The 288,358-nt window shown below is 42.9% G+C and overlaps 1 protein-coding gene and 1 pseudogene across 1 annotated transcript; both read left to right on the forward strand.

Annotated features, from left to right (window-relative positions):
- The first annotated feature begins 68,729 nt into the window (after positions 1 to 68,729).
- On the forward strand, positions 68,730 to 195,855 carry LOC126481758 (trypsin-1-like). The gene is made up of 7 exons (XM_050105713.1): positions 68,730 to 68,796; positions 107,671 to 107,735; positions 123,747 to 123,835; positions 152,854 to 153,016; positions 179,578 to 179,691; positions 193,812 to 193,958; positions 195,700 to 195,855. The coding sequence occupies exons 1-7, from the start codon at positions 68,730 to 68,732 to the stop codon at positions 195,853 to 195,855; spliced, it is 801 nt and encodes a 266-aa protein (XP_049961670.1).
- Positions 133,946 to 134,063, forward strand: LOC126482656 (5S ribosomal RNA; annotated as a pseudogene).
- Positions 195,856 to 288,358: the final 92,503 nt, after the last annotated feature.

Here is a 288,358-nt window from a genome sequence, read left to right on the forward strand (position 1 = left end):
GATAGTGCTTGAGGAAATCAATTCCGAGAATAGGTTCTTCAATTGTTGACACTAGAAACGTCCACTCCAGCTTGCACTCGGGCGAAAGTTTCACTGTATACAAAGTGGAATCCGAACACTGTAGGGTAGACAAGTTCACTGCACGAAGTCCTGTTTTGTGTGGTTGCACTTTATTGGTTGCTAGGCGAACCGGCAGCAAAGAGACGTCTGCGCCAGTGTCTACCAGAAAACATACACCTGATCGTAAATCGCGAACATAGACTCGACCACACTTACTGTTATTGTCCGAAACGGAGTGCAATGTGGGATGGTGCCCGTTGTTTACATCGCAGGAGGTGGCACCGTAGCCTACCTGCAGTTGGAGTTTGGGTAAAAACACGGTGACTGGCATTTGCGAGCTTGCTCCCCGAATCTCGCGTGGAAGAAACAGTAAGGTTGGGCGGGCCTGTGCCCTTGTGGGTAGTTGCTAGGTGACGGAGTATGTGACCCAGAGTCTTCCACAGAGGCCGATGCACTGTCGTTGCGAGGAGTGAAGGTGAAGGCAGGGCTGCTAGTTTAAAAAACTTGTTATCAGCAGCACCAGACAAGGGCGTGGCGTCAGAAAGCGTCTTAGTGCGGTCACGTCCAGAACGCAGTGCACGGAGCTCATGTTGCTTGGCAGAGTATGCTCTGTCGGCGGCGCATAAACGTTCATTTACTGGCCTATCTTCATACGAAGAGATTGCAGTCTGGACAGGCAAAGGCAGCTTTTCAGTCCAGATTTCTGCGAGCGTGTCATCAGGCATAACTTGCTCATCGACGAGAAGACGGATGCACCGCCACAGCTGGGACTGAGGCCTGTCGCCGAGACGCTCTTCGTAGATGAGCTGTCGCACATTTTATCTCCTGGTTTTAGAGACGCACTCCAGTATCGTTTGTTTCGCCACAGCATACTTCCCTGCTAGGGGGGGGTGCTTTGACCAGATCATAAATTAAATCGACGCGGTCGTGAAGATGGTTCATGAGGCAGGCGAAGCGTGCGTCGTCATCCAAGGCACAGACATTGAATGTTTGCTCAACCAGGTTAAACCAGAACTCCGGGTCAGCGGGTTTGAAGTCTGGTAATTTCGGCAGATTCGGCACTTCAGTCACTGTAGAGGTGCGCCTATTACTTCGGACGGAAGTAGAGCATTCAGAAGATTGCGAGTCCGGATTGTTGGCGTCCCGTAATGCGGGAATCGCGAAATTCACTTGACACCGGAGGGGGGGGGGGGGGGGGGGGGGGGGGCGGCTGAGAAGCGACGGGAACGGAGTGAGGATCGTAGTCAAAATGTGCATTCTCATTGATGTGGTAGCTTGGAGAGAAGCCACAAGTGCTTAAGTACGCCGGTGAATGTCCATTATGCACACAGTATTCACTCGACCGTGAGTGGTGGGGCTGGTTGTAGATGTCCGAGTAATTACTGTCTAGCACAGAATTGTTGACCTGATTAGAAGCAACACAAGGATCCCACACACGTCCACTAGGATGCACACTTGGTGTGATATTTGCTGTTTGGCGAGCATTGAACACCTGTTGACTAGCCGGCACGGAAGGATACACACGTGGCGGGAACTGATTCGAGTTTGAATTTACTACTGGAGTTTCCAAAGTAGTGAAACCTCGCTCGACACCACCAATTGTATTGAATTGTGTGTTTGACACAGGATTAGAAATGTTCTGACCAACACTCTGTGGAGAACACGTGGGAAGGTCCAGGCTAACAAAGCCAGAGTCCACGACCGTTGGCGGTTGGAAGAAACTGGTGGCACTCGATGAATTCCACTGCATGTTCTGGCTGAAGGATTCCGAAGATTCTTGCGGCATGTCCACTACAACGGTAGGAGTGCTGGAGAGATGTTGCTGGAATGCGGGCGGCGGTGAATGCTGAAAGGCCATTGTCTGGAGCTGAACAAAGGCCCTCGCGATCGTGGAGAAACCCAACACGGTAGGCGCGTAAATAGCCTTCAGGCGGTAACTCGGATGCGTATTACACAAAAACGGGGTCACCAGTGAGGGAATATAGTATAGTTGTAGGTAAACAACTAGAATTCTCTCATATACAGATTTATTCACACTTAGCATCTACACAGATACAAGTCCGGAGGCTAACTGCCGTTAGCGTCCAACATGCTCTCCGAAGCCCTCTCCACAAAGATAGCACACTTACGCACAGAACAAATATCAATTTTTATGGCGCTCTACGCCACAACTTCAATGAGGGTCAAAATAGTAATAGAGACAGAAATTTTGAACATCAGCAGAATAGGAACAATGGGGATAACCATGGGCAATTTAATGGGAGAAACAATCATAGAGGCAACTATTTGGGAAATAGACAATAATAACAGTATTAATAATGTGGCACAGGTATCTGAAGTTGTACAGAAGAAACATCAGATTTATTGTTTATATTTTGATCAAAACTTTTGGAATACTATGTTTAATTGTAATGATGTAGGTACTAATCACAAACCAGAGTGTGAGAGTAATGAGAATTTTGATGTAGTGTGTACTAATGATTTTTTCTCTTGATCAGAAAACAGTATTATTGATATATTTAAAACAGGTAATAACTGTATTGAATCTGAATTAGGCAGTATTTTTGATATAGATGTAAATGAGAGCTGTGAAATGACTGAGGTTGGTAAGACTGGTAGTTCATTGCAAATGAATGAAGGTGAAGTGTGGGACTTTGATGGTAATGAGACTTGTGTTGTTAATGATGTTGCTGATGAAGTAATTTTGTAAGAATATTATGAGTATCAGGTATTTGTGGAGTTTAAGAATAATGACATTTCAGAGTTATTTGTGAATACAGGTAAGATAAGTGATGTATGTGATATTGTAAGTGATAGACATGGAATACCAGTTCAGTAAAAGCAGTTTTTCATTAATGTCATGCAGAGTAATGATCCAAACAGTAAAGGTGAGTTATGTGTAAGCCTAGAGATTAAGGGTGAAAACTTTTTGAAATTTGTTTGGGACCAAATTGATGGTAATGTAGATAAATGTGTGTTCTGGAATAAGTTAGCTGTGGTTAGTCAAAATTTGTATCCAAATTGCTGGAATGAAGTGAAAGAAGATCTAAGTAGGAAATGCAATTTTGATAGTAATATATTTTGTGTCCCTTCTGTAATAAGTGGTGCTGGCTGTGCTATGGAACCATTTCAGTGTATTCAATCTTTACCTGGCAACATGTGTAACCAGAATGCTATTATACCACTTAAGTTGATAAAACCCTCCAAAAACAGTGTGGATATAGCATTTGATGAAATTGAAAGTGATCTTTTACATGAAGTGTCTAACAACAGAGAAGATGATTCAAATTTTGGGTGTCCTCTCATTAAGATTAAGATTGACCCGTGGGAAGGGAACTGTTTGATTGATACAGGTAGCCCGATTTGTGATATACCTGAACAATGGTAAGTAGTGTTGTATTGTCAGCATAACATATGATGGCATGGGTTATGCTATTAGGTAAATCATTGATAGCTACAATGAAGAAGGGTCCAAGTATACACCTGTGCTGATATCCATTACGGAAGAATTTACATTTCTGACTGTGACAAATTGTTTTCTGTTGCTTAAATAAGAACTTATCACAGCTAAAGTGCTCCCTCTTATCTCATAAAACTCTAGTTTCCTCAGTAGTACTGTGATGTTTGTCTGGTTTATTTCTTCGTTGATAGTCCCCAGTGTTGCTGTACTGCATTGTTATACTGGCTTAGAAATGGAGGGTGGAAGCTCAACACTAACTATTGTAAATTATGTAGGTGACATTGCACAATTACGTTTCACAGTTCTTTACTTTGACTGTTCAACTCCCCCTCCCCCCCCCCCCCCCCCCCCCCCCCCCCCCCAGTATTACACAGTTCTATGGCCAGTTCACTACTAGTAAATGTTGATCAGCATCGTTAATAGGTTGCAGGCAAACATCAGCATATTGCCACAATTGTTTGCTGTTGAACATCTATGAGTAGTAAAAACCTAACTACACAGTTCATAGCTCCTGCAGAATAATAAGGTATGTGTGACACTATTTCTCAGATAAACTGAATAGTTATTGTTCTAACACATGGCCTATTTATTCCAGTGTTAAGTTGATGTATTGTTGTTACTTGAAACAGTACATAATTCCCCTCTGAAAATTGGCCATGGACTGACTGGCTTGGGACCAAAAACCAGGCCTTTAAATATCCTCACAATAATAGGCACTGAAACTGTACATTGTTCAGTGTTTAAATTACAGAAATTACAGTTAAGACATAACTCATTCAATTAACTGAATACGCCAAAAAATTCCTTCTTTTTAACAATTTCTTCTACCACAAGGGTTAGGCTGAATCATTTGTTTAAATAATGGAGTTAACAGATACAGCAATACAAACATTACTATTGACAAACCTTGTAATTATTTTGGAAATAATTAAGGGCTGGCTTCACAAATATGTTTATGAATAGAGCCAAATAAATACTTTAAGAATCCTAGTAGTTCTTCTTCCAAACATTTATAATTGATACACAATTTACACTTGTTTATAAGTCAACAATAGAATTGAAGGCATGAAACAATTACTGATTTAACCCCATAACAAAAGATATTAACTATGAATGGTCAAAATAAATTAGGAAATTTAATTACATACACAAAATTAGACCTAGTGCTATATTCCTTAAGACTGAGGGTGAACCTTTCTCTTTAGTGTAAATGCAGATTATACTCATGAATGTTAATGGTAATTAGGCAAAAATGAAAATAAAATGAATTTAAGGAGGTAGATGGCAAAACATGAAAGGAAGTAAAGAGATCCCAGCTTGCTTTTTTCAAAAGCTGTTACGGTTTGGTCCATGATTTCCAAAATGTCCCCTGTTGTGTTTCACCCCTTGCAAAAACCAAACTGATTGTCACATGGGATATTGTGTATTTCAAAGAAGCTGCTCATTTGTGAGTGTATCAGTGGCTTAAATATCTTTGAGAATATTGGAACAATGGAGACTTGTCTGTAGCTTTAGGGAAGATGTTTTCCACTTTTTTAAAAACTGGAACAAATTTTCATACCTTAAGTGCACTCGGAAAAACTCAAAATTCCACACATTTATTAAAAATAATAGCTAATGGTTTTGCGACTGAGTGTATTGTCTTTTTAATGATGTTATTTGATAACCAATAACAGCCCATACTTTTAGTACCTGAAAACTTGGATCAGCTTTTATATTATCAGCAAGTGTGACAGCTCTGCATTGAAATACCGGGTTAACAGGCAGAAAAAGGTCATAATAATAATGTGGCATCAATAGGTTGTATCGACCATCTTTGGACACTAATTGCTCTGCCGAGCCTCCATGTTAGTTTTTAGTTCTTTCCTGTATCGCAAGCTGCGTACACATATATGACTTACTGTGAAATATATCCCTATGTGGAATTTAATGGGGATAGTTATTGCATTCAACCGATAATTGTATCCTGTTCCCATATTGGTGACCCTGAAGTTTCTAAGTCATATGCGACTTCTGCACCAGGTGTTGTAAATCAACAAGTTATGTGCACGACGCCATGGCTACCTCACCCAACGCTTTGTTCGAAGATTTGGAAGCACAACAATGATCTCTGGACATCTTCATTCCTTCACCAATGACCAGTTCTACATTAATTCATGGTCATTCGTCATCTCCAGCCATGATAACTTCAAACTTTGTCACTCTACAACGGTCAAGTACTATGCCACTAACACAAACAATGGACTCAGGCTTTGTGTCACCAGACTGTGCTCACCAACATGTGAAGTGTGAAGTGAATAATATTCAGAACTGTGTACTTACTGATCGATCATATAATGCTCAAAGTGATCTACATTCACACACATACTTTGACTCTCAACGAAACGCAACAACAGTTACTGTCGCGCCTTGTGCAGCACCGCCATTATTGCAAAATGCACCCGGGCACTATCAACCACGACCTGTTCTGGCTTTGCCTTATTGACAAACTAATCAAGAACATTTCAGTGCCCGCAATTCTCCATGCTCACTTAAGAAGAACTTAAACTTTGGTCATATGAGTTACCAACCCCCCCTGCACCCCCCCCCCCCCCTCCCGCACTTGCAGGGGGCTCTAGTTTTGGTTGCTCAGCCGTTCGCCTCTCCCACAGCTCCAGCTGGCCTTCCACATTATGTCCGGGGTGGATCAATTCAATTCAGTACCTGTAATCTCCGGTCCAGTTTACGGGACCCCCGACCATTACAGCCGTATCGTGTTTTCATGACATGTCAAGGACAATGCAATCCACCATTGCTATGGACATACTTACCAGTAACACACCTACGCATACTGTGCCAGTCTGCTGTACGGCCTCTCCTACCACGGACCAGTCTGTTTTCCAAGGGACACCGAATCTGCCTTCGTCCTCTCCACCTGGCCGTCTGCTGAAGCTGCCTACTTTATACGAGGACAACCCTGTATCATGGTTTGCACTTGTTGAGCATCTTTTTGAGTTGCATCCTGTGTCTCGTCACGCACCTCCATGATCACTCTGACTCAATTTGCAATCTACTCCTCTCGCCACCGCCTCCACCAAAGTACGAGTTCACAAAGAAAACGATCATGGACTGACTCGCCTGCTCACCACAAGAATTAATCATCAAGATCTTGAACAAGGAACACCTGGGGGACAAAACTCCATCACAACTCTGGCAATGCCTTCGGTTTGCTCGTAAGTGAGCATACAATGCCGGATGTCACTCTGTGGGCAGTGTGGTCCACCAAATTGCCTACTGACCTACAGATTCACCTGCTACCACACTCCTTCACGTCAATCGGCTCTTGTCTCCACATCACAGACCAGCTGTATGCATTACTGCAACAGCACCAACCAGCTCACCACTCACTGCTTGTCGGCACAACTGCTCCTGTTTACCGGCCATCTGCTGGCAGAGGCAGAGTTTGCCCCATATCCGTGCTTTCTACACTGTCTGGTAGTATCCGCTCACTCTCTTCACCATCTGAACATTCCAGGATTGCCCACGCAACATATGTGCTGGTATATACACCAGAACAAATCGACGAGTACAAGCCTCCTCCACTGCTGCAGTCATCACCACCACCACTTTTTGGCGATAATACTAAGAAGTGCCGGTTACCTTGCCAGCATCAAAGCCGACTGCAGGACCTAAAAGACGCCGAGTCCTGCGAGGAACCTCACAGGCATCCCCATACGTTGCACTCCGTTCACTCGTCCACCCAGCCAAGCAGTCATTTATACGTGACTGACATTTACTCACGGCTCGTTTTCCTAGTCGACACTGGTGCTGATGTGTCTATCATACTTACATCGATGGCTCCCCCCATCTTTTCACCAAAGAGGTCACTTCTGTGAGCAGTCAACACATCAACGTTACAAACCTCAGGCTCTGTCAAAGTTATGGTGCACCAATCTCCTTCTGTGTGTTTTCTGTGGACTTCCTACATTGCTGACATCGATGGACCAATTCTCGGTATGGATTTTTTTGTCCCATTACAAACTCTCTCCAAACGTGGTTCAGGGCTCGGTGATACACCATCCCACTAACACTCAGATACTGTGCTCCCACACTTATGTTCCACGTTCTGTTTCTCTCAAGATTTGTGAGTTAGTATGCGAGCGCTCTGCCCTCGCAATTGACATTGTGACCTGTGTCACTAACCTACTGTCAGAATATGACTCGGCGGCACAACTCCACTGAGAAAACGACAAACTGAAACAATGAATAGCACACACTTACAACGAGCTCATCGTGGCTCGTACATCACTGCTGAAACTGCAATCCATAGTGCTGCCACCTAACCTTGTTTCTCCAGCAGACACCAGCTCGGACACTCAGCAGGTTAATTGCATGTGACGATTCGCATCCGGTACACACTGCACCCCCAATGCGCTCACCATATTGAGTGCTATGTGTTTCAAACAGTGCTACCCTAATGACAGTCGCGTGTGTGATACGACCATGCCCACCTTGCTGGCAGCCACCCCATGTGTTGATAAACATTCCCCCTCTCTCGTGCACTAACCATGTAACTTGGCAGCCATTGCTGTACCCTGCGCCATGCCAATGCTTCTCTTGCCGGTGCTGGTTACCCAAGGCAAGGCTGACAACAGACAGTTGCTGCGTGCCCCGACCTGCTCCATGCTGCACACACAAGCAACCTCTCAGCTTGTGCACACGCTGTGTTCATATAATAGGCATGCAACTTTCGTGCTGCCTTTTCAACCCGCACTAACCGTTATGCCTCATCATGCCCCACTCGTCCAAAAAGTTCACGTCACGATGTTACTCAGTATCGTGTGCAGTTCTCAGTTTCTTCCGTCACTGATGGAACAACACACAAGATAATTACCACTGCCAGACCTCCTCTTAGGCACAGGTTTAGATGCCTCAAACCCATTAAGTTGTGTGCAGCCCCGCAGCAAATTAATGAACTTTTGGAGACAGGTATTCGACAACCGTTGGACAGCAACTGGTCTTCACCGATTTACCTCGTCCCCAAACACGATGGTTCTTTTCGAATGTGTGGTGATTACAGACGCTTAAACGCTCGTACCATCATGGACAATTGCCCTGTGCTGAACATAAATGTTTTCAAAAATGATTCGAGTGGCTCTGAGCACTATAGGACTTAACGTCTGAGGTCATCAGTCTCCTAGAACTTAGAACTACTTAAACCTAACTAACCTAAGGACATCACACACATCTAGGCCCGAGGCAGGATTCGAACCTGTAACCATAGCGGTCGCGTGGTTCCAGACTGAAGCGCCTAGAACTGCTCGGCCACAGCGATCGGCTAAAGGATTTCACTCATATGTTACCAGGCGTCACAATCTTCAGTGTGATAGGCATGTTTGCAGTCAATCATCAGATTCCCGTAGCACCGGAAGACATTCTAAAGACAGCTATTATCATGCTGCTCAGTTTGTTCCAATACAACTTCATGCCATTTGGCCTGAAAAACGCAGCACAAACATGGCAACGTTTCTAATGAAGAACCATAGAGAATCTCTAAACATTGTTCTAAAAGGTTTCTCATGTGGTCACATGCTCCAATACTTACTTGGTTGAGGGGGTTGATGGGGCAAGGGTGGTCAGTGGTATTCTGGCGGACTCTGGTGATTCTAAAGCAAAGATAGAAGTGGAGCCTAAGGACATGCTCAAGCAGATGCAGAGGCAGTGAACAGATAATAAATTACAAATAGTGGCATATGAGGCAATATAAATATCTCTGAATAGAAAGTTATCATTTAATATAAATCCAAAAATAAATGTAGATAAAAGTGTTAGTACCTGGGTTTCACTTGTATTAGAAATGGAACTTTATGGCACACATAACCACCATCACACAAAAGGCAACAAAGATGAATCACCAACTCATTAGTATGGTTACTGCCAGTTACAGACTATGTAAGAGCATACCACATCATAATACTAACTGCAATTATGGGATTTTCTGTCTTTATTTTGGTATGTTTTTTAGTTGTTAATGTTACAGAATAATTCTGAGGTGTGTGCAGAGAGGTGTGATCTTACACTAAAGAGCCAAAGAAACTGATACACCTGCCTTGATATCATGTAGGGCCCCCACACGCATGCAGAAGTATGGCAGCATGACATGGCATGGGCTTGACTGACGTTTGAAGTAGTGCTGTAGGGAATTAACACCAGGGTTATTCATAAAGCCGTAAGTGTACGAGGGGGTGGAGATCTCTTCTGAACAGCACGTTGTAAGGCATCCCAGATATGCTCAATAATGTTCAGATCTTGGGAGTTTGGTGGCCAGGGGAAGTGTTTAAACTCAGAAGAGCCACTCTGTAGCAGTTCTGGATGTGTGGGGTGTTGCATTGTCCTGCTGGTATTGCCCAAGTCTCTCAGAATGCACAATGGACATGAATGGATGCAGTTGATCAGACAGGATACTTATGCATATCAGCGTCATTTCTAGACATATCAGGGGTCTCATATCACTCCAGCCGCACACGGCCCACAGCATTACAGAGCCTCAACCAGCTTGAACAATCCCCTGCTCATATGCAGGGTCCATAGATTCATGAGGTTATCTCCATACCCATACACGCCCATCTGCTTGATACAATTCGAAACAAGAGTCTTTTGACCAGGCAGCATATGTCCAGTTATCAACAGTCCATTCTCAATGTTGATGGGTCCAGGTGAGGCGCAAAGCTTTGTATTGTGCAGTCATCAAGGGTACACGAGTGGGCCTCGAGCTCCGAATGCCCATATTGATGATGTTTCATTGAATGGTTCATACGCTGACACTTGCTTATGGTCCAGCATTGAAATCTGTAGCAATTTTCAGAAGGGTTGCACTTCTGTCATGTTGAATGATTCTCTTCAGTTGCTGTTGGTCCCTTTCTTGCACGATCTTTTCCAGCTGCAGCAATGTCAGAGATTTGCTGATATTCACAGTAAACTCATGAAATGGTCTGTAATTGATCCCTCCCTCACATCTTTTTCTCCATTGTCACTGTCTTTATGGGTAACCCTTTCAATCAGTTTCAAGAGGAGTAAGATTTACAATAAACTTTTTACTTATCTTCTTTTCTTGTATGTGGCTCCAGTTCTTCACATCTAGGAGCTGATTCCTGAAGCTGAAATTTTTGATATTATAGGTTCTCATGGTTCCAATTGATATAACTTACATAATTATGTAATTTCAAAGTATACCTTTTCAGATTTTTTGTACTCTTCATGATAATTTATTCTCTCACATTTTTCTATATCACACTGTCTTCAAAATTTTCGCATTATCGAAGCCAAAAAGTCAAAAATAAAAACATGTCCAATCACATCAGAGGCATGTTCACTACTACCTCTGCAGTACTGACAGTTTTCCAGAGAATTTACAGATTTGTGACTCTTGAAATTTTCCCGGTGTATCGAATATTCCACAAGATTTCAGGATTGCAGCCGGATCTCATCGACTTCTTTCCACGATATTTCTGCTGACAACCTTACAGCCATCATCAGGCGAGTGTTTGACACTGGAGATTGCTAGTGCAAGTTGCTCTATTTATACGTAAAAGTGCCGCAGGCGCGCATGCGCAAGTTACCGTAGCATGCGCGCCACCTGTCGATTCCAAGGACCTCTACAATATTACTGCACCTATGGAGCGCAATCAAATGCATGAAAAAAGTAAAACATGCACGCAGATGTGTCCAAAACAATAAAATGCAAAATTTTAATATTAAAATTACTTGTCACTCATGGTGTCAGAAGCCATAACAAGTTTTCTTTTGGTTGAAATTAAAGAAATTGACGGGTCCCAGGCCTTATTCAATAAAAAGCCTCCATCACGATCAATGAGATTTTCCGCTAAATGTATTTCCATGGATTCCTTCACAACTGAATCCCAGAAGGAACTCGATGGGGCCAAGATTTTTGTGGCCGAATAATCCATAGTATGTCCTGTGAAAATACAATGTTCGGCTATGGCCGACTTACTGGGCTGTAAAAGGCGAGTGTGGCGCTCATGTTCAACGCAGCGGTCATGTACTGTGCGTGTGGTTTGACCAATGTAGGCTTTCCCACACTCGCAAGGTATTTTATAAATTCCAGCCTTCCGTAATCCCAGATCATCCTTGGCTGAGCCCAGAAGAGCACGAGTCTTTGTAGGTGGCCGGAAGATTGCTTTCACACGATGTTTCTTTAAAATTCTGCCTACTTCCGATGAAATGTTCCCGACATATGGGAGAAATGCTCTGGACTTAAACACCTCCTTATCCTCTTGATCTTGTTGGTGGTCACACTTTTTCCTCCTTAAAGCAGTACTGACCTGATGTGCAGAATGTCCATTATGTTGAAATACCGATTTCAAGTGCTCTAATTCGTCTGCAAGGCTGTCTTTATCAGACACGATGTGTGCCCTATGCACCAACGTTCGAAGGACGCCCATAGTTTGTGACGGGTGATGACAGCTTGACGCCTGCAGGTACAGATCCGTATGCATGGGTTTTCGATAGACAGAATGCCCCAATGACCCATCCACCCTGCGATTAACCATGACGTCCAGAAATGGTAGGCAACCATCTTTTTCAACTTCCATCGTAAACTGAATGTTTGTGTGGATGGAATTCAGATGTTGTACAAACTGTGAAAGCTCTCCTTCACCGTGAGGCCACACTACAAAGGTATCGTCCATGTACCACCAGAAGACTGTTGGTTTCAACATCGCCGAATCGATAGCCCTCTCCTCAAAGTCTTCCATATAAAAGTTTGCTACCAGAGGGGACAGAGGACTGGTCATGGTTAAACGCAGGGTGGATGGGTCATTGGGGCATTCTGTCTATCGAAAACCCATGCATACGGATCTGTACCTGCAGGCATCAAGCTGTCATCACCTGTCACAAACTATGGGCGTCCTTCGAACATTGGTGCATAGGGCACACGTCATGTCTGATAAAGACAGCCTTGCAGACGAATTAGAGCACTTGAAATCGGTATTTCAACATAATTGACATTCTGCACATCAGGTCAGCACTGCTTTAAGGAGGAAAAAGCGTGACCACCAACAAGATCAAGAGGATAAGGAGGTGTTTAAGTCCAGAGCATTTCTCCCATATGTCGGGAACATTTCATCGGAAGTAGGCAGAATTTTAAAGAAACATCGTGTGAAACAATCTTCCGGTCACCTACAAAGACTCGTGCTCTTCTGGGCTCAGCCAAGTATGCAAGGATATGTTGACTCATGAAGTACAAAATAATGAAAAAATATTAGGTCCTAAGCTTACATTGTGAGGACCGATCCATGAATCCAAGCCACACCAGGTACAGACCAGCAAAAAGTATTCTGACACAACAAAATGAATAAAGCTCATAAGCATATCAATAAGTTCAACCATATGTAAAGAGTAATTATAGAAAGCATCTAGCTTCAATTAATAATTGCATGCTCTCCTTGAGCGCACACACACACACACACACACACACACACACACACACACACACACACACACACACACACACACACACACACACACAGAGTCATGATGACCATGGGTACCCAAAACAAAGTTAAGCATGAGTTTGCCCACAACTCTAGTTCCAATGAGATACGATATTGCAATATTCAGGATAAATACTGGTAATCAGAGTCATCAATAGCTTTGACCGATGACATAATCGGGTAGCTTGAGGACCAAAATCAGTGTATGAGATCCGACATGTGTATATCTTATTATACTGTCTATAGTAGTAAATGTTCTGCACACTACTTGGTAATTGTTCATGCAAATTAACCTATGTACATAGAGGCCTAGAAGATTCATTTACAATTAATTTAAAAAAAATACATACTGATTTAAAGTTACACAATGTATTGGGAAGTCAATCCCCGTACTTGAGTAAACACACATTTATGTGGACTAACTCTGTACATGCCAGTGGTTGTTTTTCTAAGCAAACAGTTCATGAATTCTTCATATAGGATGATTTCTTGTCTAATAATTTACAAATCTCAGTCACAACACAGATGTAGTTGACAGATGCTTGAGTACATTAGCCAGCATCTGTGACCTCTTGTAAGTCAACTGGTCCAGCAGGGTACAGCCATACAGCAGTGTGGGAACGGATCCACCCACATCTTTTAGTTTCCTCCCTAGATTCCTCAACACACAGTCCAGCAGATAGGGTACTTCCTGTCTAGCATACACATCAAATCCTATTTTGTGCACCAAGTATACTGTTCAATACCTTCCTCACATCACACAGCATATTCTCTGCCTATTTACATTCCAAAAGCAAGTATAAAGGATTTATGTCAGACAGGACTAAAAAGTGTTCACATATGAAACTAAAGAGAGCTAAATGCAATAAAAAAATGAACTTGTAAGGTGATACACGGATACACTAAGACACTATTCCTAATTTGTCTAGTACAAAATATACAAATCTATTACTAGATATTTAATGTCAATGGCCCATTTCAAAATTGTAAAAGGATCTACTCATTTAGTATCATGGCATATATGTATCAAATTCTAAAGCGCAAATATATTATAAAACATAATTACATAGTTGTACGAACCTGTAAATATAGTACAGATTTAAACTCATTCAATAGATAAGACAGAACTTTCGAAATTACATGATCTTACATACGACATTCCTGACAAACAAAATACAGTTCAATAGTCATATGAATCTGCAAATATAGTATTGCACAAATTTAAACTCAGTCAATAGATAAGACAGAACTTTATAAATCACATAATCTTAAATACTACATTTCTGACAAACAAAACACAATTATACAGGGTGGAGCAAAATTCATGCCCTTGGGCTCCGCAGTGTGACCCCTCACATACTAGTGATAAAAAAATCTCTCTCACAAAATTTCATCTGGCGAGTACATCTGGCAGAAAAAGGATGTTAAAGAGTAGCAATCTGGCAACACTGTAACCATATGAATGGTAACTACCTCTGACAGCACATTTTTACTTGTGCTGTGCAGTTGGTGCAGAGTATAGAGTTTTGGGTCAGCATGCTGGAGGTTGAGGGTTCAATCCTGGGTTGGGGTGCATTTTGTTTATTTGCTAATTTCATTCAGACATTTCATACTGTAATATATTCCGTTTCTTATGTCACATGTCATCCTAAATTTACAACGTTTGGTAATGCTGAACACAACAGATACATGGTTAGACAAATTAGAAACAGACAGTGAAACAATTAATGGGACCATGGTGATAACACACAGAAATAGTAATCAAGTTTGGACATTATTTGCAAAGCGTGTTGTAAGTCCTACTGATAATGTAAGGCCCTAATGAAATGCACTGGACCTGAGTGGGGCAAAAATAATAGTTGGTACTAATCTATGTGACCATTAGAGGAAGGTACAAAGAAAATAGGTTTCGAATCTAGTAGATGAAGCGGTGCGAATAAATTCAAGCCCATGATGTGGAAAAGGCTTCTTTCAAAGCTGACCAATCCTCCATTTCTACGATTGTAATATGTAAGTGCAAATGTTTTCCAGAGGACCCGCTGCAATCGCTGTTGACAATTAAGATGCCAGATACCATACCACCTGGGCTACATTCACCAAATAAAAAACATGTGGCTGAACTCAGGATTGAACCCTCAACCTCCTGCATGCTAATCCAAAACACTATCCACTGCACCAACTGAACAGCAAAAATGATGTCTGTTGACAGAGGTAGTTACTGTACATGTGGTTACAGTGTTGCCAGATTGCAACTCTGTAACGTCCTTTTTATGCCGGATGTACTCACCGGCTGAAATTTTGTGACAGACATTTTTTTCTCTCTGGCATGTGAGGAATCGTGCTGAGAAGCCTGAGTGAGTGAATGTCACTTCTCCCTGTATAGTCGTATGCATCTGCAAACATAGTATATGTTTTCTTTCAAACTAGGTATCATTATGAATTCGTGTTCAAAGGACTTGTCTTCTCTACTAAAAGTTAAAAGTACTTGAGATTTTATCAATTTACTTTGCTTACTTGTATCTCCTCTTATTTTTACACCTACAGTGGGCATTTCCACACAATACTTAGTATACATAATCTTGTCTCTAAATTGTTCAGATAAACCACAAACTGGGCTTTCTGAATCAATCAAACAGTTAAATTCCCACTGATCAATCTTAATGTTAATGTGAGGACACCCAAAATTTGAATCATCTTCTCTGTTGTTAGACTTCATGTAAAAGATCACTTTTAATTTCATCAAATGCTACATCCACACAGTTTTTACAAGGCTTTATCAACTTTACTGGTACCATAGCATTACCTTGGTTACACATGCTGTCAGGTAAAGATTGAACACAATGAATGGCTTCCATGGCACAACTAACATCACTTGTTTCAGAAGGAACACAAAATATATTATTGTCAAATTTACACTTCCTGCTTAGATCTTCTTTCACTTCATTTCATCAATTGGGATACAAATTTTGACTAACCACTGCTAACTTATTTCCGCATGCACATTTATCTATGTCATCATCAATCTGGTCCCAAACAAACTTCAAAAAGTTTTCATCTTTATTCTCTAAGCTCACAGATAACTCACCTTTACTGTTGGCATCATTACTCTGTGTGATATTAATGAAAAACTGTTTTGACTGGACTGGTATTCCATGACTCTCACTTACATCATCACTTACCTTACCTGTATTGTCAACATCATTCACAAATAACTCTGAAACTTCAGTATTCTTAAACTTCACAAATATCTAACACTCATCACCATCATATTCCTCCAAAATTACCTCATCAACAAAATCATTAACGACACAAGTCTCGTCTCCATCAAAGTCACTTATCTCACCTACATTCATTTGCAATAAGCTACCTGTCTCAGACTTATCAACCTCAGTTATTTCACAGCTCTCATTCACATCTACATCAATAATACTACGTAGTTCAGATCAAATACAGCCATCACCAGATTTAAACACATCAAGAACACTGTTTTCTGACCAAGAGAAGAAATCATTAGTACATACTACATCAAAATTCTCACTACTCCCACTTTCTGGTTTGTGATTAGTGCCTACATCACCATAATTAAACATAGTATACCAGAACTTTTGATCAAAACATAAATGAGAAATTTGCTGCTCCTTTTGTTCAGTTTCAGATACCATATCATTAACATTGTTATTATTGTCTAACTGCAAGTGTAACTCACGGTTCCTGTGCTTGTTTCTTTTCTCACCCCAAAACCATGGACCTTCATTGAGGTAAATTGCAGTTTCCTGAGTAGTTACCTCTATGACTGTTTCTTCTGCTAAACTGATCATGGTTATCCCCATTATTCCTGTCCTGCTGATGTTCAAAATTTCTCCCTGTATTAACATTTTGATCCTGACAGAAGTTACCATTATTTCTGTTTCTGTGATTATCCCATTGTGATTTCTATCATTCTGATTATTATGGTACATACTTCTTTCTACTGCCCTAACCAGCCGGTCAACATATATCAAAAATTGTTGAAGACAATTGTCAGGTCCGTGTATCAAATCCCACTGCAATCTTTCTGGTAATCTTCTTTTAAGTGCATCAATCAAGGTCATTTCATCAAATGGTTTGTCAAGGTGTGTTAATTTTTTAAGTTGGTTCTTACAAAACTCTTTCAAAGTACTGTCCCTAATCCTGTAAAGAGGACCATTCAAAAATTCACTTTTAATTCTTCCCTGTTCAGCTTCCAACCAAAATTTATTTTAAAAACTTTTCTCAAATTTTGATATGTTCCCCACTGACTTAAATTTAAATTTACCCATTATAGAGCTTTGCCTTCAAGACATCTGTTAACAAATTTAATTTTTTGATTGTCATTCATGCCTGACACAAAACTATCTCTACAGTGGTGCAGCAACCACGCAATACCATTGTGTGTATATAGATTTTAGTTCACACGTTTCCTGAACTGCTGAAATTTTTTGACCTAAAACAGTTATATTAGTTTGGGTATTGTTTTTAACATTTAAAATTTTTGCTTTACACTGGCTACAGCCTTCTGTTCAACTCTGACATCGTCAACATTCTTTGATTGTCTTGCCAATTCAACTATGAACTCATTTTCCAAAACAACAAATTTATTTTCTTAAACATCAACTTTTTCATTCATACTTTTTAAACCCTCTGACAACCTGTTTTATAGCTATGATACTTGATTACTAAGTTAGTCCATTTGATCTTGCACTTTATCCAATTTACTATTGTTATCTGTCTTCCTTTCCTCTAACTTTGCCAGAATTAACTGCAAAATATCAGTTTTTACTGTTTCTTTGTTGACTATGATTTCACTTGGCTCAGACATGTCCTGACTCGATCCTACAGCTTTCACCTCTACCTCACTCCTACCATAGTCTCTATTCATTTTGTTAACAAGCACCTGAGTCCACAAACAAGTTAATTTCACAAACAGTTTGTATTTATCTTTCCTTTTTGATGTCCCTGGCTGCAGTTGTAAAGAACTGTTTTATTCAATCCGGTCCATCATTGTTGGTGGTACATCATCACTGTTGATTCTGTTTACTTCATTGGGCAGCCCTGTCTTTTTTCCCCACGTGATCAGAAATCTGTTCATACATAAACTACAAACAACACAAAACACTCTCCCTTCTTCTGCAACAGACAAAACTTCATTATTAGTCAATTGATCCCAGGCAATGCCAACACTTGTAATCTGCCCCTCCCTCACATCATTTGCTGATTGTCACTGTCTTTACGGTTAACTCTTTTAATATGTTTCAAGAGGAGTAAGATTTACAATAAACTTTTAACTTATCTTCTTTTCTTGTAGTTGGCTCCAGTTCTTCACATCTAGGAGCTGATCCTTGAAGCTGAAATTTTTGACATTATAGGCCATGTGGTTCCAATTGACATAGTTAATTTTGAAGTGAGCCTGTTCAGATTTTTTGTTTCCTTCATGATAATTTATTCTCTCACATTTTTCTATATCACACTGTCGTTTGAATTTTCACATTAACAAAGTTGAAAAATTATGTTGTTCTTCCCAAAAATAAAAACACGTCCAATCACATCAGAGGCATGCGCACTACTACCTCACTCTGCAGTAATGACAATTTTCAAGACGTTTTGCAGATTTTCTTGACAAATGAATTTCTATTAATTTATATTATTATTTTATAAATGAAACCAGAAACAAAGATAATAATCAGTACTAAATTGTGTAATTTAATAACAGAAATTTTAAGTGAGCCAAATATTTTGTAATTTCAAATGTTTGTGAAAGGAAATAATTTCAACTGTACATTCAGAGCTAGTACATATCAATTGTAACAAAGAAACTAACGTAATTTCTTTTTACAGAATTTAGCTAGAAATATAATACATCATGTACAAAATCATATGCAATTCTTTTAGAAAAACAGCTGAAATAATATTAACCTATTCAAAATTTGAAGATATTTTCAGTATTTATTACTTCTTTTGAAGAAAAGTAATACTAGAGGAGGGTATCCCTTTACAGATCATACAAAAAAACTGACATTTCATCGCAACATCAGAGATGCTGTGTCCCATCGCTCCTGCACCGACTATAACACAATGTTCAGACTCACTTAAATGTTGATAACCTGGCATTGTAGCAACAGTAACCGATCTAACAACTGTGCCAGACACTTGTTCTCTTATATAAACCTTGCCAACCACCGTGCCGTATTCTGCCTGTTTACATATCTCTGTACTTGAATATGCATGACTGTACCAGTTTTTTTGTGCTTCAGTGTATATCTAACTGGAGACTATGTTCCTTGGTCCTTATGCTACATTTTGATTTTATTTTTTATAGCTCAGGGAATAAAATAAACAAGCTGTATCTGTAATAGACATGAAAATTACCACTTCAGTTGTAAGGTTTTTCTTTTTTTCTTTCTAGAAGGAGCATTCAATTCACCCCTTCCTGTTTCTGGTTTCTGATTATTATGCATTGTGTATGTACTTTCAGCAGTTTTATTCATTCCTGATTGTGCCATATTACTGGAATTTTGCTAAATGTATAACCACCAAATGGCATATGCTTATCACTTACAGCAAAAACTTTATTTTTCAATTAGTTTTTATTTTGCACACTTTTAAGAATTCTACTTTCAATAGAATTCTGCACAATTTTAGTGGTTTTAATGGATTTATGAACTTCTGATTATGATATACTTCTGAAATGTTGCTAAATGTATGTCACTAAATAGCACTTTTGTTTTCCATTTAGGATTTCTTCTCTACAGGTCTGTTTAAGTTACTAGCTTTTTATTTGGTGGTTTCTATCACCTATTAATTTTGTTTTCTCCTTTTAATGTTTTCATTAATCCTTTGAAATTTGTCTTATTATACATTTCTATGTCTTTTCCATCATTTACATCGCTGTGTAACATTTACTCTCCTATTCTGCATATAAAATTGTCAGTTTAAATATGAATGGCCAAGCTAGTTTGGACTCATGCCATTCACTTCTGGTCATCCTAACAAATGGACATAGTGTCATCATACCAAAGTTTACTAACTTAGCTGCCTCCTACATGTGTGCCACTCTGTTCTCAACACTTGCTTGTGGTGGTTGTCTCCACTCTACCCAGTCTCATGGCACTCATGGTCAGCACAAGACATAGGTGTTCTGGTTCTTGTCTTATAGCATGTCTCTTCACCTAGGTGTCTGCTTTACTTTACTGTTAGTTGTCACCATGTCACTGTGATGTATTCCTTGCTTGCTTTATGTTGTATCTAGCCTGAAACTGTTAGAATTTTGTAAATGATAATTTTCTTTATTTTATGCATACAAGCATATGTAAAATTAGTTTTTAGCACACTTCTTTTGTTTGATTTCAGTAATTGCGCTGGATGATGGGAATTTTTATCCTGAAACCAATTGTGAATATTAAAAATAAAAGCCTTACATATAAAGTGGTGATTTCCATTTCTATTACAATGCTCAGTTGCAGATGTCCCCCCAACAGGATTGTCCATTGTACCTGAATGTAGCACATACATTACACCATGTGCTTTCAGTGCTTCATTTGTTTTCATTTTTGCATGTTCCCAGTAGGTGGTAGCATATCTTAGTGAAATAAATGTAACTTCTGTTGGTTTTGGTCATTTTGGACTATAATATGGTTACAATATGCTATAATACTATTGAATAAGTAATTTTTTATGTTATCACAGTCTTCACTCTTAGTAATTTTGTGTTTTCTGCATAGTCTATAGAGCTAGGGGTTTACCATCTACATTTAATTTGACAGTGTCTTTCCCCTCTTGAAACTGAAATTTTCTCAGTGATTGTATTGTTGCTGTCATTAGCAAAGAGAGTCTAATAGTATTAGGAAAATTATTGATGTTATCAGGAAAAGTACTGGTTCTAATATGCTCCTTCAGGAATTACTATATTAATGTAGGTATATTGGTTTGGATAAAGATCTCACAAGAAGTTTAGCTGTATTTGAGGTTTGCGTTATGTCTACTATTCTTACTGGACCTGCTGGATATAAATGGAATTGGTCATTAACTATGATGCTTTTTCCTAATTATTCTAGTGTTTTTAGTAGAATCTTGTGGTCAATAATATCAAAGGTTTAAGAATATGCCTGTTACATACTCATTCTCATTATGAGCATCAAGTACCCCTTTTGTGAATTCTGTTATGTTCTAACTGGACATCACCTTTACTCTCAAAAAATACATTAAAAGAACTAGATTGTATTCTAGAGGTGCATATCTACATCCACATTATACTCCATAAACCACTGTACATGGCATTGTGGATATTACAGCATACCAATACGAGGGTCGGTCAAAAAGTAATGCCTCCCATTTTTTTTCTACTTAAAGAAATTAAGTTAAGTGAAAAATTTGAATTTGGCGCCATTCCTCAAACCTTCTTCTGCAATCCACTGCAGTAGTAACTTTCTGTGTCAACAGGTGGCAGCACAGCAGAAGTTTGTAAGATGGCCGACATCGGTGTTCGTTTGAGACAGCGTTGTGTGATTGAATTCTTGAATGCAGAAGGTGAAACGCCCATACGCATTCATGAAAGACTGAAGAAGGTGTATGGTGTTGTGACAGTGGATGTCAGCACTGTTAGACGATGGGTTCGTCGTTGTAAGGAAGCTGAAGGGCAAACACCGTTGACTGACGAAAAGCGGAGCGGCAGGCCGGTGAGTGCAGTGACTCCACACAACATTCAGCAAGTTGATGACATCATTCGTGGTGACCGTCGGGTGACTGCAGATGAAGTGTGTCACATTATTTCTCTTAGTAAAGGCAGTGTGATCACGATTATTAAACAATTGGGGTACTCAAAAGTTTGTGCACGGTGGGTTCCAAGAATGTTAACCGATCAGAATAAAGAGGCAAGGAAAACAATAGCCTCCCAACACTTGCAGTGCTTCCGTTTGGAGGGAGATGAGTTTCTGAAAAAAATTGTGACCGGGGACGAAACATGGGTGCATTTTTTTGAACCCGAATCAAAGAGGCAGTCAATGGAGTGGCGTCACACAAGCTCGCCGAGGAAGAAAAAATTCAAAACTGTGCGATCGGCAGGGAAAGTTATGGCAACAGTTTTCTGGGATACAGAGGGTGTGATTCTGGTTGATTTTTTGGAGCAGGGATGCACAATAAATTCTGTTCAATACGTCACAACCCTCAACAAACTTAAAGCACGTCTTCAGCGAGTTCGCCCAACAAAATCAATGGCAGATGTTCTTCTTTTGCATGACAATGCAAGACCACACACCAGTCGTCACACCTCTGACGAGATTGTCAAAATTGGATGGGAAGTTTTGCCTCATCCCCCATACAGCCCTGACCTGGCACCATCAGACTTCCATCTGTTCGGGCCACTAAAAGAAGCTCATCGTGGGATTCATTTTGAAGATGAGGAGGCCATCAAAACATCCGTGCGTCAATGGCTTAGGAAGCAGAGCTGTGATTTTTACCGTGCTGGGATACATGCCCTTGTTCAAAGATGGACCAAAACTGTAGAGATGGGAGGAGATTACATTGAAAAATGACAAAATGATCCTCAATGTTGTGGTTTTCAACCTATGTAATTGCATTTAAATTTCCTGACAATTAAACGTAGAAAAAAAAATAGGAGGCATTACTTTTTGACTGACCCTCGTATTAGTGAGTTTCAGTAACTGTCCTTTGCCTCTGCACATGCCCTAATTTCTCTTACCTTATTTTCATGAACCCTACTCAAAGTATACAATAGTGGCAGCATAATAGTTATGCATTCTTCTTCAAATACAGAATCTCAAAATTTACCCACAAACATTTCAAGAGAACTAAGTCATTTTTATTCCAAGGATTCACATTTAAATTAACCAATCATTTCAGTTACAGTCCTAAATGGGCTATACTGACCTGCTATGAACCTAGTAAAGCATCTCTGATTTTGCTAGATGCCTATGCTACATCTGTCATTCCTTTGGATAAGGAACAATCGAACAATTGTCTAGATTTCATCACACTGATTTCTTTTATGCAATGCATTGCATTTTCCCAAAACCCTTAAATAGTTTATAGAAAGACAGTATTTCACAGAAGTGATTAGAAAGGGCTATGGCATGGCTGGAAGCAGATGGACCATTTGAGACAGCTGCAAAAAAATAAAGAGAAATATTCAGAATGTTGTGGCTATCAGTGAGCTTTTGACTGGCACAGGCAGTTGTGAGAACAATGCATTGATTTGCAAAAGGCAATAACACACAATTGGAAACCAGTATGGACCACAGGTCATCATCAGACAAACATAAAATATCAGAAGATCAAGTCAAAAACAGTACAATACACTGAGATGTAGCAGGGTCAGTTCCAAGATATTGAATTACATGTGACATATTTTTGAAAATAATTGTCATAAATTAATTGAAATAATTATTATGAAAGAAATATATTAAATTTCATAGTAGCTGTGTTAACAAGCTATTTCTCCTTTATTGTAATGTTATTCTACATAATTTTGCTGTTTTATTTACTAATAAGTGCATCTTTTTGTACATAATTCTCTCAACTTATGCCTGATTGGCTAATGCTGATGTCATTCTGTCACATATAGGCAGAGCCTCCAGTACTTAAGAAATAGCTGTACTGCTCTCTCCAGCAGTTGACCACTATCATTCAGTGGTTCCTGCTTCATACGCAGCTGTCCATCATGATGGGTATATCTATGTTTTGTAATGTTGTAGCTAATTTTAAATTTTTTTAAAAATCTATTCCTCTAATTTATATCCTATATTACATTACAGTAGTAGTAGTAGCTTTATTCATCCATAGATCTCTTTTTACAAAGATATAGGACATGTCAAAGTATTTACAAATGTAGATCAACTTAGAATAAGCTAATTCATATACACATATATTTACAGACTTCTAGTTAGATAAAATCATTAGATTCACTTCTGGTATACAATATTTTTTTTACAAATAACTTATTAAATAATATAATGCCACATTGTTCACTCATATCTCACTATCAATCACTGCACACACTACACACACATTGTTTCATAATGCTTCACTCACCACACACACACACACACACACTGGTGATCTCTGGGCCATTTTTTGTACTGCAGCTTCCCATTTGGTATCCTGAAAAGCTGAGCCAGCATCCCACCATAATGAGTGAGATGTTGAGCTCAGAAAGAGATAGGTCAGAAAATGATCAAAACTGATCACCTCTGAATAAATGTGCCTTGCAATCTAGACTGTTATAATTATTTTCAAATATTATAATTGGATTGCTGATACCAACAATAACATTTAAAAAAGTAATGTGACATATAGTCTCATAAAATACTGGAGAAACTGTCAAGTTGTGAGTGGTTACATAATAGTGTTACCCAGAAACATTGTATGATTACCTGAGGTGGTACAATTGCCATAGACAGGAAGGTCTGTATGCTGTTGACTCAGACACCTTTAGGACATCTGATGTATCATCTGGGTCAACATCTGCATCATATTATACTCAGTCTCCAGGATCTGTTTAAGGCCCAATTAAACAAGTGGCCACTTGGGGTTGCAAGGTGAGAGAGGTGATAGAGACTGTGGAGTAACCATTACTTGTAGAAATGTGCCACCAGTAGCTACACCTCCATCAAATCTGGTTGAAAAGTTGCTGGTGGAGACAAATTACTCCTGATCATATGGTTCATGCCGGATTTGCAGCTCAAACACTTTACTTGCACTTTGATTGGTGATTGAACTAATGTTTATAGCCAGATCAAGTCTAATCTGCTACATTTTATGCACAGATAAACAGCTAGCCCATATGCAACTGATGTTCTACAATGTGACTTCTCAAGTGCAGTAATCTAACGCTAAAGTGGCACTAAAATTCACATGTGGCAAACCAATAATTAACACAGTCACATAATTATACACTTAAAACACTGTCTTTTAGATGTAGCAGTGAAATAACTAGAAAACAATTTTCACACTGGTTAACTATTGGATGTAGCTCTGTACATGGCCTGATCCTATTGCCACAAAGAACATTACTGAAGATTAACACAGTTCATGAAACTAATTACCAATCCAGTCACTCACTTAAGACAGTCACTGAATAATAAAAGAAAATCCTGGACACAATATCTATATAAAATGAAGTATGTTTTCCAACTTGTAATTTGTACTAAATCATCTGTGGTAGATTTCCCCATATCAGTGGACACAATTCTTGCTCCTTTCACACTCACTGCCGACCAGCCAAAAATGGCTTCTGAAGAGCCTCTTTTAAAAGATTACAATAATTAGAATTTAGGTTAGGTACTGTTGTTTGCTGGATTTTCCTACATTACAATTAAAGATTTATATTCATAACTAATTGAATAGTGGAGAGATATTTGTTTTAACTAGAACTTCTAAATACAACAATAACTACTATTGAATTATGCCGTCTAATTTATCTATATATGAGATTAAGTTTCAGTAACAGTGTTTTAACTAAGCATGATAATTACTCTAAAACTAATGAGTGCAAGATCTGCTAACACTTTTTTGTCATTAGCTGTCACATCACTTATTTATATATATTTTTTATCTACTTTATCAGGAAATAAGTAATGAGGTAAATGTTCACATAGGAACAATGATAACAAAATCTAAAATTATTGGTGTTGGTACTTAGCATAGGTTTCAAGCAACTAATTAGCTCATTAACCCCTGATAAACAACAGAATGTAATAAAGCTAAAGTTAAGTTAGAAAAACCCTGTGTTAATATTTGAGGTTTTTAGATACTGTGAATAAATTATGAGAAAGGAACAGAAATCTAGATTTTTTTAAATTTCTTTTTATTCAGTGGACTGATATGGAATTTCGTTTAAGATCAGCCAGGTTAGTAAAACTCTCCAAAGAGTTACTGTAAACCTGCAGAATGCTATGGCTGAGGCTGAATGTGTTGGCAGTTTTTTGAAGAAGATGAGATAAGAAGAAGGCTTTAAGAGTGCTATAACAGATACAAAAGTATGTGATGACTGAAACTTCCTGGCAGATTAAAACTGTGTGCCTGACTGATACTTGAAGTTGGGACCTTGGCCTTTCGCAGGCAAGTGCTCTACCTTCTGACCTACTCAAGCACAACTCGTGACCCATCCTCACAGCTTCAATTCTGCCAGTACCTTGTCTGCTACCTTCTGAACACCACAGAAGCTCTCCTGCAGGCCTAACAGAACTAACACTCCTGGAAGAAAGGATAATGTGGAGAGGTGGTTTGGCCACAACCTGGGGGATGTTTCCAGAATGAAATTTTCACTCTGCAGCAGAGCGTGTGCTGATATGAAACTTCCTGGCAGAGTAAAACTGTGTGCTGGTCCGAGACTTGAATTCGGATTTCATTCTGGCAACATCCCCCAGGCTGTGGCTAAGTCATGTCTCCACAATACCCTTTCTTTCAGGAGTGCTAGTTATGAAAGGTTCGCAGGAGAGCTTCTGTGGATTTTGGAAGGTAGGAGATGAGGTACTGGTGGAATTGAAGCTGTGAAGACAGGTCATGAGATGTGCTTGGGTGGTTCAGGTGGTAGAGCACTTGCCCATGAAAGGCAAAGGTCCCAACTTTGAGTATCAGTCTGGCCCACAGTTTTAATCTGCCAGGAAGTTTCATAACAGTGCACATTCTGCTACAGAGTGAAAATTTCATTATGTGATGACAACATACATCACACTCAGATTTTAAAAAAGAAAAGGAAATTCATCACAGAGGAGTGGAAAAGCTATTTACCTGAAGTCTAACAATGAACTTATTGGAAAAAATGAAACAGAGTGCTCCTTGAACCTAAATTTTTTCTTTTTTATTGTCAACGCAGTGATCTGCTGACTGAGAGATAGACTTCAGCTTACAGAAAGTCATAACAAGAGTGTCAGCTTTCTGTATGATATTCATGATCTGAAAACTTGGGATGCAGGAAAATCAAAACCTGTATTTATAGCTCTTGAGACTGTTAAGTGATGCTTATGAATCTGACCTCAACGGAATGAAATTTAACAATGAAATTTTGAAGGTACCCATTCTTCCTGCTGTAAATTCTCCACAAATCTCATTATCTTATATTACCAAAATTAACTTAATTGATTTTTTCTAATATTTTTGTAAGCTTACAAATCCTCCTGGTTTTACTTACATCTGTAACTAGTGGTGAAAGGAGTTTTTTAAAACTTAAATTGATAAAGACATATCTTAGGTTAAATCAAACAATGGAAAGTGCAGGTTGGAATGGTTAGAGTGGCCAGAGAGAGTTGTCATATTGTGTGCCTGCTTGTGTGAATGTGAGTGTGTTCTCTTTTCTTTTCTGAAGAAGGCTTTAGTCAAAAGCTTGGTTTGTAACAGTCATCCTTATGCCTGTCTGCAACTCAGTGTATCATCTTCATGGTGAGTAGCAGTCATACCTTAGGTTAACATTTTTCCAAAGATGATTGTGTACACTTCCAGATTTATATTAAAATTCTATTTTGAAAGATTTTGTTAAGTTACAAACTAGAAAAATTTTAATAGGATGTTTTATCGCAAGGAAAAATCATTAGCATGTATGCTGAATACTGTAGGAATTATACACAACTTTATCAATAGAATGTTTCTCTTTTTTATCACACACAAATTTGTGTTTTCCTTTTCAGATACATACATAAAAATGTTGACCTTGTTTATCAGTTTTCAACTACTTTCATGGCTATTTTCTAAACTTTAACTATTTACTACTGAGTTTTCTTCAGATGTAACACACAACTTGCACAGTTAACTAGTGTACTATGTCTAGAATATCAGTGTGATATTAATAACTATTTTATAAATGTAACAGAGAAACTACTACAACAGACCTCTAATAGAAAACAGCATACAGAAACAGGGAAAAAGTCTCAAGCAGATCAATGTTTCTGTACCCAACAAATGTAGAAGAAGTACAGGTTGCAATAAAAAGTCTCAAAATGAAACACTCTGCAGGTGTAGATGATATACCTGATTTCATTATAAAGAAGTGTGGGGACTTGATCACTGAGCCCTTAACCTACCTACATAACCCATCTTTTGCTACAGGAACTTTTCCTTCATGTTTGAAAATAGCAAAAGTAAAGCCATTATACAAGAAAGGAAACAAAGATGATATTTCCAACTACAGACAACTGGCACTTCTGTCTGTTATCTCAAAAATATTGCAAAGGCTTTTCAATGAGGGGCTAACAGACTTCTTAGAGGATAATGGCATTCTGTCAGAATCTCAACATGGATTTAGCGCAAACCGTTCAACCGAATCAGCAGTTCACTCCTTTCTATTAGAAGCACTGATAGCATTAGACAACAAAAAACTTACCATGGGCATATTTTTAGATTTGTCAAAGGCATTTGACACCATAAATCATGACAAATTGCTACAGAAGCTAGAAAATCTTGGCATTAGGAGAACAGCTAACAACCGGCTCTTATCTTAAGAACAGGTAAAAAATGTGGAAATAGATCAAGAAAGGGACAATGTCATTAGAAAATATAATTCCAAGCTACTGACTGTTAAATATGGAGTTCCACAAGGATCAGTAATGGGTCCTGTTCTGTTTATACTCTATGTAAATGACCTAAACATAAGCAATGACAGCAGTAAAGTATTTCAGTTTGCTGATTATACGAGTGTTCTAATTACAGGAAACTCAGAGGAAACTCTTATAAAAAAAAAATAAAAGAAGCCAATGACAGGCTAATATGTTACTTGATGACAATGACTTAACAATAAACGCTGAAAAAACTGTGGATATATACAGCACAAACAAAAAATCTATCACCAGATCCTGAGCTATATGGACAGACAATTGCCAAAACAGCCTGCACCAAATTACTTGCACTTCATCTACAAGACAACTTGAAATGGAAAGCACATATTGAGCAAATGAACAAAAAATTAAGTACTTCTTGTTTTGTGTTACATACATTAAAAAATTGTACCAGCTACAACACCCTTCAGTGGGTATATTATGCAGTTGTACACTCTCACCTCCGCTATGGGATTATGTTCTGGGGAATTCTGGAGATGCCATTAAAAAAAATAAAAAAAAATTATTAGAATAATGGAAGGGATAGATAATCGCAAATCAAGTAGACCATTGTTTCAAAAAAGAATGATCCTGCCACTTCCTTGCATATATATATACTTAAAGATATAATGTATTTAAAGCAAAACTTACATACTAAAAGACCACTCTTCACTCAAAATCACACCATACACAGCTATGATACAAGACAGAAATTGGATGTACATGTTCAAAGCGCCAACAGAAAATTATTTCAAAATGGCCTTACCCATCCTAGTATGAAACTATACAATGCCTTACCAGATACCATTAAACACATACAAAACATTGGTCACTTCAAATCTAAATTGAAGTCGTACTTGGCTGATCACTGTTTTTACACAGTAAATGGATACCTACAAAACTAAATTTTTCTATGTTAACCCAATGTAGTTTCATTCAAAAGAACATTTGTATTTTATCTCTCTGTATATAGTGTAACAACATTTATTTAAGTATTCATCATTAATTGATATAGTAATGTGTGTTATTGTGTACAAAAGTATATTATATGTAAAACTGTTAATATTAACATAAAAATCCAAATATCTCTTGCACATTGTGCAGCTGTAGGTGAAAATGGATGAATAAATCAAATGATTCTTTTTGTACTTCTGTCCCCCTTTTTCAGAGGAAAGTATAATAATTTGTCAATTACAGAATTAAAAAGATCTGTCATTAAACTAAAAAAATAATGGACATTTTATATTTTCAGTCTTTCTAGTAGATGCACCAGACAGCATATTTTACTGAGACTAGAACAGTACAGTACATCTAGTTATATCTGCTCTCAATAACAGCTTTTAAACATCTCAGAAATTACTGCAAGTTAAACATATTGTTTTTTCTTTTAATATTTAGCACTGGTATAAGGTTCAGAAATTTATTTCTGTTACAGAGGAATGTCTATGTATTAATTACTTAAGAATATTAACCTGGTCCCACAATTATTAGATTCAGTTTTATTTTTAAAGGTATTATCAAGATCCCAAAGAAAGGCAACAAATATCTGAACGAAACTGGGGCGTGGGGGTGCCAAATTATATGTCTGTCATGTGAAAAAATGTTATTGAACTGGCCCTTCTGGTCTCCTCTCTTGTAATCAGCATGTAGGACGAAATGGCTGGGAGGGCGCAGGAATCAATAGCGGCAGAGGAAGGGTTAATTATGGGACCTTCCTTCCTGAATTTCTGCATCTTGGAGTCTGCCACAGCATCTGGCATGGGTACTGCTGGAAATGTTAGCAATCAGTCAGATTTGTGCACAGTGCTGCTTGCCCTGGCATTTGCTGGTATTGTTGCTGGGAGAGTTGTAAGGTTTGGGCACTATTTGACGTCCTTGGGTCTCTCTGCCCACCATGTGGCTTTTGCCCTCTGTGTCTGGCTTCTTTGCAATTGTAGGTCATAGCGCCACTGTGCCTTGGGTGCTGAGATGTGACAGGCTGGGTCAGTTGTGTGCCTATTGGTTTCCCTTGGACTGGTCCCCAGTAGTCATTCGTACAGCACTAGAGTCACCAGTCAGTCTAGCAAGGCCACTGTCGGTGCTGGGTGAGCTGCTTCCTATGGTGGATCAGCTGCTCTCACTTTGTAATTTCCTGTCATCTGCCACGTTCTCTGGCTGAATAGTCCAGTCAAGTGGTGATTCTTAGTGGAAAGTTTTGCAGTAGTTGTTTTGACAAGCTTTCTATATGTTTTTGAGGGTATAGAACCTAAATTTTCAAAGTTCCACCAAAATTTTAGGAAAACATGAAAAAATGGGACTATTTTGGGTTTCTCACTTACAACTCGGAAACAATACAATTTTCTGCAAAGTTTACTGTTTATGAAAATTAAGAGAAATAAATTTCCCACAAAAATAGCTCTGAATGACGTTTTTTATCAGACCAACTGTATGACACATAGCAAATGTTGAATTTAGCATAATTTTGGGCACCATCACCAAAACCCAACTCCTCATGCCTCACTATTCTATGATGGTCATCCAGACTGCAAAAGATGGTGTTCCTATCTCCTACAATTAAAAGTTGTTCAAATAACTTATGTAAATGTCATTATCATGTGGTTTACTTGGAATTTGGTAATGATAATAGTTATCGTAAGATTATATTATTAATAACACAATTTTGAAGAAATTAAAAAAAAAAGTTTATTCTCTTCACGCTTCACGCACCAGTGCCCCATCTTTATTTGATTCACCTGCAAAATATGAGTACATACAGGGTGTACATAAAGTGTGGGAACACTTTCAATTATTTATTGCACAAGAAATAAACATTATACAGATGTCATACCATTTTATATGAGAACCATGAGTGACCTGCAGATGTCAATACAGTCATCTTTATTTGATTCACCTGCAAAATATGAGTACATACAGGGTGTACATATTTTTTTTTTTACAAGCATTTGATATGCGAACCATGAGTGACCTTTCAGACATCAATACGGTAATCGAATTCTTGTCATACCTGTCCCAGCATGGCAGCTTCGACTGTGGCAGTCACTTCTTGTATTCTCTCCCGGAGTTCTGCTATATCACATGGTAGAGGTGGTACATACACCAGATCTTTAATGTGTCCCCACAGAAAAAAGGCAAATGGAGTGAGATCTGTGATCGGGGAGGCCATTTCATGAAACAGCTGTCCCCTTCTGTAGCACGGATGATCCATCGATGTGGCAGCTCCGTGTTCAGGTACCCACAAAATTCAACGTCATAATGAATTTGTTGTGCCAGTGGTAAATGGCCTTCCTTGTTGGTGGCTTCTTACCGTACTTGGTTCTAAACGTCCGTTGAACAGCTGTAGCATACTGGTTTTTACCGAACTCCAACACAAAGAAAGCTCGCTCTGCACCTGAACTCACCATGTTTGCTATTAGTGCTGACTATTGGTAAATTACCAAACTATGATATGTTGGTACACATGGGAAAAAAATACTTTCAGGGTTTCTCTTCAAAATGGGTTCTTGTGCAATAAATAATCAAAAGTATTCCCAGACTTTATGTACACCCTGTATATAGGTATGTTATAGCTAAGTAAGATAAGAGATGACTAATTTCAGTTCATACCAGATAATAGCCAAAGAATTATTTACCTATTATAATAAATTAGACTTGAAACCAATGTACAGTGTTTGTTAAAACAATGAGGTCATAAGATTTCACAATGAGTAATTATGATAACAACAATGTGAAATATGGCTTACCTTCTTCTATAGCAGTTCTCTTTTCAGTCTCCTGTTCCTTCCCTGCTTCCAACATAGCTTCTTCTAAATCTTACACAGCAAGGTAGCTGATATTCTTGCAAACTGTATCATAGTTGACACAGAGCTTTGAGCAGAGGAGGACTGTTTTTCAGCAGCTAAAAGAGTAGCCATGATACCTATTTTTGCATTTGCATGCAATATAGTTCAGAACAACATTGCGTGCTGGTAGCTGAAGTAAAGTGGTGAACCGAGTGATCCTTGGGCCTCATGCAACCCCATTTCTCAAGATTTTTATTTTTGCCCAGTCATTGTTGTACATGGCGGTACACTCATAGAATATGCTGTCAATCAGCATTTGAATGCCGACTTGATGTAGGTTCTGAATTGCTTTCCACACTCCACTACAGCCTCCTTGTCTGCATTTGTGTCTTTAAATATTTGTTCGTCCTTCTGAAATTCAGGGTTTTTATTCAGTGTAGTGATGAATTTCACTTTGCCCTGACTGTAAAGAGCAGACGTATTGTCACAGCCACTGACTGCATCTAAAAATGTAAAAGCAAGATATTCTCCTTAGCTGGTTGACTGACTCCCTGTGGAGAGTAAAACTGTGGTGTGATTTTTCCTCTCCATGATTTCTTCAGTAATGCATTATTTTATTACTTTATTGATTTAGGCCTGATAGATTGAAGAGAAGATCTATGTCTTCCAAAACAATTATGCAGCTGAATGTATGGAGACCAAAGATAGTGCAGTGTTGATAATCAAGGTATCAGTATCTTCCACAGCTTGTTTGGAAGCTATGCCTGCTTTGGCCAGTTTTTTCTAGTAACACCATTGTTGAGCAGTCCTCAGTTTTTCAATTAGAGAGAAATTTTTCCTGAACAACACATGTTACCATTATGTTTTTGAAGGTTATTCCTGCAGAACTGTGTTTGTGGGTTCTTCTTGTACACCTCTTCTCCTTCATTTTTTGTTAGTGTACTTTCTTTGACATGGTTCATGAACCTTAACAATGTTTCCATACATTTTATTGTTTCCTGGTTATGAGAACAAAAAAAATCCCTTTTGACTGATTTCTGGACCAAAATTTTGGTAGGATTTTGAAAATTTGGATTCAGCTCCCTCAAAAACGTATAGGAATTTGTGAAAAGAACTTCTGTAAAACTTTCCCCTATTTGGCCTTTCTGAGCACCATTTGACCATACTAGAAGGAGTGAGCACAGACTAGGATGTGTACATTACCATGAGTTTCAGGCTTGCTGCTTTGAGTCCAGGCTCTGTAGTCTCCACCAACATGGGATTTCAACCAGCTGTGCCCATTAACTGGGGTGAAATGGTACAGTGCCAAAAGGCTGATCAGAACTTCACTTGAGAGGCACTCCTCTATGATCTTTTGCATTTGGATGTTGAAAGTTCTGATCATCCATCCTGCCTCTCTGAGTTAGAAATGAAATTGAACATCTGCCCGTCATCAGTCACATCTGGTGTCTATCACAGAACTGTTTAAATGTGAAGGACACGAATTGGGGGCCAGTATCAGAATCTAGGTTGTGGGAAGTACCCTTGATTATGGAAATTTTCACCAGGGCTTGGATTGTGTCTTCTGCAGAAGTTTATAACATTCTCATGATGTAAGGGAAGTTTGAGAGTGCATTGACCCGTATGAACCACATTGCTTCTTTGCCAAATCACTTGCTGTGCAGAAAAATGGATAACACACTGATATATTTCTATTGTGTATGACCAGATCATGTTGTACCTTATTATTTATGCCAGGGCAGCAACCTTGCATAAAAAGTTATCAATTTTAACTTGCCATATCAAATCCAGATGAAACTAAAGCTTTTGATGGCCACTGCCATAATTGTTGTCTTGAGCTATTTCTGAATTACGTGAAATTGCTGAGGCTCACACTTTAATGCACAGAGGGTGGCATCTAATTGGCTAGAATACCTCATGATGACATAGTGGAGCTGGCACATGCTGTGGTGACACTCTCTGCATCCATAGATTATGTTTGTGTTTGCTGTCCAAGGTCACTTACAGTGCCATCACTTACATCAGGTAGTAAACTACATGAAGCCTGTTGCTAAAATTTGATTAGTAGTGAGCCTCATCTCATCTACCACGTCCTGGGGAAGATGTCACACTGATTGCTCACTCTGTTGATAATTTTGGCAACTGGTAGTATTCATGGAGCTGCAGCAACATCCAATCCTTTACTTAGAGCCAAGATGGTGGCTTCTTTAATATACTGTTGTGTGGGGGGTGCACACTACAAGAAGAGAAATGTCCCTCAATAACTCAACTGAAAGAACTTTGTTACTGACCCAGAGAATACACAATGTTAGATTCTGAATAGCAACTGAAGAGCTTCTGAATGAAAGTGTAGCAAAGCAAGTTGGGATCCATTCCCATTTTATTTTGTTATTTTCCTCCTTCAATGCTACATTTTTGTGTTACTAAGAGAGATGTGCCATAAGATAAAGCTATCATTCTATAATTCTGAGTATAAGGCTATGCCCAAATTTGATAAATTACATTAGCCAGAATAATTTCCTAATTAATTTGAACCATTTCAAGTAACTAGTTTTCCTAAGACTCAGTTCAATCAACTAGCATTAATTATTTCCTATTCCAGTGACACTGTTGACATGTAAACAGTTGAAATTACTATACTACTGATTAGGAAAATAACCCATAAAAATCATTAAAGTATTCATTTAGCTAAATTCTAAAATGTGGTAGGAACATCAGCACTTAACTAGTTGCTAGGTAACTAACATTTTTGTATATGGTATTGTTTATTTAGCTGTTTTTGTAGTTTCATCATCAAGAAGGCTTATTTCAGTCCAAACTAATTGTAACATAAATTTAAGAACAAAACCAGTTTTTCTGCCCTATTCAGTTAATTTGGGGTGCAAAATTCTAATTGGAAGTTATCAAAGTTACGTATTTAACAATGTGAAATGTTAGTAGCCATTTTTGGAAGAGCTGTGTAAGCACTGGACTGGAAACCATTCTGAGGTCAGTCTGTTCTGAGATTTTGAGTGTGGAACCAGTGGCCGTCAAAACAAAAATAACGTGCCTATGCAGTAATGCATTTAACTTAATATGAAACGAGACTGTGAATTGAGAACTTTAATAACATATGCAGATTAACTTGAATATGGAAGGCAGTCTGTGCCTAGATTCCGAGTGTGGGGCCCATGTCAGTCTGAATCATAATAATGTAATGGTACAATGATGTGTCGCTGTGAATAAGGAGATGGACAGTGAAGTAGGACAATTAACAATGATTGCTGATTAACTTTAATGTGAAAGTGCCACACATATTGTTCATCTGAGTGAGACTGTTGTTGGTTGGTTAGGTTATATTGCACAGTGTGTATTGTTGCATAATTAGGAGGTACAATATGTGAATACCTGGCAAATGAGACTTAACTACATAACTGAAACATGGACTGGCCTTAACCAGTTCTATGAGGGGGTCTGACATTTATGGATGTAAAACCTGTGAAACCAAATGTGTGTGGGTGTCGGCCACATTACTGGATGTACGTAGTGCTGTACCCACCCTTGTTTACAGCAAATTTTTTGCCGTCATCACTGCCACTAAGGAACTACATGGTGATATATGACCAGGAATGTCACAGATGCAACTGAAACATCATCCTGATCTCATGAGAAACTGAACTACTCAATAATAGTTTTTGAAGGTGTGGTTTGAGCAGACAGTCTGTGACTGTAAGGAAACACTGCCATAGGCAAATTCCATATCCCCTACACTGTAGATGTCTTCGTTCTGACAGGCATGCATTGCACTCTGATGAATAGAGTCCATTGAAAGTTGGTCTTGAACTCACAAGCTGGTACTGGAATCTGTACATTCACAGACTGACTGGTGAGCTGCTGTGTGGTTTTGTACAAAGCCATCCAGAGGAGAAATACTGGAAATTCATGCTCGCATCATGTGGCTCACAGAGATGAGCTAGTACCAGCAACAGCACTGCTGTGTCCAGCAGATGTGGCACCATTGGATACTGCAGCAGCTGTGGCAGGCATAATGAGCCTTGTCTTTGCAGGATGGCAAACCACAGCTTTCTGCTGTGTGGTTGGTGGCTGGAATGTAAGGTGCAACTCTTGAACACCAAATCCCTCTTTCCTACAGCAGACATAGCAGCAGCCAAATTTGCAGCATCCCAATCCCCTGTAGAGGAGGTGCAGAGCCATTTTGCTAAAGTCAGTGGCTGTGACATAGATGACAGCTGTGGATGCGACAGCCTCATCAACCTCCTTGTCACATAATGTAACATCAATATGGTGAACACCAATGGACACAGCAGTTTCTTGTTCACTGTTGTCTTACTTAAATTAGCTTGTTGACATGCAGCCAAAATTGTGTCTACCCATTCCTAGCTCCAGTACTTCATCCTTTGATGAACTTGTGAAGAATTTAAGGTCATAAGCACCTAGGGCACCCAGATTGAATGGTCTGTATAAAAATATAAAGAAGGTATACCAATAAGAGTAATTTTTAGTGTTATTGGTTATTGGCATCTTTATTCAGTCACTGTAGACACCATATTAAGAATTCTGAGATGAGATTGTAAAGCAGATGAGTATAACTCCAAGTAAAATTGTGGTCACCCCTGATGTAGTCTCCTTTTTTATGAAGGTGCCAATTGAAGAAATGTTAAAACTATTGGCTGCTAATTTTTCCCTCAAATTTTAAAATTGTTTTAGCACACTTTAATGACAACATATTTTTTGTATGCTTGAAATTGTTATTAAAAGAATGATGGAGCAACCATAGGTTCACCGCTGTCACCAGCCGTAGCCAAGTTTGCCACGCAGGACTTTGAGGAATCAACATTGAAAAGTGTCCCCCCTCCATCAATCTGCTTCTTCATATATGTTGACAGTACATGTTTAATCTGGCCCCAGTACAGTGGGGGGCTGCAGCAGTTCATTAACCATAAGAATGACATACATCTATGCATAATATTTACAGTGGTGATGGAGCAGGGTGGGAGGCTGTCTCCCTTAGATGTGTTGGTTGAATGGAAAGCAAATGGATGACTTGGCCATTCTGTGTATTGAGAATTGGTGCATACATGTCTAGCTTTCATCATATACCAAAAAAGAGGGTTATGTTGAATACCCTAATACACAAAGCCATTAATCACTGGACAATGTTATACGGAAGGGAAGAGAATTTGGTCCTTGACATTAAGTCAGCTTTGAAAGTGAAATCTGGATGTGATGTCATTCAACCAGTCCAGGATTACCAACACTTAACATAATTTACGTTCTGTTGTCAAACAGCAAGTAACATAATTAGAGTCCTAAACAGGCAAGGAATCAGCCTGCTCTTCTGGCCACTCAGAAAAATTAAAGAAATTTTCCTTGTGAATGTGGCAACAGATACATGGTGGAGTTTATATGCTCTATTGCCAATTTCCATGTTGAACATCAATGCCACCTTAAGTACAAAAATTTGAAAAAATAAATTAGGAGCTGACAAGCAGAGCTTAATAGATAAACATGAGACTATGTTTGAAAATATGAGAATTGTGGTTCATGCTTCAAGCTATTGGGACTCTGTGATTAGAGAAGCAGTGGAAATTAGACGTTGTACCATATGATAACAATGTCAGTAGAGACATCAGCTATGCAATGAGCAATGCATAGAGGTGGGGGAATCAAAGAGGAAGGCTTCTCATAGTTGACTGCCTGATATGAGTGGTGGTGCTGCAAGTGACACTGGACAGCAAGACCAAATGTATTCTGTACATGTAAAGGACACTATTTCAGCATGTGCCATCTCCACATTCATCATAATGGGATCTAGCTAATCAGATGTCCTCTGGGTGTAAGAGTGGAAAACTTGTTAGTTTCATGGGAGTCAAACTTAGCCACTGATGATGATGGAGGCAGACTGGAATTTTATCCAGATTTGAAAAGGCAAGTTAGCTGAGAACTTTTTATCCAAGAAAAAAGTTTGTTTGATGCCTCTCCTGCTGATAACCACAGCCAAGATAACTTCAGCCGAGGTAACTACAGGCAAGATGTTTGAACCCATCACTGTATGCTCTCCGATGCACTGCAGAAATTCTATGCCTCCATACACAGGTTCCAGCTTTTCTCTTAATGAACCCAATGTGGTGGATCTGCCCTGACAGCAGGGTGAGTGGTGGGTGGCAATGCATTTGCGTCATTTGAGATGGAAGGTCAGGTAGAGGCTGACCATCTGATCTCACCTATTCACCCTGTGTGTGAGCATGTGAGTGTGTAGACATTCCTTCAGGAGGGTCTGAGCTGGCACATATGGGTGGGAGCTCCAATGTTAGGTGAGTTTGGAGCCCATTAGGAAGATGGTGTTCAGGGTTGGAATAAAGCCAATGTGCACTTGGTATGTCTGCTAAGGGGCCTTACCCAAGATGTGGAGGCCTGTGGCTGTCAAGCATGCAGAGTACAATCATCTGCAAGTTGTGGCTCACACTGGCATCAGTGATGTCTGTTGCATGGGTTCTGAGGCAATCTTCAGTTCTCACGGGCTGCTGGCGGAGGTGATGAAGGCTGCTGCCTTGTATGTGGAGTGCATCCAGAGCTCGCAATTTGCACCATTGTTCCCAGAGTTGACTGGGGTCGTTTGGTTTGGATCTGAGTTAAAGATGTCAACCAAAGAATTTGTTGATTGTATGACAGGTTTGGAGCCAAGTTGAGGGTCCCAACCAGAGGATTCACCAACCCTACAATCTTGGATCTAGATTTCTAGACCTGCATTATCAGGTACGTATTTGTAGGACTCCCTTTGACAGATCAGGGTTATTGTCTATACTGAGGTTGAAGTTGGGTGTGGCAGTGGAGTTACCAGATTGCATCTAACAGGTCTAGGTGCAACCAAGTTAACTGCCAGATGTAAGACAGAAGGGTTTGTGAAATACTTTTGAATGTGTTTACTGAGAACTGTTTTGACCAGCTAGTTGGCAGCCCACATGCTATAGAAATATTTAAGACCTTGTAGCCAGACCCTATTGATAGTGTCAGTATAGAGATGGGGATTAGTGATCATGATGTCATTATACTGTGGTTATGGAAGTTAAGAAATTAGTCAAGAAGCATAGAAAGAGCTGATAAGTAGTTGTTAACATCTCACTTAGACAGTGAACCAACATCACTTAGTTCCAGTAAGATGGATGTAGAGGAATTATGAGCAAAGTGTTAACTGATTGTAAATTGTGGTCTGGAGAAGTATGTTCCTGGCAAGTAGATAGAGAAAGGTAAAGACCCACCATGGTTTAATTATAAATCTGTAAAATGTTGACAAAGCTGAGGCTGTTGAACTCTCAGTTCAAAAGAGAATGCACAAATGGCAACAGGCAAAGGCCAGTAGAGATTCATGTGTCTCTAAAAAGATCTTGCATATAACAATTACTGTCATCATACCTTATGAACAGAGCTTGCTAAAACCTGAGAAAATTTTGGTTCTATATAAAATTGCTAAGCAGGTCTAAAGCTTCCATCCAGTAGCTCATTGGCAGTCTGGTGTGGCTGTTGAAGATAGTAAAATGAAATTCAAAGTTTTAAATTTTGTATTTAAAATATCACTCACACAGGAGAATTATACCAAACTACCACTGTTTGAGTACTGAACAGACTCACATATGGATAATATAACAATAAGCATCCCTGACGTAAAGTGAAACAACTGATAGAGTTGGAAACAAATAAGTTCACCAGGTCCAGATGGAATCGCAATTTGTTTTTAAAAATCAAGAATCAGTCAAGAATTTTATTCACCATAGATCATTTTACAATGATATTGGCTTCGTCATACAGGATGTACTAGTACATACAGAATAATGGAATAAACAGGTCTCACTACATTATAGAATACATTTCAAGCATGGCAGTGTACCAGGATAGCTTCTAAAAGTTAATGCAATAAACTATACTATAATTTAATATAATATACTATTGTATTGTTTATTGTATACACTATGTAATTACACATGATTAACCACAGCGCACAATAATATGTTTAACTACAGACAACTTTTAAGTGCCAATATCCTCCTTAGGCATCTCAAAGAATTCTTTAATGTAATAGAATGGATTATCTGACAGCCAGCTGTACCACTTAATTTTAAAAAAAATTATATCCATAGACTGAACATGAATTGGCAGTTTATTGAACATTTTGAGTGGGTTAACTTCATGTGAATTTCCTGTTCTTGCTAATCTGTGGCGCAGTATGTCTAAATGACCCTTAGCCCTGGTGTTGTGTCCATGTATTTTCCCTCTGGCAATAAATTCTGAAATATTATTATTAATATAGAGTACAAACACATAGATGTACAAATTTATAATTGGGAGTTTCTGAGTCTGGAAAAAGAGGACGACAGTGCTCCCTATGACCTCTTTTACGTATTATGTGTAAGACTTGTTTTTGTAATTTTGAGATGTTCTTGATGTGAGGGGAGTACCCCCATATAATCAGACCATATGAAATATGTGACTGGAATAGCCCAAAGTATGTCACCCTAAGGTACTCTAAGCTCACTACCTCCATTAGTTTCAAGATAAAGTATGCCACCCGAGATAGGTTTTCACATATGTGATTGACATGTTCCTCCCAATAGAGTTTAAAGTCAATGTGAATACCTAAGAGTTTTACTGACTTACTGCCTACTTCATTTGATGTTCCCATTAAAAGTTGTTGGGCTTTATCAGGATTGCACAGGGGCTTATCTGTTGCAAACCAGTCCAGGGCCTTATCAAGTGTTTCTTTTGTTGGTTTATTCAGATCCGAAATGTTCTGATGTGTGGTAAGTAGTGTTGTATCATTAACATAACACACAACAGGGTCCGCTATGTTTGTAGGTAATAGCTACAATGAGGAAGAAGAGTCCAAGGACAGACCCTTGTGGTACACCTGTGCTGATTTCCATTGAAACGAATTGTTTTCAGTTATTTAAATAAGAATTTATCACAGCTAAAGTGCTCCCTCCATTGAAATACCAGGTTAACAGGCAGTGGTGTTCCAACAAGGTTCATTGCAGATGAATTTGTTGTTTTAATACTGTTACTTATTTCGTTAACTGAGTTTAAAAGTATTGATTTAATTTCTTAGGTTCAAGCAGAGCTGTTTCTGTACATTTTGGTCTATTCTTTAGTTTTATTATATGCCAAGCTGCCTTGCATTTATTGGGAGCCCTTGCTATATAATTTTCCACTGCTTACTTTTTTTGCCACAAGAAGTTTAGCTTTGTAATATTTTTTGCATTTCAGATATGACCTATGAATGTTCATGATCTGTTCTGCTCCTTGGTTAGCGGCTTGCTTATGCATCTGGTACAGCATATGCATGTTTCCTCTAATTTCTGCTAGTTCTTCTGTAAACCAGTTCAGACTTTTCTTTTTCATTTCACTTGGATATCTAATTCTTTTTTTACTGTTGAACAAGAATACCATAAATCTGTGTACTTTTTAAAGAAGTGATCAAAGGTAATTTCAGCTTCCCTTTTTCCAGATTGACAATTATATATAAGGTCCCAATCTGCACTTCCTAGTCTCTCAACAAACATACTTATGTATTCTTCCTTTTGTCCTCGTACCATTACTACTTTAGATTCTTCCATTTTAACCGGCTGCCTCTTACAGAGTGTAAGGAGTAGTGTCTCATGATCTGCAAGTCCACTTCCTGCAAGTCTGACTGTAAAATCTTCCTTCTGGAAATTCACAACAATATTGTCTATGCAGGCATTCTTACGTGTGGCATGGTTATTTTTGCAATAGAGGTCTAATGATCTTAGCATATTCAAAAATGCCCTAGCAACTGGCCTCCATGTGTTTACTATTTCTATGTTGAAATCACCACATATAGAAATTCTTGTTTTACTCTTCAATATCTTTTTAATTATTAATTCAAATTTTTCAATAAACAAATTTACATAACCATCTGGTGACCTATACAGAATAACTACCATTATATTTTCATTCATTAGTTTTACACAACTAAACTCCCCATCTAGTTCTGAGGAGTACATAGATACATCAGTTCTGGAGAACCCTATTCTTTCTTTGACAAAAATTCCAGCACCACCATTCTTTCTCTGTTTTCTACATATCATGTCTCCCACAACATACCCTTGGGGAACAAACATATTTACTTGTTCTTGGGTTAACCAGTGCTCAGATACACATATAACATCTACATACTCAGTGTTACATGAATGTTCTAATTCTAAAATCTTATTTCTAATACAATGGATGGTAACGTGTAGAAAAGTAAGTAGTTTGTTTCTGTTTGTATTCCTCTGAGAGCAATTTCACTATATACTTGAAGCTGTAGGTTCAGTTAATGTCTTTAATTCTTTAATCTTGATGCACTGTGATAGTCTGTGTTATGATAGTCACATACCTGTTAATCCACTTGATGACTCACTTTGTTAACTGCTTTCTTCTGTGAAACCACTGGTGATCCCACCAAAAATCCTGATCCCTTGGTTGTGGTTTCTTTCTTTGGGTTGACTTCCATATTCCACCTGTTGGTATTCTCATTCCTTGAGCTTGAGTTGCTGTTCTTCTTTTTGAAAGTAGTCCTCTCTTCTTTTATGGTGTCTTCTTTCCTGCCACATAATTTGCTGCTTCTTCTACTTTTGCACTGATCTCATGGGTATATTTATTACTAGAGTAATTGTCTTCTCCACACATACAGAATTCACTTTGAAGGATTCTGCTGTTATTTGTGCTGGAGTTGTGTCAGTAACAATTTTCACTGATTCTTTATCTGAGACTGCAGTATCCTTCCATTTAACTTCTATTGCTGTTTTGTATGCTTCCCTGTTTGTTTCCACTGATTTGTACATCCTTGTGGCAATTAGTTCTTTACTAGTTGCGTTTAGGTGCTGTCCATGTGCTGTGTATAGCTCTTTGTTACTAGGAGTATTAACAAAACAAGTGTTACGGAAGCCTTTCACTATTTTTTTTAGTTTTCTGTTTGCGGATTGAATTTCTTGGTTTAGACAAGACCATTCAGGCAGGCCATGCCTATGTAGTACACCAACTACAATCACATTTGTATTTTGTAGTTCTGACAATGCTTTATGTAGTGAATGAACTGATAAGTTGGCTTCATTCTTTGTTACATCATTAGCCCCTGCCTAAATAACTGCAAAATCTTCATTTGTCAGCTTATGCAGGTCATTGCATTTTTTTTTAAATTTTACACTAGTGGGGGCACCTGGTATCACCTTCCCCTCAACATCATATTTATTTGAAGCTAAGTTTAAAATGTTTCTTGCACAATCTATGCCATGACTATCAGAGGCAACGAATATTTTGAGTCTCCTACTCACTGACTCACTCTCAGGAGCAAAGGTTTGCATTTTTATTGCTGCACCCTTAGATTGCTTTCCTTTTTGAACTGCATTCTGTGTTGTGATATGCATGCTGTGTTGTGAATCGTTTTTTATGTTGGATGCCTCAAATCTGTAGTTTTTAAACATTTCTTTCTCGGCTGATTCTCGCTTCTGTAGTTTGTTTGTTAGTACACATATAATTGTTTTCAAATACTTAAGTTCCCTTCTTACTATTGTGAGTTCATTCATTAACTTTTTGCACACACAAGTTTTTAACAGATCTATTTTGAGTATGGCACTGGGCCCTTATTTAGCTTGCATTTATTAGGAATCTCTCGCCCAGTGTGTGGTTCCAAAAGACTGGAGAAAAGTGTAGGTGACTCCTCTATATGTAAGAAGTGTAAAATACTGGACCCAAAAAACTGCAGATCAGTATCCTTAACATCAATTTGCTGCAGAATCCTAGAAAATATTCTCAGTTCAAATACAACAACTTTTCTTGAGACTGAGAAGCTTACGAGGGGGGACCCAAAAGAAACCATACTCCGAGGGCTATGCCTCTCATAGACGTAGTGCAGGGTTCTCATGCTAGATGGTGTTAATAGAGACCTTCATGAAACAGCTGTGCAGGTGGCATCAGTGTAGAGCTGAACGTGCAAGTGTGGTATTGTGTTTCTCTGACTGTTGGCGGGTTACCTCCGCGAAGTCGTTATGGCATCTTTGAAAGAACAAAGAGCGTGTGTGAAATTTTGTTTCCTGCTTAAAAAAACTGCAATGGAGACACACCAAATGCTTCAGGAAGCTTTCCAGGAGGACACTATGAGCCGTACACAGATTTTTGAGTGGTTTGGGCACGTTAAACATGGTGAGATGTGTGTTGAAGACCAAGCTCATTCTGGACGCCCTTCAACATAGCAAAATGAGGAGAACATTGAAAAGGTCCACCAAAAGATCAATGAGGATCGTCGCCAAACAATTGACCAAATTTCAGCAGAGACAGGAATCAGTTGGAGGTTGTGCCAGTGGATTCTGAGTGAGGATTTGCACAGGAGACATGTTGCTGCTAAATTTGTTCCATGCCTTCTCACACAGGAGCAAAAAATCATCCTCATGGATGTGTGTCAGGACTTGAAAACAGAGATTGCACGTGATCCAAACTTCTTGAACAGTCATTACAGGGGATGAGAGTTGGTGTTATGGGTATGACCCAGAAACAAAGGAAGCATCAAGGCAGTGGAGGACTCCCAACCCTCCCAGACCAAAAAAAGCAAGGCAAGTGAGGTCAAATGTGAAGATGATGATCATTGTCTTTTTTGATGTTTGTGGAATTGTGCATCTGGAATTTGTGCCCCCTGGCCAGACTGTTAAACAGCACTTTTACTTGGATGTTTTAAGGTGTCTGCGAGAGGATGTGAGGAGGAAACGCCCAGAACTTTGGCGATCAGGTGACTGGTTTCTGCATCATGACAATGCTCCAGAACACACGGCCCTCCGAGTGACCCACTATTTGGCATCTCAGAGGTGGTCTGTCGTTCCCCATGCTCCGTATTCACCGGACCAAGCCCTGTGCGACTTTTTCCTATTTCCACGAATGAAAAATACACTAAAAGGGGAGCATTATGATGATGTGGAAGCGGTAAAAACAGCTTCGCAAAGGGCACTGGACAATATCAAACTTGAAGAGTTACAAACATGCTTCCAACAGTGGGAAAAGAGACTTGACAAGTGCATTGCATGTAATGGAGAGTATTTTGAAGGTGATTGAAGTAATTTTGTAAAAAGGTTCATCAATAAATTTTTTATGACAACAATCTGGTTTCTTTTGGGTCCCCCCTTGTATGTCCATGAATCAACATGGTTTTAGAAAATGATGCTCATACAAAACTCAACTTACCTTTTTCTCACATGACATACTACAGACTATGGATGAACAGTAACAGGCAGATTTCATGTTTCTAGATTCTTGAAATGCATTGGGCACTGTGCCCTGCTGCAGATTGTTAATGGAGGTATGAGCATATGGAATAGGTTCCCAAATATGTGAGTGGCTCAAAGACTTCATAAGTAATAGAACCCAGTATGTTGTCCTAATGGCATGTGTTGATCAGAGAAAAAGGTATTGTTGGGGGTGCCCCAGGGAAGTGTGACAGGACTGTTATTATTTTATATATACATACATGGTATGGCAGACAGGGTGGGCAATAATCTGCAGTTGTTTGCTGATAATGCTGTGGTTTACAGAGAGGAGTCAAAGCCGAGTGACTATAGGAGGTTACAAGATGATTTAGACAAAATTTTTAGTTGGTGTGATGAATGTCAGCAAGCTATAAATGTAGAAAAAGTAGGTTAATGTAGATGTGTAGGAAAACAAATTCACAATGTTCAGTTACAGTATTATAGCCTACATCACATATGATGTCACTTCTGTGCATAGATGTGGAGCAGAAAGGACGTGTAGAGGGTAGAGATCTCCACGTGCATGGCAGCAGAGAGCAAGTAAACAAAATCTATGTTGCTGAACTGTGTGGTCCTTGAAAATGACAGGGGTTTACCTGTGGAAATATTGATATTTTTGATGAATTTATCCAACCACATAATCGTGAGTTATTAGAGCATACAAAACACTGGAAGAGCTTAACTTCTCCTTGGACAAAATGTTGAACATCATAATCTGCATACTTCATAGGGTACTGATTCCTAATCAGTAAAGGCTAGGAAGTTCTCATATACTATGTATGTGACTGATGTGTAGACAAACCAGTTTTTTAAACCACAAGTCTTTAAAAGTAAGAAATATTATTACTTTACTTTGTTCCAAATTCTACATCATAATATCACCATTACAGCTTTCTGTGTCTGTGTCCAAACTATCTGATTGTAAATTTACCAAACGAAAGTGCTGGCAGGTCGAAAGACACACAAACATACACATAAAATTCAAGCTTTCGCAACAAACTGTTGCCTCATCAGGAAAGAGGGAAGGAGAGGGAAAGACGAAAGGATGTGGGTTTTAAGGGAGAGGGTAAGGAGTCACTCCAATCCCAGGAGTGGAAAGACTTACCTTAGGGGGAAAAAGGACGGGTATACGCTCGCACACACACACATACCCATCCACACATATACAGACACAAGCAGACATATGTCCCCTAAGGTAAGTCTTTCTGCTCCCGGGATTGGAATGACTCCTTACCCTCTCTCTTAAAACCCACATCCTTTCGTCTTTCCCTCTCCTTCCCTCTTTCCTGATGAGGCAACAGTTTGTTGCGAAAGCTTGAATTTTGTGTGTATGTTTGTGTTTGTTTGTGTGTCTTTCGACCTGCCAGCACTTTTGTTTGGTAAGTCACATCATCTTTGTTTTTTGATAAATTTTTCCCACGTGGAATGTTTCCCTCTATTATATTGATTGTAAATTTAGGATGATAGGTTCAAGGCTTATACTTATCTTCTTCTCCCTATCAAAGTTGCTTCCTGAAGCTTTTCAACATATCACACAGACTGTGTCCATGATGAAGGGAGGATATTGTTTATTGCTTCATGTACAAGCAATTCAGTAACTGTTGTCTTCAACTGTTCCCACAGAGCCTTCAATCTTTGCACCAAAAATTCCATCGGATTATAGTGATAGTGATATGTGGGTAAACACAAAACTGTGTGACCACATTCTCATCCAAGAAAGTCAGTTTGTGTGTTCTGGTGCATGATTTATATAAATTAAGGATCTGCAGGAGTTTGGCATTAGTCTTGTATGTAATGTGCAAAATACAGGGTGTCCCAAAACGAATGACCTGATTTTAAATAGAATCATTTATTAGGAAGAAGGGCTTAACACCAACAAATTGCACACTAGATTACTCAGAAAAGGCAGAAGTTTATAAAAATCCTTCATAAATGTTCAATATGTCTTCCACTGGCTGCACGGACGACATCTAGCCGATAGCTGAATTCACCCCAAACTGAGCATAAGGTGTCTTCTGTCACTGAAGCTACAGCAGCTGATATTCTGGTTTTTAGTTCATCAATGTCATGAGGTAAGGGAGGAACATAAACACATTGTTTAACATATCCCCATAGGAAGAAATCACATGGTGTTAAGTCAGGGGACCTAAAAGGTCTCACGGTCCTGTATGCCCTATCCAACATTGAGGCACGTTGGCATTGAGGAAACTGTGCACATTGTTGTGCCAGTTTGGTGGTGCTCCATCTTGCTGATAGATGAAATTTTCAGAGTCACGTTATGGGAATTACCAGTTCTGTAGCATTATAAGATATGATTGTGCTATTACGGTTTCTTCCTCAAAGAAGTAGGGACCATAAACCTTGCTTTGTGAAACAGCACAAAAAACATTAACTTTTGGTGAATCATGTTTGTGTTCAGTTGTTTCATGAGGATTTTCAAGCCCCCATATATGCACATTATGATAGTGAACCTTACCGCTAATACAGAAAGTTGCCTCATTGCTGAATATCAACTGTGGCAGAAAAGTGTCATTTTCCATGTCCTCTAGAATAGCATTGCTAAAGTTCACTCACTTCACTTTGTCAGTATCTCAAAGAGCTTGTACCAGTTGTAATTGGTATGGTTTGAGGGCTAAATGAGGCTGTAACACATGCCACACTGTCATGCGCGGTAACACAGGTTCTCAGCTAGCACAACACGTAGACTTGTGGGGCTACACTCAAATGCTCATCGCATTTGTTCCATTGTTTGTTCAGGAACATGTGGCCAGCCAGGACCTCTGCCTTTACAGAGGCACCCTGTTTCTTCAAACTGTTTATACCACTGTCGAATGTTCTTTGGTGATGGTAGTTTAGCACCAAATCGAATATGAAATGCCCACTGAACAGCGATCACTGATTGAGTATGACTAAATTCAATAACACAATATACCTTCTGTTCCGCAGATGCCATACTGCTTGATACTGGCTGCACGCTCCTGGTCAGTGCTTGTAACAAGATCTAGTGGATTTTTCTGAAACTCTAGACCATGCCAATTACATCTAGTGCTGTTTCAGTTACCTAGTGACATTTGTCTCAATGTTATTACAAGTTAAAATTGGGTCATTCTTTTTGGGACACCCTGTATTTTAATTTTTATGCCTGTGCAAAATAACCACTTCCCTCACGTTTGTACTTGGTGTTTTCTCTGTAACAACTGAATGATAACTCGCATGTTACGTCACAATGACCAACTTCAAAGCAAATTATGGCAAGATTTTTCAGTGAAACACTTCACAAAACTGACAGCATTCATTCCTTAATGGTAGTCACTGCTGTTTTTGTACTTCTAAACACAAGTTTACTCTCAGGAACAAAATCAGAAGAAGAACCAGCATGCACAATAAGTATCAAAGAACCTATTCCTATGGGAACTGTAAAACCGCCAGTACCATCACCCATTTTTCAGCAGGTCATCCTGGAATGATTCTAATTCAACTATGTTTCATCAAGGTAATACACTGTTGAACTACTTCCATCTTTTTTATGCTGATCCTATGCCACTTCATTCATCTAAAAACTCTCTTCTTACCATATTTGGAAACAATATTATTTAAACTTCTTTACATCGATGAAGCACTACCTTTGAAGCTAATTTTTTCATCCATAGTTACTACAAGTTTTTGTGATGTCAGGTATTTACCATTCACACAGAGTGCTCTAAAGAATCATTGTCAAAAAAGTCCATTTGTGTTAACAAGTCTCTTGTGATTTTAACATTTTCCAGATGACACAAAATCAACTGTTCTCTGAGCTCTACCACTTTCATTTACAATTCCCTTTACAGTTCTCTTGCTGAAACCACATACTTCTACAGTCTGTCCTTGTGTGTTGAAATGTCAATATTGGTAATCCTACTTTCAAACTCACATTTGAAAATGTTATAAATCAGGTAAGTAATCCCCCTCATCTGCGTGTGAAGCACTTCACAGTTATAGACATCACCTGACATTTTTTTAATTGTACTAAAACATTTACAGATATATAATCACAGCTATATGGCTACAAGGAAAAAAGAACACCAACAGTTGAAAGAGTAATTTGATTGTTCCAAAGTGTGGCAACAGTGAAAGAGTAATTTGGTTGTTGTGAAGCGCAGCAAAAGTGCAGCATGCAGGAGAGAGATTCTAGCCATCTAGCCATAACTTGCAGTGAGCCACTCAGAAAGGGAATGAATTTTACTGGCTGCCAGAGGTTAATGGAAGGGATGCACAGAACAGCTGAAAATCGGGCTGGCTCTCTACCAGACACAGACTTTAGAAGCATCTTGCTTGACACAATCATGTTGTTGAAATATCTGGACATAGCACTGCAAAATGATATGGAAAGGAAAAATCATGTGAGGACTGTGACAGGGAAGATGAATGTTCAACATCAGTTTACTGGGAGCGTTTTTGGAAAGTGTGGTTCATTTGTAAAGGAGACTGCATATAGTATGCTAGTGCAATCTATTCTTGTGTACTGCTTGGGTATTTGGATCTGTACCAGGTTGGATTAAAGAAAGACATTGAAGCAATTCAAAGGCAGGCTGCTAGATTTGTTACCAGTAGGTTTGTACAACACACAGGTGTTACAGAGATGCTTCTTCAGGAACTCAAATGGGAATCCATGGAGGGAAGGTGACATTCTTTTCTAGGAACTGACATTTGAAGCTGACTGCAGACTGATTCTACTGCCACCATCATGCATTTTGCATAAGGACCATAAAGATAAGGTATGAGAAATTAAGAAATGACTAGTAGTGTAACAGGGTACCCTCTACCCACTACCACAAACAGAATGGTGGAGTATGTATGTTGATGCAGGTGTACATTCACTCAGCTGTTGAAATTAGGAAAACTTAATGAGGCAACCATTTATGGAGGTGAGGCTGCCACAGATGAAATTTTCCATGGATGATACACTATGTGTTCAAGAGTATCTGGATACCTGGCTGAAAATGATTTAAAAGTTCATGGCACCCTCCATCAGTAAACCTGGAATTCAATATGGTGTTGGTCTACCCTTAGCCTTGATGATAGCTTCCACTCTCACAGACATACATTCAATCGGGTGCTGGAAGGTTTCTTTGGGAATGGCAGCCCATTCTTCACAGAGTGCTGTTCTGAGGAAAGGTATTGATATCAGTCAGTGAGGCCTGGCATGAAGTTGGCATTCCAAAACATCCCAAAGGTGTTTTATAGGATTCAGGTCAGGACTCTGTGCAGGCCCTTTTTAACTGTTGCTGATCTCTTTCAGTCAATAGCCGAGGTCGGCCTGTCCACTTTTGTGCTGTAGGTGTCCCTTCACATTTCCACTTCACTAGCACTTTAGAAACAGTGGACCTAGGGATGTTTAGGAATGTGGAAATCTTGTGTACAGACATATGGCACAAGTGACACCCAATCACCTGACCACATTCGAAGTCCGTGAGTTTCGTGGAGTGTCCCATTCAGCTCTCTCACGATGTCTAATAGGTGGCAGCACAATGCACATAATATGAAAAATGCATGTTTTTGGCTGTGTCAGGATACTTTTGATCACATAGTGCAGTTGCCAAGATGTTAGGAAACGACATCAACATCATCATTGATGACCATCATGGCTAATTGATTCTGGGATGTCATATTCTGTAATATTGTTGTGTATTGTTGCCACCTGAAAGAGACTATGTTCTGAGATTCAAATGTTACTGGACTGAAGGTTGTAATTAAAGAATTAATCCAGCTGATAGGAACTTGTGCTGTGAAAATAACTACCAATGACTTTAAATTTGTCATTTTACCAAAATGCATCCTTAACATTATCCTTGGATGGGCTTAATGCAGAAAATGACATAAGTAGTCATAGACTGTGAAGATTGAATATCCAGACTGATAAAGTTATGCCATTAAATTCACACAACAGTGATTGATCTGAGCAGTTGTTTGCTGCTGAAGGCACTTACCTATATCTACATTTAAATGCATAATCTGCAAACCACTGTGTCATAGTTTCGTCCCATTCCAGTCACGAATTGGGTACAGAGAAAAATGACTGCTTAAATTTCTCCATGTTTGTTGCAATTAGTCTAATTTTGTCTTCATAGTCCATTAGGGACTGATGTGCAAGTGGCTGAAGAAAATCTCCATATTCCTCTCTAAATGCTGGTTCTTCAAATTTTATAAGTAGACTTCTACTGGATAAATTATGTCTAATTTCAAAAGAGTGCCAGTTCAGATTTTTGATTTCCATGATGCTCTCTCATGAGTCAAACAAACATGTTATCATGTATGCCAGACTTCTTTGTGTGTGTTCTGTATTCCATGTTAGGAATGAGTTTACACTTGAGAATTATTTTAGAATGGGCTGCATGAGTGATTTGTGAACAATCTCCTTTGTAGACTGATTGCATTTCCCTAGCACTATACCAATAAACTGAAGTCTACCACCTACATTACCCACAACTAAGTCTATGTAATTATTCCATTTCATATCCCTGCAGTGTTACACACCTAGGTATTTGTATGAGTTGGCTGATTCAACTAAGCCTATGTAATTATTCCATTTCATATCCCTGCATTGTTATACACCTAGATATTTGTATGAGTTGGCTGATTCCAACTGTCACTCATTGCTAATATAGTCATAAGAGATTGTGATTTTTTCATTTTTTGATGTGCACAATTTTACATTTCTGAACATTTAAAGAACTTTTTAATCTTTACGCCATTTTGAAGTTTTAGCAAGGTCTGATCGAATATTTATACAGCCTCTTTTTGACAGTGCTTCATTACAGATAACTGTATCACATGAGAAAAGTCTGAGTTTACTGTAATTAGTGCTTGCAAGGTCATTAGCATACAATGTATCCCAACCCACTTCTATGAGGCACACCTGAAGTTATTTCTACATCTGTTGACTCTCCATCCAAGACAACCTATTGTGTCCTTCCTGCCAAGAGAGCTTTAATCCAGTCTCAAATTTTGCTTAATACCCCCATAAGATCATAATTTTGATAATAAGTATGATAGGTGTGGTACAGAATCGAATATGTGTGGAAGTCAAAAAATACCACATCTACCTGACTGCCTTGATCCATAGATTCTGGGATGACATGTGCGACAAGAGCAAGCTAGGTTTTTGCATGATTGATGTTTTTGATATCCCTGATGATGGCTGGTATGGAAGAAGTCTTTCCATTTGAGATACCTTGTTAAGTTTGATATAAAAATGTATTCTAGGATTCTATGAGGGTGTGCTGAAAAGTAATGCCTGTAAATTTTTTATGTGAAAACTTTCAAAACATATGTATGGTAAACTATTCTTGTACATTTCCACCAGAGTTCTTTTACATGCTCTTGCCCAGAGGCAAATGTTTTGATTGAAGTACGTAAATTTACCTACTTGATTTATCTATCCTTTATACTTCAATTGACATTTTAGCTACACCTGCCTGATACCACTTGCAATACTTTCAACTATTTCAATGTCTCTCTCAAGCAAGCTATTTTCCCTGACAGGATGAAGTATTCTAATGTAAAAGCCCTCCACCAAAATATGTGATACCTCAGATGTTACAAACTATCATCATATCTTCTTTTGACTGCATTTTCTAAAGTCCTTAAAAATTAATACATGCTATGATAGCAATCACCTAAAAACTTTTCAGTATTAGCAAAAACCAGTTTGGATTCAGTGCCAAAGCCTTCCGAAAATCCAGAAATACGGAATTGATCTGAAGTCCCTTGTCAATAGCACTCAACACTTCATGTGAATAAAGAGCTAGTTGTGTTTCACAGGAACATTGTTTTCTAAACCCATGTTGACTGTGTGTCAATAGATCGTTTTCTTCGAGGTACCGGTAATTCACAACGTTCAAACACAATAAATGTTCCAAAATCCTGCTGCATATCGATGTTAACAATATGGGCCTGTAAATTAGTGGATTACTCCTACTACCTTTCTCGAATATTTGTGTGGCCTGTGCAACCTTCCAATCTTTGGGTATGGATCTTTCTTCGAGTGAACGGTTGTATATCAGATCCAACTTTAAAAATCATTGTTTTTGTTACGGAAAAGACACTGATGCTTACCATCAGCGCTGGGCTTTGCTTGAAAAAGTTGAAGAGAATGTTGGTAAACTAAACTGCAAATATTGCCGAAACACCAGGGAAAATGTGCCTGACAACTCCTAGCAGAGACACCCTGTATATATGTCTTTTGTCATTACTAATATTATTCTTTCCTCACAAAAATAGTGAAACATATGAAAAATGAATATGATATTGAGATAGAAAAAAAAAACTATACAAATAATTCAAGTGCTTAACGTTAGCACAGAAATGAGTCAGATACATGGGTGCATATGAGTTCAACAACCTGCGAGAGCAAATTAAATGTCATGTGTATAATATGAAGATACTGAAGACTGAAATCTGAACTTTCTGTAGAGTAGCTCCTTTTACTCTTTAATGTTCTGAGCTATTTATAATTAGAATTAGCACTGTTATACAACAGTCTTGGTAATGTTAATGCATTTAGCTGTACTGTACTTAGATTAAATGAAGTGTACATCTTTTCACATCCAGGGGTCCACTCTCTGTGGAATAAGGTGTGTATACATGCTCTGAACTGTGATGTGGGGATAGTGAAGTAGGACTCATGTTAGTTTCATGCTGAATGATGAAATGGTCTTGAGAATTCATGACAAACGACTCTGCATGCACTTGCTGCTAGTCAGTATTCATTATACACTACTGGCCATTAAATTTGCTACACCAAGAAGAAATGAAGATGATAAACGGGTATTCATTGGACAAATATATTATACTAAAACTGACATGTGATAACATTTTCACGCAATTTGGGTCCATAGAACCTGAGAAATCAGCACCCAGAACAACCACCTCTGGCCATAATAACGGCCTTGATTTGCCTGGGCATTGAGTCAAACAGAGCTTGGATGGCGCATACAGGTACAGCTGCCCACGCAGCTTCAACACAATACCACCGTTGATCAAGAGTAGTGACTGGCGTATTGTGACGAGCCAGTTGCTCGGACACCATTGACCAGACGTTTTCAATTGGTGAGAGATCTGGAGAATGTGCTGACCAGGACGACAGTTGAAAATTTTCTGTATCCAGAAAGGCCTGTACAGGACCTGCATCATGCAGTCATGCATTATCCTGCTGAAATGTACAGTTTCGCAGGGATCGAATGAAGGATAGAACCACGGGTCGTAACACATCTGAAATATAACGTCCACTGTTCAAAGTGCTGCCAATGCGAAGAAGAAGTGACCGAGACGTGTATCCAATGGCACCCCATACCATCATGCTGGGTGATACGCCGGTATGGTGATGACGAATACACGCTTCCACTGTGCGTTCACCGCGATGTTGCCAAACACGGATGCGACCATCATGAAGCTGTAAACAGAACCTGGATTCATCCGAAAAAATGACGTTTTGCCATTCATGCACCGAGGTTCGTCGTCGTGTACACCATCACAGGCGCTCCTGTCTGTGATGCAGTGTCAAGGGTAACTGCAGCCATGGTCTCTGAGCTGATAGTCTATAGTGCTGCAAACGTCGTCGAACTGTTCGTGCATATGGTTGTTGTCTTGCAAATGTCGCCATCTGTTGAATCAGGGATCGAGACGTGGCTGCACGATCCATTACAGCCATGCGGATAAGATGCCTGTCATCTCGACTGCTAATGATACGAGACCGTTGGGATCCAGCACGGCGTTCCGTATTACCCTCCTGAACCCACTGATTCCATATTCTGCTAACAGTCATCCGATCTCGACCAACACAAACAGCAATGTCGTGATAAGATAAACCGCAATCACGATAGGCTACAATTCGACCTTTATCCAAGTCGGAAGCTTGATGGTATGCGTTTCTCCTCCTTACACGAGGCATCATGTAATGCCGGAAATGCATATCCTCCTATTTCCATCTATTGTACTATAATTTGTTTTCCTTATTTTTGCTACCTGTATATATGATATTTCTGTGTCTTCACATATTGTAATTGTTTTACTATTTGTATATATATATTTATGCATTTATGTCGATGTATAATTGGTTTGTTTCGTAAATATTATTTGTATTTTTACGCTGGGTCTTGCCTAGGGAAAACTGCTATCGAACGATTACATCGATGGGTCGTGTGAAGAATCAAAGTGTGTAGGATCTTTGGTAGTGTTAACTCTGCCGCGTGAAGCGCGGGCGGAGAGAGAGAGTCTGGCGGGAGTAGCGAGTGGAGCAGGTGTCGTGTGACGCTCCCGCGAGTTGCCGCGCTTTCGGGGTTTGGCAGCAAGTAATTGCGCTCGACTCGCGATGATAGTTTCTGACATGGTGTCGCGGACGGGAAGCATTAGCTGGCGCACATCAAGAGCCCGTTTCGCCTGGTGACCGTGTCGAGAAGAAGGCGCGCCAACATCCAGCTTCTGCAACAGCGACGGCCGACAATGAGTGACTGTCGCCACCTCCTCGATCGACGGCTTCAAACCTTCAATCAACCAACAAGGAAGACTAAAAGCACGTAAAGTTTCAGAACTGTATGGCAGACCTCAGCTTTTCAAATTGTTCCATTTGCCTCGCAAAATTACAGCAACTTAGCATGAACCTTTGTTGCTCATTGTCTCAATTGCATTGCCAAGCAGGGTCCCTTCCTTTTCCGAAATGAACCCGAGTGTCGTTGAAATTCAAACGCCAGCATTAAAATAATATGATTAGATTTCACTGCTTTAATTTCAAAGTTCAGTAGCTGGCTACAATATTTAGGTTACACGAGCACAAATTTAGAGTGCGAGTTTTGTTAGCATATTTTAGCTTACCTGTGACTGCAGCTCAGCTTGGTACGTACTAAATTTTACTATTGTTAATAGTTCAGAATCATTTAATTCAAGTTCAAAGTTAAATATCTTGTTTCTAAATTGCGTAGAGTCAAGTTGCTTTTGAAATGATTGTTGAGGTAGTCCAAGACTAACCGTATTTTACTGGATTTCGATGTGCTTCAGAAAGAAAGCTCACTATTAACTTCAGTCACTAAATTAACTTTCGATTTTCCGGTTTTATTAATTCTTTTGCTAAATTAAGTCAGAGTGTAGCGAAATTTATTACTTCTGACAAACTTTCAGTTTTCACACTACACGTGTCAACCTTCAGTTGCCACGCTTCTAGTGTTAATTATATGTGTAATAACCTTTCTTTTTCAGTTACTATAGTAATTGTCCTTAGGACTGGCGACCGTGATTTCCCCCAAATCTCAAATATCTAATTACCGCTAGTTAATTGTTAACGTAACGGCCGCACATTTACTTTCTTTATTAACTTTACCCCTTTTCAAAATTAATTTCCACCAGTTTCATTTGCATTTTTCCTTTCATTTAGATGTAACCCTTTCCTCCCTCTTTACCGACAGGTTAGCTTCGGTGACGATTGCTTTTCCAAAACTCCCATTAGGTACACGCGGTTTCATTTTTCACTGTCATTAAGGTCGATAAGTGGGGGGGGAGGTTACACGTGGCGACCTGGTGACAGGACAATCTTCAAATTTGAGGTTGTTCTGGACACGAATTTTGCATTGTGCAAATCTCGTAACAAAGTACTGGTTACGAAATGGTCGATACGTCAGCGAGAATATTCGTGTGAGGAATCCTAATTAGAGTTGAGATTTTGCATTTATATTGAAAATTATTAAAATGAGTGAAGGCAACAATTACCAAAATTTGGTAGACTTAGATACGGAACAATCGGTCGAACAGTGGGAAACGCGCACAGCGGTACCCATTGTTCCGGGGCAGGCGGCTAGCATGAAAGATGCGACCGCTGAAACGCAACAAAGAGCAGAAATGGAATTCCAGACTTTAGAAAATGTTTCGGAATCGGAAGTGAAAATCAAATCTGAATCCCTTGATGACGAATACGGGGGGACAATGAAAGAGGAAGCCGCTACGGAAGTAAAACCGGTGGTTTCCGGGAATTTAACTGATTTATTGAATGTTTTGATTAACGAAATCAAGAGTCAATCGGCAGAAATTAAAGCTCAGGCTGCCAAGCAAGAAGCTCAGGCTGCCGAGCAAGCAGCTCAGGCTGCCAAGCAAGTAGCTCAGTCTGAAAAAATTGAACGAATGCTAGACAATCAGAACAAAGCTATTAATGTTGTTAACAACAATGTTGAAGTTGTTAACACAAAAGTTGATAAAATCAAAGACGATATTGTCGTGATTAATACCGAAATCGGTAACCTTAAACAGGAAATGATAGGCGTTCAGGCGGAAATTGCGAGCATAAATACTCGTTTTGATTCCGAAATTAGCAGAATCGAGAAAAGTGTAGGAGACGCAGTTGCTCCGATCATCGAGAATAAGGTGACGGAACAAATTCAATTAGTGAGAAAAGAGGATCAACAGAAGGTGGAAACTTTAAAGGCTTTAGTATCCGAAGTAGATACCAAAGTGACGAAGCAGGCTAACACCTGCGAAGAGAAAAAGAGGGAAGTGGAAACGCTTGCGACAACCACTTGCCAAGTGATTACGAGGGTGTCGGAATTAGAAAGGAAACTTGACGAAAAACAGAGCTATGTGCCAATCTGTGCACATAGTTCGGAGTTGTTGACGAAAGAGGAGCGGTTCGACCCCTTGAAAAAAGGCGGTATACACCCGACGGATTTCATTAAAAATTGTGAAAGAGTTTTACCCAGATCATGGACTAATGAGAGAAAAATTAATGCGGTTATTGATGTGTTGGCTGGTGATGCCAAGCGTTGGGGCCTAAACCTCAACATTACGAACCTGACTTTTGACGAGTTTAAAAATTTGTTTCTGGCTGAATACTGGTCAGAGCAAAAACAGCAAAGTGTCTGGCGCGAATTTGTCGTATCGAGGCCTTTCGATGCGAATTCGCGCGGTTCGATGAAGGAGTTTTGTGAGGGCTGGATCCGCAAGTTGGAATACTTGCGTGATCGCCGCACGGAATCCGAAATAGTCTGGGAACTCTACAAAAAGCTTCCAGATGATACAAAACGCTACGTAGGAAGCAATTACAGAACAATAAATGATTTCCTGGAAAGAGTGGAGGACGAGGACAATTGGCGCAATAATCGCGACAGTGGTAGAGGCCGTGGTAACAACAACGGGTACCACAGCAACCACAACAACGATAACCATGGGAATAATGCATACCGCAACCGTGGCAGCAATAACAATAATGGTTCGGACCGTAATAACAATCGGTACAATGCAAATAATAACAGGAATGACGGAAACCAGTATCACACTAACGTGATACGGGCTTCACAGAATAGTAATAACGCCAGAGGGTGTTATCAGCCGCCTCAGCAGCATCCGGGGAGCGTATCTGCTGGGATGAGACAGGGAAACCATTAGCCGCGCCGGTGAGGGGCCGACCGGGCGTGGAGAAATTTTGGCGGCCCAATAACAGTAGAAAACCGAGGTGTCGTCGTTATGAAAATTCCGTATGGAATAATCAACGGCGGGAGAGTGTGCCAGTGTTAGGAGAAAGGAGTGCGCCCACAAGTAGTAGATCAGCTGTAGACACGGCAGTAGGAAGTACATTCACTGTCAGTGAGAACAATTTAAGTAGTGTCCCGGAAATCGATAATAAAGTGGCAGCTGTAATACCCACAGCGGAACTGGAGATTGAGTTTAAGAATGATTCGCAAGTGTTGAAAGAAGATCAGATGTCGGATAAAACGTCCGTCATCGAGCGAGGAGATGCAGAGAGGGATGAGGTCTGGTTAAGGCAGTTCGGTCGCTTATACGACGAACTAAGAGATTATAGGGGCCTGTACGGGAGAAATGTTTATGGGGAGCGCGGGCAGGATTTGCCGCGTCTCGTCCCGCAGGAAGATAGTGATTGTGAAGTGATAGAAAGTTCTGGCCCTAACCGGCAGACTTTACTAGAAATAGTTGATGTTAATGGGGAGCACGAGCAAGATGCGTCGTGTTTCGTCCCGCAGGAGTTGAATGTTGAAGTAGTAACGGAAAGTTCTGGCCCTAACCGGCAGACTTTACCGAAAGTTGTAATGGTAGAAGTAGCCGACCCATCCGACGCGAACATCCAGTTTAAACATTGCGAGAGTATTAAGGAGAAAGATTACGAAAATTTTAGTGATAGCCGAACGCGATTGGTAGAAAAGCACGTAGATTACAGCGTGTATGAGGTTAGAGCTGACATTATACGGTCAGAAGATAACAGTGTGGGTTGCGCAGATCTAGAGGAAGTAATTGCAGATACTACTGGGCACATGTCTCCAGGTAGATTGGCAGATGAGATCAATCTGATTAAAGAGGAATCAACGAAGGTGACAATTAGTGAATTGGTAGCAAAGCAACACTCACTAGTTGACGAGTTACAGGAAAAGGTTTCGGTATTGGAGGCGACGCTACAGACTAAGCCTCAGGACAAACGTGTTGAAATTAAAACTGTATGTGAACAGAGGCTGAAAAAGCCGCCAGATAAACCGGATTTAGGATCAAAGCCGGATGGTTTTTTCTGGAATGACCTGGATATAGACGAGGATTTACTGTGGGAAAATAAAGAAACAGTCGAGGACAAGTGTAGACAGATAGTAGTGTCTGTTAATATGCACGACCTACAACTAAACGTGTTGATTGACACCGGTGCAGAATTGAGTGCTGTATCTGGCAAAATATTTGAGTTACTGAAAGACAGACCTGGCATCGTAGTTATGCCAGTAACAGGAGTGAAAATTATCGGTGCTACTGGGAAGGCCAGTAAACCGGTCACAAAACAGATTTTTGTCAGCTTCGAGATATGTGGGGCACGATTTGAACAAGAGTTTGTCGTCGTGCCAGACTTAACTACGGAAGTAATTATCGGGTTAGATTGGCTATTAAAGTACCGTGCAGTGATTAACTGCGAAAGCAAAACGTTGACATGTACGTCCCAAGATAAAACAATAGTAGTTAGTTTTGACGAGGCAGGAGACGGTGTGCATAGGCAATACCAGCCTATACACATTGTTAACTGGCCGGATGGTATTGACATAGGTATGAATCTGAACTACTGTAATGTGAAGAATCTCGGCATTGACAATAATGTAGAAAGTGAATTGGAAAGTATTGTAGACGGTGTGTCAAACGTAACACACGAACAAAGACGAGGCCGACTTTCCCGTACCTATTGCCATCACAACCATAGGGCATGGGGCAAATATGTAGCAGTATTTGAGAGAATTATGAACACCTTGAGACATTAATCTACGGAATTTTCTCCAGAGGAAATCCTGTTGGGTGACAGAAGTACAAGTTTAGTGGTAGAGATAATCAAATTCCCTCCACGGATTGACATTAGTATTGGTGTGAAAAAGGATCGTTTGCGAGAAGTAATGAAGCTAAAAGCCGATGCTCGCATACGTCGTCATGACACTAAAGCGCGTTTTGATTAATCAATTTAATTTTAATCAATTTAATCATGATCTAATCAACTGAAAAATCCAAGCTGCTAGTTTAAGTTTTCAGCTGAGTCACAGTAGATTAAGGAATGTAAATATGATTTTGTAAATAGCTGTAAGATTCCATAAATATGTGATTTACTAGTCATTGCCGATGTACTTAGACGCTGTTTTAAGTTTCAGGCTAGTACATGCGTGTGATGATGGACAGTGTTGAGTTATCCACTGAGATAGTATTAAGGGACTCCTTGAGATTACTCGGGAGTGAGTTTTACCGAAAGAATTCAGTGAAACGGACGTTCTGGAAACGCCGTCACAAGGGCGAGTGAGATCAAGCGTGCCGCACACGCGGGCGCAACAATACTGGCGAGGCGAGCCGCTGTCGGCTCTTGTGCCGCTGTTGGCTCTTGGGCCGCTGTCGGCATTCTTTGTACTTGCGAGTACGGAAGGCGGAATTGTTTTTCTTCCTGGACAGCTGAAAGAATTCTACTGTCAATATTTATGTTTTTTTCGATCTGATGTGTGTTATTTTCTTGTTTAGCGTTTAATGGACTCCCATGACGAGAATATTAATTATGAAAGGGTTATGTAAAAATGTGTATTCTATGTAATTAATTATTAATTTGCGTATTTTGATCTACCTGTTTTTATGACCATGTACTCTGATTAAATTTGTAAATAGTATTCCATTTCTTGATACTGTTGGGAATTTTGACAATTTTAGAATAGCTAAACCATTTTCTATGTTTTCTATGAATTTTAATATGTTGCCAACCTGTTTTATTTTGTGCAAGATGACAGAGTGGAATAAGATTAGGAGTGTCTCCACTCAATTATTATGGTCTAAAAATTGATTTATGCTTAATTAGACGAATGCTAAATTTTGTTGATGTTTTGAGCATATGCATTTCCGCTGTTTCTTTTTTGGGACATTTTCTGAGTCTGTTTACGTTACACGAACATCCTCAGACAATGTGGGGCACGTGTAACGCCGGAAATGCATATCCTCCTATTTCCATCTATTGTACTATAATTTGTTTTCCTTATTTTTGCTACCTGTATATATGATATTTCTGTGTCTTCACATATTGTAATTGTTTTACTATTTGTATATATATATTTATGCATTTATGTCGATGTATAATTGGTTTGTTTCGTAAATATTATTTGTACTTTTACGCTGGGTCTTGCCTAGGGAAAACTGCTATCGAACGATTACATCGATGGGTCGTGTGAAGAATCAAAGTGTGTAGGATCTTTGGTAGTGTTAACTCTGCCGCGTGAAGCGCGGGCGGAGAGAGAGAGTCTGGCGGGAGTAGCGAGTGGAGCAGGTATCATGTGACGCTCCCGCGAGTTGCCGCGCTTTCGGGGTTTGGCAGCAAGTAATTGCGCTCGACTCGCGATGATAGTTTCTGACATGGTGTCGCGGACGGGAAGCATTAGCTGGCGCACATCAAGAGCCCGTTTCGCCTGGTGACCGTGTCGAGAAGAAGGCGCGCCAACATCCAGCTTCTGCAACAGCGACGGCCGACAATGAGTGACTGTCGCCACCTCCTCGATCGACGGCTTCAAACCTTCAATCAACCAACAAGGAAGACTAAAAGCACGTAAAGTTTCAGAACTGTATGGCAGACCTCAGCTTTTCAAATTGTTCCATTTGCCTCGCAAAATTACAGCAACTTAGCATGAACCTTTGTTGCTCATTGTCCCAATTGCATTGCCAAGCAGGGTCCCTTCCTTTTCCGAAATGAACCCGAGTGTCGTTGAAATTCAAACGCCAGCATTAAAATAATATGATTAGATTTCACTGCTTTAATTTCAAAGTTCAGTAGCTGGCTACAATATTTAGGTTACACGAGCACAAATTTAGAGTGCGAGTTTTGTTAGCATATTTTAGCTTACCTGTGACTGCAGCTCAGCTTGGTACGTACTAAATTTTACTATTGTTAATAGTTCAGAATCATTTAATTCAAGTTCAAAGTTAAATATCTTGTTTCTAAATTGCGTAGAGTCAAGTTGCTTTTGAAATGATTGTTGAGGTAGTCCAAGACTAACCGTATTTTACTGGATTTCGATGTGCTTCAGAAAGAAAGCTCACTATTAACTTCAGTCACTAAATTAACTTTCGATTTTCCGGTTTTATTAATTCTTTTGCTAAATTAAGTCAGAGTGTAGCGAAATTTATTACTTCTGACAAACTTTCAGTTTTCACACTACACGTGTCAACCTTCAGTTGCCACGCTTCTAGTGTTAATTATATGTGTAATAACCTTTCTTTTTCAGTTACTATAGTAATTGTCCTTAGGACTGGCGACCGTGATTTCCCCCAAATCTCAAATATCTAATTACCGCTAGTTAATTGTTAACGTAACGGCCGCACATTTACTTTCTTTATTAACTTTACCCCTTTTCAAAATTAATTTCCACCAGTTTCATTTGCATTTTTCCTTTCATTTAGATGTAACCCTTTCCTCCCTCTTTACCGATAGATTAACTTCGGTGACGATTGCTTTTCCCAAATTTCCATTAGGTACATGCGGTTTAATTTCTCACTGTCATTAAGGTCGATAAGTGAGGGGGGAGGTTACAATCACAACAACGTTTCACCAGGCAACGCCGGTCAACTGCTGTTTGTGTATGAGAAATCGGTTGGAAATTTTCCTCATGTGAGCACGTCGTAGGTGTCGCCACCAGCGCCAACCTTGTGTGAATGCTCTGAAAAGCTAATCATTTGCATATCGCAGCATCTTCTTCCTGACGGTTAATTTTCGCGTCTGTAGCAAGTCACCTTCGTGGTGTAGCAATTTTAATGGCCAGTAGTGTATGTTCTTGTTTTCTTCGGAGCGATACTGAATTGATGTGTCCAGATGCAAATTGGGATAGCGAATATTTTTTTGTCACATGTTCAAATGTGTGTGAATTCCTAAGGACCAAACTGCTGAGGTCATCGGTCGCTAGACTTACACACTACTTACATTAACTTATGCTAAGAACAACACACACCCATTAACTTATGCTAAGAGCAACACACACTCACCCATGCCTGAGGGAGGACTCGAACCTCCGGCGGGAGGGGCCAAGCAATCTGTGACAAGGCACCTCAAACCACGCGGCCACTCCGCGAGGCAATATTTTTTTTTTTTTTTTTGGGGGGGGGGGGGGGGGTAGGTAGTTAGATGCTCTTATGCCAGTGGCAGATGTATCTCAAAACTAGTTTTATAGAACTACCGTAGGCTACCATAGATTATCGTAAATAAGGGTAGACAACGGTAGTTTTCCTAATAGCCTTGGTCACATAAGGTCGTAACTGCATTACCTGTAAGTTACGTGTGTTGCATTCCTATCAGGCGTTACATTTTTTCGATCGCTTTGTTTGTCAACACGATCAGTGTCTTACCAGAGTCCCCAATATCATGGGCACTGAGCGGTGTGGCGCAGTGGGTAGTAAACTGGAGTCGCATTTGGGAGGATGACAGTTCAAACCCATGTCCGGCCATCCTGATTTAGGTTTTCTGTGATTTCCCTAAATCGCTCCAGGCAAATGCCAGGATGGTTCCTTTGACAGGGCATGGCCGACTTCCTTCCCTGTCCTTCCCTAATCCGACGAGACTAATGACCTCGCTGTTCGGTCTCTTTCCCCAAACAACCCAACCCAACCCAATAACTGGAATTGGCGAAGCATCTGGAAACTAAGTGAGGATATATAACTAGCAGCGTACCTACAGAACATTTTTGTTCTAGATATTGTCCTCCTGTCTGTTACTTAAAAATGAGCAGCATTTGGAGCAAAATTAAAGCTGTCAATATTTAATTCAGGCTTTATTCGAAAATTGTTAATCTGTAAACGTGAAACAGAGGGATGATGTAGGAAAAATAAAGAAAAGCGTACACATTTATAATATAACGCTAGAAAACGCAATTTACTTGAAAAAGGTAACAATAAAAAAATAAATACGAAAGAAAAACGTATCAAACACCGCTTCAGTACTCTGTCAAGCTTATATAAAACATGTTTCTGCTATTCATAAACAACCTTCGCATTTATCAGTAATAGCAGGCAACTGTTGCTTTTAATCGTGATGAAGAAGTTTCTATTTAGTAGAAAATAGCAACAATAACCACATAGATTTTTTAAAATGTTTGTGCGTGCAAACCGTACTTGCATCAAAAGTAATTGCTTTGGTTGCATAAAAGTTCAGAAGCTATGCGATTAACTAATTTTTATTACTTATAAAATGCAATTTGTATTTTGCAAGGATATGGAATACGCAATGGACTGACACTGAACGGTGTGCGATTCTAATTATGTAAAAATAAGAAAAAAAGAACTGTTTCCCCACTAACCACAAATCCTGGTGCGCAGCCAGCCTATCAGCTACTCTCCCACGAACTGAAACAAGTACTGCACAAACACTTAAACTACCGCAAAAGACCAACTGTTCACTCTTCTCCTTTCTCCTCCCAAATGCTGGTATGCCGCATCAAGTTATAGTGATGTGTAATACAGTATAGTGTTCAGTTTAACGTACTCACACTTTGTTTTTAAATGTCACACTTTTCCTATATGTTATATTCAATATTATCAATTAAAAGCGCCTTTTAAGTATTTTACATCGTCTGACAAAAAAGGAAAGCACCCAGAAGACGTAGTAGGATGTCAGTCTAACTTTGTACACGTACACACCATCAGCAGTTGTGTAAATAATTAAGAGTTGGAATTCTCTGCGGCAAATAGAATGGCCACCAGAGTGAATTAGTGTTGTTCGTGATTGGTGTTGTTACCAAACCTGCTAGGGTATATTTACGCGCTCCTCGTCCAGGCAGTGAAGCCCCAAGGGATGTCTACCGGTCGCCGCGGCCGTCGTGCGTAGTGGCGTCACGCGGATGCGGTATGGAGCGGTGTACGGTAATCAGACCGCTCTCCATCCCGTTTTGCAGACTTTCCAGGCCGTGGAGCAGCTACTACTCGGTCAAGAAGTTCCGGAATTGGCATCACAAGCCTGAGTGCACCCCGTAACAGTCCTCCCGTCAAGGAGAAATCTTGGACTGTTTATGAATGGTGGCTCATCGGTGAGTAGGGCGGTTTCCTGGGGAGAGGTCCCATTTCTCCAATGTTACATGGAGGCATAGGAGTATCACTCCTGGTGTCATGTTGTGAGGAACTATCGGATATGACTTCAGGTCGTGGGTGACACTGACTGAGGGAACTCTGACAGCACAATGGTACGTCACAGACATCCTGCGTCCTCGAGTGTTACTTGTGTGACAATATCGTGGTGCCATTTTTCAACAGAACAATATTTTCCACACATGGCATTTATCTCTATGAACTGTCTGCAGATGCTGAGGTACTCCTATGGTCAGCAAGCTCTCCAGGTCTGACCTCGAAACAACAAATGTGAGGCTACATCCTACGGGACTCCGCCGCAGCGCCATTATCAATGGTATAAGGGAGTTGTGTGTCAGCTTGCACCAGGAGAGGATACGATGGCTTTATGACACCGTTCAGAATGGAATCAGTGAATGCATCCACACTAGAGGAAATTAGTATGTAGCGCATCCTTTTAAAAAACTAGACTACATCTATGTTCTTTTATTCACTGATGGTAGAGAAGCGGAGGACGAGGGAATGAAATGACAATAAAGAAGAAGAAGAAGAAGAAGAAGAAGAAGAGTGATGATAAGTTTACATATGTGAATGCGCTCCACAACCGGTATTAACCTTCTGGCCAACGACAGCCATCGCAGCTGATTCGATTTCTCTGTGGGATGCGCACCAGCTGGTTTTCAAGTTACTCTGGACTGGGAATGGTTGTGATTTTGGGCTTGTAATTCAGTAATCTGTATTTTTTGTAGTTAAACAAATAAATTGTGCTGTATCTACAACACAATACATTAATTTCATGTTTGTGCATTTCATTCCTCTCAGCCCCATAGAGAGACTAGAAATTTACTCTGTAGGAATCAGCATGGGTTTCGAAAAAGACGATCGTGTGAAACCCAGCTCGCGCTATTCGTCCACGAGACTCAGAGGGCCATAGACACGGGTTCCCAGGTAGATGCCGTGTTTCTTGACTTCCGCAAGCGTTCGATACAGTTCCCCACAGTCGTTTAATGAACAAAGTAAGAGCATATGGACTCTCAGACCAACTGTGTGATTGGATTGAAGAGTTCCTAGATAACAGAACGCAGCATGTCATTCTCAATGGAGAGAAGTCTTCCGAAGTAAGAGTGATTTCAGGTGTGCCGCAGGGGAGTGTCGTAGGACCGTTGCTATTCACAATATACATAAATGACCTTGTGGATAACATCGGAAGTTCACTGAGGCTTTTTGCGGATGATGCTGTGGTATATCGAGAGGTTGTAACAATGGAAAATTGTACTGAAATGCAGGAGAATCTGCACCGAATTGACGCATGGTGCAGGGAATGGCAATTGAATCTCAATGTAGACAAGTGTAATGTGCTGCGAATACATAGAAAGAAAGATCCCTTATCATTTAGCTACAATATAGCAGGTCAACAGCTGGAAGCAGTTAATTCCATAAATTATCTGGGAGTACGCATTAGGAGTGATTTAAAATGGAATGATCATATAAAGTTGATCGTCGGTAAAGCAGATACCAGACTGAGATTCATTGGAGAATCCTAAGGAAATGCAATCCGAAAACAAAGGAAGTAGGTTACAGTACACCTTTTCGCCCCCTGCTTGAATACTGCTCACCAGTGTTGGATTCATACCAGATAGGGTTGATAGAAGAGATAGAGAAGATCCAACGGAGAGCAGCGCGCTTCATTACAGGATCATTTAGTAATCGCGAAAGCGTTACGGAGATGATAGATAGACTCAAGTGGAAGACTCTGCAGGAGAGACGCTCAGTAGTTCGGTACGGGCTTTTGATGAAGTTTCGAGAACGTACCTTCACCGAGGAATCAAGCAGTATATTTGCTCCCTCCTACGTGTATCTCGCGAAGAGACCATGAGGATAAAATCAGAGAGATTAGACCCCATACAGAGGCATACCGACAATCTTTCTTTGCACGAATAATACGAGACTGGAATAGAAGGGAGAACCGATAGAGGTACTCAAGGTACCCTCCGCCATACACCGTCAGGTGGCTTGCGGAGTAGATGTAGACTCCAAGTTTGTGTCTCACACATTCATTTGTTTCTTTCTCTACCAATGCTACAGATACTACCGGTAATCGTACCATTTACTACTTCGTTTATGTACTGTGCCAAAACTACCGAATCTTCGTTTTGGTAGTACGCATTTCTACTCAAAACACATTTGACAGCGTAATTTTAGATCGGTTTTTTTTACCTGAATTGGCACATTTGCCCTTGTTAATCATCACTGAAAGCAAGCGGCATTATCACAGGAACACGCCACGCCACGTTATCAGTTGAGCGGGGAAGTCATATTCGTAATTCAGTGAAATGGATTAGCGATATCAGATAAGGAGACACCTTCCTCGTGAAAGGGGCTTCAGCGCGGGTGCTACCGGTGACATCCGCCCGCGAGCTGCTGAAGGTAGCTACCTGAGCTCTCGTTCGTAATCTGCGGGCGTCTCTCGCTCCGTAGATAAGAGGAAGCGTCGGACCCTGCCACTCTGGCAGTCCACACAGTCGCGCGGGGGAGAGATGGCGGCCTCCAGGCACTTCCAGCTGCTGGCGTCTGCACTGCTCACCTTGGTGTGCTTCCGCACAGGTGAGTTGACCATTCCAGGTCCCTCTCTCAGGGCCACATGCGACGCTGACCCGGGGAAGCCCGGAGCCCAGCTCTGTTTCGACAAGGGACACAGTGCTCGATACTCACAAGGGGCCCGCCCGCCAATCGGATTTTTGTAACGTTTTGTATTTATGGTACGTGAAGTTCGGAACTCAAATAACAATTTCCCAAAGGAGTTCGATGGCGCTCTCCAAAATGATTAATGGAAAATCTCGTATAAAGTTGTGAAACAAATACTAACAAAGAGATAGAGGGGCTGGCCAGTACTTACCTCAGCTCAGTACAGCCGATAGATACACAAAACAGAGCAGAAAATTTACGTATCCTAACTTTCGGAACTTTGTTCCTTCGTCAGGGAGGAGAGAGGGGAAAAAAGGGGAAGAAGGGAAAGTGGATTCAGTTACTCACAAACCAGGTTACGAAGCAACAGGGGAAAGGTAAACTTGAGAAAGTCATATCCCTGACCAGTCAAGCCCTGAAATGAGATCATACGTTGTCAATATTCTCCTCACACCACCCAGAGTTGCCTTTCGTCGCCCCGCTAACCTCCGTAACATCCTTGCCAAACCCTACAATATTCCCAGGCCTACTTCTCTACCCAGCGGTTCCTACCCCTGTAACCGACCCCGCTGCAAAAACTGCTCCATGCATCCCCACACAACCACCTACTCCAGCCCAACTAACAGTAAAACATACACAATTCAAGGCAGGGCCACATGTGAAACAACACATGTCATTTATCAGCTGACATGCCTGCACTGCACAGGCTTTTACATTGGTATGGCGACAACTAAACTGGCTGATCGCATGAACGGGCACAAGCGAACTTTCCGCCTAGGAGATGTCCAATACCCAGTAGCGGAGCATGCCCTCCAGCATAATTCTAGGGACCTAGGAACCTGCTACACCGTGCGTCCCATTTGGCGTCTCCCATCCAACACCAGTCCCTCGGAACTGCGGAGATGGGAGCTTGCACTCCAACACATCCTTTCATCCCGCCATCCGCCTGGACTGAACCTACGTTAACCAACCTCACTCCCATTTACTCTTCAGTCTTCTCCTCTTTCCCTTTCCTCTTTAGCCGTTCACGTATCTTTTCATCCTACATAGTTGTGTTTATCTTTATACTATATACCTCTTTACTTCTGTATGCATCCTCTTTGGTTTGAAGCTGGCACAGTACTTACAGTAGAATATCTTTGGCTTCCCTCTGACACCCATGCTTCCATCTTTGCTACCCTCCCTGTTTACCTTTCCCCTGTTGCTTTATAACCTGGGTTGTGAGTAATTGAATTCACTTTCCCTTCTTCCCCCTTTTACCCCTCTCTCCTCGCTGACGAAGGAACAAAGTTCCGAAAGCTAGGATACTCAAATTTTCTGTTCTGTTCTGTGTACCTATTGGCTGTACTGAGCTAAGTACTGGCCAGCCCCTCTATCTCTTTGTTAGTATCTGCTCTCAAAAATACCCGACCAAACTGCCTATGAAATTCTTCGAGGAATTTTAATTTACTTTTAGTAAATCTGGTGACAGGGCGCAGGAGGAGGAGGAGATTAGTATGTAACGTCCCGTCGATAGCGAGGTTATTAGAGACGGAGCACAAGCTCGGAGTAAGGAAGGATGGGAAGGATATCGGCCGTGCCCTTTCAAAGGAACTATCCCGGCATTTGCTGAAACGATTTAGGGAAATCACCAGTACGCATGGATCATTCGGTTGTGTACGGGGATGGTAATCAGGTAATACATAGCTGGTTCGAATCTCATTATAGTCTATTTTTCGTTTTATTATTTTTCGTTCATTTCTTATATCTACACTATTTAAACATAAAATTCATCAAATATATGCTAATTAACGCATATCTAATCATTTTTTTGTAAAAAATACACGTTTTTTTTTTCAATTACGTATTCCATGCAAAATCCCAGTTTTCATTGCAAATATAAGTTCTTAATTATCGATATTTTATAAAAAGGTTGCTAATAAATTTGTAATTTTTAAAAATTTGAACAGATTTGATCAACAATCTTTTATAAAATATCGATAATAAACAATTTCTATTTGCAATGCCAACTGGAACCTTGCGTGAAAAATATAATATGAGCCGGCCGTTGTGGCCGAGCGGTTCTAGGCGCTTCAGTCTGGAACCGCGCGACCGCTACGGTCACAGATTCGAATCCTGCCTCGGGCATGGATATGTGTGATGTCCTTAGGTTAGTTAGGTTTAAGTACTTCTAAGTTCTAGGGGACTGATGAGCTCAGATGTTAAGTCCCATAGTGCTCAGAGCCATTTGAACCAAATATAATTTGAAACAAGAAGATATATATTTTTCACACAAATGATGATTAAATATGTGTTAATTAGCATATATTTGATGATTTTGATATGTAAAAGATACAGATATTTGAATTGAACGAAAAATAGAACTCCAAATAAGTGCTAGTAGGACTCACGCGCCGAAGGTTCCGTATAAACTTAGTTATGTTGAAACGTCCCCTTTTGAACAATTAACATGACTGTGCTTAAACCGACACACAATATTTTTAGCGCAACGCAATCTGACTTTCTAAAATCCCTACAAAAGAATGGCCCTGACTAACATTAACCTATACGTTTCACAAATCACTTACCTCACAAAAATCTTGGTTACTCGAGCTACTGCAATAAAGCGAGCGCCACTACTGCCAGCTAAATAAAAGATTCAAACTACAGAAGGCACTAACTACTGATAGGCATAATTAGCAAATGAAAGAATTTAATACAGAACAAACACTGTATTTACCTTAATAGTCATAGTATATATAGCAATTCATGACAGTCTTACAAATTTCAAAACTCCGCCATCTCTCTCCCCACATCCATCACTGCTGGCGGCTCACCTCCAACTGCGCAACGCTACGCGCTGTTCACATCCAGCTGCCGCTGCCCAACACTACAATGGCAGACAACAATGCAAACTAGCCACAGACTGCACACAGCACAGCCAGTGATTTTCAGCGCTACGTAACGTTGCCAATAAGAAAACCTAAACAGTCCACTTACAATGTATACAGATAAGTCATTCATCCCGACCGAGCGAGGTGGCGCAGTGGTTAGCACACTGGACTCGCATTCGGGAGGACGACGGTTCAATCCCGCGTCCGGCCATCCTGATTTAGGTTTTCCGTGATTTCCCTAAATCACTCCAGGCAAATGCTGGGATGGTTCCTCTGAAAGGGCACGGCCGACTTCCTTCCCTGTCCTTCCCTAATCCGATGAGACCGATGACCTCGCTGTTTGGTCTCTTCCCCCAAAAAACCAACCAACCATTCATCCCGGGAATGGAGAAATTTGACGATTTTTGCATGTTATCGATATCGATACTGGCAAGTTATCAAAATATGCGACAGAAATGGCCATTCATTCTGACTGCATTGACATAGAAGCTTAAATGTTTTACACTGCAAAGGCACCATAGACCTTAGTATGTGGCATATGTTTCAACTTGATACGTGTTCCTGAGGAAAAAAGGTGTCTTGACAGACGGACAGACAGAAATACGGACAACAAAGTGACCCTATAAGGGTTCTGTTTTTACCGGTTGATGTACGGAAACCTTAGAGACGAAAAAAAATTGACCATCGTGAAATTCGAACCAGCAATCTGTTCATTATCTAAATATCCCCACCACAGCCGAACAAGCCACGCGGTCAATCGCCAAAATTGCTTGAACTTTGAGGAATTAAAGGTCCTAGGAATATTTCATAATCGATGGTCTCGAAAATTTTTGAGAGTTGCATCGAACTGATTTGGGAAATCGGTATTTGAGTTCTGAACTTCATGCACCATAAATGCAAAAAGTTACAAAAATCCGATGATGTATATCAACGCCTGTTTTTGTTAGGGCGTCGATTTAATTATCATTTCATTCTAGAGAAGCTGCACGGTCATCAGTGGTATCTGTTCTTTCGGGTACAGATACTACCTTCATATATAGTTAAAATATGGCTAACCGGCCACTGACCTTGTGGGAACGCACACGCTATGCCCCAACTCGTATGGGACTTCGTAGATTAATCTGTCACGAGTATGTAACGAGTGTGATGGGCAAACATCTATTAGGCTCACTACGAAAGTAGTGGTGTGGACATGTTGGGAATGTGGGTCTCAAGGGGAGCGTGCAAGGGATAAGTACCTGCAGGTGCACTATCCTCTGTGCCCTCAGTGGCTCAGATGCAGCAAACAAAATCGAACAAAAATGAGAACAATTATAAAAAATCATGGATAGAGCGTCTGCCATGTAAGCAGGAGATCCGGTGTTCTAGTCCCGGTCGGGGCACATATTTTTAACATGTCCCCAACGATGTATATCAATGCCTGTTTGCACCTAGGGTGTCGATTTAATTATCATTTCAGTCTGTTAACAAAGTTTCAAGAACCGGCTTTAAATGATTACTGCGGAAAATAGTCCAGTCGTTGTCATAATGCGTAAACGGAGCTGTTTACATGACGTCCGAAAGGGCATATGTGTATATGCACATATACACTACTGGCCATTAAAACTGCTACACCAAGAAGAAATGCAGATGATAAACGGGTATTCATTGGACAAAGATATTATACTAGAACTGACATGTGATTACATTTTCACGCAATTTGGGTGCATAGATCCTGAGAACAACCACCTCTGGCCGTAGTAACGGCCTTGATACGCCTGGGCATTGAGTCAAACAGAGCTCGTGTGGCGTGTACAGCTGCCCATTCAGCTTCAACGCGATACCACAGTTCATCAAGAATATTGACTGGCGTATTGTGACGAGCCAGTTGCTCGGCCACCATTGACCACACGTTTTCAATTGGTAAAGGATCTGGAGAATGTGCTGGCCAGGTCAGCAGTCGAACATTTTCTGTATCCAGAAAGGCCCGTACAGGACCTGCAACATGCGGTCGTGCATTATCCTGATGAAATGTAGGGTTTGGCAGAGATCGAATGAAGGGTAGAGCCACGAGTTGTAACACATCTTAAATGTAACTTCCACTGTTCAAAGTGTCGTCAATGCGATAAGAGGTGACCGAGACGTGTAACCAATGGCAACCCATACCATCACGCCGAGTGATACGCCAGTATGGCGATTACGAATACACGCTTCCAATGTGCGTTCACCGCGATGTCGCCAAACAAGGATGCGACCATCATGATGCTGTAAAAAGAACTGGATTCATCCGAAAAAATAACGTTATGCCATTGGTGCACCCAGGTTCGTCGTTGAGTACACCATCGCAGGCGCTCCTGTCTGTGATGCAGCGTCAGCGGTAACCGCAGCCATGGTCTCCGAGCTGATAGTCCATGCTGCTGCAAACGTCATCGAACTGTTCGTGCAGATGGTTGTTGTCTTGCAAACGTCCCCATCTGTTGACTCAGGGATCGAGACGTGGCTGCACGATCCGTTACAGCCATGCGGATAAGATGCCTGTCATCCAGAGTTCTAGAGATACGAGGTTGTTGTGATCCAGCACGGCGTTCCGTATTACCCTCCTGAACCCACCGATTCCATATTCTGCTAACAGTCATTCGATCTCGATCAAAGCGAGCAGCAATGTCGCGATACGATAAACCGTAATCGCAATAGGCTACAATCCGACCTTTATCAAAGTCGGAAGCGTGATGGTAGGCATTTCTCCTCCTTACACGAGGCATCAAAACAACGTTTCACCAGGTACCGCCGGTCAACTGCTGTTTGTGTTTGAGAAATCGGTTGGAAACTTTCCTCATGTAAGCACATTGTAGGTGTCGCCACCGGCGTCAACCTTGTGTGAATGCTCTGAAAAGCTAATCATTTGCATAGCACAGCATGTTCTTACTGTCGGTTAAATTTCGCGTCTGTAGCTCGTCATCTTCGTGGTATAGCAATTTTAATGGCCAGTAGTGTAGATACAGACCTCCGACTTACCGAATTCTTTGTCAAGCCACCGTGCTTGCAAAGTCAACTTCTGACCGCCATGGTACGAAACCAAAATAGGCCTGAATGTGTTTCTGAGAAATCTCACCGAAACATCATCAGTGTGTGCTGCAGGACCGAATTGAAAAGCTGTCAGTATACCCCGGACATTTGTGATGGTCGATATGTTAGGCGAATGTGCAGACCAATAAAGCATGGAACCCGTCGTACTTCAGAAACGCTCGCACATTCTGTGTTACATGTGGCCGTGCAAAGTCATGCTGAAATTTAGTTTGTGTACTTGCCTGAAAGACGGACTCTACAAACTTGCTGACCTTGTGGTTCTTGTTCGTATTAGCTTCAATAAGTAGAATTCGAGGTCTCAGATTGTAAGCGATCCAGACGTAAATAAGAGTGCCTACAAGGTTCCACACACTTTGTTATAAATGATGTTGATCGGTGTTTGTAATATCCACATACCTGGATCTGCAGCAACACACTCACCAAAAACAGCGTGCGTTCACATTAGAGGCACAGGTAGGCATAGAAATTACTCACTTGAAGCTGTGCAAAAACTTTTTGTCTATTGAGACTAGACGAAACAAATGTAAATGTGGGCTGCACTGTTATACTGTTATTTGTACTGTAATTGTTGCCTTGTTGGTTTCCATTGTTCGTGTTACATGACAAGTACAGTTTTGCAATGTGTAAGTGTGATCTGTTAGGGTTTCGGAGAAATGTAAGAAAACGCGAGAAAATACTGACCCTACGACTTGTCTTAGAAGATAGGTTAAAGAAAGGCATACCTACGTTAACAGCATTTGCAAACTTAGAGAAATCTTTCAGCATCGTTGACCAGCATACACTCCTCGAAATTCTGAAGGTAGCAGGGGTAAATTATATCTTGTGCAAAAAAAAAAAAAAGAAAGAAAAATGTTCAAATGTGTGTGAAATCTTATGGGACTTCACTGCTAAGGTCATCAGTCCCTAAGCGTACACACTACGTAACCTAAATTATCCTAAGGACAAACACAAACACCCATGCCCAAGGGAGGACTCGAACCTCCGCCGGGACCAGCCGCATAGTCTATGTGCAGGAAACAGACGGCAGTTGTAAGCAGTAGTTGAGGAGGGAGTGGAGACAGAATTGGAGCATATTCACGGTGTTATTCGATCTGCACATGGAGCAGGCAGTAAAGGTAACCAAAGAAAAATGCGGAGAAGGAATTAAAGTACAGAGAGTAGAAGTAAAAACTTTGAGGTTTGCCGGCGACATTGTAATTCTGTGAGAGACAATAAAGGACTTGGAGGAGCAGTTGAACAGATTGGACAGTGTCGTTAAAGGAGGATACAGGATGAAAATCAATAAAGCAAAACAAGCGTAATGGAATGTAGGTGATATAAACCAGGCAATGCTAAGGAACTAGGTGAGACTACGAGACACTAAAAGCAGCAGATGAGCTTTGCTGTTTGGGTAGTAAAATAACTGAAGGTGGCCGAAGTAGAGACGATACAAAATGTAGGGTGACAATGGGAAGAAAAGTATTTTTGAAGAAGAAAAATTTGTTCGAATAAAAATCTAAGTGTTAGGAAGGCTTTTTTGAAGGCATTTGTCTGAAGTGTAGCCATGAATGGAAGTGACGCATGGCTGATAACCGTATCAGACAAGAAGAGAACAGAAGCTTTTAAAACATGGTTCTACACAAGAATACTGAAGATCAGGTGGGTGGGTTGCGTAAGTAATGAGAAAGTTCTGAATATAAATGGGGAGAGAAGAAAGTTGTGGTATAACTTGACTGAAAGAAGAGGATCAGCTGATATCAGCTGATAGGACCCATCAAAAAATCATCAGTTTCATACTGGGTAAAAACTGTAGGCGACTAAGAAGCGAATACAGTAAACAGATACAAATACATCTGGATTGCAGCAGTCACTCGGAGAGGAAGACGTTTCCACAGGACAGAGTAGGATGGAGAGGTGCAGGAAATTAGTCTTCAAACTGAACATCACAACAACACAAGTATATTTTTGTTCTGATGCGCACAGTTCATAACTACTTAGTGACATTCCGTTTCTGGACAAGAGGCGCGAACAATCGGCACGACGCGCCGGCTGCAGTGGCCGTGCGGTTCAAGGCGCGGCAGTCCGGAACCGCGGGACTGCTACGGTCGCAGGTTCGAGTCCTGCCTCGGGCATGGATGTGTGTGATGTCCTTAGGTTAGTTAGGTTTAAGTAATTCTAAGTTCTAGGGGACTGATGACCTAAGATGTTAAGTCCCATAGTGCTCAGAGCCATTTGAACCAATCGGCACGACGCGGATTAATATAATCTCCAAGACAAGATAATGAAACGTATGCCCAACAACCTCGTGGAATTTTACTATTTGGCTTACACTTCCTCTTGCGCTAATATTTCATACGAAAGCATAAATTCCTCACGTGCTCAGGCCTCAGTATATGTTATCTCCATGACACAGCACCAGTTCTCGAAGGTTTTCACAACGAAACTTTGTCTCGAAACCTGGCAGAAAATCCAAAGAGATTATGGCCGTACGTGAAGTATGCTAGCTACGAGACCCAATCAACGCCATCTCTGCGCGATGTCAATGGAAATACCATCGACGACAGTGCTGCATAAGCAGAGTTGCTAAAAAAAGCCTCCTGAAATTCCTTCACCAAAAAAGACAAAGTAAATATTCCAGAATTCGAATCAAGAACAGCTGCCAACATGAGTAACATAGAAGTAGATATACTCGGTGTAGTGAAGCAACTTAAATCACTTAACAAAAGCAACTCTTCCGGTCCAGATTGTATAACAATTAGGTTCCTTTCAGAGCATGCTGGTATAATAGCTCCATACTTAACAATCGTATACAACCGTTCCCTCGACGAAAGATCCGTAGCCAAAGACTGGAAAGTTGCGTACGTCACACAAATATTCGAGAAAGGTAGTAGGAGTAACCGCTAATTACAGGCCATATCGTTAACGTCGATATGCAGCAGGATTGTGGAACATATATTGTGTTCGATCATTATGAATTACCTCGACCAAAACGGTCTATTGACACACAGTCAACACGGATTTAGAAAACATCATTCTCATGAAACACAACTAGCTGTTTACTCACACGAAGTATTGAGTGCTATTGACAAGGGAATTTAAATTGATTCCGTATTTCTAGATTTCCAGAAGGCTTTTGACACTGTACCACACAAGCGGATTGTAGTGAAACTGCGTACTTATGGAATATCGTCTCAGTTATGTGACTGGATTTGTGATTTCCTATCAGAGAGGTCACAGTTCGCAGTACTTGACGGAAGGTCATCCAGTAAAACAGAAGTGATTTCTGGCGTTCTCCAAGGTAGTGTTACAGGCCCTTTGCTGTTCCTCATCCATATAAACGATTTAGGAGACAATCCGAACAGCCGTCTTAGGTACTTTGCATACGACGCTGTCGTTTATCGTTTAAGAAAGTCACCAGAAGATCAAAACAAATTGCAAAGTGATCAAAAGTATCCGGACACCCCCAAAAACACACGTTTTTCATATTAGATGCATTGTGCTGCCACCTACTGCCAGGTACTCTATACCAGCGACCTCATTAGTCATTAGACATCGTGAGAGAGCAGAATGGGGCACTCTGCGGAATTCACGGCCTTCGAACGTGGTCAGGAGATCGGGTGTCACATGAGTCATAAGCCTGTACGCGAGATTTCCGCACTCCTAAACATCCCTAGGTCCACTGTTTCCGATGTGATAGCGAAGTGGAAACGTGAAGGTACACGTACAGCACAAAAGCTTACAGGCCGACCTCGTCTGTTGACTGACAGAGACCGCCGACAGTTGAAGAGGGTCGTAATGTGTAACAGGCAGACACCTATCCAGACCATCACACAGGAATTCCAAACTGCATCAGGATCCACTGCGAGTACTATGACAGTAAGGTGAGAAAACTTGGATTTGATGGTTGAACGGCTGCTCATAAACCACACATCACGCCGGTAAATGCCAAACGACGCCGCGCTTGGTGTAAGGAGCGTAAACATTGGACTATTGAACAGTGGAAAAACGTTGTATGGGGTGACGAATCACGGTAAACAATGCGGCGATCCGATGGCACGGTGTGGGTATGGCAAGTAACCGGTGAACGTCATCTGCCAGCGTGTGTAGCGGCAACAGTAAAATTCGGAGGCGGTGGTGTTATGGTGTGGTCGTGGTTTTCATGGAGGGGGCTTGCACCCCTTGTTGCTTTGCGTGGCACTATCACAGCACAGGCCTACATTGATGTTTTAAGCACCTTCTTGCTTCCCACTGTTGAAGAGCAATTCGGGGATGGCGATTGCATCTTTCAACACGATCGAGCACCTATTAATAATGCACGGCCTGTGGCGGAATGGTTACACGACAATAACATCCTTGTATTGGACTCGCCTGCACAGAGTCCTGCACAGAGTATCTTACAGAACACTTTTGGGATGTTTTGGAACTCCGACTTCGTGCCAGGCCCCACCGACCGACATCGATACTTTTCGTCAGTGCAGCACTCCGTGAAGAATGGGCTGCCATTCCCCAAGAAACCCTCCAGCGCCTGATTGAACGTATGCCTGCGAGAGTGAAAGGTGTCATCAAGTCGTAGGGTGGGCCAACACGATATTGAATTCCAGCATTACCGATGGAGGGCGCCACGAACTTTTAAGTAATTTTCAGCCAGGTGTCCAGATACTTTTGAACACATAGTGTATTTGGTGCAAAAATTGGCAGTTGACTCTAAATAACTAAAAGTTTGAGGTCATCCACATGAATGCTAAAAGGAATCAGTTAAACTTCGGTTAGCCGGCCGCGGTGGTCTAGCGGTTCTAGGCGCTCAGTCCGGAACCGCGTGACTGCTACGATCGCAGGTTCGAATCCTGCCTCGGGCATGGATGTGTGTGATGTCCTTAGGTTAGTTAGGTTTAAGTAGTTCTAAGTTCTAGGGGACTGATGACCACAGATGTTAAGTCTCATAGTGCTCAGAGCCATTTGAACCAAACTTCGGTTACACGATAAATCAGTCAAACCTAAAGGACGTAAATTCAACTAAATACCTAGGAATTACAATTACAAACAACTAAAATTGGAAGGAACTAATAGAAAATGTTGTGGGGAAGGCTAACCAAAGACTGCGTTTGTCGTGTGGCGTGGCCTATTAGACAGTACGTGGCCTATTAGACAGTACGTGGCCTATTAGACAGTACGTGGCCTATTAGACAGTACGTGGCCTATTAGACAGTACGTGGCCTATTAGACAGTACGTGGCCTATTAGACAGTACGCTTTTACGTGCATCGTGCAAGGCTCGCCCTCATTTAGTCTATACAGCAGTTTCTTGCTGTCGTCCTCAGATATGGGCTTATTGCAAAATGACACCATCCCTAGTTTGCAAGTATTTTATGACGTGCGGTAGTAATGACGTACAATGCCCCATTTGCTTTAATGGATTGAAAACGGGAGGAGGCACAACAAACTCCGTATAAAGAGAATGCATCCACAATTTCCCTTGGAAGAGAAGGTAAATTTTATTGATATGGCTACCTGTAATTTTATTGATGTGCTATAAAGTTTGCATAAGTGTTGAAGCCTTAATTTTTTGGTTGCTTCAGGGTAAATAATTGATTCCATGCAAAAGTGACGATACACGTAGGTCATCAGCTCTCTCTCGCCGTCGTTGCGCCCACCTCCTTCATTTTCGCCATCTTATCTGGAGACACTGAGACCTCAAAATGATCGATATCTCCTTCTCCTTCACCTTCATTAGAACTTGTCAATCTTTCTTCCAAGTCTACGTTCAATTTTGGAAATAAGAGCAATAAGCACCGGTTATTTCAGTAACCGGTTATTTTGAGTGGTCAGGTTAAACTGGAGACGGAAACAACCGCTATAACCGAGACTCGTTTGTTCCAGCTATAACTGTCATCCCTAGTGTAATACATGTGTCTACAGAGTAGTGTTACGTTCGTGTTGCGAGATGATGCCGAGAGAAAGAAGAAGGAGAAATTGGCGCCGGCACATGCTCTACGCCTCTCTAATAGCTGCAAGGGGCTTTCGAGCTTCGCGTCCCCATCGGGCAGACGGATCACCACTAAACAGTGTCACATGCCTTCCCTTCACGAGATACTGTGCTGAAGTTTGAAATTTAATGCAGAACGTTGCCGCAAAGGCTGGTAATCAGGAACTTTACGCCACCACCTCTCCCCCCTTTCCCGACCAAATACTGGCAGTGGAAATTTCCTCCACACCACTAGGGTTTGAATGGCCGTACTTCTGACTCGAACACCACCGCACATGTGTGCATTACTGAGCTCGGCCACGGTGGTGGGGTATCCTTGCGGTATGGTATCCAGTGCAAGCCCACACTGTAACGTTTACCTTTAGGCCAACAGTGACTGATAATTTTTGATTCGATCCAAATGACATTTTGAGTGAATATAGCTTTTGTAGAATTGTTATTAAGATAGTTTATTTATTGTGGCACTTCCTTTATTAGATGAATGATTTAGTTTAGTTGAAAGTACTTCAACCTTCAGTTACCGGACGTGTAGTAAAAATTAGATTTTTCTCGGGTGAGCCGGCGCTGTAAGCGGACTGAAATAGGAATCACCTGGAAATATTACTTAACCAGACTAAAGATCATGGTTGGTGCCCGAGAACACAAATTCCACACAGCAATTACAAAATAATAAAAACTACGTACAGCACTCAATCTGTATAAATAAAAATGTAAATATTCCTTTGTTCAAAATCGTAAGTAAAAATGTAATACAAATAACATGCAAGTTTACATACCTTATGACGCGTCAGGAAGTATACAAAAACATGTGGGTATTTCAGTGCAATGTTGTGTCAGAAGTTCAAAGGATCTGGTGAAGAACTTTCGGAGATTTAAGATTTTGAGCAAACGAACGTGAGGTTATATATATATATATATATATATATATATATATATATATATATATATATATATATATATATATATATATATATAGTTTTAACTTGAGACGACTAAATGTGTCTGAAACGAAGCGTCTTACGAAGAAAATATTTTAGGTGAAAAGCTAATATTAGTGAAGGGGACACCAGTCAGTGCTACAACTGACAACCTCCTAACCAACCCTCCTGTGTGGGCGGGGTCAATTTTTATTTTTAATTGGAAACCCCCTCCAAATTTTCATTGCATATTCTGGTTATACGCAAAAAAATACGTAGGGTTTACTCAAACCATTATTTCCTATTCTTGGCGCTGCAATCTACAAATATCAAATGTGCCTGTTTTTGCAGTTAAGAATTGACGCATTTGATTCCACAATTCATTTGCGATGTAAATGTAAACTTTTGTGTTCTAGCAGTAATAGTGACGTTAACACGTAACATGAGTGTTGCAAAAGTTATTCTACACTACAAATAATATGGCTAGGCATTGAAATGCAGTTAAGCTACTTCTATGGTAATATAGTTTTCTGTTCCCTACGGCGTTGATTGTGGAGAGTCGGAAAGCTTGGTTTCGGCGGCCATGCTCGAACCCCACCATCAGGGTGACTGATTTCGGTTTATGTTTCCATCCAATGGCCATAACTCTCGCACTGGCCACAGAATACAAACCATAATTATTGCAATAAGATATAATGTCCATGAAGTGAGTGTGGCAGGCTCACCTGCCGTGAATATTGACAGAAATCAGGCACTGCAATGGTGGAAGGCAAAGGGTCTTATCGATGTCAAGCGTTCCGATGGGAACAGAAAACTATTGCATCTACGTCATTGTACCTGGATCACGCTAAATGTAGTTTCTAACCAGGCATTAAAACAGATAACCATATCGTACTGTATAATCAAATTTGAAATACGAAAGTAAATTTCGAACACAAATATCAACCGTTAGAACACAAAAGGTTACTTTTTCTTCGCAAATGAAATGTAGAATCAACTGCGTAGGTTCTTAATTGCAAAAAAAGGCACTCTTGACAACTGTTGATTACAGTGCCGTCTACCGCAAATGAAAAACGATGGTTTGAGTAAGCCGTTCGTAGTTTTGAGCGTAGAATCAGAATATGCATTAAATATCGGTGGGCCTCCGTTTGAAAATACAACGTTGACCCCTCCCAAGTAGGAGGGTTGGTTATGAGGTGGCCAGTTGTAGCACAGACAGATATCGCCTTTACTGCTACTAACTTTTCACTTAGAACATTTGCTTCGTACGATGCCTCGTTTTCGACACATTTAGTTGCCTCAAAGATAAATCAAACATCCTTTATGTAAAGATATACAGGGTGTTACAAAAAGGTACGGCCAAACTTTCAGGAAACATTCCTCACACACAAAGAAAGAAAATATGTTATGTGGACATGTGTATGGAAACGCTTACTTTCCATGTTAGAGCTCATTTTATTACTTCTCTTCAAATCACATTAACCATGGAATGGAAACACACAGCAACAGAACGTACCAGCGTGACTTCAAACACTTTGTTACAGGAAATGTTCAAAATGTCCTCCGTTAGCGAGAATACATGCATCCACCCTCCGACGCATGGAATCCCTGATGCGCTGATGCAGCCCTGGAGAATGGCGTACTGTATCACAGCCGTCCACAATACGAGCACGAAGAGTCTCTACATTTGGTACCGGGGTTGCGTATACAAGAGCTTTCAAATGCCCCCATAAACGAAAGTCAAGAGGGTTGAGGTCAGGAGAGCGTGGAGGCCATGGAATTGGTCCTCCTCTACCAATCCATCGGTCACCGAATCTGTTGTTGAGAAGCGTACGAACACTTCGACTGAAATGTGCAGGAGCTCCATGTTGCGTGGTGCTTGTAAAGGCACATGTTCTAGCAGCACAGGTAGAGTATCCCGTATGAAATCATGATCACGTGCTCCCTTGAGCGTAGGTGGAAGAACATGGGGCCCAATCAAGACATCACCAACAATGCCTGCCCAAACGTTCACAGAAAATCTGTGTTGATGACGTGATTGCACAATTGCGTGCGGATTCTCGTCAGCCCACACATGTTGATTGTGAAAATTTACAATTTGATCATGTTGGAATGAAGCCTCACCCGTAAAGAGAACATTTGCACTGAAATGAGGATTGACACATTGTTGGATGAACTATTCTCAGAAGTGTACCCGTGGAGACCAATCAGCTGCTGATAGTGCCTGCACACTCTGTACACGGAACGTAAACAACTGGTTCTCCCGTAGCACTCTCCATACAGTGACGTGGTCAACGTTACCTTGTACAGCAGCAACTTCCCTGACGCTGACGTTAGGGTTATCGTCAACTGCACGAAGAATTGCCTCGCCCATTGCAGGTGTCCTCGTCGTTCTAGGTCTTCCCCAGTCGCGAGTCATAGGCTGGAATGTTTCGTGCTCCCTAAGACCACGATCAATTGCTTCGAACGTCTTCCTGTTGGGACACCTTCGTTCTGGAAATCTGTCTCGATACAAACGTACCGCGCCACGGGTATTGCCCCGTGCTAATCCATACATCAAACGGGCATCTGCCAACTCCGCGTTTGTAAACATTGCACTGACTGCAAAACCACGTTCGTGATGAAGACTAACCTGTTGATGCTACGTACTGATGTGCTTGATGCTAGTACTGTAGAGCAATGAGTCGCATGTCAACACAAGCACCGAAGTCAACATTACCTTCCTTCAATTGGGCCAACTGGCGGTGAATCGAGGAAGTACAGCACATACTGACGAAACTAAAATGAGCTCTAACATGGAAATTAAGTGTTTCCGGACACATGTCCACATACCATCTTTTCTTTATTTGTGTGTGAGGAATGTTTCCTGAAAGTTTGGCCGTACCTTTTTGTAACACCCTGTATAACGTATGACGCTCCAATAGTTATACAGAGAAGCGCGCGAATTTGAATGAAACGTTATGTGGAATAGTGCTCGTTTTTATATACCTACTAGAGCGCCACACGTAATATCTGAATATATACACGTGACACTTATAGGAGAAATCTATATAAAATGTAAATGTTCGTTTGTGGATTTACAGCATGCTGATTTAATTGCAGGACAGCAACTTGCGTTAACTAGTTCGATACAGAAACGGCCAGTGTTGTAAGGTTAACTTTTTATCTAATCGATGACTAGTTTCGGGTTACCAGAATGAGATTTTCACTCTGCAGTGGAGTGTGTGCTGATATGAAACTTCCTGGCAGATTAAAACTGTGTGCCGGACCGAGACTAAAACTCGGGACCTTTGCCTTTCGCGTGCAAGTGCTCTACCATCTTTTTCTTTTTTCGATGGTGAGCGTTATGTTTGGCCGTTGCGGACGTCATATGACATCCCTTCAAGTTCGTTTGTTGATCGTTCCACTCAGTTTTTTACTACAGAGGCCAAGGTGCTCTCTGACCGGAGACGCAGAGCTACCATGCCGGCTACCGTCTGAGCTACCCCAGCACGACTAACGCCCCGTCCTCACAGCTTCATTTCTGCCAGTACCTCGTCTCGGTCCGGCACACAGTTTTAATCTGCCAGGAAGTTTCAGTTTCGGGTTACTTGAATCCTTTTTCAAATTATCAAATGGTTCAAATGGCTCTGAGCACTATGGGACTTCACAGCTGAGGTCATCAGTCCCCTATGAACTTAGAACTACTTAAGCCTAACTAACCTAAGGACATCACACACATCCATGACCGAGGCAGGATTCGAATCTGTGACCGTAGCGGTCGCGCGTATCCAGACTGAAGCGCCTAGAACCACTCGGCCACACCGGCCGGCTTCAAATTATCCAGACAAACAACACAGTGTTTTCCGGAATAGCATATAACGATGTCAAGATTATACATATTATACCTCCACCTATAACAAAGTCAACAAGCGCCCCTGGTTGGTGCGGAGCTTGGAGAAGACTTTTTGGATGCCCCACACACTAACCCGAAAGATAACTAAGTTGCTTATTGTCGACATTAGGTACAGAATTGCATTTCCGCAGTAGCGCAGAGGTAAACAAGGACTCGAAAATGAACTGTAAAATAGCAAATAAAATATTAAAAGCTGCAGTGTTGCAGTCAACTTTCGAGTCCGCAGCTCGTGGTCGTGCGGTAGCGTTCTCGCTTCCCACGCGCGGGTTCCCAGGTTCGATTCCCGGCGGGGTCAGAAATTTTCTCTGCCTCGTGATGACTGGGTGTTGTGTGCTGTCCTTAGGTTAGTTAGGTTTAAGTAGTTCCAACTTCTAGGGGACTGTTGACCATAGATGTTAAGTCCCATAGTGCTCAGAGCCCAACTTTTGAACTGAGCCGTTTCATTATTTGGTACCACAATTATAGACAATATTATTTTTGTTGAACTGCGAAGGCATATTTAGTCAGAGGAAAGTATTATAAGAGATGATCTTTACCCTATTAGTTTCGTCTTCTAAAATTCTCGGAGAAAATTGGTATGGAATGAAAACGACTGGCGTGTGTATTTTTAAGAAGCTTGTTACGCGGGTATCGATTGCGAGACTCTGGGACGAGAACGTGCCCCGCTGGGACCTCCCAGACGGATGGCGGGATCAGCGCCGCCCTCCATCACTGGTGGATCGCGCAGGCCCGCTCGCAGGCCCGCTCGTTCGCTGCCCCGAAAACTCCCGCCTGCTTGCAAGACCTCGTAATCTCCAGATTTCTCTCGTCTGCTCTGCTTTCATTCTTCCTAGACCAAGAAAAGTCTCGAAGGTTCAGGAGTCTTCTGCATACGACAAGAGAGTGCCAGTCAACGTATTGCTGCCGATAGATTTCCAAGAAGGCTTTTCTGATGGGAATTTCTTATGCTGCTAATCGAGTGGCAAGCTGCTTTTGCTTTCGTGGAGTGGTCTTATCTCGTTCGTACCACATGTACAGGGTGATCTATCTACGACGCAAGCGATGTAGACCGAGCGGGATGCGGGAGTGGTTAGGCACTGGACGGCGGTTGAAATCTCACTGCACCGCCCGGATTTATGTTTTCCGTGATTTTTCTAAATCTAGTTTAGTGAGTCAATAAAATGCTTCTGGGTTTGAGGCCGCCTTGTCATCAGGATCTTTTGAATGAACCCATTTACCATGAACTTAATGAAGATACGACGGCCAAGATAATGAAATCGACGCAAGCGCTGCTGAAGCAAACGAGGATGATTTTTGACACGACCTTAAGACTCATTCCACAAGTGCCACAGTTACCAAGAATATATGGTGTACCAAAGATCCACAACGAAGCCTTTCCTTTACGACCGATAGTGAGTAGTATTAACTCACCGACCTACAAATTAGCGTAAGAATTGGCTCCGAAGCTTAGACATTTGGTGAGTCATACAGATTCATACGTCAAGGACTCCACCTATTTTATAGCACTTTTGAAAGAAAAGCGTGTCTCGGATACGGATTTGATGGTCACTTTTGACGTGAAGTATTTGTTCACGAATGTACCCGTGACGGACACCATGAACATCTTAGAGGGTCGCATGGCACCTAACATCTCCTAGCTAGTGCGCCACTGTTTGACGACCTCCTATTTCAGGTGGAAAGGGGATTTTTGTGAGCAGACGGACGGTGTAGCTATGGATTCCCCTCGTTCGCCTGCCGCAGCGGACATTTTTATGCAAGCGTTCGAAGAAACAGGAGTCCAGTCCGCACCATTACGCCCAGAATGCTAGCTACGATATGTTGATGAGACCTTTGATATCTGGCCACACGGAGAAGAAGAGCTTCAGAACTTCCACGAACATCTCAACATGAAGCACAGCAAAATCCACTTTACCATGGAGATATAAAAGAACGGGGTATTGCCTTTTCTCGACGTGGAAGTTTACCGTAAGCCAGACGGGAAGCTTGGACACAGAGTTTACAGGAAGCCCACCAACACGACAGGTACCTGCATGCATCCTCCCCCCACCATCCTACGCAAAAGAATTCGGCCCTGCAAGCTTTAACTAAGAGAGCCTACAGGATCAGCGATGAACACAACTTGCAAGCTGAATTACAGAACCTTAGGTCCATTTTTGGAGCTAATGGCTACGACATGAGGATGATACACAGAACCATGGCGCCGAAGAAGGAGGGCAACAGGGAAATGCAGAACGAAGCACAGAACGCCGTCGTTCTACCAAATGCATAAGGGGTTGCTGAACGTCTGGGCAAAATTCTCCTTCGGGCAGGTATTAAGCCGATTTTTCGTAGCAACAACAAAATAAAAGACATTCTGGGCTCGACGAAAGATACAATTGACATGATTCATGCCGCCGGGGTTTATGAAATCGGGTGCGAATGTGGACTGGTGTATGTAGGTGAGACTGGGCGTCCAATAAGGAAAAGGTTAACTGAACACGAGAGGTATATCCGCCTCAAACAATCAGCAAATCAGCGGTGGCAGAACATCAGGAACAGTGCAGGATGAAGATCGAATTTCGAGAGGCCCGCGTACTGGGGAAACACCCGTTTAGTTTGAGGAGGAAGATTAGGGAGGCTATAGAAATAGCCAAGCGACCCGACGATATGAATAGAGAAGACGGGTACCGACTTCCAGAGTCTCGACTGCCAGCAGTGACAGCTCTGCGGAAGGACAGCTCTCGCAAAGCAACAGGCGCGCGGCAGGCCACAGCGGCGGAGGGTTCACAGAGCGCTGACGCGGCATAGTCGATACTAGGCAGTTAGTAAACAACGCTTCGCTGTAGTCGCCGCACAGTTTCCTATTCGCCGATTTCCACCAATGGCAAGATTAATGCGATTCTGTCTGTTTTAATTATTCGAGAGTTGACCGTCTGGTTTTAAACTTTCTTTGCTTTTTGCGTTAATTTGATTGGGAAACCGTTGAGATTGAACTTAACATGTGCATGGGTGGATATGGGAAATGAAAGGTTGCAATAAATTTTTCATCTGTGATTATTACATTGCGTATGAAATATTCTGTTGCAGATTAATAAAAATGAATTTCTTTGAATATTCCAAAATAATTGTTCAAGTTTTACTTTCATTCAAGTACTAAAGCTGTTTGTGCAAGAATGAAAATATTATTGTCCATCGAACTTAGCAAACATTTTCACGTTGCAGTGGATTTTTGTTTAACTGAATATATCCCGACTAGTTTTGAAGCATGAAAATGTTTTCTTTTTTTATATTGCTAAGCTCTCATGAAAATTATCCACTTTACGATATGTTCAGAATTGATCACTTTTTTGAATGAAAATTTACAAAAGCTACAGCTTGTATCCACCTGTGAATGCACAAGTTAAAATCTACTATTTCTTTTTATTCTGCGTCTGGAATGCTGTGAAAAGAAACACTTTATTATTTTCGTTTACCTCTACCTGTACCCTTTTTAGAATGTGGTCGTTATTGCGATCGTATATTTAAATCTGCCGCTGCTGCAGGCTGCTCGCTCGCGGCGCAGCTCCGCACCGCCAGCGATATCCAATAAAATGCTGAAATTTCTTAAATAAAATAGGTAATGTCCGGTGCGAGCTTTTCAGTAATTGTGACAAACAGATTTTACTAGATAAATATACTTTAACACAAAAGATTAAAATCTTCACACACCTTTTACAATCCCAGCTACAAATGGCGTGGAACATCGACTTATGGCAAATGAAGGCTACGTAAGAGCCTAATGAAACGTCACGGGTTCCTCTCCCATTCAGTCCGTGCAGAAGACAAGCGATTTATTACAATGTATTGCCTAACTAATTCTTGTACAGTCTTTGTAATTTTGATTACATATCGTTTCTTCTGTGGCAATTTTCACATCCTCTGCCACAGATAGTATTTCACACACTGAATAATCATTTATAATAGCAAAATTTATAATTATATTTTTCCTCACAAAATTAAGTGCCCTTTTGAAATTCAATGAACAGAAATACATATAAATCATTTGTTACAGTAAGCATTATACATCGAAATGTTCTTTTAACTTTCACATTGGATGCGCGCTGCCAGAGAACGTTACACAAGCAGTAAAGGAAACTCCAATGAAAAACGCCTATTTCCACCAATGACAACATGCAATGTATCCGCCGATACCAGGTGGCGACTTTCAGTTAAGATATCCCTCCCTTGTTCGGGATTTTCACAATATGTACGAGTGCAGCTCATGAAGCGTGAACGACGACATAACGAAGTTTGAGCCTGCCTGTTGGTCGTCCACGGATAGTCGCCGGCACGGTAGCTCAGCGTGTTCGGACAGAGGGTTACGTGTAATAAAAAAACTGGGTTAATCGATCATCAACGAACTTAAACGGATGTATTACGATGTCCGCCCCGAGCAGATGCAACGAACAAAAGCGAGCAAAATGAGATAAAAAAAAAAGCGGTTAACACAAGCGCTAGCGTTACGTTAAACGAAAATCCGGATTCGAGTCCCAGTGTGGCACAAAGTTTCATTCTCGTCATTATAAAGCTGATGGTTATCCATATTCGCAACTGTGAATATATTTCATTTGACCAATTTTCTCGTAGATTCTGATGACAGGCGTCGATGCTGCAGGGGTCTATTGCAGAGTGTGGACGATTGACTCTGAAATTCTCTTTTATCTGATGAAGCATTTATTCGGGAACGTGAACTCAGAAGAAGCGACGCTGGAGCCCTGTAAATCATTATCAGCTAATCAAGAGCCTCTGTAATATGTGAAAATAGGGGTGTTGCGTACTATTAGTGCAATACGAATTATTGGACCAATCTCTTTCTATCAAATCGTAATTTCTGATAGGCACAGGGGGGTGGCTAAAAATATGGAAACATCAAAAACACGATGCATTACCGCGCGTAATACTCTGTAGGAAACCAGATGGCATTCAAAACAGCTTCCAGTCGTCTCACAATGGAAAAATACAGATCCTGTATGGATTTCAAGGAAACATTATAGAATCCTTCCTGCAAAATAGTGGCAGCTTTAGGCGACGACGATGGAAGTGGATAGCGATCATGCACCTTTCCCTTCAAAGTAAACCATAAAGACTCAATAGTAGGTCTGGTGACTGTAGTGGCCTGGGGAGGTGCGAGAATTCTTCTTCCTACTCACAAAACCCGTCTCGGACGATGCGTGTGTGTGAACAAGAGCGCTATCGTCTTGGAAACAGTATCACCATTGGCGAACAAGTAAGGTACCGTGGGATAGACATCGTCAACAAAAATGGTCACATAATCAGTGGCAGTAACGCCATCTTACAAAGGAACCATGAGAATAAACGAATATCTTCCAGAGTAACCACGATATGGCTGCTCAATCCATCACTGAAACAGTAATAGTTTCAAAAACAAATTGAAATCATACCTCCTTGACAACTCTTTCTATACCATACATGAATTCTTGAATATGAATAAATAAATCTGGAGATATAATATATGCATTTTGTGCCATTTAAGGGAATGCGATAGATAATAGAAATATTTAGGTATAACACTATAATGTAAACAAAAAAGAAAAAAGAAGTAAAACTTGTTTCCTGTGCGCATTTCTTGTGCATTTGACACGGTCCACATCATAACGGTTTTTCCGTGCTATTGATCAATGGAACACGTACCTAACTAACTAACTAACCCCCGTTATGTTTGCCTCGTGGGACGCAAACTCGGCCAGAAGCTGGAATCAATGAGAAACAAGACTCATCCAACCATATGACATTTTTTCCACTGCTCCAGTCTTGGTTTCATGGCTTCGGCAACACGTTTTCCTGTAACGGGCATTTGCATAATTGTGGTTTTGTAATCACAGCTCGCCATACAATACCCTGGTTATGGAGTTTCCTTCGTTTCGTTTTCTCGGTACCGAGGCTTACTGCCTGCAGTGTTAGCAACCAATATTACATCGGGGCTTCGAAGATGCCTAACACACAGGGGAAAATTTGCGCAAGGCAGACAACTATGTTCCGACCTTCCTCCAGGGGGCGACGGAAGCGTCGCTACGGCCAGGGGCCGCACTGACCTTTCCCATATACGAGACACGTGATAGAAAATAGACCCGGCTGTATCCTAGCGACGAATGACATTTAGGGTAGCTCTTCGGCCAGACAGACCCAGTTCGCTCCGAGTGAGCTTCCTAGCCAAGCGCTGGTTCCACAACGATAGCATCAATCATAATCCCACAAGAGCCACATCCACAACGTCGCTGCCATTTCTGTCTGAATTCGTAACTCCGGGAGCTGAGAGGCTGCGAGTTGTCTTCTTAGTATTTGTAGCCTCGTCGCGAAAGAAGACGGGGACTTGGTCTTCGTGGAAATTGGAAATTTGTGGTAAGATTTTATAGGACCAAAGTGCTGAGGTCATCGGTCCCTAAGCTTACACACTATTTAATCTAACTTAAACTAACTTGCGCTAAGGACGACACACACACCCATGCCCGAGGGAGGACTCGAACCTCCGACGGTCGGTCTTCGTGGCAGACTTGTAGACTCGTAAATTTATTCTTGTTTAACGTTCAAACGGCTACACGCTGCACTTAGAAAATTTTGCTCCGTACAGTACTTAAACTTTGTTCATTCAGTTTGGTACTACTAATAGTGAAGATCCTACAAGACTTCGACAATTATGAAGTGTGCGTTAAGCGACTTTGACTCAGTGGCTATCTAACCGAACCTCAGTTGCCAGAAGTGTTATTGTTCTATCAGAAGAAGTGATTTATTCTATGTTTCGTTTCAGTCCACGTCGGAGTAGATGTGCTGTAAAGCTTCGACAAATAAACTTGGTTAGTCATTGCTACCTGGATGTTTTTTATGCTGTTTTATGCTGAGATAGGCAGTTTTGGTGTTGACGGGGTTCGCGAGTTCGACATTCAATGTGCAGTGATTTTTGCAGCTGCCGTCCTCTTATGTTTCGTCACAATCCTCTTCAGTGACCGTCCGTCACGATCACTCAACACTTCCGTCCACATCGTAGCTTAACGGATGATCTTATTTCGCTTTCTCTGTACGTATCTTAGATACGGTGCCCCCTGAAGCACCAAAATTCAGCTCCCTGGGTTACGTAACCATCTACCAAACGAGCACCAACATTTAGTCCACGTTAGAATTTTCTTAGCACCAATATAATGTACTGCACATATTTCTAAGACCCAGAAATTGTGTAAACAATGCCTGTGGAATGTCGAAGTACAGCTCGTTGCTGAATCTAATTGGAGCTCTACATTGATAAAAATACATCGCTGATTCTTTGCGAGGAAATAAACGATCACTTACTCGATAGTGTAGGTTTAATCAGCTTATTGCAACATGTTATAAACGCGTTCTAGTTCATAGGACATTGTTCTGATCACGACTAACACTTGGAACGTTCACAGGTGCCATTCGTGGTTAAATACAACAACATAACGTGCGGGATTGGCTAAAATCTGCGCTTACGTTCAAGGGTGAATTTCTCGCGATGTTTCAATATCTTTTCCAATTGTGAATAATATACTGCTACCTTTTTTCAGGAAACCAAGAAACCAACGGCTACGGAAAAGACCTACCATTATTTCACGCAGCACAATAAAAGAACACACACCGCCATTGCGCCTATGGAAAAACACTCACTGCGCAGCGGGGTCTGCACGGATTTGAAACTTCGCAGCAGATTAAACCTATCGGCTGCAATGGGGCTCTTCCTTTGGCGATCAAGAGCTCTACTGACTGAGCTATGCAAGCACGGCTCACGACATGCCCACATCACTTCCGCCGGTATCTCTCTCCTAGCTTCCAAAGACGCCAGCTAAAAGCTAAGATCCAGATTCCTGTCACGGCCCAGCAAACAGCTTTAATCTGCCAGGAAGTTTCAAATCACCACCTAAGACAGGAGAATTTGAGGATATGATTGTTGATTGTGCTCTTCGTTCACCAGATGCGAATCTATCTCATATTTAGGGTTTAGTACCGCAGTCTGTAAAAACGGAACTCTTAAAAGGATCGCTTCATTGTCTGTCTGTCTGCCCGTCTATTAAGACACATTTTTCTCAGGAACGGGTAGAAGTATCAAGTGGAAATTTATGTCAAATGCTAAGGACTACGATCCTTTGGCATATAAGTCAATGTCACCAAAAGATACTGCCATTTACGTAACATATTTTGATACTTGCAAACTCTCTCATCAAAACCTGTTATAGACGAGCTATCTACAGACATAATTAAGTTTGTACGGGACCTTCAAAGAGGGAGTTCTACTGACACTTGTTCGGTTTTTTATCTTTAACTGTATGTTATAAGACAAGTTTGTGAACTCACTCTCCATACATTGAAAGAGTTAGGATTCGACTTGTAATTTCAAGAATTCCTGCAGTCGAGCGTTTGACATTTTGTTCAGAGGGTGTCAGGCTGTTCTTGCTGTGGAGGTACGTTATTCGGAGCACCTGCTGTAGATAAAGATAAACTGAGTCTATTCGAAATGTGTCGTAGTTAACCCTCATCTCAAGGAAGACAGCTTTTTTATGGCAGCTGTCGAGAGGAGCAGGCGGTACATATCCCTTACGAGCTGCGAACATGCCCTTTAGTCGTACGTGAAACACTCCGCTTATCTTCGACCATTCCTTACGTATAAGTGGTATTTCTCGAATAACCTTGACGTAAACTGCATTGATAGTATTTGGATAGTGATAACATAAAAAAGAATAAAAGAACTAGAGTCCAAAACAGCCGCTGGTTTTGTTATCATTATTCAAGTACTTGGTGCCCGGCTGCAGTCCTACTTTTATTGATGGATTATCAGAGACTAGACATCGGTAGTAGGCTCTTGATTGCTGTTATCGTCTGCGAGTGGAAATAGTCTTGGTTACATACGAATTTGTAGGCATTATCTAATCTCTTGCCATAATCTTGTCTTGATACCCTTCTTCACCGGTAACCGCAAGTGAATTAAACTTACATTACAGGATTAAGGAAAAACGCAACATCTGGAAGAAGTGTTTTAGTGTATCACATCGTCGCAATGTATTGTCTCTATATGCGCGTAATATTTCAGTTTCAAGAGCCCTCTTCCCAAAGTGACTAACTACTTTAGAAGTTCAATATTTTGAAATGGCTGCAGTGCAGTAACGGTTACAGAACAGCTGGTATAATAGACAGCCAATTAGTTGCAATAAATGGCGGTTGTCAAATAACCTTTACCATGGTTTCGACAGAAGGACAAACGAACTCACATTAGCAATCACTTAGTAAAGCTATCTCAACATGACGTGTGTCGGCCACAGTCTGTATGTCCACATGTAAAAATTAAGGCTCTTAGAATCAAGGGCATCAGTAACACGAGTTTCTTAAGATAACACTCCATGTTAATAGCTACATGTCGGCATGTAGCTATTAACATGGTCTGTTATTTTATTGGTTTTACTGATGTGATAATCCCTTGATTCAAAGAGCCTTAATTTCTACATGTGGACATGCAGACCGTTGCCGACACACGTCATGTTGAGATAGGATTACTGAGTGATTGCTAAGGGGAGTTCGTTTGTCCTTCTGAGGAAGACGGGTTTAAATCTGTCGAAACCATGGTAAAGATTATTTGAAAACCACCATTTATTGCAACTGGTTGGCTGTATATAACACGTTAGAAGTTTCTGGTAATAGGAAACAAGTTATTTGTAGGATCTGGCGTCTCACTGACCACGAATTCGTTAGAGCTGGAGCACAAGCTAGAAGTGGATCTCCCAGTCGGGAGGGTTTCAAATTTCTTTGTGGTTATCCAGATTTGGGTTTCCCATACGTTGCTTAAACAACTTAAGGGAAATTCTGGGATGATTCCATCAACAAGGAGAGGGCTAATTTCCTTCCTCCACCTGATCCTTGTGCACCCGTCCCTAATGATCTAGTAATAAAAGAAATGCCAATCCTTACGAAGCATAATTCAACGTGAAGAATATCGACATCCGTCTAAGCTCTAAGGTGACTTTGAAAAACAGTGAAAAACTTAAAACAGTCGACTCTTTACAGGGAATGCTTCACTGCAGCCTATTTGTCAAATGAATTCCATGTACTACAATGAAATAAATGGAAAGATGGAGACTCATCTGTGCAAATCGACAAAACCCAATCTGGCTGATGATTTTGTACTTACTGGGTGTTGAAAACAATTCGTATTTGGAATGAGATTTTCACTCTGCAGCAGAGTGTGCGCTGATATGAAACTTGCTGGCAGATTAAAACTGTGTGCCCGACCGAGACTCGAACTCGGGACCTTTGCCTTTCGCGGGCAAGTGCTCTACCATCTGAGCTACCCCAGCAGGACTCACGCCCGGTCCTCCGAGTTCGAGTCTCGGTCGGGCACACAGTTTTAATCTGCCAGGAAGTTTCAATTCGTATTTGATCATCAAATGTAACTAAACCGTCGCTTCAAACACTTTCCAGCACTCTGTTAGTGAAAGACCGATCTCAGTCCAGTTACCAACTTATGAGTGATATTTCAGAGCACAAGACGCAACGAAGTTGTCCGTTCCATATCCTATTGCAAAGCCAGCGAGCTGGTTGAGAGGCGTATTATTAAGGGGGGTAGGACGTCAAACGGGACGACTTGGAGCAGGAGAGGCATCACAGGACATTTTAATTTCCAGTGTCTATACTTTTACAAATAAATTCTTAAAACTTTGTCAGCATCACCAGGAAGGATTCAGGAATCACACTCATTGCAGTATAAGTTCGAAAAAGTAACAAAATAATTTTTTTAGGTGTTAAATTTCATCATTTTTTCACTTGCTAATGGCTGCATTTGTTGCTATAGGTACAGTTTTCTTCATAAGTTAGAGAGATTCTTCGATGAATTTTGCACAGCATACATACCATACAGGTGTATGAAACTCTAGAATTTATTTAATTTATGAAAAAACGAATGCTCTGTTGAATTTTAAACTTCATGTTTAGAAAATACACAATTTTGGTAGTTGTTGTTGTTGTGGTCTTCAGTCCTGAGACTGGTTTGATGCAGCTCTCCATGCTACTCTATCCTGTGCAAGCTTTTTCATCTCCCAGTACCTACTGCAACCTACATCCTTCTGAATCTGCTTAGTGTATTCATCTCTTGGTCTCCCTCTACGATTTTTACCCTCCACGCTGCCCTCCAATACTAAATTGGTGATCCCTTGATGCCTCAGAACATGTCCTACCAACCGATCCCTTCTTCTGGTCAAGTTGTGCCACAAACTCCTCTTCTCCCCAATCCTATTCAATACCTCCTCATTAGTTATGTGATCTACCCATCTAATCTTCAGCATTCTTCTGTAGCACCACATTTCGAAAGCTTCTATTCTCTTCTTGTCCAAACTATTTATCGTCCATGTTTCACTTCCATACATGGCTACACTCCATACGAATACTTTGAGAAATGACTTCCTGACACTTAAATCAATACTGGATGTTAACAAATTTCTCTTCTTCAGAAACTCTTTCCTTGCCATTGCCAGCCTACATTTTATATCCGCTCTACTTCGACCATCATCAGTTATTTTGCTCCCCAAATAGCAAAACTCCTTTACTACTTTAAGTGCCTCATTTCCTAATCTAATTCCCTCAGCATCACCCGACTTAATTAGACTACATTCCATTATCCTTGTTTTGCTTTTGTTGATGTTCATCTTATATCCTCCTTTCAAGACACTGTCCATTCCATTCAACTGCTCTTCCAAGTCCTTTGCTGTCTCTGACAGAATTACAATGTCATCGGCGAACCTCAAAGTTTTTATTTCTTCTCCATGAATTTTAATACCTACTCCGAATTTTTCTTTTGTTTTCTTTACTGCTTGCTCAATATACAGATTGAACAACATCGGGGAGAGGCTACAACCCTGTCTTACTCCCTTCCCAACCACTGCTTCCCTTTCATGTCCCTCGACTCTTATAACTGCCATCTGGTTTCTGTACAAATTGTAAATAGCTTCTCGCTCCCTGTATTTTACCCCTGCCACCTTTAGAATTTGAAAGAGAGTATTCCAGTCAACATTGTCAAAAGCTTTCTCTAAGTCTACAAATGCTAGAAACGTAGGTTTGCCTTTCCTTAATCTTTCTTCTAAGATAAGTCGTAAGGTCAGTATTGCCTCACGTGTTCCAGTGTTTCTACGGAATCCAAACTGATCTTCCCCGAGGTTGGCTTCTACTAGTTTTTCCATTCGTCTGTAAAGAATTCGTGTTAGTATTTTGCAGCTGTGACTTATTAAGCTGATAGTTCGGTAATTTTCACATCTGTCAACACCTGCTTTCTTTGGGATTGGAATTATTATATTCTTCTTGAAGTCTGAGGGTATTTCGCCTGTTTCATACATCTTGCTCACCAGATGGTAGAGTTTTGTCAGGACTGGCTCTCCCACGGCCGTCAGTAGTTCCAATGGAATATTGTCTACTCCGGGGGCCTTGTTTCAACTCAGGTCTTTCAGTGCTCTGTCAAACTCTTCACGCAGTATCATATCTCCCATTTCATCTTCATCTACATCCTCTTCCATTTCCATAATATTGTCCTCAAGTACATCGCCCTTGTATAGACCCTCTATATACTCCTTCCACCTTTGTGCTTTCCCTTCTTTGCTTAGAACTGGGTTTCCATCTGAGCTCTTGATACTCATACAAGTCGTTCTCTTATCTCCAAAGGTCTCTTTAATTTTCCTGTAGGCGGTATCTATCTTACCCCTAGTGAGATAGGCCTCTACATCCTTACATTTGTCCTCTAGCCATCCCTGCTTAGCCATTTTGCACTTCCTGACGATCTCATTTTTGAGACGTTTGTATTCCTTTTTGCCTGTTTCACTTACTGCATTTTTATATTTTCTCCTTTCATCAATTAAATTCAATATTTCTTCTGTTACCCAAGGATTTCTACTAGCCCTCGTCTTTTTACCTACTTGATCCTCTGCTGCCTTCACTACTTCATCCCTCAAAGCTACCCATTCTTCTTCTACTGTATTTATTTCCCCCATTCCTGTCAATTGCTCCCTTATGCTCTCCCTGAATCTCTGTACAACCTCTGGTTCTTTTTAGTTTATCCAGGTCCCATCTCCTTAAATTCCCACCTTTTTGCAGTTTCTTCAGTTTTAATCTACAGGTCATAACCAATAGATTGTGGTCAGAGTCCACATCTGCCCCTGGAAATGTCTTACAATTTAAAACCTGGTTCCTAAATCTCTGTCTTACCATTATATAATCTATCTGATACCTTTTAGTATCTCCAGGGTTCTTCCATGTATACAACCTTCTTTCATGATTCTTAAACCAAGTGTTAGTTATGATTATGTTGTGCTCTGTGCAAAATTCGACGAGGCGGCTTCCTCTTTCATTTCTGTCCCCCAATCCATATTCACCTACTATGTTTCCTTCTCTCCCTTTTCCTACACTCGAATTCCAGTCACCCATGACTATTAAATTTTCGTCTCCCTTCACAACCTGAATAATTTCTTTTATTTCATCATACATTTCTTCAATTTCTTCGTCATCTGCAGAGCTAGTTGGCATATAAACTTGTACTACTGTAGTAGGCGTGGGCTTCGTATCTATCTTGGCCACAATAATGCGTTCACTATGCTGTTTGTAGTAGCTTACCCGCATTCCTATTTTCCTATTCATTATTAAACCTACTCCTGCATTACCCCTATTTGATTTTGTGTTTATAACCCTGTAGTCACCTGACCAGAAGTCTTGTTCCTCCTGCCACCGAACTTCACTAATTCCCACTATATCTAACTTCAACCTATCCATTTCCCTTTTTAAATTTTCTAACCTACCTGCCCGATTAAGGGATCTGACATTCCACGCTCCGATCCGTAGAACGCCAGTTTTCTTTCTCCTGATAACGACATCCTCTTGAGTAGTCCCCGCCCGGAGATCCGAATGGGGGACTATTTTACCTCCGGAATATTTTACCCAAGAGGACGCCATCATCATGTAATCATACAGTAAAGCTGCATGCCGTCGGGAAAAATTACGGCTGTAGTTTCCCCTTGCTTTCAGCCGTTCGCAGTACCAGCACAGCAAGGCCGTTTTGGTTATTGTTACAAGGCCAGATCAGTCAATCATCCAGACTGTTGCCCTTGCAAATTCTGAAAAGGCTGCTGCCCCTCTTCAGGAACCACACGTTTGTCTGGCCTCTCAACAGATACCCCTCCGTTGTGGTTGCACCTACGGTACGGCTATCTGTATCGCTGAGGCACCTCAATTTTTACCACAGTTTTTAATAGATTGGGAAAATTCTAGAGTTTCATACACCTTTAAGTATGGTTTGTATGCTGTGCAAAATTCATCGAACCATCTTTCTTACTTATTAAGAAAAGTGTACCTATAGCAACAAATGCTGCCATTAGTAAGTGAAAAAAAATGATGAAATTTCACATGTAAAAAAAATTACTTCGTTATATTTTCGAACTTCCACTGTTATGGGTGTGAATTCTGAATCCTTCCTGGTCATGCTGACAAAGTTTTATGAATTTATTTATGAAAGTATAGACAGTGGAAATTAAAATATCTTGTGGTGCCTCTCCTGCTCCAAGTCGGCCCGTTTGACGTCCTATCCCCCTTAAGAGTAATTTCGACATAATTCACATGCTATGCCGTTTATTCGGATTACTGATAAGTGGCGGACTTGATACTGCGCTTTCTGGAACAAGTTTTTGTGGATAATTTTTAAGGAACGGTTGCTGAATTTAAAGACTTAATCAATCATAAACTTGAGGCACAGATTAACATACAAACGGTTTCCTCGACATGGTAAGCCTTTGCTTTACTCTAAATTGAGAAACGGCTCAACCACCCCGTTAATAGGAAGCTCTACTGTTTAAAATGCCAAGAGAATTCAAGCAGCGGTCCGTCTTCGCTATTCAGCTCGTCCAGAAAGTCTAATTATTATATCGGATTTTGTTTAACTATGTTTTCTTGTACTGTTCAGTTATAGGAGTAAAATCAACGCCTCAGAAATTTTTTTTTTTTTTGTTCCACTGAACTTCTGTCGGCACATCTTTTCCCGACGCACTCGATGTGTACAACCAGTAGTGGACGTGAGGGGGAAGCCACGAGTTGACTGCTGGTCGTCGCCGAAGAGCGTCCGTCCAAGCTCCAAGTTCCCTTTTGTTCCGGAACCCATGTACCTAGGACGTCCAGAATGAATTTTCCCTCTGCGGCGGAGTGCAGGCTAGCTCTTTATTCCCATGAAGTAATGAGTGCTGTCGACAGGGGATCTCAGGTAGATTCCACATTCCTAGATTTCTAGAATGCTTTTGATACCGTTCCTCACAAGCGACTATTAATCAAATTGAGTGCATACGGAGCATCGTGATTTCCTCTCAGAGAGGTCACAGTTCGTAGTGATGGATCATAAATCATCGAGTAGAACAGAAGTGATATCTGCCATTCCACAATGTAGTGTCATAGGCCCTCTGCTGTTCCTGATTTACATAAATGATCTAGATGATACTCTGAGCAGCACCTTTAGATTGTTTGCAGATGACGCTGTAATTTACCGTCTAGTAAAATCATCAGACGATCAATTTCAATTACAAAATGATCTACAGACATTTTCTGTATGGTGCGAAAAGTGGCAATTGGCACTAAACAAAGAAAAGTGCGAGGTCATTCACATGGGTACTAAAAGAAGTCCGATAAATTTTGGTTGTACGGTAAATCGCACAAATCTAAGGGCTATCAGTTCGACTAAATACATAGGAATTACAATTACGAGCAACTTAAATTGGAAAGACCACATAGATAATATTGTGGGGAAGGCGAAACAAAGACTGCGCTTTGTTGGCAGAACACTTAGAAGATGCAGCAAACCGACTAAAGAGACAGCCTACATTACACTTGTCCGTCCTCTGCTGAAATATTGCTGCGTGGTATGGGATTCTTAACAGGTAGGATTGGCGGAGGACATTGAAAAAGTGCAAAGAAGGGCAGCCCGTTTCGTGTTATCGAGCAAGTGTCACTGATACGATACGCGAGTTGGGATGGCAGTCACTGAAACAAAGGCGGTTTTCTTCGCGGCGAGATCTATTTACGAAATGTCAATCACCAACTTTTTCTTACAAATGCGAAAATATTTTGTTGACAACCACCTACGTAGGGAGAAATGAGCATCACAATAAAAGATAAGAGAAATCAGAGCTCGAGCGGAAAGATTTAGGTGTTCCTTTTTCCCAAGCGCCATTCGAGAGTGGAATGGTAGAGAAGTAGTATGGAAATGGTTCGATGAACCCTCTGCCAGGCACTTAAGTGTGAATTGGAGAGTAACCATGTAGATGTAGATGTAGATTTAGGCTGATTTGGAACTTCTTGGCTGACTGAAAATGTATGCCGGACTGGGACTCGAACCCGGGACCTTTGCCTTTCGCAAGCAAATTCTTTGCCGACTGAGCTGTCCAGGAAAGCTAGTCCCGAAAGTTTCGCAGGTGAACTTCTGTGAAGTTTTGAAGGTAGGAGATGAGGTACCGGTACTAGTAAAGCTGTGAGGGTGGGTCGTGAGTTAAGCTTGGGTGCCTCAGTCGGCACAGCACTTGCCCGCGAAAGGCAAAGTTCCCAGATTCGAGTCGCGATCCGGACCTCAGTTGTAATCTGCAAGGAAGTTTCTACCTATGACGTATGTAGTTTCTAATTCCTTAGTAGACCCATGTCTGAAGTGGGAAAGCTGCGTTTCTAAAGTGATTAAATCTTTGTCCCACCATCATTGGCAGTTGGCCTCGCAAACCATCCTGAGGGCCACCGTCTGTATTCCATACAAGAAATAAATTTCGTTATGAAACATGAAAAAAAAATCCTGTAATTGAACGCTCCCTAAAGATGGCCACACCTTCTGTGTTCTGACCAGTTACAGTCGGCACCTACTCATCACCTTTCGCATAGACTCAAGTCTATAGACAGCAATAAGAGCCACATAATCTCCAGTTTGGAATACAACTGTGTCGGCAATACATTAAAAAACCGAATCCGGCATACCGGTTAAATGGATACGTGATACAGTAATGAAGTTGGTTTGTACCCATTTCTCTGCTAGATTGCCTATATTCATATTTTAGCATCTAACTAAAGCAATCAAGTATTTACTTATTTGTATGAGGAATTTATCTTATCCTCACGAACAAAGTACTTACTGACACTGATTCTGAATGCTGTTGACTGGACTGAGAAAATAAATTTAATACTATAAATTTTCTATCATGTATGTAAGATATTTGCACTCTATGTTGTACATATTTTCCATGAGCACCATTGTTTTTTACCTGTAACGTAATGTATAATAATACCATATCTTTCCCCATACGTTAAAAAAATAAATAATCCTTTGGTATAATTTATTTATTTATGTGTTTATCTATGGTAAGACAGATATTTAGGAACCAGGTTTTAAATTGTAAGACATTTCCAGGGGCAGATGTGGACTCCGACCACAATCTATTGGTTATGACCTGTAGATTAAAACTGAAGAAACTGCAAAAAGGTGGGAATTTAAGGAGATGGGACGTGGATAAACCGACTAAACCAGAGGTTGTAGAGAGTTTCAGGGAGAGCATAAGGGAGCAATTGACAGGAATGGGGGAAAGAAATACGGTAGAAGAAGAATGGGTAGCTTTGAGGGATGAAGTAGTGAAGGCAGCAGAGGATCAAGTAGGTAAAAAGACGAGGGCTGGTAGAAATCCTTGGGTAATAGAAGAAATATTGAATTTAATTGATGAAAGGAGATAATATAAAAATGCAGTAAATGAAGCAGGCAAAAAGGAATACAAACGTCTCAAAAATGAGATCGACAGGAAGTGCAAAATGGCTAAGCAGGGATGGCTAGAGGACAAATGTAAGTATGTAGAGGCTTATCTCACTAGGAGTAAGATAGATACTGCCTACAGGAAAATTAAAGAGACCTTTGGAGATAAGAGAACGACTTGTATGAATATCAAGAGCTCAGCAGGAAACCCAGTTCTAAGCAAAGAAGGGAAAGCACAAAGGTGGAAGGAGTATATAGAGGGTCTATACAAGGGCGATGTACTTGAGGACAATATTATGGAAATGGAAGAGGATGTAGATGAAGATGAAATGGGAGATACGATACTGCGCGAAGAGTTTGACAAAGCACTGAAAGACCTGAGTCGAAACAAGGCCCCCGAAGTAGACAACATTCCATTGGAACTACTGACGGCCTTGGGAGAGCCAGTCCTGACAAAACTCTACCATCTGGTGAGCAAGATGTATGAAACAGGCGAAATACCCTCAGACTTCAAGAAGAATATAATAATTCCAATCCCAAAGAAAGCAGGTGTTGACAGATGTGAAAATTACCGAACTATCAGTTTAATAAGTCACAGCTGCAAAATACTAACACGAATTCTTTACAGACGAATGGAAAAACTAGTAGAAGCCAACCTCGGGGAAGATCAGTTTGGATTCCGTAGAAACACTGGAACACGTGAGGCAATACTGACCTTACGACTTATCTTAGAAGAAAGATTAAGGAAAGGCAAACCTACGTTTCTAGCATTTGTAGACTTAGAGAAAGCTTTTGACAATGTTGACTGGAATACTCTCTTTCAAATTCTAAAGGTGGCAGGGGTAAAATACAGGGAGCGAAAGGCTATTTACAATTTGTACAGAAACCAGATGGCAGTTATAAGAGTCGAGGGACATCAAAGGGAAGCCGTGGTTGGGAAGGGAGTAAGACAGGGTTGTAGCCTCTCCCCGATGTTGTTCAATCTGTATATTGAGCAAGCAGTAAAGGAAACAAAAGAAAAATTCGGAGTAGGTATTAAAATCCATGGAGACGAAATAAAAACTTTGAGGTTCGCCGATGACATTGTAATTCTGTCAGAGGCAGCAAAGGACTTGGAAGAGCAGTTGAATGGAATGGACAGTGTCTTGAAAGGATAAGATGAACATCAACAAAAGCAAAACGAGGATAATGGAATGTAGTCGAATTAAGTCGGGTGATGCTGAGGGAATTGGATTAGGAAATGAGACACTTAAAGTAGTAAAGGAGTTTTGCTATTTGGGGAGCAAAATAACAGATGATGGTCGAAGCAGAGAGGATATAAAATGTAGACTGGCAATGGCAAGGAAAGCTTTTCTGAAGAAGAGAAATTTGTTAACATCGAGTATAGATTTAAGTGTCAAGAAGTCATTTCTGAAAGTATTTGTATGGAGTGTAGCCATGTATGGAAGTGAAACATGGACGATAAATAGTTTGGACAAGAAGAGAATAGAAGCATTCGAAATGTGGTGCTACAGAAGAATGCTGAAGATTAGATGGGTAGATCAGATAACTAATGGTTCAAAAATGGCTCTGAGCACTATGGGACTCAACTGCTGTGGTCATTAGTCCCCTAGAACTTAGAACTACTTAAACCTAACTAACCTAAGGACATCACACACACCCATGCCCGAGGCAGGATTCGAACCTGCGACCGTAGCAGCAGCGCGGCTCCGAACTGGAGCGCCTAGAACCGCACGGCCACCGCGGTCGGCAGATAACTAATGAGGAAGTATTGAACAGGATTGGGGAGAAGAGAAGTTTGTGGCACAACTTGACCAGAAGACGGGATCGGTTGGTAGGACATGTTCTGAGGCATCAAGGGATCACCAATGTAGTACTGGAGGGCAGCGTGGAGGGTAAAAATCGTAGAGGGAGACCAAGAGATGAATACACTAAGCAGATTCAGAAGGATGTAGATTGCAGTAGGTACTGGGAGATGAAGAAGCTTGCACAGTGTAGAGTAGCATGGAGAGCTGCATCAAACCAGTCTCAGGACTGAAGACCACAACAACAACAATGGTAAAGTGCCGGCCATGAACAAGAACCCTGCTGTGGCGGGGTATCTTGCGTGCCTCTGCGATACGGACATCCATACCTTAGATGCAGTCAAGCAGAAAACTTGTCAGTTGTAATTGTGGGGGCACTGGTTTCTCTGACTGACTGATCTGGCCTTGTGACATTAGCCAACAAGTCCTTCCTATTTTGGCAATGCGAACGGTTGAAAGCAACGAGAAATTACGGCCGTTATATTTTCCGATGACATGCAACTCTACTGCATGGCTTAATAATGAACCCATCCTCTAAAATATTCCGTCATTCGTATCTCTTAGCGGGGGCTGCTCAGGAGGACGTTGCTATCAGGAGCGGAAAAAAATCTGCGTTCTACGGGTCAGAGCTTCGAATGTTGTATTTCTTAATAGAACAGGTGGGATAAGGAACTTCAAAAGCGAAATGAATAGGTTGAATTTAAATATAGGGAGAGTTTGAGAAGCAAGTAGGCCCACAAGATACTTTGTAGGGACGGGTGGTAGACCTCAATATGGAGTATTTTCAGTATTTTGGAAGAGAAATGGCGACTTGTACGTAGCCATAAGAAGTACCAGTTCCCACACTGTTAAAAATTCGTCTGATACCGACTTTTAAATGATTTTCTTGAAAGAAAAGCTCTTGATTATACTATTTGTTTTTCATTCTGTGAGAGTTAGGGGGGGGGGTGGGCTTCCCTTGCCCCCCCCCCACCCCTAACTCTCACAGAAAGAAAAACAAATAGTATAATCAAGAGCTTTTCTTTCTTCTTGCCGCCCCCCCCCAGGTATGGACGTCCTTGTCGTTAAGTGCAGTGGCAGACAGTACAAGACTTCTGGTCACGTGAGCACAGGGTTACCAACACAAAACCAAATAGGGGTAATGCAGGAGTAGGCTTAATAATGAATAATAAAATAGGAATGTGGGGAATCTACCATGATCAGCACAGAAATGAAGCCAATGTTTAACGTAGTAGTACAAGTTTATATGGTTACTAGTCCCCCAGATGGTGAAAAACTGAAAGAATGTATGATGAGATGAAATAAATTATACAGATAGTTAACGCAGACGAAAATTTAATTGTGATGGGGAACTAGACTTGGATAGGAGGAAGGGAACGATAAGAAAGAGAGAACGTGGAGTGAGAGAGTCGCTTGAAAGAGGAAGTCGTCTGTTAGAATTTCGCACCGAACATAATTTAATCCTTGCTAATACTTGATGTCAAGTCAAATGCCTTTCAGCCATCTAATTTCCAAACTGTTATTTTATTGCCTACCAGTTTCGGAGATTTACTACGCTATCTTCAGGCCCCCTGACCGACGTTTAGGAAGATTCCAACCTCGGTTCCGGTCAAACTAGGTGCCAGCATTCACGAGGGCTTAAGATAACCTAGTCAATCGCCGAAACTGGTAGCCAAATAAAATAAGTTTGGAAATTAGACGGCTGAAAGATGTTTGAGTTGACTTTCTGTACCGAACAGCCGAGTCCAGCAACCATCTCTGAAAAGATGGACATACATACAGAGACTTGCTAATACTTGGTTTAAATACCATAAATGACGCCTACATACGTGGAAGAGACCTGGAGACACCGGAAGGTTTCAAAAAGGCTGCATGATATAAGAGATTTCGAAATAAAATTTTAAACTGCAAAATATTTCTAGAGACAGAGGTAGACTCTGACTATAATTTATTAGTAATGAACGGCAGATCAAAACTGAATAAATTATAGAAAGGTTGCAAATTGAGGAGATGGAAACTGGTTAAGATGAAAAAAAAAAAAAAAACAGAAGTTGCTGAGAGGTTCAAGTGGAGCACTAGGCAACGGAATGATATAAACAGGGCTGAGGAGTGATCGGTTGATAGGCATCGAGGGATCGTCAGTTTGCTAATGGAAGAACAAGTTGTTAACATTGTAGAGAAAAAGACGAAGGCTGGAATACAGTGGATGTTGGTTGGTGTTATATGTGGATGAAGAGGCTTGCAAAGAATACACTGATGTGGAGAGTTGCATCAAATCAGTCTCCAGACTCTCACAACAACAACACGATGAATTTACATTTTTTTAAAAATATAGTGCAATCACATTTCACTCACTACCCTACTAAAGCTTTTGACTGCATCTGGCAAACGGCACTTGACCGGGCATTGCCTATTAGATAGAATCAAATTGTTGCTCATATTGTTCAAAACAGGAGAAAGGTACCTAAATGCAGCCTCTGTTATTTAGTGAAGTTTTTCTTCTTTGCAGGTGCGGACGCAGCGCCACGCATCGTGAATGGGACTGATGCGGATATCAAGGACTACCCGTTCATGGTACGTGCGTAACATCCAACTGCACTTGTTCACTCAGTTCCTCAGAAATCACTAGTGCACACTTCCCAAAATAGACGCGAACATCGTTCGTCATAATAATGTCTCAACTGAGTGTTATCACATTCCCAGTTTTGGGTGAAAACTGCTATTTAGAAGACTGTGACAAATAAAAAAGTTCACCCAATCAAGCTGTCACAACGGATACCTGAATATCTTTCATCCTCATTTTTCTCCAGTATTAGGCTACCAGACTGTTTTTGGTTTCGTGCATCACACTCTCGCTTGTGTGGTTTTCCTAAGTTCCTTTTCATTGTGTTTACATTGGTTTAGATAGTCCGCCATGTAGTATTCTTTCTACATGTCACGGAAAAAGTGGCTTCTTTATTAAGATTCCGATTAGTATAGATTTCACAGTACATTCCTTTCTGATGTCGCTATTTGTAATCTAAGAAGCTACAACTCGTTATAATCCTTAGAAATATAGCCTGCATTTTATTCTTGTCAGCTTTGTTACTAGTTATCGTTTCAGAACCGAGTAGCATTGTCAGGCCTTCAACAGTTTTGTAAAATTTTGTGTTGCATTGTTTCAAAATTTGCATTTTAAGATTATTATTATTATTCTGAAGATGGTCTGAAATTTTATTACTTTTTCAGCGATGTTTGTGTACCTACCATAATTAAAATCATATCCTGAATATATGACATGTGAAACTTGTTCAAGGTGTGTATCACTACGATAATTTTTCACCTTAATGGTTTTCTGAAAAGACAATAATTCCACCATAGATTGTAATCAGTTTTGAATTTGAATTTATTGGTCTTTAGCTTACACCACACAGCCATATCATACTTACATAAAAACACAGATATTGACAGACAGAACATGCAAAGTTAGAGACCAATAGCGTATAACCATTGTACAATAAAAAGTTATAGAATATTTTTGTGCAGTCCATCGACACTGATGTGTTGGTCTCAGGTGTGGATAGCGGCGGTGACAGTGAATCTGTACGTCGTATAGAAAATTCTGCAACCCTGTGCTGCTAACAAAGCCGTCACACAGGTTGGCAACAGATGATCCCGCTTCAAATTATCTTGTAAAAGGATTGTAGTAGTTCTATGTAGTGTGGGGAATCCAAAGAAAAAGTGATCTGCGTCATATTTTTCACAAGAGCGGAAAAGAGGTTCTGCGATGTGCAATCTGTAAAGTTGTTTACAGAAACTTTTGTAGTTAAATTTGAATCTAGCTATTAGAGAGGCGAGTGCCTCAGCCTTGAATTTTGGATCAGATTTCGCGGAATAGGGGAACAACGGATTAACTGTTGCGTGCTTCTTGCCTTTCTGTCTTTTCCGCTCATTCCATCCCATGCCAGTCGTCTATCTTGCGTCTGTGCAATATATATGAGTAACCTTAGCTTAGGACTGCAGTCCAAGTGGTCTGTCCTGTCATAGTAGATTCTTTGGTTAAGCAGTCAACATCTTTGTTGCCAACGGTCTCATAGTGTGATTTTACCCAAGCGGAATTAACGGAATGGCCTTCATGCTGCATCGATCCAGCATTTCAGTAATCCTGTATAAAGTACGATTTTCAGTCAGACAGCTGCTAAAGCTTTTAAGTAGTGTTGGAGCAGAGAAAGTCACAGAGTAGGAAATACAGAGGTGCTGTCATCTGATAGGCAGAAACGAAGTGCCTCTAGAATCGCAAGTTCCAAGGTGACGATACTTCCCCTTTCTGATAGTTTGAATTGTCCATACTTCTATTATCAGACTGCTTCCGACAGTCACTGGTTTTGGAGCCATGAGCCTAGACATATAAAGCCTCTTGATAGTGACTAAAAAATTGCGCCAGTCTTATTGTTAGTGTGTGTCTCATGGTCAAAGTTAATGCCAGTTACTACGTTCACTTCACACAGTTTCAGTAGGAATGAGACGGTAAAACTGTTTAGTCTCTAATGATCTTCCTTGTAATTCCCTGAATAACTAAATACGCTTGGACTAGGGGAGGAGAGTTCTAGTGAGCCAGAAGCGTCCAGTTAAGCATGGTACAGTTATGTTTGAGGCTACCGATTTCGGATTGTTGGATTCATATTGATTGTTTGGAAGAATTTAGCACTGAGATATGGCCAACGTATGTGGACTGGAGCTTCATGTGTTTCAGCCAAGAGTGCGTTGGTAGATGTGGAACTTCTTGCTACCAAACAAGCTCTCATCGCTTTATATTGGCATTTATTAATTCTGCTGAGGTAACTATCAGGTGCAGACCCATAGCAGGATGAACCATCGTATTGTAAAGTGTTAGTGCTGTGCCAACATTCAAGCCCCACCCAAGTCCTATAATAAATTAAATCTCACATATTTCGTGTGTGCCTTCCAGGTTAGCTTATGGCCAATGAAGATTCCCAGGTATTTAACTACCATCTTCAATGGGAAGCATCGGGAGCCTGGTGCTATTACCACTGACAGATTCGCTCTGAGCTTCGAAACCAATACTTAATTTCATTTAGCTGTCGATACATCCAGTCTGTTTCTTGTAAGCCACAGCTGGAGAACAAATATTGCAGTTGTAACTGGTCACTTGTAGTCTTCTAGGGGTACACTTTCCACATAAATACATATATTGTCTGCACAACTGCAAAACTTTCACCTTCTCTGGGAATACACTGTGTAGGTCGATTGGAACAGAAGATGTGCCAAAACAGATCCTTTTATCAACCCCACACTTGTACTTTTTGATATTATTGTACGTCCTTCATGCATGATCTGTAGAAACTGATCACAGGGAAAAGATTACAGGTATGCTGCAGACGTGTAAGCTACATATTGCTCCTTTAGTACTGTGGTTAGCCCTGGAAGTACCACGATATTGTAAATTCTGCTTAGGTCCAGAAACGAAGCTAGTAAACACACATTTCAGATGAAGAAGAGCTGCATGTTACTAACCAAGTGCATGAAAATTTCTTCAGTACCTTTTCCTTTGCGGAAACCTACCCAATTACTAGGAAATAGACAATAGTAGTTGTACAGGTTTATATGTTATGGACCACTTTGTTTACATCACGTGACATTGCTAATTGACCTCTCACTGATATCACAAGTCACGTCCTCTTATCCATGACGTCATCAAGCTCCGCCCCTTTCCCCATTTCCTCCTCTCCCTCTCTACCACCCTTTCACTCTACCTCCCTTCTCCCTCTCCAGTCAATCTCAGCGTAGTATTAAAATGAGGACGTAGTTTCAATAAATAAATAAAAGAAGTTGAAAAAATCGACAGAACCAGCCCAGTTGTGCTTTGTACCCCACACCCATTTCTTGCTCCCGTCCTACCCAGCCTGTCACAACATAGTATTAAAATGGGGCAGCCCAGTAAGAACAAAGAAATTAAAAAAGAACTTCTTGCACACGATAGCCTTCTTACGAGGTAATCCAGTAACTGTGTGTAGTGACATCCCCAGATTAATTATTTACCACATCTATGATACTTTCTGAGTATTAAAATGATCTTCCCAAGTCTAAAATATCTTCAGAAATATGTTAACATCTCAAAAAAGTGTTGACATTACAAGTTTGCACTAAAAAATAGATGTCGTACAACTAATCCGACCTGGCTTATTACGGCAGTGTGTACACGTTACCTAAAATACCAAACAATACTAAACAAACAAACAGTCTGAGTTACTGGATGTGATTAACTAGGTCTAGTCTTGGTGTAAGTCTCAGTACACCATCAAATTAAAAATTTGAGGCATTGACATGGGAAAGGTAGTAGGTTAAAAGAAACCATTATCAGATATTTTATTGAAAAGGTAGTAAGACATGTCGCCAATGCCATAGAATTAGCAGAAAGTCAAAACTAAGAACAGATGTGTTCTTAAAACGATGCATGATGGCACTTGCAGTAACGTTACGTGAGCTGGCTTGGAGGAAGTCAACAAGCCATCGAGTTACCAATTTTACTCTGTGACCAACTGTTCATTACTGTACAGGAGTTGGGTCCCAGGGTTTACCTTTGCTTGCACTGTGATCCAAATATGAGTGATAAGTAAAAACAAGTTTTCAGAAGTAACATTTGCCACTAAACAGGGTTCACATACACAGTGACAAGTATCAACAGATCTCGGTCATGTTTGTCCAGTGGTGTCAACCTAACTCTGGAGGGCGTTCACAAAAACACATGTATTGCATGTTACACAGCCTGCCCCAACGTTAACTCACCCACAACTGTCTGGAAGGATCTCTCAAAAATGTATTTGTAGACATGCCTCTCCCCATCAGTTAGGGGACGTGAGATCACCAAAACAAAGCATAAATATGTACTTCAAAATACAAGTATGCTGCCTAATGGTTAGCACTGTTTTATATTATATTAGTTTTACATGAAAACGTTTATCCTGAGTAGCAACAATATTTGAGTCTTCTATTCCTTCCACAAATCGTTTTAGCCATCTTAGCCAAATAAAATAAATGTAATTTTTACAAAATTTGTAACTGTAAATTGATGTGCAAAATGTTGCAACCTTAAGGAAATTTTGTACCGAACCCAGAACTCGTCTTAGATTTAGCGACTATGTGCTGTTTCCGAAGTTATGGAGAATTTAATATATTATTAATAATAATTCACCTGATGGAGTTTAAGTTGCAGTTCTGTTCTCTTGTTGTCTGGCATTGGTTCAATGAGCGTTACTTTCAAAATATGTCATTTAACTGAATTTTGATGTTGCATCGTAACTTCTCTCGTTGACACTTGACAATTTTGCAATTAGCTAAAGGACTAGATGCCCCATGAAATCTATTATCGTTATAGCGTCTTTGTCATTATCCTTTGAATTCTCAATTCAATATGGGATGTGAATTTAACTAGCTTCAACATTCGAAATGTCGAGTTCTTACTTGAAGCCTATTCATAGAATATAATATCAGAAGGATTTGATGGTGTCTATGGAATCACCAAAAGACTAGAAATGTAGTGCTGTTGTTAATAAAATGTTATGAAATACTTTACTTGGTATAATTAAATAATTCACACACTGGTGTAATATCAATTAAAAGCATGGAAAACCTGTTAGACTCGAGCTACGATATTATTTATGTAGGCTGATACTAACACGTATTAAGTGCTTGCCTCTTTGTATTTCCTTTAAAACTTAAATCTAATTAATATTGATTGTGCAATAAAATTGTTTTAAAAAATATTATTCTAAGTTTAGGATATAATGCGTCAAATGCAGACACATTTATATGTATGTATGAAAATTTACATAGCTTTGATGTGGCCTCAGTACACAGCATGTACAATGTTATTGTACACTACTGGTCATTAAAATTGCTACACCACGAAGATAACGTGCTACAGACGCGAAATTTGACCGACAGGAAGAAGATGCTGTGATATGCAAATGATTATCTTTTCACAGCATTCACACAAGGTTGGCGCCGGTGGCGACACCTACAACGTGCTGACATGAGGAAAGTTTCCAACCGATTTCTCATACACAAACAGCAGTTGACCGGCGTTGCCTGCTGAAACGTTGTTGTGATGCCTCGTGTAAGGAGGAGAAATGCGTACCATCACGTTTCCGACTTCGATAAAGGTCGGATTGTAGCCTATCGCGATTGCGGTTTATCATATCACGACATTGCTGCTCGCGTTGGTCAAGATTCAATGACTGTTACCAGAATATGGAATCGGTGGTTTCAGGAGGGTAATACGGAACGCCATGCTGGATCTCAACGGTCTCGTATCACTTGCAGTCTAGATGACAGGCATCTTATCCGTGTGGCTGTAACGGATCGTGCAGCCACGTCTCGATCCCTGAGTCAACAGATGGGGACGTTTGCAAGACAACAACCATCTGCACGAACAGTTCGATGACGTTTGCAGCAGCACGGACTATCAGCTCGGAGACCATGGCTGCGGTTACCCTTGACGCTGCATCACAGACAGGAGCGCCTGCGATGGTGTACTCAACGACGAACCTGGGTGTAAGAATGGCGAAACGTCATTTTTCCGGATGAATCCAGGCTCTGTTTACAGCATCATGATGGTCGCATCCGTGTTTGGCGACATCGCAGTAAACGCACATTGGAAGCGTGTATTCGTCATCGACATACTGGCGTATCACCCGGCATGATGGTATGGGGTGCCATTGATTACACGTCTCGGTCACCTCTTGTTCGCACAGATTGCACACTGAACAGTGGACGTTACATTTCAGATGTGTTACGACCCGTGGCTCTACCCTTCATTCGATCCCTGCGAAACCCTACATTTCAGCAGGATAATGCACGACCGCATGTTGCAGGTACTATACGGGCCTTTCTGGATACAGAAAATGTTCGACTGCTGCCCTGGTCAGCACATTCTCCAGATCTCTCACCAATTGAAAACGTTTGGTCAATTGTGGCCAAGCAACTGGCTCGTCGCAATACGCCAGTCACTACTCTTGATGAACTGCAGTATCGTGTTGAAGCTGCATGGGCAGCTGCACCTGTCCACGCCATCCAAGCTCTGTTTGACTGAATGCCCAGGCGTATCAAGGCCGTTATTACGGCCAGAGGTGGTTGTTCTGTGTACTGATTTATCAGGATCTATGCAGTCAGATTGCGTGAAAATGTAATCACATGTCAATTCTAGTGCAATATATTTGTCCAATGAAGACCCAGTTATCATCTGCGTTTCTTCCTGGTGTAGACATTTTAATGGTCATTAGCGTATAATATCCAAGTACAGGTTTCTTGAATAACTCAGGCTGTATTTAATAGTTTCTAAGTTATAAGTTTTTGTTTATTCATCATTTCACGTAACATTTCAGACCTATTTTCAAAATGTTACAAGTAAATATCAAAACATGATTTGCAGAGATCTTTTTATTTGTCAAAGTTCATAACACAGTTCCAAAGAGAGTCCATATATGTTATTTCAAACCATGCCAAAAACTGAATGACGGCAAATGAGACGTCCTGGCAGATTAAGACTGTGTGCCCGACCGATACTCGAACTCGGGACCTTTGCCTTTCGCGGGCAAGTGCTCTACCATCTGAGCTACCGAAGCACGACTCACGCCCGGTACTCACAGCTTTACTTCTGCCAGTATCTCGTCTCCTACCTGAATGACGGCAGTCTGATACAGACTGATGAAATTGTCGCCAAACAATATTTAACATATGATGTGTAGTTGTTGTAGAACAATCCAAAAGAATATGTTAGTCAAATTGGTTATGCAATAACTTCCGTTTTCTGGATTATTTAACAAATTTATGTAGTGTCTTTCGAAAACATGTAGTTATGTTAAGACTTTTAGTAATAATATAAAATGTCAAAGATTACAAAATGTATAAATATAAAATTTAGAAACTTCCTGTTGTGCTATAATATCTATTACATATGGATAGCAAAATGAATAAAAATATAAATGGGCACATATGCTTTATCTGCATTTAAAACTGAATGGTGAAAATTGCAAAATTAATGTGGATTTATTTTTAGAGTATTTGCTGTTGATTATTTGCCAACTAATTCTCATAGTATAAGATCGAAGTTTGAAAATATATTGATACGCAAATGAAAAATTGTATTCACGGAAAAATTGTGCCAAAGAACCAGAAGAATTAGTAAACATTCACAAACATAGATTACATAATTTACATATGAAAACCAGTTCACATCTGACCAGAATTTAGATGGTATTATACAGTTCAGTAATCGATTAAAGGTTCCGTTAAGACTGGATTCATTGTATTGTTTTATGTGTAAAATATCGGAATTACATATTATCTATATATATTTGGGTCAGAGTTTGTTGCTAGTATTCGTGATCGCTTTTGCTAAATAATCAACAGCGACTATGAAATTGCGGTCAATATGCTAGGTGACAGCAAACAGTGGTGCAGCTGCCTCTACAAAGAGGTGGCTGCAGCACTGTCAGGTGTCGCCTGCGAGCAAGATGGCGAGGCCGGCGCTTTGGATGCTCGTTTGTGGCCAATTTTACGCCTGTGACCGACCCTGTTGAACATGAGTACATCCATCTGTTGGAGGATGAGCTACCCAGGTTCCTAATGGCTAGGGAGGAAGATTATGTGACATGCCAGTCACAGAGCAGGACGTCGACAACAGCTTTAGCGACTCAACTCGAAGAGGGTGGAGGTCGCGACAAGCCTGACAGTGTGCTACTAAAACAACTACACTGTTGGCCATCCAAAATACCACACCAAGAAAGGCGGGAGGTGTCGCTACCGAATTGGGAGATGACACGTTGTTCAAAGATCGCATGATTGAAAATGCAGCCCCATGTGAAATGAGGAAGATGAAATCAGTATTGAGCGTTGGCGCAATTTCTACCACTGGTATGAGCCTCGGCATTGAGTCGAAAAGGCTCTGGGTGAGTTGTTGGGGTGTATCAGTCCATGCTGCTTCCCCATATTGCCAAAGTTGATGTGATGTAGCAGCGGATGGTGTATCCCAGGCCAGTTGTTCTGCAGTCATCGATCAGACGTTTTCGACAGGTGAGAGATGGGAGAATAGGGCGTCAAGGTGGCAATGCAATTCAATGGGCAACGAAGGAGTCTTGGACATTGCGTGTCACGTGTGGAATTGCATTGTCCTGTTGCAATGTGGCCGTCGGCAAGTTCCGAAGGTGTGGTGGGAGAACTGGCTCCAGCACTTCAGAGACGTAATGCTGGCTGGGTAGTATACCGGCAATGTGTACTAGTGGAGTGCGCGAGTGGAATCCAATACTGCACCAAGCCATAATACCGGGCGCAGGGCCAGTATGGTGATGCATAAGGCAACAGTTTAACAGTCGCTCACCACGTTATCTCCAGACTCTAAATCGACCGTCGTGGTGGGGCGGACAGTATCGGGATTCGTCGGTAAAAACAATGTCTTTCCATTCGGTTCTTCAGGTCCGTTGCTCATCGCACCATTTCCGGCGCAAACATACAGTGGTGTTGAGTCAATGGCAAACGCATCAATGGACGCCTTGCGAACAGTCCATTCTGCAGCAGACGAAGTCAAACCGTACTCGCGGACACTACCTGCGCAACAGTTCGCATTTGTTGTGAAATGGTTCGAGATGTGGCAGAGCGATCCATCACTGCCACTTGCTCAGTGTGCTTGTCATTACGTGCATTGGTGCAACGAGGTGAGTGCAATATGTCCCATCGGTCCGTCGTTTCTCCCTACATCCATCGATTAGAGATCTGCATCCCAGTTGCTAGTTTCCGTCCGACACGATCACCGGTTTCTCTGAAGGATAACCCGCAATCCCTACGGGCAACTATTCTTTCTCGGTAGAACTCCGAAACGTGCTCTTAAAGACGCTTGTTGCCTTCTACGAGGCATACTGAAGTTGCATATGCAAAACGACCGTACGAAAGAACAATTCCAGTACGTCCTCGGGGACCGTCTGTTCCCCTCTACACAGCGCTTGCAAGTGGCGCTAACAGCACACGTGATGCACGACTGCTCTGAAATGCTAAACATGTGTCCCTGTCGACGCCGATAATTTACTGTCAGACACTAAACTTTAAACGAATAAAGATATTGAAAATCTGACTACACCATCAGAATCGTGGTGCAAATAATGGTAATGTACATGTTTATTTTTGAGGTATCATCATTCATCTGGCTGCTATTAATTTCTATGCGAACTGCGAAATGTCTGCCATTGTTTCACAAAGTCCGCCATCTTTGGCACTCCCGGCATATAAAACTCCTTCATCGACACAAAGCACCGTCCTCGTCACAGTGTCAACGCGGAATTCCCAGCCACGCGGCCGCTGGACCCCTCTTGCTTCGGCCAACGTCTGGCACCACGTGGTCGGCCTGCCGAGCGGCCTGCGCCCGCCGAGCGTCCTGTTCAGTCCCCCCAACTAAGAACATACAATATTTTCAGGGCGCCAAAACTCGCTCGTTACCCGACAAGCGTGAACGCCGAGAACCTGCGCTATCGTCTCCAGCTCGGCTGCAACGCCTTGGATTGTGGTTCTCGAAACGGTGACTCAAGTTTAATGCCAATAAAAGTTGGACATTAGGGAGAAGTTTCCACTTGACTTGCTGTCGGTCACGGTCGTGGATGGCCCCATCCTGTAGTCCAAGAAAGGCATATATCTGGGGGTGACTTTGGGTAGGCATCTCACCTGGTACCTCCATATCTGCGGCATCAAGACAAGGGCGCTGCTGTGCCTCCACACCCTTGCGCTCTCCACAATCCGGAGACGACACACCTCCAAGCTAATTCCTCACGCACTACCAGACGCTGGTCAGACTGGAAGTGGAGCACGCGGATGTGGTGAGTGGAAATGCCGTTGCCACGCACAAATGGTTCAAATGGCTCTGAGCACTATGCGACTTAACTTCTGAGATCATCAATCGCCTAGAACTTAGAACTAATTAAACCTAACTAACCTAAGGACATCACACACATCCATGCCCGAGGCAGGATTCGAACCTGCGACCGTAGCGGTCGCTCGGTTCCAGACTGTAGCGCCTAGAACCGCATGGCCACTCCGGCCGGCTGCCACGCACACCGGACCGTTACAGAGGGTGCAAACTCGAGACCTGAGCTCGCCTTGCATCTCCCACAGAGCTAGACCACGGGGCAACTACATCAAGACACCTATATCCCACTTCTGCAGGCCACTTCCACCAGTTTGCGCTCCTTTACTATGACTAGGCGCAGCATTTGTCAAACGTGCTCAAACCGGCACCTGGGAAAGTGCGTTTTAAACTGACCACACGATGGCTAGACTTAGTATAAATCACCCTCGCAGCAAACAGGCGAAGAAGGAATGAAGCTGTCAACCCAGATGACACATCAAGCCTGAACAACTCTCGCAACCGTCTGAGTGAGGAACTGCAAGAAAGGCACTAGACTGCTCGGCCTGCCAAATGTCAAGCCTATGTGGGATTGACATCTGAGTGCCAGGGTGGCAGTACGAAATCGTTCTAGCGATGTTAGGGAAATCCACTGACGTAAACAACATTGACAAAGGGCAGATTTTTATGCCTGATTCCTGGGAGCGAACATCTTAGAAATAAGGAAGGTGGTCGGATATTCGCGTGCTGCATACTGCTGTGGTGAGAATCTATGGAAAGCTGTTGAAGGACAGTGAATCCTCGAACAGAGGAAATCCGAGCGAGTTCGAAGGGGTGTTCATGTCTGGGGAGTTTGTTGGCCAGCGGAAGTGTTTAAACTCAGAAGAGTGTTCCTGGAGCCACTCTGTAGCAGTTCTGGACGTGTGGAGTGTCGCATTTTTCTGGTGGAATTGCCCAAATCCGTCGGAATGCACAATGGACACGAATAGATGCAGGTGATCAGACACGATGCTTACGTACGTGTCACCTGTCAGAGTCGTATCTAGATGCATCAGGGGTCCGATATTACTCCAACTCCACACGCCCCACACCATTACAGACCACCCACCAGCTTCAACAGGCACCTGCTGACACGCAGCGCCCATGGATTCATGACGTTGTCTCCATGCCTGTACACGTCCATCCGTTAGATACAATTTGAAACGAAACTCGTCCGACCAGCCAACATGTTTCCAGTGACCAACAGTTCAATGTCGGTGTTGACGGGCCCAGGCGGGGCGTAAAGATTTGTGTTGTGCAGTCAGCAAGGGTACACGACTGGTTCTTCGGCTCCGAAAGCCCGTATCGATGATATTTCGTTGACTGGCTCGCACGCTGACACTTGTTGATGGTCCAGCATTGAAATCTGCAGCAATTTGCGGAAGGTTTGCACTTCTGTCACGTTGAACGTTTCTCTTCAGTCGTCGTTGGTCCCCTTCTTGCAGGATCCTTTACCGGCCGCTGCGATGTCGGAGATTTGATGTTTTACCGAATTCCTAATCACGGCAGACTCATGAAATGGTCGTAAGGGGATATCCCCACTTCATCGATACCTCTGAGATGCTGTGTCCCATCGTTCATGCGCCGACTATATCACTACGTTCAAATTGACTTACATCTAAATAACCTGCCATTGTAGCAGCAGTAACCGATCTAACAAGTGCGCCAGACATTTGTTGTCTTATATAGGCGTTGCCGACCGCAGCACCGTATTCTGCCTGTTTACTTATCTCTGTATTTGAATGCGCATGCCTATAACAATTTCTTTGGCGCTTCCATGCGGTATCGACGGCTATTGAGAGGTATATACTAAATAAATTAATAAGAGATGGTGCTGATCCCCCACGGTGCACTAAACAGGTCAGAACACTATTGCAGAAGCAACGAAAAAAGCTTGTCAAATTTAATAGAATGAAAAAACCTCTAGATTGAAGTAGTTTTACAGAAGCTCGAAACGAAGCGCTGATTTCAGTGCGAGATGTTTTTAATACTTTCCACAACGTATATAAAAGACACCAGCGGAAAGATACAATCTCGTGCGGTAGCGCTTTCTCTTCCCACGCCCGGGTTCCCGGGTTCGATTCCCGGCGGGGTCAGGGATTTTCTCCGCCTCGTGATGTCTGGGTGTTGTGTGCTGTCCTTAGGTTAGTTAGGTTTAAGTAGTTCTAGGTTATAGGGGACTGATGACCATAGATGTTAAGTCCCATAGTGCTCAGAGCCATATTCCAGAGTTCGCATTAAGAACAACTGTCAGTATGAGTAACTTGGAAGTAGATATTCTCGGTGTAGCAAATCAACTTAAATCACTTAATAAAAGCAAGGCCTCCGGTCTTTATTGCCTACCAGTCACGTTCCTCCCAGAGTCTGCTGATTCGATAGCTACATATTTAGCAATCATATACAACCGATCGCTCGTTGAAAGATCTGCACCCAAAGACTGGAAAGCTGCATAAATGGCACCAATACCCAAGAGAGGAAATAGGAGTAATCCGTCTAATTACAGACCTATATCACTAACGTTGATTTGCCGTAGGATCTTGGAACATATACTGTGTTCCAACATTATGGAAACATTTTATTAACAAACAGCCAACACGGAATTAGAAAATATAGTTCTTGTGGAACACTGACAGCTCTTTACTATTGATAGTGGATGCCAAATTAATACCATACTTTTACATTTCCAGAAGGCTTTTGACACAGTACCTCAAAAGCGACTATTAATCAAATAGCAAGCTTATGGCCTATAGCCTCAGTTGTGCAACTGGATTCGTGATTTCCTGTCAGAAAGGTAACAGTTCGTAGTAACTGACGGAAAGTCATCGAGTGAAACAAAAGTAATATCTGGCGTTCCCCATGGAAGTGTTATAGACCCTCTGCTGTTATTGATCTACATAAGTAATTTAGGAGACAATCAAGTAGCACTCTTAGATTAGTTTAGACAATATATATACATGGTGCGAGAAGTGGAACTCGACTGCAAACAATGAAAAGTGTTAAGTTATCCACAAGAGTACCAAAAGAAATCCTCTATATTTCGGTTACACTATAAATCACACAAATATGAAGGCTGCGAAATTACAGCTACGAATAACTTAAGTTCGAAAGATCATATAGATAATGTTGTGAGTAAAGCAAGGCAAAGACTACGATTCATCGGCAGAAAATTGAGAAAATGAAACATTTCTACTAAAGAGACTGTCTACACGAACGCTTGTGTGTCCTCTTCTGGGGTATTGCTGTGCGAGGTGGGATCCGCATCATATAGACTGGCGGAGGGCATCTAAAAAGTTCAAAGAAGGGCACTCGTTTTGTCCTATCGCGAAACAGGGGAGAGAGCGCCACGGATATGATACGTGAACTGGGGTGGCAATCATTAAAACAAAGGCGTTTTCCGTTACGTCAGAATTTTCTCATGAAATTTCAATCACCAACTTCCGCCTCAGAGCGTGAAAATATTTTGTTGCCGCTCAACTATATAGGGAGGAATGACCATCATAACAAAACAAGAGAAATCAGATCTCGCACAGAAAGATTTAGGTGTTCGTTTTTCTCGAGTGCTGCTCGAGAGTGGAACGGTAGAGAACAAGCTTGATGATGGTTCGATGAACTCTCTGCCAGGCACTTAATTGTGAATTGCAAAGTAATGATGTAGATGTAGATGACGACAGAATAGGCCTACCAAGCTAGTGCAGGGATGTTTCTGGGCATACCGTGCAGCCCGCGTTGTTGACATTTGATGCCACCTACCAAGCACTTGTCGAATACGTGTAAAGCAGAATCGTAACTGTATTGCGTTCCAAAAGTCGATCAACACGCTGTTAAGGAGCGGGTAACAATATTTTGATTCATTAATGTAACTCTACGATTAACATTTTGGGGCAAGCTAATAAGGGCTGCAGAAACAATTCAGTGACAAGAGCCACCATCTGTGTAACGGTAGCGTAAAAATACGAACCCCCACATTTTTTTGCCTACTTCAATTTGCTTGTCTCATCGCCGACAACACGCCTACCATTCAAATAATACTACCTGAGTATCACAGTTTTGCATCTTTGTATCGAATGAAATCTATGTTCTGATGATTCAAGCACAAGAAAAGCATGCAGAATTTGTATTGCCCGCGTGCTTTATTCCTCGTCGTTATGTTCTCTTCCATTTCTTACAGTATAAACGTTTGTTCTTAAATGTTAAACTTCATTCGTTTCCGGGATAAATGAGGGTTTAGATACGCTTGTGTGTGTATCTAATGAAGAGCGAGCACGTCAGTATTCTATGGAGTCTACGTGGTAACCTTGCTAATCGCATGCTATACACTATGTGATCAAAAGTATCCGGACACTGGCTGAGAATGTCTTACAAGTTCGTGACGCCCTCCATCGGTAACGCTCGATTTCAGTTTGGTGTTGGCCCACCCTTAGTCTTGATGACAGCTTCCACTTTCTCAGGCATACGTTCAATCAGGTACTGCAAGGTTGCTTGGGGAATGGCAGCCCATTCTTCACGGAGTGCAGCACTGAGGAGAGGAATCGATGTCGGTCGGTGAGGCCTGACACAAAGTCGGCGTTCCAAAACATCCCAAAGGTGTTCTGTAAGATTCAGGTCAGGACTCTGTGCAGGCCAGCCACTCCATGACAAGAATGTTATTGTCGTGTAACCACTCCGCCACAGACCGTTCATTGTGAACAGGTGCTCGATCGTGTTGAAAGATGCAATCGCCATCCCCAAATTGCTCTTCAACAGTGGGAAGCAAGTAGGTGCTTAAAATATCAATGTAGGCCTGCACTTGTGATAGTGCCACGCAAAACAACAAGGGGTGCAATCCCCCTCCACGAAAACCACGACCACGCCATAACACCACCGCCTCCGAATTTTATTGTTGGTACTACACACGATGGCAGATGCCGTTCACCGGGCATTCGCCATTCTCATACCCTGCCATCGGATCGCAACATTGTGTACCATGATTCGTCACTCCACACAACGTTTTTCCACTGTTCAATCGTCCAATGTTTACGCTCCTTACACCAAGCGAGGCGTCGTTTGGCATTTACCGGCGTGATGTGTGGCTTATGAGCACCGCTCGACAATGAAATCCAAGTTTTCTCACCTCCTGCCTGACTGTCATAGTACTTGCAGTGGACCCTGATGAAGTTTGGAATTCCTGTGTGATGGTCTGTATAGATGTCTGCCTATTACACGTTACGACCCTCTTCAACTGTCGGCGGTCTTTCTCAGTCAACAGACGAGGTCGGCATGTACGCTTATGTGCTGTACGTGTCACTTCACGTTTCCACTTCACTATCACATCGGAAACAGTGGACCTAGGGATGTTTAGGAATGTGGAAATCTCGCGTACAGACGTATGACACAAATGACACCCAATCACCTGAACACGTTCGAAGTCCGTGATTTCCGCAGAGCACCCCAGTCTGCTCTCTCACGATGTCTAATGACTACTGAGGTCGCTGATATGGAGTATCTGGCAGTAGGTGGCCGCAAAATGCACCTAACATGAAAAACGTATGTTTTTAGGGGTCTCCGGATACTTTTTATCACATTTTGTAGGTTGCCGCTCCATTTGGATAGGGCTGCATTACTGGAACAGTGGGGTACGGCTAGGTGGCTGGGTGTACATGAGGCATCTCCGCCTGTTGCAGGTGTCCGTGTGGTACCGCGGGGCCTTCAACTGCGGCGGGTCGCTGCTCAGTTCCAGCTGGGTGCTCAGCGCAGCTCACTGCATGGCGGGGTGAGTGATCACACACTACACAAAAATCTTCCTCTTTGGCATACCTGCCATAACGAAATATTTCGACTGGACGCTCTCGACATTCCTCTATTCTTTGTCTCACCCTTAATCTGTTCCCCTGTTCTTTGTCTCTTCCTTAATCTGATGATAATTTTGTCCAGCAGTTCAAATCTCTTTCATCCCTCCCTCTCTTTTCTCTACAGCCTTTCCATCAATTATTCTCAGCTGCAGGCAATTTCTTCGTAATATGCAGGGCGTTAGCGGTGGATGTCCAGATGCTGTGATCATTGGTACCATAGTATGTACCCACTTCACTTTTTCGTGCTTCTAACTGTCTTCTCGCAAACACGCCACATAATTTACTACCTGATGTTTTCTGCACTGTAGCAACTGCGCCTCTAAATGGGCTGTGTCTGTCAATATAGACTATAGGTTTTGCGTCCATGTGGCAGACTTTAACCTCTGACGTGCTGCCAAGGGGAAAATACGTATTATTGGCTTGCTCTAGCCACATGTACTTGGAGGTACCAACGAACTTAAAAACATGCTACTGCTAATAGTTGTAATTATTACTCTACGAAAGAAGTAAATAACGATGTAATGTCGTTCAGTACACTGTCCTCAGTCTCCAATAAACAATACCTCCACTTACACTCCTAACACTTTGTATACCCCAATAAACACGTTTCTCTTTCTCAATATTTCCACTAGTCAGTGCGAGAACTATCGCACAATCAGATAAACGGCTAATGCATCCAACTTACGTGCAACTATAAGGTACAGAAGATTGGGAACCAAAACTGAGGCCAGGAAACCAGAGAGTCAGTTCTGATGTTGCCCTTGATATTGAAAGCAAGACTTAAGAAAAATGAACACACATTCATAGGATTTATAGACCTGAAGAAAGCATTCGACAGTGTAAAATGCTGCAAATTGATGGAAACGCTGAGAAAAATGGGAGCAAGCTGTAGGGAATGACGGATAATATACAATATGCACAAGAGCCTTGAGGGAACAATAAGATTGAAAGAACAACAACGGAATGCTCGAATTAAAAAGGGAGTGTCAGAGGGATATTGTCTTCTGCTCTATTGTTCAGTTTACACATAGAAGATGCAATGTTGGAAAGAAAAGAAATAGTAAAGAGTGGGATTAAAATTGTGCGTGAAAGGATATCAATGATAAAATTCGATGATGACATTGTTATTCTCAGTGTAGGTGACGAAGAATTATGGAATCTGTTGAATGGAATGAACAGTCTAAAGATGCATGTTATGGACTTAGAGTGAACTGAAGAAAGGCGTAAGTAATGAGAAGTAGCAGAAATGAGACCAGCAAATAGCTTAACACCAAAATTGGTGATAACGAACCTTGGAAGCAAAATAAGCCATGACGGATGAAGCAAAGAGAACATAAAAACAGACGTGCACACCCAAAGAGGACATTCCTAGTCAAAATAAGTCTGCTAATATCAAATATAAGCCTCACTTTAAGGAAGAAATTAATGAGAACGTACGTTTGGAGCACAGAATTGTGTAGTATTGATCACGGACTCTTTGAAAGTCAGAAAAGATGAGACTTAAAGCCTTTGAGATGTGGCGTTATAGAAGGGCGCTGAAAATTAGCTCGACTGATAAGGTAAGCAATCTCCGCAGAAGAGGCGACGAAAGGAAAGTATGGAAAACACTGACAAGAAGAAGGGACAGGATGATTGGACACATCAGGGAATAACGTCCATGTGCTAGAGTGAGCTATAGAGGATTAAAACTGTTAGGAAAAACAGACACTGGAATGTATCCAACAAATAACTGAAGACGTAAGATGCAAATGCTGTTCTCAGATGAAAAGTTGGCACGAGAGCGGAATTCAGAGGAAGCATCAAACCAATCAGAAGAATGACGACTGAAATAAATAAATAAGTAAATTAATAAATAAACAAATGCACAAACAAACAGTGCGCACCTCGTGAACACCTTGCAATAGAAAAAGAATCCACTGAATGGAATGGGTTACGATATCTGCCCCATCCAGTTCAAACATACACTGCATCGTTGTAGAAGCCGTCGTCACACACTGGATGACTCAAGAGGATCGCCTTGAAGAGGCTAGAGTAACATGTCTCGAATACCTTGTGGACAACATATCAAGGACTATCCCAAGCTTGCTAACAATGACTGGGGTGGAGTATTACATTATTGAATTTTGAAATGAAATCATTGACGCGACTGTACTGTTAGTATTTATTTATCGATGCTGCGCAGAAGTGAGTAACTGCACTGAGTTTTTTTATTGTTAGCGGTATGGGTTATAGTCGCCACTGACACAGAGTGGAGGTGTCTGTAATAACGCTGTGTATTTTGGCGTTTTTTCCACATGTGTGTGACCTCTCTTCCATGTATGGCATCCAAAGCAGAATTGATCGGGATTTTACACCAGGACAATTAGTTTATTTCAGAAAGATTATGTCAATCACAGAGGATGCATTTTATGGATTGGGTTTCTTTGAGATGCTTGTATGATTATTAATTTATAAGTGTGCGTCCAATACCAGGTGCCGGCCGGTGTGGCCGAGCGGTTCTAGGCGCTTCAGTTTGGAACCGCGCGACAGCTACGGTCGCAGGTTCGAATCCTGCCTCCGGCATGGATGTGTGTGGTGTCCTTAGGTTAGTTAGGTTTAAGTAGTTCTAAGTTCTAGGGGACTGATGACCTCAGATGTTAGGTCCCATAGTGCTCAGAGCCATTTTGAACCAATACCAGGTGGAATAAACAACCTGTTCCCCCTTCCTTAATATGGCGCTGGCACTCAGAAAGACTATGTAGCTCATCCAGCGGTTGTTGGCTGAATAATAATCTTTGAAATAGTACAGAGGAGTATGAATGTTGAAACTCCCAGGCAGATTAAAACTGTGTGCCGGACCGAGACTCGAACTTCGAGACCTTTGCCTTCGGCGGGCAAGTTCTCTACCATCTGAGCTACCCAAGCACGACTCACGTCCCGTCCTGACAGCTTTACTTCCGCCAGTACCTCGTCTCTTACCTTCCCACCTCCTACTTCCCCCAGGCTGTGGCTAAGCCATGTCTCCGTAATATGCTTTCTTCCAGGAGTGCTAGTTCTGCAGCATCGCGGAAGACCTTCTGTGAAGTTTGGAAGGTAGGAGACGAGGTACTGGCGGAAGTAAAGCTGTGTGGACGGGGCGTGAGTCGTGCTTGGCTGGCTCAGATGGTAGAGCACTTGCCCGCGGAAGGCGAAGGTCCCGAAGTTCGAGTCTCTGTCCGGCACACAGTTTTAATCTGCCAGGAAGTTTCATATCAGCGCACACTACGCTGCAGAGTGAAAATTTCATTCTGGAAATATCAATGTTGTTTAATGTTTGGACGTGGTTCGTGCTTTCCACACTGTATTGGGTAGCGTTATCGCAGCACAATGCGTTTAACTGTGTCTGCGGCGTGTAATCCCTGTTTTTAATTCGCACTCAGATCTGATGATGAGGCCATTGGCATATATGTGCCCATATGTTTTGTAGTAGACTGACGACGACATGTCATGCACACATACGTGATATTTCCTTACTTTGTAAGTAATGGTCTTTAAATTGTGTTTATCAAAAGATATCGCATTATGCCTTGCACTTAGTTATGCATACTTTTTATTGATTTTAGGTTTCACCTTCCACCTGAAAATGGCTCTACAGTTGAAATCGTGGTAGTGAAATAAGCAAATATTAAAAAACTTGCTGTCAAACAGTGGCAATGATTCCAGTTAAAAAAGTATGTTGCAACTGTAGTGCCCAACCAAGGCAAAATCGTCAACGGTATTGACTGTCCAGCAGCAGATTTTGATTTCGCAGATGTGCCCTTTCGAACAAACTTCCTTCACTTCGCTTACTATGTGGTTTTTATTTCACAGTGAAGTCTTTTTATTGTTTCATAAAGCTTGTTATTTCATTTCGTTCGCCCCTTGAATCTAAGCCCTCATGCGTTCGTAGCTACATTGCTTTCGAATAGCTGATTTTGTGACTATAATTACTGTGTCCTTGTTTGTGAAGCGCATGAACGTGTGTGTATGTGTGTGTGTGTGTGTGTGTGTGTGTGTGTGTGTGTCTAAATGTGAGGACGCGAAAGAAGAAGAGAGAGATTTGCATCGTTTGAATTCATTTACAATCCCTGATCAATCGACGTTGTCTTGTTGTGTGTTTAATGATGATGGTTTATTATCTGTTGTCAACCTGTCACTGCCATTAGATCATTCCGATGATTGAGCTTTTCAAAATTAGTGGGTAAATTTCGTAATTTGCTGTCTGCTATTTAATTTTCCACCACACTACCACGACCTGTGTGGTGTCTGGCGGTGACACCACAACCTGCACAGCGTCGAGTGCAGTAGTAATCATATAGCCTTTTCAATAGTCCGACCGATGTTTATTACAGTGGAAAGGTCCATTATGCGCCATGACTCGTGTAAATAAGCGTGTGTGGACAAATTCGTTGAAACAAAGACACGTTGTATACCTAAACGGCTCGGAGTGAGCCGTTGGACGGCTTTTTACTACACGTGTAAGTTTCGGTGATAGCGCGACCGTAACTATTTTCGAAGTGAATGATAGCAAAGGGCTATTTTGGTGTATACTGCCAGTGCTATGAGTGCCTAGCTGACTGAAGCGTGGAGTGGCTACGGTTTGCAAGCGGTGTGTGTTGTTAAGCACTCTGCAGAATACATTAGTCTCCTCCAGAAGGCATGGCACTTATATCGTGTAACACCGCATATTACCTTCGTTATTCCCTCAGTTCGGCAAGTAAGAGAGACCGCAAGTTTCTCCAAGCAAGTTGTATTCAACTGCAACCACTCATTGACGATTAGAACCTGTGCAGTTCCTAAATTGGGGGAATGATTATTACTACGTTTCACCTGTTGTTCAAATAGTCCAGGCACATTTTCTATGGGACTATGTTTGCATGGCACAGGATACTCATCACACAGGACAAAACTTGGTCACCGAGAATGTTGAAATAAACATCCTGGTTCATGTTTACAGTATCCTAAATGAAAGGATCCAAGCCGTGATGCGAAAACTATCTCCCAGAAACATCTCAGAACCACCCCCAGCCTGAACTACACCCTTCACACACACACACACACACACACACACACACACACACACACACACCAGAGCACTCGGCGTCTTGTATAATTCGAAAAGAGGCAATATCGCTGCTTCCTGGTCTACATAACACGCATTCAGGAAGTTGCTCCCCAGTTCCTGTGTCTCCCGGCTTATTGAAGACGTGCCAGTCTGTGTTGTTTTGGCCAATTGACGGCATGCAGCATTATGTGATGCTGCCAACAATGACCTTTTGCGACTCCAAATGTGCAGTGTTCAGCCGGAAATAGGTTGATATGCACCTGCGTTCATTGGCAGCTTAAGATCCTGTCGGATTTGAAACCGATTGTCTTTTGAAAGGCGTGATTCACTTCTCTGGTCACTGTCGGTTAGAACACTATTACGACCACTGTTCTTAGGCTGTGTTACATGGTTGCGACTCCTTGTAGGCAAATTAGACAGTCCACGTTGATACACCAACAAATCGGGCAATTTCGTTGACGGCGTGATCAACGCCACGTCGGAAAAGGGCAGCACCTTTTTGTCATCCCGTCACGTTTCGTCGTCGAGCTTTCTTAGGGCGCTGACTCCATGCGGCCGGCACATACGCTCCACGTCACCGCTGTGACACACATCTATGGCCGAAGGTACCTCTGCCCCCTGGTGCCATTTCCACGCCATCTACAGCGCTGAAAAGCATCTGGTGTGTTCAAATGTGTGTGAAATCTTATGGAAATTAACTGCTAAGGTCATCAGTCCCTAAGCTTACACACTACTTAACGTAAATTATCCTAAGGACAAACACACACACTCATGCCCGAAGGAGGACTCGAACCTCCGCCGGGACCAGCCGCACAGTCCATGACTGCAGGGCATCTGGTGTGTTCACTGAAGGGGCTGACTAACACTTTGTCCGCTGAGATTATTTGCGTGATAGAACGTCTGTTACAGCATAGTGTCAGGGTTGCACCTCCGCTGTTGCTTAATTAATGAGTACTTACTTTATTACTGTTCTCAAGACTAGAAGCTTTCGGCTTTAGAAGCCATTCTCAACTGCTATAGGTTCCGACAGCATATCGTAATGTATCCGACTATAAGTAGCAGACGCGGTCCTTCCGAAAGCGAGGCCAGACGTGTGCAAGCGTCAAGTAAAAAGAATATTTACTGAATACAGTAATGGTCATTGTTGAATCTATTGGCACGTTCCTAGAAGCTGATTTTCGTAGTGGCAAAAAGAAAAAGGAAATGAAGTGAGGCAATAGAAACCGATTGAGAATGGCTGTCGTTCTAGACCAGGAACAGTGGTACTGTGTATAGTACGTTCACGAAATGTACTTACCGTCAAACATGCAAGTGCCACCGAAAGTAGTTACTCATGTGAAGTACTGGAGAGGAATGTTTGTTCGCAGCAGCTAGACAACTCAAATGGTTCAAATGGCTCTAAGCACTATGGGACTTAACATCTGAGGTCATCAGTCCCCTAGATTTACAGCTACTTAAATTTAACTAACCTAAGGACATCACACACATCCATCCCCGAGGCAGGGTTCGAACCTGCGACCGTAGCAGCAGCGCGGTTCCGGACTGAAGTGCCTAGAACCGCTCGGCCAAAACGGCCGGCTAGCTATACAGCCTCAACACAGTGACGAATAGGGTTAGACAATACTATGGCGAAAGTGATGGCGACGTAGATGAGCACCACGTAGATGACTTGCTACAGACGCGAAATTTAACCGACAGGAAGAAGATGCTGTGAAATGCAAATGATTAGCTTTTCAGAGCATTCACACAAGGTTGGCGCCGGTGGCGACACCTACAATGTACTGACAAGAGGAAAGTTTCCAACCGGTTTCTCATACACAAACAGCAGTTGGCCGGCGTTGCCTGATGAAACGTTGTGATGCCTCGTGTGAGGAGGAGAATTGCGTACCATCACGATTCCGACTTTGATAAGGATCGGATTGTAGCCTATCGCTATTGCGGTTTATCGCATCGCGACAGTGCTGCTCGCATTGGTCGAGATCCAATGACTGTTAGCAGAGTATGGAATCGGTGGGTTCAGGAGGGTAATTCCGAACGCCGTGCTGGATCCCAACGGGCTCGTATCACTAGCAGTCGAGATGACAGGCATCTTATCCGCATGGCTGTAACGGATCGTGCAGCCACGTCTCGAACCCTGAGCCAACAGATGGGGACGTTTGCAAGACAATAACCATCTGCACGAACAGTTCGACGACGTTTGCAGCAGCATGGACTATCAGCTCGGAGACCATGGCTGCGGTTACCCTTGACGCTGCATCACAGACAGGAGCCCCTGCGATGGTGTACTCAACGACGAACGTGGGTGCACGAATGGCAAAACGTCATTTTTTCGGATGAATCCAGGTTCTGTTTACAGCATCATGATGGTCGCATCCGTGTTTGGGGACATCGCACATTGGAAGCGTGTATTCGTTATCGCCATACTGGCGTATCACCCGGTGTGATGGTATGGCGTGGCACTGGTTACACGTCTCGGTCACCTCTTGTTCGCACTGACGGCACTTTGAACAGTTGACGTTACATTTCAGATGTGTTACGACCCATGGCTCTACCCTTCATTCGATCCCTGCGAAACCCTACATTTCAGCAGGATAATGTACGACCGCATGTTGCAGGTCCTGTACGGGCCTTTCTGGATACAGAAAATATTCGACTGCTGTCCTGGCCAGCACATTCTCCAGATCTCTCACCAATTGGAAACGTCTGGTCAATGGTGGCCGAGCAACTGTCTCGTCACAACACGCCAGTCATTACTCCTGATGAACTGTGGTATCACGTTGAAGCTGCATGGGCAGCTGTACCTGTACACGCCATCCAAGCTCTGTTTGACTCAATGGCCAGGCGTATCATGGCCGTAATTACGGCCAGAGGTGGTTGTTATGGGTACTGATTTCCCATGATCTATGCACCCAAATTGCGTGAAAATGTAATCAAATGTCAGTTCTAGTATAATTAATTTGTCAAATGAATACCCATTTATCATCTGCATTTCTTCTTGGTATAGCAATTTTAATGGCCAGTACTGCATGAATAGAAACTATATAATATATAACTTTAGTGTGAAGAAGTGCGTTTCAATAGTTCGTTGTTCATTCGAACTGATCTGTCGCTAATTCTACACTCCTGGAAATTGAAATAAGAACACCGTGAATTCATTGTCCCAGGAAGGGGAAACTTTATTGACACATTCCTGGGGTCAGATACATCACATGATCACACTCACAGAACCACAGGCACATAGACACAGGCAACAGAGCATGCACAATGTCGGCACTAGTACAGTGTATATCCACCTTTCGCAGCAATGCAGGCTGCTATTCTCCCATGGAGACGATCGTAGAGATGCTGGATGTAGTCCTGTGGAACGGCTTGCCATGCCATTTCCACCTGGCGCCTCAATTGGACCAGCGTTCGTGCCGGACGTGCAGACCGCGTGAGACGACGCTTCATCCAGTCCCAAACATGCTCAATGGGGGACAGATCCGGAGATCTTGCTGGCCAGGGTAGTTGACTTACACCTTCTAGAGCACGTTGGGTGGCACGGGATACATGCGGACGTGCATTGTCCTGTTGGAACAGCAAGTTCCCTTGCCGGTCTAGGAATGGTAGAACGATGGGTTCGATGACGGTTTGGATGTACCGTGCACTATTCAGTGTCCCCTCGACGATCACCAGTGGTGTACGGCCAGTGTAGGAGATCACTCCCCACACCATGATGCCGGGTGTTGGCCCTGTGTGCCTCGGTCGTATGCAGTCCTGATTGTGGCGCTCACCTGCACGGCGCCAAACACGCATACGACCATCATTGGCACCAAGGCAGAAGCGACTCTCATCGCTGAAGATGACACGTCTCCATTCGCCCCTCCATTCACGCTTGTCGCGACACCACCGGAGGCGGGCTGCACGATGTTGGGGCATGAGCGGAAGACGGCCTAACGGTGTGCGGGACCGTAGCCCAGCTTCATGGAGACGGTTGCGAATGGTCCTCGCCGATACCCCAGGAGCAACAGTGTCCCTAATTTGCTGGGAAGTGGCGGTGCGGTCCCCTACGGCACTGCGTAGGATCCTACGGTCTTGGCGTGCATCCATGCGTCACTGCGGTCCGGTCCCAGGTCGACGGGCACGTGCACCTTCCGCCGACCACTGGCGACAACATCGATGTACTGTGGAGACCTCACGCCCACGTGTTGAGCAATTCGGCGGTACGTCCACCCGGCCTCCCGCATGCCCACTATACGCCCTCGCTCAAAGTCCGTCAACTGCACATACGGTTCACGTCCACGCTGTCGCGGCATGCTACCAGTGTTAAAGACTGCGATGGAGCTCCGTATGCCACGGAAAACTGGCTGACACTGACGGCGGCGGTGCACAAATGCTGCGCAGCTAGCGCCATTCGACGGCCAACACCGCGGTTCCTGGTTGGTCCGCTGTGCCGTGCGTGTGATCATTGCTTGTACAGCCCTCTCGCAGTGTCCGGAGCAAGTATGGTGGGTCTGACACACCGGTGTCAATGTGTTCTTTTTTCAATTTCGAGGAGTGTAGTACTGAATCCAGTGAACGATAACCGCGAACGTTTGTAGAATGTACAGTTTGTCTCTTCTTGGTGGCGACTATGATTGAGCCTTGGTGCTGTCTTGAGATAATCATAATACTGTGAAGTACCGTCGCTGTCATTAGAGTGGAGCCATTTGCCGTCTTATATCCACGTTTAGTGGATGGATGTTCACTTGTGGACTACTTGTGTGACGTCAGGCAGATGCATGAAGTAGTCCTTGCCGTGTGCCACCCTGCCTGGAAGCTGGCCTTAACTCATTTGCACCCGAGTACTAGGCAGCTCGGCGCTCTAGGACGCGGCAGCGAACATCAGGAATGCATTTACACGCTGGCTGTTAGGGCTGAACCCTAATGACTTGAGCCACAAACAGGCTGACATCAGAAAAATTTTAAATTATAATTATGTTATTAATGTGGTAACGGCCTTGCCGCAATGGATACACCGGTTCCCATCAGATCACCGAAGTTAAGCGATGTCGGGCGTGGCCGGCACTTGGATGGGAGACCATCCGGGCCGCCATGCGCTGTTGCCATTTTTCGGGGTGCACTCAGCCTCGTGATGCCAATTGAGGAGCTACTCGACCGAATAGTAGCGGCTCCGATCACAGAAAACCATTATAACGACCGGGAGAGCGTTGTGCTGACCACACGCCCCTCCTATCTGCATCCTCATCTGAGGATGACACGGCGGTTGGATGGTCCCGATGGGCCACTTGTGGCCTGCAGACGGAGTGCTTTTTTTAATAATGCATTACCGATAGGTTTGTTTACAAAAAAATCTTCTGCTACCAGTCACGATTATTCTTTTTGTGTTATGAATAAATCTTCCCCTACCAGTCACGATTTTTCTTTCTTTCTTTCTTTATTTTACTTTTAGCACGACGCATTTCGGGAAATAATTCCCATTTTAAAGTGCGTTTTTCGTGTGTTTTAAGCCATTTCTATTGATGCTGTCAATGTGTGAGAGTCTGCTTCATTTCGTTGACTTTTACTGCAATACATCAGAAACACGCTATTTTTTAGTTGGGTATCGATTCTTTTGGTGAAGTTAGTGGCGAAATTTAGAAGAATTTGTACGTACATTTTTCTAATGGTCCATTTGTGCAGAGTCTCACACACGCTAAAAATCACACACAACTTGTCGTACACTTTACTCATCGAAAATATCTTATATAAACAAAACAGTTACAAAGATATTCTTACAGGTAGCCTACAGAGATAACATTATAGGTCTTCCACAGATTATGATATGCTTTCGTACAGATATTATTTACACTAATAGCCATTAAAATTGCTACACCAAGAAGAAATTCAGATGATAAACGGTTATTCATTGGACAAATATATTATACAACTGACATGTGATTACATTTTCACGCAATTTGGGTGAATAGATCCTGAGAAATCAGTACCCAGAACAACCACCTCTGGCCGTAAAATGGCCATGATACGCCTGGGCATTGAGTCAAACAGAGCTTGAATGGCGTGTACAGGTACAGCTGTCCATGCAGCTTCAACACGATACCTCAGTTCATCAAGAGTAGTGACTGGCGTATTGTGACGAGTCAGTTGCTCGGCCACCATTGACCAGACGTTTTCAGTTGGTAAGAGATCTGGAGAATGTGATGGCCAGGGCAGAAGTCGAACATTTTCTGCATCCAGAAAGGCCCGTACAGGACATGCAACATGCGGTCGTGCATTATCCTGCTGAAATGTAGGGTTTCGCAGGGATCGAATGAAGGGTAGAGCCATGGATCGTAACACATCTGAAATTGTAAGACGTCATGGTCTCCTGACCTTCATTGCTTACATATTCCGCCCCCACAATCATATTCCGCACATCAGGACGCTTCATTCAAACCCAAACTCGATAAGATAAAGTCAATGTTGTATGAATTCATGTAAACAATATGCAAATAACTAATAAATCGCAAGTGCGGACCGTGGTTGAAATACTCGAGGCTGGCGTACACACATACATTCCAGACACAATGGTCACAGGAGCTTTTAGTTCGAGAAAGGCAACCGCACACTAGGAGGCCAGTCCTGACCCATCTACGTCGGCTGGTGGACGCCCCGTGGAGCAGACAGCGTTCGCCCGAGGGAAAGGAGGAATGACCCCATGTTCGGCTTAAAAGAAAATTCTGCTACATTGTGTGGGAGCAGCCAGCCTACACATTCTTTACACATAGCACGCAGTTTCAGAGATTTTTGCAGGGAGACAGCAAACGCCAAACGCCGATACTGCAGATTTCCAGATTGGTAGCCTTAAACGAAACGCCATTCTCCCGTTTTAGAAGAGCAATGCTGATTGGCAGACGATATTTCTGACGCCTTGAGCTGAAGAAGTCATGGAAGATACCGAAAGATATACCCCTTCACGTCTGGTATGGAGAGGCGCCGTTCCGTTGTCGCTCTTGGAGTGAGGAACAAGTCTCTCCTCAGTACTTCACTGGGAGAGCACCTCTGTTGAGAGTGAATCAAAGTGCGTCTCTCTATATTGAGTCCTTGCGATTAAGCGTTGTTCACTGTGTTGGCCGTCACCCTTATTGTGCGGTGTGAATGGACAGTGTTATAGTTAAACGCATGCGAGCAAATTTTTGAGGGGCATCACGATGGACTAGTTATCTGACTGCTTTACCACGCCAATAGTTAGACTAGGTGAGAATAGGAATCCTTGACTTCATCAAGGCGTAGTGAGAGTTTGATTGGCGAAGGTCAATCCAGATAGAACGAGAGTTACCTTATTTGTCAGCAGCGAGCAGTGCAGAGAGCAGTCATTGCAGCTTACAGTATTGTGCACTACAGTTATTGTGAGCCCCATATTTCCTCCACAACAGTACACTTCACTGCATTTCACATACGACAGCCTCGACCATACCTAGCATCATTCTAAAGGATAATTATTCAAGTTGAGTAGGCGTGCCTCTCAGCCATTCTGCCAAGTCAACAACAATCTTAAACTTTGTAAAGAAATTTCATTAGCGAATCCTATCCTTGAGAGGTAACTTCACTTTCCGAAAAGAGCCTGGATGTAACTTGTTCAATTCATAACTAAAAGTGCCATTGTGATTTCTCAGAATTTTTGCAAAATAAATAATAACTTTCCTTAGTTTCATGTTTTTCTTACACTAACTAGCACTACTCCAGTACCCAAGTGTCCCACTAGTTACATAAGAAATTTTGTGAATTTTTGTGTCATTTCCTTACAGCGGACGACTCTAGAAGATCTTTATTGCTGAAAGTTTTTCAGGCATTTCTCTTTAGAACGTTAGGAACGTTTGTCTGACTTCTGTAGTAGTGTGGGGGTGGAAATTGCATCTTGCAGCAGCCACAGGGTAAAGGGTACATCTCAGATTAATCGGTTGCGCAGAATAACAGAATCTCAGATCAACCCCACGCTAACAAAATGTAACGTCCACTGTTCAAAGAGCCGTCAATGCGCACAAGAGGTGATCGAGACGTGTAACCAATGCCACCCCATACCATCATTCTGGGTGATACGCCGGTATGGCGATGACGAATACACGCTTCCAATGTGCGTTCACTGCGATGTAGCCAAACACGGATGTGACCATCATGATGCTGTAAACAGAACCTGGATTCATCCGAAAAAACGACGTTTTGCCATTCGTGCACCCAGGTTCGTCGTTGAGTATACCATCGCAGGCGCTCCTGTCTGTGATGCAGCTTCAAGGGCAACCGCAGCCATGGTCTCCGAGCTGATAGTCCACGCTGCTGCAAACGTCGTTGAACTGTTCGTGCAGATGGTTGTTGTCTTGCAAACATCACCATCTGTTGACTCAGGGATCGAGACGTGGCTGCACGATCTGTTACAGCCATGCGGATAAGATGCCTGTCATCTCGACTGCCAGTGATACGAGGCAGTTGGGATCCAGCACGGCGTTCCGTATTACCCTCCTGAACCCACCGATTCCATATTCTGCTAACAGTCGTTGGATCTCGACCAATGCGAGCAGCAATGTCGCGATACGATCAACCGCAATCGCGATAGGCTACAATCCGACCTTTATCAAAGTCGGAAACGTGATGGTACGCATTTCTCCTCCTCACACGAGGCTTCACAACAACGATTCAGCAGGCAACGCCGGTCAACTGCTGTTTGTGTATGAGAGATCGGTTGGAAAGTTTCCTCATGTCAGCACGTTGTAGGTGTCGCCACCGGCGCCAACCTTGTGTCAATGGTTCAAATGGCTCTGAGCGCTATGGGACTTAACTTCTGAGGTCATTAGTCGCCTAGAACTTAGAACTAATTAAACCTAACTGACCTAAGGACATCACATACATCCATGCCCGAGGCAGGATTCGAACCTGCGACCGTAGCGGTCGGTCGGCTCCAGACTGTAGCGCCTAGAACCGCACGGCCACTCCGGCCGGCTCATGTGAATGCTCTGAAAAGGTAATCATTTTCATATCACAGCATCGTCTTCCTGTCGGTTAAATTTCGCGTCTGTAGCAGGTCATCTTCGTGGTGTAGCAATTTAAATGGCCAGTAGTGTATCTTAACAATTTGGCTCATAAATTACTTATATCAATTTTACAATTCTGCTAATTTCTATGTTTTACTATTTTTATTTTAGTATACTATCGAAACATCTGAAGAAATTCACTGCTTCACTTTCAAGTTTTTCGTTTAATATTTTATCTTCATATTTTCTGTAATGTGAATATATCTCCAGTTCTTCTAGCAAATCCATTTTATGTCCTTTATTTAGTCGGTGGAGTACTTCCAAATTTCACCACTAAGTTCACCAAAAGAATCGATACCCAACTAAAAAATAGCGTGTTTCTGATGTATTGCAGTAAAAGTCAACGAAATGAAGCACACACTGACAACATCAATAGAAATGGCTTAATACACACGAAAAATGGGAATTATTTTCCGAAAAGCATTGTGCGAAAAGTAAAAAAAAATAAATAAAGAAAGAAAGAAAAATCGTGACTGGTAGCAGAAGATTTATTTGTAAACAAACCTATTGTTCCACAGTCGCTGGCCTTCAAAAACTATTTAACATGGATCAAATCAGAATGCGGCACCGGTCCATTTCAAATCGTCATACGAATATGCTGTTTTCTATGGGCTTCTCCGCCTTAATGTGTTATCGAAATGAAGTGGAACGAGTTAGGTATACATTACACACTGTACATGAATAGTTTTAACAGTAATGAACATACTTGTTTTCATTTCTACAAATGCAGCTACATTTGAAAAATAGTTTTTTATTTTTAATTCTTTTTGTTAATTAACAGTCTGCATTCAAAAATTCGTCCTTGGAATTGAAGAAGTTGCCCAGAAGAAATTATTTTCGGTTACATTTAACAGCTTGCTTTCCTCCATGTCAGATGTTTATGTTATTGCGTAAATCATCAAATGGTTTTGTTCACGTATATTGAACTTCTTTTGACAGACTTTAAAAGCTTTAAAAATGGGCAATAAAGGTCATTTTTTCTTCTAATCTTGAGGGTATGGACTTCACTACTGGATTGTTGATGACGAATTTCATCAAAAAAATATACAGGCTGGTCAGAAACTGTGAAAAGCTTGTAAGGGTGTTCCAGGATAGATCGCACTGAGAAACAATTGCAAACGAAAAAGTTCGTTCCGTTACGCCGTTTCCGATTTAAGGAGCATTGAAGTTAGCCGAAAGGGCCGACCGCCAGAGACGGTGTTACCAAACGTGTTCTTTGGTTTCCTAGAACCGAGCAAGAGAGCGATACAAAATCGGTCATGGGACGTCAGTAAGGATCGAACCCGAGCCGTAGGCTGACCAGTCCTGTTTCCTATCATTTACGCTAGGAGAACAGCTGACACTAATTGCATCTCGCGGGCCGCTTGTTGCGTTATTGACTAACTTCAGTGCTAGTTAACGCGCAAACGGCGCAACGTATCGAATGTTTTTCTCAACAATTATTTGTCAGCATGACACCCTTACAGTCTTTTCACACTGTTTCTCACCACTCTGTATATTTTGTGATTGTGCAATTAATATCCCTACCTCCCTAAGAGGTTTCCAAAAGATATCATATACATGATTCTAAGGCTCTTACTGTTCGCTTTTGTGCAATCAGTGCTTTCTCTCTACATATGAGTTACCCTAGAAAATTTTTCCGTTCCATAACCTGAATCCAGTCCAAATGCGAATGCAGGATCGTCAGTGAAGTACAATGCTTACGACTGAAAGCGTGTACAGTGTGGACACAAATGTACAGACAGAACAGGGGTGAAGGGAGAAGGTCGTAGAGACATGGAATATTCTAGAATATGCAAACAATAACATAAAAAAATTGATAACCTTCTAGAAATCACAAATATTAAACGACAAATATTTGCCGGCGATCGGATTCGAACTGACGACCGGTAGTATCCAGCAAATGACACTAAACACTGTTCCAGTGCATGCAATGCGGCTCGCATCAGTATGACAGGAAGTTCATTCTTCTGTTTCCAAGACCAGCAATAGCAAGAAGAGCATAAGTTCAAAATGGTTCAAATGGCTCTGAGCACTATGGGACTTAACATCTATGGTCATCAGTCCCCTAGAACGTAGAACTACTTAAACCTAACTAACCTAAGGGCAGCACACAACACCCAACCATCACGAGGCAGAGAAAATCCCTGACCCCGCCGGGAATCGAACCCGGGAAAGAGCATAAGTAGTTAAAATTAACTGTTTGAGGAACTCAGTGTCATGTTTGTTTCCATCAATACGTGGAGCAGAGCATTGAATGTCGAGGAGAGTGTATCTAGGAACACATGATGTTTCATGACCGGTATTTGAGTTTGGTGACTGATTTTAGAATCACATGAAGGAACGCACACTACAAACCGCCATAAGCACTTTCCGGCATTTTACACTGTTTTTGTTGTAGTGAGACATAAGATTGTGCCTTGTGCAGTTTCTGCAAATACAAGGTGACACACGGGAGACGGACGGTTTTAAACTGCGTAGTACTGAGGGAGCTGTGGTGGGAGGTGGTCGTGGTGGGGATAGTTCTGACCCACACAAGACGCCATTTCATTTACTCAGTCACTATGGAGCAGTGGGACTTGCAACGTCGAGTGTTTGTCTATGACAGTTTCGTGAAAGGTGGTGAGTCTACGCAGCGATTGTTTCGTGCGCGGTTTAATGTCGGTCGACATGGAGCTGTTCCGAGCCGTAACACAATCCTCAAATGGGTGGAAAACTTCATATCAACTGGAAACATACTGGATAAGAAGCATCCTGGCCCGAGACGCAGAGTAACGACACCAGAAAATGTTGAAAGGGTAAGGCAAGCGGCAGTCAGAAGCCCAGGACGGTCAACTAGTCGTCATGCTAGTGAGTTACGAATCAATCGCGAATCGGTTAGACGAATTTTGCATAAAGAATTAAAATTCCATCCCTACAAAATGCTCATTGCCCAACAACTTAAGGAAACTGATTTTGCTGGACTTCTCTTACAGATTGCAAGTGATTTTGGTATCGAATGAAAATGAAATTTTATTGATGGGCGATGAAGCTCATTTTCATTTAAAAGGGACCGTGGATGAGCAAAACCTACTTTATTGGACTCCAGAGCACCACACCTTATCCACTAGCGTCCTCTACACTCAGAAAAAGTGACAGTCTGGTGTGCTCTTGGCTCTGTTGGCATTATTGGACCTTATTTTTTGAAGAGAACGGGACCACAGTTACTGTTAATTCGGTTCGTTACATTCGTTTGCTTGAAACATTCTTGAAACCAGAACTAAGAAGACGACGAATCCGTTTAAAACGGGTTTGGTTCCAGCTGGATGGGGCAACATCGTACACTGCAAACACTTCAATGACAGTTCTTAGACGCATGTTTCCTGGCCGGATTATCTCACGTTTTGGCAATATTCCTTGGACTCCCAGGTCTCCCGACTTGTCAGTATGTGACTTTTTTCCGTGGGGTACCTTAAGAACTATGTCTATAACCAGAAACCACGAAATTTGGACGAGTTGAAGAATGCAATAATTCATGAAATTGCTGCCATCCCAGCAGAGATTTTAGTCCGTGTGATGGAGGATTTTGAGAAGAGACTGGAATCCTGCATTCGAAATGATGGACATCACCTTGGCGACATTATTTTTCACAAATAACTTTGTTAACTAAAATGGCAAATAATGAGCTTTGATTTTGTGTTAATAAACATGCATTAATTTTAAAGTTGGCTGAGTATTATTTCATTAAAAACCGTCCGTCTCCCGTGTGTCACCGTGGAATTACGAGTCCTACATATTTAAGTATAGTATAACATATTAAAGCTATTTGGAGGATACAGTTAATTCAAATGCGGAGTTTTATGCCGAGGAAAATGTCTGTATACTTTTAAGAATGGTCGATATCCTGTGGACGGTTATGCCATGCTTCATCGGTCGTACGCCATCTTTACCTTGAAACAGCTCTTGTACTACGGAACACGTGACATTTGTTAATACAATATTCTCGGGTTTCATGCCACGTCAAGTGGTTACCTGCCCGTGAGCTTTCGGCGGAGATCTCCTCTGCCATTGTCAAGTGTTTGTCAGATGAATGCCGCAGCCTAGCTTATACAGCCTTGCTGCTGCCAGTGACGTCACTTGCGCCCTGTCTGAGGCCTACGAGAAAGACAGGTCGCAGCGCGTGCGTCACAAGGGTAGACCTGAACTAGCTTGTTCCCTCATCTGAGCGGAAGAAATGCGTTTTTAATCGTGTTAACTCTTAACTGTGTGTTTAAGTACTAACGAGAATAGCATATTTTACTGGAATCTGCTTTCATAGAGTCTTACTGATAACTAGCACTACAACAAAATACGCAACCGTGCACTAGCTTTAAGATCTATGCTCTGCGTAAATGGTATAACAGCTCGCTTATGCCATTTAGTCTCTACTGCTTAACACTTCTCATTTCATATAAGATGTACTGCCTCATACAACCGATAAAATTTTATTGTACCCAGTACGGCCGTTACAAATTATTAGCAGGCATATGGACTTCCAATTGCTGTAGGACTAATAAACAATAAGACTCCATAATAGGGGATTCCAGTAAGAGACGAAAATTCTCATTTATACGTAAACACTGAATTACGAGTTAACAGGTGCAGAAGCGTAGTTTGTCTGCTGAGCTGAGCAGCGAGTCAGGTCTACCTTTGTGACGCACGCACCGCGGCCTGTCTTTCTCGTAGGCCTCGGGTCCTGCCCTGCACCATATAAGGCAATGTCTTGGTGGTGCTACCTCCGCGTTCGCTTCAGTTCCTCAATCACAGGATCCCAGGCCGTACTCAGTTGCAATCCGCCGTCTATATTGAGGGTGTTGTCCGATATTTTCATCTCTACTGCTTCATTTTACTACGCTATCCCGGAAGCTGTTGGTCCGTTTTATAATAGAACTATTGTCGAATGCAATTCGGTGATTTTCCAGTGCATACTCCTCTACATCTGATTTTTCGGGATAGCGTTGGCGGAAATACCTTTTATTTTCTATGCAGCGCTGTTTAATAGTGCGGACAGTCTGACCGACATAAAACTGTTTACACCCACAGGTATTTCGTATATTCCTGGCGTTCTGAGGCCTACATCGCCTTTCTCAGGCTTCATTAGTTATTGGATCTTTGCTGGAGGCCTGGGGACTATGTCGATTTTATGTTTCTTCGGGAGCCGGCTAATCTTCCCTGTTATTGAGCCACAAAACGTTGCCTTTGTGTCTTCTTCGGGGGCATTCTGCTTTCGCGCCTCAGATGAAACTGCCGGCGAAATTTGTGTTGTAACCGTTTCCCTTAAAACTTTACGTAAGTGGCTCAGTTCCCTTGAAACGTCCCCTTTGAACAATTTATATAGGACTGTGCTTAACCTGACACACAATACTTTGTTAGCGCAACGCAATCTGACTTTCAAAATTCCCTACAAAAGAATGGCCCTGACTAACATTAAACTATACCTTTCACAAATCACTTACTTCGCTGCTCAAGCTACCGCAATACAGCAAGCGCCACTACTGCCAGCTAAATAAAAGATTCAAACTACTAAAGGCACTAACTACTGATAGGGATAGTTAGCAAATGAAAGATATTAATAGAGAACAAACAATGTATTTACCTTAATATCATCACAAGTCATAATATATATATCAGTTCATGACAAATTGCAAACCTCCGCCATCTCTCTCCCCACATCCACCACTGCTGGCGGCTCACCTCCAACTGCGCAACGCTACGCGCTGTTTACAGCCAGCTGCCTAACACTACAATGGCGAGTATTACAACAATGCAAAGCAGCCACAGACTGCACACAGCACAGCCAGTGATTTTCATACAGAGGTGGCGTTACCAATAAAAAAACCTAAACAGCCTACTTACATAGCCCCCATGCTGCCCACAAAAATTTTTACAAATTGGATTGGGCAGTGGCCAATACAGATTTGAAAAAAATTTTTCATAATTACAATAACAAAGAAATCAAATGCACACACTTATTGATACAATGTTGGTCAAAAGCTAAAAATTTCTCACAGTCCATAAAGACAGTCCTGATCATTCATTACGGTAAAATATAGTGTTTTTCTCAAAGTCTGAGCAGTAGAAGAAAATGCACACGGAAGTAGTGGATTTCCATGCAGTCTTGAAGAAGTAGTGTTGTCCTTCCAACGGAAAGACAGTGCTGACTCGACATGCAGACAGGTAATGTGCCACAACAGAGTAAACCCACAGCAGAGTTAGTCGACGTTTTGAAGAATATTGGTAGGTAGGTCATCACAGAGCAGACCCACTGTAGTCCTGGTAGAGATTGTGGTATTGGTGGGCCACCAGAGGTGCAGACCCACTGCAGTCCTTGTAGAAATAATGGTATTGGTGAGTCAGCAAAGGTGTAGACCCACTGTAGTCCTTGTAGAAATGGCCAGCAGCCATCTGTTGCGACTGTGCAGGTGCACATTCACCATTGAAGAGTCTTGCGGAGAATATAGCAAGTCCATAAACCACCACTTGTGCACTCACAAAGTTTTTGGAATTGTCCTCAGATCCAGCAATGCTGTTATCCAGTCCCTTGCTGAATTATTAACACACGTGCAAACACTAACAGTCCCTACTTCTCACATATTGTCCATATACTATGACCAACAGAAACGTGTGCAGTGAAATGTAACTTAATTTGAAGAACTGGTGTCTGTACAATTATAAATTTACAACATGAAAATACAATTACAAAGGTACAAAATACATCATTAAAGAACATAACAATACAGATAACATTTGTAGTAACACAGGCTTTACAAAAGAATAGAAATAAACATATACATCAGTGGAATTATGACATGAGTACATACATAAAGGATCACAATAACTTTTGAAACATCAACTTCACACATGAGCATTGAACAGAATAGAATTAATAATGTCTAACATCTTTACAAAGTAAATAACATATTATTAATGCCAATTATATTCGAGGATAACAGTATTCCTCATCATAGTGAATGTAGCTTAATATTAAAAGAAGAAAAAATTCTATGAAACTACACAGAGACAGGAAGAAAACAAATACACAAGGGTACACAAACACATAGTGGGATAACACCAATAGGAAAGGACAGGGTTCGTTTTCAGTGTAACATTTGGTACTGCAGTCCAACCCAAAACTTCATATATCTTTCCTCTTATTTCATCCTTTGTTTCCACCAAAAAAATTCTATCTAAGCATGCTTTCTGTATTTATATGTTCACACATTTCTTACCTCAACATTGATTTCCAAGAAAATCCTACCTAAACCTGTTTTCTCAATGCATTTCTTTCAATTCATCGCAACTCATTCTCTTAGAGGCTACCCCCTCTTAAGCTAACTTAAATCTACTGAGCTCAGATGCTAAACTAAGGAACGAGGCAATGCAGCATCACATAACAAATCAACACAAACAGCAATGCAAAAAATGCAAATTGGCAAAGCTAGCAGCATAAATGTAATAACTTATATCAAAACATGACATAGCTCAAGCAAAAAAGATATTACAGTAAAAACAACAATGCAGATAAGGGAAATGTATATTCACATCTTAATATCTATGTAATTAAAGTGGTGCACCACAAATTATTCTACAAAAGAAATTACCAAGTACTTGAAAAGAAAATTATGTGTTACTGTTACTAGTTCCTTCTTATTGTTCTTTCCTTTCCAAGTGCTCCTTTTTTTAAAGAATGTGGATCAAAAAATAATTATTTAATAGATCTTGGTATCATCATATATAAATATACCAGTTCATGACAAATTTCAAACCTCCGCCATCTCTCTCCCCACATCCACCACTGCTGGCGGCTCACCTCCAACTGCGCAACGCTACGCGCTGTTTACAGCCAGCTGCCTAACACTACAATGGCGAGTATTACAACAATGCAAAGCAGCCACAGACTGCACACAGCACAGCCAGTGATTTTCATACAGAGGTGGCGTTACCAATAAAAAAACCTAAACAGCCTACTTACACCCTCGGCAGGTTTTCGGCGTCCGAGGCGGTTTCAGCTCGATGTACTAAGGTCCTCATGACAGAACGATTCTGTGCTGGGGATGGCAGCTGGTGGCGTGTAGATACTGATCTGTCTCGGTAGGATTGCGCTAAATGCTGTGATCGAGACACCCATTGGAATTACGGCGGATAAGGACGTCCACGAATGGCAAGGAAAATGAAAGTTGTTCCCTCCCACACTATGCAGAAAAATCAGCTGTAGCGGACCACGCACTGAAAAACGGACACCGAATTGCGTTCGACGATACTTATATTATTAAACAGACCAACAGCTTCTGCGATAGCGTTATATATGAAGCAATGGAGATCAAAATATCGGACAACGACCTCAATAAAGACGGTGGTTGCAGCTGAGTACGGCCTGGATCCCGTGATTGGGGAGCTTGTAACGCTACCGCCCGCTCTCGGACGTACGTTAGCTCTATAAAGCCTGTACTGTAATAAGTTCACGGGCTTCACCTTATAAACAAGGATTTTAGTACATTAGTTGACCGCGTGTACCTAATAGAAGCAAGATCGGACTTATACTCAGTCAATAACTACAGTGATGCATCAAGCAAATGTAAAGTATAATTACTCTTTCGCATGGACGAGAAGTACACACAGTAAATGCTACCTATAATTAATAATTCGGTCGCCAGCCTACTTAGGCAATGAGTGAGTTTTTCCTTGTACAAGTGGGTGCATGTACAAGCATAACTACACGTAGTAACGTTGCGTTATATGGCAAAGTTTGGAACCGGAAAAATCCACTGAACTAAAGTTTTCTCCTTTTGTACTAATTTGGACGAGCTAAATTTACACAACACCACACAGCAATGATTACTACGAACTGCATTTTGTATATTAATCAGACTGAAATCGGGCGTGGATTACCCTAGAGTTAGCAATCTTGAAAGTACACACACAATGTCACTATTAAAGATGGAAAAACAGTAATACACTTAGGATTAATATAGAATTTAGCTTTACTGGTCAAATCTGATCAGTACACATCAAGGTTTGCAAGAATGGACAAGGGAAAGGGGGGGGGGGGCCTGAAACTGTTATGGTCGTTATACTGAAATTATTAAGTACTGAAGGCAAATTAACACTCAAAATTATCAATCTATGGATAACTACTCTTTTGTCTTACTTCTGAATAATTTAACTGTCGTTATTTCTGTCTCAAATTAATTAAATAACATCGCTAACTCAATTAAAAAAAACTCTCTTTCAATTTAGTCATACTTTTGTTCTTTACCAACATTTGCAATAACACACAGAACTTTAAACTTCTTTATAGCATAGGTTTGTCTGCTGATAATTCTCGTTAACACTAACATTAAACTTTCAGTTCAGGATACTCGGGTTGCACAATACGAGGTAAGGATCCTGTCTAGGTCAGTGATCAGGATAAGTCACGGCTAAGGCAATTCTGGTGAAAGTCACGTTATTATTGAACAGTTAGAAACATTTTCGACACTGGTCCACACAGATACACTTCTAAAGATGAAATAAATGTTTGACCTGTGCAAGTCGGTGCGGCGGTTGGCGGGCAGCGAGATAGCGGGCAGCACGGCACACATACAAGCACGGCTAAGGCTCACACAACATCGGCACTTTCCATCTTCTTAGCGTCGTAATCTTTCCAATTTTGTGCCTCAGAATATAGCCATGCCAAGTAGTCGTCGGAATCGGTTCATCCGAGGCTCAATGGAATCCACTTTTCCTGGGTAGCCTCCTCGGTACAGTACGTGTTCCTCTGACCGATTCCCAACTCCGACTGTTGCTCGCCTCCGACTGTAATACTGAGCCCGTTGTGCCGAACCGCGCCAGTGTGCGTTTTCCCGTGCTCGCCTGCCTCCACCTTTTCCCGCTCCCCTACAGGTAGGGTATTCACCACAGGTTTTCTACTACACATATCCTAATGCATTACCTACGTATGGACCAAGTGTATAAATTACAATTTTCACATCTTACAATAGTTTTAACATTAAATACACTTCCCTTTGATTACCACATTATTTGAAATCTAACATAAATAATAATATTCATTTCAAAAGTTGCTCACAGTTTCTTTAACATCACGATACGAACCGTAAAAGAAGTTCAAAACATTGCTTACATTAATTTATCTAAATTCATAAAGAAAAAAATTATTATATGTACAGTTGTCGTTACAAGCTCAAACGGACATTGCCCTATATGGTGCGGGGCACCCCCTAGGTGACGTCACTGGCGGCAGCGTGGCTATATAAGCAAGGCAGTTGCATTTACACAACAGTCAATCGCTTGCCAATGGCGGAGGAGCTCCATGCCGAAAGCTCGTGGGCAGTTAACCACCTGATGTAGCTTGAAACTCGAGATTATTTAATTAATGGATATCCCTCCTAGATCATGCATTCGTACATGTGATATTTGCTCTGGTTTTCTGTAATGTATTAACAATTTTCCTTGTGTCCAAAATGGAAATTTTCTATTAGCTGCCAATAGCTTCTGTTTCAAAATGTTTCAACTTGTAGTTGGTTTTTGATGCTACTTCTTCTTCATTCTATTTCATTATCGATTAGGGATGAGAAGCGGAGTAACAATGTACCACACAGATTATCAAATACAGTACTGGCTTGATTTTATGGAGTGTAACACTTTGAAATTTGGATAGAATAGTTGTCCTAGGAAAAGTTTTTATCATTGGGAAGACCTTATTTTTCTGGAGTAATTTTGAATTTAAGAATACAGTTCAGCGCACGTGAAAGCATGATTTCGTTTCAAAATGGAATAAAAACATATATTAAATTTCTATTACAGTGCTGACTAGAGGCAGAAATCTGAAAAGTGTTTAAAGATACAACACTATCACTTACATTGCTTCTACTTTTTTGCAACATGGCATGGCTGTGATTGTGTGCATACAGTACGGCCTACCAGCGCCATATTTTTTATTTTTATTTTATATAGATGTACGCAATATGTGCCACCAGTGATGCGGTAAATGACCAAACACCGGGCCGGCAGCTGAAAGTTTTTAAATGGAGCTCTTGGTGTACAGAAATACGTATTTTTTCTTTTTGGGTTGTAGGTATGGACAACACTATTCTTTTCAGATTGCGGTGGGTTATTTACGACGAATTTCATTAGCCAACGCTTACAGCTTCGGACAAACATTTGGATTCAAGAAAAACAATACATTACCATTCCTAATACGTTGTAGGAACACTGTTAGCATTCAACACAGCTTACAATAGCCTACATCTACATCTACATCTACATTGATACTCCGCAAGCCACCCAACGGTGTGTGGCGGAGGGCACTTTACGTGCCACTGTCATTACATGGCATGTATAAAAGCGTCCTACTTTCAAGGGAATCTTATACCATTTTTCCTGCAAAATTGTGGGAAGTACAGGCAACAATGATGGAGGTGGAGAGCGGTCACGTACCATTCTCTCCAAAGCTGAGATCTGGTGACGGTGATTTCCGGGGGAGATGCAACAATTCATCCTCCTGCTCACAAAAGCAGTCGAGGACGATGCGAACATTGTGAAAGGGGCCCTATCATCTTAGAACTCAGCATCACCATTGAGGAGCAAACATTGTACCATACGATGGTCCTCAACGGCCAAAGTAGTCACATAATTCCTGGTAGTAATACGACATTGCAGAGTACGCGAGGGCCACATGAAACACCACGATACAGCTGCCAAAGTCATCAGAAAACCCTCGTCAAGTTTCACTCCTGGGATGTAAACTCGGCGCTTATCCAGCCATAAGACATTCGTTCGTTATTCCATAGTCAGGTTTTACAGCTTCGGCATCGCATTTTCATGTTTGCATCATTGATGGGTCGTTTTGCAATTCCAGCTCGCCCTGTAGTTCCGTCCTCACGGAGCTCTATACATGTTGTTTTCATGCTAACAGGGTTCACAAGTGCGACATTCAGTTTCACAGTGAGTTCTGCAGCTGGCGACCTTGTATTTTCCGACACAATCCTCGGCAATGACCTCTATCACGATCACTCGATACACAGTTTCGTCCTCATTTTGACTTACCGTACAGTGTTTTTCCGTTTTTGCTGTATGCAGTAGAAGTCTTCGATACGGCGCCACTTTAAAGATCAAACACTTCGGCTCCTTGATTAGAGAAGCACAGACGATACGAGCAACAATAACTTGTCCACAGTGGAATCAACTCAGCACCAACATAATGCACTACGACTACATTGAACACTGTTGTGCTCACTTGCAACGCATTAAGGACATTGCACAGGTGCTGTTCGTGGTTAAATACAACATCACAACCTCGGTCTTGCTAGTTAGCGGCACCACCGTTTAGGATAGCGAAAGTTAGTTTTGTGCGATATTCTGAGCACAAGTTACAGCCAGGTGCGGGCCGGATTGCAGTGAGTTACGCATACCAGCAGCTGCAAAGGCAAATAGAGGCCACAGGGGCGTAGAACTGCCGGAGAAGGCACACACAGCAATTTGCATGGCGCAAGTCGCAGGCAGAAGGAGACAGTGGCGAACATAAGTGTTATGCATACGTGACGCGAAGCGGCACGCTTGGCAAAACAGAGGCGCACAGCTCAGTATAAATAGGTGCCGTTTTATAACGAGATTCATTCAAGTGTGGCAGCTCTCCTGGATGGCGAGGCATGTCACACCACCGACTACACGCAGCAACGGATGGGGCGCCAGTTTCCAAGGCAGGTCGTTGGTTCGATTCTCTGAGGCTGACGCGGGATCCGCAGCCAGCCAACGATGGGCCACTCTTTGGCTCGCTACCGCGGGCAGTCGTACCGACTCCTGACACACGCCGGGGACATCCCTAGGCGAGGGCCGCAGATTCGGACGCCGGATCACGGGCGCTTGCCACTGCGATCTCAGCTACATCAGGAAAGAAGAAGCAGGAGCAGGAACGACCTACGGTTGCCAGCGGAGCAGCACTGAGATAACGAGAACGGTGGCCGCTGAGTCGGCTGCTGGCGCAGCCATCCTGACATCGTCGGAACTCAGTGGGCCGTACAAGGCCGGCTCGACACAGCACTGCATTACACGGGCTGCTGGGGTGCTTCCTGAGCAATGCAGGGCCCTGTGATGCACACCAAGAGGACGACGGCACTGTAGCTAAAAAGGAATACCTCACAGGAGAGCTTGTGTGAAGTTTGGAAGGTAGGAGACGAGGTACTGGAGGATTTAAAGTAGTGAGGACGGGGCGTGAGTCGTGCTTGGGTAGCTCAGTTGGTAGAACACTTGCCCGCGAAAGGCAAAGGTCCCGAGTTCGAGTCTAGGTCCGGCAAACAGTTTTAATCTGCCAGAAAGTTTCATATCAGCGCACACTCCGTTGTAGAGTGAAAATGTCATTCTAGAAACAACCCCCAGGCTGTGGCTAAGCCGTGTCTCCGCAATATCCTTTCTTCTAGGATTGCTAGTTCTGCAATGTTCGCAGAAGAGCTTCTGTGAAGTTTGGAAGGTAGGAGACGAGGTATTGGAGGATTTAAAGCTGTGAGGACGGGGCATGAGTCGTGGTTGGGCAGTTCAGTTGGTAGAGCACTTGCCCGCGAAACGCAAAGGTCCCGACTTCGAGTCTCGGTCTGGCACACAGTTCTAATCTGCTAGGAAGTTTGACATCAGTTGGAAAGTTTTCGCCGAGTTTTAATACGGCACCTCCTGGCATCCATCCACTACATTTGGTGTCTTGCCGGTACATTTGGTCGTCCTGATACATTCGGTGGTGGAAGTTGCCACTACACTAGCGTCTCCGTTTATATTCAACCACGCATTTCTCGCAGTGTTTCTATACAGAGTGATTCAAAAAGAATACCACAACTTTAGGAATTTAAAACTCTGCAACGACAAAAGGCAGAGCTAAGCACTATCTGTCGGCGAATTAAGGGAGCTATAAAGTTTCATTTAGTTGTACATTTGTTCGCTTGAGGCGCTGTTGACTAGGCGTCAACGTCAGTTGATGCTAAGATGGCGACCGCTCAACAGAAAGCTTTTTGTGTTATTGAGTACGGCAGAAGTGAATCGAAGACAGTAGTTCAGCGTGCATTTCGAACGAAGTATGGTGTTAAACCTCCTGATAGGTGGTGTATTAAACGTTGGTATAAACAGTTTACAGAGAATGGGTGTTTGTGCAAAGGGAAAAGTTCTGGACGGCCGAGAACGAGTGATGAAAATGTCGCACGCATCCAGCAAGCATTTGTTAGCAGCCCAGGAAAATCGACTCGCAGAGCTAGCAGAGAGCTGCAAATTCCACAATCAACTGTATGGAGAGTCCACATTGGCACTTATCTGTCCGTAACTACCTGAACGTCAACTACCCGAGGCGATGGATCGGCCGCCAGGCAGCCCGTGACAGAGCACTTCGTCACTGGCCTCCAAGAAGCCCTGATCTTACCCCAGGCGATTTTTTCTTATGGGGGTATGTTAAGGATATGGTGTTTCGGCCACCTCTCCCAGCCACCATTGATGGTTTGAAACGAGAAATAACAGCAGCTATCCAAACTGTTACGCCTGATATGCTACAGAGAGTGTGGAACGAGTTGGAGTATCGGGTTGATATTGCTCGTGTGTCTGGAGGGGGCCATATTGAACATCTCTGAACTTGTTTTTGAGTGAAAAAAAACCTTTTTAAATACTCTTTGTAATGATGTATAACAGAAGGTTATATTATGTTTCTTTCATTAAATACACATGTTTAAAGTTGTGGTATTCTTTTTGAATCACCCTGTATTTTTACCCAACCCCTGTACGTGCAGAAAGGTGTGTCTTAACAAGCACTGCGGTTGCTGCTGCTGACGCGGCGGCCTGTTCGCAGGGTGCAGAACGCGTCGGTGCTGTCGGTGTTGGCGGGCACGGCGACGCTGAGTGGCGGCGGGCAGCGGCGCATGGTGCGGCAAGCCGTCAGGCACGAGCAGTACGACCTCAAGGCGGACTCCCCACGTGACGTGCCGCCCCTCAACGACGTCGGCCTGCTGCTGGTGAGCGGACCACCTGTCGTCCAGGCCGTCAATGGCCACGACTCGATATTTTTAAAAATATCGATAACTCGATGTTGTTTGTTGTTGTGGTCTTCAGTCCAGAGACTGGTTTGATGCAGCTCTCCATGCTACTCTATCCTGTGCACGCTTCTTCATCTCCCAGTACCTACTGCAACCAACATCCTTCTGAATCTGCTTAGTGTACTCACCCCTTGGTCTCCCTCTCCGTTTTTTACCCTCCACACTTCCCTCTAATACTAAATGGGTGATCCCTTGATGCCTCAGAATATGCCCTACCAACCGATCCCTTCTTCTAGTCAAATTGTGCCACAAATTTCCCTTCTTTCCAATTCTATTCAATACCGCCTCATTCGTTATGTGAGCTACCCATCTAATCTTCAGTATTCTTCTGTAGCACCAGATTTCGAAAGCTTCTATTCTCTTCATGTCTAAACTGTTTATCTTCAATCCCGTCTCCGGCCATCCTGATTTAGGTTTTCCGTGATTTCCCTAAATCGCTTCAGGCAAATGCCGGGATGGTTCCTTTGAAAGGGCACGGCCGATTTCCTTCCCCATCCTTCCCTCACCCGAGCTTGCGCTCCGTCTCTAATGACCTCGTTGTCGACGGGACGTTAAACACTAATCTCCTCCTCCTCCTCCTCCTCCTCTAAACTATTTATCGTCCACGTTTCACTTCCATACATGGCTACACTGCATACAAGTACTTTCAGAAACGACTTCCTGAGATTTAAATGTAAATTCGATGTTAACAGATTTCTCTTCTTCAGAAACGCTTTCCTTGCCATTGCCAGTCTATATTTTGTATCCTCTCTACTTCGACCATCGTCAGTTATTTTGCTCCCCAAATAGCAAAACTCCTTTACTACTTTAAGTGTCTCATTTCCTAATCTAATTCCGGCAGCATCACCCGATTTCATTCGACTACATTCCATTATCTTCGTTTTGCTTTTGTTGATGTTCATCTTATATCCTCCTTTCAAGACACTGTCCATTCCGTTCAACTGCTCTTCCAAGTCTTTTGCTGTCTCTGACAGAATTACAATGTCATCGACGAACCTCAACGTTTTTATTTCTTCACCATGGATTTTAATACCCACTCCGTATTTTTCTTTTGTTTCCTTCACTGCTTGCTCAATATACAGATTGAATAACATCCGGGATAGGCTACAACCCTTTCTCACTCCCTTCCCAACCACTGCTTCCCTTTCGTGCCCCTCAACTCTTATAACTGCCATCTGGTTTCTGTACAAATTGTAAATAGCCTTTCGCTCCCTGTATTTTACCCCTGCCACCTTCTGAATGTACCGATGTATCGGTACTTAAGAACTTCATTATCATTTCTCAGTATATCGAGAATAGTATCGATGTATCGACATACGAGGGGGAAAAGTATCTACGTACCTGCATGTAACAATATTGGCTGTGCGTTGTAAATATACTGCCGATTTTGGAGCTTTATAAGCAAGTATTGATTTATTAATAGATATTCTGTAAATTAACAAGCTAGCAGCCTGCCTATCCCCCTTAGAGAAAGAATTGGAAGGAAAAGGGTGTTCATTTTCGCTTGGCAATATACAATACTGCATGTAAGTGGCACGATAAAAGGTGTCCGATGGGTCCATCTTCGGTTTTGTCACATATCGCGTTTATCCGCAACACATCGTGTCGACTTCCCTCTTTCTTTCTGTCTTTCTTTCTTCATTTCTCCGAAAGCCAGCGGCCTAGTAGTTGTAGTGTCAAAATTGCTTGATGAAGCTAAACGTTGCAGTTTCTGTTCGTAGCGCCGAGCGCCGATTAAGTCAGCATTTCCCCTCATGCATCACTGGCCACCGCAATGAGCAATCTTGTCATTTAGATTTTTGTTCATAATTTTCCCAACTGTTTCTGAAGAATGTCGATGTGAAGAAATAGCACACTAGTTGCGTTAATAATTGTTTTTTAACGCGACTGGTATTCTGTTTCTTCACATCGGAAATGTTCTTATACAATTCACACCACGTGCCCACAGTACAATCGATGTTTTTTTGTGCCACCATACACTTGCTCCACACAGTCAAAGACAAAGACTGTGATTGGTCAAAGCTCAAAAAGTAATAACACTCCTTCACAAAGTGAAAGTAAAATTATGTCATCCTACACTTTCAAAAGAATAACTTCAAACATTTTCCGAAAATTGTGAAAAAATACAATATAAAATAAAAATATCGGCACTTGATATATCCGTTCTGATATAGATTATCGAGTGATAAATATCGCCTATATATCGGAGCTTTTGGAGAAAATATCGATACATCGATATTTTAGTTACAGCACTTTCATGTGCTATACCAGCTCACAAACCGAATGACGCACAACAGGAAACTAATTTTACGTGCTACACTGAGCGTATGGTCAGCAATTTGTTAGTCCCATGTTACCGTTTGTGAGTCTCATGTTAAGTTTATAGCTTTTGTAGACTTAGAGAAAGCTTCTGACTGTGTTGACTGGAATAGAATCTTCGAAATTCTGAAGGCAGCAGGTGTAAAGCACACGGAGCGGAAGGATATTTACAACTTGTAGAGAAACCAGACGGCAGTTGTAAGGAGACGAGGGACGAGAGAGAAGCAGTGGTTGAGAAGGGATTAACATAGGGCTGTAGCCTATCCCCGATGTTATTCAATCTGTAAATTGAACAACCAGTATAGGAAACTACAGAAAAATTTGGAGTACCAATTAATGTTCATGGAGAACAAATAAAAACCTTGAGGTTTGTCGACGACACTGTGACTCTGTCAGAGACAGCAAAGAATTTGGAAGGGCAGTTGAACGTAATTGACAGTGTCCTGAAACGACAATATAACATGAATACGATACTGCAGGGCCGGCATGCATGTCCGAAGGAACTTTGAAGTGTCCGAGTTCCGGCGCCGCACAAATTTTCATTGTCGTCATTCCATTATACAGCTGGTAGTATTCCATATTTGTAACAGCGAATACATTTCATGTATATAAGATGAACGTCAACAAAACCAAAACAACGATAATGGAATGCAGTCGAATTAAATCAGGTTATGCTGAGAGAAGTAGATTAGGAAACCAGACATTTAAAGTAGTACATGAGTTTTGCTAATAGGGCAGTAAAATAACTGATGATGGCCGAAATAGAGAGGATGTAGAATGGAGACTGGCAACGGCAAAAAAAGCCTTTCTGATGATGAACAGTTTGTTAATATCGAATATAGATTTAAGTGTTAGGAAGTCTTTTCTGAAAGTATTTGTTTGGTGTGTAGCCATGTACGGAAGTGAAACATGGACGATAAATAGTTTAGACAAGAAGACATTAGAGGTTTTTGAAATGTGGTGTTACAGAAGAATGCTGAAGGTTCGGTGGGTAGATCACGTAACTAATGAGGCAGTACTGAATAGAACTGGGGAGAAAAGAAGTTTGTGGTACAACCTGACTACAAGAAGGGATAACTTTATAGGACACATTCTGAAACAGAAAGGGATCGTCAGTTCAGTACTGGAGCGAAGTGTCAGTGGTAAAAATCATAGAGGGAGACCAAGAGATGAATACAGTAAGCAGATTCAGAAGAACGTAGTTTGCAGTAGTTATTCGGAGATGAATAGGCTCTCACTGGACACAATAGCATGGGGAGCTGCATCAAACCAGTCTTCGGACTGAAGACCACAACAATTACAGCTTGTTAGGGAGCAGTTTTATGTTTTTGGGCAAATCATTTGTGTGGTGATAGTTTTATTAGTCTTTGCATCTTGGGGATATTACTTACATTAGATATATCTGTTTTTATTTTTTAAGAATCGAATTCCCATGTATGTGGGGCGTTCAATAAGTAATGCAATTTTTTTTCTGAAAGCAGGTTGATTTTATTCAGGATCCAATACACCATGTTTTTCCCACCCTTTTAGTGACAAAACCATATTTTTCGAGATAATCTCCATTCAAAACGAACGCCACCTTACTGGGAGAGTCTATACGCGGATGCTCGCATGGTACCATTCTACTGCTGCGTCAATATCCTTCTCATCATCCACATGTGTATCTTGCGGAGTGCATCCTTCACTGCGAAAAGATATGGAAGTCGGAAGGTGCGAGATCCGGGCTGTAGAGCAGATGAGGAAGAACAATCCAATGAATTTTGTGAGCTCCTCTAGGGGGCGCAGACTTGTGCGAGGCCTTTCGTTGTCACGGAGAAGAAATTCTTTTGCATTTTTGTGGTGATGAACACGGTGAAGTCGTTTCTTAAGTTTCCTTAGGGTAGCGCAGTAGACTTCTGAGTTGTCGTTGCCACACGAGGGAGGACATCAAATAGAATACACATCAGAACACTGTTGTACACGTCAGAACACTGTTGCAGAAGCAACGAAAAAAGCATGCCAAATTCAGAAGAACGCAAAATCCCCAAGACTGGCTAAGTTTCACGGAAGCTCGAAATTTAGTGCGGACGTCAATGCGAGATGCTTTTAATAGTTTTCACAGTGAAACATTGTCTCAAAATATGGTAGAAAACCCAAAGAGATTCTGATCGTATCTAAAGTACACCAGTGGCAAAAACAGTCAATGCCGTCACTGCGCGATAGCGATGGAAATGTTACCGATGATGGTGCCACTAAATCGGAGTTACTAAATACAGTTTTCCGTAATTCCTTCACGAAAGAAGATGAACTAAATATTCCAGAATTCGAAATCAGAACAGCTGTTAGCATGAGTGACATAAAATTAGATATCTTAGGTGTTGCGAAACAAATCATTTAAGAAAGGCAAGTCTTCTGGTCCAGGTGGTATACCAATCAGGTTACTCTTAGAGTGTGCAGACACAATAGCGCCTTTCTTAGCAATCATATACAACCGTTCACTTGACGAAAGGTCTGTTCCTAAAGACTGGAAAGTAGCACAGGTCACATCAATATTCAAGAAAGGAAATAGAAGTAACCCATTGAATTACAGACCCATATCACTGACCTCAATTTGCAGTAGGATTCTGGAGCATATACTGCGCTCGAACATTATGAGTCACCTTGAAGAAAATGACTTATTGATACATAACCAAACGGATTAAGAAAAAATCGTTATTGTGCTACACAGCTAGCTCTTTATTCCCATAAAGTAATGAGTGCTGTCAGATCGATTCCATATTCCTAGATTTCCAGAAGGCTTTTGATACCGTTCCTCACACGCGACTATTAATCAAATTGCGTGCATGTGGAGCACCGTCTGAGTTGTGTGACTGGATTCGTGATTTCCTCTCAGAGAGGTCACAGTTCGTAGTGATAGACGGTAAATGATCGAGTAGAACAGAAGTGATATCTGGCGTTCCGCAGGGTAGTGTCATAGGCCCTCTGCTGTTCCTGATTTACATAAATGATGTATGTGATAATCTGAGCAGCCCCCTTAGATTGTTTGCAGATGATGCTGTAATTTATCGTCTAGTAAAATCATCACACGATCAATTCCAATTACAAAATGATCTAGAGAGAATTTCTGTATGGTGCGAAAAGTGTCAATTGGCACTAAAAGAAAAATGCGAGGTCATCCACACGGGTACTGAAAGAAATCCGATAAATTTTGGGTATACGATAAACCGCACAAATACCTAGGAATTGCAATTACGAGCAACTTAAGTTGGAAAGACCACATATGTAATATTGTGGGGAAGGCGAAACAAAGACTGCAGAACACTTAGAAGATAAGACAAACCCACTAAAGAGACAGCCTACATTACACTTGTCCGTCATCTGCTGGAATATTGCTGCGCGGTGTGGGATCCTTACCAGGTAGTATTCGCGAAGGACATCGAAAAAGTGCAAAGAAGGGCAGCCCGTTTCGTGTTACCGCGCTATAGGGGTGAGAGTATCACCGATATGATACGCGGGTTGGGGTGGCAATCACTGAAACAAAGGCGGTTTTCTTGGGGGCGAGATCTATTTACGAAATTTCAATCACCAACTTTCTCTTGCGAATGCGAAAACATTTTGTTGACACCCACCTACGTAGGGAGAAATAATCATCATAATATAAGAGAAGAGGAGAGAAATCAGAGCTCGAACGGAAAGATTTAGGTTTTTTTTTTCCCACGCACCATTCGAGAGTGGAATGGTAGAAAAGTAGTATGAAAATGGTTCGATGAATCCTCTGCCAGGCACTTAAATGTGAACTGCAGAGTAACTATGTAGATGTAGAATCTCCCCTTCAACGTCCCAGAAGAGGTTGCGGCTTTCAACTTTTCCTTCGGAGCAGAGGTGATGTGACGCCACTCCATGGACTGCTGTTTTGTTCGAAGTGATGAACCCTTGTTTCACCGCCTGTGACGATGTTCGACAAAAGTTGTCACATCAGCCACATAATGTGCAAGCAATTCCGCACAGATCACCTTCGTTGCTATTTTTGAGCTAATGTTTAGGCAGCGAGAATTTTAGAACATGTTTTTTGCTCGAGTATCATGTCGTTTTTGGAAACCCAGAATCTACTATGTAGGAATCAACATGGATTCCGGAAACAGCGATCGTGTGAGACCCAACTCGCTTTATTTGTTCATGAGACCCAGAAAATATTAGATACAGGCTCCCAGGTAGATGCTATTTTTCTTGACTTCCGGAAGGCGTTCGATACAGTTCCGCACTGTCGCCTGATAAACAAAGTAAGAGCCTACAGAATATCAGACCAGCTGTGTGGCTGGATTGAAGAGTTTTTAGCAAACAGAACACAGCATGTTGTTATCAATGGAGAGACGTCTACAGACGTTAAAGTAACCTCTGGCGTGCCACAGGGGAGTGTTATGGGACCATTGCTTTTCACAATATATGTAAATGACCTAGTAGATAGTGTCGGAAGTTCCATGCGGCTTTTCGCGGATGGTGCTGTAGTATACAGAGAAGTTGCAGCATTAGAAAATTGTAGCGAAATGCAGGAAGATCTGCAGCGGATAGGCACTTGGTGCAGGGAGTGGCAACTGTCCCTTAACATAGACAAATATAATGTATTGCGAATACATAGAAAGAAGGATCCTTTATTGTATGATTATATGATAGCGGAACAAACACTGGTAGCAGTTACTCCTGTAAAATATCTGGGAGTATGCGTGCGGAACGATTTGAAGTGGAATGATCATATAAAATTAATTGTTGGTAAGGCGGGTACCAGGTTGAGATTCATTGGGAGAGTGCTTAGAAAATGTAGTCCATCAACAAAGGAGGTGGCTTACAAAACACTCGTTCGACCTATACTTGAGTATTGCTCATCAGTGTGGGATCCGTACCAGATCGGTTTGACGGAGGAGATAGAGAAGATCCAAAGAAGAGCGGCGCGTTTCGTCACAGGGTTATTTGGTAACCGTGATAGCGTTACGGAGATGTTTAATAAACTCAAGTGGCAGACTCTGCAAGAGAGGCGCTCTGCATCGCGGTGTAGCTTGCTCACCAGGTTTCGAGAGGGTGCGTTTCTGGATGAGGTATCGATTATATTGCTTCTCCCTACTTATACCTCCCGAGGAGATCACGAATGTAAAATTAGAGAGATTAGAGCGCGCACGGAGGCTTTCAGACAGTCGTTCTTCCCGCGAACCATACGCGACTGGAACAGGAAAGGGAGGTAATGACAGTGGCACGTAAAGTGCCCTCCGCCACACACCGTTGGGTGGCTTGCGGAGTATAAATGTAAATGTAGATGTAGCGAGAAACCCAGCGATCACTCACCTTTTAGCACCCCAATTGACGGACGAGTGTGTTAGCACTACCAACAGAGACGTTCGGTTGTGCAGCGAGATGTTTGATTGGGATCCGTCGATCACCACGAGTGAGAGTGTCAGCACGTTCGAACATTCCAGGAGTTACACCATTGCGCGGGCCGCCGGCGTGAAGAAGTTCGACCAGGTTGTGCGACCTTTCTGCGAAGATTACAGGCGCCTCACCTAACGACTCACTGTGCTTTTGTTCACTGCCAGGTCTCTTTTAACATTCTGCAAGTGCCTATAAAAATCTGCTATTCTCTGGTTTTCTATCAAAAGAAACTCAATTACAGTTCTCTGCTTGGACTGCACCTCTGTTACAGGCGCCATTTTGAAGGCTACTTATAACCGCGGCACCTATCGGAACGTCATGAAACTGTAGGGGCTGAAGCTGGAATATATCATCATGTCCCACAGCAAATTCCGCTGTTTTCAACTGAAATTAGCCGAGAAAAAAATGCGTCGCATTGCTTATTGGACTCTTATACACTGCTGGCCACCGTAAATGCAACACCAAGAAAGACAAGAGGTATCACAACAAAATTTATTTTGTAGATAACATGTTGACCAAGTATCAAATGATTACGTTTACAGACGTCTGTGGCATGTGGTTCCTGCCAGAATAAGTAGCCAGAGTAGCCGCCATTGTAGGAGATCACCGCTGCCACACGTCTCGGCATTGAGTCAAAGAGACGTTGGATGTGTTCCTGGGGTACAGCAGCCCAAGCAGCTTCCACACGTTGCCAAAGATCATCTGGTGTGGCAGTTGGGGATGTAATCTGGGTCACTCGTTGAGCAACCATGGACCACATGTTTTCTATTGGCGAAAGATCCGGAGAGCGAGCCGGCCAGGGAAGCAATTCAGTCTGGTTATTGACGAAGAACCTTTGGACAATGCGTGCCACGTGTGGTCGCGCATTATCCTGTTGAAATATGGCTGTGGCCGGGCCCTGAAGCTAAGGAAGGACAACTGGCTCCAGCACCTCGGATATGTAGCGCCGGCTATTTAAAGTACCGGCAATGCGTACTAGAGGCGTGCGAGAGTAATATCCAATACCGCCCCATACCATAATACCCGGTGCAAGACCAGTGTGGCGGTGCATGATGCAGCTGTCCAGCATCCTCTCTCCACGGTGTCTCCACACTCGAATCCGACCATCGTGGTGCTGCAGACAGAAGCGTGCCTCGTCAGTAAAGACAACGTCATTCCATTCTGCCGTCCACATCCGTCTGTCATCACACCATTGGCGACGGAGACGTCTGTGGTTCTGCGTCAATGATAGACGAAGCAATGGACGTCCTGCGGACAGACCACTCTGCTGTAAACGGCGTCGAATGGTACGCGCAGACACTGGATGATGCGTTACAGACGCAATGTGCTGTGCTATGGTTCGGGATGTCACTGAGCGATCCGTCACTGCCATGCGCACAATTTGCCTATCAGCACGTGCAGTGGTGCACCGAGGTGAATGCGATCGACCACGTCGGTCCGTCGTACCCTCCTGCATCCAACGGTCACATATCCGCATTACAGTTGTTTGGTTTCGTCCAACACGACTAGCGATTTCTCTGTATGATAATCCACAATCTCGGTAAGCCACTATCCATCCTCTGTCGAACTCGGATACTTGATCAAACGATGTTCGCTGTTGTCTAAGAGGCATAACTGATCGTCTTGTGAAACAACCACAAGGTAAACACACGTGCCGAACGTACACTCGTCGAAATCGCCAAGCCTTAAATGGCGCTGCGAGGTGGCACCACAGGCGCGCGTGATGTGCGTCTGCGCTGAAATTCTAATCAGTTGCATATCTCATCGCTGCAAACCCATGGTGTAAATTTCACTTGATTCGGATGCTTCCTTCAGGGTGTTGCATTTACGGTGGCCAGCAGTGTAGAATACAGCTTCTAACGTCTGCTTACGTTATAAATGAATTGCAATTTTGTCATATGATGACATGTTGGAGACCGTGGCTGTTTTTGAAGACAAATGTTGATCGTGTTAGGACAGCAACCAGCCACAAATTTACTTTGAGTTCCTTTATTCAAAGGAAACCGTTAATGAGTTGTGTTAAATATTTGCCATTAATCATGCAAAAACTTTAGGGTTGAAGACATAAAACCGTAATTGTGTTTCTCTTTTAGTTACCATTATTCAACTACAGACTAATAAAAAAATCCGTGTTTGTAATGTCATATCTCCTAAACTATGTGTCGTACAATGATACAATTTTGCAGATACGTTCAGTGGTGTATGGTGATACACGTGCTGCGAATATAGTTACTAGTAAAGAAGTAATATATTAGACAGTCAAGCCTGTTGCTGAATTAATACTACACGAACAGCGAAAATGTAGAAAAATTTTTACTTTCGTTGTTTTATGTGGGCGTCAGCGAGAAAAAGTTTGTAAAAGGTTTCAAATTATGTGTAAAATTTGTTGTCAGTCGGCAAGTGCTCTCATTATCAAGTAATGGATGAATATAGTCCGGGAAATCTGCTGACGGGAGTTACACTGCCTCAGGACTTATACATGAATTTTAACTTGTTAAACCTGTAACGTAAGATTCTACCTCTTACGAGATAGATTATGACAGCATTTTAAATTTCTAAATGCTGTAAATAATTGTATGGAATACTGAAAATCAAATTTTTATTGCTCCTGGAAGCCATTAGACAGGTAAACTGCAAGGCTGTTATGGACCGCCACGAATAGGGTACCGCTTGCGCGATATATACTCAATTATTATTTATTGAATGTATTTCAGTCTGAGTCTCCCCCACAATTTTTACACTTTACAGTTCCTTCTACTACCATGGATGCCTCGGCACGTGTCCTATCTTCCTGTCTCTTCTTCTTTTCAGTGTTTTCTGTGCGTACCTTTCATTGCCGATTATGCGTAGAACCTTCATATTCTTTACCTTATCACTCCACCTAATTTGCAACAGCCTTCTGTAGCACCACATCTCAAATTCTTCGATTCTCTTCCGTTCTAGTTTGCCCACTGTTGAAAATTCGCTGTCATGCAATACTGTGCGCCAAACATACATGCTCAGAAATCTCGTCCCCAAATTACGACCTATGATACCAGTCGATTTCTGTTGGCCTTGGATGCCTTCTTTGCCTCTGCTGTTCTGCTTTTTATGTCCTCCCTGCTTCGTCCGGCATGTTATTTTGCTTCCAGGGTAACAGAATACCTTAAATTAGTATACTTCGTAGTCTCTAATTTTGATGTTAATTTTATTGTTAATCACATTCGGTGTACTTTCAACCTATATTCTGTATTCATTAGACTGTTCATTCCATCAACAGATCCTTTATTCTTCTTCATCTTCACTGAGGATATTAGAGTCATCACCAAATCTTATAATTGATCACCCTAAATTTTATTCACATGCTTTAAACTTTCTCTTATTTTCGTCATTGCGTCTTCAATGTATAGATTGAACAGTAGGGGCGAAAGGCTACATCTCTATCTTACAGCTTTTTCATCCGGCCACTTCGTTCTTTGTCTTCCAGTCTTAGGGTTCGAAATATTGTATATTACCCGTCTTTCCATACAGCTTGCTCCTAATTCGAACATCTTTCGCAATTTTATATTGTCAAAAGATTTTTCTAGGTCGGCGAATGTTATGAGTGTGTCTTGATTTTTCTTCGTTCTTGCTTGCATGGCTCTGAGCACTATGGGACTCAACTGCTGTGGTCATCAGTCCCCTAGAACTTAGAACTACTTAAACCTAACTAACCTAAGGACATCACACATATCCATGCCCGAGGCAGGATTCGAACCTGCGACCGTAGCAGTCGCACGGTCCCGGACTGCGCGCCTAGAACCGCGAGACCACCGCGGCCGACTTTGCTTGCATTAACAAGTGCATTCACAGAGCTGCTTCTCTCATGGCTTTACACTTCCTAAAGTCAAATTCATCGTCATCTAACAGAACCTCAATTTGATCCTGCAGCTACACAGAGTAATTAAAGTCATGCATTTAAGTGTAGCATTTGCAACAATCAGAAAACGAAAGAATTAGTTTTGCTGTATGCAGGAGCGAAATTAAGGTACGTACTAAATGCTTTTGTTTCAACACGAGTAACACGTTTTGGATTATAGCTAAACTGATTTTGGTTATACCTGAAATCAAAAGAAATGTAATTATGCCTAATTCACGAAGTCTTTACTTCATACAGTAGATGTACCCACGGTTACACCATCATCGTAAGGTGAAAGGCATCTTTTACACAACTGTTCATTGTAGCAAGTATCGGCAATTACTTTCTGCTGCATGCAAGGTAGCCGCGATGTTAAGTTACGTTTTTCAAGTACAATAAGAAAGTTATGTGTTTATGTGTCCCCCATCCTGATGCGGAAATTGTCATTTCCTTCTCATTGTAGGTCGGTCATACAGTGTCGCGTCGATGTGCAACTATAACAACATGTGCGCTGTTTCTGATGGGGCAAATCGTACACACTGCGCAAACATTATGGGATTGACGAACTGCAAGAAACAGATGTAATTTTCCCGTCCCAATACATAACAATTACTGTTCATATTGCAACTACGTGTCGCAAGCTGTCTTCTCGACCACCTTACCATACATGGTGATGTAACGAATCACCGATAGCTGTCACTACGAATAGCTGAGTAAAAGATGCCTTTAAGCTGGTGATGATGGTCAAACTGTCGAAATGACTAGTGGATGAAGTTAAATCCTTCTGACTGATGAAGAAGTACATGTCCAAAAGAACAGACACCATATCCATATAAGTATATAGTTCTGGCAATACCGGCCACGACCTTCCTCTTCTGCGCGGATGCACTTATGTTACCCGAACTCTTACGGGACTTGGTAAGAATGTGTTCCACGAGTAATGGGTGTGTTGGGTAGGGACACTACGAATGCAGTGTGTGGACATATAAGGTGAGGATGCTCGCCCTCTGTAATAAAAAAAAACTGAGTAAAGAAATCAACGATCAACTTGAACAGATATCTTGTGACTTCCGCCCAGACCAAACGGAACGAACAATACCAAACAAAATGCAGATGGATAGGGCGTCTGTCATGTAAGCAGGAGATCCCGAGTTCGAGTCCCGGTCGGCGCACACATTTTCACCTGTCCCCGTTGATATACAAAAGGCCTGTCAGCAGCTGAAGGTATTAATATATAATTCTAATCTGCACGATAGTCTGACAAGCCCTCTAACATAGCCATCTCAAACCAAGGGGAAACTGTAGCCATTATTTTTCCCGAAGACATGCAGCTTTATTGTATCGTTTAATAATGGTAAAATATTCCGGAAGTGAAATAGTCACCCCTTCGGATATCCGGGTGGAGAACGTTCAGAGGGATGTGATCGTCATAACAAAACAACTGTCTACAGGGCAAAGTGTGGATTGTTACATCTATCAGTCAAAAAGGTAGGTCAGACAACTTGAAAAGAGAAATTACTTGGTTTAAGACCGGTGTGAGGAGATCTAGTGAAGTGCCGTCGCCGGACGAATGGGATTTCCGGCCATCAGAACACAGCATTTTCAACAAAAAATTGGATGGGATAACGCAAGATAATGTCTGATAATGAACACGAAAATAGGACTGCGGGTAAACTACTAAGCACATCGTAGCGAATGGATTATCATATCCAAGACAAAGCAAAGACCCACCATCGTAGTACAATTGTTTATGGCTATTTGCTTCACAGATGATGAAAAAGGTTTTTCAAATGCATGATGAAATAAAAGGAATTATTCAGTACCTTAATGGAGATTATGGACTGGAATCATATGGAAGGAGAAGGGAGAGGAGGTAAAACATTAAAAGAATATGGACTGGGGACAGGATTGAAAGGTGACACCATCCGGCAGAATTTTGCACAGAGCACAATCATTCAAGAAGGTCGTGTATGTCAAAGAGATATGGAGACACTGGAAAATTATGTAATATCGAGAATGAGATTCATAAGGTAGATTTCAAAGTGAAAAATATTCTTGAATGGAAAACTAATAACTGTAGTGGCATGTACAATAATGAAGAAGGGAAACACACTTCTTGTAAGTGTCACTTCTACACAAGTCTTACAATTTACTTCTAAGAATAACACATCTCTACCAAAAGGTTGTCGAATATACTATATAAAGAGCTTATCCTCAGACACAGAAAGCAAACATTTTTGTCAATCCACAAAGAGTACAATAAAAAAGACGTAACACATTACCGTATAAAATTCTAAAAGTAATAAAGTCACAAATGAACCAGGCATGTCAGACGGACACGATAAAAATTGAGTGCCAAACACTAACAACAAACTGGCAGAGTTCAACTTGCAATTCCAGACAATTTATGACTACTACTTTGTTAAATTTTGCAATAGAGTTAATTTAAGAAACTAAATTATTTGACTAATTTGAAATGTCGAAATAGAACAAAATTGTCTTCGTAGCAGTTCGTATTATCGAGTCCGCAGGCACTCTGCGTTTCAAGGCTGCTACAGTCCACAATATAACGCTTCACTTAGTTTTGTGTTTTGCTTTCTGTCTGTAACAATTCACAATTATATTTTCGTTCGGTATTCAACTGTTCTACAATTTTCGCAATAACATTTCTTTTGTGAGTTTCAGGTGGAAGCTATTATGGTAGGTCACACTACCACACTCTTTTTCCTGTCCCCATCCATCGTCTCTCTCGCGCACATAACAGTCCCGCTTCCGTTGCTACCAATAACCGCAATCGCAGCGTCGTCTGCTACATTAATGGAATTACAATTTAAATTATAGTCAACCCATTCCATGATAACTACAGTCATACATTATTTTAGAAATTCTACGTACAGGATTTAATCGGGTTAACAAATTATTCAGTAATTACACAACGCTAGTATTATAATCGTAAAACAGCTAACAAACGACTGTCAACTTCCGCTCACACTCAAATAAAAAAACTCGGCACACACATACGGTGCCATAGTCACTTGTTTCCGTTACAGAAATGACGCAATGAACTTCTAGCCCAGGATGGCAGTTTTCACGCGTGAGTTACGACATTAACTCTCAGAAACTTTTTCCAAAGTTACATCGCTGCCAGCAGCACCTATGTGTGGCTTTTCGCAAAATTCGTCGTCGTGTAGAATTCTCATGAACAGGGCTGATGGATGAGAGTGCTCAGATGCTCGTTAAGCACAAATTGTTTCGCTGCTGACGAAAATTCTGCGTTTTCAAACTTTCACGAAAACAAAGTGATAACTACAAATGGACCAGATGCTTTGAAATTCCAAATAAAGCTAAAACAAAGCTTACAGTTAGACTAGGCCATAATAAATTTAACGAATTTTTTTCAAAAATACAGTCGACAAGTGAGTTAGGTAATGTATGGGTTGCAGTTGTCCAACAAATAGCTACAACTTACTCTAAGCAGGAAAAAGGATCTTAAGATACATCCATCTAGTATACTGTCAACATTAATCTTTATCTCTTTGTAGTGATTAAAACATCAATGACACGGTAATGCACAGACAAGTTTCTTTGCGGCTGAACTAAATTAGCAGCGTTTAGTTACAAAAACGTGCATTTTCAGTTTACAGATCGGACGTGAGAAAATAGTTTGAAAGTAAGACAAAATAACAATGCCCTGTTCATGTCAGTATTAATGTTCTGCTTAGAAATTATATTATTCATGGTGCATCATTCAAGTTGCGGAGAATTCTTAATTCTTCAGAAGTTAGCTGACCTGTTTCTTCGGATCAGTCATGATTTCTCTATAGAAACCGTACGCTACTGAATAATTACCGCTACGTAACAGTAAGATTTCTCACTACCCAATTCAAAGAACGAACCGACACTTCGAAATTCATTTCTCTCGAAGATTCATCTTGTACAGCGCCCATCTCCTCTAACGTGAAAACTCATACATAAACAACATAATCATGACCAGCTCATAAATTGAGACGCCAAGAGGGATTAAAGTACTAACTCACGCCTTGAAAGTAACTGATCGACCGTACGTGTGAATTCTTAGGAGAACGGTTATATTTTCTCCCTCACAAAACGTTAGTGACCGCCAGTTCGTCAGGCCGCTTGATTTATTGTGCTACTCGTTCTCAACAGAGAGACAACAACGTTCAACTTACTTTCATAGTGCAAGAGGTGAATTACCCGCAGCGTTATTGAACCTCGGTGAGCTTTGTCCAGACTCCGTCGCAAAAGGCCTTCAACAAAATGAATGCACAGATCTTCACGCAAAGGACTTACTATAAAACAGACACTAGTGTATCCTTGATTTCAATGTGACCGAAGACATATCTGAATGTAAAGCTCGGGGCGTACACAGCTCAGAAAAAGAAGAGTCAGAAGAAACACGTCAGCAGAAATCCCGATGTTACTATAAGGTCGAAACTGCTCATGTGGTTTAGGGTATTGGACATACGGTAGACAACACATAATCTTCATCATAAGGGTGCTTTTGCTTCATAGAACCTCCACGGGCTAAGTGCCAGTGACTCCCCAGCTTGGTTCGTGTGGCTCAACGCTCAATGATGATTTAAACCACACGTTATTTAGGTGTGAGAGCTATTGGAATCGGTAAGTAACGTTGAGCAAGAGAATAAGCAACTTGAAACATCTCGTATGCTTCTGCGACTGGAGGGATTCTTTTGGTAGCTTTGCGTAAATATTCTCACTTTCTTCTCCTTGGTAACCTTAAATATAAAATGTCTGAATAAGCTAATGAATTAAAGAGGACATTTGTAAATGAATGGTGCACTATTAAAAATCAAGAATAAATCCATTTGTTACTTTATCTGGGCAAAACCTTACAGCATAAGCAGTGGCAAATGTCCAAGATTTTGACGCATTAACCAGAATCTTTCAATATGTGAACCTTCGGTCACACGGCATACACCTATACGGTAATCAAATTCTTCCCATACTTGGTGATGGTCTGAAGTGCATGCTTTATTCGATCGTACACTTCCTCAAAGGACATGGGCATTGGCAGTAAACAAACTCTGTCTTTCACAAATGAGACGCCCGCTAAACCCGCTGGGCAGAAGGTAATAGGATTGTGGAAAGGGACAAATCGGTTGAGATCAGTCCCACCTAATTGTAATTTAATAACTTTTACAGCCAAAGCGGCACATAGCCGGACCTTTACCGAATGCAACTCTTTCACGGCTGAAGGCCTCCAAACAAGAAATCTTAACAAATCAACAAGATGAAAATCCAATTAAGATAGCAATAAAATAATTTTAGAAAATTATCGCAGCAAAGTAGATAGAACCAACATATGTAAGGTGCAATATCAAAAGCTGAAGGCCACAATTAAGTTTCAAAATTTTAAATCATTTTTCCATAATATTTTAAAGGCAGAAGCCCGCAATGATGAACCTCGAAAGATAAATTTCAGAATTAATTTTGCAAAATTTTTAAGAAAAACGAAAAATAAACGTACGCCTTAAATTTTAACTAGCTAAAACAGATAACTAAACACCGATAGCACTCAGAAGCCTCCAGGGAGGCCGGTTTGCCCTCGTTCACTTCGGCGAGACAGGTGGTGAGCCCAGCTACACTTGATCCGTCGGAACCCATCCAGGGGACAGCCACGGACCGACCGACACAACAACTTGCTTCCCATCAATCAGTACATGAGAACTCAAACAGAAAATTCACCGCATTTTAACTGAGGATTTTGAAATGAGGAAAGTCTACACGAAAATGGTGTCAAAAATCCTGTCGAGTGAGATGAAAGAGCGGTGTTTGTTGCTGTGCCAGGAATTGCATGAGCGCTACGAAACGGACCAAGAATTTTTGGACACAGTGATCAGAGGCAACGAGATTTGGATTTTTGAGTGCGATTCGGAAACAAAACTTTAGAGTAGCGAGTGGCACATCTAGGAGTCTCCTCGCCTGAGGCAAGCAGGGATGAGCAAATTGCGAATCAAGCCAAAGGTCATCGTGTTTTGTGACAGAAAAGGTTTGGTTCACAGTGAATTCGTACCTTGAGGATAAACAGGGAACAAGGAGTGTTATTGTGAAGTGTTCAAACTGTTTCGCAAACGGGGTTCGACCTCTGCAAAAAAAAATTTGCAACAATTGTATTGTGCACCATGAAAATGAGTCAAGCCACACTGCGTTCATTGTCCCCGAGTTGCTGGTCGAAATGGGTGTGGCAACGCTGCCCCAGCCATCCTGAAGCCCCGATCTGGCACCAGCAGACTTCTTTCTGTTCCCAAGGATTAAAGAAACCGCGAAAGGGACTCTGAATGGGACGCTGGTAGCGGTAAAAGCAGTTTCGACGACCCACTGAAGGAGATTCCCGTTGACGACTTCCAGGGCGCCTTCACTTTTAGGATGAAGCGTTAGCAGTGGTGCATCGAAGCAGGGGAAGCGTACTTTGAAAAGTTCTAGAAAGATTGTAAACTGATACTGAATAAATGATTAAAAGAATTCCTTCTGGGAACTTTTGGGAAAGACCCTGATGTCCAAATTACCTACAAACTATGGGTTTGTTTACAAGGGTAATCCCAAAGTAAGGTCTCCTATTTTTTTATAAGTAAAGAACTCTGTTTGTGTGGCAGTTGGTCACACTGTTATGAAGAGTGCTTCACGCGCTGTGTGTAAACATGCGCACGCCGCGCTGAGGCGCTCAGTCTTGGCTTGGTATCCGTTGAGAATGGAGCTCCCGTTGGATGTTACCGCCAAATGAGAATTGCGCGCAGATATTCGGTTTTTGAACGCAAAGGGCACTACATCGATTGAAATACATCGCCAACTGACGGAGGTGTATGGTGAGTCGTGCATGGATGTCAAAAATGTTCGTAAGTGGTGCAGAGAGTTTGCAGCTGGTCGGCCCGAAATTCACGACGAGCAAAGGAGCCGGAGACCGTAAATTTCTGAGGAGACAGTGTTGAAGATCGGCGGATCACCCTGGATGATCTCTGAGGTTTCCCGAAGCACCGCTCACAGTATTTTAATGGAAACATTGAACTACCGGAGGGTGCCACGCATGCTGACTGAAGACCATATGCGGCAACGAGTTGATGCTTCCCGCGCATTTCTTAACCGCCTTGCAGCCGAACAGAACAACTTTCTGGACTCAATTGTTACGGGTGACGAAATCTGGGCACACAATTTTACACCTGAGACCAAGCTACAATGAAGCCAGTGGCGGCATCCTTCCTCGCCAAAGCCGCGGAAATCCAAACACAGTCTGCCGGTAAAGTTATGACAACCGATTTTTGGAATCGGAAAGGGGTATTGTTGGTCGACTTTATGACCACTGGGATTCAGCTCCGACGACGAGGTGAAAGAAGAGGTTCATAACTTTCTGAACAGCGTGGCGGCGAGCTGGTATTACATGGGCATACAAAAACTGCCACAGCGCCTACAAAAACGCATCGACAGAAATGGTGATTATGTCGAAAAATAGCTAATGTTCAACTGTAAACTGTTGTAAAACACTGTCGAAATAAACAGGTCTATGTAATTATAAAAAAAACTAGGAGACCTTACTTTTGGGATTACTCTCCTATAAGTAACATTTCTGCTACTAAATAGTCACAATCCGTGTAACCTCATGTCACCCAAACGTCCATAAACAGGCAGCCCATAGCTCAGTGCTAAATAGGGAAAATAGTCTTTGAATCAAGAAAACATGCAACAGGTAAAGAAATATCATGGTGAAATAGACCGCGGTTGCCAATGACTTTACTACTTCTGTAGCCGACGCAGTCGAGACACAAACACCACACAAAGAAAGATAAAAAGTGTATATCTAGCGCTCCATAGATTATCAGTATACCACAGAAAATTGCAAATATTTTCAAAAACCACAAAGTAATATTTCATGTAAAGTACACTCATGACCCGTACTCAGCATCTGGAATATACAAAGTACGATGCGAGGAATGCTCCATGTTCTGCCTAGGACAAAGAGGGCGAGATTTCAACCCAGTTTTACAGAGCACATTAAAGCCTGCCTGCACACACACACACACACACACACACACACACAAACACACACACACACAACATCACACATTACAGGTCACCAGTTTGGAAAAGTAGAGAAAAATGTCCAAGTACTCCATCAACTAAATAAAGGGCATAAAATGGATCTGTTAGAAGAAATGAAGATATATTCACAATGCAGAAAATATGTAAACAATTTGTTAAACGAAAAACTTGAAAGTGACTCAGCGATTTCCCTCAGATGTTCCACAGTACACGTAAATGAAAATAGTACATAACACAAAGAAATAAGCAATACTGTAAATAGATATAAACAAATTATGATTCAGATAAGATAAATACCCTCTGTAGAAACTTATGACGTACTTCAAGGAAGACCAATCTCATTATTTCTGTTGGCTGCGTCTAGAAACATCTTTGAAATGTAGAACTTCCATGACCGCACTCTGGGCACCAAAATGTAGTAAACTTAGGAACTGAAATACAAATGACCCCATTCCAGGCGCCAAAAATGTAGTAAATTCAAACTAATAAAGCAGACAAAACTTTACATTTGTTCATATTATGTACAACTTATCAATACAAAATAAGTTAGGTCCAATTTAAATAGGCACACACACGAGTCAGTAAATTAACCGCTTTATCTCATCACATGACTCAGTCAGCGTTACATACAAGCGTGGGCGACTTGTGTGATGTTGGCGCGATGTATCGATCACTTGCAAAATATCTTGTGACGCCGGCCCACTGGCCGAGCGGTTCTAGGCGCTACAGTTTGGAACCGTGTGACCGCTACGGTCGCAGGTTCGAATCCTGCCTCGGGCATGGATGTGTGTAATGTCCTTAGGTTAGTTAGGTTTAAGTAGTTCTAATTTCTAGGGGACTGATGACCTCATCAGATAAGTCCAATTGTGGTCAGAGTCCTTTGAACCATTTTGTCTTTATGACATCATGTGGCTGCTTGTTGACTGCCGGCACCTTCCCTCTTCACGTACTGTATCTTTGGATGATGATATTTTCCTTGTGGGGCGCTCAACTGCGCCTGTACAAATTCCCAATCTTTGCACAGTCCAATCTCGCCACTTTCCCGAATGATGATGAAATGATGAAGACAACACAAACACTCAGCCCGTGGGCGGAGAAAATCCCAGACCCGGCTGGGAATCGAACCCGGGAACCCGGGACCCCGTGATCCAGAGGCAGCAATGCTAGCCACTAGACTTCGAGGTGCGAACCGTATGCCTTTGGAGGAGACGTTCTGAGCATTACAACTTTTTCTCGTTCAGAACTTCCTGTTTGATCCCTCCCCAGCGGCTTTTCCTCGATCGAGTGGGCACCCTTGGCTCGCAACGTGCTCACGGCATCTATTGTCTGTACTAATTAGATCTCTTACTTCTTTTCCACTTCTGCAGCGCCTTACTGCACATACCAGTGGTGCTACAGTCACAATTTGGTCCAGTTTACTGCCAGGAGTTGGTCGTTGACAGCCTTTCACAAGGTGTCCAGCCTCGTTCAAGGCTGTATCAACTTGTTTGGCACGTTCATAATTTTGCCAGACTGGTGCAGAATATTCTCTTGCAGAGAAATATAGTGTCGGGGCAGAAGTTCGAAGAGCTATTGATGGAGCGCCCCAGGAGGTTCCTGTGAGTTTACTGATGATGTTCTGTGCAGTGGGGCTTTCTTCGCTGTGGGCTTGAATGTAAGTGAGCTGTCCATCTTTACTGCAAGGTATATAGGAGTTCCTCGGTACAATAGTTTTTCTCCTCGCCAAATGGTGCTTAGTTTTCTTTTCAGGAGGAGAACAACGTATGAATGAATCAATGCCTGATTCTCTTCTGCCGCACGGGATTAGCCGAGCGGTCTCAGGCGCTGCAGTCATGCACTGTGCGGCTGGTCCCGGCGGAGGTTCGAGTCCTCCCTCGGGCATGGGTAGGTGTGTTTGTCCTTAGGATAATTTAGGTTAAGTAGTGTGTAAGCTTAGGGACTGATGGACCTTAGCAGTTAAGTCCCATAAGATTTCACACACATTTGAGCATTTTGAGTCTCTTCTCAAATATTAGTATTGTGTGTTAATAGCAGCGCTATCACGCTTAGTATATCTGTAGTTCAGGCTGTGCTAAATTATATCAGCTACCATGGGTACTTTGACGTTTTTGTTAAAGCAGTGGTGGTGAACGTCGTCTATTCTTTCGATAAAATCGAACTGCAAGTAGTTTCAAACTGAGGTTAATGGTAAGGATAAAATTAAAGATATGGTACTAAGATAGGGAGATAGTGTTTTACGGTATCGATGAATATGTCCTATATCTGATTGTTATTCTCGTCGTAAGAGCTTCATAGATACTGATAGGTGTAAGATTATGATGTCACTCCTGCAATAAAGAACTCAATATCGCGAATTTCTTCTGTCTCAAGTGTGATTACTCTTATCACTGACATAAAAAGAAAGATAAATTAATTTATAACAGAGGGATAATCAGTTGTCAGTTGTGGATGACGAAACCAGCTCTTGCAGAATAATCTGCTTCTCGTATGTTTGTGTAGTATATTGGTCTGGAAAATAAAAATGCAAGAAGAGAGGCAGAAGAAAATAATTTGCAGTTGATGTATGTAGCTTGAAAAACAATTACATCCTTAAATACTTTACCTTTGGAAATATATATGATTCGCCAGGTCACAGATTTGTAGGTTCGAATTCATAATTTAATACCCCCGCCGGAGGCCGGCTGGTTGGAATCATATGAGCTGGCCTGGATGTCGTAGCGGAATAGTACAGAATGCTGTCATGTAGGGCACATGCGAAGCGTGGCATGGGCAGAACCACTGACTCAGGTATGGGTGGTTATGATTAGTGCTTACTAATGAAGATCCAATGGCATCGACACATGGTAGATGTGTTATCGCGTTGTTGCGGAAACCGTTTACTCTAGAAAAAAATTAATTCCGATTTTGGCAACCAGGTGCAAATCTGGCGCTGTCCAGCATCTCGTCGGTGTTTCCGGTGCTCATACGTAGTAAACTGCGTAACCGCCAGTTTATTTCATTATTAACATTATACCTTTCTCACGTGTTTGAACTTTTCTGCCCACATCCCCACAAATATCTATCAAGTTTTGCTGCAATATGATAATTACAGCCCACACTCGACCTTTGTCAGTACCTGCAATTTAATTGCGACCACCAGGTACTTACTTGTCAGTGGTGATAGGCCTGGCCCGGCGTTGGTTTCAGCTACTTCGGACCTGGCCTTTGCCTCACGTGTTCTACTCGTAATGCCAGTCGTTCGTGCTGGATGTGTTTGTGTTTATCTCCGTGCTCGTCTCCATACGGTGTGAGGACTCTCTGCCCACCCATAGTTCGACTCATACGTCGAATTTCGCTATGTCTTCAGGCGATCAGCTCCCGGCTTTGCTTTCGAGCCACCGTCGGTTAGTACAGTTTACACTTATACCGACAGTGAGAGTTTGCAGCGTTGTCACGCATTAAGCTTTGTCTCTTGCGAATGCTTGTCACCTAAGAAAGGCATATGTTGGTTGTAATATGGTTTTCGAAGAAATACCTTTTTTTCTCCTCCCCCCCCCCCTCCCCGCCTTCTCTCTCTCTCTCTCTCTCTCTGTATATGTGCATTGTGTATGTATGTACACTCATGCTCATAAATTAAGGATAATTGCAGAATGTGGTGCCACACACCGTGGCAATACACAAAACTGGCGCTAATAGCATAGGCACATAGGGGACACACGACAGAGATCTGTAAGTCCACGGTATTGGTGATAAGTTGAGAAAACCATCCCAAAACGCATGTGCTACAAAACGCCACTGTTTACTGCGCATGTACCCAAACATCAATATGGGATATGATAACACGTACACAGGCCGCACAACGGGTTGGCATACTCTGGATAAGGTGGTCGAGCAGCTGCTGGGGTATAGCCTCCCACTCTTGAACCAGTGCCTGTCGGAGCTCCTGAAGAGTTCTGGGGGTTTGAAGACGTGCAGCGATACGTCGACCGAGAGCATCCCAGACGTCATAGCTGGTGCTTAGGTCTGGAGAACAGGCAGGCCACTCCATTCGCCTGATATCTTCTGTTTCAAGGTACTCCTCAACGATGGCAGCTCGGTGGGGCCGTTCGTTATCATCCACCAGGAGGATGGTGGGACCCACTGCACCCCTGAAAACGCGGACATACTGGTGCAAAATGACGTCCTGGTACACCTGACCTGTTACAGTTCCTCTGTCAAAGACATGCAGGGGTGTACGTGCACCGATCATAATCCCACCCCACACCATCAAACTACCACCTCCATAAAGGTCCCTTTCAAGTACATTAAGGGGCTGGTATTTGATTCCTGGTTCACACCAGATGAAAACCCGGAGAGAATCACTGTTCAGACTATACCTGGACTCGTCCTTGAACATGACCTGGGACCACTGTTCCAATGACCATGTACTGTGTCCTTCACACCAGGCTTTCAGAGCTTTCCTGTGACCAGGGGTCAGTGGAACGCACCTTGCAGGTCTCCAGGCGAATAAACCATGTCTGTTCAGTAGTCTGTAGACTGTGTGTCTGAAGACAACTGTTCCAGTGGCTGCGGTAAGGTCCCGAGCAAGGCTACCTGCGGTACTCCGTGGGCGTCTGCGGGCACTGATGGTGAGATATCGGTCTTCTTGTGGTGTTTTACACCGTGGACATCCCGTTCAAATGGTTCAAATGGCTCTGAGCACTATGGGACTTAACTTCTGAGGTCATCAGTCCCCTAGAACTTAGAACTACTTAAACCTAACTAACCTAAGGACATCACACACATCCATGCCCTAGGCAGGATTCGAACCTGCGACCGTAGCGGGGACATCCCGTACTGTAGCGCCTGGACACGTTTCCTGTCTGCTGGAATCGTTGCCACAATCTTGAGATCACACTCTGTGGCACACGGAGGGCCCGTGCTACGACCAGCTGTGTTTGAGCAGCCTCCAGTCGCCCTAGTGTTCTACCCCTCATAACGTCACCAATATGTGTTCTTTGAGCCATTTTCAACACGCAGTCACCGTTAGCACGTCTGAAAACGTCTGAACACTTACTCGCTGCACCGCACTCTGAGATGCACCAACAAAAAAATGGTTCAAATGGCTCTGAGCACTATGGGACTCAACTGCTGTGGTCATAAGTCCCCTAGGACTTAGAACTACTTAAACCTAACTAACCTAAGGACATCACACACATCCATGCCCGAGGCAGGATTCGAACCTGCGACCGTAGCGGTCGTGCGGTTCCAGACTGTAGCGCCTTTAACCGCTCGGCCACTCCGGCCGGCATGCACCAACACACCTCTGCGTATGCGGACTGCTGGCAGCGCCACCGTGCGATGACCGCAGGTCGAATGCACCACATGGTCATATCCCGAGGCGATTTAAACCCGCAGACCGCCCACCAGAGCGTTGTTTCACCATGTATCAGCATTATTCTTAATTTATGAGCATGAGTGTATGTGTAATGGTGCTGTGATATCTAAAACATACCTGTGTCATTATACACTGCCCAGTCACATTAATGTGACTGAATAACCAAGTTTTGCAGCGCGTACCGCTGTAAGACGTACAGAAAGAGAGTCATTGATGATCTGGAAGGTACCGCCATGGATGTGCAGCCATGAGAATTCCAGTACTGTGACCAGCTACGCAGAATTCCTCGGCTGATGATCCATTTCGCCTACATCCCGATCGAGACCGTGCCACAGATTCTCGATTGCTTTAAATCCGGGGAGTTTGGTGGCCTGGGGAGTATGGTAAACTCATCCTGGTGCTCGTAGAACCATTCACGTCCACTGCGAGCTGTGTGACACGTCGCGTTGTCCTGGTGGTAGATGCCATCGTCCCTTGGAAAATGAAACTGCATGCAGGGGTGGAACCCAATTAGCTCCACATTTCAACCGCCTTAGACATTCGCTGTATCGTTGTACCAACTTTCCAGTACCCAAGTAATAGAAGGCGTCCGCCTATGCTTTCCGCCAGTCTCTGCGCTGTCTGCTGCTCATTGTCTGTGCCAAAACGTTATCTTCATAGCCAGTGGTTCTTGTGAGCTGAGATGAAAATCAGTGGGAGCCAAGTCCGAACTGATGGATGTTCAATACTTCCCATGGAAAACGCTGCTGGAGTGTCTTCATTGCCCCTGCAGTGTGCGACCGAGAACTGTCATGAAGAAGGAAATGTACGACACGTTATGTGGGAGGCATGAAGGTAAAATCTCTCAACATACTTAGCAGGAGATACCGTCTCATGGGTGTCTTTAGTGCTCATTGTGCGTTCGGAACTGAAAAAAGCGACGTGATGCGATCTACGGGCACACTACAGATACTGTACTGTCCAACAGGTCTGTGCAAAGCTTCATGGCATTTTCACTGTGGTCTCCATTTTGCTACCAGTCGGACCTTAATAAACAAATAGCACCCGTAGGTTGTGTGAATGTGCGTGTGAATGCTTTTCTGTTGATAAGTAAATCTTTTATTGCATAAATGCAGTGCTGGAGATCACTAAATCATTGGCTGTACTTACGTCACCCTTCCATTAATCTTATGAATAAATTTTCAAAATGGCTTTCACGGAAGCAGAATGCTTCTGGTGTGTGCGCTTACAAAGCCTTTGTTTTAGCATGGCATTGGGAGTCCCATGTGCTCACGGTCATTTATTCCTAGTTGTACGTGGTGTACAAGTAGTAAATCCTGACGGCTGCGTTACAGTGTCGTAATAGAATGCCTGTACAGTAAAAAGAAATCGTAAGCATACTGTGTAACATGATGTGTCATGTCTTTTGAGAGAGGCAGTAGTACGTGAGGACTGTGTGGGCGTGTCTGTGTGTTCCAGCTGGAGTCGCCGCTGGAACTGGGCGCTGAACTGCGTCCTGTCTCGCTGCCGGGTCCCCAGCAGGCAGTCAGCGCGGGCACCTCTGCGCTCGTCATGGGATGGGGCTACGCCTACGTAAGTAGTGACACACGCCGCTCTCCATAGCCCCTGTAGGATTTTATTTTCGACGATGTTTACGTTCCGAGAGGATTTACTCATTTCAGTTTCACTTAACCAGTGAATCAGTAGTAAATCAAGCTGTCACCAAGCGGAAGATGGAAGACTGGTCAGAGCCACACAGTTTCACAAGGCATAGACCACTTTTTTTAAGCTGAGTTTTGAAGTGCGTCTTTTTGAGTTTTAGAAAGTTAGAACGGTTAAATTATATATAAGGCGATTTTTTCCACCGTGTTCAAACTCTAGGGATTGATCGATGAGAGTACACAGAACAAAAACGTTCTAATGAACTTACGTCCGGAAATGCATGGTTTCCATGCTAGAGACCATAGATTCAATCATACTTCGTTACAGCGACAGCGGTCTAATACGCCCTGTATCATTCAGCCACAGTTACAGTGTGCGTGGTTTCCACCTAGAGGGTGCTACTGTTCCTCATACGTCATGCTCTAGCGCCCTCTCCTGCCATAGTAATTGGTAATGTGTCCGATTCACTTCTCTTGATGACTCACCTTGTAGTGGATGTGATTCAGCGTTGTACGCAAACAATAGCCACAGTATTCAATGATTGCAACAGTGTTTTGCCATTTGTCTGAGACAGAGTCATTTCAGGCAGCAGGAAATCGTGAAGAACGTACCCGAAATGGTCGGACATCAGACTTGGAGGAAAATGTGATTAATACTGTGTAAGGCGACCGCCGTGTCATTGCCAGGCAGTTGGTCCACCAGTACAGGGTAAGCCAGACGAGCGTATGCAACGTTCTCGATGACAATTATTACTGCCCTTATCACTTATAGCAAGTGCAGGGCTCACTAGCGACAGATTTTCCACATCAGAAGTAGTTTCGTCACCGGTTTCTTCATCAGGAGACCACGATTTCGGGATTTGTGTCATCCATCCTATTCACAATGGTTCAAATGGCTCTGAGCACCATGGGACTTAACTTCTAAGGTCATCAGTCCCCTAGAACTTAGAACTACTTAAACCTAACTAACCTAAGGACATCACACACATCCATGCCCGAAGCAGGATTCGAACCTGCGACCGTAGCGGTCGCGCGGTTCCAGACTGTAGCGCCTCCCTATTCACAGATGAGGCCAACTAGGCGGAGTGCTATTTCAGCTTTGGTAACAGTCGTCTGTGGGGTAGTATGCAGAACCCCCAAGGTATGGTGACAGCGAATCATCAGCATCGGTGCAACCGGAATGTGTGGGCCGGTATAATTGGCGATCGTATTTTGGTACCAGGCTGGAGCCATCGGCGTTTCATGCGGGTGAATTTGCCTCCCCTGCTGGAAGAAGTGCCATTGATGATTCGAAGGGTTACGTTGCTGCTGCCTGATGGTGCTACAGCCACTTCCCCGCTGGGGTCCGGAAGAATTACAATCATGTATTTCCTGGTAGATGAATCGGAGGAGGGGTCCAGTTACACGGCCAGCTCTTTCACCGGATCTCAACTCGTGCGATTTCTGGTTATGGGGCCGTCTCAAAAGTATCTTGTATGCAGAGCCTATTCCAGATGTGGAGACACTGGAGCAGCGTATTCCTGCTGCCTTTGACACTGTTCATCACATACTGTAACTGTGGCTGCATAGTATAGCACGTCTTAGACTGCAGTCTCTGTATCAATGTATGAGTGAATAAATGGTATCTAGCATGGAAACTATGCATTTCCGGACATAAGTTCATTAGACTTTTTTTGTTCCGTTTGCTCTCATCGATCAATCCCTCGAGTTCGTACACATTGGAAAAAAAAATCACGCTGTACGTATTAGTAAATGTTATAGTTATTTAATTATTTGCTGTATTAGTGGCTAACAGAGTAGATGTGTGACTAGGGCCTCCCGTCGGGTAGACCGTTTGCCGGGTGCGAGTTTTTCGATTTGACGCCACTTCGGCGACCTGCGCGTCGATGGGGATGGAATGATGATGATTAGGAAAACACAACACCCAGTCCCTGATCGGAGAAAATCTTCGACCCACACGGAAATCGAACACGGGCCCTTAGGATTGACATTCTGTCGCGCTAACCACTCAGCTATCGGGGGCGGACATTAGTGGCTAATGACTGAAGGTATCTAAACGAAAATCATTTTGCTGGTTTTCGTGCAGCTTACATGCGAAGGAATTTATATCCTCTAGCACGAGGGAACTTCAAAAAAGTAAGGTACACAATATTATGGCAGGCCTCGTAACTTTTATTGAATGCTGCACGGCATTTCAAATTGGCACATATACGTGAAGGTGTTTTTCAACACAGTCACCAAGACTCTGTCAAGAGTGCTCTGAAAGATGTACCAATGGTTGAGTTCATCGACGATAGGAATCCGCTCCTTAGTCATGGAGTCATTCGAGATCCGTTGAGTGAACGTCCTCATCGTCGAAAAATCTAAGATTACTGCGAATAAGTTCCTCAATTCCCTGACACTGTGGTCGATGTGGACGGCGTTTTTTCCAGATCAGCGTCACCCGCGTATATGCGACCTTGGTCAAACTGTTGGTACCATTTCACTGCGACTGGAGACGACAATGCATTTGGTCGGTATACCACAAAAGTTTCACGGTGAATTTGTCTGAGATTTATCAACACTGTGATGCTTTTGTTATCCATACCGTCGCAGAACTATGTCTGCAGGGACATCAGAAAGTAAAGATTATTTCGTACGTCTATTCAGTGAACATGTGCTCCACAGTAAAGATTATTTGGTACGTCTGTCCGGTGAAGACAGCTGAGGAATGATCAATAACAACATCGAATTCAGTTTACGAAACTTATAATTTTTTTTAGCGTTAGCTATGCGGAGGGAATATTCGACTGCTTGAGGAATAGTCAGAAATTATACTGAAACACAATAATTACATTGAAGACACCATCATTCATGATGGTCTGCTGGACATTACGAAAGTCGGGACTTGGTTGTTGACGGGGTGCTTGAGCAACACGGACAGCAATGCTTGCTCTGCAGAGTGATACCATACTGGCCACAAGGTTGGTAAGATGTTTCTGTGGTAGGGCGTTCCATTTCTCCACGAGCGTGGCTGATAATTGTATGGTCGTTGGCGCCTGTACATGTGCCGCAAACGTCTCCCCACCGCATCTCATACGTGCTCGATGCCATGTAAGTTCGGGGTCGGGGCAGGCCAACCAATTCGCTGAGTATCGTCTCGTTCCAAGATCTCCTCTACCTGCGCTGTTCGATGTGATTACTTGTGTTCATCCATAAAAATGAAGTAGGGGCTTAATGCACTTCTGAAAAGTAGCACATGGGGAAGGGGGACAGTGTCAGAATAACGTTAACCAGTGTGTATATCGTGTTCAAAGATTTGAAGGTCAGTGCATCTTTGCAGTATTATGCCTCCCCACATCTGGACAACCAAACCGACAATGTTCCAGGGTGGATTACATTTTTCACTTCTCGTCATATGAGGGAATGAGGATGTGTCCAATCTTTGAACATGGCACACTCACGTTATTTTCGAAGAAAGGAAACTGTGGAGAAATGGTTTAATCTCAGCCTTGGGGACTGTTTCCAGAAACTTCAATTCTCCAGCTTTAATCTTCCTGACACATGGAAAACTGTATACAGGGCTACAACAGGAGAACGTCTGTGAAGTCTGAAATGAAAGGAAAGTAACTGGCAGAAGTGAACCTGTGACGGCGGGTCATGAACGTGGATATCTTACTTGGTAGGGGTATTGTCCGCTAAAGGCATGCTTCCACATTCGAACCCCGATACGGTATACGTTTATCATCTGCCAGGAAGTTTCGTCAAAACCCGTAAACGAACGATGCACATTGTCGTCGGGTTTGGAGAGCTTCCTGAGGTCTGGATGAGTCTGCTCGTGTGTGTGAGTAACTGCAGCGGCGGTTTCGGGCGCACCTGGACGCGTGGCTTACTAGCCGTGCGGCAGAACGCTGTATGCGCGAGTGCCCACACGGATGCGGGAGCCTGCATTCAGGGGTAGGCGCCGCATGCATGCTCACGGAGCGTTACGCAGGCGGTGTGCGTGGGAGGGGAGGCAGCCGCATTGTCCGTCAACTGGCGGCGCGATGCGGGAAGCCGTGCCTGCCACTACTGTTCCCCTTTATACACATGGTTTCCATGTGTGACGGCACACTTGGGTGACGTTACACCAATGGGAGCATCCAAAAGGATAATGGAGATTGCTTGCGTCACTGAGGTACACCTTCTGCAAGTCACAACGTTTTAGTATTTAAGCTAATTTTAGTCTAACAAGGGGAGGCCGCCAATTGTGAAATTCAGATTCGATTCATACTGCGCATAATAAAAGCTCATGGCCAGAGGTGTAATGTGGCAAAGCACCAAGATGCACTTCTCAGCCGTTGTCGAGAAAATCGACAGTTAAAAGAAACCGTTGCGGTGAAATACTCTCTACGATTACTAATTTTCTACAGCGTGGTGGTGCAGCGGTAAGCGCTCGGGTTCGTAATCCGAAGGTCGCCGGATCGAATTTCGCTCCATGCAACTTTTTTTTTAGTATTTGTTTTCAAAAATGGTTCAAATGGCTCTGAGCACTATGGGACTCAACTGCTGAGGTCATTAGTCCCCTAGAACTTAGAACTAGTTAAACCTAACTAACCTAAGGACATCACACACATCCATGCCCGAGGCAGGATTCGAACCTGCGACCGTAGCGGTCTTGCGGTTCCAGACTGCAGCGCCTTTAACCGCACGGCCACTTCGGCCGGCAGTATTTGTTTTTTGTAATTCATATATATATATATATATATATATATATATATATATATATATATATATATATATATATATATATATATATAATTCCCGACAATCAGTTGCAACAATTATGCATATAATAAGTTGTGGGAAGTCGTTTGTCGTGGAAAAACTGGCGACTTCGAACGTCATTATGTTGTATTTCACAAATGTTATTAATTGTCTTCATAATGTTAACCACGTATAGTTAACGGAAGACGTAGAAACGAATACGTATAGCGTAAGTCAAACGTTCGAATTAGAATAGAGACCCCACGAACACAAACTTGCTGTGGCAGGTATGAAATATAAACTCCGTTACTCGCTCGTTACACTTGAAGGACAGATGTTGAATGGGCCGAAACGAGCCGCCCCATAACAGCGTAGTTGCCTGCTAACTTCGAAAGAAGGTAGATGTGGTCCCTAGCGCAACTTGTAACATTATCGAAAATCAGTGCGGACGGGACAGCTTTGGTACACCCTGTTAAACAAACGGAAAAATGGAGACGGTACAATTGGAGAGCGATCCGCCTTCACCAACATGCATAAGCAATTTATTAATAGTTTTTATATATATATATATATATATATATATATATATATATATATATATATATATTTGAATTGCAAAAAACTAATAATAAAAAAATATTGCATGGCGCGAGATTCGATCCGGCGACCTTCGGATTACGAACCCCAGCGCTTACCGCTGCGCTATGACACTGTAGAAAATCATTAATCGTAGAGAGTATTTCACAGCAACGGTTTCTTTTAACTGTCGATTTTCTCGACAACGGCTGAGAAGTGCATCTTGGTGCTTTGCCACATTACATCTCTGGCCATGAGCTTTTATAATGCGCAGTATGAATCGAATCTGAATTTCACAATTGGCGGCCTCCCCTTGTAAGAGTCATTCTCTGTTAATAGCTGACAGCGATAAACATATGCGTACAGGTTTTCAGCAATTATGAAAAAGTTCGAACTTAAAATTAACATTTTTGAAAAAATCATGATTTCGTGCGATTTTTTTTTTTTTTTTTTTTACTAGCATACTTTGCAATCCCCGAATTGCTCTTCAACAGTGGGAAGCAAGAAGGTGCTTAAAACATTAATGTAGGCCTGTGCTGTGATAGTGGCACTCAAAACAACAAGGGGTGCAAGCCCCCTCCATGAAAAACACGACCACACCATAACACCACCGCCTCCGAATTTTATTGTTGCCACTTGTGAGGGATCCGTGATCCCACGAACATAGATATTAGTATCCGACATCCAGGTCGATAGCAGACAGAAGTCGATTGTCGAGCGATGCAGGAGGCAGTGAGATTAGTGTCGAGTAAGCAGTAGAACGGGAGAGACGGGCAAGAATGGTGGTCGAGTGAGTAGTAAACGGTGAATTCATTGGAGTATGACAAATGAGCGCGTACGCCTGATCGTCGTGGGGTTGACCCTCATCGATACCGATTCGTGAGTGATATGAAACCAAAAGTGACAAGTGCCGAATTACGTTTCCGCGTCGGCCAGCAACAACCATGGATTGCAGTGAGGACTGTTGTGAATGTTAACCATCATCATTGCGTGTGACGAAGTACTTTAAATCATCAACCAGTAAAAGATATAACAGTAATTAGACGTGTAAGGCGAAGGTAGCAACTGCCTCAGAATTTGTGTGTTAGTAGAAAATACATATCAATTTGTACATCGCAACTTTTATGATCTTTAATAATAGACAAACTTTCAATCATTATCTGTTCCGTCTCAGGACAGCCACACTCGGTTGAAATACCCCCGAAGCCACAGAAGAAAAACCGATAGCCTTACATCCATTAAGCACACGGTCATATAAACATGATAATTAACTTTTTGGCGGCTTAGGTAAATCACGCAGAATCCAGTAAAGGACATGACGGGGGTGTTTCACACTACACACATTGGCAGATGACGTTCACCAGGCATTCGCCATACCCACACCCTGCCATCGCATTGCCACATTGTGTACTGTGATTTGTCACTCCACACCACGTTTTTCCATTGTTAAACCATCCAATGTTTACGCTCCTTACACCAAGTGAGGCATTTACCGGCATGATGTGTGGCTTATGAGCAGCCATTCGAACATGAGTTTTCTGACCTAACGGTCATAGTACTTGCAGTGGATCCTGATGCAGTTGGGAATTCCTGTGTGATGGTCTGGATAGGTGTCTGCCTATTACGCATTACGATCCTCTTCAACTGTCAGCTCTCTCCGTCAGTCAACAGACGAGGTCGGCCTGTACGCTTTTGTGCTGTACGTGCCCCTTCACGTTTCCACTTCACTGTCACATCGGAAACAGCGGACCTAGGGATGTTTAGAAGTGTCGAAATCTCGCGTACAGGCGTATGACACAAGTGACACCCAATCACCTGACCACGTTCGAAGTTCGTGAGTTCCGCAGAGCGCTCCATTCTGCTCTCTCACGATGTCTAATGACTACTGAGGTCGCCTATATGGAGTACCTGGCAGTAAGTGGCAGCACAATGCATCCGATATGGAAAACGTATGTTTTTGGGGATGTCCGGATACTTCTGCAGTGCAAGTTTTCGGGATTCATGTATGATGAATCCCGAAAACTTGCACTGCAAATATTATGGAAATGGAAAGTGGTTTTGATGTGCGGTTTCCAATGGATTGTTAGTCAGAGATCGTATTGTTAGGCAATCATTAGACGGTAATAATAAAGAAAGTGTATTTTTTGTGCAAACATACACTTTTTTAAATGGAACAATGCCTATTGACATTAAAAATTTCAAAGTAGGGTAAGTTAGAATGTCAGTGTCGTTTCTCGCAGGATTCTAGTGCGAGTCGTTTACGAGATATCGGCCGGCCGGTGTGGCCGAGCGGTTCTAGGCGCCTCATTCTGGAACCGCGCGACCGCTATGGTCGCAAGTTCGAATCCAGACCCGGGCATGGATGTGTGTGATGAGCTTAGGTCAGTTAGGTTTAAGTAGTTCTAAGTTCTAGGGGACTGATGACCTCAGATGTTAAGTCCTATAGTGCTCAGAGCCATTTGAACCATTTGCACGAGATATCGGATATTGAAAGTTTCCCACACCGACTCTTGAACAGTACATGTGCTAGCACACGCTGAAGAACAACGCCCCCAATGCATGCATTAGTTCTGTGACTCCTGGCCAATAACGACACAACTGACAATCACAGGTTATGTTCAAAATGACCACCGGCAGCGCCAACACACATTTCAAGTCTGGTTTGACACGACCACTGCAGACGTGCTAGCTTTTAAGCGAATATGTCCGAGTAGGTTGCAGTAATACGTCGTTGTTTATCATCGAGTGTAGTCTGCATGTTCTTGTATGCGGGGAACGGGTCAGCCAAGGTACAGGTTCTCTGCGCCCTATCCAACGAGATGGAAACAATTCGTGAAGACATGATGTACTTCGTGCACTGCGGGCTGGACAGCCATCATGTTGGTACCACAGGTGCCTCGTAGTCTGCAGAAGAACTTTTTCTAGCGTCCGTGGGAGATGGTCTCTTATGAAGCTGCGATACTTATGCGAGTTCAGTGTTTCGCCCATGAAAAACGGGCGTGTGAGCTGATGATCCAATATCCCACACCAGGCATTAACACTCCTTGGATACTGACGTTCCACCTGGGTAAGCCAAATGGTATTGTCAACAGACCACCAGCGCATGTTTTGGCGGCTTACTTGGCCATGTTTGGTAGATGTGGCTTCATCACTGAACAAGAAACATGATATGAAACTTCCTGGCAGATTAAAACTGTGTGCCGGACCGAGACTCGAACTCGGGACCTTTGCCTTTCGCGGGCAAGTGCTCTACATACTGAGCTACCCATGGACGACTCACGCCTCGTCCTCATAGCTTTACTTCTGCCAGTACCTCGTTTCCTACCTTCCAAAATTTACAGAAGCTTTTCTGCGAACCTTGCAGAACTAGCGCTCCTGAAAGAAAGGATATTGCCGAGACATGGCTTAGCCACAGCCTGGGGCTGAAGAAACATGATACATCTGGAGTCCTGTTGTAATGCTCATGTACAGAAGTAAAGACAATTCTCATAATGGGTTCCATGCAGCTCTTGATGGAGAGAGACGTGATAGGGATGGAATCTGTGTCGATGCAGAATTCATAGGACACTTGCCTGACTGATGCCACTTTCTCGTGCGATTCCGAGGGAACTAACATTGGGATCAACTGCAACAACAGCAAGAACATTAATTTCATCTCTTCTGTAGTCACTTGTTTCCTTCTGTTACGTTGTCTAGGTGTTATACTACTACTTTCACATAACTGATTGAAGAGGCTGATAAATAATTACCGAGATGGTTAGCGTCTATTGGGGTATCTTGCCTCATACAACATACAAGAACGCATTCTTCAACAGTCTCCGTACACAATGAGCATGTAGGCTTTTTCTGGGTTGGTAAATTCCATTGTACACTCACGACCTCCTGCTTGGAGTGTCGCACATTGAATAGCAAGTCGCAGTGCACTCAAGGAAAACACAAGCACACTGTAAGTAAATATATGAACATTGTACCTAGCAATTGCACAGGTTGATTGGCACAAACAAGTGTCGGTGTGGAAACTTTTCAAAATACGATATTTCGCAAACTTTTCGCACTTGAATCCTGCAACTAACACCACTGATATTGTAATTTATCCTACTTTTAGTTTGTTATTGTCAATAGCTATTGTTCCACTTATAAAAGTCTATGTTTTCTCTAAAAATACATTTTTTGAATACACTACTGGCCATTAAAACTGCTACACCACGAAGCTGACGTGCTACAGAGGCGAAATTTAACCAACGGGAAGAAGACACTGTGATATGCAAATGATTAGCTTTTCAGAGCATTCACACAAGGTTGGCACCGGTGGCGACACCTAAAACGTGCTGACACGAGGATAGTTTCCAACCGATTTCTCATACACAAACAGCAGTTGACCGGCGCTGCCTGGTGAAACGGAACGCAGTGCTGGATCCCAACGGCCTTGTATCACTAGCAGTCGAAATGACAGTCATCTTATCCGCATGATTGTAACGGATCGTGCAGCCACGTCTCGATTCCTGAGTCAACAGATGGGGACGTTTTCAAGAAAACAACCATCTGCACGAACAGTTCGACGACATTTGCAGCAGCATGGACTATCAGCTCGGAGACCGTGGCTGCGGTTACCCTTGACGCTGCATCGCAGGCAGGAGCGCCTGCGATGGTGTACTCAACGACGAAACTGGGTGCACGAATGGCAAAACGTCATTTTTTCGGATGAATCCAGGTTCTGTTTACAGCATCATGATGGTCGCATCCGTGTTTGGAGACATCGCGGTGAGCGCACATTGGAAGCGTGTATTCGTCATCGCCATACTGGCGTATCACCCGGCGTGATGGTATGGGATGCCATTGGGTACACGTCTCGGTCACCACTCGTTCGCATTGACGGCACTTTGAACAGTGGACGTTACATTTCAGATGTGTTGCGACCCGTGGCTCCACCCTTCATTCGAAACCTGCGAAACCCTAATTTTCAGCAGAATAATGCACTACCGCATGTTGCAGGTCCTGTACGGGTTTTTCTGGATACAGAAAATGTTCGACTGCTGCCCTAGCCAGCACATTCTCCAGATCTCTCACCAATTGAAAACGTCTGGTCAATGGTGGCCGAGGAACTGGCTCGTCACAATACGCCAGTCACTACTTTTGATGAACTGTGGTATAGTGTTGAAGCTGCATGGGTAGATGTACCTGTACACGCCATCCAAGCTCTGTTTGGCTCAATGCCCAGGCGTATCAAGGACATTATTACGGCCAGAGGTGGTTGTTCTGGGTACTGATTTCTCAGGATCTATGCACCGAAATTGCGTGAAAATGTAATCAAATGTCAGTTCTAGTATAATATATTTGTCCAGTGAATACTCGTTTATCATCTGCATTTCTTCTTGGTGTAGCAATTTTAATGGCCAGTAGTTTATTATTACAATCTGCTTATTGGCTAGAAGTACAAAGCTTCTGACAACTAATGTGTTCTGTGAAATCGCACAGCAGTAGCACTTCCCATTTCCGCAATACTCGTGGTGTTGCGGTGCAGGTTCTAGGTGGTACACCCTGAAGAGCCAAAGATATTGGTACACAAGCCTATTATCGTGTAGAGCCCCCGCGAGCACTCCGAAGTGCCGCCACACGACGTGGCACGGACGCGGCAAATGCCTGAAATAGTGGTGGAGGGAACTGACACCATGAATCCTGCAGGGCTTTCCATAAATCCGTGAGAGTATGAGGAGGTGGTGACATATACACTGTAACGTTCATGTCTGCGGAGGTCGGCGGCCAGCGGAAGTGTTTAAACTCAGACGAGTGTTCCTGGAGCCACTACGTAGCAATGCTGGACGTTTGGGATGTCACATTGCCCTGCTGGAATTGCCCAAGTGCGTCGGAATGCACAATGGACATGAAAGGATGTAGATGATCAGACAAGATGCTTACGTACGTGTCCCATGTCAGAGGTCCCATATCACTCCAACTGCACACGCTGCGCACCACTATAGAGCCTCCATAAGCTTGAACAGTCTCCTGCTGACATTCATGGTCCATGGATGTCGCGTGCTGACACTTTTTGAAAGCCCAGGAGTCAGCTTTGCAGCAATTAGCAATTTGCGGAAGGGGTGCACTTCTGTCACGCTGAACGATTCGCTTCAGTCGTCATTAGTCCCGTTCTTGCAGGATTTTTTTCGGCCGCAGCGATGTCGGAGATTTGATGTTTTACCGGCTCCCTGGTATTCACGGTACACTCGTGGAATGGTCGTACGGGAAGAACCCCACTTCATTCGCTACCTCGGAGATGCTGTGTCTCATCGCTCGTGCACCGTCTACACACATACAAACTCACTTAAATGTTGATAACGTGCCATTGTAGCAGCAGTAACCTATCTAACAACTATGGCAGACAGTTGTCGTCTTATATAGACGTTGCGATCGCAGCGCCGTTTCCATATCTCTATATTTGAATACGCAAGCCTATACCAGTTCCTTTTTTTTTTTTTCCTTTATTGGATTTCGATTCCCCCCGAAGGGGTGGGCTGGCAGCAGCTTAGTACGCCGCTCTTCAGCCTACAGAATTTTTAAAACATAAGAAGATAAGAAACAAGAAAAACAGGCGATAAAACGGTGACGTAAAATGTAAAACGGCGGAAAATTGTGTAAAGTTGAAAAATAAAACTAATGGTGGGCGATGATAATAAAATACGCAGGAAGCAGACAGGGAAAAGTAGACGGACAATTAAAAAAAACGCGGCGACAGTCTGGATTCTGTTCGCAAGAGATATAAAAAAAATCTGCAACAGCATGATGTCCGTTCGCAACACTGCGGAAAAGACGTACAACACTTAACAATCACTAGGAACACTGCACTAAAAGGACGGCACGAAAATGACACTCCACAGGCAAGGGTAGATGCGAGGGGGGACCTGAATAGAGGAGGGGGAAGAAAAAGGGGGGTAAGGAGAGAAAAAAACGAAAGGTTGGGGGGAGGGGACGACGTCGAAGGGAGAGGACTCAGAAGGGGAGGGCAGTGTAGACGCGAGAGGGAATGCGGAAAGGCAGAGGAAGGAAAACGCAAAAGGACTCGGGGGAAAGAAGGGAAGCAGAGAGAGGATATGTTGTTGTTGTGGTTGTTGTTGTGGTCTTCAGTCCTGAGACTGGTTTGATGCAGCTCTCCATGCTAATCTATCCTGTGCAAGCTCCTTCATCTCCCAGTACCTACTGCAACCTACATCCTTCTGAATCTGCTTAGTGTATTCATCTCTTGGTCTCCCTCTACGATTTTTACTCTCCATGCTGCCCTCCAATGCTGAATTTGTGATCCCTTGATGCCTCAGGGCGTGTCCTACCAACCGATCCCTTCTTCTAGTCAAGTTGTGCCACAAACTTCTCTTCTCCCCAATCCTATTCAATACCTCCTCATTAGTTATGCGATCTACCCACCTAATATTCAACATTCTTCTGTAGCACCACATTTCGAAAGCTTCTATTCTCGTCTTGTCCAAACTATTTATCGTCCATGTTTCACTTCCATACATGGCTACACTCCATACAAATACTTTCAGAAATGACTTCCTGACACTTAAATCTATACTCAATGATAACAAATTTCTCTTCTTCAGAAACACTTTCCTTGCCATTGCCAGTATACATTTTATATCCTCTCTACTTCGACCATCAGCAGTTATTTTGCCCCCCAGATAGCAAAACTCCTTTACTACTTTAAGTGTCTCATTTCCTAATCTAATTCCCTCAGCATCACCTGACTTAATTAGACTACATTCCATTATCCTTGTTCTGCTTTTGTTGTTGTTCATCTTATATCCTCCTTTCAAGACACTGTCCATTCCGTTCAACTGCTCTTCCAAGTCCTTTGCTGTCTCTGACACAATTACAATGTCATCGGCGAACCTCAAAGTTTTTATTTCTTCTCCATGGATTTTAATACCTACTCCGAATTTTTCTTTTGTTTCATTTATTGCTAGCTCAATATACAGATTGAATAACATCGGCGATAGGCTCAACCCTGTCTCACTCCCTTCCCAACCACTGCTTCCCTTTCATACCCCTCAACTCTTATAACTGCCATCTGGTTTCTGTACAAATTGTAAATAGCCTTTCGCTCCCTGTATTTTACGCCTGCCACCTTTAGAATTTGAAAGAGATTATTCCAGTCAACATTGTCAAAAGCTTTCTCCAAGTCTACAAATGCTAGAAACGTAGGTTTGCCTTTCCTTAATCTTTCTTCTACGATAAGTCGTAAGGTCAGTATTGCCTCACGTGTTCCAACATTTCTGCAGAATCCCAACTGATCTTCCCTGAGGTCGGCTTCTACCAGTTTTTCCATTCGTCTGTAAATAATTCGTGTTAGTATTTTGCAGCTGTGACTTATTAAACAGATAGTTCGGTAATTTTCACATCTGTCAACACCTGCAGGGAAAAAACGTTATGAAGGGGGGGGGGGGAGGGGAAGAGGGAGCCCGGGAAAAGGACAAAGGTGTGGAGGGGGGGAGGGGAAGAGGGAGCCCGGGAAAAGGACAAAGGAGAGGAGGGGAGTGAGGATCAGAGTTGATGGGGGGGGGGGGGGGTAAATGGAGGGAGAGAGCACATCATCCGGGAGGGGGAGTTGACGGAAGCCACCTTGGAAAAACCAGTTCCTCTGAAGCTTCAGTGTATACACCTATAGTTAGTAAATTTCTCTGCAGTTACCAACTGCTTGTTGAAATGTAGAGGTTTCAGATCTCGAGGAGATTGTTGCAGCTTATGCCTGTGTTACTGCAGACCAACAGCGGCGTGGTGATGGACCGGCTGCAGGTGGCCGAGGTGTCTGTGTACTCGCTCAGTGACTGCTACCGTGTCCTGGACGGCGCGCTCAACCCTACCAACCTCTGCGCCGGCGCCCCAGAGGGCGGCAGGGGGCAGTGCACGGTGAGTGGCGTCCCTCCCGCAGCGCGCCTCAGCGGTCGGCCGGAAAGACCAAAGGGTATCTGGAGAGTTTAGGCCAGCCACGGCACCATGAACTTACTTTGGTACTTTATGTTGTTGTTGCAGACGGTGATTGGTACAGTGTTTATCGCCTTGGGCTTGTTGTTTATGAAACACAGAAATTCCACAGAATTATTATACATATCCGTCATAATGGATCACGCTATTTTTAATAACCTCTAATAATGACCTACAGATATCCTCGAAAGCTCCATGGAACTGTACACGGTTGATGCTGTTGTATATACAGGGTGGTCCATTGATCGTGACCGGGCCAAATATCTCACGAAATAAGCATCAAACGAAAAAACTACAAAGAAGGAAACTCGTCTAGCTTGAAGGGGGAAACCAGATGGCGCTATGGTTGGACGATGACAGATTTTTTGCTCGCGTTATATTTAGCGACGAAGCGTCATTCACCAACAGCGGTAACGTAAACCGGCACAATATGCCCTACTGAGGCAACGAAAAATCCACGATGGGTGCGACAAGTGGAACATCAGCGACCTTGGCGGGTTAATATATGGTGCGGTATTATGGGAGGAAGGATAATTGGCCCCCATTTTATCGATGGCAATCTAAATGGTGCAATGTACGCTGATTTCCTACGTAATGTTCTACCGATGCTACTACAAGATGTTTCACTGCATGACAGAATGGCTATGTACTTCCAACTGTACTGGCACATAGCTCGCGTGCGGTTGAAGCGCTATTGAATAGCATATTTAATGACAGGTGGATTGGTCGTCGAAGCACCATACCAAGGCCCGCACGTTCACCGGACCTGACGTCTCCGGATTTCTTTCTGTGGGGAAAGTTGACGAATATTTGCTATCGTGATCCACCGACAACGCCTGAAAACATTCGTCAGCGCATTGTCAATGCATGTGCGAACATTACGGAGGGCGAACTACTCGCTGTTGAGAGGAATGTCGTTACACGTATTGCCAAATGCATTGACGTTCACGGACATCATTTTGAGCATTTATTGCATTAATGTGGTATTTAGAGATAATCATGCTGTAACAGCATGCGTTCTCAGAAATGATAAGTTCACAAAGGTACATGTATCACATTGGAACAACCGCAATAAAATTTTCAAACTTACCTACATTCTGAATTTTAATTTAAGAAACCTACCTGTTACCAACTGTTCGTCTAAAATTGTGAGCCATATGTTTGTGAGTATTACAGCAACATCTGTCACAAAGCGAAAAAAGTGCTCCAATTAAAACATTCATATTTCTTTACGTACTTCACGAATATGTAATAAAAAACGGGGGTTCCTATTTTTTAAAAACGCAGTTGATATTCGTATGAGCTATGGCTGCGACATCTAACGGGCCAACCATAGCGCCATCTGGTTTCCCTCTTCAACCTAGACAAGTTTCATTCTTTGTAGTTTTTTCGTTTGACGCTTAATTCGTGAGATATTTGACCCCGTCACGATCAATGGACCACCCTATATACATGGTGTATATGTCAAGTAAGCAAAAGAAAGAAAAAGAAACGCTTTTATATTAATAGCAGTAGCAGAGGATGTGGGTTTATTTCACCTAGCTACATTTAACATTGTTGTGTAGAGCCATTCTCTACACAGATATTCAGCTTTCGCACCCCACAGCATGTGTTCCTAGAGTGCGGCCACGTTTATTGTCCACTGAGAGCGGCTTGTGTCCGGCAGGGTGACTCGGGCGGCCCGCTGCTGGTGTCTGGCGGCGTGCAGGTGGGCGTGGTCTCGTGGTCGCTCAAGCCGTGCGCCTCCAGGGGCCTGCCCGCGGCGTTCGCAGACGTCTCGCTCTACGTCGAGTGGATCCACCAGCACACCGGCCACCTCTGACGCCGACCGCCTCGCCCTTTCTGCTGCGACCGAGCCTGCCAGTCTGCTGACCAGCGCCCGCACTAGCCAGAGGCCAAAGCGAACTTTGCTCAACCGAGACTACACACCTGTACCAAACAGTACTCCTATACGGTGTATCTGAATAAAAGCAACCAATCCTCTTGAGTTACCAGTTTGTATTTACACTCCTGGAAAATGAAATAAGAACACCGTGAATTCATTGTCCCAGGAAGGGGAAACTTTATTGACACATTCCTGGGGTCAGATACATCACATGATCACACTGACAGAACCACAGGCACATAGACACAGGCAACAGAGCATGCACAATGTCGGCACTAGTACAGTGTATATCCACCTTTCGCAGCAATGCAGGCTGCTATTCTCCCACGGAGACGATCGTAGAGATGCTGGATGTAGTCCTGTGGAACGGCTTGCCATGCCATTTCCACCTGGCGCCTCAGTTGGACCAGCGTTCGTGCTGGACGTGCAGACCGCGTGAGACGACGCTTCATCCAGTCCCAAACATGCTCAATGGGGGACAGATCCGGAGATCTTGCTGGCCAGGGTAGTTGACTTACACCTTCTAGAGCACGTTGGGTGGCACGGGATACATGCGGACGTGCATTGTCCTGTTGGAACAGCAAGTTCCCTTGCCGGTCTAGGAATGGTAGAACGATGGGTTCGATGACGGTTTGGATGTACCGTGCACTATTCAGTGTCCCCTCGACGATCACCAGTGGTGTACGGCCAGTGTAGGAGATCGCTCCCCACACCATGATGCCGGGTGTTGGCCCTGTGTGCCTCGGTCGTATGCAGTCCTGATTGTGGCGCTCACCTGCACGGCGCCAAACACGCATACGACCATCATTTGCACCAAGGCAGAAGCGACTCTCATCGCTGAAGACGACACGTCTCCATTCGTCCCTCCATTCACGCCTGTCGCGACACCACTGGAGGCGGGCTGCACGATGTTGGGGCGTGAGCGGAAGACAGCCTAACGGTGTGCGGGACCGTAGCCCAGCTTCATGGAGACGGTTGCGAATGGTCCTCGCCGATACCCCAGGAGCAACAGTGTCCCTAATTTGCTGGGAAGTGGCGGTGCGGTCCCCTACGGCACTGCGTAGGATCCTACGGTCTTGGCGTGCATCCGTGCGTCGCTGCGGTCCGGTCCCAGGTCGACGGGCACGTGCACCTTCCGCCGACCACTGGCGACAACATCGATGTACTGTGGAGACCTCACGCCCCACGTGTTGAGCAATTCGGCGGTACGTCCAGCCGGCCTCCCGCATGCCCACTATACGCTCTCGCTCAAAGTCCGTCAACTGCACATACGGTTCACGTCCACGCTGTCGCGGCATGCTACCAGTGTTAAAGACTGCGATGGAGCTCCGTATGCCACGGCAAACTGGCTGACACTGACGGCGGCGGTGCACAAATGCTGCGCAGCTAGCGCCATTCGACGGCCAACACCGCGGTTCCTGGTGTGTCCGCTGTGCCGTGCGTGTGATCATTGCTTGTACAGCCCTCTCGCAGTGTCCGGAGCAAGTATGGTGGGTCTGACACACCGGTGTTAATGTGTTCTTTTTTCCATTTCCAGGAGTGTATATTAACACTGGATTAGATACACTGTTTGTTCTGTAGAACGACAGCAGTCCCCTAAAGATGTGAAACATGCCAAAGTGTAGACTCCCATGTCCATTCTTATCTTCAGTAAACGTTTCCCAACTGTGAGATAGTGTCATGTTGTTAATGTAACTGGGCAACCTCTTTTGATGCTAAATTGTCAGGATGAGCATTACTGCAAAGGGCATTTGATTCTAAATCATTATGTCAGGGTGAAAAACACTAAATAAATTACTTTTTCTCTCTTAACAACATGTGGGGAGGGTGGGTTCTTCCTTGGCTCGGGTATGAGGTAGAATGAAACAGCAATTTTACATAAGATAACTTTTATTGAAAGATTTGTAGAATGGTTTCCTTACTGCATTGTTCTGGCTGGTAGAGCGGCAGCTGTGTCGTTTGCGAAGCCTTCTGCTGCGTGAACGGCGGCGTCTGATTACGCCTGGCGGTGTGTATCTCCTGTCACTGTTTCGCGCAGTTGACTGGAGACGCGCATCGTGAGGTGGTCTGTTTAATTATTGAGAACGAAGTCGTGAATCGGATGGTGATAGCTTGGACGTCGTGTCCCAGTGTTTCTCTTCTCTATGCGGCCGCGTGTGTCAGTGTTGTGTGTCGGCCAGCGGAGAAGCGCGGTGGGGAAAGGCCAGTGACCCGGACTCGAACAACGGACTCCAGCTTGTCAGTCTTCGGCTGTCAGATCTTCATCACCAGCTCACAGGTGACTGCTGATGTGAGGCCGTCTCCTGCCCGTCCTCACGAGTCACCCGGGTACGTAAAAATCAGTCTTTAAATACCTTCTAACTTCTGTCTTCTGGCGGCGAGGCTGCTGCTTGCTATTCCATTATAGCGGCAGACTTGGTGCTTCTGTGTACGATGTAGTCTCTTCCTGCATGACGGTCTTCAGCACCGACTGAACTGTACTGGAACTGAACTCGAACCTAAACTGAACTGAAAACTACTGTCGGGCCCACTGCGTCTCGCGTATTTATTCACTTCAGTTTACTGGAGGTGAACGACTTCACGGTCATTGCCTCTTCTGTCACGTTGAAAAGCTTCTCGAAGAATCTTCTTAACGTCGGTCATTGGCTCTTGGAATGTAGGCGAGGGCCTTTGATCACATGTGACAATTGAAAAACACGTGAGCCGGTCGGGCGATGCCCTGACGGCTGAATCGACAGCTTCCGCTTATGTGGGGAGGGTGATGGCTTCTCCTGAACATGCTGACTTGCAAGCGCTGGTCGTTGGCACTGGTGCTCTGCCCACTGTTTGCCAGTGTGTAACTCTTCTAAACTAACTAAGTTTTCCATTTATTTTTTATTTTGTACTTCACTTCACATTGCTTTCACTAATTTATTTACCAATCTTAAGTACCACTCAACATTATATATGTCCAAGTTTTGACCGCTGTTGCAGGTATCTGTCATCTAGGTGGTATATTTACTAAGGGCCAGTGCCACCTTCGTGTGTTATATAGTGTTATTTCCTCCTGTTCCTAACGTCAATTTGTCAAAACGTGGCTGGAGCTCGATTTTTGACTGGTTTGCCAGAATGGGTAGGTACGGATGATTTTTTTTTAGCTCCTGTTTATTGGCGTCGTGAGCTGTGACGTAGTACCGCTCCTAGCTCCTGAGAAAATACAGTGTGTTATTGCTATCAATAAAGATCCTAGCCTCTCCACTCGTGTCGTCCAATCAAAAAGCGAGTTTCAATGACATTCTTGATACGTGACATGAGAAGTAGGACGAATTTACACTATACAAGAAGCGAGGAGGGAGGGTCATTTGCAGAACCAGTGGGAAATGCCGTTACTGAGGGAAGAGCCAATCATCATTTAACAGTGTACTGGCTGACTGGCTGGGAGTTTGACCTTTATGATATTGTAGCTTCCCCTTTCATATTGATTGATTGTTAACGAATGATGCTCAGGCTCCGGCTAGCTCGCGGTAGAATGTTTGCGAGGAAAGTCACAAAAAAGAATTGTCTTGCTGCACTATATTTACGCCTAGTGCATGTTAGTTGTACCGGCTTACACAGATGAATATTTGCTCCCCGACGTGTAAGAGCCTAGCTACACGTAAATGCATACAAACTTCCCTAATCATGATTACAGTCTATATACATCCAGAGTTTATCTATGAAAGTTTACAATGCGCGTGAGCTAAAAAGTCTGAATCAGTACGATAACTTTCTACAGAGCCAAAGAATATCTATGAATGCTGCGCTCTGTTGATAATCTGTGTTGTCGCACAGATAAATGTTTCATGGGCACGTAATATTAAATGGGTTGAAAGAAATGTCAAACACTGTAAATTCACTTTATGTTGGTTTATTCTAGTCTATGCACTTCCTGTCATTGTCTTAAAGAAGTAACCCTTCTTTCAGATGGCTGGAATTACTTGCGTAAATTCAGCCAAAGAGTTTAAAGCAAGATCCAGATTACACTATTTACTTTAACGCAGTTTAGGTACATTCTTCACAGTTAAAACTATTCATCACTTCCTATCAGTTGAATTATTCACTGTCTATCGCATTGGGTCTAAGTTCAGTCTTTTGTTGATAATAATCAAATTAAGATAATATATTCGGTTATTTTCCTAGCTTGAATTATTTCAAAGTTGCTGATTTACCTCTTTCAGTTTTTAATCATTTCTAGCAGATCGCAAATCTTCAAAATGTAACAAACCATCTCGTATCGCCTACCAACATTACGTAGGAGCGCACAAGTTCAATTACGACACGACAAGGCAAGCGCCAGAAGCACATTAACAACGTACAACTTTAGATTCTGTATTTCGCAGTGTCCTCAAAGAGTACTCACAAGGAGTATTCTTTGAGGTCACTAGTTACACTTCGTGATCTACAAGTCCACTACTTTGCGATCTACTGTTATTTTATCTTGAAATTAATGGATTCTATTTCTTTTTTATTCCTTTTCAAAACATTAAGTTGCTTTTCTACGAAGTTTCGTTTCTATTTCTTTTTATATTACATTCTTTTCAGTCTACTTCCTACAAGTCATGCAATGTTAGTACAGAACTCCGTCTATAGGCCACGAGTGGCCTACTGGGACCATCCGACCGCCGTGTCATCCTCGGTGGACGATGCGGATAGGAGGGGCGTGGGGTCAGCACACCGCTCTCCCGGTCGTTATGATGGTATTCTTGACCGAAGCCGCTACTATTCGGTCGAGTAGCTCCTCAATTGGCATCACGAGGCTGAGTGCACCCCCAAAAATGGCAACAGCGCATGGCAGCCTGGATGGTCACCCATCCAAGTGCCGACCACGCCCGACGGCGCTTAACTTCGGTGATCTCACGGGAACCGGTAATCTTAGTACAGAGGGATTTTTTTTTCTTTTATGAAATTTGGATCTTGGGCTTGGGGCTTGTATTGTGGTGTGAGAACTAGATTTATATTTTTCATTTTTGCGTCCAAAGGGTAGCGGCGTTACAATATATAGGTATTGAAGTCATTCGGGAGCAAAGGCAGCGATGATATTTTAACAATTCTTCTGTCTGAATGTCAGTCCTGTTATTTAGTTTTCATGTACGTTTAATAGAAAGTGAAAGTTCTGGTTTACATGATGCTTCTAATAGTACACTGCTTAACGAACAAGAGAAGCAGCGAAGAGGAAACGAGATGAAACTGCTTGGGTTGAGAGGTTATGTGAAGTTATTAAAATGATTACAAAAACGAGTGATGTTCACAAAGAACTTAGTAGTATGTTACCACTCATCAGTATGCACCCCTTCTCGCCTTGATGCATGTACCCATTCGGTTGGAAAAAGGGTAACAGGGCACTGTTACATGTGAAGTAACACATGAAGAGGCAGGATGTCCGTGACGTACCGTTGTGCCGTCATGGCTTCTTTGGTCACTGCCAGCCTTAACCTGAAGTTAGACCGGATGGTTCCCAACACCATGATTCCAAGAGTAACATCGCTGCCTCTCTTCAGATCATCCGAAGATTGGTACCTTTTTCCAGCTCGCCGCCACTCTCGCCAATGATGGTCATCTGGGGTAGAGCAGGATCGCAGTTCATCGCTGAACACAATGCGATGCCATTCGTCAGCAGTCCATGCTTCCCAGCCACGGCATGAGTACAGACGTAACTGTTTGTGATGTTTGTTGGCACTGTAACGTTAGAGACTTCGATCTGTTGTAATTTTTTATATATTAAGGACTAAAAATCCTCAAAGTCAAGATAGAAAACAAATTTTGTAGTGATTACTAGGTTCAGATTCACAGGAGTCATCTTCAGATCATGAAAAATAGCCTTGACCCATTGAAACCTGGTAGTCAAGGGGAGGCAGGATTCGGTTACGATTGTGGACTGGGCCGTGCTCGGCTACTATTGGTTGCCTTTTGCAGTTACACACAATTTATTTTAAACCAGTAATTCCAGACTTAACAATAAGTAAAAAATACCACGCGTTATTAATGAAGGAATAAACAACTGTGTAAATAATAGTGTTTTCAGTGATTTACAATTTAGCAAATCACCATTAAATACAGCTACAGTAGATAATGTTTTAAAAGCAAGATACTGTGATCTGGGCAGAAGGCCTTACACGCCAGGAATGGCATTAAATTAAGAATTGTTTAAAGCTCGCTGCAACTTACAAATTAGGTATTGACATATTAAATGCAAGTAGCCACAAACACAGCAGAAGGCATCAGACGCCAGGAATGGCAGTAAATAAGGTTTTAAAGGCTTATTGTGTAAATACAAATACTAAATTAGAATTTTAAAGCAAGTGACCACAATCAAGGCTGAAGGCCTTACATGCCAAGAATGGCAATAATATAAAAAATTTAGAAACCTACTCTAAAACAGCAAATACAATAGCAAAGGTTAATCAAAGAAACAAGCAACTGATCACCAAACGGGTGAAATAAGATGACGGTAAACTTTGTAACACAACGCTTAACATCCACTGTACACTACACTGCTAGATTTATTCCAGAAGGCGACCAGAACTATTAGATAGACATTATATATCCTTTAACGTAGGTATTACAAGGTATTGTAATAAATAATACAATAATAAAACACAAGGACCAGTACATAAGTTCCTTACAGGGTACTGAGTAAGTGTGGACTGAATGAGCGTTACACTGAACTACTGACCATTAGACCTCCTTTCAGAACACACATGTCTTACAAGAACCAAGGATCCACAGACGGTGCTCCAGGAATCGACCTCTGAGAAGGTCTGGCAACAAACACTTTCGCGAGCGATGAGATAGGCAGCCGAGAGTTGCATTCACTTCACAAGATGGTAACTCAAACTACTGGCAGTCTAACGAACGAATAATGATAATCTTGCTGAAGCTACCTGACGAACGATAAACCAAATGCAACGATGGAACAACACGTCAAAGCCGAAACCGCCAGTCTGCACTACGTCCACAGAATACTGGGCTTAGAGTGCCCGAAACGAGAAAGGAATCACTACCTCCAGAGTAGAAGAATCTCCAACCGGCCTACAATGAAGAAAGCTGTCAAAACTACACACCTTACCGGACAGCAGGGGCAAGGCGTGGAAACGTACACTGCCGTTACATACACTAACCCCTAGGGCAGGTAACTGGGGCGTTAACGACCACCAGGCAAGAAAAATTACCACTGATTGAACTTAACAAATTATAACAAGTTGAACGCAGTAAACAGTAATAAAAAGTCCAGGAAAGCTAATCAGATCCGCGTTCCCCAAGCACTCCACTCGCTGCTCTTCGCCCCAGCGACACTACGAGCAGCAACACGAACCCAAGTCATTGGAGAATCGCGAGATATCACAACCGTGGAGGTTTCTCTACTTGGATTGAAATGCACTCATCTTAAAGCTTGCTGGATCCGATTTACGACGAGGTCGTGCATCCTCGTTACCAGAGCCCTTTCATCCGGCAGTCCATGCGTGCCGCCAGCGGTCCCGGCGTGTTCTGGCACTGCGCGGACCTGGCTCCTCCTGAGTCCCCAACCGAACTCGCACACTCACACGACCCGGATAAACAACGACGTCGTCCCAAACATAGGGAAACAGTTACTACATGTCGATAACCACTGCTGCTGCCACTAGCGGACAGGCAACGCTTGCCAAACCGAATGGCGCCAGTCAACACGAGAAGAAGACAAACAACCGCAACCCTGCCAACTAAACGATACTGTCTGGTCCAACAGAGGGCGGAAATTTACAAACAGCACCAACGCGAGTGGCAGCACGGCTCACCCATGTAGCTGCCATAACGGCTTACCACAAAGTTCAAAAATGGTTCAAATGGCTCTGAGCACTATGGGACTTGACATCTATGGTCATCAGTCCCCTAGAACTTAGAACTACTTAAACCTAACTAACCTAAGGACAGGACCCAACACCCAGTCATCACGAGGCAGAGAAAATCCCTGACCCCGCCAGGAATCGAACCCGGGTACCACAAAGTCATAAAATTCATAGAGACTGTATCGGTGGAAAAGTTTGACATATCGTTCATATACAATTAATTAGAACGAGCGTCATAAAACTGTGGCATTGTATCGTTAAAGCTTTGTAACTGACACACAAAATCAGAATTTTTGGCGTCTCACATCAGAGATCATCACTAGTACGTTATTACGATGGCGTACGTGAAGACAGTGCTGGTCGTCAACTGCAGAACTTCAGGGAAAACGTCTGTGACCGCTGGCAGCCGGCGGCTGCCCTAGAGAAAACAGATGGCAGCCTTCCTACTCACAAGGGAAACCCCCTGTCGCACCCCCTCAGATTTCGTGATGACATGGCCCAGTGGGTAGCTCAACAAAAACTGAACACGGATCAAGCATGAAAACAGGAAGAAGATGTACTGAACTTTGAAAAAAGCAAAATAGAAACAAATGGACGGTGCAGGCACAAGAAGAGAAACATGCAGCAGAGTGGGAGAACAATGGCGTCATGATAAGTGGTCACAGAATTGGGCTGCACAGCAAGTGAGCTCAGTTCAAAGCTGCATCTTCCCATTTATTCTTGCCACACGACTCATTTTCTATAACCAGTGTACATAAAGGCAACAAATACCTCAGTGACCGAACGGACTCATAATTTTGTCAGAAAAAAATAAAAATGAAAACAAATTGCGCGAGGAGTTTTGAAACCAGGTGGTCCGAGTAGCAGTCATTCAACGTCACCACTAAATCACGACGCCGTAGTTGTTTCAGACTTCCATGTTTCACTTGTTGACCTTGGACCGTTCACTGTTCACTAAATCTGAGGGGCTTGGGATGGGCAGTCTCCTTTGTCAGCACGAGCCCCATTGAGCCACGGCGGGAACCTCCCTTGTCCTTTCCATACCTCATTTCGCGACGCAGACATGCAGCTGCAGAAAAAGTCTTGTATCCCACCTGGAAGGCGGCGCGTGGGTTTGCTCCTGTAAACTGAAGGGTAGGCCGAATGTAGGAAGTGAGTAGGCGCAGGAAAAGGTAAAAAAAAAAAAAAATGGTTCAAATGGTTCTGAGCACTATGAGACTTAACTTCTGAGGTCATCAGTCGCCTAGAACATAGAACTAATTAAACCTAACTAACCTAAGGACATCACACACATCCATGCCCGAGGCAGGATTCGAACCTGCGACCGTAGCGGTCGCTCGGCTCCAGACTGTAGCGCCTAGAACCGCACGGCCACTCCGGCCGGCGGAAAAGGTAAAGCACGTCGGTACTGCAAATACAGTTAAAGCACCTTTACTAGTGTACAAACATATGCAAACATATTACATAACTTTAGGTGATGAGCACGTAGGTGCGACGTCGTAGATCCATCGTAACTGATGCAAAGTCTCAATAGCAAAATAAGCTGAAGCGATGTTTCCAGGCCGTCTGCTCTTGATGAAATGGGGCAGAATCTGGAGCTAAGCTCGTAGAGCTCACCAGCGCCGGCTACATGGCGCTGTCGTCGGTGTCTGTCGTAGTGCTAACTTAGCAGAGCGCACCTACGTTGTGGCATCGTAGCTATCGATAACACAAAAAGTTCACATGTAGTAGCTACCAAATGTGGAGAGACTATTAAAACGGAGTTTTACGGCGCAATCGTCGAAGTCACTGGGGCTACTCGTAATCAGCATTGATATATTTAATCGGTAAAGTAATATCTGAGACGCAAAAACAGAATTAATGAAATGAAATAAAAACGAGACGTCAGTACGGAACTGGCTGCCGAGTTTCAGTCTGGTGGATGGTATATTTTCAATACAGCGAATCAAATCGTGGCTGAGTGAAATATAATAGTCATTGAAGTACTATGCTGCTTGTTAATTTACCCTCCACAAGTGTGGGCAGCATGTAAGAGCAAGCTATGGCCAATCTTTCAAGTCACACGACATTTACATTTTTACCTGATTTCCTACAAAGTAACACGTCAATAGCGGGAACATGAACAGAACGTATCAGCATACCACATGGAACTCTTTCTTAAAGCAAATGTTCAAAATATTCTTCATTCGAATTGATACATGCTTCAACCGCAGTCGCATTAAACTGTGGATGCGCAGACGTATTCATGTCTCGCAGAATCTGTTATTTAGAAGCCTATGTTTCTTTGTCAACAGCGTTCTGACTGGTTTGATGCGGCCCGCCATGAATTCCTCTCCTGTGCCAACCTTTTCAGCTCAGAATAGCACTTGCAACCCACGTCCTCAATTATTTGCTGAATGTATTCCAATCTCTGTCTTTCACTACAGTTTTTGCCCTCTACGGCTCCCTCTATTACCACTGGAACAATTCCCTCATGTCTTAGCAGATGTCCTATCATCCTGTCCCTTCTCCTTCTCAGTGTTTTCCACATATTCCTTTCCTCTCCGATTCTGTGCAGAACTTCCTCATTCCTTACCTTTTCAGTCCACCTAATTTTCAACATTCGCCTACAGCACCACATGTCTCAAATGCTTCGATTCTCCTCTGTTCCGGTTTTCCCACAGTCCATGTTTCGCTACTATACAATGCTGTGCTCCAGACGTACATTCTCAGAAAGTTCTTCCTCAAATTAAGGCCTATGTCTGAAACGAGTAGAATTATCCTCTCCAGCAAAGCACTTTTCGCCAGTGCTAGTTTGTCTTTGATCACCTCCTTGCTCCGTCCGTCATAGGTTATGTTGCTGCCTCGATAATAGAATTCCTTAACTTCATTTACTTTGTGACCATCAATGCAAATGTTAAGTTTCTCACTGCTCTCATTTCTGCTACTTCTCATAACTTTTCTCTTATTCCGATTTACTCTCAATCCATATTCAGTATTAAACTGTTCACTCCATTCAGCAGATCCTATAATTTTTCTTCACTTTCACTCAGGATAGCAATGTCATCAGCGAATAGTATCACTGATATCGTTTCACCTCGAATTTTAATTCCACTCCCGAACCTTTCTTCTATTTCCATCATTGCTTCTTTAATGTACAGATTGAACAGCAGGGAAGAAAGATTGCATCCCCCTGTCTTACACCCTTTTTTATCCGAGCGCTTCGTTCTTGGTCGTTCACTCTTATTATTCCCCCCTTGGCTCTTGTACATATTGTATATTGCCCATCTCTCGTTAAAGCTTACCAGTATTTTTCTCAGAATTTCGAACATCTTGCACCATTTTACATTGTCAAAGGCTTTTTACAGTTCCACAAATTCTATGAACGTGACCTGATTTTTTTCGTATTGGTTCCATTATCAAACGCAACGTCAGAATTCCCTTTCTCGTGCCTTTACCTTTTCTAAAGTAAAACTGATAGTCATCTAGCAAATGCTGAATTTTCGTTTCCATTCTTCTATATATGGATGAACCTCAAGCTGATTGTGCCATAATTCTCGCACTTGTCAGTTCTTGTACCCTTCTGAATTGTGTGGATGATATTTTTCTGAAAGTCAAATGGTATGTTGTCAGATTCATACATTCTCCACATCAACTAGAACAGTCATTTTATTGCCACTTCCTCCAGCGATTTCGGAAATTGTGATGGAATGTTATCTATCCCTTCTACCTTATTTGGTCTTAAGTCCTCCAAAGTGCTCTTAAATTCTAATACTGGATCACATATCTCTTCTAAATGGACTCCTGTTTCTTCTTATATCACATCAGACAAATCTTCTCCCACATAGAGGCCTTCAATGTACTCTTTCCACCTATCCGCTCTCTCCTCTGCATTTAACAGTGGAATTCCTGTTGCGCTATTAATGTTACCACCCTTGCTTTTTATATCACACAAGATGTTTTGACTTTCGTGTATGCTGAGTCAGTACTTCCGACAACCATTTCTTTTTCGATTTATTCACATTTTTTATGCAGTCATTTCGTCTTAGCTCCCCTGCACTTCCTGTTTATTTCATTCTTCAGCGACTTGTATTTCAGTTACCTTCTTTGTACCTATGTTTTAATTTCCAAACTTCGTCATTTCTCTTTTCAGAGATGTCCATTCTTTTTCAACTGTAGTGCCTACTGAGTTACTCCTTATTGCTGTATTTGTAGATTTAGAAAACTTCAAGCGTATCTCGTCATTCCTTAGTACTTCCGTATCCCACTTCTTTGCATATTGAATATTCCTGATTAATCTCTTAAACTTCAGCCTACTCTTCATCATTACTATATTATGATCTGAATCTATAACTGCCCCTGGGTACGCCTCACAATCCAGTATCTGATTTCGGAAACTCTGTCTGACCATGATGTAATCTAACTGAAATATTCCCGTATCACCCGGTCTTTTCCAAGTATATCTCCTCCTCTTGAACAGAGTATTCGCTATTACTCGTTCCTTTTCCCAAGCCCATATTCTCCTACAACTATTTCTTCTGCTCCTTCCCCTGCAACTGCATTCCAGTCCCACATGACTATTAGAATTTCCTCTCCCTTTATGTACAATATTATCCTCTCAGTATCCTCATATACTTTCTCTACATCTCCACCTTGCGACTTCGGCATGTATACCTGAACTACCGTAGTCGGTGATGGTTAGCTGTCGATTCTTACAAGAACAACCCTATCACTGAACTGTTCTCTCTAACACACTCTTTTCTCAACTTATCCATTCACACTAGACCATTTTCTGTTCCTGATGATTTTACCCTACACCCATCTGACCAGAAATCCTTGTCTTCTTTCCATTTCAGTTCACTGACTCCCACTATAGCTGGACTGAGCCTTTGTATTTCCATTATCAGATTTTCTGGTTTCCCCACTACGTTCAAGTTTCTGATATTCCACTCCCCACTCGTAGAGCATTGTACTTTCGTTGATTATTCAATCTTTTTCTCATTTTCGCCTCCCCCTTGGCAGCCTCCTTCTGGAGATCCGAATGGTTGACTCGGAATCTTTTGCCAATGGAGAGATCATCATGGTACTTTTTCAATTACAGACCACATGCCGTGTGGATAGACATTATGTGTCTTTAATGCGATGATTTCCATTGCCTTGTGCACCCTCAAGCCGTTGACCATTGCCGATTCTTCCGCCCAAGGACAAGAGACTGCCCTGAACCTCCATCCACTCCTCCGCCCTCTTTGACAAGGCCGTTGGCAGAATGTGGGTGACTTCTTTTCTTATGATGGAAGTGTTCGGCCACCAATACTGATTATTAATCAAAATTTAATCGGTGGTGTGTTCTGAACACGAAACAGAGGACGTTTTGATCACTAAATCGAAGACGCTAACCCTAGTCTACGGGGGCGCGGACGATGAATGTGGACACTGAAGTAAAATGGAACTCCATGGTACGTGAATGACGTGTTTTATCGTAGTGGTGGAAGCACTCTTCTGGAAGAGCACGTAGATACTTGTCTAAGAAAGCCCTGTAATTTTTTCGGTTGAGTCTTAAGTCCTAGTATCCAGTCGCCAACAACGCCGGCCCAAGAATCGACCAAAAGTCTTTGTTGCTGACGCGTTCCAACAGTGGCATGAGCATTCTCGTAAGCATATACGCGGTAGTTGTGAAAATCAACAACCCGTCACGATGAAATGACGCCTCATTTGTTATCAGCCCAGCTGCCTTGAAATAAGCGTTGACACATTGTTGAATAAATCATTCGCAGAAGTGCAACACTGCAAGAAAATCAGAAGCTGAAAGTGCCTGCAAACGCTCTAAGTGGAAATGTAATACTCGACAGTTATGTGAACAAGATTTACTGTAACAGCATCCTGACGCTACGACTGTCATTAATTGCCTGAAGAAAGGCCTCCTTCAGCTCCGATGTCCTCGTTCTAAGTCTCTTATCCTGGCAACGTAATAACATTATTTCAGTAGCTTCTGTGAATAGTGATGATGACTGCTGTGCTTCATACGCCGCTATCTTTGAAAAGTTATTATTATGAAGATGTTGAATGTGTATTCTGCGTTTTTTGTGAGAAAAACATTAACGAAAACCACTCAAAATTACCATGGGCGCCTCATTGGATAGGTCTATTTCTGGCCTATCGGGTAAGGTATCGTTTATAGTTATAAGGTTTTGCATTAACAAATTATGATAATATTAATATCATTCGTTTGTCGTGTCATCTACAGATATTTATTTAATGATGTGTCAAGTCCGGATGTGTAGCAATTAAGCATGCGCCTGGATTCTGAAAGGTCTTTAGAGTCACTATGTAACTATGAGGAGACTGAAACGGAGGATGACACAGAAAAAGCAGAAGTACTAAACATTTTTCAAAATTGTTTCACTGAGGAAGAGAACACAGTAGTGTCTCTTTAAAACTGTCGCACGAAGAACAAAACCGCTATCGAAATAAGTGACCATGGGACAGAAAAGCGTCTGAAAGAGCTCCGCAGAGGGAAAGCCACTGGACCTCACGGGATACCATTACGATTCTACCTAGAATAACCGAATGAACTTAGCCCTCTTCTAGCATCAACGTATTGTAGGTCTTTTGAGGAAGTGTTCCTAATGATTGCAAAAAGGCATAAGTCATTCCCGTTTTCTAGAAGGCTCAAAACAACAGGCCTATATCTCTGACGTCGTTCAGTTGTAGAATTTTGGAACATGTCTTACGTTTGAGTATTTTGACATTTTTGGAGATCAAAAATCTCCTCTGTAGGAAACAACCTGAATTTTGAAAACAACGATCTTGTGAAATTGATCGCTTTGTTCGCCTATGAGACTGAGAAGGCTGTAGATACAGGCGACTAGGTAGATGCTGTGTTAATTGACTTCCGGAAGGCATTCGATGCAGTTTCGCAGTTTCGCCTAATGAACAAAATGCGAGCGTAGGGGATATCAGACCAGCTGTGTGACTGTACTGAAGAGTTGTTGGCAAGTACGATACAGCATGGCGTTCTGAACGGAGAGAAGTCTTCAAACGCAAAAGTAGCTTTGGACGTGCCTCAGTGGAGTGCTATGGGAGCATTACTTTTAACAATATAATTAAATGACCTAGTAGACAACGCGGTTGGTTCCATGACGGGGATTATGATATTGTATACGGAGAAGTCACGACGCTAGGAAATTGATGCGAAATGCAGGAAGACCAGCAGAGGATCGACTTTTGGTGCAGGAAGTGGCAATTGCTGCTCAACATAAACAAATGTTACGTATTGGGTGTATACAAGCAGGAAGACCCATTACTGTATGATTCGACAATTTCAGAACAATCGATGGAATCAGTTATTTCCATATAATACCTAGGAGTATGCATAAGGAGCGATTTGAAATGGAACGGTCATGTAAAATTAATCGCGAGCAAGAGAGATATCAGAAAGAGATTCAGTGGAAGGATCCTCAGTAAATGTAGTTCATCAACAAATGAAGTGTCTTAGAAAACATTCGTTCCACCAATTACTGAATATTGCTCGTCAGTATGGGATCCATGTCAGATAGGACTAATGGAGGAAATAGAGAAGAACCAAAGAATGCCGCTGCTTTTCGTTATAGGTTCATTTAGTAAGCGCGAAAGCGTCACAGAGATGATCGACCAACTTCAATGGCAGACGCTGCGAATGAGGCGTTTGGCGACACGGCATGGTTTACTGTTAAAGGTTCGAGAGCGTACGTTCCTAGAGGAATCAACAGATATATTGCTTCCTCCGATGCGTACCTCACGAAAAGACCATGAAGCTAAAGTTAGAGAGATTCGATAACAGGCTTGCCAACTATCGTTCTTTGAACTATTCGCGAGTGGAACAGGAAACAGGGCAAGTGACAGTGATACAAGAAGTATCCTCCACAACATATCGCAAGGTCGCTTTCTGAGTATAGATGCAAATGTCGTGGCGTCGGACCCCTGTCAGGCCACAGGTTGTTTGTCTACATTTGTCTCACTGATGTGTGGATTCATCAGGAACGACACGTGGCTCGGATTCCACATTAAACTGTAGGCCAAGATTCCCTGGTAGGACTACTGGGATGTCCCCATCGGAGAACGATAAGTAGGTGATTTTCAGTCTTTCTTAGGGTTCTTCTTATTTTCCCAATATTTCTTCATTTTCTCTCCGAAGGCCTTCTTTCTTTATTGCTTTGGTCCTCTTTGGTCAGTATGGTTTTGGTTACAGGCAGGCCGGGGTGGCCGAGCGGTTCTAAGCGCTACAGTCTCGAATTGCGCGACCGCTACGGTCGCAGGTTCGAATCCTGCCTCGGGCATGGATGTGTGTGATGTCCCTAGGTTAATTAGGTTTAAGTAGTTCTAAGTTCTAGGGGACTGATGACCTTAGAAGTTAAGTCCCATAGTGCTCAGAGCCATTTGAACCATTTTTGGTTACATTTCCGGAGTAAACTTCCACTTACCAATTTTTCTTCTGAAAGTATCCCTGTCTGATGTGTTTGTTAAGTCAGTTTTTGCTGTTGTCAAATTATTCTTAACTTCAGTTGCCCAAGGTATTGATGCTTTAAGGGATGTCACATAGTCCAACAGAGATTTAGTTAGTCTGTTGACAGATGTCCATAGAACTTCATTCGTCTGTTTCTAATGTCAGTTTCAATTTTTGGTACTTATTCTGTTGTCTCGATGGTTTGCAGTCTGTATCCATCTTGTGCGTATCGTGGTCCCACAATTTTCCTAATAATATTTCTCTCTACTTTCTTAATTCCTTGTAAATCTAGTTTTCGATTCAGTGAGAGTGTTTCTCTCGCATATGTGACTGTCCATTTGATTACAGTGTTGTAGTGTCTGATTTTAGTGCCTTTTGACAGGTATTTGTTGCTATACAAATTTGAAACAAGTCCGAACGCTTGTAAGCGTATTGTCATATCGCTGGCTTAGTTGTGGAATATCTTTGCGGGCAACCGCGACTGTAGAGAGTCGTGCACGGAACACGGAACTGTTATATTGCGTAGTGTGTAACTCTGCATGTGAGAGGCATTGTTAGTACGGAATTTGAAGTGTTGCTACAAGCGCTATTACAATAAAATGATGAAATATGGAAGTGATTCAGAGGAAAGTGTGTCAAGAAGTAATTTAAAAATGAGCAGTGCTGCTGATAACGGATTTGTGTATCCTCTCGTTGCTTTTCGTACCCTACAGTATCAATCATCCGCGCCGTGTTCGGTCTCTCAGAATGAAGTAATGTGAATCAGCAAAAATTAGTTACCACAAAAGAATACAAACAAGTGCCAGAGTCTTGTAGCGAGCGTGAGGACGTGCGTTCGACCATCCGTTTCCGCATTATCAACAATCAGCCGCGCCGCGACGGTTACACGCACGCTCGTACAACTCAGAACTGTGAACTGAGAAATTAACTTTATGAATAGTGTTATATCATTAATAGTGTCAAAGAGGACTGGTACCAAATATCTGTATGCGTGACGAGCGTAAGAACTTTCGTTCCATCATTCGGCTTCCGCATTGTCAACAATCACACGCATCGTTTCGGTTACGCGTACGCTCGTCTGAATGATATTTTGTGGACTGTTAATCATCCATTAATTGGGATAACACTTCTGAATTATAATGTAAACAGTGCAACCTGCGATTTTCTTTAATCGTCTCAGAATATAGTTGTTCATGCCAGACGTCGAACAGTGTTGTGTTTTAACGTTGAGTGGCCCCTCTAAATCCGCTTGCATATTTTGCTAGATAATTTCAGGCAAGCCAACAGCAGTGTGGAGCAGAACAGCGGGATTACCAGGTACGTGGTGTGGACAGGGCGCACGGTCAAGAAAAGCAGAAGTGAACCACAGTTTAAGGGACCCCACCCCCATTAGTACTCCCGGGCGTGTTAAACGCTTTCTTGATTTTCTGCAATCTGTTTTATTATATTATTATTATTAATTTGTTTTACAGGTATCATAACTTAGTTATCTGGATTTCGGTCACAAACTAAATAAACACTAGGCTGTACGTGGAACAACCCGAAGATTATTACCTAAGAAAACGAGAAAAGTAATTACAACCAGATTTTATAAGGTCGTGGCTACGCGAGTTTTGCTTTACGTCTCGGAGACGTGATGGCGAGTACTAAAGCTTCTAGACGAGGTACCGGCGGAATTAAAAGCTGTGAGGACTGTGCGTCGGTAGAGCACTTGCCCGCGAAAGGCAAAGGTTCCGAGTTCGAGGGTCGGTCCGGCTCTGGGTCTTGCGTCGTCCTCATCATCATTATCTCATACTCATCGGCGCGCAAGTCACCCAGTGTGGCGTCACATGAAGTAATAAGACTTGCAACACGGCAGCCGAACTTCCCCGGATGGGCCTCCGGGCCAGAAATGCCATACAATAATTTTACTTCATTTCGAAAGCTGTAGCGAGGATTCTGAGGTCCTCTGTTCCTTATTCTGGTCTCTGTTTGCGAGGGGTGTGAGTGAAAGTGTAATCACACACATGGCCACACACAAAAATTCACTCACAAACACACACACATCAAACGCATAATTACTTCTACATCCACTCCCGTCCCACACAAATGATGGCGGTGTTTCGCTCAAACTAGTTTGGGAAAGTAAATAAACAAAAAGAGTTTGCGTCAAGCCGGAGGTTCAATCCCGATTTTTTGCGCATACGCGCACCAATAGAAGAGTTCACGTTACAGTGATTTATACAGGAGTTGGATAAAAATATAGAATCACCATCATACCATCACGTATAAATTAACATGCACATAAATGCAGATACTAGCCAATCCTGCTGTTGTATTCGACCTCGAACACCACTGGATCAGTGTCCCCAGTACCTTGCCAGAGTCATTCATGGTGAGGACAGTGTTCTGTGTAGTTGCGAGTGCCAAAAAAGAGTCGGTAGAGCACTTGTCCGCGAAATGCAATGGTCCTGAGTTCGGATCTCGGTCCGGCACATAGTTTTAAGCTGCCAGGAAGTTTCAGTACTAAAGCTGTTAGTGAGATACAGGGATTGTAAATGAGGTTCTAGTGATCCGTGAAAGCCTCTACCAGACTGGAACGAATTGAAAATGACAACGTACGGAGAGAAAACAAAAGTAGGTTCTCACATCTGAATAGAATGCAAGATGGAAGAATATGAAACGAAGATTTATCATTTAGACCGAATGATAAAAAACCTACTGGAAAAATAAGGAAACGTTCGCAACAGCTGCTGTGAGGTAAAGAGGTGAACCGCACACTCTTCGAAATAACGAAAAGACTTTAGAAAAAATTATTTCATCGAAAGCCCTTACTCTTCAAGAACGTCATCGTGGCATTTGCATCGTAGTCGTTTCCCAACTCCAGCGCCTTTGTACTCGCTAGCGTGTGAGACGTCTCATCTCCTTTCAGCCACTTCCAATAATACGCTGTCTCAGGCTATTGCGCTTGCCGTCTGCATCACCGCCAGATGCCACACAAGCGCGTGAAATGGGTTGTGTAGTGGGACGAAATTAAACGTCACCCATCCACCAAGTCAGCCCAGTTTGCAGGTGACTATAAGTTTAATTTAGTTTTGTTTATGTGTTTTCTTATTATTTGTAATAAATGTGAATTATCTAAAAGTTTTGTATTTTTTTTATGTGTTTCATGTACGGAGAGATCGGCGCAACGAACGGGGACAGCATCTTCGTTGCCGCGACCAGAGAGGAAATTGCTGGCCGCTATACGTCGCGGGTCGACAGCCAAGGAGCAACAGAAGATCCTGGAACCGAGTTGTTGCGTCGTGTTTCTAAAAAATTAAAAATGAATTTTTATACTCTTTTTGTACAATAATGACGTCATAATGAGCTTAGTCTTATTGAAAAGTTAGTCACTGTCTGTCAACGCTCAAGTTCACATCTGTATGTGTAGGAAGCTAATAAAATAGTGTATGCTATTAAAGTTGAAACACGTGTCTTGAAGATTTATTTATGAAGAATTGTGTGAACGGATTAATAATATATTTGACAAGATTAGTAATTCTTACGTCGTTCACCGAAACTTTGAATCTAAAAAGTTTATTTAATGTGTGGTTCTGATATCGATTAGATCAAGATAACGTGTGTCGATATAATTTTCTGAGGAGAAACAAACGAAATTTAAATTCGAAAAAGTTACGAAAACCAATTGGCGCAAGTGATGTAATTCTTTGCATACGACTCAACGGATGTTTTACAGTTTCGTTCAAGAACCATTCTACGACAATTTAAAAAGAATATGAATCATTTTTGAAGTGGGTTGTAACTGACGTAGGTGACGAAGTCTGCACATGGTCATACATATATCAAACGAAAACCTAAGACGTCGTTACACCGCAGTTGCCGGGCTGGTAGGCGCTGCAGGCCATGTGTCCCGACCCCACGTCGGTGCTGTGGTAGAGCGCTCGCTCCTGGTCGTTGCAGCCCACACCGTACCCTACAGTTTCAACATTTGATCGAGACCACCAAGTTACACCAGTCTTTCCGTCGTTACCTATGACTGTTCATATTCACCATATTCGAACAGAGACGACGACCTGGTTGCAAACACAGCTCTTTGTTGATATAGAAACTTCGTCACAAGTGAAATCAAAGAGTCCGATGTACCTGAAAGTAGTGTGATAGGGCCGCTGCTGTTGACGTGTCTTTATTCTGCTCCACACCGGAGTGAACTCAAGCGAACGAGCAGTAGCGAACAAAAATTCTGTCTGGTGTAAACGGTAGGCGAGCGCGAATCTAACAGCATTCGGTCGCGCTTGGTTCACATTCCTTGGAGTTAGCTCGTTTTCCGCTACCTGTCGGTATTTTAGTAGACCATCACAGGAAGGACGTATATTCTCCGCTTCGGCACTAGTAGCATAAAGATCATTGGCCTGTTTTATTGTCGACACTAGTTACGTGAGTGGTGGTCCGGTCTGAAGCGAATGTAGTGTTGGCGATAGAACAGTATACAGCGAGTTAATTTTAACTGAAGACATCTTGAAAACCACACATCGAATCAAAAGAAGTTATAATTCCAATTTGTTTGTCTAGGAAGGGGACATCGAAGATACCACCCTTGATGCTCCACCCCACCCCATGCGATGGTGGAGGGGATGCAACTTTGAAAAGTTCAACAGGACGCCCTATTTTCTTACTGCAGATTACCATTGTACTGCAAAATCTACAAACGTTTTGTCTAAAGTATTTTCTTCGTTTCGCCACAGATGACACTGTAGTCAGAAGAACAGAAATGGTACCCAATCGTAATTAATGACATACTACTCAATGGCCCTTGAATATCCAGTGGCACGTGGGACCACCACCTGCATGCTGCGAGTGTACGACAGGCCAGTATTTCATAACTTCTAATTTTAAACCTTTTTGTAACTCTATATTCCTCCGACACATCGATCAGGAGACTACTAGACGCTCCACTGTGGCCGTGGCTCGAGGCGAACGCTGCTCTACTTTTCCAATCGGAGTAAGTGTACGCTATCTTCAGTATACTTATTGATCCTCTTTTCAAATGACCGTACACAGAACAAAGCATATCTGCGGAAGTGTCAGCTGGTTTGCTACACCGAGGATATCTACTTCCATATTTCTCATCTTGGCAGTTGTTCTTGATTAGAATTCAGGAATATTTACTTCGTCTTCTTTGGTAAAAGGAGTTTCGGAAAACCGTGTTGAATAACTCTGCTTTAGTGGCACTGTCGTCAGTGACTTCACCGTTGTTCTCAGGCAGTGAAGGTATTGATTGCGTCTTGCCATTAGTGTGCTTTATGTACGACCACAATCTCTTTGGGTTTCCTGGCAGATTTCGAGACAGAGTTTCGTTATGGAAATTATTAACAGCATCTCGCACTGAAGTACGCACTATATTTCGAACTTTTGTAAAACTTCTCCAGTCTTGGGGATTTTGAGATCTTTTAAATTTGGCATGCTTTCTTCGTTGCTTCTGCAGCAGCGATCTGACATGTTCTGTGTGCCATGGGAGATCAGTACCATCACTTATTAATTTATGTGGTATATATCTTTCAATTGCCGTCGATACTATCTCTCTGAAATCATTCCACATCTTTTCTACAATTACGTGATCAGATCGGAAGGAGTGGAGACTGTCTCTTAAAAAGGCATTAAGAGCATTTTTATCAGCTTTTTTTAAATAGTTGTATATTGCGTTTCTTTTTGATAGTTGTGGGTGTTATGGTATTCAGCCTAGCAATTTACAACTACAATACCGATCGTTTCTACAACTACCTTACTGTATTTTACCTGCCCCCTTTTAGATGCACCCCCTTTCTTTGGTTTCCTGAGACCCTCCATCCTAAAAAGCCACCTGGTCGCTTCCACACAGCACCCGCTACCCGTGTAGCCGGTTCCTGTGTGTAATGGATTCCTGACCTATTAAGCGGAACCTGGAAACCCACCACCCGATGGCGCAAGTCAAGGAATCAGCAGCCTACACGGTCACAGAACCGCCTGAGCCTCTGATTCAGACCCTCCATTCGGCTCTGCACCAAAGGGCCAGAGTCGGTTCTGTCGACAGTGATGCAGATGGTGAGCTCCTCATTAATCTCTCAAGCAAGACTGGCAGTCTTTGCCATTTCCGTTAGCCGCCCTAAACTAGAAAGAATCTCCTCCGATCTAAAGTGACACCCGTCACTGGTGCTGACATGGGCCACCACCTGCAGTTGGCTGCATCCTGTACTCTTCATGGCATCCGGAAGCACCCTTTCCACATCCGGAATGACTCCCCCCGGTATGCATACGGAGTGCACACTGGATTCCTTCCCCTCCTTGGCAGCCATGCTCCTAAGGGGCCCCATTACGCGCCTAACGTTGGAGATCCAAACTACCAGCAAACGCACCCTCTGTGAATGCCCAGACCTTGCGGGCCGAGAAGCTTCCTGTGGAACAGGGTGGACGACTGCATCTGGCTCAGAAGCTTCGTCAGCCACAGATAACGCCCTAAACCTGTTAGTCAGACGAAACGGGGACGTCCTACTAATTCTGTTCGCAACAGTTTTCGCAGACGTTATCCACACTTGCCATTGAATGTTGCTACAAAAATATATCATTGTAGGACACATAATTCAGGAGATATGACGTCATTAACACTGATATTCGTGAGAAAGTGCTGCATCATGAATGACATTTTAATTTATTACTTCTTTGCTACTAACTCTAGTCACAATACATTTCGCAGACAGTAGCACTTATACCACCCTGAGTCTACCTGCAAAGTTATATCATTGTATGGCACATAAGACACGAGATACGAAGTCATAAACATGGGCTAAATTTTCTTGGTATGGAAGTGAAATATATGTACAAATACGATTGAAATATGTTAAATATGTATGAAATATATTTCACATGTGCTTATGTGAGCAAAGCTAGAAATAAAAAAACTCATCCTAAACCCCAGAAACCATTTCAATCGAATTTGGTACACATATGAGTTACAATCTGGATGTAAATACTGCAGGGGTAAGAACCACCAGCGTCCTATTGAGGTGGGTGTGGATAAAGAGATGGACAGACAGCGTGGGGGGAAGGAGAAGATCGGTACAGATAGGAGGTGGAGTGGACAGAGACAGCGGAGGGGAAAATTGACAGAAAGAGGGGGAGGAGGAGATGGAGAAAAGAAGGAAAGGGGAGGAGATGGACAGACAGAGGAAGGAAGAGACAGGCAGAGCACTGGGGAGGAGGAGGTGGACAGAAAGAACGGGAGGTGGAAATGAACAGAGAAAGGGAAGAGGAGGAAATGGGCACAGAAAAGAAAGGGGATGAGGTGAACAGGGAGAGGAGGAGGAGGAGGAGATGAACGGAGAGAGGGGGTATCGTTTATCGTACTGGGGACCTAGAAGCGACGGAGAGGCTTCCTCCTACTGTGGCCCGAGTGGTTTATACCCCATAAAAGGGCCACAGCAGTCCATCCATCCCACCGCCGCTCCACACCGAAGGCAGGGTTATTGTGCAATGCGGTCCCCAGTGGATCCCCCCCCCCCCCCCCACCCCCCCAGGGAACTTCTCATACCAGACGAGTACAGCCCCAAATGTTTGCATGGTAGAGTAATTATGGTGTACGCGTATGTGGAGACAGTGTTTATGCAGCAATCGCCGACATAGTGTAACTGAGTCGTAATAAAGGGAACCAGCCCGCATTCGCCGAGGCAGATGGAAAACCGCCTTGAAAACCATCCACAGGCTGGCTGGCACACCAGACCTCGACACTAATCCACTGGGCGGATTCGTGCTGGGGACTGGCACGCCTTCCCGTTGGGAAGCAGCGCGTTAGACCGTGCGGCTAGCTGGGCGATGGTGGGAGAGGGTGGTGGAGACGGACAGATATATAGGATGCACGAGATGGACTAACAGAAGATAGGAATAAATTCTACATACACAGGCAATTCCGTGTAATCAGCTTTACAGGTATTCTGCACTAACTTTTAGATTGTTTTTGTCATTAATAATTTGAACATTTGTCCCTTATTTGATTTATATGTTTTCATTTGATATAGTATATGTAAAGGATAATTCGCAATGTCCTCTATGTCACTAAACACCTCCGCTACTACCTTACCTAGTCGGCAGTGCAGATCTCCCGCATCGTGGTATTTCACGCCTTTAGTCTTAGAATGTAGACATACTCACGTACACTCAGGCATTACTGTATGAGATTAACGACGTGCTATACAGCTTACCTTTTAATCTTGCTATGTCTCGTATGTCACAGTTCCAAATAAATAAAATTTATTTACAGATACCAGAAGCAGATATCAGTGGGCACACACTGAATGAAACTCCATGTGTAAAGTTCCAAACAGTATAAGGGGGATAATAAACTTTGGTGGACCAGTACGTGGATAAGTTAAAGAAATATCTCAGCTTTACCTGTCTTGCACTTAGAAGTCGCCTTCATTCTGCCGAGTTACATATTTGGCGTACTTTCCCTCAGTAATTCTGTGTGGCGTAACTTCCTTTGACAATGCAGCTTAGGTAAAAAAAGTTTTAATTTTACAGAAGCAGCCAGTAAGAATTTTTGTAAATATGATAACTAAAGAGCTTGCAGTAGCTTCCTTAACGGTCTTGGGAGTTTTACACTTACTATTTTTACGTTTACAGGCTATCAGTTTTTGTGATGAGATTGAGTTTAGGATGAACTTGAAATTCACATCCACAATACTAGAATAAAAATTAATTCCACATAGAATGTATATCTCAATGTAGCGTTCAAAATGGAGTTTAGTTTATGGCTGATGGTGGATGGCTCAGGTAGTGTGGCAGCCATTGAAATCAAGCATGTTATGTTCAGCTGCATGTTGAGAGGCAGGGTTGTCTACTTTTCTCTTCGTTATAGTTTGTCAGCGTCCGCTCATCCTGGCTGGGAGTCATACCAACATAAAAACCGTGCGATAATTGGTGCATCCTAGCGCATGCTCTAATTGCTCTACTGCTAATAGAAAGATAGTTATTTCGATATTTAGTTTCACAGTTTCAGTGTGGCATTTAGTGCTTTTTGCAACTTATCCTCATTTCCCGCACAGCTACTACGAAACTTTGATGCAAAATTAGTTTACACTCTCACAAATTAAAAAAAAAGACCTCAGTATTTATTTGACATATGGCAGTTCCGTTTTAGTTATTCATGCGAGTAATACCCTAGTAAGTACATTTTCTCGTAAATTATCTGAAGACGAAGTTACTGCGTTACTTACAACTGCTGCCTTCCCTCAGAAATGCAAGACGACTGGGGTGGTTCGGGTTGTGTCGCAAATGAAACGTCAAGGTTCGCTCTTACTGTCTGTTTACCTTGCTTGGGTGCAGTCTGTGAAATAATAACGTACTAATTTCAGGGAACTAACATAAATAACCTGTCTACTTTAGGCAATAAAATGTTTTAGTCATTGAGAAATATGATTTTGCGAAAGTGATAGTTTTTCTTTTTTTCTTCGACTTTCAGATCTGAGGGCCGTGAGACACCACCTCCGTTTATCCTTCTGAGTCACAAATTTCATTTTTATATGTAACTGGCCCAAACTGGTGAGGTAAGGGGGGGGGGGGGGGAGTGGGAGAGTCTAAGAAAAATCACAAAAATTTCGGAAATTGCCTTGTAAGAGTGATTCAGTGTATCTGTTTCGTCAAACGTAGTTTGTGTTGTATCTTTTGATGATTCCATATTACAGGCTTTTTTCACCCAGGTGAAGATACTTTTACAGAAACAAGATAGTGAAATCATAATTACATTATTACTCTGTAATGCGCCGCCAGAGATCAACGGTTTCTTGTGCCAATATAGTCAGAAAAAATCTCTGAACAACCTCTGAAGCATTGTCGGTGAAATTCAGATTCACCCTGTATAATCTTGTAATTTAGTACAGTTTTTAATATTCAGTTCTACTTTACTAGTATAATCATCTTGTGGTGTTGCATTTCCTTCTTCTTATCTCCGTGCCTGCTATGAGAATAGCACGAGGAATTCTGCCTTATGCAAGACACTTGTTCCGTTTTGTTTTACCCAGACATGTTTCAGCACCTTTTGTTCTATCTTCAGCGGGTTATTTTTATTTTCTTACTATAAAATTGTAACATATTTAGCTACACTTTTGGTACATAATATTTACAATTGTAAATAAATAATTGTTATAAAATATTACACATCATATGTTCATAGTTGACAGCTGAGATATGTCTTAACGACCTGATGATAAAACATTATGTCTAAAGTTCTAGTTATAGCTTAATTGGCAATAGAGTGGATGTATGTATTAGTTTACATACCTTACATGATGCTATTGGATATTTATGTTGGTAGCTAGTCTGCTACACAATCTACAACTTCTCATCTGCAAACAGCAAAACGTAATTTTTATTTTATATCATTTTTGTTTATTATGCATGAGGCAGGGTTACAGCCTCTTCCCGACGTTATTCAATCTGTATATTGAGCAAGCAGCAAAGGAAACAAAAGAAAAATTCGGAGTAGGAATTAAAATCCATGGAGAAGAAATAAAAACTTTGAGGTTCGCCGATGACATTGTAATTCTGTTAGAGACAGCAAAGGACTTGGAAGAGCAGTTGAACGGAATGGACAGTGACTTGAAAGGAGGATATAAGATGAACATCAACAAAAGAAAAACGAGGATAATGAAATGTAGTCGAATTAAGTCGGGTGATGCTGAGGGAATTAGATTAGGAAATGAGACATTTAAAGTAGTAAAGGAGTTTTGCTATTTGGGGAACAAAATAACTGATGATGGTCGAAGTAGAGAAGATATAAAATGTAGACTGGCAATGGGAAGGAAAGCGTTTCTGAAGAAGAGAAATTTGTTAACATCGAGTATAGATTTAAGTGTCAGGAAGTAGTTTCTGAAAGTATTTGTATGGAGTGTAGTCACGTATGGAAGTGAAACATGGACGATAAATACACTCCTGGAAATGGAAAAAAGAACACATTGACACCGGTGTGTCAGACCCACCATACTTGCTCCGGACACTGCGAGAGGGCTGTACAAGCAATGATCACACGCACGGCACAGCGGACACACCAGGAACCGCGGTGTTGGCCGTCGAATGGCGCTAGCTGCGCAACATTTGTGCACCGCCGCCGTCAGTGTCAGCCAGTTTGCCGTGGCATACGGAGCTCCATCGCAGTCTTTAACACTGGTAGCATGCCGCGACAGCGTGGACGTGAACCGTATGTGCAGCTGACGGACTTTGAGCGAGGGCGTATAGTGGGCATGCGGGAGGCCGGGTGGACGTACCGCCGAATTGCTCAACACGTGGGGCGTGAGGTCTCCACAGTACATCGATGTTGTCGCCAGTGGTCGGCGGAAGGTGCTCGTGCCCGTCGACCTGGGACCGGACCGCAGCGACGCACGGATGCACACCAAGACCGTAGGATCCTACGCAGTGCCGTAGGGGACCGCACCGCCACTTCCCAGCAAATTAGGGACACTGTTGCTCCTGGGGTATCGGCGAGGACCATTCGCAACCGTCTCCATGAAGCTGGGCTACGGTCCCGCACATCGTTAGGCCGTCTTCCGCTCACGCCCCAACATCGTGCAGCCCGCCTCCAGTGGTGTCGCGACAGGCGTGAATGGAGGGACGAATGGAGACGTGTCGTCTTCAGCGATAAGAGTCGCTTCTACCTTGGTGCCAATGATGGTCGTATGCGTGTTTGGCGCCGTGCAGGTGAGCGCCACAGTCAGGACTGCATACGACCGAGGCACACAGGGCCAACACCCGGCATCATGGTGTGGGGAGCGATCTCCTACACTGGCCGTACACCACTGGTGATCGTCGAGGGGACACTGAATAGTGCACGGTACATCCAAACCGTCATCGAACCCATCGTTCTACCATTCCTAGACCGGCAAGGGAACTTGCTGTTCCAACAGGACAATGCACGTCCGCATGTATCCCGTGCCACCCAACGTGCTCTAGAAGGTGTAAGTCAACTACCCTGGCCAGCAAGATCTCCGGATCTGTCCCCCATTGAGCATGTTTGGGACTGGATGAAGCGTCGTCTCACGCGGTCTGCACGTCCAGCACGAACGCTGGTCCAACTGAGGCGCCAGGTGGAAATGGCATGGCAAGCCGTTCCACAGGACTACATCCAGCATCTCTACGATCGTCTCCATGGGAGAATAGCAGCCTGCATTGCTGCGAAAGGTGGATATACACTGTACTAGTGCCGACATTGTGCATGCTCTGTTGCTTGTGTCTATGTGCCTGTGGTTCTGTCAGTGTGATCATGTGATGTATCTGACCCCAGGAATGTGTCAATAAAGTTTCCCCTTCCTGGGACAATGAATTCACGGTGTTCTTATTTCAATTTCCAGGAGTGTAGTTTGGACAAGAAGAGAACAGAAGCTTTCGAAATGTGGTGCTACAGAAGAATGGTGGAGATTAGATGGGTAGATCACATAACTAATGAGGAGGTATTGAATAGAATTGGGGAGAAGAGGAGCTTGCGGCACAACTTGACAAGAGGAAGGAGCCTGTTGGTAGGACATGTTCCGAGGCATCAAGAGATCACAAATTTAGCATTGGAGGGCAGCGTGGATGGTAAAAATCGTAGAGGGAGACCAAGAGATGAATACACTAAGCAGATTCAGAAGGAGGTAGGTTGCAGTAAGTACTGGGAGATGAAGAAGCTTGCACAGGATAGAGTAGCATGGAGAGCTGCATCAAACTAGTCTCAGGAGTGAAGACCACAACAACAATACTGCTAAAGTGTTGTTACACATTAACATTTAGCTACACTTTTGGTACATAATATTTACAATTGTGAATGAATAATTGTTGTAAAATATTATAAATATTTTGTTCATATTTCACAGTTGAGGTATGTATTAACGACTTCATGCACTGTGTGTTGTTTATAACATTATGTCTAAAGTTCTAGTTATAGCTTAATTGGCAAAGGAGTGGATGTATGCATTAGTTGACGTACCTTACATGAATGTATTGGATATTTATGTTGCTACACAATCTACAACTTCTCATCTGCAAACAGCAAAATGTAATTTTTCTTTTCTTTTCTTTTTCTTTTTTTATTATGCATTTACAAACGGAAATGAGTACATATCACGTTTTTTACGTGTAACTTTAGACATAATGTTATAAACAACACACAGTGCATCAGGTCATTAATACTGTGTACTATGAACAAATGATGTATAATGTTTTACAACAATTATTTATTCACAATTGTAAATATTATGTACCAATAGTTTCGCTAAATGTTAATATGTAACAACAATTTTACAGTAAGAAAATAAAAAATAGCCTCCTGAAGATAGCACAAAAAGTGCTGAAACGTGTCTGGGTAAACCAAAACTAAAATCTTGCATAAGCTGGAATTGCTCGTCCTATTTACTAACATAGTTGTGTGATGAATGAACGTATTGCTGCAAAGCACTCTCAGAACGGTGGGCTCATGTACTTAAGGGTTTCTTGTGTGTTGTGTCACTCCGAACGGTGCCTGTAAAGTTTAAAAGGTGGCGCTACTTCAGTTACGACGATGGAGAGCTGACGCGAAATGTCCTGAGAAGGCTCTTTACGCCGAAAACCCGTGAAGCTGAGAAACAGCGCGTAAAGCGGGCGTTTAATGAGGGGTGAGTATTTTTGTGCGGCGACATGAATCTCTGGAGAGGCCTTTCACGGGTTGTCGCCCGCCCGCCAAGGAGGGGCGCAGAGAAATTATGCTAATTGCCGGCGCTGCGCGGGACGGCAGTCTGGGCCGAGGCGTCTCTTCTGCAGAGCCGTTCTCCAGTCTGAATGCGTAATCTCAGCCGCCGGTATCACTCTGCTCCCGTCTCCTATCCTGTCCCGTCTTGTCCCTCCACGCCTCCTCTTAAGCTGTGAGCAGCAGCAGGGAATTCTCTGCGTCCACTACTGTCTAACGAAGCTATCCACTGCGGCCTCTGTAGTGAACTCCTTGTTATGGGAAGCTGTCTCCGATTATTATCAGCTGCATTAGCAGGCTGACGATTACCTCACCAAATGAAGTTAGTAAAAAGTGAAGTAGTATTTAAAGTGACGGAAAAAATCGTATCACAAAGAACGAGTTTTCTGACGTAACCGAAAGCCGGTAGGAGTGGTTCAAATGGCTCTGAGCACTATGGGACTTACATCTGAGGTCGTCAGTCCCCTAGAACTTAGAACTACTTAAACCTAACTAACCTAAGGACAACACACACAACCATGCCCGAGGCAGGATTCGAACCTGCGACCGTAGGGGTCGTGCGGTTCCGGACTGAAGCGCCTAGAACCGCTCGACCACCAAGGCCGGCCCGGGAAGGTGTGTTTCTACACTACTGGCCATTAAAATTGCTACACCACGAAGATGACGTGCTACAGACGTGAAACTTAACCGACAGGAAGAAGATGCTGTGATATTCAAATGATTAGCTTTTCACAGCATTCACACAAGGTTGGCGCTGGTGGCGACACCTACAACGTGCTGACGTGAAGAAAGTTTCCAACCTATTTCTCATTCACAAACAGCAGTTGACCGGCGTTGCCTGGTGAAACGTTATTGTGATGCCTCGTGTAACGAGTAAAAATGCGTACCCTCTCGTTTCCGACTTTGACGAAGGTCGGATTGTAGCCTATCGCGATTGCGGTTTATTGTATCGCGACATTGCTGCTCGCGTTGGTCGAGATCCAGTTACTGTTAGCAAAATATGGAATCGGTGGGTTCAGGAGGGTAATACGGAACGCCGTGCTGGATTCCAACGGCCTCGTATCACTAGCAGTCGAGATGACAGGCATCTTATCCGCATGGCTGTAACGGACCGTGCAGCTACGTCTCGATCCCTGAGTCAACACATGGGGACGTTTGCAAGACAACAACCATGTGCACGAACAGTTCGACGACGTTTGCAGCAGCATGGACTATCCGCTCGGAGACCATGGCTGCGGTTACAGACAGGAGCGTCTGCGATGGTGTGCTCAACGACTAACCTGGGTGCAGGAATGGCAAGACGTAATTTTTTCGGATCAATCCAGGCTCTGTTTACAGCATCATGATGGTCGCATCCGTGTTTGGCGACATCGCGGTGAACGCACATTGGAAGCGTGTATTCGTCATCGTCTTACTGGCGTATCACCCAGCGTGATAGTATGGGGTGCCATTGGTTACACGTCTCGGTCACCTGTTGTTCGCATTGACGGCGTTTTGAACAGTGGACATTACATTTCAGATGTCTTACGACCCGTGGCTCTACCTTTCGTTCGACTCTTGCGAAACCCTACATTTCAGCAGGATAATGCACGACCGCATGTTGCAGGTCCTTTACGGGCCATTTTGGATATAGAAAATGTTCGACTGCTGCCCTGGCCAGCACATTCACCAGATCTCTTACCGACTGAAAACGTCTGGTCAGTGGTGGCCGAGCAACTGTCTGGTCACAATACGCCAGTCACTACTCTTGATGAACTGTGGTATCGTGTTGAAGTTGTATGGGCAGCTGTACCTGTACAGCTCTGTTTGACTGAATGCGCAGACGTTTCAAGGCCGTTATTACGGCCAGAGGTGGTTGTTCTGGGTACTGATTTCTCAGGCTCTATGCACCCAAATTGCGTGAAAATGTAATCACATGTCAGTTCTAGTATAATATATTTGTCCAATTAATACCCGTTTATCATCTGCATTTCTTCTTGGTGTAGAAATTTTAATGGCCAGTAGTGTACACCTGAAAGATGATGTCAAGCCAGACGCCACTATGAGGATGCAAATCGCGTTTGCTTTAAATACGCCTGTAACGGTCGTTAGCGTTGAGATTTGAGATAGTAAGTTGATGTCGGTCAAGACTGCTTTTGAGGCGACAAAGACGCCATTATCAGCACGTCACTGAGTATGAATGAGGTCGTGTGACTGGAGTACGAGAAGCTGGATGTTGTTTCTGCGATATTGCAGAAAGACATGGTAGGAATTTAGCCATTGTACATGACTGTGGAAGCGGTGGCAACGGAGGCCACGCGGCGCAGCCGAGAGGGAAGACCATAGTTTGAGCAACAATTGACATTACAGTGAAATAACGAACTACTACAAATCGGTTACTGCAAGGACAGCTCCGAGCCGGGTGCCCTCTAACGTGCATTCCACTGAACACAAACTACTGCCGTTTGCGACTTCAGTGTTGTCAAGCGAGAGCTCATTGGAGGGCAGGGTAGTCTTCGGTTGTATTTTGTGATGAAGGCTGGTTCTGCCTCGGTGCCAGTGTTGGCCGTGTGTTTGTTAGAAGGAGGCCATTTGAGAGCCTGGAACCAACTTGACTGCGTTCTATACTGGAACTACACCTGTAATTATAGTCTGGGATGCGATTTTGTATGACAGCAGGAGCCCTCTCTTGGTTATCCCAAGTATCCTTTCTGCAAAATTATTCCTCAGTCTGGTAATTCGACCTGTTGCGCTGGAATTCATGAAGAGAATTCTAGGGGGTGTTTTCCTAAAGGATAACTTTCGTCCATCTACTGCTGTTGTAACTCTACATACTCTACAGAGCGTTGACTTGTTACTTGCCCCCCCTTCTGACAGCCGTGTACCGCAAGTCTCTAGAGGAACGGAAGGTTCCAAATGATTCGAAAAGAGCATAGGTAGTCCCAGTCTTCAAGAAGGGTCGTGGAACAGATGCGCAAAATTATAGACCTATATCTCTGACATCGATCTGTTCTAGTATTTTAGAACATGGTTTTGCTCGCGTGTCATGTCATTTCTGGAAACCCAGAATTGTAGGAATCAACATGCATTCCGGAAACAGCGATCGTGTGAGACCCAACTCGCTTTATTTGTTCATGAGACCCAGAAAATATTAGATACAGGCTCCCAGGTAAATGCCATTTTCCTTGACTTCCGGAAGGCGTTCGATACAGTCCCGCACTGTCGCCTGATAAACAAAGTAAGAGCCTACGGAATATCAGACCAGCTGTGTGGCTGGATTGAAGGGTTTTTAGCAACCAGAACACAACATGTTGTTCTCAAAGGAGAGATGTCTACAGGCGTTAAAGTAACCTCTGGCGTGCCACAGGGGAGTGTTATGGGACCATTGTTTTTCACAATATATATAAATGACCTAGTAGATAGTGTCGGAAGTTCCATGCGGTTTTTCGCAGATTATGCTGTAGTATACAGAGAAGTTGCAGCATTAGAAAATTACAGCGAAATGCAGGAAGATCTGCAGCGGATACGCACTTGATGCAGGGAGTGGCAACTGACCCTTTACATACACAAATGTAATGTATTGCGAATACACAGAAAGAAGGATCCTTTACTGTATGATAGCTGAACCAACACTGGTAGCATGCGTGCGGAACGATTTGAAGTGGAATGAGCATATAAAATTAATTGTTGGTAAGGTGGGTGCCAGGTTGAGATTCATTGGGAGAATCCTTAGCAAATGTAGTCCATCAACAAAGAAGGTGGCTTGCATAACACTCGTTCGACCTATAGTTGAGTATTGCTCATCAGTGTTGGATCCGCACCAGGTCGGGTTGACAGAGGAGACAGAGAAGATCCAAAGAAGAGCGGCGCGTTTCGTCACAGGGTTATCTGGTAAGCGTGATAGCGTTACGGAGATGTAAGAGAAGCGCTCTGCATCGAGGTGTAGCTTGCTGTCCAGATTTCGAGAGGGTGCGTTTCTGGTTGAGGTATCGAATATATTGCTTTCCCCCACTTATAGCTCCGAGGAGATCACGAATGTAAAATTAGAGAGAAGCTCTCCTGCTAACCTGTAAAGTTTGGAAGGTAGGAGACGAGAAACTGGCAGAAGTAAAGCTGTGAGTACCGGACGTGAGTCGTGCTTCGGTAGCTCAGATGGTAGAGCACTTGCCCGCAAAAGGCAAAGGTCCAGAGTTCGAGTCTCGGTCGGGCACACAGTTTTAATCTGCCAGGAAGTTTCATATCAGCACACACTCAGCTGCAGAGTGAAAATCTCATCCTAGTGGAATCATACTTTACATATGTCTGATTGGCAATGCATTTTTTCCTTCCTGTTAGTAGAATTTTAGACAAAAAGTAGGGTTTAGGGTATTATTATTCGCTTTTAACACAATTTTAGTACTGTTCCATGCCTATATTATTATCTCTAGGAGTAACGGTTTGTCACGTGGACTTATATACACCTCCATTTTATTCAAATGTCTGGTATTGATCTGTAATGGAAGTAACCGTGTATATATAACCTCATTTGTACTTGTTTGTACCACATGAAATGCTAATGTCAAGGTAAATTGCATCTTAATGAAAATGAACGAAATGGAACTACTTTTAATGAAGTCATCCTTTATATAATATGTTTATAATATATTTATTTTGTACAATAGCTCACAGACTAGTGATGTCTCACATTATTTGTTTTATATATGGTGTGTTACATAGGGCCTGAAGATGGAGTTGGCGCAACGTCTAAACTAGTAGCCAAATAAATATGAAATCTTAATTACAGCTGGAGGAGTTTCAAAATGACAAGGGTGGACGACGGCTGTGGAGACTTGCACAGACCAATACACGAGCAACTGTTGAGCAACCTGAGGCTCCGAAGACTCTACGGGCTACCAACTGTGACTCCTCAACGGCCGCTCAGCAAACGTTGCTGCCTACGCATGTTTCATACACCCATGCTGATTACTGTTCATCTGCGACGAAGACTGGAATTTGCACGCCAATACCTCAACTGGACGTCCAGTGAATGATGAAGGTGTGCTTTCCAGATGATCCACATTTTACACACCATCGGACAGATGGTAGTTGACGTGTACGGCGTGAGAAGTCTGGAAGCAAACACCCTGAAACAATCGTCCGAAGGGTCTTGGCCGAAGGAGGGAGCGTTATGATCTGCGGAATGTTTTAATGGAGTTCCCTGAGTTATCTCGTCAGCGTGGAGTGCATAATGGATGAACAGAAGTATATGTCTATCCTTGGGGACTGTGTTCATCACTACATATAGATTATTTTCTCTCCGCACGATGGTATCTACACTCACGCTCATAAATTGAGGATATTTGCAGAATGTGGTGCCACACAACGCGGCACTACACAATACTGGTGCTAATAGCATAGGCACATCGAGGGAACACACACGGCACAGATCTGTAAGTCCACGGTATTGGTGATAAGTTGAGAAAACCGTCCCGAAACACATGTGCTAGGAAACACCACTGTTTCCTGCGCATGTACCCCGACATCAATATGGGATATGATCACCATGCACACGTACATAGGCCGCACAACGGGTTGGCATACTCTGGATCAAGTGGTCGAGCAGATGCTTGGGTACAGCCTCCCATTCTTGCATCAGTGCCTGTCGGAACTCCCGAGTGTTGTAGGCGTTTGAAGACGTGCAGCGATACGTCCACCGAGAGAATCCCAGACGTACTCGATGGAGTTTAGGTCTGGAGAACAGGCAGGCCACTCCATTCGCCCGATATCTTCTGTTTCAAGGTACTCCTCCACGATGGCAGCTCGATGGGGCCGTGCGTTATCATCCATCAGGAGGAAGGTGGGACACACTGCACCCCTTAAAAGGCGGACATACTGGTGCAAAATGACGTCACGATACACCTGACCTGTTACAGATCCTCAGTCAAAGACATGCAGAGGTGTACGTGCACCAATCATAATCCTACCCCACACCATAAAAGCACGACCTCCATACAGGTCCATCTGAAGGACTTTAAGAGGTTGGTATCTGGTTACTGGTTCACGCTAAATGAAAACCCGGCCAGAATCACCGTTCAGACTATACCTGGATTCGTCCGTGAACATAACCTGGGACCACTGTTCCAATGACCATGTACTGTGTTCTTGACACCAGGCTTTACGGGGTCTCCTGCGACCAAGGGTCAGTGGAATGCACCTTGCAGGTCTCCGGGCGCATAAACCATGTCTGTTCAGTCGTCTGTAGTTTGTGTGTCTGGAGACAACTGTTCCAGTGGCTGCGGTGAGGTCCCGAACAAGGCTACCTGCAGTACTCCGTGGCCGGCTGTAGACACTGACTGTGAGATATCGGTCTTCTTGTGGTGTTGTACACCGTGGACGTCCCGTACTGTAGCCCCTGGACACGTTTCCTATCTGCTGGAATCGTTGCCATAGTCTTGAGATCACACTTTGTGGCACATGGAGGGCCTGTGCTACGACCTGCTGTGTTTGACCAGCCTCCAGTCGCCCTAGTATTCTACCCCTCATAACGTCATCAATATGTGTTCTTTGAGCCATTTTCAACACACAGTCACTGTTAGCACGTCTGAAAACGTCTGCACACTTACTCGCTCCACCGTACTCTGACATGCACCCACACACCTCTGCGTATGTGGACTGCAGAGCGTTGTTTCACCATGTATCAGCACTATCCTTCCGTGTCAGACAGCTTGCAGTGTACGTGCGTGGTTCGAAGAACACGAGGATGAGAGTACCGTACCCCCCTGGCCACCACACTTCCCGGATTTAAACCCAATCGAAAATCTGTGGAACCACCTCGATCCGGCTGTTCCCGTTATGGCTTCTCAACAGAGAAACCTAGCGCAGCTGGTCACGACACTAGATTCGGCATTCCTCCACCTCCGTGTCGCTACCTTCCAGAAGCTCAATAACTCTCCTCCAGCGGTCCGCGCTGCTAAAGGAGGTTATTCAGGCTGTTGACAGGTGGACACATTAATGCAACTGGACAGTAAAACAACGAATCAGGCGAGCGGCAGCACTGTTCCTTCCTCTGTGACTTTGAATTACAGCTTTGGAAAACTTCCCTCCTCGAGATGTCGTTCCTTGACTGTGTTGTTGTCTGAGACTGTGTGGCAATATTCTGCCTCCAACAGCGCTTCAGTTGTTGTTTTTGTTACTTATTTTCAACTTTTAACTTGTGTAGCCATGTTTTGTCGACCTGAAACCCTGTATTTTACAGAATGAACCCAAACGCCCACAAAATTTCCAAGGTTGTTCAGGGACATTTTCTGAGTATTTTTCGAAATGGACTCGTGGTCTCCGGTGGTTTGTAACAGAATAATCTTATGATTGCGATTTATTCAGTTTCTTATCCCAGTTACCTCTGTTTGTATGAAAATACCTTCAAAACGTTGGAAAAGCCTGTAATACACAATCACTAAAACGTACTCCACAAAACACAAACGCAGGAGTACCGCTACGTGGTTGCTGTCTTTGCGGGAACAGCTTAGCAAAGGCCCATTGTGTCGTTCTTCCATTGCTTTCAGTGAACCCGTACGAAAGGCGCACATCGGTCAAATATCCGCCAGTATTAAAGCTATCCGTACTGCTGTCTATAACTGTCAATATGCGAGTAATACTGACGGAAAAACAAACATGTAACATCTAACAATACCACCACTTGCAAAGTAGGTTAGAAATCAGATTAATAATGTTGCTCACGCAGCATATGTTCGCTTTATCGGGCAACAACAAAGTTATTGACTGTGGATGGTATCGTCAGAATGGAAATAATGAAGTCACTGTAAAAAAGTCATTACTTCCGGCACTTATCTTGAATGGATTCCCACGTAGATTTCGTCAAAGTTGTTACGGCTCATGTTGTTGATTCTAGGGTGATTCCACTTTGACTGCTAGTAGGTCCAGATCTGTATTTTAGCAATATTTGAAGACCTAACAAATGCGTTTTTCAGGAAATTCTTAATGATCAAACAATCCCATATCAGAATAATGGTATGGTAGAAATAATTTTTGACTTGGTATTCACGATCCACATTTTCATTAAACTCCTTGTAAATTCACATCATCAAGAAAACAGTTTTGTATCAATCTTCATATATTTAAATTCCACTTTAACCAAACACAAGACTTGACTGTTCTTTTGCAAAGTGAAATAACAACTTAACTTCTGCAAAGTGAAACAAAGACTGCTCTGTGCGCCTTCGCGCCAAACGGTTACAAGTAAGTCAAAGATTATGACAGTCTCACAGAAACGAATAGACACAAGAACCATATCACTGTAATATATCGATACATCGGACTACCTATACATTAATAAAACCAAATGTGAATATTCTCACAAACATATGTCTGTTACTTCGCAGAAAAGTAGTACGATATTACTGGTATCGAGAACTGGGTTTGGAGTGCCGTAATGGTCACGTAAATAAATAACCATTACAAATAGAATCGAGCAGTACTGAACTCTCTCTTGGGGACGAAAATTAGAGTGGGCATTACTATAAGCCCTGATAAGTACTGTGAGTGGATGAATCAAAGTGTTTCCATAGAAGATAGACAGCACATATAGCCGACATTGCAGATATTTTCTGTGAGATGCAGATACGAAGATAGATGGGGGCAAGAAATAAAGCGAAGCGAAATGACTCTGTAGTGAGTCACTCGGGGCCACTCATTAAATACCCCTGAACAATCGCAGAAATTTGTCGCTGGAGTTGGATTTCACCATGCAGGATTGTAGAAATCATATATATGTTGAAGATATGACATCTGTAAAATCTACGTCCAACTTTGTCCTCATTTCTACGTTTAGGATTTTTATGTGTTTATTACAAAAATTTAGGATAATTCTCCGACCAGCGAAGATATGCGATGGTTAAAAGATGGCTTCACGCAATTGCTCGCGAATTTATCACGATCCTCAGTATTGCCACAGTTCTAATGGACTATAGATTTTTGAACCTGTATTTCAACACGTTTTGTTCAGCAAGTCTGAGTGAATGTATTACACCAATTTTCTTAATGAGTTTCATTCCCTTTACCGTCAAAGTGGCTCTCTGTAGTGGGGAAAGACGAGGGATGGAAATTGAGCTATTTTGGAAGCTGAATCATTCTAAATTTATACAGATTACGTGTTTATTTTGAAAGGGAATGGCGTAATGGCGGTCCTTTGATATTAATCAGTAACGTAATCACCAGTACCACTGCTGCCCTAGTGTCACTGAACTCGTCTGAGTTTAAATTAAAACAGAAGGCAAGGATGAAATAGAACATTTACGTAGCGAGATATGCGAAGACTGCTACCAAAGTTTCCAAATGAATAACACCGGAGAAATTCAAGTACAACGTGAACCACCTGTTAAATGAGATCAAAGCGTAGACCGAAGTATAGGATGCAAAATGAGAAACAAAACCAAATACGGGATATTTCAGACAGAATGGTCGTATTTTAAATGCAAACAACCAGTTTTGTAACGTACCACTTTTTATCAGACGGTGTGGACAGAAGCAGTGGTCGCTATGACAGATACTCTCTGATTTTGACGAACCCTGTGTTTCCGTTTTCCCTGGAATAAAGATAAGGTCTTCATTTGATATGTTATACGTAACATTTTCAAACAATGTCAGGTCTGAACATTTTATCGACAATAAGCCTATTTTTGCTACAGTCAGCAGCTGTCAGGGATCTTGTAACGGTTCACGGAATCACATTGCATTCGCAGGAGTTTATAGAATATGCACTGAAGCGCCGAAGAAACTGGCATAAGCATCCGTATTAAAATACAGAGATACATAAATAGAATACGGTGCTGCGGTCGGCAACGCTTATATAAAACAATAAGATAAAACAAGAGTCTGGCGCAGTTGCTAGATCGGTTACTGCTGATACAATGGCAGGTTATCAAGATTTATGTGAGTTTGAACATGGTGTTATAGGCGGCGCACGAGCGATGGGACACAGCATCTCCTAGGTAGCGATGAAGTGGGGATTTTCCCGTACGACGATTTCATGAGTGTACTGTGAATATAATGAATGACGTAAAACATCAACTCTCCGACGGAAAAAGATCCTGCAAGAACGGGACCAGCGGCGACTGGAGAGAATCGTTCAACGTGATTCAACGTGACCGAAGTGCAACCCTTCCACAAATTGCTGCAGATTTCAATGCTGAGCCATCAAAAAGAGTCAGGGTGCGGAGAAGTCAACGAAACATTATCGGTATGGGCTTTCGGAGCCGAAGGCCCACTCGTGTACGTTTGATAACTCCACGACACAAAGCTTTACGCCTCGCCTGGGCACGTCAACACCGACATTGGACTGTTGATGACTGCAACATGTTGCCTGGTCGGACGAGTCTCGTTTCAAATTGGATCGAGCGGATGGACGTGTACCGGTACGGAGACAACCTCGTGAATCCATGGACCTTGCATGTCAGCAGGGGACTGTTCAAGCTGGTGGAGGCTCGGGTAATGGTGTGGGACGTGTGCAGTTGGAGTGATATGGAATCCGTGACACATCGAGATACGACTCTGACGTAAGCATCCTCTCTGATCACCTGCATCCCCTTACATCCACTGTGCATTCTGACGGACTTGAGTAATTCCAGCAGGACAATGCGATACCCGTCACTTCCAGAATTGCCACAGAGTGGCTGCAGAAACACTCTTATGAGTTTAAACATTTCCGCTGGTCACCAAATTCGGCAGCCATGAACATTATTGAACATATTTGGGATGCCTTCCAATGTGCTGTTCAGAAGAGATCGCTACCCCCTCGTACTCTTACGGATTTACGGACAGCCCTGTAGGATTCATGGTGTCAGCTCCCTGCAGCACTACAGACATTAGTCAAGTCCATGCCTCGTCGTGTTGCGGCACTTCTGCCTGTTCGCGGGGGCCCTACACGATATTAGGCGGGTGTACCAGTTTCTTTGGCCCTTCAGTATATAAATCGTGACAGGTAATGTTTTTATGAGACACCCCTGGGGCACGCCAGAAGTTAGTTTTACATCTGAAGACTTCTCTCTGTTCAGGATGATATGCAATCTTACGTTTGCTAGCAGCTTTTCAGTCCAGTCTCACAGTCTGATATTCCATATGCTCGTATTTTGTTCATTAGGCGGCTGTGAGGAGCTGAATCGAATGCATGGAAGTCAAAGGACGCGCTGTTTACCTCGGCGTCTGTATCTACTGCTTTCTGTCTCTCAAGTCTGAGCAAAGGGAGTTCGGTTTTACACGATAGTTGTTTTCGGAACTCACGTTGATTCTTCCGAGGGAGATTTTAAGTCTTCAGAAATGTCACTTATGCGAGCATGAAACATACTACAAAATTCTACCAAGGACTGATCGTGACATATAGAGGCCTACAGTTTGTTCACATAACCTGCAATTCGGACAGCAGTTGTTACATTTATGAGATGTTAACGCCTGTACTCACGTCATCTATGGCTGAGGCAATGGGTGAAGTATGAATGTATGGGTGAACGCGGGTGTGTATGTCAGGTGCGTGAATGACAAAAACGGTGCACATCAGTCACTATAATAAACCTTTTGATAAAACCGCAAAGGTGAGTCGTTGTGTCTAATTGAATAAACCTGATGAGACATGATGACAATAATAATACTGTCGACGGATATTCCTGCTGGTGGATTATATCATTTCAGTTAAAATGTTTCCCGAATCAGGGCAGCTACATTGAATGAACAGTAAAAGATTATTTCTTTTTTTGTACTTATGAAAAAGCAAAGTCTTCGGAAAATTAACCTCTGCAACCGCTGATACTATACAAGTCTTTTGTTCTACGCAGTTGTAACTATTATATCTGTTAAATAAGCGACATTTGATTGTTTCATTCTTTTTGATCTGGCATCGGTGCAGTACGGATGTGAATCTATTCAGTGTATTAATTGCCAATACAACTGGTCCATTATATTTTAAACTTGGTTTTATTTTATGAAATATCATTTTCTCAATTCTCCTGCTTTAATTATTCACTGAAGCAACAAAAGTCATTTGACAGCGATATGCAAATATACAGATAGCAGTAGTATCGCGAACAGAAGCTATAAAAGGGCAATGTGTTGGCGGAGCTGTCATTCGTACTCAGGTGCTTCACGTGAAAAGGTTTCCCACATGATTATGGCCTGAAGGCGGGAATTAATAGACGCTGAACGTGGAATGGTAGTTGGAGCCAGACACACGAGACATTCAGTTTCGGAAGTCGTTAGGACATTCTGTATTCCAAGATCCACAGTGTCAAGAGTGTGCCGAGAACACCAGATTTCAGGCATTAATTCTCACCACTCAAACGCAGTGCCCGACAGCCTTCACTTAATGACCGAGAGCAGCAACATTTGCATAGAGTGATTAGTATTGACAGACAAGCAAGACTGTAGGGAATAACCACAGAAATCAGTCCGGGACGTACGAAGAACATATCCTTCTGGACAGTGCAGTGTAATTTACCGTTAACGGGCAATGGCAGCCAGTACGTTGTCCTCGATAGTGAGTGTTCATCGGAGGTGAGGGTATCATCTGGAGTGCCCCAGGGAAGTGTGGTAGGTCCACTGTTGTTTTCTATCTACATAAATGATCTTTTGGATAGGGTGGATAGCAATGTGCTGATGATGCTGTGGTGTACGGGAAGGTATCGTCGTTGAGTGACTGTAGACGGATACAAGATGACTTGGACAGGATTTGTGATTGATGTAAAGAATGGCAGGTAACTCTAAATATAGATAAATGTAAATTAATGCAGACGAATAGGAAAAAGAAGTCTGTAATGTTTGAATACTCCATTAGTAGTGTAGCGCTTGACACAGTCACGTCGATTAAATATTTGGGAGTAACATTGCAGAGCGATATGAAGTGGGACAAGCATGTAATGGCAGTTGTGGGGAAGGCGGATAGTCGTTCCATTGGTAGAATTTTGGGAAGATGTGGTTCATCTGTAAAGGAGACCGCTTATAAAACACTAATACGACCTATTCTTGAGTACTGCTCGAACGTTTGGGATCCCTATCGGGTCGGATTGAGGGAGGACATAGAAGCAATTCAGAGGCGGGCTGCTAGATTTGTTACTGGTAGGTTTGATCATCATGCGAGTGTTACGGAAATGCTTCAGGAAGTCGGGTGGGAGTCTCTAGAGGAAAGGAGGCGTTCTTTTCGTGAATCGCTACTGAGGAAATTTAGAGAACCAGCATTTGAGGCTGACTGCAGTACAGTTTTACTGCCGCCAACTTACATTTCGCGGAAAGACCACAAAGATAAGATAAGAGAGATTAGGGCTCGTACAGAGGCATATAGGCAGTCATTTTTCCCTCGTTCTGTATGGGAGTGGAGCAGGGAGAGAAGATGCTAGTTGTGGTACGAGGTACCCTCCGCCACGCACCGTATGGTGGACTGCGGAGCATGTACGTGGATGTAGCTGTAGACCGACGCGAGTGGCTTTGCTAATAACACGACGTCTCCTGCAGCACCTGTCCTGGGCTCGTGACCATTTCGGTTGTACAATGGAGGACGAGAAACGGTGGCCTGGTTAGATGAGTCCCTTTATTGCTTGGTAAGAGGTGATGGTTGGGTTCGATTGTGGCACAGACCCCACGAAGCCGTGGACCCAAGTTGTCAACAGACCACTCTGGAAGTTGGTGGTGTATCCGTATAGTGTGGGCTGTGTTTACATGAAATGGATTGGGTTCTCTGGTTATCTTCGATTGCTTAAAGACCATTTTCAGCCATTCTTGGACCTCATGTTTCAAAAATAGCGACTTTTTATGGGTGGCTTTGCGCCATATCTCAGGGACACAACTGTTCGCGATTGGTTTGAAGAACATTCCGGAGAATTAGAGTAAATGATTTGGGGGTCCAGATCGCCCGACATGAATCACATCGAACATTCATGGGCCATAATCTAGGGATCAGTTAGAGCACAAAATTCTGCACTGGCAACATTTTCGCAATTGTGGATGGCTACAATGCAAGGGATTACGACGACCTTTGAGTCCATGCCACGTCGTCTGCTCCACTACACAGAGCAAAAGGAGGTCCGACACTATATCAGGAGGTATCACACGACTTTTGTCATTTCGGTGTACTATACAAGTAATTTCTGGCCGTTTAAATTAAGCTGGAAACGACTTATATGGTGACGCACTGATCGAGCACCGTAAGAGCTTTATCGTTAGTTGTTTTACTATTTATAAGTCAAACCTGCAACTTATTTCGAATTCCGATTTGCTTTTTACAAAGTAACACCTTTACTGAACATTTGCTATGTACACGGTTATACGTTATGAAGAGCGCCATTAATGAAAAATGACCAGTTTTGCGTGATCTTAGTTTTCATTCAAGTTATTATAGTAAATGAACTTGATTTCATTTACAATAAAAGTAATCAGCATTTACGACAGTTTCAGTTGACATGAGACCAGTTGTATAACTCATTTTTTATCGCCTTTGAAGTGACTCGTTCCCTTTGACACTTTATGATACGATACTATAATCTGGAAAATTAATCCATTTATACGAAAAGGCCCACTTCGTCACCTACGATCTAAGCAGCGCTACTGATATAACTGACTTGCCGACCTTTGCCAGACGGTGCTAGTAGTTACACATTGTATCAGCGTAACAGTGCGACACTTTAGAATATATCTGATATTTCAATATATGTTAACTTTTGTTTGTTCTATTTGTTAACCTTATAATGTTTCGTATATTTATAAAGACTGTTATCGACGACAAAACCTTAGTAAAAATTTGTACTGCGAGAGGTAACTTCGAAACAACTAAGTATGCATTAAATAATAAGAAGTCAGTGTTTGCAGAGGGTCAGCTGCTTGGCGGTTAAAGACTTCTTTGAAAAGGTGCGGCTCCTTCGGGTGAGACGAGACTATGTTTTGGTGCGAGTTGTTGTTAAGAAATATTAAGATGTTTTAAGCTCTGAAAAAACACTGCTTTGGCGTATGTACGATGTACTTTTGTTCTAGCTTTGGAAAGGCACTATATTGAAACGTTATTGTGTGTTAAGAGATGTGGAAAGACTTCTTGCATTGGTGAGAAGATTTTCCTGATACCTTCTAAGATGGGTGAAGACGTCGCAGATACCTCTGGTGCTTAACACATGAGCTCTGAGTTAAGTGTTGTTGTGGTTTGGCTGAAGAATAAGCAGAAACAAGAAGACAGCCTTACCACACCTTAAGATTGCCTTCTCAAGTGCTCGTAGAAGTAATAATGATATCACGAATGGAAACAGGTGTTTACTTGGTATCTTGGAATATTCGTTGTACGTTTTAGAAGTGCCTATAGTGGGACAGTGATTAACACAGATACGAACTAGAAGTTTGTTTAATTACTGATTGCAATTCTTCGCTCTCAGTCTTTCACAGAGGTATTGTGTGTAAAAGTGAGACTTGTTTGTTCAAAAATGGTTCAAATGGCTCTGAGCACTATGGGACATAACATCTGAGGTCATTAGTCCCCTTAGAACTTAGAACTACTTAAATCTAACTAACGTACGGACATCACACACATCCATACCCGAGGCAGGATTCGAACCTGCGACCGTAGCGGTCGCGCGGTTCAAGACTGAAGCGCCCAGAACCGCTCGCCCACACCGGCCGGCAGACTTGTTTGTGCTTTTAGATTGTCACTAATAGTTTTGCATCACCTCGGTTCCTAGAGTTCCGGAACCTGTACAGCAAACTGGAACAGAGATCAACATAAATATTGTGGTGTCACCGCCAGACACCACACTTGCTAGATGGTAGCCTTTAAATCGGCCGCGGTCCGTTAGCATACGTCGGACCCGCGTGTCGCCACTGTCAGTGATAGCAGACCGAGCGCCACCACACGGCAGGTCTAGAGAGACGTCCTAGCACTCGCCCCAGTTGTACAGCCGACTTAGCTGGGAATGGTTCACAGACAAATACGCTCTCATTTGCCGAGACGATAGGTAACATAGCCTTCAGCTACGTCATTTGCTACGACCTAGCAAGGCGCCATTACTAGTTTATATTGAGATTGTTATAGTTCTATATCATCAAGCGCGATGTTCTACAATTATGGATTAAAGTATTACAGCAACTGCGTCCGTTTTTCTAAGTTCTCATTTCCTTGTAATGTTCCAGACTTAACGCCAGTCTGCGTGAGCTTAACGCGTGTCTTTCGGCTACCGGGCCTAGTGGATTGACTGTCTGGCCAGTCCACTACAAACATCATTTCCGCCCTTTTTATTCCTCATGAAAACCACACGTTGCATGTTGTGCCACCATACAGTGAGACCTTCAGAGGTGTTGGTCCCGATTGCTGTAAACACCGATACCTCTAGTACCCAGTAGCACGTCCTCTTGCATTGTTGCGTGCCTGTATTCGTCGTGGCATACACTCCTGGAAATTGAAATAAGAACACCGTGAATTCATTGTCCCAGGAAGGGGAAACTTTATTGACACATTCCTGGGGTCAGATACATCACATGATCACACTGACAGAACCACAGGCACATAGACACAGGCAACAGAGCATGCACAATGTCGGCACTAGTACAGTGTATATCCACCTTTCGCAGCAATGCAGGCTGCTATTCTCCCATGGAGACGATCGTAGAGATGCTGGATGTAGTCCTGTGGAACGACTTGCCATGCCATTTCCACCTGGCGCCTCAGTTGGACCAGCGTTCGTGCTGGACGTGCAGACCGCGTGAGACGACGCTTCATCCAGTCCCAAACATGCTCAATGGGGGACAGATCCGGAGATCTTGCTGGCCAGGGTAGTTGACTTACACCTTCTAGAGCACGTTGAGTGGCACGGGATACATGCGGACGTGCATTGTCCTGTTGGAACAGCAAGTTCCCTTGCCGGTCTAGGAATGGTAGAACGATGGGTTCGATGACGGTTTGGATGTACCGTGCACTATTCAGTGTCCCCTCGACGATCACCAGTAGTGTACGGCCAGTGTAGGAGATCGCTCCCCACACCATGATGCCGGGTGTTGGCCCTGTGTGCCTCGGTCGTATGCAGTCCTGATTGTGGCGCTCACCTGCACGGCGCCAAACACGCATACGACCATCATTGGCACCAAGGCAGAAGCGACTCTCATCGCTGAAGACGACACGTCTCCATTCGTCCCTCCATTCACGCCTGTCGCGACACCACTGGAGGCGGGCTGCACGATGTTGGGGCGTGAGCGGAAGACGGCCTAACGGTGTGCGGGACCGTAGCCCAGCTTCATGGAGACGGTTGCGAATGGTCCTCGCCGATACCCCAGGAGCAACAGTGTCCCTAATTTGCTGGGAAGTGGCGGTGCGGTCCCCTACGGCACTGCGTAGGATCCTACGATCTTGGCGTGCATCCGTGCGTCGCTGCGGTCCGGTCCGGTCCCAGGTCGACGGGCACGTGCACCTTCCGCCGACCACTGGCGACAACATCGATGTACTGTGGAGACCTCACGCCCCACGTGTTGAGCAATTCGGCGGTACGTCCACCCGGCCTCCCGCATGCCCACTATACGCCCTCGCCCAAAGTCCGTCAACTGCACATACGGTTCACGTCCACGCTGTCGCGGCATGCTACCAGTGTTAAAGACTGCGATGGAGCTCCGTATGCCACGGCAAACTGGCTGACACTGACGGTGGCGGCGGACAAATGCTGCGCAGCTAGCGCCATTCGACGGCAAACACCGCGGTTCCTGGTGTGTCCGCTGTGCCGTGCGTGTGATCATTGCTTGTACAGCCCTCTCGCAGTGTCCGGAGCAAGTATGGTGGGTCTGACACACCGGTGTCAATGTGTTCTTTTTTCCATTTCCAGGAGTGTACTATCCTCAAGTTTATCAAGGCAATTTTTGTCCAGATTGTCCCACTTCTCAACCGCGATTCGGCGTAGATCCCTCACAGTGGTTGGTGGGTCACGTCGTCCATAAACAGCCCTTTACAGTCTATCCTAGGCATGTTCGATAGTGGCCACGCCTGGAGAGCATGCAGGCCACTCTAGTCGAGCGATGTCCTTATCCTGAAGGAAGTCATTTGCAAGATGTGCTCGTTGGGGGGGAGGGGGGGGGGGGGCAAATTGTGATCTATGAAGACGAATGCCTCGCCAATATGCTGCCGATATGGTTGCACTAACGGTCGGAGGATGGCATTCACGTATCGTACTACAGCCGTTACAGCCCCTTGCACAACTACCAGCGGCGTACGTCGTCCCCACGTTATACAACCTCAAAACAGCAGAGAACCTTCACCCTGCTGCGGGTTGCCTCCAAACACGTCTCCGACGATTGTCTTCTTGAAGGAATATGCGACAATCATCGGTGAAGAGAACGTGATGCTAATCCTTAGCGGCCCATTCGGCTTGTTGTTGGGCCCATCTGCACCGCACTGCATGGTGTCGTGGTTGCCAAGATGGACCTTGCCATGGACGTCCGGAGTGAAGTTGCGCATCATGCAGCCTATTGCGCACAGTCTGAGACGTAACACGACGTCCTGTGGCTGCACGAAAAGCATCATTCAACATGGTGGTGTTGCTGTCAGAGTTCCTCGGAGATATAATCACGAGGCCTCCTTGCATCTTTATTTCACCCGGTACTTCATCCCCTACCGTCCAAAAGCTGTGAGGACAGGTCGTGGTTGTGTTTGGGTAGCTGAGTCTGTAGAGCACTTGCCGGCGAAATGCAGAGGTCCTGAGATCGAGACTCAGTGCAGGACACGCTTTTAATCTGCCAGGAAGTTTCTAAAAGGATGGTGTATACATTTTATCTTGTTGCTTTTGACGGGAGGGGGGGGGGGGGGGGGTGCAGGGTATGGGAGCTGCAAGTGTCGCTAGGGAGATGAATGGAGGGCAGGAAGCATGTTTTGTAACTAGTGTCTGTCATTAATGTGGATAGCTTTCTTTCTGAGATGGAGTTGCAGGTTGCACTAGTGACATATTGACAACTGCTTCCTCAGAGAGGTTGTTAGGAATAAGTTGTAACTATTGTCCCATTGACTCATTAGTCCGTTGTTTCATAAAACGCCCACAAAAACTAAATATAATGTATCTTCTCTCATTTTAGCAATAAATGCATAAATGCGTTGATGTATAATTCTTTTTCATCCTATAATTAAGTAGATTGATGATGGTGGGCGGACGGGGGGGGGGGGGGGAAGGAAGGAAGGAAGTATACTTGCCACCATCTGATTACACTCAGGAGTAATGCTCTCAGAGAGATTGAGAACCACTGCCTCGGACGAGGCACGAGCTCTGGTTGTCTCACCGAGAGAACTAGGTCAGGGAGATTAAACCGCTCCTATGGCTTGGGCTAATTCCTCTCGTCTATCTCGTCGGGAGGAGATAATAAACTTCTAAGAACCAAAAGTTTTGTGATCACTGACGGAAATACAATAAATTTATGCTACAGTTTCTACATCACTGTTTTAATCCGCGATATGTCTCAGCTTGTGGAGATAATTTTTACTGGACTGTAAATAAGACATTATCTTGACAACCATTGTCATATATTAAGTCGCTTCCCCGCACTACTATGATCTCACTGTAACGAACCGCTGATGGGGGCCACATTCTAAACCAGTGTCTGATTTTTAACCCCTTACACTTTAGCGTATGTTTGTCACCTGATATATCTGAGGTTTTAGCGGATGCAGCGCAGGCTGTAGAAGCGTGCATTTGTTTACTCGCCGTACCTACATGGCAGAAGAGGTTTAACTGTCTACCGTGGACACCGGATGTCCTAGAAATTCGTAACGATCAGCCCCCTGAAATAGGAGGTTGTAATAATTTTTTCCTTTTGTCTTCGAGCTATGCTTGTTGCTTTTTAATTAGCGTTCCATTCACACTATCATTATTTGTTGTATTTTCCGACCTCCTAATGTCTTTAGCCACCTGTTTGTCAACTAGATTCAAGCACCACGGGGTATTTTCCCTATAAAACGGCCCAATTTAAGTAATGATTTTGGCACTTAGTCTGATCTGTTTTGCGTTCTGAAGTCCCAACAAACAAACAATGTATATTCACAATTTTAGTTTTGAATAGAAAGTTTATGTTGATCCCTTTTTGTATCCACATTAAGTAGGTTTAATGTCACTATAAATGGTACAATTTCAGAGTTTTATTGTCCACTGGTAATTGAGGCTAATCTTTTTCACGGATTTTATTGTGATAAACAAACAGATTGCTGTCCTAGTCCGATGGCCTGATCAGTAAATAGCCGCATAAGTCACATTGTCTTCTAAATAAATGTCTTCTAGTACCCAGCTTGAATAATAAGTATTTTGCAGAGATTGAATTGACTGCTTCCTACCAGTTAACTTGAAAGTTTAACTTCATCATAAGAAACTGTCATCAAATGAGGCACTGGTTGTTACCGTCAATGACTACTTTTTACTTGAACATTTACAATTACTTTATTCCAGACAAATTATTTCACCATTACAATTTCGTCATTGAATTTAAAAAACTGGAAACTGGTTGGATCAAAGACACAGCTGACGAGGAAAATATCCTCAAAATGTTGAGTGTTTTTTACTATAAAAATGTTTGCTTTCTATTACTACCTCACATACCATCATCTTTTGTTTCCAGTAAAGTACCTTTCTCAAATTCGTTGATGCATTTGTCACTTTTCAAGTTGTTATGCAGTCAAATGTCACATTATTTGAGTCCGTGAATGCTTGTACTACGCACACATAAAAAATTTTTATGACAGTGTGACATTTGAAAAGAAATTCTGAAGAGGGTTCCCGTGTCAAATGGCTCTGAGCACTATGGGACTTAACATCTGAGATCATCAGTCCCCTAGAACTTAGAACTACTTAAACCTAACTAACCTAAGGACATCACACACATCCATGCCCGAGGCAGGATTGAAACCTGCGACCGAAGCGGTCACGCGGTTCCAGACTGAAGCGCCTAGAACCGATGGCCACACCGGCCGGCGGTTCCCGTGTCCCCTTCATTGTTGCTAACAGCTATGAGAAGTTCTACGCAAACTTACTGATCGCTTACAAATTTTCTGTTCGTGTTTATGAACGTCTTGCGTTTTAAGTTCTGTGACCTCTAAGACCTCCACCAGGTGGTCAGAGCGAAAACTTTTTTCTTCAGTTACTGTTCAGCTTCCTGCCAACAGCGAGATCATTAGATTGTGACCGAGAGCTATAGTAGAGAGGGTGAAGATATTAGACAAGTATGTGGGAGGAAGAGTGTCCGCTCTACCTGATCTAAGATGAAGACTAATTTCCTTAACCTACGCCAAGTTATTAAATTAGCGCTTTTAAAGCGTAATCTTTGTTATTAATCTAAGCAAAGATGAAACAGCAAAAGCTATGAAAGACTATAAATAAATACTCAGCACAAAACGATGATACACCAAGGAGGATATTAAAATTAATCTTTCCATTACAAACTATCATGTTCTCCTAAACAAATTATTTACTTACCGATCGTTCCCTCGCCTTTAATAACCTTGTCGTCGATGGGACGTTAAACCCAAATCTTCCTTTTTCCCTTTCTTTTTTCTCCCTTCTTTAAGGGGGACTACATTGTGATTAAAAACAGTATGCAGCAGGGAGAGATAGCTCAAGTATACAATAATACGACCTCTGCTCCCCCAGGAAAGAAATTCTCGTTACTTTTGGATCACACCTCGGTAAGAGACATCCACGAAAACAGAGTGTAATGCTCAAAGCAGAAACGCTAGGGGTCTCGCGTTGACTATCGCACAAAAAGAGAGAAATGTATTGCAGTTTTATTCATGTGCTAGTTTTCATCATCATTCTTGTGTTTTGATATGCCATTCCCCGCCCCAAGATTTCCTCTCCTACGCTAGCGCTTTACATCAGAGTAGCATGACTTATTTGTTGTACATATGCTTCCTGGAAAAAAGTGACGCACCCGGAAGGCAAGAGCGAAAGTCAACGTAATGTTGTACACGTACACCATCGGTGGATACGGAAATTCTCTGTGACAGGTTGTAACGGAACATATTAAAGGCTTTACTTTACCGAAGTATGCGATACCCTCCAAATTCAACCAGTTTAACGAGTATTTATGATTATAGAAGAGTTATTGTGTATGTTAACAATGATTGCACAACATGTCTCCATAAACAGTCAACCCATTAAATTATACTGAATAACTGACCCACACAAAAGTTAATATCACTTGGTCATCATGTAAAAACACTAAATTCATCTTAAATAATTAATATGAAGTACGAAAAATAGTGGCCAACTTAGGTATTTTGGATCTCCTTAAATAAAAATCACCCAGTGAAACCTATTTGTTCACTAGGAGCGTTTTCACTCAGTATTCACTTAATCAATCCTATTTTAGACGAAAACCAATGTAATTCTTAATAATTCGTGTTATTTACTTATTTATGCAAATCAGAGAAGTCAATTGACAAACTTCTAAAAAACGGCCTTTTTGTAACAAAGAATTATTCTGTCAAGTCAACAAATCTGTTTGTCATTTTAATAACATGTTAAATTATGTCATTCGATGCAAATTAATAACTTTTCTGTACAAATTATGATAACAGATGTACATGTGACTTATAAACTATATCTCTTTTTAGTAGTTCTTTGACAATGTTATAAATACCAGCAGCAAGAAGGGTCGGGGGCGCAGTCGGAATGTCACTTTGGTAAAGTGTGTTTGTGTGTTATTGTTTGAGGTGGATAAACAATGCAAAGAACATGTAAAGGAAGTACTACTTTGTGTTGTGTCATGGTCTTTGGTGGACAGTGGAATTAAGATGGCCACCAGAGTAATAAATATTTGAAGTTTACTTATTTGTTGGTTTCGCTCGTTCTTTATCATCAAAAGCACATAAAAAACACGGGACCTAATGTTTTTAACCCTAGACAACCAGATTTAGAGCCAGCATCAGCATCGAGACACAGCAGCGATCCAGCAAGTAGCAGCGATTACCACAACACAATGCATTTTAATGGTGCCAACCTAACATCAAGTGCTAACAAGCTCCGTAAATGGGAGTGAAATAGTGCGATTATAGCAATTAGCAATATCTACGACTAGGCGACCATTACAAGGTACAGCGGATAGGCAAAATAATGTGCATACCTGTACTTACTTGGGAATGGTTTATTAATAAGGGATTGAACCCCCATTTGCCCGCAATACAGCTGCGATTCTTCTTGGAATACTGGCATATAATGATTGTGTAGTCTCCAGAGGAATGTTACGTCACTATTCAATCAGAACCTCATCTAACTTCTGTAGTGACGAGAAAGGCGGAAATCTGCTCCGGAATCTGCGCTCCAATGCCGCGCACAAAGGTTCGATAATGTTCAAGTCGGGGGACTGCGCTGGCCAGTGAAGAGTCTGCAGTTGAGCTGCATGCCCCTCATAGTACGATTGTACAGTCGTGGCCGTGTGAATGGGAACATTATCGTCCTGAAATATGGCATAATTGTTGGGGAAGAACATTTGAATCGTAGGAAGCCCCAGATCACTTAAAATGTTCACACAATCATTGGTTGTAACACGGCCTTTGGGACCAGCAGAATACCATGATATGGCTGCCCACACCACCAAATTTCCACCTCCATGCTTGACCGTTGGAATCAAGCAATCAGAATTGTAGGCTTCTTTCTGGGTGCTACAGACGTAAACCCGGCCCGATGTTGGAAATAACAAAAATGTTGACTCGTCGGACCATATGACGTGTTTTCACTTATCAGCCGTCTTGGATTTATGCTCTGGACTCCATGTTTTACGCTTATTTGCGTTGGTTGTCAACACTAATGGATTCGGCATAGCAGCTCGTCCATGAATATTCGCTTTATGGAGTCCTCGGTGGATAGTGTCTATAGGAACGGGATCTCGAAGATGGCTATTGAGCTCTGCAGTCACTTTAGCCACTGTAGTTTTGCGTTGTTTTGACACAGTTCGTGTTAGCATACCACAATCTCTGTCAGTTTTGATTTCGTCCACTACTACGTTTACGCGATGATGTCTTTCTATGTTTTGTGTAGGCTGTCATGACTGTTGAAACGGTTGCTCTTGAAACATTCAGTAAGTTGCTGTCTTGGTTACTGATGCTCCAGCTAATAGGGTCCCCACAACCTACCTTTTTTGGAACTCTGTTAGGTCTTTCATTGCAAGTCGACCTCTGCCTCTGAATGCAAATAAGAAACGTGCAGGCCGGCCGCAGTGGCCGAGCGGTTCTAGGCGCTAAAGTCTGGAACTGTGGGACCGTGACGGTCGCAGGTTCGAATCCTGCCTCGGGCATGTATATGTGTCATGTCATTAGGTTAGTTAGGTTTAAGTGGTCCTAGGGGACTGATGACCTCAGAAGTGAAGTCCCATAGTGCTCAGAGCCATTTGAACCATTTTTTGAACGAAGCGTGCACTACTCATAAACAACCTGCGCTGATGCCTAGTCTGTATTGAATACGCACAGTCCAGTGCGACACGTGCATTACCTGCGTTGTTGGCCATCAAACACAGCTTTTCCTTTACTACCACTGTTCACATTATTTCGCCTATACCCTGTGTAATGGCCACCAGAGTGCAGTAACGAAATACGGGAAATGCTAAGGAAGCAAAGACTGTTGCACTCTCAGTTCAAAAGAGGACGCGCAAATGACGACAGGCAAAGATTATCAGAGATTCATGCATCTTTGAAATGATCTATGCGCGAAGCGTACGGCAGCACAGTAAGAAGCATCCCTTCATAGAGAAACAACTATGAGCCGTGCGCGGCTCGTGTTCGTTCCGTTCATTGCTTGACATCTTCTCTTTGCGGTACTGCCGTCCCGTTTCTTATTTGATTTACTGGCGACACTAAATTGCTGGCTTGCCTACCTGTAAGTGGCAGCAGCAGCGCTTATCGATAAGAGCACTGTCGTACTATCTTTGGAGCGACTGCTAGTATTTCCAGATCGTCCTGTGTCAGGAATTCAGTCGGGATGGAGCAGCAGTGAGGTCCAGACAGCCATGACTTGCCCACCGTTGCCGACATACACGATTTGAGTGGGGACGACCTTGGTTGATCGTTTGGTCGCCGACCACTTCTGGATTCCCTGTGTGTGTTGGCTTGTGATTCGTCCTTGTTGTTCCACAGTGACTGTTTTAGTATTGGCTCTGAGCACTATGGGACTCAACTGCTGAGGTCATTAGTCCCCTAGAGCTTAGAACTAGTTAAACCTAACTAACCTAAGGACCTCACAAACATCCATGCCCGAGGCAGGATTCGAACCTGCGACCGTAGCGGTCTTGCGGTTCCAGACTGTAGCGCCTTTAACCGCACGGCCACTTCGGCCGGCTGTTTTAGTATTGTTCGAGTTGTTTGTGGAAGTGTTTTGGGGCAACCGTGTGTAGCTTGTGTGGTTTGGCCTGAGCAGTTATTTTAATGCCGTCTGCGTGCTGGATTGAGTTGGTCAGTTGGAAGAGAGCAGCGAGGATGTCTCTGCTGCACGAGGTCAGGCCGGGACAGCTGGCGGCGTGCACGCGCGGTCAGATTGTGGGGCGCTAGCTGCGAGAGCTTCTAAGTTCATTGGCCACCAAATCTGGACACTGAAGTTGAGTGATCAGTTAACCTGTCATGAAACCCCAACTGCTGCGACATCTCTTCGTTCATTGCCGGTTGTTGCTTCCTGGGCCGTTCCGGCTAACAGCAATGTATGGTGTGTTGGAGTCGGCGAAATTTTGCATCCGTCTTCCTGTATGGTCTTTAACTATTAAACTAGTTGTTACTTACCAGTGAAGTGCACCAGCGGTATTTTCTGCCTTGTGGGCGTTAACGCCCCACCTGCCCTGGTCGTTTGCGTAGTTTTGTGGCAGTGTGTTTTTCCTCGCCGTGTTGACGCTGTCCGGCACAGCGTGTAATTTGACTGCCTTTAATTGTTTGTTCATATTTTTTTCTTAAGTGTGTTAATTGTGCCTTGGCTGAAGACGTGTTGTGGCTGGTATCTTCGTCCTCAGCTGATATTTTCCGTTGTCGTACCGTTAGTCGGGCGGAAGGGAATTGCTTAGGTTGTTGGTTGGTCCATCAGACGTCCCTGGTCGGTCCCTGCTGGGTTGGGTTGCCATCCGATTATTTAACCTTAATCTTGGCTGCCTGTCTCACCTCACCTTAAGTTACAGCTACCTCCTCTGGCACACCCTTTGAACACTTCTGAGCACCACTGTTCGGTTAGTTTTAGATTGTCATTTTCATTTTACTCTGAAGTACTGTGTAAGGCCTTCAGCTGTCTATTAATTTAGTTTGTTTTAATTTTAAAATAAGGCCTTCAACTGACTTAAATTAAAATTTGAAGATTGATTTGTTTAAAACTTTTTTTAATTTACTGTATCTGAAATTCTTGTTATCCAGGCCCTAAGCCCTGAGTTGTTCAGTGTCTTGTGTCTGGCCTTCATTAAAGTATTTACATGAAATATTTAAAAAAAAAAAAGACTTTCAGCCGCTTGTATTCTTTAAAGCAATTTTAATAACTTGCGTTCAGGCCTTCATCCTTTCTTGTTTTGGTGTGGTTTTGGACCTTCAGCCCAGCAGGCAAGTTTTATAAACTAGGCCTTCAGCAGTATTGTTTTAATTTGATCCTTTTAAGGCAATGTATAATTAAGTGGTTCTTAGGAAAACAAAAGTTTGTGCATTTTGTGCAACTAACAGTAACTGATTAGGGCCCCCTCAACAACCACAACCAGATCCGCTCTGTCCTGCGAAAACAGATTTCAAACTAAAAGATGCGAAAATAAATAAGCCGCCAGGTCCGGATGGAATCCAAGTTCGGTTTTACAAATACTACTCTGCGTCATTGTTCCCTTACTTAGTTTGCGTCTCTAGCGAATCTCTCGACCAGCGCAAAGTGCCAAGCGACTGGAAAACAGCGCAGGTGACTCCTATATATAGGAAGGATAAAAGAACGGAAGGGACTGATAACCTCAGATGTTATATCCCATAGTGCTCAGAGCCATTTGAACCATAAAAGAACGGACCCGCAAAACTATAGACTAATATCCTTAACATCAATTTACTGCAAAATTCTAGAGCATATTCTGAGTTCGAATATAATAAATTTTCTAGAGACCGAAAAGCTCGTGCCCACGAATCAGCACGGCTTTAGAAGGCATCGCTCGTGCGAAACTCAGCTTGCTCTTTTGTCACATGATGTACCCAAACTGTGGATGAAGGGCAACAGGCAGAGTCCATATTTGTAGATTTCCGAAAAGCATTCGACACGGCACGACGCTGTTAACGAAGGGACATGAGCTGTTAAGCCGATTGTGCGATATTTCTCGCACTTCTCAGCTCTTGCAGTATTCGGAATAATGTGGATTATATTTTTCCGAAAGTCACATGGTTTAACGCCAGACTCACACATTCTACACAACAATGTGAATAGTCGTTTTGTTGCTTATACCCCCAAGGATTTCAGCGATCACACATCTTCAAATGCACGCTATCAGGCTAGGTAACAATACTAAACACGAACAACACTCATCTACAAATCGGCGCACATACTCCGAAGGCCACATTACGCTACGTGGCGGATGATACCCTGTACCGCAACTAGCCGCTTCCTTTCCTGTTCCACTCGCAGATGTGCCCGCATATGAGCCATAATTACTCGTATCTTAGCTTCGTGGTAACCATGCGAAGCGTATGTTACTTGGAGTAGGGTTGTTGTGCAGTCAGCTTCAAATGCCGATTCTCTAAACTTTTTCAGTAGCGTTCTTAGAAATGAATGTCTTCTTTATATTTTGACTAAAGTTCAGTCTTGATCACACCATTTATGTTTCAATGGCATAGGTAAGCGGTTTCGGTTATTTTTACATAACCATCATCAGACCCATGGCTCCCTCAGGATGGTAGGCGGAGCGGAGCTCTCCTCAGCTGCTACGAAGTCAACTGATGAACTTCGTAGCAGCTGAGGAGAGCTCCGCCTACCATCCTAAGGGAGCCATGGGTCTGATGATGGTTATGTAAAAACAACCGAAACCGGTTACCTATGTCATTGAAACATAAATAGTGTGATCAAGACTGAACTAGTCAAAATATAATAATCTATTGATCACTGTATTTCAAAAATGTTTACCAAAAATGTCTTCTTTCCTCCAGGAACGTGGAATAGGCTCCCAGATATGTGACTCGCTCGAAAACTTCTTAAGTAATAGAACCCAGTTCAAAAATGGTTCAAATGGCTCTGAGCACTATGGGACTTAACAGCTGTGGTCATCAGTCCCCTAGAACTTAGAACTACTTAAACCTAACTAACCTAAGGACATCACACACATCCATGCCCGAGGTAGGATTCGAACCTGCGACCGTAGCAGTCGCACGGTTCAGGACTGCGCGCCTAGACCCGCGAGACCACCGCGGCCGGCAATGGAACCCAGTGTGTCGTCCTTAATGGGGAGTTATCATCGGAGACAGAGATAAAATCAGGAGTACCTCACGGAAGTGTGATAGGACCGCTGCTATTTTCGGTATACATAAATGTTCTTGCAGACAGGGTGGGCAGCAATCTGCGGTTGTTCACTCGTGATGCTGTGGTGTACAGTAAGGTGTCGAAGATAAGTGACTGTAGGTTGATACAAGATGGCCTAGACAAAATTTTTGGTTGATGTGATGAAAGACAGCTGGCTCTTAATGTAAGAAAATGTAAGCTAATGCGGATGAATAGGGTGGAGCATTAGTAGTGTCCGCTTGTCATTGTCACGTCGTTTAAAGACCTTGGCGTAACTTTTCGAAGTGATATGAAATGGAACGAGAATGTGAGACTTGCGGTAGGGAAGGCGAATGATCGACTCCAGTTTATTGTCGAATTTTAGAAAAGTGTAATTAATCTGTGAAGGAGACGCCAGTGCGACCTGTTTAGTACGGCTCTAGTGTTTGAGATCCGCACCAGGTCGGACTGAAAGAAGGGAAGCAATCCAGAGGCGAACTTCTAGATCTGTTACTGGGTTCCATCAGCATGCAAATGTTACGGAATGCTTCGAGAGCTCAAGTGGGAATTCCTCGAGGAAAGAAGACACTCATTTCTAAGAACGCTACTGAAAAAGTTTAGAGAATCGACATTTAAAGCTGACTGCACAACGACCCTACTCCCAGTAACATACGCTTCGCATGGAGACCACGAAGCTAAGATACGAGTAATTATGGCTAATATGCAGGCACATCTGCGAGTGGAACAGGAAAGGAAACGGCTAGTTGCGGTACAGGGTATCATCCGTCACGTAGCGTAATGTGGCCTTCGGAGTATGTGCGCCGATATGAAGATGAGTGCTGTTCGTGTTTAGTGTTGTTACCTAGCCCGGTAGCGTGAATATGAAGATGTGTAATCCCTAAAATCCTTGGGGGAATTAGCGGCAAAACGACTATTCACATTGTTGTGTAGAATGTGTGAGTCTGTCGATAAATCATGTGACTTTCGGAAAAATACAATCCACATTATTCCGAATACTGCGAGAGCTGACAAGTATGAGAAATATCGCACAATCAGCTTAACAGCTCGTGTATCCAAGTTGCTGACAAGAATAATATACAGAAGAATGGAAAAGAAAATTAAGGATGTGTTAGATGACGATAAGGTTTGCTGTAGGAAACGTAAAAGCACCAGAGAAGCAATTCTCACATTTGCTGTTGATAATGGAAGCAAGACTAAAGCAAAATCAAGTTACGTTCATAGGATTTGTCGACCTGGGAAAAGCGTTCGAGTATATAATTCTCAGAATAATGGGGGTAAGCTATAAGGAGAGACAGTTAACATACAGAATGTGCAAGAGCTAAGAGGGAGTAATAAGAGTGGAAGACCAAGGACGAAATGCTCGGATTAAAAACGGTATAAGATAGGGATGTAATCTTTCGCCCCTACTGTTCAATCTGTATATCGAGGACGCAATGATGGAAATAAAAGAATGGTTCAGGAGAGAAATTAGAGTACAAGGTGAAAGGATATCAGTGATACAATTCGCTGACGACATTGTTATGCTGAGTGACAGTGGAGAAGAATTACGTGATCTGCTGAATGGAACGAACAGTCTAATTAGTACAGAATATGGATAGAGAGTAAATCGAAGAAAGACGAAAGCAATGAGAAGTAGCAGAAATGAGAACAGAGAGAAACTTGACATCGGTATTGATGGTCAAGAAGGAGATGAAGTTAAGGAATTCTACTACCTAGGCAGCAAAATAACCAATGACGGATGGAGTAAGGAGGACATCAAAAGCAGACTAGCACTGGCATTCCTGGCCAAGAGATGTCTACTGGTATCGAAGAGAGGACTTAATTTGATGGAGAAATTTCTCAGATTGTACGTCTGGAGTACAGCATTGTATGGTAGTGAAACATGGGCTGTGGGAAAACCGGAAGAGAAAAGGATCTAAGAATTTGAGATGAGGTGTTACAGACGAATGTTGAAAATTAAGTGGACGGATAAGGTAAGGAATGAGGGGAGGAAAGATATATGTGGAAAAGACTGACAAGGAGAAGGGCAGGATGATAGGACATCTGTTAAAACATAAAAAAAAGACTTCCATGGTACTAGAGGGGGCTGTAGGTGGCAAAAACCGTAGAGGAAGACAGAGATTGGAATACATCCAGCAAATAATTGAGTGCGCAGGTTGCAAGTGCTACTCTGAGATGAGGCAGTTGGCACAGGAGAGCAATTCGTGTCCTGCCGCATCACACCAATCAGAAGGCAGATGACGCAAAAAAAAAAGAACGGATCACTTTGAATGGCACACGGATGCTGTGTGCTCGTGTGGGAAGCGTTATCAGCAGCTGAGAGTGTTTCAAATGGGCCTAATTGTGGTTTTAAATTGGCCAGCTCGTCAAATAGTGTAATATCCATATCTGTGAGACATTCGCATACTACAGTGGCCCGACCTTGGACAGCATGGAAACGCGTGGGCAAGCATACGTGTCGCACAGTTTCCTCCCGACCACGTCTGATCACCCGGTGGGAGATCGTCATATTGTGGACTAGGCACTTCGTCATCCCTTCACATCTGCACTCCCCATAGGAGAACAAGTAACGGAAACCGTGCAACGTTCTCTGTCATCCTCCACCAATGGCCGAAGACTGGTTACACTAATACACTCCTGGAAATGGAAAAAAGAACACATTGACACCGGTGTGTCAGACCCACCATACTTGCTCCGGACACTGCGAGAGGGCTGTACAAGCAATGATCACACGCACGGCCCAGCGGACACACCAGGAACCGCGGTGTTGGCCGTCGAATGGCGCTAGCTGCGCAGCATTTGTGCACCGCCGCCGTCAGTGTCAGCCAGTTTGCCGTGGCATACGGAGCTCCATCGCAGTCTTTAACACTGGTAGCATGCCGCGACAGCGTGGACGTGAACCGTATGTGCAGTTGACGGACTTTGAGCGAGGGCGGGTGGACGTACCGCCGAATTGCTCAACACGTGGGGCGTGAGGTGTCCACAGTACATCGATGTTGTCGCCAGTGGTCGGCGGAAGGTGCACGTGCCCGTCGACCTGGGACCGGACCGCAGCGACGCACGGATGCATGCCAAGACCGTAGGATCCTACGCAGTGCCGTAGGGGACCGTACCGCCACTTCCCAGCAAATTAGGGACACTGTTGCTCCTGGGGTATCGGCGAGGACCATTCGCAACCGTCTCCATGAAGCTGGGCTACGGTCCCGCACACCGTTAGGCCGTCTTCCGCTCACGCCCCAACATCGTGCAGCCCGCCTCCAGTGGTGTCGCGACAGGCGTGAATGGAGGGACGAATGGAGACGTGTCGTCTTCAGCGATGAGAGTCGCTTCTGCCTTGGTGCCAATGATGGTCGTATGCGTGTTTGGCGCCGTGCAGGTGAGCGCCACAATCAGGACTGCATACGACCGAGGCACACAGGGCCAACACCCGGCATCATGGTGTGGGGAGCGATCTCCTACACTGGCCGTACACCACTGGTGATCGTCGAGGGGACACTGAATAGTGCACGGTACATCCAAACCGTCATCGAACCCATCGTTCTACCATTCCTAGACCGGCAAGGGAACTTACTGTTCCAACAGGACAATGCACGTCCGCATGTATCCCGTGCCACCCAACGTGCTCTAGAAGGTGTAAGTCAACTACCCTGGCCAGCAAGATCTCCGGATCTGTCCCCCATTGAGCATGTTTGGGACTGGATGAAGCGTCGTCTCACGCAGTCTGCACGTCCAGCACGAACGCTGGTCCAACTGAGGCGCCAGGTGGAAATGGCATGGCAAGCCGTTCCACAGGACTACATCCAGCATCTCTACGATCGTCTCCATGGGAGAATAGCTGCGAAAGGTGGATATACACTGTACTAGTGCCGACATTGTGCATGCTCTGTTGCCTGTGTCTATGTGCCTGTGGTTCTGTCAGTGTGATCATGTGATGTATCTGACCCCAGGAATGTGTCAATAAAGTTTCCCCTTCCTGGGACAATGAATTCACGGTGTTCTTATTTCAATTTCAAGGAGTGTAATTACAGTCCCAGGCGGAGGCTGCCGCTAACACCACAACACAAACGGCTGTGATCACTAAGCGTTACCTGCTTATGAATCACACTTCCTCAGCTGACTATCGTCGCCGGGCGTGGCGGTTACATGGGCATATGACTTCTTCTTCCAATTTTGTGGAGTGGCAAGTTGGTGTTATGGTTATGGTGTGGGGAGCAGTCAGCTAAAACATCACGTCACAGCTGGTGGTGACTGGAGGAACTCAGATGGAGAAATGGTAAGTCACGGACATCCTTTCGCAGATTATAAATCAGTCTCATAACTTTTCCCACACGCCTCGTACGGTCCACGTAATGCAATGTAACAGCACTTGACAACAAACTGATCTATTGGAAATATCGTATAATATAAGCTGCCTATTATACCATATAAGCTGCCTTCCCCCCCCCCCCCCCCCCCCCCTATGAACCATGGACCTTGCCGTTGGTGGGGAGGCTTGTATGCCTCAGCGATACAAATGGCCGTACCGTAGGTGCAACCACAACCGAGGGGTATCTGTTGAGAGGCCAGACAAACGTGTGGTTCCTGAAGAGGGGCAGCAGCCTTTTCAGTAGTTGCAGGGGCAACAGTCTGGATGATTGACTGATCTGGCCTTGCAACACTAACCAAAACGGCCTTGCTCTTCTGGTACTGCGAACGGCTGAAAGCAATGGGAAACTACGGCCGTAATTTTTCGCTAGGCTTTACTGTATGATTAAATGATGATGGCGTCCTCTTGGGTAAAATATTCCGGAGGTAAAATAGTCATCCATTCGGATCTCCGGGCGGGGACTACTCAGGAGGGCGTCGTTATCAGGAGAAAGAAAACTGGCGTTCTACGGATCGGAGCGTGGAATGTCAGATCCCTTAATCGGGCAGGTAGGTTAGAAAATTTAAAAAGGGAAATGGATAGGTTGAAGTTAGATATAGGTGGAATTAGTGAAGTTCGGTGGCAGGAAGAACAAGACTTTTGGTCAGGTGAATACAGCTTTATAAATACAAAATCAAATAGGGGTAATGCAGGAGTAGGTTTAATAATAAATAAAAAAATAGCAGTGCGGGTAAGCTACTACCAACAGCATAGTGAACGCATTATTGTGGCCAAGATACACACGAAGCCCATTTCTACTACAGTAGTACAAGTTTATATGCCAACTAGCTCTGCAGATGACGAAGAAATTGAAGAAATGTATGATGAAATAAAAGAAATTATTCAGATTGTGTAGGGAGACGAAAATTTAATAGTCATGGGTGACTGGAATTCGGCAGTAGGAAAAGGGAGAGAAGGAAACATAATGGGTGAATATGGATTGGGGGAGAGAAATGAAAGAGGAAGCCGCCTGGTAGAATTTTACACAAAGCATAACTTAATCATAGATAACATTTGGTTCAAGGATCATGAAAGAAGGTTGTATAAATGGAAGAATCCTGGAGATAGTAGAAGGTATCAGATAGATTATATAATGGTAAGACAGAGATTTAGGAACCAGGTTTTAAATTGTAAGACATTTCCAGGGGCAGATGCGGACTCTGACCACAATCTACTGGTTATGAACTGTAGATTAAAACTGAAGAAACTGCAAAAAGGTGGGAATTTAAGGAGATGGGTCCTGGATAAACGGACTAAACCAGAGATTGTAGAGTTTCAGGGAGCGCATAAGGGAACAATTGATAGGAATGGGGGAAAGAAATACAGTAGAAGAAGAATGTGTAGCTCGGACGGATGAAGTAGTGAAGGCAGCAGAGGATCAAGTAGGTAAAAAGACGAGGGCTAGTAGAAATCCTTGGGTAACAGAAGAAATATTGAATTTAATTGATGAAAGGAGAAAATATAAAATCGCAGTAAATGAAGCAGGCAAAAGGAAATACAAACGTCTCAAAAATGAGATCGACAGGAAGTGCAAAATGGCTAGGCAGGGATGGCTAGAGGACAAATGTAAGGATGTAAGGTAAGATAGATACTGCCTACAGGAAAATTAAAGAGACCTTTGGAGACAAGAGAGCTACTTGTATGAATGTCAAGAACTGAGATGGAAACCCAGTTCTAAGCAAAGAAGGGAAAGCAGAAAGGTGGAAGGAGTATATAGAGAGTCTATACAAGGGTGTTGACAGATGTGAATATTATCGAACTATCTGTTTAATAAGTCACAGCTGCAAAATACTAACGCGAATTCTTTACGGACGAATGGAAAAACTGGTAGAAGCCGACTTCAGCGAAGATCAGTTTGGATTCCGCAGAAATGTGAGGCAATACTGACCCTACGACTTATCTTAGAAAATCGAATAAGGAAAGGCAAACCTACATTTCTATCATTTGTAGAATCAGAGAAAGCTTTTGACAATGTTGACTGGAATACTCTCTTTCAAATTCTAAAGGTGGCAGGGGTAAAATACATTGAGCGAAAGGCTATTTTCAATTTGTACAGAAACTAGATGGCAGTTATAAGAGTCGTGGGGCATGAAAGGGAAACAGCGGTTGGGAAGGGAGTGAGACAGGATTGTAGCCTGTCCCCGATATTATTGAATCTGTATATTGAGCAAGCAGTAAAGGAAACAAAAGAAAAATTAGGAGCGGGTATTAAAGTCCATGGAGAAGAAATAAAAACTTTGAGGTTCGCCGATGGCATTGTAATTCTGTCAGAGACAGCAAAGGACTTGGAAGAGCAGTTGAACGGAATGGACAGTGACTTGAAAGGAGGATATAAGATGAACATCAACAAAAGCAAAACGAGGATAATGGAATGTAGTCGAATTAAGTCGGGTGATGCTGAGGGAATTAGATTAGGAAATGAGACACTGAAAGTAGTAAAAGAGTTTTGCTATTTGGGGAGGAAAATAACTGATGATAGTCGAAGTGGAGAGGATATAAAATGTAGACTGGCAATGGCAACGAAAGCGTTTCTGAAGAAGAGAAATTTATTAACATCGATTATAGTTTTAAGTGTCAGGAAGTCGTTTCTGAAAGTATTTGTATGAAGTGTAGCCATGTATTGAAGTGAAACATGGACGATAAATTGTTTGGATATGAAGAGAATAGAAGCTTTCGAAATGTGGTGCTACACAAGAATGCTGATGATAAGATGGGTAGATTACATAACTAATGAGGGGTATTGAATAGAATTGGGGAGAAGAGGAGTTTGTGGCACAACTTGACAAGAAGAAGGGACCGGTTGGTAGGACATGTTCTGAGGCATCAAGGGATCACTAATTTAGTTTATGAGGGCAGTGTGGAGGGTAAAAATCGTAGAGGTAGACCAAGAGACGAATACACTAAGCAGATTCAGAAGGATGTTGGTTGCAGTAAGTACTGGGAGATGAAGAAGCTTGCACAGGATAGAGTAGCATGGAGAGCTGCGTCAAACCAGTCTCAGGACCGAAGACAACAACAACAACAAACAACATAAGCTGTCTAGTAACATGGTGTGTTCTTTTAACAGGACAATGCCCGTCCACACAGGGCATGTATCTCTACGAACTGTCTGCGTGACGCCTGCCGGCGTGGCCGAGCGGTTCTAGGCGCTATAGTCTGGAACGGTCGCAGGTTCGAATCCTGCCTCGGGCATGGATGTGTGTGATGTCCTGAGGTTAGTTAGGTTTAAGCAGTTCTAAGTTCTAGGGGACTGATGACCTAAGATGTTAAGTCCTATAGTGCTCAGAGCCATTTGAACCATTGTCTGCGTGACGTTGGGGTGGCTGTGGCCAGCTAGATCCCAAATCTGTGGCCAGTAGAACATGTGTGGCATCGGTTCAGACGTCAACTCCGTCCCAGTGCCAATATCCAGAATATCGCGGACACTTGCGACAGTTGTGGGCCATTTTGTTTCAAGAGAGAATTCAACGGCTTTATGATCCTCTTTACTGCAGTATCAGTCTCTGGTCATACTGATTAATAGGTTCAACCCGCAAAGTTCTTTATAACTGTCACTCGAGTTTGTGATCACTTAAATAACACACTCTCAGCCCGTGAAGTTCCATTTCGTTTCTTCTTCCGTATTATGCCATTCACTTTTTCTTTGCCAGTCTTTGTATTTTAATCTCTCTCGTTCCCTACAAAGTTTGTTACTTGCTGCTCTCTCTAGCCCCTTGATATCTTAACAAATGCCCTATCATCGTCTTTCTTTTTCTATTCAGTGTTCCGCACTTACTGCTTTCCTGTGTAGCAGCCCATGTAATTTACGGCAGTCTTTCATAACACCCCATGTCAGACACTTCGATTATTTTCTTTTGCAGTTTCCCCAAAGCCCGTGATTCACTGCCATACAATTCTGGGTTCCAGACATACGTTCTCAGAAATTTCTTCGTCAAGGGCCATGACTGACACGAGCAGACTACTCCTAGCAAGGAATTATCTTCTCTTCGGAAGACTGTGATTGTTAGAAGATCCTTGCTTCGTCCGTAAGGCGTTACTTTGCATCCAGTACAGCGTCATTCCTCCCTTCGCCGACTACGTGGTTCCTTATATTGGTGTTAAGTTTGTTGCTGATTTTACCTCTTCTACTCGTGATTGTTTTTGCCTCTGTGGCTTATGCGCAGTCGTTATTCCGTTCTCATTAGACTATTCATTCCGTTCAACTGGTCCCTCACCTTCACAGAGAATAGCAACGTCATAATCGAATCTTATCATGAATATCCTTCCACTCTAAATTTTATTTACACACCTAAATCTTTTTTTAGTACCGTTACGGATTCTTCGATGTACTGGTTGGACACTAGGGGAAAAACACTTCGCTCCATTCTCATTTTTAACTGTGCCTTCTTGTACATTCTTCCGCAATTAGGGTCAGTGTCCCGCCAAACCAGCAAGAGAGTGTCCTGAATATCTGTTCGCTCCTCGGCCCTCTTTGACGAGGCCGTTTGCAGTTTAAAGCTGCGGAATAATTACCAATGACCAACGGCATGAGGATGCAGAGGCAATGGACATCACTGCATTAAAGACACATAATGTATATACACAGGACATGTGGCATGTAACTAAAACAGTGTCATGGTGATTTCTTCATTGGCAACAGATTCCGGAACAGGCCCTACTCGGATCTCCGCGAGGAAACTGCCATGGGACAGGTGACCATGAGAAAAAGATTGAATAACCAACGAAAGGATAACTTTCTCCGAGTCGGGGCGTGGAATATCAGAAGATTGAACGTTGTAGCGAAGATAGAAAATCTGAAAAGAGAAATAGACAGGCTCAATCTTGATATAATGCAGGTCAGTGAGGTGAAATGTTTCGCTGGCTCTTTACTATTTGCTTTGTTTTATTATTACTCGCGTAACAACTAATATAAGAGATAAAATATGTTGCTACGAAAAGAGCCCCGAAATACCTTTTAGTGATGCTGTGCTGTGACTTTCTTTAGATCATCAATTTTCAACAAAACAAAATAGATTATATTCTTATTGTTCTGGATCTGGCTTTCTATTAAAGGAACATTTTTTTTTTACTGTAACTCTCCGTAAAGTTCAACCTATCTTCCTTACTTTATAGTTATTGAAAGGTTAATGAAAATTATTCGTTATCAATACCGATGTTACGGCACGCAATGATTATTCAACATCAAAATTTTGCAGTGGACTTTTGTTAACAGTAAAACACCAATAATTACCACGACTAACACGAGAAAATGTGAGTATTGTCATAGAAAAAGATGTTTTTACTATAAGGTTTCCCAGACCGGAACTACGCACAGCAAGATTTCTTTTATGTTATGGAGGTAAATTATCTTTTTGCACTGTTAATAATATATTATCAGCAGCCCGCGTCAACCTGTAAAACACATCATAAAATCTGCTGCTCTGCTCTGCAATTCCGGAAGCTGAAAGAAATAATTTTTGTTCACTATTACCTGCCCGCTTCTTTGCGGTATGATTGATTTCATTTAAATCAGTTTGAATGCGCCGCGGCAGCGGCTCGTTCGTTCGTAGCGCAGCTCTGCACCACGAATAATATTTAAATAACTGAAAATGTCTTAAAGGGATGGGATAAAATACCAGACAAGCTTATTACAAATCATAATGCAAGGTTTCACTAAGTAACTCTATTCAAAACATTTAAACAAATCAAGTTATTACACACATTTGCAAGGCTATGTCTAATGGCGTCCCTCTCACAATCTTGACAAAAGAATGCTACGCAAGCGTACAATATAACGTCACAGGCCCTTCCTACTCACGTAACTACAAGAAGACGACAGAGAAATTAATGTTCGTTCTGTACTATTTATAGTAGTCACATATTCTCATCTTTGTTTGATATTTAATAAGTATCGTCTGTGGCGGTTTCAGTACTCGCCGACACAGATATTATCTAACTAAAAAAAAAAAAAAAAACAGTACATAATTCTATACAAGAACAAAACATGACACATAATGCTTTCTCTTTATTACATAGTATGTCTTTTGGTAAGAGACGTTACAAATGGGAACAAGACAAGGATTTATAGTCAGATAAGTACAGGGTAGTATCAACAGCAGCAGAAAATGGTATAACGGGAGTAGGGTTCTTCAGAAGGTAGAGCAGGGAATGTGTTACTGCGAACAGTTTAGTGATATGGTTATTCTCGTCAGAATGGACAGCACACCAACACCCTAACTATAGTACAGCAGCAGTATATAGTACAGTATATGCGGATATTGAACCGGTAATTCAGTACGAGAAGGGACATGGAAATCTAATAGTCTTAATGTGGTTGTAGTGGAAGGAGTAGAAGAAAGGTTTGCTAGAGAAGACGGGCTTGATGCTAGGAATGAATTAGGAGAAAGATTAATTGAGTTCTGCAATAAGTTTCAGCTAGTTCAAATGGCTCTGAGCACTATGGGACTTAACATTTGAGGTCATCAGTCCCCTAGAACTTAGAACTACTTAAACCTAACTAACCTAAGGACATCACACACATCCATGCCCGAGGAAGGATTCGAACCTGCGACCGTAGCGGTCACGCTGTTCCAGACTGAAGCGCCTAGAACCACTCGGCCACAACGGCCGGCTTTCAGCTAGTACAGCGGGTATTTTTCTGTTGAAAATCTCAGGAGGAGGAGGTATACTTGGAAAAGACTGACTGGTACGGGAAGACTTCAATAAGATTTCATCAGAGATTCCGAAACCAGATACTGGACTGTAAGGGTTACCCAGGAGCAGATATAGACTCAAATCACAATTTAGAGTAGCCTGAAGTTTAAAAGACTAGTCCTGGAAGAAGCAGTACGCAAAGAAGTGGGATACGGAAGTACTAAGAAATGAAGAGAAACGTCTGAAGTTCTCTAAGGCTATAGATACAGGAATAAGGAATAGCTCAGTGGACGGTTTAGTTAAAGAAGAATGGACATGTCTAAAAAGAGCAATCACAAAAGTGGGAAAGGAAAACGTGGGTACAAAGAAGGTAATTGGGAAAAAACCATACTGCAGATGATCGATGAACGAAGGAAGTACAAATATGTTCAGTTAAATTCAGAAATACAAGTGGCTTAGAAATAAAATAGATAGGAGCGCACTGAAGCTAAGGCGAAATGGTCGCATGAAAAATGATTGTCAGAAGGACTGACTGAGCAACCTTCAGTGAAATTAAAAGTAAAGGTGGTCATATTGAGAGTGCATTGGGAATGCCACTGTTAAATGCAGAGATGAGAGCGGATAGGTGGAAAGAGTACATTAAACCCCTGTATGGGGGGCGGGGGGGGGGGGGGGACTTGTCAAGTTGATAGAAGAAGAACAGTTGGCGACATAGAAGAGATAGGTGATCCAGTAATAGAATTATAAGAACTTTGGATGATTTAATATCAAAAACAGCTGAAGCGATAGATAACATTCCATCAGAATTACTAAAAGCACTGGGAGAAGTGGCAACAAAATGACTGTTGACGTTGGTTGGAGAATGTATGAGTCTGGCGATATACCGTCTGACTTTTGGAAAAACATAATCACACAATTCCGAAGAATGCAAAAGCTGACAAGAAAGAGAATTATCGCACAGTAAGCTTAACAGCACATGCATCCAAGTTGCTGACAAGAATAATATACAGAAGATTGGAAAAGAAAATTGAGAATGTGTCAGACGTCGATCAGTTTGGCTTTAGGAAAGGTAAAGGGACCAGATAGGCAGTTATGATGTTACGGCTCATAATATAAGCAAGACTAAACAAAATTCAAGACACGTTCATCGGATTTGTCGACCTGGAAAAAGCGTTCGACAGTGTGAAATTGTGCAAGATGCTCGGAATTCTGAGGAAAATAGGGGTAAGCTATAGGAAAAGACGCGAAATGCACAAGATGTACAAGAGCCGAGAGGGAACAATAAGAGCGGGAGACCGAGAACGAAGTGCTCGAACTGAAAAGGGTGTAAGACAGGGATGTAGTTTTTCGCCCCTACTATTCAGTCTATAAATCGAAGAACCAATCACGAAAATATAAGAACCGCTCAAGAGCGGAGTCAAAATTCAAATGGTTCAAATGGTTCTGAGCACTATGGGACTTAACATCTATTGTCATCAGTCCCGTAGAACTTAGAAATAATTAAACCTAACTAACCTAAGGATATCACACAACACTCAATCATCACGAGTCAAAATTCAAGGTGAGACGATATCAGTGGTAAGATTCACTGATGACATTTCTATCAGCTGTGAAAGGGAAGAAGAATTACATGATCTGCTGAACGGAATGTATAGCCGACTGATTACTGGCTCGAGAGTAAATTGAAGAAAGTTAAAAGTAATGAGAAGTAGCAGAAATGAGAAAAGTGAGGAATGGTTTCGAAGTAGCTGAAGTTAAGCAGTTCTGATATATAGGCAGCAAAATAGTCAATGAAGGGCGGAGCAAGGAGGACATCAAAAGGAGACTAGCACCGGCAAAAAGGGCATTCCTGGCCAAGAGAAGTCTGTTAGTATCAAACATTGGCCTTAATTTGAGGAAGAAATTTCTGAGAATGTACGCCTGGAGCACAGCGTATTATGGTAGTAAGACATGGACTGTGGGAAAATCGTAACAGAAAACAATCGATGAATTTGAGGTGTAGTGCTATAGACGAATGTCGAAAATGAGATGGGCTGATAAGGTAAGCAATGAGAAAGTTCTGAACAGAATCGGCGAGGTAAGGAATATATGGAAGACACTTATAAGATGAAATGACAATGACGGAACATCTATTACGACATCAGGAGAGGAATTTGTGGCGGGCCGCATCAAATTAGTGAGAAGGCTGATGGAAAAAATAAGTTGTCGGTGAAAATCCATACAAAATGATGAAGGAAAAAGTTCTTGTCGCCTGCTACTTTTCCGCTGTTCGTGCAGTAGAAGTACCGCATGAGGCACCACGTTACAACTGAAGACTTCTTTACTACTAACTGTATTTGCAATAAATTTACTGACAGTACGCAAATATGCCACTGAATGTAAATAAAAATTTCATCATTGTACGCCACATAGTTGAGGAGATATGACGTCATAAGCATTAAGCACAAGGCCAGACGCTGCGTGGTATGGGCAAGGACGCACAGCTACAAATAAATAGCTGGGCAACGAGGGGTTTTGTTTGGTAAAAGTGACTATTAACTTCATAGCGAATTGAGTAGAAATCGTACGTGTTTTAATTATTGTCTAAACTGCCGCATTGTAACTAACCATTTTACTGCCCCGTTGGTGCACCGTACTCCAGGCGAAGCATTGTCTTCAAAAAACATGGTGGCTAGCACTGACAAGTGCCGCTCTTATTGCCGTATTATCTGACACGACAACTGCCGGGAGTGGCCTCTGATTTATTCACGCCTGCTTGCATACTCCCGTGTTTGTCAAGCCTCTAACTACGCAGGGGAAAGTGCACTGCAGGCTCGGGTGTGTAGCCTCTGGTAATCAGGAATATTTCAGGAAGGACGCGCCCCACTGCCCACTTGGCCCCTCGGAGGACCCTGGAGGACCTACTGGGAGCAGCGGCTGCCTCTCGAGGCCAGCTCTCCGGCGTGGCCTATGGCAGGTAGGTGGAGCCAGGCAGCGATTCAAGCGCGCACCATTCTGCCTGCAGTCCCCATCCAGACAGGACAATGGCGTCTATGAGTTTCTATTCGCTGAGGTCGAAAACGGAACGTACCAACACCACAAGTAAAACTATCGCCGGTGTCACGGTCTTCAAAGTGGAGCGTCATCGTCATCATGTGCGTTTTCCGGTTTGACATCTTTGCCCGTTCCGGAAACCAAGCAATTTGAAGCTGATCGCATCATCTTCTTGGTGTTTGACATATCCTTTATCTTCCCTTGGGTCTCTAGTAATAATTTTTCCTTGGTATTGGGCTTCCATTCACGCGTAGTAGATAGTCATGTCATTCCTTTCTATACTGTTGGATATTTTAAACTATTGTTAGAACACGGAGCTCCTCTATTATCTCTCTGTTCTTCTTATGATCTTTTAAATTGTATTCTGATAAAAGCTTTAGAAGTGCTCTGTATCTACACTACTGGCCATTAAAATTGCTACACCACGAATATGACGTGCTACAGACGCGAAATTTAACCGACAGGATGAAGATGCTGTGATATGCAAACTATTAGCTTTTCAGAGCATTCACACAAGGTTAGCGCTTGTGGCGACTCCTACAATGTGCTAACATGAGGGAAGTTTCCAACCGATTTCTAATACACAAACAGCAGTTGACCGGCGTTGCCTGGTGAAACGTTGTTGTGATGCCTCATGTAAAGAGGAGAAATGCGTAGCATCACGTTTCCGACTTTGATAAAGGTCGAATTGTAGTCTATCGCGAGTGCGGTTTATGGTATCGCGACATTGCTGCTCGCGTTGGTCGAGATCCAGTGACTGTTAGCACAATATGGAATCGGTGGGTTCAGGAGGGTAATACGGAACGCCGTGCTGGATCCCAACGGCCTCGTATCACTAGCAGTCGAGATGACAGGCATCTTATCCGCATGGCTGTAACGGATCGTGCAGGCACGTATCTATCCCTGAGTCAACAGATGGGGACGTTTGCAAGACAACAACCACCTGCACGAACAATTCAACGACGTTTGCAGCAGCATGAACTATCAGCTCGGAGACCATGGCTGCGGTTACCCTTGACGCTGCATCTCAGACAGGAGCACCTGCGATGGTGTACTCAACGACGAACCTAGGTGCACGAATGGCAAAATGGCATTTTTTCGGATGAATCCAGGTTCTGTTTACAGCATCATGATGGTCGCATTCGTGATTGGCGACGTTGCCATGAACGCACATTGGAAGCGTGTACTCGTCGTCGCCATACTGGCGTATCACCCGGCGTGACGGTATGGGGGGCTATTGGTTACACGCCTCGGTCACCTCTTGTTCGCATTGACGGCACTTTGAACAGTGCACGTTACATTTCAGATATGTTATGACCCGTGGCTCTACCCTTCATTCAATCCCTGCGAAACACTACATTTCAGCAGGATAATGCACGCCCGCATGTTGCAGGTCCTGTACGGGCCTTTCTGGGTACAGAAAATGTTCGACTGCTGCCCTGGCCAGCACATTCTCCAGATCTCTCACCAACTTAAAACGTCTGGTCAATGGTGGCAGAGCAACTCGCCCGTACAGTGAACGGTGGTATCGTGTTGAAGCTGCATGGGCAGCTGTACCTGTACACGCCCTCCAAGTTCTGTTTGACTCAATGCCCAGGCGTATCAAGGCCGTTATTACGGCCAGAGTTGGTTGTTCTGGGTACTGATTTCTCAGGATCTATACACCCAAATTGCGTGGAAATGTAATCACATGTCAGTTCTAGTATAATATATTTGTCCAATGAATACCCGTTTATCATCTGCATTTCTTCTTGGTGTAGCAATTTTCATGGCTAGCAGTGTATTTGACCATTAAAGTCCATCCTTCAGATCCATAGAGTAGAATAAGCCATGGAAAGAAGCTCATTTTAATTTCCACACGAGAGGGTGAAATTTATCAACTACGTACAGTGATTACATTCCACGTTACGAACGCTGCTCAATGTGACGACCATCTGCGCCGACGGCAATCTGGATCCGCACTAGAGTCTGCAGTTCGAAAAATCTCACGCTCGATGTTGGCTATTTCCCTCTCTACGCTCATCTTAAGCTCAAACGTATGTTAGTGTACCATTCATAAGCCCTGTCCTTCAGGTAACCCCACAGAAAGATATCATAGGGTTCATATCTGGTGACCTTAGTGCCACGCAGTTCGGAACGATTGGCCAATGATTCGGTTTTCTCGAAATGTGTTCGGAGTAACAGAGTGGCCTCATGTGTCCGGCAATGCGTCCAACGTTCTCAATCACGCCAACAGTAACTTCTTCAACAATCTGGAGTGCCGTCCGGAGCTCGTGGTCGTGCGGTAGCGTTCTCGCTTCCCACGCCCGGGTTCCCGGGTTCGATTCCCGGCGGGGTCAGGGATTTTCTCTGCCTCGTGATGACTGGGTGTTGTGCGCTGTCCTTAGGTTGGTTAGGTTTAAGTAGTTTTAAGTTCTGGGGGACTGATGACCATAGATGTTAAGTCCCATAGTGCTCAGAGCCAATCTGGAGTGCCATTGGCCTTCGGACTCTCAGAGGAATGATTCCCACATCGCCCTTTAATTTGAAGTTCCCAGTCATGTTCTTCAACACCGGTACGGAATGAGGAGCTCTGTGTATTCCTTTAATTCGTCAATACTCGCCAAGAGCGGCTAGCGCTACTGCTGTTATCTTGATAAAACGGCTTTACGATCAAAGCCCTACTCACCCTGTGCAGACCCATGTTGACTGAATGCGCACTGAAGCTTACGTTTCAACTGTTCATTGCCTTACACTACCGGTGCCTAACGGCAATTCATGACACTAAGTTTATGAAACTTCCCCTTTGAAAATTAAGAATGACAGTGGTGCAAAAACTCTTACGTTATTTGATACAGTAAAAGCTGAGGTAAACTGAACGTACTCAGTTTTATCTTTAGTTATCCTGATAATCACTAAATTGACACACAATATTTTATCGCAACACAATCTGACTTTCAATAATCCCTACAAAAGAATGGCCCTGACTAACAATAACCTATATCTTTCGTAAATCACTTACCTCACAGCCGGCCGAAGTGGCCGTGCGTTCTAGGCGCTGCAGTCTGGAACCGCGAGACCGCTACGGTCGCAGGTTCGAATCCTGCCTCGGGCATGGATGTGTGTGATGTCCTTAGGCTACTTAGGTTTCACTAGTTCTAAAAGTTCTAGGGGACTAATGACCTCAGAAGTTGAGTCCCATAGTGCTCAGAGCCATTTGAACCATTTTTGAACTTACCTCACAAAAATCTCCGTTACTCGAACTACTGCAATACAGCGAGCGCCAATACTGCCAGCTAAATAAAAGATTCTAACTACTGAAGGCACTAACTACTGATAGGCATAGTTAGCAAATGAGCCATTTTGATAGAGAACAAACAATGTATTTACCTTAATAGTGTTCGAAAGTCATATATATCATTTCATGACATCCAGTCTCACAAATTTTCTTTTTTGACGGACACACGTCCAGATCGTCCACTCTCAAAACTCTGGCATCTCTCCCCACATCCACCACTGCTGGCGGCTCACCTCCAACTGCCCAATGCTACGCGCTGTTCGCATCCAACTGCCCAACACTACACAAGAGAATATTCCAACAGTGACTCCAGCCAGCCACAGACTGTACATAGCGCAGTCAGCGATTTTCATACAGAGCACTACATGGCGTTACCAACGTAAAAACCTAAACAGGCTACTTACAACTTTACTAACAACGCAAATACTACAGCGCACAGACTGAACATCCTTCCTGTGAAGCTGGGTACCGATACGGTAAACAGTTTTCCGTCTACACTGGCTGAAGTAGCGGAAGTTTAATAATAACCGCTCCATTCTACACGGAAGCTTTTGCAATTAGGAAAGCACTGAAATACTGCAGATTTTACACATGAAGCTGTATGGTCATATTAACCGATTCCCTAAGCGCACTAAAGAACCTTATCAAGCCAAAATAGAGCAGAAGTATTTCTCTTACATAATTACGGATGCTGTTAAAGAACTCGTTACAAATAAGCATGCAGACGTAGTAAAAATTTTCTTGTGTGTTTCACGACATTTTGGGATAATTCATAATGAATATCTGTCAGCTTAGCGAAGCGAATAATGAACTTAGGCAAAATCCTAAATAATACACTTCCTTACCAAGAAATTATGAGCTTAATCAATGAAAAAGCGACTGGCGGACGTGATGAGATTCGAGCAAGATTTCAAAACGCTAGCACTACGGTCAGCTGCAGCCTGAAATTTCATTATCTACTTGGTTTACCGACTGCAATTGAAGCAAACGTTCCATAACAGTGCGCACAGAAAACTGCAAATTAGCCTACCCGCTCCGAATAGAACTGAAGGAATCTCCATTATGTGACTTATGCAATAAAGGAGGGAATGTGGCTAATTTCGGTTGACACAAAGATTCCCCTTCCAACTTCGGCTGCAATGTTGCTATCAACAAAAAGAGTAAACTATTCTTAAATGTGATGTTAAACTGCATAAATATGTATGATCTATCTAGGTACACTATGTACATGATATGTGGATGTTTTGGTTCATATCATGCTGTATCTTATTGTTGTGGTATAATTTTTTTGTAAGTAGTTTCTAGAGGTGTCATGTATCAGTCATTTACTCATAACCTTCTTTTTATGTAAAAGCAATTAACGAAGTGCGTAGTATAATAAACATGAAGAATGAGACTATGTGAATGTGGTAGATCGCTGTGTGGTTGTGTTCAAATGTCAGTAAAGAAAAAGAAGAAGTACGAAACGAAGAAGTACTAAAAGGAATGGGTAAGGGAAGAAGTCGATGGAAGAAACTGAGGAGAAGAATAGTCAATTTAGTGTGGCGTTACTGCAGCCAGCAATAGTTAACTTGACCTGCAAGGAACAGTAGAGGGGGAAAATAGAATAGTAGGGGCACAGAGACTAGAATATACAAAACACTACTCAGAGTACGTTGGATGTAGCAATTTTGCAGTTGTGAACAGATTAGTACAATATGGAAAGAAATGGTCAACAGCATCAAACTAGACGAATGACTGATTGTTAAGGCAAAAAAAATTCGGTTGCACCTCTGGGTTCCAAACACCTGAAACCTCATCACACGTAATTTGTGCATTTCCGGACCTATGGCGTTGCAGACCTCTGTCCTTTTTACTGGTGTAAAACGGTCCCTAATTACTAACCACTACTCGTTCTACAAGAACACCCCCCCCCCCCCCTGGAAATCCCATACTAAAGTATTGTTTCGCTGTTTGTCTGATGAGATTGTACTCGGGGGGAGGGAGTGGGGTTCAGATCTCGTTCAGAAATTCTGATTTAAATTTTTCTTGGATCTCTAAACCACAAGATGTCGTTGGACGTAATGTGAAATAATAGCATTATTCCTAATAGCAGTATGTGTCAACAGATTCAATAAACGAGACGGTTGCTCTGCAACTCTGGCTCTCCTGTACTTCTTTCCTCCCTTCCCTTGATTCAATTAAAGCTTTTGTTTCTACCCCAGGCTTGCTGGAGTGGCGTATCGGATCAGTTAACTTCATGGTAACTTGCGTCTAGGTAAACTCTAGCTAACTGCTTTAGTTAACTGACTAACTAGCCGTCCTGCTCTGCCTGTAGCTGTCCAGAGCCGTATGATAGAGAATGTACTTAACGCAAACCTAGTCCTGACAATACTCAGTCTGTACTGAGGACGAAGGATATCTACGCTTTTGTGTGTTCGCTTATTGTGTACTTCTCTTCTTTCTTTTTTCAACCACTTAATATCAAAGTAACGGGAAGAGTGTTGTACCATTGCAAGGGCACACACATTATCTCTGAGAGATGCAGTACCTGTTAATGTCATATGACTGATAATTTACTTCACTCAGAGTTGCGGAAAGATTCGAGATTCGGGTGATTATACCCGGTTTCAACCACAAGGGGCTAAGTTCAGATACGCAAAGACATACCATCAAAAACGAAAATAAGATAAATTACAGAAGGAATGGAGGTGAGCACACTAGACAAGAAATTATTAACATTTGGAGACGTCACGCTAACACAGTGTAACAGCGCCTCTGGCTTTGATAGCGACGACAATTCGGCGAGGGCGATAATCCGGAAGTCTCTTTCCGGTAAGTCATACCAGCTGTTGCCACTCATTGATGTAGCTATCCTGGAAAACTTCGAAAGTGTAGTGATTTTGATATCCACCTGCGGTTCCAAATAGTCCCAAACGTTTTCTGAAGGACTATAGTCGGGTGATTTCGGGTGTCTGGAAAGTATGTGTGCAGCTCAGCGAACTAGGCTGTTTTCGCCTTGGAAGACAGGAGTGTCCACAGCATACTCATTATCAAGTTCCGAAAAAAAAGAGAGCAGTTGACCACTGAGAATATTGGAACAAAGGACCTAGTTTATTTGCACGGTAAACTGAATGAGAGGGTCCACACCATGACACGAAAACAACTCCAAAAATCGCAGAATCTCTTCCCGTCTGAACTACACCACTCGCACATTGCGGGTTAAACTTCTCATTGCGTAGTAGGTGCATTCGGTGCCTTGTATCATTTGAAAGAGGCAAAATCTCGTCTTTCAGGAACGCGCCAAACGCCTTCAGTTTGTTACTGTCCAGTTTAAGTGAAGACTTGCAGCTGTGCGTAACAAAGTGAGCAATGGATTTCCTTGCGAGGTTCTCGATTCCAGAACTCTTGGTTTGCAGGTGTGTTCAGCTGCCACCAAGTGTTCTAAGGAAACACTAGTGTAACGATTGAATTAACAACATCCCGAGATTTATGGCTCTATTTGACATTTTCGATTATTTGGAGAGATGCATATGGGACCTGAAGATGGCATAATGAAATGGCGAAGCTGGCAGCCTTCAAAATAAAATAAAGTAGCATCTTAAATTACACTGCTGTTGGTGAATTTGACATTGACAGTTACTTAACCAGCCGTTGTCCCCTGCCCATGATGGACCAACAGAGGGAAACGGATGGCTGGGTAAGCACCCTTACGTGTGTGGACTGCTTCCCGAATGATTCTATCATAATTTGTCTATTTGGGAGCGATGGTTGGTGCATTGAACGCAGAGTTGCAAGGGTCCAAGAGGACTTCATATAAGCATTGCCCATATGAAGTAACAACATTATCTACCTAAAAGACGCCTTGTTGGTAAGCGGGTGCATCACTTCTTGTGATTTTCCAAATTATTGTACAGTGAATTCACCTTTACCAACTTGGTACCAAGACTAGTCAATCTGGGATATCTTTTTCTATGTTTCGAATGAAAATGTGGCAGCGCCCATGCATATCTCTGAACAGTAAAGTCCAGTGAGATACACGTGATACAGTAACCAATAGCCAGGAAGCGGATCTGGATGGTACGGTAACTCATTGGTTGTTGGTATCCATCATCAAGTTACAATTCACGGTGGTCACCAATACGTTGAGTTTTACGGCAACGGCTTTTGGTAAACCGAGGCACTAGCGTTACACCCTTGACAGGACGTCGCGCGTTAGGCAGAGCGTGCATGACCTCAGAGATGAAGTACCTCATTCTTCAAGTGCGTGACCTGCCAGCTATCAAACGCACTTCGTCGTGCTTCTTTCTCGTCTTACGGTTTACTATGACACCGATGACCAGCCTCACATCATCACAGGTGAATGACATCCTTATCTTTTGTAGAGGTAGAAAGCTGTTCAAGGACTGGGGAGCCTACTGCCGTTTCTGGTATTTTTCTAAGAAGGATCTGACATAATACCAGGCGAATGACAACCTCTGGTCTTGGGGTACAGAGGTGGGAGAGATGCTTTCATTCCAACACAGCAGCTCAAGGATTGAGGACCTTACTTACGTTTATCAGACTTTTCTAAGCAGATTGTTCAACGCCTTTCTCAAAATCCCTAAAAGAGCTTGAATGTGGTCATGTCATTTTGATTTTTGTATGTTATAGATGTGCACGTCAGAGACAGAGTAAGTCACGTTACTGTTCAACAATCTTTGGTCTTGTCGTGGCACAGTCTTTGCTTCTTAGTTGGAATGTGTTAGGTGACGGACGTATTTAGTAGTGCTGTGTGGACTTGTGATTGTATCTGTTAGATGAAAAAACATTGATTGTAAAGGACAGCAAGGAAGAATAAGACGTATATATTAAAAAGCGAAGAGATATATTTTGAAAAATGTCATTATTTTTGAAAAGAAGTTTGAGGTAAGAGTGCAGCACTCCGCAGCCAATTTGTAGAATAATGGTTGTCAGCTAGTTAACTTGCTCAGAGCTGAGAGAAAGACCACCCCACTTCCCTGAGTCATGCATTAACATATTAATGATTACGCTGCTTCATGTTTGTAGAAAGTCTCTGTTAACACTGCAGCCTTTCTAAATCGTTGTTCTCTTTGTTAAGCATAGCATTGTTCAGATCATTGTTATATCTGAAGAGCACACGAAGCTTCACTCCTTGTTTTTGAAAACATTTATCATTCTAAAACCGTGGTCTTGGAATAGCATTTCATAGTATTAGTTACTTTTTCCACCCCGATGTTTGTCATGAAGCATTGTCACATGCAACAATCTGAGTTTGTATTTACAAACAGAAGTCAAGCCTAGCTGCTGCCTGCTTGCTGTTTGCTGTTGTGCATTCGAGAAATCTGCAACAATGTTGTCAAGACGCGAGGTAAGTGGAAATTTTGATTAGGGCCAGACAATTGCTTTACTTCAGTTGCGCATTTAATATAAAGGCAAGTTGCATTCTGAACAGTTACACTTCAGTTCAAATTAGGTTCTGTTTGGTCAAAGACTAGCACACGAATTTAAGTTGGATAATAGTTTATGGGGACTTAGTTTTGGTAATATGCAGACTTCTATAGAGTGCCATGCAAAGTTGGGGTAAATTTCACACAGAAACAAATGTAGTGGGGAGGTTACAAGTTGTTGTTTTTCAACATTCCTGTTACACCCTCTCGCCACCCAAACAAGCTAGTGACCATTCCACCTGGTGTTCTCCGTATACACTGTTAATATGACCAGACATACTTCCCATACACTTGAGCGATATTCAAGCACAGGCCACAACAGTTTTCTGTATGCAATACGTTTTAGAGACGAACTGCAGTTTCCTAGTATGCTTCCAGCAAACCGCAGCCTGTCATTGTTTGCACGTACAACGAAGCCTATATGCTATAGTATCCATTTAAATTTATTGCTAGTGCCTGTGTTTTTAAGAAGAACGATGCAATTTACAGGCATTGCAGTGATTACAGCCATTGTGATGTACATGAAATGTATTTGCAATTGGGAGTACGAGCAACCATCAGCTATATAAGGGGAGTGACAACAGCGAAAATTTGTGCCGATCATGAATCGAATCCAGATTTCCTGCTTACCGTGAATGGTCCCCTAACCATTAGGCTATTCGAGTACTCTTCAATCTGCCCTCGTACAGCCATTATGCACATTAATTGAAACTCTCTTGCCCAGTGTCGGCGGATAAATATGATACTGCAGTGTCTATGTTGTTCAGAAGTAGCAAACAATGTTGCTTCGGACATGCATGCATGTCGGAATGAACAAAGCATTATACCTTTTAATAAGACAAGCACTGCTATTTCGTTTTATTTGCCACTAGCAAGCCCTCAACTCTTAATAAATATATCATCCCTGGGAGGGTATATATGCAACGTGTGAGTGCAGTTTGAGACACATGGACGACGAAATGCGTATGTTTGGGTCTAGCCATGAATCGTGCACAGATAGCCGAAGCATTAAGGAGATCGCTCGTGTAAAACGAGAAATCCGGTTTCGAGTCCCGGTTCAGCACAAATTTTCACTATCATCATTCCTATATACAGCCGATGGTGGTTCATACTCGCAACTGCTGACATATTTCTTATATTTCCTGACGGCTGCAGTCCCTGCTGTGCCTCTTCCTTGAGCGTGAATGTCCCACGGAAAATTGTATCCACTTCTTAATTACACAGGCTCTGCTAATTCGTATTTGAACGCTGCCAGTATTACGTATATAAAAGCAGATCGCAATGGATGGGAATATTATTTCCTCATAACTCGATCATCACTATGATAGGTTCACATTAAATTATATCTTTCTATGAAATAAATCAAAGAAAAGACTGGGCCGAGTGAAACATTTGCTTATTTCCCCATTTTACACGTCTTTCTGCGATCCAGGAGAAAGACTTGGACCCGCTCTTCAAAATTGTTCAAATGTGTGTGAAATCTTGTGGGACTTAACTGCTAAGGTCATCAGTCCCTAAGTTACACACTACTTAACCTAAATTATCCTAAGGACAAACACACACACCCATGCCCGAGGAAGGACTCGAACCTTCGCCGGGACCAGCCGCTCTGTCCATGACTGCTGCGCCCTAGACGGCTCGGCTAATTCCGCGAGGCGGACTCGCTCTTGAGAGTAAAATTTTGTTCTTGATGCCATCTTACATGTTTGTTGCAAGGCTGTCAGCAGCATTTTTATTAATTTTTCTCTAGTAATTAGTTGCGTCAGAAGCAATTAAAATTACGAAGTTGGACACAAAAGTCCATAGTTTACATATGTTCATGGTCAAATATTAAACACACCCGCTTAAAAGAGCCCCCTGAACGCTTCTTTGCAGTGCTGTAGGTGGTGCAAAACTGTTGTTGCCAGATGGTGATGTCTCATCGCCCACCACCGACGGCATAAGTCATGTCAGCTGAGTTGTGCATGTGTCTCAGTTTGTTGTATGGAACCACCGCAGTCAGATGAGCCTACGTGGAGACTTGACTCAATTGAAGAAAGCAACTATAGCACGGTCCAGTCACATTAAAGTCAGCACGAATTACGTTCGATTTCAATGTGAAATAAATTCTCACAGACGGCAAGTAGCAGCACTAGCGGTGGAGGGCATATAAAGCGTGTTTTAAGGACGAGGACTGCAGTGCAGTTGTTGTCGTCAAAAGGAAACTGAGCGATCTATGCGGCATCCAAAAGGGCGTGATCATTATCTTTCCGGCAAAGGGTTGAAGCATTTCTGAAACGGCCACATCTGCAAACTGCTCGCGTGCCGCCTTGGTTAAAGTATACCACGCAAGGCGAAGTGGCGCTATCCAAAACCGGCCCTGAGGCGAGTGTAGTGCACCACGAGCGATAGATGACAGGGGTCAACGACTTTTGTGGAGGTGTGCAGGGGCGATAACGTGGTAGTCACAAAATATTAAAATAGAAAACATATTTTAATATTTTGTGACTAAAGCGCTGTCGCTTCATATTTATTTTATACTTGAAATGACAGTTTTAAATGTTTTATTTCTGATGAAGGTACTCTTAGAAGTGGCCGAAACCTAGGTCAAAAAGACTTCATTTTCGCTACCGAGGGCTGCAATTGTTTTAATTTTACGTTGTAACGGTCGCTGACAACGCAGACAAGTTTAGAGCTTTAAATAACAGCACTTCAGCTAAGTAGAGGGGGATAGTGTGGTCCTATGAGTCATTCTGTCCATACTCATCCTAACTACATGCCCAGAAAACCTTGCCCTTTTGAGTGTGATTTCCCCATATATTGTTCTCATGTTCCGGAAGAACTGTACCGGAACATGAGAACAATATCCGGGGAAATCAGACTCAAAAGGGCAAGGTTTGCTGGGCACGTATTTAGGATGCGTATGGACAGAATGACGAAGAGAGTATGGGAAAAACAGGAAGGACGAGGGGAAAGACAGGAACCAAGTGGATTGTTGAACTTCGGAAGGACTGGTTGGAATTGGGGATCAAGGTCGAAGGAAAGGAAAATTGGAGGGACAAATATACACCGACAAATATACCGGAAATCAATCACAGAGAAGAATACAGGAAAAGATTAGAAAGTCAACAGTGGAGCTGCCAGGAGAAACGGAAACTGAATATCTTGGAAAAAGAGCGGGAGAGAAGAAGAGAAAGAATGAAGAAGTTCTGGGAGGAGAGGAAAATGCAGTCCACGAAGGGGCGACCCGTGGTCCTAGAGGCCGTAACGCAAGAAGAAGAAGATGAGTCATGATATTGCCTCTGTTTCAAACGATGCAAGGCCTGGAGTTCTCCTATGGCCCAATGAAGCATTTAACATACAGGGCATAGACGGCGTAGTTCAGACCAGAAATGTTTCTGATATGCGTTGGGGGTCTTTTCTCTACCATGACTTCGGCCTGTTCATTCATTCTGGCGTGAACATGAAGCAGGATAATTATTTGAACATGATCGGTAGGAGAGTGTTTCACGTTCTTCTACAATCTCAGAATTAGTACGCTGTGGACATTCCCATTCTCCAAGGTGACAATAGCTGTGGTCATAGGGCTACTGATTCCGTACCTCTATTGGTCCGTTAAATCAGCCGATTCCAATACAAAATAAAGTGTCTGGGAGAGCTGGACACGGTGACTGAAACGTACGAGGCGTGTTCGGAGGGTAAGTACCGTTTGGCTCTACCGTCACCAAAGCACTAGTGTCGCAGTTACACATATTAACACTTGTCGTTTCGATTCATTGTCTTTCCACTGACGCCATTACAGCCAGATTGTGTTGTGTTTACATTTGCTAACGATTGTTCAAAATGTTTAAGGTAGTACCTGAAATCACCGACCGTGAATCGACGCGCAAGTCGCCGAAGTGGCGTCAAATCGAAAGAGTTGCACCCGGCGAACGGTCTACCCGACGGGAGGCCCTAATCATACGACATTTCCATTTACCGACTGTGACGTGCGTTCTACGGGTTCTGAACGCTAAGCATGTTACGCTAGCTGAAATTTGTCGTGAATAGTGTAATTTTAATTACTGATGAAACTGTGAGAAAGTGGGTGAGATAGTTCAATGAGGGACGAACCGATGTTCATGACGAAGCACGGAGAGGGCAGCCTTCTCTTGTCAGTGGCGCTTTGGCTGAGAAAGTGAAAGAGAAACTTCGTGGAAACAAATAAGAATTCTTTGTGATCAGTTTCCAAAAATTTCAAAATTATTTTCCTTGAGACTGTCAAATCACTTAAATGTTTGCAAGTTGTGTTCCCTTTCGGTTTCCAAAGTGGTTACGGGTGACCACAAGGTGAAGCAATTACGCTGTGATTTGAGTTTTATTACCCAATACAGTGATGAGGGAGATGAATTCTTAAATAGAATTGTGACCGGTGAAGAAACTTGCGTTTTCCATGTGACTCTAGAATCAAAACAACAGTCGATGGAGTTGAGGAACTCGCGATCTCCCAAACATACAAACAAAAAAAGCTGTCGGCACAAAAGAACCTTGTGTTCTGGGGACAGACAAGACATTTTGCTTGTTGAGATTCTTTATAGAGGGGAAACCGTCATTGCGGTACGACACTGTGAGAAAGTCGTGGACCGCTCAGTCGAGACTTAGCGCCGCTCCATGACAACGCACGTCCCCATCCTGATGGTGTCACACAAAACCTTATTCAGCAGTTCAGTTTGGAGCAGTTAGATCACCCGCGTCATAGACACGATCTCGTGGGTTCTGGGTACGACTTGTTCTTGACTTTGGAGGAAGGCGCTTTGACAGCGACGAAGACGCAAAAATCTGTGTTCAGCAGTGGATGCCTCCACTGGCGGCATCTTTCTATGGAGAGAGTATAGAAAAGTTGGTTTCCCGCCATGACACACGTCTGAACAGTGGTGACAGCGACGTAGAAAAATTAAGAAATTCTCTTTGTTGCAAAAATAATTTTGGTTTAAAAAATGTTTTCACGTGATTTACTTACTTTCCGGACTTAGCAAATAACAATCAATACCTCCAGAATTTGGTAGCTCTAAGAGATCAGTGAGTAAATATGGCTGTAGGTCCCATGCCTGAAGAGACTTGATGTCTCTGTTCCTCACCGCATTGAAGCCATTATAAGGGACGGATGTGGATTACTATTAGTGAGATTTTCCCTGAGTCTTATTTTCCTGTGTGGCGGTTTATACGTGGGGTGTTCAATAATTCAGGCGACACATTTTTTCTGAGAGCAGGTTGCCTATATCAAGGATCCAGTACAACATATAATTCTCCACTCCTTTGGCTAAAAAGCCCTATTTTTTAAGATAAGCTTCGTTCATTGCGACGTCCTTACGTCATCGTACTGAGAAGGCGCGCGTGCCCGCATGGTAACCTTCTACTGATCGACGTTGGGGCCAAAGTCTTGCTGCATAAATAAATTCCCTATCATGCACGTGCTGTTTCCCGCGGTGTGCATCCTTCACTGGGCCAAGCAGATGGAAGTCGGAAGGTGCGAGATCCGGGCTGTAGGGTGGATGGGAAGAACAGTGCAAAGAAGTTTTGTGAGCTTCTCTCGGTTGCGCACTTATGTATGAGGACTTGCGTTATCATGGAGAAGACATTCGTTCGCAATTTTGTGGGTACGAACATGCTGACGTCGTTTCTTCAGTTTCCCGAGGGTAGCACAATACACTTCACAGTTGGCCGTTGCTGGGGGGGGGGGGGGGGGGGGTGGAGGAGGGGGGGGAGGAGGGAAGGGAGGACATCAAACAGGAGAACCCTTCAGAGTTCCAGAAGGCTGTCGCCATGTCTTTTCCGGCTGAGGGAGTGGTTTTGAACTTCTTCTTTGGAAAATAGGTGGTCCGGCATCACTCCATGGAATGCCGGATTGTTTCCAGTGCGAAGTGATGATCTCATGTTTAAACGCCTGTGACGAACTTTGGCGAAAACCGTTACAATCAGCCTCGTAAAGCGCAAACATTTCTGCACAGGTGGTCCTTCGTTGCTCTTTATGGTCTTCTGGTAGGCTGTGAGGAATCCAGCGGTTGAGTACCTCAACTGCTGGACGAGTATGTCAGCACTACCAACAGAGACGTCCAGTTGTGCAGCGGAGTTTTTAACTGACTATCATGGCAGCGACAAACGCAGCCGTTACGAAATTGTCTCGTATGAAACCAGCCCACAGTTGTACTAAATTATGTTTATTTTAAACTTTGACCATGGTTTCGGCCATAGTAATATAGCCTTCTTCCGAAGTCATACACACTAATAAATGCCGGACTAAGACATTTTGCATTTATTAGTGTACGACTTCGGAAGAAGGCTATATTACTACAGCAGAAACCATGGTCAAGGTTTAAAATAAACATAGTTTAGTGCAACTGTGAGCTGTTTTCATTCCAGACAGTTTTTGACTGAGATCCGTCGATCACTTGGAATGAGAGTGTTGGCACGTTGCAACATTGCAGAAGTCACAGCTGGGTGCCGCAGGTCGGCAGGCAGGAGATGGGTCACGTTTTCACTACCTTGTTTCCCGATGACGACAGGCGCCTCACCTAACGACTTATCGCGTTTATGTCCACTGCCAGGTCTCCTTAGCCATTCTGAAAGCTCCTGTGAATATCTGCGATGCTCTGGTTTACCGACGAAGGAAAGTCTGTGACAGCTCTCGGCTTGGAACTCACCTCCGTTATAGACTCAGTTTTGAAGGCTACGTGTAGCGATGCGACCGAACTATAGGAACATTTCGCGATATCTCACAACTAATTCCACGTTACTTCAACCGAAATTCTCCGAAAAATTCTTATTGAACGCCCCTCATAGCAGTGAGATATGACATGATAATGTGTTCAGTATGATATTAATATAAGTACCACGTTAAATAAAGATTTCCTGTTTAAATTGCATATGAGTACGTTCTTACCCTGGATGTAGCCACTAAAATTGCTACACCACGAAGATGACGTGCTACAGACGCGAAATTTAAGCGACAGGAAGAAGATGCTGTGATATGCAAATGATTAGCTTTTCAGCGCATTCACACAAGGTTGGCGCCCGTGGCGACACCTACATCGTGCTGACATGAGGAAACTTTCCAACCGATTTCTCATACACAAACAGCAGTTGACCGGCGTTGCCTGGTGAAACGTTGTTGTGATGCCTCGTGTAATGAGAAGAAATGGGTACCATCACGTTTGAGACTTTGATAAAGGTCGGATTGTAGCCTATCGAGGTTGCGGTTTATCGTATCGCGACATTGCTGCTCGCGTTGGTCGAGATCCAATAACTGTTAGCAGAATATGGAATCGGTGGGTTCAGGAGGGTAATACGGAACGCCGTGCTGGATCCCAACGGCCTCGTATCACTAGCAGTCGAGATGACAGGCATCTACTCCGCATGGCTGTGACGGATCGTGCTGCAACGTCTCGATCCCTGAGTCAACAGATCGGGACGTTTGCAAGGCAACAACCATCTGCACGAACAGTTCCACGACGTTTGGAGCAGCATGGACTATCAGCTTTGAGACCATTGCTGCGGTTACCCTTGACGCTGAACCACAGACAGGAGCGCCTGCGATGGTGCACTCAACGACGAACCTGGGTGCACGAATGGCATAACGTCATTTTTTCGGATGAATTCAGGTTCTGTTTTGAGGATCATGATGGTCGCATCCGTGTCTGGCGACATCGCGGTGAACGCACATTGGAAGCGTGTATTCGTCATCGCCATACTGGCATATCAACCAGCTTGATGGTATGGGGTGCCATTGGTTACAAGTCTCGTTCACCTTTTGTTCGCACTGACGGCACTTTGAACAGTGGACGTTACATTTCAGATGTGTTACGACCCGTATCTCTAACCTTCATTCGATCCCTGTGAAACACTACATTTCAGCAGGATAATGCACGACCACATGTTGCAGGATACAGAAAATGTTCGACTATTGCCCTGGCCAGCACATTCTCTAGATCTGTCACCAATTGAAAACGTCTGGTCAATGGTGGACGAGCAACTGGCTCGTCACAATACGCCAGTCACTACTCTTGATGAACTGTGGTACAGTGTTGAAGTTGCGTGGGCAGCTGTACCTGTGCACGCCCAGGCGTATCGAGGCCGTTATTACGGCCAGAGGTGGTTGTTCTGGGTACTGATTTCTCAGGATCAGCGCACCTGAATTGCGTGAAAATGTAATCACATATCAGTTCTAGTATAATATATTTGTCCAACGAATACCCGTTTATGATCTGCATTTCTTCTTGGTGTAGCATTTTTAATGGCCAGTAGTGTATATTCTAGTGTTCACTTATTTCGCTAAATAACGATCTTCTTCTCCGACTTGTTTGTGACCCTCAACTACATGAATATCTCCCACACGCTTTTTATTCCCTAGATTACCACGTCTGCTTCCACAGAGGTGGTCTACAGCGTATAGACAACGCACTGCACTGTATCAAAATATAATTTAGTGGCTCAGCTCGCTGCTCGTACCAGAAGTGCTCCTCTGAAGACACCCCAGCCAGCTAATCTCGCCGCGATCTCGCGGTGTGCCACCAACACCACTGAAGGAGACTCGCTGTCGCTCATAACGTGGCCCCGGGGCAAACCGCCGCTCCCTGGCCGTGTCCTCTTTGAGAAGGGGCTTGCTTCTCATCTCGTCTGTAGCGCGCTGGGGCTCTTTACCGAGCGTATGCAGTCTAACAACATATGGCCGTAGGCCTCTCAGCTTGCGGAGAACGATGCGCTTTGTGTCGCTAGCAGAGCTTGCAAGATACGACCGTGTTGTGGTTCTTCTTTATGAAAGGTTACAACATGCCACTCTGTGTCGATAAAGAGGATGTTGGTGAAAGGAAATGCAGAGGATAACGTAGATCAAGTTTTCGGAGAAAAATCAAAGAAAGTATTCGCGCAGCAGATGAGGAAGCATTAGGTACACGAGTAATTTAACTCAATTCATTTTTCTCGGCCAATTTCGATCGGAAAAATGTGGAATTTGTTGCGGGTCACTGTGGAATATCCCGCTTTAGCTCCTACAGTTTCACGACGTTCCGACAGGTGGTGGGGCTATACGTAGCCTTTACAATGGCCCCTGTAACGAAGGTACCTACAAAACAGAAGGTGTCGTTGAGTTCGTTTTGGCGGAAAACCAGAGAATCCCAGATATTCGTAGGAGCTTGTAGAACGGCTAAGGAGACCTGGCAGTGAACGAAAGCACGGTGAATCGTTGGACGAGGCGTCTATCATTATTACAACAAGGTCTCGCAAACCCGTCCGATCACCCGGGAGCCGACTGGTCGCAAATTGCTGCGACTCTTGCAATGTTGGAACGCACGGACACGCTCATTATAGATGATCGACAGATCACGATCAAACACCTCACTGCTCAACCGGACGTCTCCGTTGGTACTCGTGACACACTTGACCACAAGATGGTATACTCGAGGGCATGTGCCCGCTGAGTTCCTCGCTGTCTAACAGAAGGCCATGAAGACCAACGAAGGACCATATGTGCGGAATTGCTTGCGAGTTACGATGCTGATCGTGCCAAATTTTTGTCTAACATCTTCGCAGGCGATGGGAAGTGGGTTCGTCTCTTCAAAGTGGCAACAAAATCACAATCCATCGAGTGGCGCCACACCACCTCTCCTCCAGAGGTGCACCCTCATCCCCCGAAGACATGGCGGCGGCCTTCTGGGACTCTGAAGGTGTTATTCTGTTTGATGTCCTTCCCCACCTTGAAACGATCAATTGTGAAGTGTATTGTCTGAAACTAAACTAAACTCCTCCCGAACAGGCCATGAAGGCCCAACGGTACCGAACGGCCGCCGTGTCATATTCAGCCCGTAGGCGTCACTGGATACGGATATGGAGGGGCATGTGGTCAGCACACCGCTCTCCCGGTCGTATCTCAATTTTCGAGACCGGAGCCGCTACTTCTCAATCTAGTAGCTCCTCAGTTTGCCTCACAAGGACTGAGTGCATCCCGCTTGCCAACAGCGCCCGGCAGACCGGATGGTCACCCATCCAAGTGCTATCTCAGCCCGACAGCTCTCAACTTCGATGATCTGATGGGAACCGGTGTTAGCACTGCGGCAAGGCCGTTGGCCAAGTGTTTTGTCTATCCTCAGGAAATTGAAGCGACGACTTCGGCACGTTCGTACTGAAACATCCCCTTAGGAAAGTTTATGAATAACTGTGCTGGTAAACCTATTACGTTAATTGATTTTCAAACAGCTGAGCAGAACTGAACGTACTCAGACATTTCTCTCCCTAGTTACTCTGATCAACACCAAACTGACACACAACATTTTTAGCGCAACGCAATCCGACTTTCAATAATCTCTACAAAAGAATGGCCCTGACTAACAATAACCTATACCTTTCATGAATCACCTACCTCACAAAAATCTTCGTTACTCGAACTACTGCAATACAGCGAGCGCCAACACTGCCAGCTAAATAAAAGATTCTAACTACTGAAGGCACTAACTACTGATAGGCATAGTGAGCAAATGAAGGATTCTGATAGAGAACAAACAATATATTTACCTTAATAGTGTTCAAAAGTCATTATATCATGACATCCAGTCTTACAAATTTCGTTTTTCTGACGGACACACGTCCAGATCATCCGGTCTCAAAACTCTACCATCTCTCTCCCCACACCCACCACTGCTGGCGGCTCACCTCCAACTGCGCAACGCTATGCGCTGTTCACATCCAACTGCCCAACACTACAATAGCAAATATTCCAACAACGCAAATCAGCCACAGACTGCACACAGCACAGTCAGTGATTTTCTTACAGAGCGCTACGTGGCGTTACCAACATGAAAACCTAAAGAGGCTACTTACAGTACCAACAGAAATGCAAAGGAACTTCTTCTCCATGACAGCCAGCGGCTTTACACATACCTGGGTACCCGAGAGGAGTTCACAAAACGTCGTTGGACTGTTCTTTCTCATCCACCCTATAGCCCGGATCTCGCAGCTTCGGCTCAATCAAGGACGCACTCCGCGGGAAGCAGTACCTGGATGATAGCGAGCGCCGGCCGTTGTGGCCGAGCCGTTGTAGGCGCTTAAGTCTGGAACTGCGAGACCGCTACGGTCGCAGGTTAGCATCCTACCTCTGGCATGGATGTGTGTGATGTCCTTAGGTTAGTTAGGAATTAAGTAGTTCTAAGTTGTAGGGGACTGATGACCTCAGATGTTAAGTTCCATAGTGCTCAGAGCCATTTTTTGATGATAGCGAAGTATTGGTGCAGCAAGACA

This window comes from Schistocerca serialis, chromosome 5 (assembly GCF_023864345.2).
Source record: "Schistocerca serialis cubense isolate TAMUIC-IGC-003099 chromosome 5, iqSchSeri2.2, whole genome shotgun sequence".
Lineage (NCBI taxonomy): Eukaryota > Metazoa > Arthropoda > Insecta > Orthoptera > Acrididae > Schistocerca > Schistocerca serialis.

Coding starts and splice junctions, on each gene's coding strand:
- LOC126481758 (XM_050105713.1), top strand. CDS start 68,730: ATGGCGGCCTCCAGGCACTTCCAGCTGCTGGCGTCTGCACTGCTCACC. Junction 107,736..123,746: donor TCAAGGACTACCCGTTCATG/GTACGTGCGTAA, acceptor CGCCTGTTGCAG/GTGTCCGTGTGGTACCGCGG. Junction 153,017..179,577: donor ACGACGTCGGCCTGCTGCTG/GTGAGCGGACCA, acceptor TGTGTGTTCCAG/CTGGAGTCGCCGCTGGAACT.